General features: G+C 38.2%; 24 protein-coding genes across 31 annotated transcripts in view; 16 read left to right on the forward strand and 8 right to left on the reverse strand.

Annotated features, from left to right (window-relative positions):
* The first annotated feature begins 2,677 nt into the window (after positions 1–2,677).
* Positions 2,678–4,713, forward strand: LOC124638414. Its single transcript, XM_047175370.1, has 4 exons — positions 2,678–3,433; positions 3,665–3,802; positions 3,994–4,086; positions 4,495–4,713. The coding sequence occupies exons 1-4, from the start codon at positions 2,678–2,680 to the stop codon at positions 4,681–4,683; spliced, it is 1,176 nt and encodes a 391-aa protein (XP_047031326.1). The 3' UTR covers positions 4,684–4,713.
* Positions 4,714–12,226: 7,513 nt separating this feature from the next.
* Positions 12,227–15,113, forward strand: LOC124638416. Its single transcript, XM_047175373.1, has 3 exons — positions 12,227–13,008; positions 13,466–13,696; positions 14,208–15,113. Exons 1-3 carry the CDS (start codon positions 12,253–12,255, stop codon positions 14,394–14,396), a joined length of 1,176 nt encoding a protein of 391 aa, XP_047031329.1. The 5' UTR covers positions 12,227–12,252; the 3' UTR covers positions 14,397–15,113.
* A 3,662-nt stretch (positions 15,114–18,775) lies between these two features.
* On the forward strand, positions 18,776–22,616 carry LOC124638415. Its single transcript, XM_047175371.1, has 3 exons — positions 18,776–19,652; positions 21,336–21,566; positions 22,060–22,616. Exons 1-3 carry the CDS (start codon positions 18,897–18,899, stop codon positions 22,246–22,248), a joined length of 1,176 nt encoding a protein of 391 aa, XP_047031327.1. The 5' UTR covers positions 18,776–18,896; the 3' UTR covers positions 22,249–22,616.
* A 2,717-nt stretch (positions 22,617–25,333) lies between these two features.
* LOC124638143 lies at positions 25,334–27,819 on the reverse strand. Its single transcript, XM_047175023.1, has 3 exons — positions 26,992–27,819; positions 26,089–26,319; positions 25,334–25,539 (listed from the first exon to the last, which is right to left on the reverse strand). The coding sequence occupies exons 1-3, from the start codon at positions 27,745–27,747 to the stop codon at positions 25,351–25,353; spliced, it is 1,176 nt and encodes a 391-aa protein (XP_047030979.1). The 5' UTR covers positions 27,748–27,819; the 3' UTR covers positions 25,334–25,350.
* A 3,810-nt stretch (positions 27,820–31,629) lies between these two features.
* Positions 31,630–36,738, forward strand: LOC124638145. The gene is made up of 3 exons (XM_047175025.1): positions 31,630–32,769; positions 33,305–33,535; positions 36,468–36,738. The coding sequence occupies exons 1-3, from the start codon at positions 32,017–32,019 to the stop codon at positions 36,657–36,659; spliced, it is 1,176 nt and encodes a 391-aa protein (XP_047030981.1). The 5' UTR covers positions 31,630–32,016; the 3' UTR covers positions 36,660–36,738.
* A 2,158-nt stretch (positions 36,739–38,896) lies between these two features.
* On the forward strand, positions 38,897–50,437 carry LOC124638298. The gene is made up of 3 exons (XM_047175233.1): positions 38,897–39,744; positions 48,466–48,696; positions 49,191–50,437. Exons 1-3 carry the CDS (start codon positions 38,932–38,934, stop codon positions 49,371–49,373), a joined length of 1,227 nt encoding a protein of 408 aa, XP_047031189.1. The 5' UTR covers positions 38,897–38,931; the 3' UTR covers positions 49,374–50,437.
* Positions 50,438–56,698: 6,261 nt separating this feature from the next.
* Positions 56,699–59,726, forward strand: LOC124638299 (pyroglutamyl-peptidase 1-like). Its single transcript, XM_047175234.1, has 3 exons — positions 56,699–57,916; positions 58,149–58,384; positions 59,026–59,726. Exons 1-3 carry the CDS (start codon positions 57,677–57,679, stop codon positions 59,165–59,167), a joined length of 618 nt encoding a protein of 205 aa, XP_047031190.1. The 5' UTR covers positions 56,699–57,676; the 3' UTR covers positions 59,168–59,726.
* Positions 59,727–60,881: 1,155 nt separating this feature from the next.
* On the forward strand, positions 60,882–82,884 carry LOC124638449 (nose resistant to fluoxetine protein 6-like). The gene is made up of 12 exons (XM_047175419.1): positions 60,882–61,337; positions 64,697–64,836; positions 72,464–72,797; positions 72,868–72,982; positions 73,411–73,498; positions 77,439–77,605; positions 77,992–78,177; positions 78,788–78,961; positions 79,651–79,801; positions 80,444–80,630; positions 81,644–81,786; positions 82,703–82,884. The coding sequence occupies exons 1-12, from the start codon at positions 61,268–61,270 to the stop codon at positions 82,850–82,852; spliced, it is 1,905 nt and encodes a 634-aa protein (XP_047031375.1). The 5' UTR covers positions 60,882–61,267; the 3' UTR covers positions 82,853–82,884.
* A 1,134-nt stretch (positions 82,885–84,018) lies between these two features.
* LOC124638052 (nose resistant to fluoxetine protein 6-like) lies at positions 84,019–99,328 on the forward strand. Its single transcript, XM_047174850.1, has 13 exons — positions 84,019–84,176; positions 88,857–88,996; positions 89,730–90,054; positions 90,338–90,452; positions 90,528–90,612; positions 91,004–91,170; positions 91,392–91,470; positions 91,544–91,647; positions 91,782–91,955; positions 92,174–92,324; positions 92,774–92,960; positions 93,248–93,390; positions 99,051–99,328. Exons 1-13 carry the CDS (start codon positions 84,107–84,109, stop codon positions 99,306–99,308), a joined length of 1,998 nt encoding a protein of 665 aa, XP_047030806.1. The 5' UTR covers positions 84,019–84,106; the 3' UTR covers positions 99,309–99,328.
* Positions 99,329–99,613: 285 nt separating this feature from the next.
* Positions 99,614–116,167, reverse strand: LOC124638053 (nose resistant to fluoxetine protein 6-like). The gene is made up of 13 exons (XM_047174851.1): positions 116,063–116,167; positions 114,201–114,337; positions 109,267–109,419; positions 106,812–106,971; positions 106,179–106,296; positions 105,925–106,012; positions 105,443–105,609; positions 104,824–105,009; positions 103,120–103,299; positions 102,217–102,370; positions 101,421–101,604; positions 100,893–101,035; positions 99,614–100,418 (listed from the first exon to the last, which is right to left on the reverse strand). Exons 1-13 carry the CDS (start codon positions 116,124–116,126, stop codon positions 100,230–100,232), a joined length of 1,923 nt encoding a protein of 640 aa, XP_047030807.1. The 5' UTR covers positions 116,127–116,167; the 3' UTR covers positions 99,614–100,229.
* A 6,041-nt stretch (positions 116,168–122,208) lies between these two features.
* On the reverse strand, positions 122,209–157,479 carry LOC124638590 (E3 ubiquitin-protein ligase Nedd-4). Of its 4 annotated transcripts, none has more exons than XM_047175616.1 (20): positions 157,090–157,479; positions 152,854–152,933; positions 143,783–143,864; positions 143,601–143,639; positions 143,152–143,315; positions 141,434–141,575; positions 140,075–140,190; positions 137,499–137,625; positions 134,451–135,134; positions 132,123–132,204; positions 131,656–131,754; positions 131,210–131,338; positions 128,961–129,085; positions 127,805–127,946; positions 127,227–127,436; positions 126,745–126,851; positions 126,192–126,325; positions 125,466–125,694; positions 123,900–124,069; positions 122,209–123,417 (listed from the first exon to the last, which is right to left on the reverse strand). In XM_047175616.1, exons 1-20 carry the CDS (start codon positions 157,255–157,257, stop codon positions 123,315–123,317), a joined length of 3,132 nt encoding a protein of 1,043 aa, XP_047031572.1. In that variant the 5' UTR covers positions 157,258–157,479; the 3' UTR covers positions 122,209–123,314. The 4 variants fall into 4 exon arrangements, with proteins under 4 accessions (XP_047031572.1, XP_047031571.1, XP_047031574.1 ...); XM_047175615.1 differs by having other exon boundaries at positions 143,146–143,315; positions 157,090–157,477; XM_047175618.1 differs by lacking the exon at positions 157,090–157,479 and adding an exon at positions 156,222–157,049 and having other exon boundaries at positions 143,146–143,315.
* Positions 157,480–165,128: 7,649 nt separating this feature from the next.
* LOC124637955 (CCR4-NOT transcription complex subunit 11) lies at positions 165,129–178,056 on the forward strand. Its single transcript, XM_047174706.1, has 11 exons — positions 165,129–165,301; positions 165,385–165,476; positions 165,693–165,916; positions 166,365–166,525; positions 172,689–172,836; positions 172,964–173,101; positions 173,485–173,679; positions 174,597–174,736; positions 175,134–175,299; positions 175,683–175,928; positions 176,895–178,056. Exons 1-10 carry the CDS (start codon positions 165,258–165,260, stop codon positions 175,812–175,814), a joined length of 1,440 nt encoding a protein of 479 aa, XP_047030662.1. The 5' UTR covers positions 165,129–165,257; the 3' UTR covers positions 175,815–175,928; positions 176,895–178,056.
* Positions 178,052–178,920, reverse strand: LOC124637958 (acyl-CoA-binding domain-containing protein 6). Its single transcript, XM_047174708.1, has one exon. It carries the CDS (start codon positions 178,918–178,920, stop codon positions 178,153–178,155), a length of 768 nt encoding a protein of 255 aa, XP_047030664.1. The 3' UTR covers positions 178,052–178,152.
* On the reverse strand, positions 178,052–179,910 carry LOC124638465 (probable methyltransferase-like protein 23). Its single transcript, XM_047175435.1, has one exon. The coding sequence runs from the start codon at positions 179,908–179,910 to the stop codon at positions 179,215–179,217; it is 696 nt and encodes a 231-aa protein (XP_047031391.1). The 3' UTR covers positions 178,052–179,214.
* Positions 179,911–180,259: 349 nt separating this feature from the next.
* Positions 180,260–186,082, forward strand: LOC124637957 (3-ketoacyl-CoA thiolase, mitochondrial). Its single transcript, XM_047174707.1, has 8 exons — positions 180,260–180,418; positions 182,633–182,799; positions 183,045–183,176; positions 183,899–184,163; positions 184,417–184,592; positions 184,882–185,076; positions 185,169–185,323; positions 185,739–186,082. Exons 1-8 carry the CDS (start codon positions 180,400–180,402, stop codon positions 185,818–185,820), a joined length of 1,191 nt encoding a protein of 396 aa, XP_047030663.1. The 5' UTR covers positions 180,260–180,399; the 3' UTR covers positions 185,821–186,082.
* Positions 186,083–187,135: 1,053 nt separating this feature from the next.
* LOC124638466 lies at positions 187,136–201,175 on the forward strand. Its single transcript, XM_047175436.1, has 14 exons — positions 187,136–187,467; positions 192,335–192,492; positions 192,570–192,704; positions 195,090–195,354; positions 195,475–195,647; positions 195,961–196,385; positions 196,503–196,555; positions 197,351–197,538; positions 197,689–197,823; positions 197,940–198,204; positions 198,381–198,556; positions 198,738–198,938; positions 200,495–200,707; positions 200,995–201,175. Exons 1-14 carry the CDS (start codon positions 187,446–187,448, stop codon positions 201,100–201,102), a joined length of 2,517 nt encoding a protein of 838 aa, XP_047031392.1. The 5' UTR covers positions 187,136–187,445; the 3' UTR covers positions 201,103–201,175.
* Positions 201,176–201,419: 244 nt separating this feature from the next.
* Positions 201,420–204,194, forward strand: LOC124638209 (3-ketoacyl-CoA thiolase, mitochondrial-like). Its single transcript, XM_047175107.1, has 8 exons — positions 201,420–201,604; positions 202,207–202,373; positions 202,525–202,659; positions 202,761–203,025; positions 203,151–203,326; positions 203,459–203,659; positions 203,773–203,927; positions 204,011–204,194. Exons 1-8 carry the CDS (start codon positions 201,583–201,585, stop codon positions 204,090–204,092), a joined length of 1,203 nt encoding a protein of 400 aa, XP_047031063.1. The 5' UTR covers positions 201,420–201,582; the 3' UTR covers positions 204,093–204,194.
* Positions 204,195–204,545: 351 nt separating this feature from the next.
* LOC124638371 (3-ketoacyl-CoA thiolase, mitochondrial-like) lies at positions 204,546–207,320 on the forward strand. The gene is made up of 8 exons (XM_047175319.1): positions 204,546–204,679; positions 205,079–205,245; positions 205,362–205,493; positions 205,605–205,869; positions 206,004–206,176; positions 206,280–206,480; positions 206,710–206,864; positions 207,131–207,320. Exons 1-8 carry the CDS (start codon positions 204,661–204,663, stop codon positions 207,210–207,212), a joined length of 1,194 nt encoding a protein of 397 aa, XP_047031275.1. The 5' UTR covers positions 204,546–204,660; the 3' UTR covers positions 207,213–207,320.
* Positions 207,321–207,612: 292 nt separating this feature from the next.
* On the reverse strand, positions 207,613–209,676 carry LOC124638372 (probable protein BRICK1-B). The gene is made up of 3 exons (XM_047175320.1): positions 209,384–209,676; positions 208,706–208,788; positions 207,613–207,999 (listed from the first exon to the last, which is right to left on the reverse strand). Exons 1-3 carry the CDS (start codon positions 209,502–209,504, stop codon positions 207,973–207,975), a joined length of 231 nt encoding a protein of 76 aa, XP_047031276.1. The 5' UTR covers positions 209,505–209,676; the 3' UTR covers positions 207,613–207,972.
* Positions 209,677–210,028: 352 nt separating this feature from the next.
* LOC124638283 (focadhesin) lies at positions 210,029–226,799 on the forward strand. Its single transcript, XM_047175215.1, has 19 exons — positions 210,029–210,409; positions 211,265–211,468; positions 212,368–212,527; positions 213,177–213,319; positions 213,660–213,811; positions 214,030–214,595; positions 214,712–214,816; positions 215,177–215,298; positions 215,832–216,035; positions 220,055–220,247; positions 220,690–220,783; positions 221,685–221,887; positions 222,195–222,437; positions 222,800–223,081; positions 223,585–223,790; positions 224,397–224,516; positions 225,206–225,395; positions 225,839–225,966; positions 226,567–226,799. Exons 1-19 carry the CDS (start codon positions 210,129–210,131, stop codon positions 226,604–226,606), a joined length of 3,636 nt encoding a protein of 1,211 aa, XP_047031171.1. The 5' UTR covers positions 210,029–210,128; the 3' UTR covers positions 226,607–226,799.
* Positions 226,492–233,400, reverse strand: LOC124638284 (protein C1orf43 homolog). The gene is made up of 5 exons (XM_047175216.1): positions 233,125–233,400; positions 232,184–232,337; positions 229,732–229,951; positions 229,153–229,312; positions 226,492–228,564 (listed from the first exon to the last, which is right to left on the reverse strand). Exons 1-5 carry the CDS (start codon positions 233,278–233,280, stop codon positions 228,460–228,462), a joined length of 795 nt encoding a protein of 264 aa, XP_047031172.1. The 5' UTR covers positions 233,281–233,400; the 3' UTR covers positions 226,492–228,459.
* Positions 233,401–241,978: 8,578 nt separating this feature from the next.
* On the forward strand, positions 241,979–277,971 carry LOC124637937 (glutamic acid-rich protein). Of its 5 annotated transcripts, none has more exons than XM_047174676.1 (12): positions 241,979–242,262; positions 243,648–243,959; positions 251,805–251,983; positions 265,318–265,455; positions 265,765–265,873; positions 267,083–267,174; positions 271,648–272,319; positions 273,148–273,309; positions 274,769–274,891; positions 275,260–275,332; positions 275,470–275,522; positions 275,789–277,971. In XM_047174676.1, exons 1-12 carry the CDS (start codon positions 242,106–242,108, stop codon positions 275,930–275,932), a joined length of 2,214 nt encoding a protein of 737 aa, XP_047030632.1. In that variant the 5' UTR covers positions 241,979–242,105; the 3' UTR covers positions 275,933–277,971. The 5 variants fall into 5 exon arrangements, with proteins under 5 accessions (XP_047030632.1, XP_047030634.1, XP_047030633.1 ...); XM_047174678.1 differs by having other exon boundaries at positions 251,805–251,938; XM_047174677.1 differs by lacking the exon at positions 267,083–267,174 and adding an exon at positions 268,599–268,678 and having other exon boundaries at positions 241,981–242,262.
* Positions 277,972–278,872: 901 nt separating this feature from the next.
* On the reverse strand, positions 278,873–280,489 carry LOC124638529 (NADH dehydrogenase [ubiquinone] 1 alpha subcomplex subunit 11). Its single transcript, XM_047175502.1, has 3 exons — positions 280,412–280,489; positions 279,180–279,734; positions 278,873–278,988 (listed from the first exon to the last, which is right to left on the reverse strand). Exons 2-3 carry the CDS (start codon positions 279,679–279,681, stop codon positions 278,978–278,980), a joined length of 513 nt encoding a protein of 170 aa, XP_047031458.1. The 5' UTR covers positions 279,682–279,734; positions 280,412–280,489; the 3' UTR covers positions 278,873–278,977.
* A 5,976-nt stretch (positions 280,490–286,465) lies between these two features.
* LOC124638279 (F-actin-capping protein subunit alpha) overlaps positions 286,466–288,358 on the forward strand; it is a 1,966-nt gene continuing 73 nt past the window's right edge. The window contains exon 1 of the mRNA XM_047175211.1: positions 286,466–288,358. This exon is cut by the window's right edge and continues 73 nt beyond it. Within this exon, the coding sequence (XP_047031167.1) occupies positions 286,501–287,367 (867 nt within the window). The 5' untranslated portion in view covers positions 286,466–286,500 and the 3' untranslated portion in view covers positions 287,368–288,358.

Consider the following 288,358-nt stretch of genomic DNA (forward strand, 5'->3'; position numbering starts at 1 on the left):
AATAAATAAATAAATAAACTATTGGCTGACTAAAAGTTTGCAGTGTATGGGTACTCTAAGTCTGACGGACACTTATTTTAGTTTAATTTCAGTTTTTTTAGGATTATATTTCATAGATCAATTTTTAAATGATCTTTTAAAAATATGAATGTTGTTGTAAAAGTTTATAGGAATTGTATCAAAATAATTGTAATCGTGAAGAAGATACGAAATAAATGGGAAATTATAAGTCTAGCCACGAAATTATTTATTGGACACATGATTAAACTTCTAATTTTATAACTAAGCAATGGGGAAATGACAAGCTTCAAGTAAAGATCAATATTTATTGTGACTTGTCCTTCTTATTTATATGTACATTGTCATCTAATTTACTAACTCAGCCTCGTTTTTCTTGATCTCATTTTTCTTGGCTCGTTTTTTTTTATGGTAGAATTTAATTTGGATTCAAAACATTGAAAAAACATTGTATTAAAAATTTAAGTTAGTGACGAAAAAGAATCGCTGCAAATCCTACCCCAAGAGTGCAATTCAAAACCGCGTAGACGCGGAGGGGCGAGGCGGCGAGGCGGCGACGCTCACCACCGCAGCTTCGGCTTGCTGGCCGGCAACCTGGGCTGGGGACCGCCGGAGCCCCGCAGCACCGGAGCCGTGACAGAAGCCATGCTTGGGTCAATTAACGTACTGAGTTAAAAAATTAGAAGCTAAATAATATATCTTATGATGTCATAGTATTTTAGAAGTTTACTTTAGTTTAGTTAGAATGCATGCTACAAATTTAGATGCTAAAAAATATTCATCACGCTGAGTTGTATTTAGAGTGGCTTACTTAGAAGATAACTATTGGCTAAGATAGTATTATTCAGATGCTCGTTAATTGTGGCTGACTTTAGTAATTTAGAAGGCAACATACATTTTTGGGGGCGAATAATGATATTAAAAAGAAGTCTGTTTAATTAGCACCCGAAATAAATGAATATTTATTTATGATTGGAAACCCTTGTTTAATTAAAAAATATAAAAAAAATAGAATATGAAGCTTTTAAACTTGCGGATTGACATCCAATCAATGTGATGCCATTAGAAAAGTCAATGCCTGTTTTATAAATATCTACCAGTTCTGTGGGGATATATGTGTGGGACCTAGTACTAAGAAATAAAAATTTGTTCTTAAACTAAATACTTATTTCATTTTTACGTCTCCACTCCAGCATTTTTCGACCCTATCCGCCATCTGATCTGCGAGCAATATGGCCTGCCCTTTGCCACTTCAACTTGCTAATCCGGTGGGATATATCGGTGACTTTGGTTCGTCTACGAGCATAGCCCTCTCCACAGCTCGTTGAGCGACTTTTACCTTTGAGATGAGGCCGATAGTAAGATACCACGTTTCGGTGCCGTAAGTCATCACTGGTAACACACATTGGTTGAACACTTTCGTCTTGAGGCACTGAGCTATGTCGTGCGAAAAGACATTGCGTAGTTTCCCGAACGCTGCCCAGCCGAGTTGCATTCGACTGTTGACCTCTTTTTCGAAGTTGGGCCTGCCTAATTAGACTACTCATCCTGTATTACTTACTGATTGTACTACTTACTAAAATATATTCTTATTATAACTACATAACTACTAATAAATAAAAATAATGGAATCTCAGTTTTAATAAAACTCCCCTAAGTCAGCTCTCATCAATATCCGAAAAAAAACGGCGTTGGATTAAGTTGACTTTGCTAAAAGTCCGAATCAAAAGGATCCATGTTAATTACATCCGTGAAATAAAAATAATAAGATAGTTATTTCTCCAATTATCGACAAATTAGTGACAATCTTTTTTGCAAGCTCATTGGGGTTTATGGAAACTCTTTGTTAACATTACTGTTCTCACTATGACTGGCAATTCATCAATGCGACAAGATCGATTATGTATTACTTGATATAGATAGATACTACCTATTAAGATAAACATTTTTCCTCTATTTTCACCGAATGCAAGGCATAAACAGTAAGCCTGCGTGCACACTGTAGACTATTTAGTCAGCCCTTTGTAGGAAATAAATGACGGTAATGAAAATTGGGACGGTATAGACGGAAACCTGTCATAGATAGAATAAGTGACCCTGGGATGCCCCTAAAAATTCATTAATCATAATGGTGGGAAAGTATTGTCACCCAGCGGAGACCCTAACCTAACATGGTCATTGCAGATGAGGCAGGCCCCGAAAGAGATGGTTTGACGACCTGGATGCTTACAACCGTGATGGTATAAATACTGAAGGGATCGTGAGTCGAGACGAAAAGAGGGGGCCCTTTGTCCAGCAGTTGACCAGACTAGAAAAGAAATGTAGAATAGTTTCCTACTTCATTACAGGTTAACGAATTAAAAACTATACATATAATAAAATCTAGCAAGAAACACAATAGTTTGATTAAAAGCAATAACGGTGTCATAACTGTGAGTTACAAATCGATATGGTATTATAAACTTATTTAATGAACTAATTACTAATGCATTTTTTGAACAATAATGCATACCTACCTTTATAATATAGATAAGATGACAAGAAGTCACCGTCCACTATTTCGTTGGTATATATAGCGCCCCCACAGCAGGCCTGAAATAATCATACTGAATTGAAAGATAAAGTCATTGTCAATCTAGTTCGCATCGACAGCCCAACCATGGCGCACTCAGAGGAACCGCTTCGGAATTTAATGAATAAAATTGCTAAAGAACATAATTACGAGAAGCCTGAAATAATTATAAATAGTATATCGAGTGGTGGAGTGAACAACTCTTCTACACTGTATACAGCGATCATTAAAGCGAAGAATAAAGAGGATCTTAATTTATTCGGCAAAGTTGCAGCGGTCGGCGAAAAGTTTCGAAACTCAACGACAATAGACATTTTTGACACTGAACAATTTGCTTACACGACATTGTTTAAAATCTACGAAGCTTTAGAAGAGGAGCATGGAGTGCCCGAGGAGCACAGATTGCCGTTCGTCAAGTTCTACGGATTTGATACTTCCGCGCAGTACCTGGAGACCATGGTGCTGGAGAACCTAATAACGCAGGGCTACGAAGCTTTCGACAGGTTTAAGTCATATGACTGGGAGTACGCTTCTGCCGCAATCACGGAATTGGCCAAGTTCCATGCGCTTTCCTATGCATTTCAAAAAAAAGATCCGGAAGAATATAAAAAGACTTTAGATCGTCCAAAGATAGATTGGGCAGCTATTGGTATAGAAGGAACGATGAAAAGATCTACCGCAACAGCATTACGAGCCCTTAGACCGGAACACAAAAGATCTTTGGAGAAGTTTATGAGTCGAAACATAAACGAATTGTTTATAGATTACTACAAACCCTCTCGCACTACAGTGATCACACACGGAGACTTCAGGGGCAACAACTTGGTACACAGAGTGCGGAAGGTGAGTCTATTTTATGATTTACTGTCGCTTATATAATCCTCTTCTTGCATTTTTTTGTAGCTGGATTTCCTGATCTAGCATCTAAATAAGATAGATGAGATACAGATTAATTGATGAGAGATTCAATGTCGATTTTTTTTGGCGTCTTCATGTAGTCATAGTTTTCAGTTTTTCCATAAGGGAAATGAAAAAAAATAATAGTTAAGTTCGAGCACGTTATTTCTGTCTCAGGACGGTAAGGTGGACATCAAGATACTGGACCTGCAGACCCTGCAGGCCGGCAGTCCGGTGATGGACCTGCTGTACTTCATCTTCACGGGGTCCGACGAGCAGTTCCGCGCGAAGTACTTCGACCGGCTCGTGGAGCACTATAGTTGAACTGACGACGTAACTACATTCATTGATTATTGATATAATAATGTTGTTTTAATGCTCCTCAATTGTTAAAACGGTAAACAACCAGCAAAAATATTTTTATCGTAACTGCAACGCCATTGCAAAGTTACGTCGTCAGTTCAATCGCGACGTGTCAGGAACGCATTCTCTGAATGGCCGAACTATACTACTCGCAGCTCAGCGCCTCCATGAGGAGGCTGCACCTCAACCCTCACGAGATCTTCTCTAAGGAGGATTTTTACGCGGAACTTAAAGAGGTAAAGTTCAGAAATATCATTAATACACTCCTTGTCCCCACTTCTTAAGCCCAGCAGTGCTGCTTATAGCGTCATAGTCCAACATCAGCTTGCTAGCGACCAGTCAACGTTCAAGTCAGTAACTTGATAGGACTTTATGACTCTGGCAGTTTCCCAAGAATGTGATGGCGTAGTTTAACAGTGACGATATGACGGCCGTTTACCATCCTGATCTCCAGAGGTTACGAGCTATAAGCTCGTATCTTTGCTGAGTTAATGTCATGTTTCAAGATTAAGTTGAAGAAGGGCCAATACGCTCCAAATTAGGGTCAATATACTATAAGAAAATTTGCTCCAACCGTGGTCTGCTTGCTTAAAATTATCTGACACCACTTACGAACTAACTTACCATATGCATAATTATTTCAGAAAATGCCGTACGCGTTGACCTTGTCAGTTTTCATCTTGCCGATGATGACGATTAACCCTGAGGACGCTCCCAAAGTAGACGAAGATCTCACATTTGCAGACTTTGGCGTCGAGAAGACCAGCGACTTATACATTAAGAGAATCAATGGAGCCGTCGATGATTTCGTCAGGTGGGGAGTGTTGAAGTAAAGACGCAATACAATATACTTTATTTGTAAATGATTATTATTATTAATTCTAAACACTTTATACACTATAAAATAAAGCTATAAACTAAGTAAATAATATACTACTACTATCTTACATGGACTCCTTCCTCTCTGTTAATTACTTTGCAGTAGTTCAAAATTGTGACATTGTGTGAATGTACATTATGGAATGCAATAAACGATGTGATATGATACAAGGAATTATGCATTTTGTTATAAAATAATAATTAAGGATGTTCAAAGTAAGAGAACAAGGATACTGCAGACTAAACAGACGGCCGACAAGTGACCCGATGGCATAGATTATAGGTATTGGCTACTTCGCTGATGGTTGCCCTTTTTCCTAAAGGAAAGCTTGATTCTATTCAAAGTTTTCAGTCGGTCTGATGCGGATTAAATATCTGATCGTTGTTATGTGCGTTTTGCCATTCATCTCCATACTGATTTAAGTGTCTCAACAAACTATTGGCTGACTAAAAGTTTGCAGTGTACGGGTACTCTAAGTCTGACGGACACTTTTTTTAGTTTAATTTCAGTTTTGTTTCATATATCTTTAATTAATGATCTTTTAGGAATATGAATGTGGTTGTAAAAGTTTATAGAAATTGTATTACAACTAGTAGGTCGTTGGGTGTAAACAATTACATACAATTTCTAATATGCGACAGTCGTGAAGAAGATAAGAAATAAATGAATATTGGTCATTGACAAACCCTCGTTTTATTAAAAAAAATTGAATAGAGCTTTTAAGCTTGCGGATTGACTGATCCAATCAATGTGATTCCATTAGAAAAGTCAAAGCCTGTTTTATAAGTCATATCCTACCTATCTACCAGGTTAGTTGGTCGTCTAAGGGGCGTATCGATATGTTTGGGACCTAGTTCCTCGTGGTACTAGGTCGAATAAAAATTTGATCTTAAACTAAATACTAAATTCATTTTTACTGTGAAACCGTAAAAAAATCGCGTGGGCTTTCGTAATTATGTTGCAACATATGTACTTATCTAAGTTGGAAATAACAATATTATCAGAAACGATTTATCGAAAACGTGTACCTACTTAGTACCATAGGCTATGTATTACCTATTTATTTATATTTCTAGCTTGGGAAGTAGTTCCCTTGGGAAGCGGGTACCTACTGTAGTAAGAAGTTAATATATGTTCCTAGATTAGATTCGCTTTACGTGCCAGATTACTGTTGTTAATATCTATTATTTTTTGTGTAAATAAAAATTAAATTGTGTAACGGTGTATTTCCAGCCACTTCCGTCATTGAGAAGCCATTTCTTAGAGGTGCCTTTTCATAATTCCTTTTCATCGTAGTATTGAAGACAGGAATATACTTAATTATCATTGGGATATTATAAATTGCATATCAAATAAATAATCGCCTATCAATTAATACTCATCATTTATATTCTTTTTTACATCAAATAACTTAGTTCACTACAAATAAACTAAATGTTTAACAACACTCAAACTGCAGATAATTCGAAATTATACATCAATATGACATTGCTTTTTTTATTATAATGCAATACACTTAAATTTATTCTTGTACAAAAATACTACATACATAGCATTAATACTGACTGCACAGCAAATTTTCCATATTTCATAGCAAAATAACTATCCCAGTCGCATATTAACCAGTAAGTACAACAAAACCTGTTCATCATATTTGTCTTAATTTTCAAGAAGCCATGCTCGACAAATTAAATGATTATTATAACAAAAAAATCCTGTCACATTGCATTATTTCTAAAAACAGAACAAATTAACTGAAAAAGGTTCGCGGCTTCGCGCGCTTTTTCGTCACTGGAGTGCAGAGTGGCGCGAGTGAGTAAGATAGAGTTCAATTAAAAAATATTGTATTAAAAATTGAAGCTAGTAACGAAAACAAATCGCTGCAAAACCGACTCCACGTAGTCTTGTCTGCCCTACCCCTAGAGTGCAATTCAAAACCGCGTAGGCGCGGAGGGGCGAGGCGGCCTGCGAGCTGAGGAGCAGGTAATTTTAACGCTCGCCAACGCGGTTGAAGCTGGCCGGCTCGGCCGGCCAGTAAGCCGAAGCTGCGGTGGTGAGCGTGAAAATCATCTGCGACGATAAGCTCGCATTTGACCGCCGGAGCCACGAAGCGCCGGAGCCGTGACAGAAGTGATGCTTGCTGCATGTTGCATGCTTACTTCCATGTTGCATGCCTGGTTACATGCTGCATGCCTGCTTTCATGCTTCAGGCTTGTTTGCATGCTTCTTACAGGAAAATAAAAATTCCAAAACTATGCCAAAAGATGATTCTGACTATAAACATTCTGAAATATGATATTATAGTAGTAGCCTTTTAATGACTACTTATATGAAATGTATGCCAAAAGGAAATACTGACAATGACTGACAATGCACCAGCCCTATTTTTTTAAAGAACTATAGTATGTATATGCAAGCATATCATCGGACTTGCGATCCGACTCAAGTACGTGGCGCCAGCTGCAGAAGCTAAAAATGTTGCCTATTATTATTAGGGCAAAAAAGGAAACGTGTACGCCCCGCGAAAGCAAGACGCGCTTTAATAATTCAATAAATTACAATTTTGTATTTAATTTTATATTTTTTTGCTGGTCTCATTATGCCGTAATTAATAAATAATAAGATGACTGAGACAAATAAAATGCTGTTTCATTCTGAAAAACTGCTGTAAATAATATAAAAATAGAAGCTATATTTAAAAGAAAAAGAGTTAACATGTATAATGTGCATTAAGATTATTAGCTGTGCATTGATGAAAAAGCTTTTGCTTTAGGAAAAATCGCTGTACGCTGCGAAAATAAATTGTAGTGTGTTTAGTGATATTTTGAGTTGAATATTTTGCTGTGCAATCAGTAATTTTGATGGGAATTCGGAATCTTATTGCATAGAAAAAGGATATTTTTTGATTTGCGTTTAAATACTACCCATTATCATTTTTATTTTACACTAGCTTCTGCCCGCGACTTCGTACGCGGATCCTGTCCCTTATGCCAGCGACTATGGGGTCAGCAAAATCAAAGATCTGAATAGTCGCAATAGACGTGACCATAGGGATAAAAGTAGTGATTCTAATTAGACCGCATTTAAGTTGTGTGTGGCAAAAATATTACACGTAGGTATTATTTCGTAAAAAAACATTAAATAGATGACAAAGTCGTGGTGACTTAGTGGAATTCGTGGTGGTTTAGTGGGTAGAGAACCAATCTCTCAAGTATGAGCGTGCGTCTTTGATTCCAGGTCTGGCAAGTGCCTGCCAATGCAACTTTTCTAAGTTCGTATGTACTTTCTACGTATATTTTGGATACCAATGACCGTTATTTGGAGGGGATGTTAAACTGTAGGTTCCGACTGTCATTGAACATTCTTGGCAGTCGTTATGGGTAGTCAGAAGCCAGTAAGTCTTACCAAGGGGTAACCGGGTTGTGGAGGTCAGATAGGCAGTCGCTCCTTGTAAAACACTGGTACTCAGTTGCATCGTGACTGGAAGTCGACCCTAACATAATTGGGACAAAGGCTCTTGAGATAATAACGACAATAATAATGAGATATAGGCACCGCAAGACATCTGAGGCTGATGACGGGGAGTAGCGACCCCGCGGGGCTATATATACTGAGTTCTCCAGGGAGAGTATACTGTCCCCCATCTCCGGCCGGTCGGAGTGAACCATGACGGGGGTAGGTCTCACGCCTCTGGCTTGGCTTGGCCGTCCAGAGTGGAGTCGCTAGAGCAGGATTAGTGGCCCTGCTCGGAGGGTAGGTGCCTCATGGTAAGCACAGGGAGCGCGTAATCCGCGTTTAAAGTCCGCCGAGGTATCCTCACCCTTCAGCCGCTCATGTCCCTATTGCCCTCTTGTTGCTATTCAGTGACTGGTTACAGTAAGTGAGGTGGCGAGTCTCCACCTGCCGTTTTTACATGTACCTAATACATTGTCATCCACTAACATCCCATCAAAATAGCCCAAGTAGTTTTCCTCCATAGTTAGCAATAGTTTAGCACAGAACCGGGGATTGTCTTTTTTTTAACGACGTCCACCGGGGATTGTCCTTGGGTTCATTTCTATAGTGTATAAAGGGATAATCGTCGGTTTTGTGTCACCATTTCATTAAAGTTGTCTCAAAAGGGCTTCAGCGTGTTGGCTTCGACCCCACGTTTGCCTCCCAAAAATTTGGAACTCTGTAGTCCCGAGGTCTGGAAGAGATATACAAAATAATAATGAAGATAAAACGCAACAAAGTTAGAGAGTGGAGGCTCGTGACGCCACGTCTAGGTATGTAAAATTTGTACTAAGCAGTGACTTAACACGAAATTCAAGCGTTGTTGTATCTTCGTTATTATTTGTTTGTGAGAGAGAGAAAAGAAAAATGCGTGTCCATTATTTTAGGGTTATCTAAAAGACGGACTAATTACTTATTTTGATTCACTATACCTATTTCATAACATTCATTTCTATACATTTCAAGTGTAGTATTGCTCTTGAAGTTCCACATCAGGTGTTCCAGATCTTCGATGTTTACACGTCAATAGAGAGTGCTTATCAGATTGAACCACTTTTGCTAAAACGTCATATCTTTATAAGCTATAGTCTAGCTGGGCTCCTGGGTTTCCACATTAGGTGTTTTACATCTTCAATTTTTATAAGTCAACAGAGAGTGCTTATCAGATTGAACAACTTTTGCTAAAACGTCATACCTCTATATGCTATAGTCTAGCTGGGCCCCTGGAGTTCCACATCAGGTGTTTTAGATCTTCAATTTGTATAAGTCAATAGAAAGTGCTTATCAAATTGAACAACTTTTGCTAAAACGGCATACCTGTATATGGTACAGAGAAGCTGGGCTCTTGGGGTTCCACATCAGGTGTTCCAGATCTTAAAATTTATAATCTCAGCTGAAAATGCTCATCAAATGAAACAATTTTTGCCACGGCACCATATTTGTATCTCTTATAGTTTTATTGGTCTGTTGGAGTTCTGCATCAGGTCTTCAAGTTTCGAAGATAAATTATAGCCTATATGTTGATCAGGCCTAATACTGATACAACAAAGAAAAAATCATTGAAATCCGTTCAGTAGTTCGGAAGATTAGCGTGTACAAACAAACAGACATACAGACATACAGACATACAGACATACAGACAAACAGACAGAATTTTTTTTTTGGATTTGTGCTCCATTACTGTTTCTAAACCCCACCCAATTATTATTTTTTTAATATATTCAATGTACAGACACAGTTTTTTTACAGATTTATTATATGTAATAGATAACTACAAACAAATAAAACTAACGGAACTTCGTTTTTAATAAAACTCCCCTGAGTTGGCTCTTATCAAGATCTGAAAAAAACAGGGGTTGGATTAAGTTGAATTTACTAGAAGTCGTAAACTGATCCAAAAGGATCCATTCGCTTCGCATATCCGTGAAATAACAATAATAAGATACTTATTTCTACAATTATCGACAAATTAGTGACAATTCTTTTTTTTTAGGGTTCCGTACTTAAACGAATGAACCGTGGTACTTAGAGAGTTGAAATTTTCACAGATAATGTATTTTTGTTGCCGCTATAACAACAAATACTGAAAACTAGTATACAATAAATATTTTGGGGGGCTCCTATACACCAAACATGATTTTTTTGCTTACTTTTGCTCGATATCGATTACAACAACAGGTAGATGCAGTTTTATAAAAATGTTACGGAACCCTTCGTGCGCGAGTCCGACTCGCACTTGGCCGGTTTTTTAACATTATTGTTCTCACTATGACTGGCAATTAATGAATGCGACAAGATCGATTATGTATTATTTGATATAGATAGATACTACCTATTGAGATATAATTTTTCCTCTATTTACACCGAATATAGACAGTAAGCCTGCGTGCACACTGCAGACTGTTTAATCGGCCCTTGGTAGGATTTTTTTTTGGATTTTTATCTTGAATTCAAACTTTTTTAGTCCTTCTGATACCGAACAAATACCTAATTGGTGAAACGTGTGTACTTTCTTTATCGCCATACTGATTTATGAGCAAAAATAAACTATTGGCCGACTCAACTACTTTATAGAATGCACGCGCTCTAATGAGTGGGAACATGTTATAACAGATTTTGAACAAACGTAAATTAAAAGAAGTGGCTGGGGTGACTGGGTACTGAAGTCATAGCATAGCAGTCATAGTAATGAGCAAGCTAAAGACAAATAAATCATAAAAACGTAAGTACGGAAACCCTTACTTGAAAACGGTGAAAAAGATATTGAATAGCCAGAAAACATGTTTCAAGATATCATGTATAAGTATAAGAAGTATTGTATAAGTGTGTGAGACCGATGATACTGAAAGGACAATTACAAAGACATCGTGAAAAGGCTTGCCGACGCTTCGCGTGACCAGAGGACTGGCTTATTCTTTGGACAAAGAATTAGCATTGACATTCAACGTGGCAATGCAGCCAGTCCTCTGAGCACGTTTCCGGAGGACAGTGATGCGGAGGAATACTTCGACGCCTGATCGATGTTCTTTTATATATGTTTTACTGAAAGGATAGGTGATGATTTTTGGGATGGTACAGACATAAAACTGTCATAGATAGAATTAATGACCCTCGGCTGCCCCTCAAAATTCAATAATCATTGTGGTACACCCGACTACATTCAAGACGTGGGCCAATGTCACCCAGCGGAGACCCTAGCGACCCTAGAGATGGCGGGGACTGGAGGGATCGTGAGATCATCATCCTCCGAGTATTTTTCCCAACTATGTTGGGGTCGGCTTGCAGTCTAACCGGATCTATCTCCGGCTGAGTACCAGTGCTTTACAAGAAGCGACTACCCTGCCTGACCTCCTTAACCCAGTTACCCGGGCAACCCGATACCCCTTGGATAGACTGATGTCAGACTTACTGGCTTCTGACTACCCGTAACAACTGCCATGGATGTTTAATGACAGCCGGGACCTACAGTTTAACGTGCCATCCGAAACACAGTCATTGGTGTCTAAGATATACTTAGAAAGTACATACAAACTAAGAAAAGTCGCATTGGTACTTGCCTGACCTGGAATCGAACCCGCGCCCTCATACTTAAGAGGTTGGTTCTTTCTTTGCCCACTAGGCCACCACGACTAATGAATGGAGGGATCGTGAGATGTCGAGACGAAAAGAGGAGGCTTTTGTCCCGCAGTTGACCAGTCTAGAAAAGAAATGTAGTACAGGATCTAACTTCATTAAAGGTTATAGAATTAAAAATGATATAATAAAATCCAGCAAGTAATTAACACAATAGTTTGATTAAAAATTGATATGATATAATTAAATTATTTAATGGCGTAATTACTGATTATATTACTAATCAGTTTTTAGAACAATAATGCATACCTGCCTTTATAATATAGATAAAATGACAGGAAGTCGACTTTTCGTTGGTATATATAGCGGTTAGTATATATAGCAGGCCTGAAATAATCATACTTAATAGAAAGATAAAGTCATTGTCAATCCAGTACGCATCGACAGCCCAACCATGGCGCACTCAGAGGAACCGCTCCGGAATATGTTGAAGAAAATCGCTCAAGAACACAATTACGAGAACCCTGAAATAATCATAAATAGTATATCAAGTGGTGGCGCGAACTACACATCTGCTCTGTATACAGCGATCATTAAAGCGAAGAATAAAGAAGATCTTAATTTATTCGGCAAAGTTGCAGCGGTCGGTGAAAAGTTTCGAAACCACGCATCAATAGACTTTTATGACACTGAAAAATTTGCTTACACGACATTGTTTAAAATCTACGAAGCTTTAGAAGAGGAGCATGGAGTGCCTGAGGAGCACAGATTTCCGTTCGTCAAGTTCTACGGATTTGATGCTTCCGCGCAGTTCCTGGAGACCATGGTGCTGGAGAACCTAATAACGCAGGGCTACGAAGCTTTCGACAGGTTTAAGTCATATGACTGGGAGTACGCTTCTGCCGTAATCACGGAATTAGCCAAGTTCCATGCGCTTTCCTACGCATTTCAAAAAAAAGATCCGGAAGAATTTCAAAAGACTTTGGATCGTCCAAAGATAGATTGGGCAGCTATTGGTATGGAAGGAACGTTGAAAAGATCTACTGCAACAGCATTACGAGCCCTTAGACCAGAACACAAAAGATCTTTGGAGAAGTTTATGAGTCGAAACATAAATGAAGTGTTTATAGATTACTACAAACCCTCTCGCACTACAGTGATCACACACGGAGACTTCAGGGGCAGCAACTTGGTACACAGAGTGCGGAAGGTTAGTCTGTTTTATAAACTGTTCTTTTCCTTTTTAACTGCTTGGATGTCACTATTATAAAACAACAGAAAATCACTTGTGTCTCGCGTATAACGGGCTAATCGTCTTCCTTGCATTTTTTTGCTTTCTCTGTTGAGCTGAATTTCCTGATCTGACCCAGATGGTAATGTTATGATTTGACATAATTCAGCTGTTAGAAATGAAGAGATTAGATTGGTGCTTATCATAGTATCGGTGTTTTTCTCTTAGATTTATGAGAGGTTTTCCAGAAAGGAAACGCAAAAAGAGCTGTCGTTTTAATTTATTGCCATAGGTTAAATTAATAATGGGTGTGTAAAAAAGCAGGTAGCTAGTAGGTAGTACGTTTCGCATAAAAACAAAACCAATTGACCAAGTGTGAGACGTGTTAGTTCAAAATATTAATTGCTAAGTTCAAGCACGTTATTTCTGTCTTCAGGACGGCAAAGTGGATATCAAAATACTGGACCTGCAAACCCTGCAGGAAGGAAGTCCGGTGATCGACCTGGTCAACTTCATCTTCACGGGGTCCGACGAGCAGTTCCGCGCGAAGTACTTCGACCGGCTCGTGGAGCACTACTACTCACAGCTCAGCGCCTCCATGAGGAGGCTGCACCTCAACCCTCAAGAGATCTTCCCTAAGGAGGACTTTGATGCGGAACTTAAGGAGGTAAGGTTCATCCATATCTTAAATACATTCTCTCTGCAGTGCTGCTAAAGCGTCATAGTTCAACATCAGTTTGCTAGCTGTTGACTTGAACTTTGGTATGAATTGTAAGCGAGGCAACGCGAGTGACTATGTTCCCATATATGAAGATAACATAGGATGAAAGTTTCATTAAAAGAATACAGAACGCGGGAAACCGCAGAGCGCAGATGATATGACGACCTAACTTAGGCGTAAAGGATAAAGTTGTCGTTTATCTGGATTAAACCTTTTTCCTTCCTATAAACTCGTATCTTATCTAAGTAAATGTCACGTATGTATATACTATTTATCCAGATTAAGTTCAAGAAAGCTCAATACACTCTTAATTAGGATCAATACATGTTTACAAAAATTAGCTTCATCTTTTGGCTTGAATGGGTTTTTGCAAAAGTTACCACGTCCCAATCTTTTCGCCAACACTTTGAAAAAATATGTTGACGTCAGTTACTTACCACATGCAAACTTATTTCAGAAATTGCCGTTTGGGTTGAGCGTAGCAGTGTTCAGCTTACCGGTGGTGACGATTAACCCGGAGGATGCTCCTAAAGTAGATGAAAGTCTCTCATTCGATGACTTTAGCGTCGAGAACACCAACGACTTATACACCGAGAGAATCAATGGAGTCGTCGATGATTTCGTCAGGTGGGGCGTGTTGAAGTAAATGTTCATTATTATGCATTATTCAAGATACGCTTTTCATATAAACATGAGTGTGGATAGATTTTTGTAGGTTGTTTAAAAAATTAAAGCAAGTCTGATGGACTCTTAGTGGTTAAAATACTTTCTGGGTTATGTTTAGTCATGTAAGGATTATGTTGTATAGTTAGCGCCATTGTATAAATTACCACATTAAAGGTCTTTTAAATGACCTTTTAGGAATCCGATTGTCATTATAGAATATGATAGAAATTGTATCAAAATAAGTAGTGCGACAGTTTAGAAGAAGATGAAATGGTGACCTAATGGGTAAAGAACCAACTTCTCAAGTACGAATGTGTGTTCGATTCCAGGTCAGGCAAGTACCAAAGCAATATTTCCAATATACAAAAATATGTACTTTCTTAGTATATCTTGAACAGCAATGACAGTGTTTTGAAGGGCACGTTAAACTGTAGGTCAGGGCTATCATTGAACACCCTTGGCAGTCGTTACGGGTAGTCAGAAGTCAGTACATCTGACACAGACTGATCTGATCTGACATGACTGATCAGTACATTTTCCCGGGTAACTGGGTTGATTAGGTCAAATAGGTAGATACGCATTGTAATATTTTTGTACTTAGCTGTAATCGGTGAAACTCGAAGCTGACCTAAACATAGTTGGGAAAAAGGCTCGGGAGGTGAATAAAATTGTGAAGAAGAAATAAATTAATATTAGTCAAACCCTAGTTTTTTTGAAATGTCAATTTTTTTTGCAGAAAATTAAGCTTACCTACTTATTGGAGTCCAATCAATGTGATTCTATTTTAATAGACAAAGCCCTATATTATAAGCAGTTACTATGAAACGCACGCAGGCATTGATGACGTGCCTGAATTCGTGGCGAAGGACTTGCATAAGCTGCCTCCCGTCACGTTTGATCACGTCGACGTCACCAGGCTGTTGAAAGACATAACGTGTCTTAAGGCAAACCTGGAAGACATGAAGTCCAAGATGGAAGCGTCACAGGTAACCATCAGTGACCTGCGTGGTGAAGTGGCGTTGTTGCGCAACGCTGTTTCTTTAAGTGGGTCATTAGATATATTGAATGTGAACACTCGTCGCGGGGCGCAAAATGCGTCCGTCATCAGTTTCGAGTCGGCGAATTCGAGTGCGACACCGGTCGCCGATGTCGCTGACGACGCACCCCGCCCCGCCGCCGCCGCCGCTGCTGTGTTAACACCTGCGGCCGAACCTTGCGTAGGAACATCGACCCCCAAACGCGCTTACGCAGCAGTAGCAGCCACCAACAAGCCCGCTGTGACGCAATCAAAGCGGACCAAAGCAAAAGGGGGTAAACAAACCCGTGGCACATCACAGCCACAGACTGGTCCTAAGAAGGACACGTGCGACAAGGATGGCTTCATTAAGGTAGAAAGGAGAAAAAAGAGGCCACCTTGTAGGAATCAGTGCGGTACCGCACAAACTGGACCCAACATCCTGCTGCGTCCTGCAGTACCAACGACGCAGCTGTACGTGACCCGTCTACATCACACCACGACTGTGGAGCAGATCGTGGAGTATGTTCGATCCAAGACCAACTGGACCTTGAGGGTGGCGAAGTTGGAGTCACGCCACAATACGAACTTCAATTCGTTCATGGTGCGAGTTCCAACTCATCACATCGACACATTCCTTAAGGAAGAGTTTTGGCCGAACGGTGTCGTCTATCGGAGGTTCCGAGGATGGCTACGCGACACCTCGCAGCGTAACACGACGCCGACACTTCGTGTGCATTAGTTTTTAAGTTGTTTATATAAAATATGTATTAGTATATTATTTTTAATGTTATAATATTTATGTATAGTGTTTGCTATGGGCCTTGATGCCTGATTTAAATAAATAAATAAAAAAAATAAATAAAAAAAATTACACAAATATATTTGACTTATACTTTGACTTATACATATTATTCAGTAATATTCAACAGATGCAATAGTGGGCCTCGGAGGTCTTGGATATGATATGTGGGACGTAGTACCAAGTAGGTAATGCCTATATGTCCTTAAATGTAATACCTCATTCATTTTTACTGTGACAACGTAAAAAAATTAGCCGAGTTTGGCATTCATAATTATGGCGCAACATATCACATTATCTAAGTTGGAAATGACATTATTATCAAAAACGTGCAGTATCATAGGCTATATTGATGATGTGATCCTAGCCGATTATCGGCTACGGCGGCTGTTCTCTTGTAAGGAGATTAGCCAACTGCGTAGGACAAAATAACAGTGCATTTGTGCAGACACAGGTGTACTCCCTATTCCTTCACTCTCAAAGCCCGATGGGACGGCAATCCGACACGACCGGAGAGTGATCAGGCGCAGGACCGACATTTACGTGCTCAATAATAGGTTATGTTTTATGTATATTTCTAGTTCGGGAAGTAGTTCCCTTGGAAGCGGGTATTGTGAAACAGTTGTATATGTAGATAAGATTCGCTTTAGGTGCCAGATTAAACCGTTATTATTATGATATCTATCGACGCATTTGTTTTTAAGTTTATTTTTATTTCTAATTTATGATTAATTTTTATTCATTTCATTTCTTTGTTCTGATAAATAAATTGATTAATGGACCTAATAATTAATTAGGTAATTCTATAAGAATATTTTGATCAATTAAAAGGTTCAAAAAGCAACGATCATTTTTAAAAAGGATTTGAAATATTAATAGTTGTTACAGCCGCCATTGTTTATCGTTGGTTTTTGAATATCCGTTTTGTTATTACTGTGTTTTAAAATTTGTTAGTTATTTAAAATTACTTTATGAATTATGAAAGATCAATTTGGATTATTAGAATTAAAAGTAAACACGTGTTATTGTAAATTCCGGAAACGTGACGTTCTGCCGCCATGTTGATTTCTTGCATCATTCACTAGGACACTTTGCTCGTGGCGCTTGGACCGAACGGTGTTTGATACTTATAATTGTTATTGCTGTTGATAATTATTATTGTTTATTGATTAATGAGTGTATGAGTGTATTTACTTAAGGCTATAGGTATACCGAAACTGTAGTGATAAAAATGTTATAAAAATCTATTATCTTTGATGTAAATCAAAATTAAATTGTGTATAGGTCTATTTCCAGCCACTTCCGTCATTGCGAAGCCATTTCTTAAAGGTTTCTTTTCACAATACCTTTTAATTGTAGTATTGAAGACAAAAATTTACTTCTAAGTCCATTCAAGCTGGATCCATTTGCTTCGCACATCCGCGAAATAAAAATAGTAAAATATATATTTTTAGGAATCAGAAGCTCGGATATTAAAAAAAAAAACAACACAACACACGACTCAAATCATTCAAATCTTAATTTTTTAATTAAGGAACAAAATAACAATCATCACACATTAAATTAACACACAAATAATCAAAAGAATATGAGGAAGTACAAAAGTTAGAAAAATAATGTCTCACGTCCCTTGAGCGATGTAACCGCCACGACGACACTCGACCAAAAAAGAGCTGTCTATTTTTTTTTTTTTTTTTTTTTTGGTATGGCATCTCGCAGTTCAGCCTAGGAGGCCGTGTACTGCTTAACCGGACTTTTCCCTGTGGATGCCTAGATTTTAAGGCCTCCAGCCAGGGGCAAGAGCTGTCTACGGTGTGACGTGGCTTATATAGGTTCGTGAGTGTTGCTATATCTTGGCTCCGAACAATATTATATTTCTACAAATTAGTGACAATGCTTTTTTGCAAGAACATTGTAAATTGGGGTTTATGGAAATACTTTATTAACATGATTGTTCTCATTCTCACTATGACTGGCAATTAGTTAACACGACAAGATAGATAATATATAGATATAAAATATTCCTCTATTTACACCGAATACATGGCATAAACATTAAAGAGAAGGAACAGTCTTAAGACAGATTTTAGACAACAAATTAAAAGAGGTGGCTAGGATGGTGAGGTAAAAGTTAATTTAATGTAAGACATGAGCAAGCTAATGACAAATCCATCATAGAAATATAACGTGACTTGAAAACGGTGAAAAAGATATTGAATAACCAGAAAACATGATTCAAGACAGTTGTGTGTGTGAACGGCAACAGTTGACCAGCGTAATACCACCACGAACCAGCAGTTGACCAGCCTAAAAAAATATATTACAGGATTTTACTTCATTGAAGGTTAAAGTAAAATTGGAAACGATATAATAAAATCAAGTAAGTAACACAATAGTTTGATTAAAAACAGTAACGGTGTCACAGCCGTAAGTTACAAATTGATATTGATATTATTAACTAATTGAATGAAGTAATTACTGATTATATCACTAATCCATTTTTAAAACAATAACGCATACATACCTTAACAATATAGATAAAATGACAACAAGTCACTGTCCACTATTTCGTATATATAGCGCCTCTACAGCAGGCCTAAAATAATCATACTTAATAGAAAGATAAAGTCATTGTCAATCCAGTACGCATCGACAGCCCAACCATGGCGCACTCAGAGGAACCGCTTCGGAATATGTTGAAAAAAATCGCTGAAGATCATAATTACGAGAACCCTGAAATAATCATAAATAGTATATCAAGTGGTGGCGCGAACTACACATCTACACTGTATACAGCGATCATTAAAGCGAAGAATAAAGAAGATCTTAATTTATTCGGCAAAGTTGCAGCAGTCAGCGAAAATTTTCGAAACCACGCATCAATAGACTTTTATGACACTGAAAAATTTGCTTACACGACATTATTTAAAATCTACGAAGCTTTAGAAGAGGAGCACGGAGTGCCTGAGGAGCACAGATTGCCGTTCGTCAAGTTCTACGGATTTGATACTTCCGCGCAGTACCTGGAGACCATGGTGCTGGAGAACCTAATAACGCAGGGCTACGAAGCTTTCGACAGGTTCAAGTCATATGACTGGGAGTACGCTTCTGCCGCAATCACGGAATTAGCCAAGTTCCATGCGCTCTCCTACGCATTTCAAAAAAAAGATCCGGAAGAATTTCAAAAGACTTTAGATCGTCCAAAGCTAGATTGGGCAGCTATTGGTATGGAAGGAACGTTGAAAAGATCTACTGCAACAGCATTACGAGCCCTTAGACCAGAACACAAAAGATCTTTGGAGAAGTTTATGAGTCGAAACATAAATGAAGTGTTTATAGATTACTACAAACCCTCTCGTACAACAGTGATCACACACGGAGACTTCAGGGGCAGCAACTTGGTACACAGAGTGCGGAAGGTGAGTCTGTTTTATAAACTGTTCTTTTCCTTTTTAACTGCTTGGATGTCACTATTATAAAACAATAGAAAATTAATTGTGTCTCGCGTATAACGGGCTAATCGTCTTCCGTGCATTTTTTTGCTTTCTGAATTTCCTGATCTGACCCAGATGGTAATGTTATGATTTGACATAATTCAGCTGTTAGAAATGTAGAGATTAGATTGGTGCTTATCATAGTTTCGGTGTTTTTCTTTTTACCCACGACGGAACGGAGCAGGTATATGCGTTTAGGGTGAGAGATGTGCGTTTGTGTGTTTGTGTGTGCGTTTGTGCAAAGTATTGTTCCCTCCTATCTTCTAAACTAATGATCTGATATTTGGTTTGTGTTTGATGAGTTCATGTTCTTAGATAGGTGTCATGGCTGTAACTCACTAGGGGGCGCAATAATATTAGGGCAAAACAGTAAAAGTAATGTTCCCACCTACCTTCTAAACGAATGATCTGATTTGAGATAGTTTTCAATAACGGATTTGTGTTCGATGAGTTCATGTTCTTAGATAGGTGTCATGGCTGTAACTCACTAGGGGGCGCCATAATATTAGGGCAAAACAGCAAAAGTAATGTTCCCACCTACCTTCTAAACTAATGATCCGATTTTGATTCGGTTTTCAATAACAGTTTTGTGTTCGATGAGTTCATGTTCTAAGATAGGTGTCATGGCTATAACCCACTAGGGGGCGCCACAATATTAGTGCCAAACAATGTTGCAATATAATCAAAACTTACAATTCTGTTTTCATCAGCAATGTGTACGTGCTTAATGCATGTTCCCAAATAATAAAAATTACGCCTGTAACTCACTAGAGGGCGCTACAATATCAGTGCAAAATAATAATGCAATAACATATTATACACACTATAATTCGTATATGCTCTCTAAAAAGTCTGAATTAAAATTAAGCAAAATTTAAAATTTTGAAAAAACCCCCGACGGTAAAAATCTTATTGAAAAATAATAAAATAACCGAAAACCCCCGACTTAACCCAATTATATAGGACTAACCGTCGGGGTCTGCCTTTTCTATATGAAATTTCAATTGTTGAGAGAAATAAAAGGCTCAACTTAATACTGTAACAATATAACGTATATTAATAAATATGGCACTGAGTGTGTCGAGCGTTAACACGCATGCCGCTGCGCTGTCTATGGCCGGATGTTCTCGGCGCCGCCGTCCGTCGCTCGCACTGGCCGCCGTGGTCCCCCCGCGCCCCGCCGGATGCGTTCCGTCGCAGAGCGTTTGGGCGCGTTCATCAATAATTAATTGAGTGTATTTTATGTCATCGCTAAACATCTACAATTCTTCAATAATTGTATTCACGACACTACAAATCCTTCTGCTGGTTTTATGGCAGCCCCCGACGGATATTTCTATATAATTGGGTTAAGTCGGAGGTTTTCAGTTATTTTATTATTTTTCAATAAGATTTTTTAGATTTATGAGAGGTTTTCCAGAAAGGAAACGCAAAAAGAGCTGTCGTTTTAATTTATTGCCATAGGTTAAATTAATAATGGGTGTGTAAAAAAGCAGGTAGGTAGTAGGTGGTACGTTTCGCATAAAAACAAAACCAATTGACCAACTGTGAGACGTGTTAGTTCAAAATATTAATTGCTAAGTTCAAGCACGTTATTTCTGTCCTCAGGACGGCAAGTTGGATATCAAGATACTGGACCTGCAAACCCTGCAGGAAGGAAGTCCGGTGATCGACCTGGTCTACTTCATCTTCACGGGCTCCGACGAGCAGTTCCGCGCGAAGTACTTCGACCGGCTCGTGGAGCACTACTACTCGCAGCTCAGCGCCTCCATGAGGAGGCTGCACCTCAACCCTCACGAGGTCTTCTCTAAGGAGGACTTTGATGCGGAACTTAAGGAGGTAACGTTCACTAATATCTTTAATACATTCCATGTCCTGTTTTTCAAACCCAGCAGTGCTGCCTACAGCGTCATAGTTCATCATCAGTTTGCTAGCTGCTGACTTGAATGTTGGTATGGATTTTAAGCGAGGCAACGCGAGTGACTACGCTCCCATTTACGAAGATTACATAGGATGAAAGTTTCATTAAAAAATATAGAACGCGGGAAACCGCAGAGCGCAGATGATATGACATTAACTTAGGCGTAAAGGATAAAGTTGTCGTTTATCTGGTTTTTTGTTATCTAAGTAAATGTCACGTATGTATATACTATTTATCAAGATTAAGTTCAAGAAAGCTCAATACACTCTTAATTAGGTTCAATACATGTTTACAAAAATTAGCTTCATCTTTTGGCTTGAATGGGTTTTTGCAAAAGTTACCACGTCCCAATCTTTTCGCCAACACTTTGAAAAAATATGTTGACGTCAGTTACTTGTAAACTTGTTACAGAAATTGCCGTTTGGGTTGAGCGTAGCAGTGTTCAGCTTACCGGTGGTGACGATTAACCCGGAGGATGCTCCTAAAGTAGATGAAAGTCTCTCATTCGATGACTTTAGCGTCGAGAACACCAACGACTTATACACCGAGAGAATCAATGGAGTCGTCGATGATTTCGTCAGGTGGGGCGTGTTGAAGTAAATGTGCATTATTATGCATTATACAAGATACGCTTTTTATATAAACATGAGTGTGGATAGATTTTTGTAGGTTGTTCAAAAAATTAAAGCAAGTCTGATGGACTCTTAGTGGTTAAAATACTGTCTGGGTTATGTTTAGTTATGTAAGGATTATGTTGTATAGTTAGCGCCATTGTATAAATTACCTCATTAAAGGTCTTTTAAATGACCTTTTAGGAATCCGATTGTTATTGTGGAATATGATAGAAATTGTATCAAAATAAGTAGGTTGTTGGTTGTATATAATAATAGTTTTTAATATGTGCGACAGTTTAGAAGAAGATGAAATGGTGACCTAATGGGTAAAGAACCAACTTCTCAAGTACGAATGTGTGTCAGGCAAGTACCAAAGCAACATTTCTAAGTTTGTACATGTACTTTCTTAGTATATCTTGAACAGCAATGACAGTGTTTTGAAGGGCACATTAAACTGTAGGTCAGGGCTATCATTGAACACCCTTGGCAGTCGTTACGGGTAGTCAGAAGTCAGTACATCTGACACCGGTCTCGCCAAGGGGTATTGTTTTTCCCGGGTAACTGGGTTGATTAGGTCAAATAGGTAGATACGCATTGTAATATTCTTGTACTTAGCTGTTATCGGTGAAACTCGAAGCTGACCTAAACATAGTTGGGAAAAAGGTTCGGGAGGTGAATAAAATTGTGAAGAAGAAATAAATGAATATTAGTCAAACCCTAGTTTTTTTGAAATGTCAAATTTTTTTGCAGAAAGTTAAGCTTACCTACTTATTGGAGTCCAATCAATGTGATTCTATTTTAATAGACAAAGCCCTATATTATAAGCAGTTACTATGAAGCGCACGCAGGCATTACACAAATATATTATCAGTAATATTCAACAAATGCAATAGTGGGACTCGGAGGTCTTGGATATGATATGTGGGACCTAGTACCAAGTAGGTAATACCTATATGACCTTTTTAAAACCTAATTCATTTTTACTGTGAAAGCGTACCCGAGTTGGGCAATCATAATTATGGCGCAACATATCACATTATCTAAGTTGGAAATGACAATATTATCAAAAACAATTTATCAAAAACGTGTGCTTAGTATCATAGGCTATATTGATGATGTGATCCTAGCCGATTATCGGATACGGCGGCTGTTCTCTTGTAAGGAGATTAGCTAACTGCGTAGGACAAAAAACAGTGCATTTGTGCAGACACAGGTGTACTCCCTATTCCTTCACTCTCAAAGCCCGATGGGACGGCAATCCGACACGACCGGAGAGTGATCAGGCGCAGGACCGACATTTTCGTGCTCAATAATAGGTTACGTTTTATCATATTTGGCAAAAGTATTCCGTGGACTGGATTTGAAAAACGGGACATATTCAGTGGACTGAATAGGACTATTCTGGCAAATATGATAATATATGGTGACTGTACCGTTGGTCTAGAGGTCGCAAGCGCGACTGCTATAACTGAGTCTCGGGTTTGATTCCCGGGTCGGGCCGAAATCGACTGGAAGTTGGTCGTCGGCATTGTCGGTTCGGCAGTAGGTATATGTCAAACAAAAAAGCCAACCCGAAGCAATGACTACACTGATCTCTAACTAGACCTACCTTGACCTACCTACTACTAGAACTTTTTTTGTTTTGTTGTCGCTGGGCTAAAAATGCTATTACGCATCCCCTTCCCGTCGGGGGACGGGAGAGGGGTATGTGGGACTCCCCGGTAAAATCGTTTCCGGTATACCCAACCTACTAGAACTACCTTGATATCTAAAATCTAAACGACATGCGTCGACTCTTGCGGTTCTTGAGATTCGGCAGCCGACCGCATAGTAATTCCTGAGCATTCATCTTCATATATTGTTTCGCCCAGATGTGCCCAGATGTGCAGAATAATGCCGGCCGGATCTCTCTCCGGTGGTATCGGATTATCGTCCCATCGGCTATCGAAAGTGAAGGAATAGTGAGTGCACCTGTGTCTGACCAATTGCTTGTGGACTGTAAATATGTCCTGCGCAGCTGGCTGATCTCCTTACATGAGAACAGCCGCCGTGGCCGAAATCGGCCTTGGACTTATTATTATCTTCACTACACCAAAGATTTACCTAACGTTTGGTGATAAATTACAATTTAGGGAAGTAGGTATGTCGTAGCTTATAAATCTTATAATTAACCCTTTTGTCTAATCCACGAAATTGAAATTCACGTTGTTGTCTAATCTGCTTCACTTTTCTGGAGTCTAAAAACTGAGACTCCAAACAAAGTTGTGGGACATTATCATCGGACATTCTCTGATCTGATTTTTTTTTTTTAACAATTCTATTATATGCTACAAGGTCCTGCATCGCTTGTCATTAAGACCTTCCAGGGTCTGATCTGATGACTAGTATTGAAGACCTGTTCATTTCCGCCGTTGCGTTGCCTGCATGCGCTTGCTTCATAGCGCTGGCTTCTTATAACACAGGCTTTGACTTTGCCAATGGAATCACAATGATTGGATGGCAATCCTTAAGCGTAATTAAGCTTTTCTATTCAGTTTTTTATCATCTATACTAATATTATAAAGCTGAAGAGTTTGTTTGTTTGTTTGTTTGAACGCGCTAATCTCAGGAACTACTAGTCCGATTTGAAAATGTTTCTTTCAGTGTTGGATAGCCCATTTATCGAGGAAGGCTATAGGCTACTTTTTATCGCGGTACGGGAAGTAGTTCCCACGGGATGCGGGTGAAACCGCTGGCAGAAGCTAGTTTTTTTAATAAAACGAGGGTTTAACACTGACTAATATTCATTTATTTCTATCATCTTCTTCATAACTGTCGCACATATTAAACACTATAATTATCAACAACCGACATCCACTTACGCCACCGAATGCATCTACACATTTTTATTATTTCTGTAAATTTTTCGACCAACAATAGTATTTCTAAAAACCATTTAAAAGACATTCAATTAATGAGAACAATAATACAAACATAACCCAGATAGTATTTTAACAAGAGTCCATTAGATTTACTTAGTATTTTATTATAACCAGCATAATTCTATGTACACCTTATACAAAAACGTATCTTGTATTGTATTGCATCTTTATTTCAACACGCCCCATCTGACGAAGTCATCGACAGCTCCATTGATTCTCTCAATGTATAAGTCGTTGGTCTTCTCGACGCCGAAGTCTTCGAATGAGAGAGTTTCGTCCACTTTGGGAGCATCCTCAGGGTTAATCGTCATCACTGGCAAGCTGAACACTGACACGCTCAGCCCAAACGGCAATTTCTGAAATAAGTTAACATGTGGTAAGTTACTGATGTCAGAGCGCTTTTTAACTGTTAGAATGGGCGAAAAGATTGGGACGTAGTAACTTTTGCAAAAACGCATTCGAGCCAACAGATGAAGCTAATTTCTTTATACATATATTGAACCTAATTGAGTGTATTGACCCATCTTGAACTTGATCTTCTTGATAATGGTACACAATATACAAACGTGACATTTACTTAGATAAGATACGAGCATACAGGAAGGAGAATGGCGTAATCCAGATAAATTATTTCAACCTTTATGCTTAAGGCTTTAAGTTACGTTGTCATGTCATATCATGTCATGTCATGTTGTTTCATGTCATGACTTGAAATCTTCGTAGATTGAAGCTAAGGCAGTCCTATTGCCTCGCTTACAATCCATACCAACGTTCAAACTAGACTGTTGCGACTGGCAACAGCCCAGTCAGTAGCTGGCAAAGTAATGTTGGACAGACGGGCTATAATCAGCACTTTGTTTGAAAAACGGGACAAGGAATGTATTGAAGATATTGCTGAACTTTACCTCTTTGAGTTCCGCGTCGAAGTCCTCCTTAGAGAAGATATCGTGAGGGTTGAGGTGCAGCCTCCTCATGGAGGCGCTGAGCTGCGAGTAGTAGTGCTCCACGAGCCGGTCGAAGTACTTAGCGCGGAACGGCTCGTCGGACCCCGTGAAGATGAAGTAGACCAGGTCGGTGACTGGGCTGCCGGCCTGCAAGGTCTGTAGGTCCAGTACCTTGATGTCTACCTTGCCGTCCTGAGGACAGAAAAAACGTGCTCAAAGTTAACTTTAAATGTTGACTTTCATCCTACCATCTCGGAAAGGATATTGTTACTCTTCGATCATTTCCTCGCTGGGAACTTACGGGTTCACTCGAGGGCAAAGAATTTTCACCTTGTGCTCTTTTGATTTCCTCGCACTCCTTGCGCTCGTATTTCAATTTTAGAATCCCTTGCTCGGCCATCGAAATTGAGCTCGCGGTTAAAAACCAACTTTGCACTCTTACTTAACAAATAAAACTATTGGGTCGTGGAACCAGAATGTCTCACGATCGGCCAATTATATTGTTTTTACACACCCATTATTAATTGAAACTTTGACCATAAAATGCCTTTTTTTGCGGAAAAAAATCACACAAATCTAATAAAAATACTTCCACACCGAAACTATGATAAGCACCAATCTAATCTCTACAATTCTAACAGCTGCATTATGTTATAATGGTAGTTGAACATAACATTACTCTATCTGCATGCCAGTTCAACAGAGATAGCAAAAAAAATGCAAAGAACACGATTAAACCTGTCGTATCATATCGTCGCGTCGCCGGGGCGCAGATGTACGCGAGATATGATTTGCTATTGTTTTACCTCAATAAGTGAATTACAAGCAGTTAAAAATGAAGGACAACTTATAAAACAGACTCACCTTCCGCACTCTGTGTACCAAGTTGCTACCCCTGTAGTCTCCGTGGATGATGACTGTTGTGCGAGAGGGTTTGAAGAAATCTATAAACACTTCATTTATATTTCGACTCAAAAACTTCTCCAAAGATCTTTTATGTTCTGGTCTAATAGCTCCTAATGCTAATGCACCAGATTTTTTTAACATTCCTTCTACACCAACAGCTAACCAATCTAGCTTTGCACGATCCAAAGTCTTTTGAAATTCTTCCGGGTCTTTTTTTTGAAATGCGTAGGAAAGCGCATGGAACTTGGCTAATTCCGTGACTGCGGCAGAAGCGTACTCCCAGTCATATGACTTAAACCTGTCGAAAGCTTCGTAACCCTGCGTTATTAGGTTCTCCAGCACCATGGTCTCCAGGTACTGCGCGGAAGTATCAAATCCGTAGAACTTGACGAACGGCAATCTGTGCTCCTCAGGCACTCCATGCTCCTCTTCTAAAGCTTTGTAGATTTTAAACAATGTTGTGTAAGCAAATTTTTCAGTGTCATAAAAGTCTATTGACGTCTCGTTTCGAAACTTTTCACCGACTGCTGCAACTTTGCCGAATAAATTAAGATCTTCTTTATTCTTCCCTTTAATGATCGCTGTATACAGTGCAGATGTGTAGTTCGCGCCACCACTTGATATACTATTTATAATTATTTCAGGATTGTCGTAATTATGATCTTTGGCGATTTTATTCAACATATTCCGAAGCGGTTCCTCTGAGTGCGCCATGGTTGGGCTGTCGATGCGAACTGGATTGACAATGACTTTATCTTTCTATTAAGTATGATTATTTCAGGCCTGCTGTAGGGGCACTATATATACGAAATGGTGGACAGTGACTTGTTGTCATCTTATCTATATTGTTAAGGTATGTATGCGTTATTGTATTAAAAAATGGATTAGTGATATAATCAGTAATTACTTCATTCAATTAGTTAATAATATCATATCAATTTGTAACTTACGGCTGTGACACCGTTACTGTTTTTAATCAAACTATTGTGTTACTTACTTGATTTTATTATATCGTTTCCAATTTTACTTTAACCCTCAATGAAGTAAAATCCTGTAATATCATTTTTTAGGCTGGTCAACTGCTGGTTCGTGGTGGTTTTAGGCTGGTCAACTGTTGCCGTTCATACACACAACTGTCTTGAAACATGTGTTCTGGCTATTCAATATCTTTTTCATCGTTTTCAAGTCACGTTACGTTTCTATGATGGATTTGTCATTAGCTTGCTGATGTCTAACACCGAGTTCTACCTCGCCACCCTAGCTACCTCTTTTAATTTGTTGTCCAAAATCTGTCTTCCTCTCAAATGTACCTTCTCTTTACTGTTTATGCCATGTATTCGGTGTAAATAGAGGAATATTTTATATCTAAATAGGTAGTATCTGCCTATATCAACCTACCTATATCAATATTATATATTTTGTCGTGTTAACTAATTGCCAGTCACAGTGAGAATGAGAACAATAATGTTACCTATTAAAGTATTTCCATAAACCCCAATTTATAATGTTCTTGCAAAAAAATTATTGTCTCTAATTTGTCGATAATTGTAAAAATATATATTGTACTATTTTTATTTCTCGGATGTGCGAAGCAAATGGATCCTTTTGATACATTTAAGGACTTAGCTATTAAATTATAATCCAACGCCGTTTTTTTTCGGATCTTGCTGATAGCCGACTTAGGGGAGTTTTACACAAAGTGAGGTTACATTATTTATATTTGTTAGTAGTTATGTAAAATAAAAAATATTATAAAGTATATTTTTGATTTCAAAATTACTTGAAAAGGTATTGTGAAAAGAAACCTTTAAGAAGTGGCTTCTCAATGACGGAAGTGGCTGGAAATACACCGTTACACAATTTAATTTTGATTTATATCAAATAAATCATAATAATAACGGTCTAATCTGGCACCTAAACCTAATCTTATCTACATATTTATTTAACAACTGTTTCACACTACCCGCTTCCAAGGGAACTACTTCCCGAACTAGAAATATACATAATATATGGTGACTGCCCCGTTGGTCTAGTGGTCATATTCAGCTGAAATATTCACACCCATCGTAACCAAATAACCTATTTCATGTTAAATCATGTTTAAACGTGAAAGCGTAAATACATCCTGATCTGGGGATTCGTAATTGTGGCGCAACATTTAACATTATCTTAGTTGGTATTGACTGTAAATTATGCGCCAAATAAAAATAATGTTTATATTAATCGTTAATCACTTACAATCCTAGATACCTATCCTAAATTTTACAAGTTTGTGCATGTTCATGCTAAATTGTATTTTTCAAGGAAATCTATAAATGGTTTACGATTATAGGTGAGTTATCAACGAGACACCATGTAGATAAGCAAATCAGTGAAACGATAAAACAAATACCTAATTCTCACCAAATAAAATAAACCCAATACCTACTGAAATACAAGAAGGCGCAGTATAAACAGCTACTAGCCACAAGCTATTCAACATTAGGACATTCATCTGTAGGACTCGTAAAAATGGATGTCTGAGCTTGAATATTGCCTATATTCAAGCTCAGTGATGGTTTTTATCTATATTTGTCTGCGTATGTAATTGTATGTATGGTAGCAAGAGTTCTCCATGTCAGAGTTCATCAGATTGTGTAGATGAGAGTGGGATAAAAAATGTTCAAAGCTCAGGTTACTGCGGTACGCTTGTCACTTGTTTGTGGTGATGAGTGGCAGCTACTTGTGGGTGTGTTCCCAGCCTAAGAAAGAGCGAAGGGTGCAAAGAGCGGTCTAAAACAATGCATAGATGATAACGATAGCACGCAAACAGTTATGTAAGTTTTAGGCACATAAGATAAAGCAACACGAGACACAAGGTGGATACAATTTAAAATTCCTATGAAGAATCATTATTAAGACAGTGCTGGTATTATATCCCAGTATGGGGAGCAGTTTCATTTGGGAAAACCCTAAGAAATCCATAAAAAAAATTTAAATCCATTCCTTCGTATTAAAAATATTTAACGCAAGCGGATATGTCGATTAGCCATATTGCTAACTTGATTAAATGCGTATTATATGTATAACATATACGTCATATTGTCAAAAATAACTGATTATATCCAACTAACCTTGGATAATAAAAATGGATTTTATTTAGGTATGAAAAGGAAATATTACAAAATAAATAAGACGGAATATGTAGTTGACGAAATACTACAGTAGGAAGAGGAATACCTAAGAAAAGATGGATGGATTGAATGAAAGATGACATGAATAGGAAAGGAGTGAGTGTCAGTATGACGAGTGACAGGGGAAAATGGGAGAGGATGACATATTGCGCCGACCCCAAGTAAAATTGGGAACAGGGCAGGAGGAAGAGGTGTAGTTGACTGCGCTGCTGTAGTTTTCAAGAAGGATGAATCTTCTGTTAATAATAGCTTTTGTACCCATGAATCACTTGAATTAAAGATCCTGTTGATCAGAAGCACTGCAGGAGATGGATTCTACTGAAATGGTCCAAAAATGCAAAACGATCAAAAATAAACCAAACCCTGTTTTAGCAGCTTAACTATTGCTTAATTTTTACTAATGTTGCAAAATTAATTAGTCTCACGCAATAATTGCTGATTACATTATCCGTTATTACAATAAAAATGCATGCTCATACACAAATTGATGAAATCACATGAAATCGTCCCTTGACAGTTTTACAGCAAGGTCAATGACCATAATAAAATTATCATGTTCTTTAGATAAATAAATTCATAGTCATTTGTTGTGAGAACCCAAATTTGTTGCATACAGAGGAAGCCCGTCTTAATATTTAGTAAACTAAAGCTGAAGAACAAATTATGAATATCCAAAAATAACAATGATATAGGTATCAAATGATGGCTCAAACTACGCATCATCACTATTCAAAGTAAAGTAAATAAGGAAGACCTTAAGTTGTTCACTATAAAGTCGCTGCTGAAATATTTACCATGCAAGAAATTGAAAAAGATTTAAATACATAGCTTTTAGAAAGGAAAAATGGAATGCCTGAGGAACTTATAACAAAAACTATAATTCATTGTTTCGTGTAAATATTAAAATTAGAAGTATATTTATCTCTAATTGGAGTAGGTAATGGTTCACCAATTTTGTATGTAATGATGACGAGTCACCAATTATAAGTCTTGTACATCTGGGATCGAAAACTGATAACGTAAGGTCTAGATATTAAAACATTATCATGTGACAAGTTAGGCTGTAAAAATTGTCATTAATTTCATCATTCATTCACAGGAACTCACAGAGGAAGGTTTGATTACCCTGTAGTCAAACGAAGTCCCTGTCACTAATACCGTTCTGGTCAAATTAGTATTTACCTACCTATTTAAAGGTTTTTGCCCAGCTTCAACTGGGTTTCCACTTTTCCGTACGTTCTTTATACTTATATTGTCCTAAAGATGCGCATACACTAGTAAAGAATTAGCTAAATTGGTGCAGTCATCAACACATCGTCGTGCACACATCAACTGAATTTGATTTAGGTGGACAAGTAGGATAGATTATAGTATAATCTATACTCTCAATTTAGCTATTACGATCTCCACTTGCGGCAATTGTCGCGAGACTGCGTAACCCCACTTTACTATACCTAAGCGGTTTGTTGTTCGCGGTCCATCCTGCTCAAATGTTTATCTAGGATCATGGTCACATCGCCTGTAGCGTGTTTACTGTCTTGTGGTGTGTTAACTATATGTTTTGAAATCATTAACAATTTTTTTTCGCTCATTGGCTTGATAAAAACGAGTCAAACGTAAATAGATACGTAAATATAGTCGGATACGTTCATACTTAATGAAGGTTATTATTTGTTGTCGCGGCTAAGGCACGCTCAGTTCGCTATCTGACATCAAATAGAGATCACGCGCATTGTCACGCCGCTAATATACGCAGTGCTCCGTCGTTCCGTGTTTCAATTATAACGCTCTTCTCGTTACAACACTCAAGATGGAAGATATTCCAGAGCATTTGAAGGATCTGCTCCACAAGATAGCTAAGGAACAAAACTTTGTTGATTATGAGTTGAACATAAAGCCGATTTCAAGCGGTGGCGCCAACTACACGTCGTGGCTGTACACGGCCAGCATCACGGAGGGCGCGCGCACGCTGCGCCTCTTCGCGAAGGTGGCGGCCATCGGGGAGAAGATGCGCGCACAGGCACCGAAGATGTATGACACGGAGCGCTACTGCTACACACAGCTCGTGCACATCTACGAGCGCCTGCAGGAAGAACATCGCGTGCCGCCCGAGCACCGGCTGGCCTTCAGCCCGTTCTACGGCTGCAACCCCGAGCGCTTCCAGGAGACCATCGTGCTGGCCGACCTGGTGGCGGACGGCTACGAGCCCTACGACCGCTTCCGCACCATCGACTTGCCTTACGCGGAAACTGCAATTACGGAATTAGCCAAAATGCACGCCGCGTCCATGCCGTATGCAAAATATCATCCAGAAGACTTTGTCGAAATATTGGAAAAAGTGAGGTTTGAATGGGCGATGGACGATCCAGGTATGAAGGCGTATATGGAAAACCTCATCAGTACAGCAACTAGCAACGTGAACGAAGAGAACAAGGCTAAGTTTGCGAAGTACTTCGCTGAGCTAGACATGGATGCATTCATGGCTCTGTTCAAGAGCAGTCGGAGTGAGGTGTTGGGTCATGGTGACTACAGGCCCAGCAACCTCATGCATAAGATACTTGACGTGAGTACATAGCTGCGGATTATAACTATTGACAATTGTTCATTGATTGTTAGTATCAAAGCCAGTGTAAACAGCAGACCTCCGAATGGTTTCATCCAAATATTATGATGTTATAAATACGTAGTTACACGTACATTTCAGAAGCTATATTTCCTCAATGGAAATACCAAAACAAGGAAAAGATAACTTTATTACGTGACCAGACTTTATCTGAATCAAATATGAAATAATCGGTTGATAATTTTATCTCCGATTCTGAATAATTGTGCCCAATATAGATATTGTAGTCGGGCAAGTTGTATGCTTGCAAGATAATAATAATTGCGATTATACAACACTTAGTACTTATCAACGGTTAGGTATATTTACAACAATCATATTATTATGCTGTACAGAATGTATCCGGTTTTGCATATACGTAGTTACATACAAACAACAGAGCCATAAAAGTTGATTTAATAATGTTTACTAAACTAAGTTTTATGATCAGTTCACTTTTAGATCGACATCTAAAGCATGAGTTTCTGTCCCACAGGACGGCAAAGTGGACATTAAGATAGTGGACCTGCAGACCCTGCAGGGTGGTAGCCCCATCATCGACCTGCTGTACTTCATCTTCACGGGGTCCGACGAGCAGTTCCGCGCTAAGTACTTCGACCGGCTCGTGGAGCACTACTACTCGCAGCTCAGCGCCGCCATGAAGAGGTTTAACCTCAACCCTCAAGAAATCTTCTCTAAGGAAGATTTTGAACAAGAACTTAAAGAGGTAAGCAACGTTGTTGTAATTCTTTTCAGCCCTCTCTCTGTGTCCAGCCATAAAGAAATACAGACCTATTTCGAGGGAGGACAACATAATCAACCCTACCTATCCACCGTGTGAGTGGATCGAAAGCGAATACTGGCTACTTCCCAACCTTCACCCATGCATGTTCTAGAGACCTTTGCATTCCAGGGCTGTGGTTACTGTTTTGAAAAAACCGCCGGAGCAGTAATTGGCCTAATAGGCCAACATGACAGGCTTTGGTCAAGAGGTTATAATCATATCGTAGAATCCCTTGCTCGAAGAACATCCCGTGGTAGCTGGGAATATATTATACTTACAGGAAATTACATGTCTAAAATTATTCTTGTTTCGGTCTAATGATAAAAATAAACAGTAAAAATAAAAACACCGATAAAAGTTGTTTACAATATTAATGATAGATAAAGGACATTGTTCAATTTTGGCCTAAGAACCGATGTGAATATAAATTATACTATAATTTTTATTTATTTTTATATTGTTTGAAACATATTTTAGTATTCCACGGACACTTCAAATAAAAAAATTCCAAATAAAAAGTAGGGTCACAATTATTGATGCCTTATAAAATGTTTCCGTCGGCCAGTGCTGCCAGTTTCGGAAGTTTTCGGGATTTCGGTAAATACGGATCGAATTGAGAACCTCCTTTCCGAAGTCGGTTATTAAAATTAGTTGCTAACACTTTATTCATTTAAATACCTAAACTGACTAGCTAGAAAAAAACTAGTATTTGTATAATGTTTTAAGATGGTTTTGAGCGAAATCGCGAATTTCTAGCTTGGCACTCGAGTAGGATTATAGTTTTCGTAATTGGCAACACTGGTGTACTTCAGTCAGTTTGCTAGAAGTCAGTTTGATAGCTTTGCGACTATCGTTTCTTTTGTGATTTTCTATGCGTTTCATTGTTTTATTCTAACAACTTTGGCTTGATTACGGACTCCGATTAGATTGCGTACTTGGTAGACTCGGCTTTGTGTGAAGAACTGGATTTTACTAGCATTTTCGGATATTGCTCTGTCTGTGATCGAATTTAGTTATATTATAATTACAACAATGGATGCAGAATATAGTATATTGTATAAATTGTGGATCTGCTGGAGGTTCTTTGGTATTAGAAAACGAAGATATACTTCGTTGCATACAACAATGGACCGTTCCCCGTATGGTAAGTGGTCTACGAAAGTGTTTTTCTAATTTTGATAAGAATGTTACTACCTACTTATGTTTTCATAAGCACACAATTTCTCGGTTTTCAAATCAATTGCCACAATTGCAAGTTACTTGATATTTACTAATGTTTTTTGTATTTATTATTACAGGTTGAAGCTCATGACCTTATATGTACGACGTGTTGGTCTCAAGCAGTCGAGCATAATAAGATGCAATGCACTGTTGGACGCAATTGTGTACTTTGTAAGAAGCTCCTACCATCAGGCATACTGTTGCAATTGTATCTTTGGGCGTAGAACAGTGGGCTGTTGTGCCCACATAATGACTATTATCTGGTATTTAAGCTGGGCGAGATACCAAAACTCAATTGAACCCCCTGCTCAGTTCTTAGATAATATACTATTGAGAAATATTGATGATTAAAAACCTTTAATTGAATATAAATATTGTTTTTATTGCACATCCTCGAAAACCTCTTTCATTGTTATTGGTAAACCTTACTTTAACTGTTAAATTATTTTGTGTGGTAATGACATTTTTAGTATGGTCTGTACCTTCTTGGTAATAGACCGCGGGTTCGATTCCCGCCTTATGGCATGTAGATAGCTAGGTAACTGTCTAATATAAAAGTAGTATCAATCATTTAAATAAATAATTCTCTATCGTAATAATATCGATATTTTATGAATTGTGGTGAATGGAACTCTTCCATTTTGGATACGTTTTATCACAAATCCAAAGTGGATTCACTATATAGGTTCACGTTTAGGTAGTTGTTTTTCATAAAAATTCTAAGCATTTATGAAAACTAGTCACACGCCCCGTCTTCGCACGGTGGCAATATAAAACCTTGGTGTTAACCTTCCTCTTGACCTACTCTATCTATTAAAAAAAAATCGCACCCAAATCCATCGCGTAGTTTTAAAGATCTAAAGCATTCATAGGGACAGACAGAAAATGCAACTTTATAAAATGATCATTGTCAAAGAATTATCTTAAACTTGACTATTTACTATCTCTTTTCCTAGTATCTAGTAGAGTAGTCTTTTCCTAGATCTAGAAGAGAACATATAGAGCTGTACATAGTATTGTTGATATTTTGTATAGTGTAGTTTGATAACACTACTCTGATATTTCACGCAAGCTTGGTTATTTTTTATTTATAACCTCAAAATATTAACTTTTTTCGTAATTATTTTAGTTTCCTGAAGTGTCCGTTCGTGAAAACTTATTTCATAGGATTCCATATAATTTTAAGAGTTTATAGAAGTCACTTTCCATTCAAACGGTTCTTAGGCAGAACATGTATGGAGCCGGAACAATGTCCTATGATAAATATTTTGACACATTGTTAATGAAACAATAAGAGATAAGCTTTCATTAACACACAATTTTTGTTTCCTTGACTGTAATTCATAAAAACGAATTGCGATTCATTCAAATGGGCAAGCAATTATTAGGTTAACATAGACTAAACTTTTTGTGATTGGTTTAAAATAATAGATAACTTAATAAAACAGCTGCCGTAGACAGTATAACGATATGTGAACCTAGAAAAAGGGTTTTATTTACAACTTTTTTAAATTAGAGAAATCAAATAAATGATAAGCAAGCCAAATTAAGACTTCCCGTCCGTCCGTCAAATGCAAAAATCAAAATTTCTTGTCCATCTCCCCTATCGCGGAAAATCGGACTGATGATTAATTTAGCGCATTTTATGTTACAGAAACTGCCGTTCGGGCTGACCCTAGCCACATTTATCTTGCCACTGGTGACTGTGGAGACAGAACACGCTCCGAAGGTAGATGAGAATATGGACTTCCAAGATTTCAACATTCAGAACACCAATGACCTGTATAAGCAGAGATTGAATGGAGTGGTCAACGATTATGTCAAGTGGGGTATTCTGAAGGAGTGAGTTTGATCTAATCGGATAGTATAATCATCGGCACGAATCTTGAGCGCTGACCTTCACCTGCGCAGAAGTGATTTATTGGGTCCCTTTTGTGGTATGAAGTGAGGCGCGGGGGCGTTGTAAAGCGGTGATTGGCCCGCAGCGCATCGCGTCATAGCCGTCACTCGGGATTGATTCTTTGCTAATAAATCACTTCTGCGCAGGTGAAGGTCAGAGCTCTAGATTCGTGGCGATGATTATATGTTGGTGATATAAACTATGATTAAATTCGTGTCATTCATGATTCAAACTAAACTAAATAATCCTGTAGATATTGTTTTATAGCTTATTTTAATTAATATTACTTAGGCACATTGTTTATTATCAAATCAGTTTTAAACTCTGGTGTTGGTGTAAATAAACTTGACCAAATATGATAAGTATTAAGTTTTGTGTTATCGTAGTTTTAGTGGTTATGGTTGAAGAGTTAGTTAATTTTAACTATATATCGGGTGTGTCGTTCATAATCACATCAAATGAAATGCGTTAATATACTGGTTAATATATGTCCATTAACACAAAGAAAAAGAAAAATAACCGTCTGTCAACTGATCAAAACATTCGATACTTCTAACTTTATCTCTGTTTTACACATGATGTTGTAAATTATAAAAACGAAAAATGACTCCTCGGGTTAAACCACTGAATGGATTAGGTTATTTTTTTTACAATTCGCCATAGAATATCATAAAGTATATATGCGATAGAATTTAATGTGATTGTGAACGACACACCCGATATATAACTATGTATATTTACATTTCTGATATAGGCCCTGAGATTGTTAATGTTTGTTAGACATAGTTTTTAGGTTGTTTTTCTAGACCAGACTAACTTAAAGTAAAACTTTTTGAAAACCCTGTAAAACTTCCTAATTAATTCTTACAACAAGATTTCATTATTAAAGTATAGAAAACTTGTATTATATAATGAAGATAAAACTGTAACTGATAAAACACTTAGTAAAGTAATGATGAATAACATGAGCTTTAATTAATGAAGTAATTTGTGATAAGAGTACAATAAGCATTGTAAATGAAGATGGATAAGTAATACAAAGAGATTTAGCTGTTCACGGCCTTTCTCAGGCTAATTAATGTATTAGGTAAGCAAATTAACAGATACCTTGATAAAATATTGGGAACTGCCATGATTAATGTCTTGAAGTAATATAAAGAAAGCTGTATGCAGTTGAGATTCAAATGTTAAAAGACATGAGTGATGTAACGCCAGCAATGGGAGAAATAAGAAATGCTTATAAAAGAGAAAGTTTGAAAGTGGTACCGGTAACCGAAAAGCTATTACGGGAATCGGCTGTCAAGGTATGAATCAGCTGAGTTGTGATGCAGAGGAATGATGTAAATATGTATTGTGATAAAGGTTTTGACCAGAGTCATGAATGGATAAGAAAACGCAGAAATATGATATGAGTAGAATGACGTGATAGAGAGAATTTACTGACCCAAAACAACCAACAAATTGGCAACATAAAAACAATGACAGCGTAACTTTTAATGTCAATAATGAACCGATTAGATAATATAGGTAACGATTGTATATTGTTTTTGAATAAATGTTATTATTTAACACGGTGGATTTATTGTACCCAAACACATATCATAAAAAAATATATAAAAAAGGCTGTAAGAACACAAATCTGGTTCTATATTTGTGATCATAAATAATACGACGGTGAGCAAAAGTCACAAAAATAAGTGATAATTGATACTAAATGAATTATTTCATGTGAAGAATTGGTGACATAGAAACCTGAAGCTATAGTTATTAGAATAGGCGCACATGAGTTTACATTTAACTCTCAATGTCAAAGAACAGAGGTTCTAATTAATAGGATAGTTTTAGCATTTTAAACTTTTTGTTTCCATCGAGGTAAATAATCCATGTTAAATGCTATAAGAAAGATTTTCAATGTTTACTAATGTACCATGGAAGCATAAATATAATACTAGTTGATGTAAACAAATTAATCTAAACTAATAAAAAATAAGCGACACGAATGCACGACCTTCTAGGCTTCACCAATAAAGGAGGATTAGTATTCATATGAACGCTTCCATCATTCATTAAGTAGTCTAATAAACATAGCTTATCCGCAAGTAAACACTACATCACATGTGCGAGTATGTTCTATAGATAGCACACTTTATCCAAACACAATTAAGTTAAAATCGTCAACAATAGACGAGTTGGTTTGTTGTCAACCGCGAATTCACAGATGTCTGCCGAACTCGACCCAGTCGTGCATCACTCGCCAGCCATGTCGGTCGCGGAGACTGTGTTACGTAAAGTTCTCGACAAAATCATCGAAGATCTCAAATATAAACATGCGGACTTATCGCTGAATCGGTTAAATAGTGGGGGTGCAAACTACACATCGGCCTTATTCGCAGCCACCGTCACAGCACCACAACATGACACCTTAAAACTTTTCGCCAAAGTAGCAGATGTTAGTGGTATCCTTAGAGAGAAAATGCATATTGACATCATGTTCAAAACTGAGCACTTCGTGTACTCAGATCTGGTGAAAGTGTATGAGAGGATCGAAGGCAGTCACAACATCAGTCCGGAGCATCGGTTCATATTCCCGAAGTTCTTCGGCAGCCACAACGTTGAGGGTGAAGAAACGATCGTGATGGAGGACCTGACGGCAGAAGGGTACGGCACTTACAGCAGGTTTAAGTGCATAGACTGGGAGCACGCAGCGTCTGCAGTGGAGTACCTGGCGAGGTTCCACGCGTTATCCTTTGCTTATCGGAAGGATGACCCTGAGAACTTCGCCAAAGACGTTGAATCGTTGAAGCCTAATCAGGCTGATCAAAATGAAGCAAATGAAGGGATGAAGGATACTTGGAAGAAGATGGTGTCAGCTGGTATTCAAGTGACGAAGGAGGAACATAGAGATAAATTACTAAAAATACTAGAAGCGACTAATGGTCGCGAAGTGTTTTTAAAGTTCAGGGCTTCGCTGAGCACTCCAGTGCTTTGTCATGGTGACTACAGAGTTAGCAACTTATTATTCCGACGACAGGTATGTAATTTTTTATTTCTCATCTTCATCTTTGTACCTACTTATTGTAGATGACAGTTATAATCATAAAATACGTATAAATGACTTTGGTTTTCACGTGATATCATTTAGGATTCACAGTTAGCATTTACTTAAAGTTACAATGTTTTGTTTATAATTTATTAAAATCTATAAATTATTATGTTATTGAGCGTGTGATTGAGTAGGCATACTTATTGTACTCAAAATATGATAGTGCAGTCATTGAAGCGAAAAATACGGTCTAACCTCCGAATTTTTTTACTGTGAACCGATTTGCATGAAATTTTGGAATTAGGTTCATCCTACCCTTAACTTCAAAAGTGAATATGATTTGAACTCCGCCACCCCCCCTGGGGGTGGTTGCCACCCCTTCTTTGGGGTGAATATTTTTTTTTGCAAAATAACCTCGGATATCGATAGAAGACCTAATTTTAAGCATAAGTTGTCTTTAAAGTTTAAAAAAAAATCCAATACTTTCCAAGTTATTGGCAATTGAAAATTCGCAATTTTTTCACGTTTTTCATCGGTTTTTTTGCAAATATCTCCAAAAATATACGTTTTATCGAAAATGTATAAAGAACAAAATTGTAGCAGGTAAAACAACGAACAATTTGTTTTTTTTATAAACTGTTCTAAGTGCAATATTAAGCTAGATATTAAAGATCAAAGCCGTTTTTTATTTTGTCTGAAATTTAATCGACGTAGTTTATGCCATCTATTATTTTAGTAAGTTGATCAATTTACGAGTTTTATTATTTTCCGGTTACATATAAACACATTACAATAGTTGTGACTCTTTATTATACTGCCTACTTTCACATTGCTCCAAATATTGATACTCCGAAGTTTTCAGTTACTAAGTAGAAAAAAATATGACAAGTTTTTGGACCGTAACTCCTTCAATTTTCATGCTATCACAATTTATAAAAAACCACTGTAAAAGTAATTAAGAGAGCTACAACATCCATCATTGCAATATATAGTAAAGAACTTTTTTCTAAAACGGTGAAGGGTTAAAGGGCTTAAGAGAGGCTGTGATTGCGCTGCCACGCGCTCTTTAAACAATCATATCTCCGTCAATTTTTGTTCGACAGAAAAAACAAACAAACCTAATTGTTTGTCAGAAAAATACCTAATTTTTTTATCAGTACACTTTTATACGTATCTGTCGTAATTTTTGAGATATTATGAAAAACAAGTGGGTTTTTCTTTAATTAGAAATTTTGTTATTTTCCTTAATCGCGACTTTTTTGAAAAATATCTGTCCTAAAGCAGCCAAACTGATACTATCTATCAAACTCTTCATAATAAAGTTAATCCTAGGCGGAATACGATTAATTTTAATTTTGGTGGAAATGGCACTTATGAAACCCATTGATTTAAAAGAAAAAATATAAGATGCTCCCCTTATTTGCAATACAGCTCACTTATTTTACGTGCAAAAGACTTTTAATAGTGCTCATCTTAAAGCTTATTTCAAGCACTACAAAACCCATTTTTATTAGAATTTATAAAATGCATCTACTCGCCGCTACATGGCATTGACCACAACGATTAAATTTCAGACAAAATAAAAAACGGCTTTGATCTTTAATATCTAGCTTAATATTGCACTTAGGACATTTTATAAAAAAACTAATTGTTCGTTGTTTTACCTGCTACAATTTTGTTCTTTATACATTTTCGATAAAACGTATATTTTTGGAGATATTTGCAAAAAACCGATGAAAAACGTGAAAAAATTGCGAATTTTCAATTGCCAATAACTTGAAAAGTATTGGATTTTTTTAAAACTTTAAAGACAACTTTTGCTTAAAATTAGGTCTTCTATCGATATCCGAGGTTATTTTGCAAAAAAAATATTCACCCCAAAGAAGGGGTGGCAACCACCCCCAGGGGGGGTGGCGGAGTTCAAATCATATTCACTTTTAAGGTTAAGGGTAAGATGAACCTAATTCCAAAATTTCATGCAAATCGGTTCACAGTAAAAAAAATCGTAGCAATAATGCTTCAATGACTGCACTATGAGTGTCTTGTTTGTTATTTATCTGAAATCACGAACTTAACGTAGTAACTTGTTGTAACTGTAGGCACTCAAAAAACTTGTTTAGTGGTCACATGATTTAAGCATAATTCTTATTATTCTATGACTAGATTTATTTTTAGATCTTAATAGTCACCTAATTTAGTCAAGGTAACACGTTTGATGTGCATTTATTATAATTATCCTTGACTTTTGACCGTTTAGTGAGATAATAATTATCTGGTCTTTGCGATCTAATTTTGGTCCTGACGGTCAAAAGTCGTAACTTTTTGGTGCTTTTGATACAACTATTATGGCATCATGTATTGGTAGGCTACTAATATTAAAATATATATATATATATATCTTAGCCTATAAGTTATATATATCTATGGGCCAAAGTAGTCTGAAAATTGAGGTATTTGTATTGAAATAAGTTTTGTATCAGTTACATGAACGATAAACCAGTGTTCAGAAGTTAAGTCTATTACTGATAATGGAAATTACTATGTACTAATACTTATAACGTGCATAGACGTAAGTAAAGCGAACATTAAATTGTTATCACAAGCCACATAAGTACGCATGAACTGTCAGACAATATTCATGGCAATCATGTTTTTATTACCTAACAGAGGGGCCCCTAATGTCTGATTTAGCTATTAATAACTTGAAGCTAAAAAAAACATCCCTTTCTAAACTTGTTTTGAACATAATGTTATTTATATTTTTGTATCTAGGTACAAAATTTCAAATTGGTATGTTAGACTGGAAACCGACCCCAACATAGTTCTGGGAACAAGGCTCAGAGGATGATGATGATAATGAAGATCTAGGTACAAAATGCAGTAATATAGGTACAAAGGCTATGATTAAATTAGAGGTTGTTTTGTGCATCTACTTCCTGCTTTGTAGTTGTGACTGTCATAATGGTGCTGGATAAAAATAGTAGGAAATTTCCCACATACGGAGAAAAAGCTTAAATTCTTATTCAGAATCAAAGCAAAATCAAAATGTTTTTATTTCAAATAGGCCTTTGCAGGCGCCTATGAAATGTCACACTATTTGCACGGTACACTACTATTAGTGTACCAAACATAAATCGGTTCAGTAGAAACTACTGGCATACAAACGCGACTGACGCGAGTAGACAGAGTTCGTATTTACAGCACTAGTAAGGATTTGTTAAATCGTATAAGGATGCGTTGTAGTTAAATATTCGTTGTACTGATAATGAGGCGCCTGTCAATCAGATATCTCATATCGATTCTAATTTGCAAAGTTTTATAAACAAATGATGATATAATACAAGCGTGTTTTACATGATAAGTAGGTATGACTATAAAAAACATGATGAGAATATTTTGTATCAAATATTTTTCAAGGATAACTAGTAGGTAAGGAAGATCATACAAAATTATATAGGTATCTAAAGATCTGAAATCTTATATTAAGTACATAGATACAATGTTCTAAGTACCTATAGGGTAATATTACATGACAAAGCAAGTTTGCTCTTTGAACTCTGTTATTAAGGCACACTAGTTTCCTTCAGCGCGAGCGGTTTCACCCGCTTCTTGAAAAAACGTACCCCTCAAGGATATGTTCTTCTGGAGAATAAGCTATATGTATTTCTCCCAAGTTTTATCACAAACACCCATACAAGTAAACTAAAGTTTATGTAAAGGATGAGAACTATAGGTACCAGTTATCTACAGAAGTTTATTAAGATAAATATATCTTCTTCGTGTGGGTACATAGTCTTAGCTGTAAGGTACAATGGATTTGTGTCAATATTGGCTAGATACAGTTAATTGCTCGCGCCTAGATAATCAAGATTAATTATTTATTTATCTGAAGATTTTCCTCTTAGAGTAGATATTTCTTGTATTGCGTACAATTTATTTATTTATGTTATGTTTGTGATGAATTTGTATTTTTATTATCTGTCTCTTATGACATTTTAAGGTTAACTATATCCTTGCTAATATTATTATTTTATCATGCGAAAGTAACTCTGTCTGCCACGAATCCTTTCAATATTTCGTTTTTTTTCCTGTAGTTTAAATTGGTGAACTTACATAATCAAGAATATACCTTGCAGAAAGCACTACCTACGTTGTTTACCTAAACATGGTAATCCTGTAGGTAGCTATTGTATAGTTTTTCAATTCAAAGACAATATTTCCTTATTAAGTCACGACTAATGTAAGAAGGTACCTAACCTACGGCTATGGTATTATAACTGTTATCAAAGTCATTGACCTAAGTTAATGAGGTCACCGTCATAAACCAAATGGCTTTATGTACCGACAAATATTTGGTTGTAACGCTACTATCTGACACATTAACTAATATCGTAACTTTAGGTACCTACTGTTCTTGCCAGGTCCTGATACCTACATACACATAATCATTTTTTGTACCTACATATATTAATCAGAATGTCCTACACTACTAGGTGCATAAGATTCCTACATAATTGGAAAGAAAGTCGTGTTGGAACCACTTGGGACTCAAGACAAAATTAGAGAGGATGTAGATTAGGTCCAGGAAAAGGACATGGGATAGTTTTTGTCACCCTCCGGCTACGGGAAGCAGTTATCTCGGACGCGGTTGAAACTGCAGGCAAACTACGGTTTGTTCGCGATAAACCTAAAAATCTGAACGAATTTGTCATGTAATTTGAAGAAAGTTTGGACATTGGTTACACGTGTCGGTTGAGGTTAGAGAAATATAAATATAGAATCATCTCTACAGACCTTTGAACTCCATACCAAATGCCATCTTATTCGGGTCAAGCGTTTCATACAAACCAATCAACGAAAAAGAACTCTCACAATTGCGTCTCTTTCTAGCGCTGTATGTAAGAGAGGGATATGGTATTCCGGTCATTATGTTGGTACCTATTTAGTAGATACAATCAGTTCGTAATAGCTAGGTATTTTATTTCAATTTATTTTTGTTTGTTGCTAGGCTGATTAGTTTAAAAGTGCACTGCAAACTTTTAGGAGCAGGTACTTAGCCGGTATCAGACCAACTGAAATTTTCTATTGGATTGGAATCAAGATTCAACTGTTTTCCGACAGTTCTTTAACCTGCAGTGCGCCCTTAAAGTAAAATTTTAGTACTTTGTTCAGGCCTCATCATCTTCTGAGCCATTTCCCAACTATGTTGGGGTCGGCTTCCAGTCTAACCAGATGCAGCTGAGTACAAGTGTTTTACAAGGAGCGATTGCCTATCTGACCCCCTCAAGCCTCAACCCAGTTACCCGGGCAACTCAATACCCCTTGGTAAGACTGTCAGTCTTACTGGTTTCCGACTACCCACCCGTAACGACTGTAAAGGATGTTCAATAACTTTATGCAGGCCCGTTTTAGAAAATGTTAAGTGTCAGTCAATCAAATTACTGCTAAATCCCAATGTAAATGAGTAATTTAGGTACCTAGGTAATAAACGTGTGGTTTAATTTAAATTATCCTTATGGAAACAATGTTCAGGTTAGTAACAATTAGGTTTAAGTTATACATACACGAGTATGAATGAACTAAGTACGTAATAATTACGTTTAACATTAATTAATTAATTTTGTCTACATTACCGTAAATGGTTAGCCTATATACCTATATCCAGGAAAAATATAATAATTTTCTCGCTGGTAGTTCCCCGGGGCTTCACCCATGTCCCGGGAGAACTATTTTTCACGACTGGGTAAAAGTAGTCTACTTATGTCCTGTCTCAGATCCTAGACTAGACGAAGTATCTGTGCATTACTGTACTGTTACAGCCTTTTATCGTGCAATCTGTGCATTAAAATTATTTTTAATCGGTGCAGTAAGTAGTTTAGGCGTGAAATCCCCACAAACAGGGTTTCTTTCGCAATTATAACTTTAACTAAGGATTTAAAATCTTATTGTAATCGAAATAGAATCAAAACTGCCGAATTAAGTGTCACCAAGACCCCAGCAACGCCCTGATGGCCATGACAGCAAATTGCCGTGGTCTATAAACATTAGCCTCCGAGGCCATCGCCATTGAGTTTCTATCCGCTATCACAATGGCAACTGGGACATAATCAACGGAAAATGCTTTGACTGACATTTTTTGTCACCGTTTTTAGTTAAGTATTTTCAAATTCTTGTTGTAAGTTTACGTAAGTAATTGTTGTTTACGTTACGCACTGTTTCTCTGACGTAGAAACTGCAAGTAGGTTTTTATGGGGTGACTTGGCTAACTGATTAGGTGTAATGACATTTTCTCTTTTTATTTGCGTTTGAGGAGGAAGAAACAATTGACACCAGCCGGTACGAAATGACGTTAGAACCTGCGCGATGTCGTCTCTCGGGAAATTCGAATTGAATAACCACCAGCGTGAAAAGGCTATATTATAAAGCTGGGTATTCATGACTGGAAAGCGGATGAAGGCCCGATTAATTTCAAACTCACCAATAAAATCGTCAGGTTTGCAAAAACTGTGCAGACGATTTTCACTGGTTTTTCGCTTAACATCTGCGTAGGTCATTTTCCGCGACGAACATTACATTTTAAAAAATTAGAAAACAGTTGCTACAATAGCTAAGGTACCTACGTCTTTTGAAAAGACGCCTTTGACCTAGAATAGCAAGGAACAATGAACAAACATTGTTGTAAAATTCTATTGACTATTTCTAAATTGACAAAGATTCAAGATATCAGATTCATGCGATAACCACCTTATTTCCATTGATTCCGTTTGCAAAAACATTTAATTTTATCAATTGTCACGCTGCACGTAAAAATTAACCTTGCAGATAGGTTTTCATGTAAAAGTACCTATAATATGCATTCATATCACTTGAAGTAGGTACATAATCACCTAATTATGTTCGGATACGAAATCGGTAATAGGCTCGTTGTGTATAAATAATGTGTATCATGAAGATCTTTTCCAAGAATATGACCAGGATTGTTTAGTAAAGTTTAAATTGAGCAAGGGTATAGTTATTACTGGCAATCTAAAAACTTTATAACCAACAAAGTAGAATACAATAAATAAAGTAATGATGAAGGTCAAGTCTAACAAAAACAAGCTTTGACCAAAGAAGACGCAAAAACATAGCAACAGATAAAGACAATACAACAGAAGAAAAAAAAACAAAAACGCATCTAGCACACATCGTGGGTTAAGAACTAGAGTAGCGTAAGGCCAAAATGGCAACTTCTCAGGAGAGACCGAAAACAACTCAAATGTACCTACTGTTATCTTATAGCCCTTTTTGTGGCAAAATCTATAGTAGTTAGATATCTGATTTTTACTAATAATAAAACTTTATTTATCGACTACAGAATAATGTAACTTTTTGGTCAATTAAAATACGGTTTCATTTTAATAAAATGTATTTTTCAAAAACTGGTTGACATACGTCATTTTGGCTGTTACATAAATTAGTGCCATAGTAGCGTATCCCACCCTTACGTTTTTTTGGCAGGAAGAAAAATTACGGAAGCTTACGAAACAGGGACAGTAGCGGTACTTTACGTTTATTTGGCACGAAACAAACTAAGCCTACATAATCAAACTTTCTTCGTTAATAACGTATGGCAAGATACGTTATTTAAGCGATTACATTGATGGCATATTTTGGTGTGTATTCGCTCTGTAAATCGAGTTACGATCGTTGTGCCCGTAATTTTTTTGAGAAAATAATGTCAAGATTATTGTAAGTAGAAACATTTCATTTTGGCAATAAACAAAATATCTTTTTTTTATATACGTTATTTTTGTACTAAGCAATCAACACACTACATCGTTCCAGTTTTTTGGCACATAAAAATATGGGGATTAAATAAAGGAATGGTGAAAAAATTTTTTTTTTGTAATTTTGCCCTTACGCTACTCTAGTTCTTAACCCACGACATAGCGTACCGTTTTGCACTAAACTACTTATCCATCATTTTTCCCCGTGTTTGATACCGTTCCATGTCAAACTAAAACACGGGTTACATCGATGTTAATAATGACGAGCAAGATACCAACAAAACTACCAATGCTCAAACTACGTATTATCAGTCCCAGTCAATTGCGCTTGTTTGAGCAACCATTAGACAAACAAATAGTTAATCTGATAATGATTGAGATAGGTATGATGTAACACTGAACATTAATGATGTGTTCTTTCATGATATGGTAGCACGTGGTTGTTCTGGAGTGTTTCGCCGAAATCAGATGTTTTATCGGACACAATTTGTCACCTGAATTGGACATGATATGAGGAAAAGAGTATGCAAAAAGTATTAATATATCATTATCATTTGCTTGCGAAAATTGAAAAAGGCTTGATAGAATGCAATGACTTGATAGAGTATTTGGAATCGTGTTGCTAAACTAGCTTGATGTTTTAAAAAGACCTTTTATAGGTCTACTTGAAATATTGCTGTCCATTATATATTACATATGTTATTATTATATGTTAAATAATGTGTTTGAGTAATGACAGTAGGACGCACTGAAAAATAAATCGATGGCCATAGGCGACCTCAGAAAGTTCAACGACCGAACAAAAGAATGGGTCATTTAAAATTTTTTACTGCTGATAAAGGTGTTAAACCATCCATTTCAATATAGGCACCAATGTCCTGACCCACATAAGCGGTACAACCCATCACCAAATCTAACACAGTTACCCAACTTTTTCCAGAATGGCCGCTTACAATCGATCGTGGTGGACTACCAGACAGTCCACTCCGGCTCACCAGCCGCAGACCTGCTGTACTTGGAGTTCATGGGCACAGACCAGCAGTTCCGCAAGGAGTACCATGGGAAACTCCTGGACCACTACTATAAGGAACTGACAGCAGCGCTGGATAGGTTTGGCATCGATGTCAATGAGGTGTACCCCAGGGAAACGCTTGATAAGGAGCTCAAACAGGTTGGTGCTGTCATGTTTTATGAGGGGTTATTACTTTATGAGAAGGTGGTTATACGACGAGTAAGGATGTGAAACACACTATTTTATCTATATAATGTTCGATGTCAACCTTTTGTCTGTGAAAATTGGCATCAAAATTTGCCTTGTTGGCAGGGACCTCTTGAAGTCCTATGCAATGAATTATTGGCCTTTATTGGCGTGTTTAATGATAGTAAACTTTACGAGAAGGTGGAGCTATATGACAAGTCAGGTGGAGCGTTGTGAGACCATGGAAACAATTAAAATGTTCAATATGAATCTATTTGATTACCTATCTATGAAGTTGGCAGACTGGCTGATGTCACTTCAAGTATGCAATGCCCATGGCTATAAAAAAGTGTTTGTTTAGTTCAGGACAACTGCTAATTTGTTGAGTGGTTCGATAACATAATGTGCTCATGTCAAAATAGCCTTCCAAATGTCACGTTACTAATCCTCCACGCATCTGTTTCCAGTTGGTGCCATCAGCGCTGGTGATCGCGATGGTGGTGCTGCCTCTGGTCCTGGTGGAAGCCGAGCATGCTCCCCACATGGGCGGCATCAAGGAGATGTCGGACTTCGCCATCTCGCCAGGAGAACTCTTTGCTGCGAGGTATAGCGGCCTCGTCAGCGATTGTGTGGCGTGGGGATTTATTTAGAACGATCTCGATTGGTGCTAAAGTTTGCAAGTGTTAGGTTATGAATTTATTGTAGCTTAAGAACGTGTAAAATAATTGACGATCTGACCTGGATCCGCATGCATGTGAATTTTGTTTTGCAGAAATACTTACTTGTAGAGCATTCTGTTGTTAAAGAATAGTTTTTGAAAGCTAGATTTTTTATGTGAAAGGTTTATGTTATGTATAACATTTAGGTATACTTTAATTATTACTGATAGGCTTTATTGCACACACAAATGTTATGTTATGTACGGACAAAGAAGAGCTTTGAGTTTACCATTTACAACAAGCTATTATAGCCATAGGTTACTTTATCTAGTGATTCTCAGTGTGTGGCAGGCGCAGACTCCATCAAGCAGGAGGTAGCGAAGAAGTATTATTGTTATTACGAAATTCTGTTGATTGCTCTTCACGTTGGTGGATTCTGAGCGTAATGGTTGGAGTGAAAGAATCTAAGGTTTAGATCATGAAAATCGAATAAACTTTTTCCGTAAATGGTAGACAAGTAATCAGATAGATTTTTTATCAGAATTTATATAGTTGAATGAATATTTATAGATACCTATCAAGAATTTTATCAATTGAGTATTTTCAATTTTATTCTTATAAAGAAAACTATAGCTAGTTAGAGCTGCAAGAAAAAACCGTAATATTTTGAGCAGCTAATTGTAGATGCGAAAGATTTTTTAGTTAGAACTTTCACAATACTTTTATTTTGTGTTATTAAGGGTAGGTTGTCTTTTATACTTGTCAGAAAATAAATACAAGTATATTTATACCTATATTTTAATAAACATAATCACACATAACTGTACGTATACAGAAAAACCTATAGTTTTTAGGTTCAAGATTAAATAACTTTCGTAAAGAAGACATTATTTACATTGTAGGTACCTACCCGTACGTATAGTTAAATGTGTTTGTAGTAATGTAAAGGAATTATCTTAGTTAATTATTCGTACTGTTGTATAATTTTGAAATGCAATTAAAATAGAAGTATTTACAAATGTTTTGTTATAATAAAAATAATTGTACGATATAAAGGACAATGGGCACAAATATATGGGACCTGGTATACCCCACCAATAGGAATGTCATATATACCATTGGATAGGTCTTTTTATGTAGAACAATATTTACTATGACAGCTTTGTTGAAATGTTTGTCCGTTCTGAGATATAGATCAAAAACTGTGCAAAAGTTAGAACTAAATAATCTATTGATAACTCAAGTTTTTAAAGGAAAATCTAAGTACTACCAAGTGTAAGTCTTGTAAGTGCTACCTGCTGTGCCCGTTAGGGTCCATAATTGTTACTATTAGGTATGTAGCATTTCAACCTTTTATAACGGACAAACAATAGAACAAAGCTGTCATTGTAAATATTGTTCCAATTAAAAAGACCTATCCAACGATATATATGACTTTGCTATTGGTGCGGTTTCTCATTACGCCCAAAATCCAGTTGATACAATAAAAGGTTGAAATGCTACATAATAGTAACAATTATGGACCCTAACGGGCACAGCAGGTAGCACTTACAAGACTTACACTTGGTAGTACTTAGATTTTCCTTTAAAAACTTGAGTTATCAATAGATTACTTAGTTCTAACTTTTGCACAGTTTTTGATCTATATCTCAGAACGGACAAACATTTCAGCAAAGCTGTCATAGTAAATGTTGTTCTACATAAAAAGGCCTATCCAATGATATATATGACATTGCTATTGGTGGGGTATACCAATCTGCCCATTGTCCTTTGCTTTTTACTTTGAGAACCAATTACAGAATGTGTTTACTTTTCATTTATGTACATCTATCTCAGATCAGGATGCGAAGGAGGTAAACATTTGGTTTGAAATAAGCCTAGAACTAATGAATTATGACATAAATACTTTATTAAACATATTTAATTAAAAGCTTATAGTAATAAAACTTATGTCAGTATAGCCACCTTCACACTTGTAGGCTTCTTACGCAAGTTCCTTCCGTAAGTTCTAAGAACTTACAATAGTTAGTCTTTAGTTTAAGAGGTTTTAAGGTAAAACCCATCGTGCATGTACATTTGTTAATTTAACGTAACTTAAATACGTGAACAAAATGTACAACTGTGAAACCGGCCTAAAACTTCTTCGTAATTTGCTTGTAGTATTCCTTAGAACTTCGCACATCTTACGGAAGTTCTTTACGTTATTTTACGGGAGCAACTTAGAAATGAAAAGTCGGGTTATGAGATATTGTAAATTCTTATACTAACGTTTAGCTTTATAAGTAAAAAAAGAATTAATGAAAAGTATCTGATTTTCTCATTAGACCATTATTTCGTCGGAAAACTGGTTTATAAGACATAATTGTAAGATACGTTGCAATCCCAGAGCTACTTCATCTGCCGTATACTTGTGTTGTGGAATGTGAACGAATAGAGCCGGGCCTCGACACAGCGATGTATAGTAGATGTACTCACAGAGATACCTGCAATAAATACATTATATGAATATCACCAATAGCAATATTCCACAAGTTTAATCACTTAACAAGGCTCAGTTTCAGAGTTTTCTCAAAACGCCGCGTGGAATTGTAACAACGACTGCTACAAAGATTGAGGGGGCTCGTGACGTCACGTCTATGTAATACTTAAAATGACGTAACACAAAATTCAAGTGTTGTCTCTTCGTTGTCATTTGTTTGTGAGAGGACGGACTAATGACTTCTTTTCATTCGCCACGCCTATTATGAAATGATTTAGAAGTGAACCCAGGGCCCCGATTCTCCTAAGTTAATAATGTCAAAATCGAATAGAAATCGAATCGCAATATGATCGTAATAGCAGTTTTAACCATATCGGGCATTCTGCTACTAATAAAAGACCAATCGTATTCGATTGACATTTGATTGGTGTGCGATTGGTCTGCTATTTTGATGATTTTGGTCTATACGGTAGTTTGCTGTACAAACATTTTGCAATCGTAAATCATTTGCAGACAAAATGATTCATTATTGAATGACAGAAAAGGATAAAAAGGCTTATTTCAAAGAAAAAATAGCGGAATGCCACATACGCTTCAATCGTAATCGAGTCGGGATTGGATCTCAGTCGAATCGAGTCGAACGTCAATCGAAGGTCGCTTAAGTAAAATTAGGAGAATCGGGCCCCAGGAAGGATAGGTAACAAGAAAATAAATTGAGCTTCAAATTGAGCTCGAAGATCAACGGGGCTGTTTCTATCGGTTGTGAGGAACTGGCATTGCGCAATGACGATACAATGATGATTTACATAATTACTTATTTTTCGTAACGTATATTAACGTTACGCTTGCCAGACCCACAAATTTTCTTTCAGATAAGAGAATGTGGGTTATTACAGTAGTGTAGTAATAATAAAGAATACGTACTGTCCAGCGTCGTTTGAAACTTTGGCCTTCAGTTTTGGTGCGGGTGGATATTTATTAAATAACTCGCAGATTGTCTTCACATTAAATGAGGTTGTTATCTGTGGACTGTCTCCAGACTTGGCCTCATTGGTACGTGGTGTTCGCAACTTAATGTCTGGGTTAAAGTATCCACTCTTACGTGCATTTGTTTCTAAAAGAAAAGTTGTAGCTGTGGGGTGTACGCCAACGTGAATCGCCAACTGTGATAAAGTAAAAATAATATATATCAGTACTAATTTTATTTATTATGTAGTAAGTACTGCTATTTATAGTAATATATTAATTTTAAGTACTTTCTAAAAGTTTTAAAGACATGAAGGACTAGGTAGGTACCTACCAGGTGTCCGAGAGTGATGTCACATATAGAGAAGTGAAGAATAAAAATTAGGAAAGCTGACCCCACCAACACTGGATGGGTGAAAGTGTGCAAAATAGTTCCTTGTATGTACTCACTTCAGGCTGGAAGCGGCGCCACAGCTTGGGGATTTTACAATCAACTTCACGATATCGTACTCCTATTTTTTTCCTCAATATTATTATATTATTTTCCACCTCAAATTTTCTGTCGTCCATACTCGCCACTCCACCCCAACTCAGATTGTATGGAACGCCTTTGAAAGGTCCGAATCCGGTTATCAAAACTTTTTTTGGTTCACAATCATGCTCCTTTTTCAATACACCAAAATGGAGTAGTTCCATCATTTTGTTTGTTCAACTAACGGATTAACGGAAGAATGTTCGACTCTGACACTACTTACTACAACACAGAATGATTGATAACCCTAAAACCCCATGCTTATATATGTACTAAAATTTAGATTAATTACGTCAAACATAGGTACTTTTAATTAAGCTTTCCTCAATATGTAACAAATTAGTAGGAAATTAATGAAACATTGAAAATTAAACATAATCGGAAAATCAGTGTTAGTGATAAATGTAAATCATTACATCAACGAATACGTCAGAACATATTTGGATGAGTTACTAGGATCCCAAAAGTGAGTAACGAATGAGGGATAGGCACCGATTTCATCATCAGCCTATAGCAGTCCACTGCTGGACATAGGCCTCTCCAAGTGCACGCCACTGAGATCGATTTTCGGCTGCTCGCATCCAGCTCCTGCCAGCCAGGCACCGATTTAAGCAATGATTATTATCACACTTATTCAAATTAAAAAAAAAAAAAAACAAAATTTATTTATTTATTTATGTTTTGTACACAATATCTTAAGTAAGTCTTACATTTTAATTATTCTAGATAAATAACATTTCGGTGCCTGTATAAAAATTAATCTGTACCACAGGCGTCACGGTCACTGTCAGTTACTTTATGCTATGATTCTACCTTAACAATATTTATTTTATATACTTCTGTATATCTAACACACAATTTATACATAATCATACGTTTTATTTAAAGAAAAGTTGTACTTATAATGGTAAAGTGCGTCTGTAAAGCTTTCATAATCTGTGAAATCTTTCTAGTTTTCTCGGAAATAAGTGACATGGAGCAATCAATATCCCTGTATTTCGATATCGATCATGTCATACATAAATATCAATAATATCCTGGACTTTTCCCACTGAATCACTTTGACATAATTACGATAATTGCTGTTAATTCATCGTAATGTTAGGATTTTTATGGCTATTAGATTATCCCTAAAATGCTAATTTACACGTCATGCCTACCATTTACGTACAAATCACTCCTTCCTGAATCATTAATCCTTACGACCTAAAATAAATTATGGAATAGGGCGTTACTTTGCGGAAATCCAGGGGCCCGATTCTCCTAATTTTACTTAAGCAACATACGATTCACGTTCGACTCGATTCGACTGCGATCCAATCCCGACTCGATTACGATTGAAAGGTATGTGGCATTCCGCAATTTTTTCTTTGAAATAAACGTTTTTATCCTTTTCTGTCATTCAATAATGAATCATTTTGTCTACAAATGATTTACGATTGCAAAATGATTGTACAGCAAACTACCGTATTGACCAAAATCACCAAAACAGCAGACCAATCGCACACCAATCAAATGTCAATCGAATACGATTGGTCTTTTATTAGTAGCAGAATGCCTGATATGGTTAAAACTGCTATTGCGATCATATTGCGATTCGATTTCTATTCGATTTTGACATTATTAACTTAGGAGAATCGGGCCCCAGGACATAAATTATTCGATGAAGACCAGCGACGATTGGTCGACGAGTCAACGTCATGAAACACGTGTCGAGTATAGGTTCGGTTGCTAGGCAACTGCCTCTTTTATGAATATGCATGAGGGCGGGAGGGTAGTGCATGCACCCTTGCTGCATGTGCATATACATGAAAGTAGTACGACATAATGCATCCGAGCCTTTATCGTCTCGCGGAATTAACGCTACATATTTCTCCTAATTGTTTTTTCCTTACTTCCTCACTATTGCTAGATACGTACGTAGCTATTAGAACATGCATAAAGTACTGAAGTGGTAAAGCGACTGAATCAATTGAGATGGAATTTGTCAACAACATTGTGCACTTGTGACGGATACCGGATGTAGTTCCCTCCTGAAGCCTTTTTTCAGGCTCTGGACAATATGCGTTACATATTCATTTTTTATTCAGTAGTTCTGGCATGAAAAACCAGACAGACAGAGTTACATACAGAGTCTATACAATTTATGATATCAGTGATTGTTTGAATGGATCACCTGACAATATTATAATACCACTTGGTGGTTCAACCAAGTAATCGTTGCGACGGTACTAATTTCATTCGGTTAGTTATAGAAATGTGTAGAATTTACAGAAATATACTTAGGCAAGTTATTTCGCGTGGTTTACCTGCTTTTGGAAGTGAATACGTAGAAAGACCAGCGTAATACCTTACCCGTGTCCTACTTTTCTTCTAAAACCTACTAAAAATGACAGTAATTTCACCGTAAAACACGTCATTTTCGCATTATCAAAATAAATAAATCTAAATCAAAAATCATTTATTCAAACTCGGCTGCATGACAGCACTTTTTGAACGTCAGGAATTTACAATAGACAGCCCCCAAAACGACCACCCTTCACCACTTGCTATGCGTTTTTGCGGGGAGGCGCAACAAACTCCCCAGCAACACATGTCTGTTTGTAGGTTTAGAAGAACCTAAACATTGTTCAATATATAAATTTGTATACAATGTAATTTGTATATCACAGTATCAAACAAGCAATTCCCTGGGCCTACCTGGATCTAAATTGACCTACTTCTCGCACCCGGATAAAAGACAGTCTCTCAGACGTCTAGTCTATTTGTGTACCAACATTCAAATTGATTCAGTATTTTCGGCGTGACAAGGATGACAGTTTATCAATACAGTTTGATTCCAAACGAAGTCTTGTACTTCTCTTTCGAGTTCTCTTCACAGGTATAGGGAACGAAGATCTTAGTATGTAGAATGCCGTATTATAGTCTATATATCGTGTTTCTGATAGAAAGTATATCTAAAAATTATAGGTAGGAAAGTGTTACCTATGTTTTATAAGAAGTAAAAAATAATATAATGTGCCAGCTAGTGTGACTGTTGAAGCCTCTTTAAAATAATATAATGTGCCAGCTAGTGTGACTGTTGAAGCCTCTTAAAAATAATATAATGTGCCAGCTAGTGTGACTGTTGAAGCCTCTTTAAAATAATATAATGTGCCAGCTAGTGTGACTGTTGAAGCCTCTTTAAAATAATATAATGTGCCAGCTAGTGTGACTGTTGAAGCCTCTTTAAAATAATATGTGCCAGCTAGTGTGACTGTAGAAGCCTCTTTAAAATAATATAATGTGCCAGCTAGTGTGACTGTTGAAGCCTCTTTAAGATGAATGCTTCGATTTATAATAGATTCAGGGAAATTGAAGCAAGATTTTTTTATGTTTTGCCTAGGTTAACATTTAGGAGCTTACATTATCAATACATGATGAATGGATTACGTGATCACAGATCACACTACAATAGATAATTTTGATAAACTTTTTGTCCTGCTATGTCGATACTCACCTGACTGGAAAAAAAAAGTTTTTCGCGCGTATATTTTAGGTACTTGTGTACATATATGTTTTATTATTATTGACTGGCGTCACACCTGCGTAGCTTAGTTACCCGTTGCATCAGCTCACACGGGATTTAGTCATTAATTACATCATTAATATTACCTACCAACTACATTTTCTTTCTCCCAAACTGCTTTATCGACAGATTTATAAATATGATATCCCACTAATAACATAAATGTAAAAGATGAGAGCCAACACATGTGCACCGTGCACTCACTATTTCTTCACTCTCGCAGCCCGATGGGACGACAATCCGACACGACCGGAGAGAGATGAGGCGCAGGCCCGACAACTACGTGCTCTCCAACTTCCAGACTCTGCTGTGAAAGTTTATTTCACTCAGAAAGCGATTTCGGGATTCGAACCTAAGATATCGTGCTATGTATGTAGATAGCACTAGACCAACGAGACATAATAGGACTGGAATACACTGACGGGTTTCTGTGGCACTTCTTACCTCACAATGAATTATCATCCACAGTAATAATTAACAAAAGCTTTGGACATTTCAAGGAAACATACATACGCTGGGATTTTGCGAACTATGTAATAGTATTACGGATACTTATACATTTTCCCTTTGATTAAATTAATTATTGAGGAAACATTAATTCATTCATTCACTACATTAAAAAGGGACACTTGATGACGTAAGGAATCACATAATTTATAAGCATGGGGTTTTTAGGCGCCAATCATTCGGTGTTGAAGTTTCAGGGACAGTAGACGCTTCTGCTGAGGGCCTTATTCTAACCGTACAAGATGTGTTTTTATCCTATATTATTTGGAAGGAAGTTTCGTGAACCTAAAAGAGTATTAATTACTGGTTTCGGGCCTTACCAACATGTTCCACATAATCGTAGTTGGGAAGGCGTGTCGTCCATGGACAAGAACTACATTGAGACAAAGAATCAAATAATACTGTTGAAGGAGGAAATAGCAGTACGGTATCTTGATGTGGATTTGGTAGTCCCGGCGCTGTGGCGAGCCTTCCTACCCGATGTAAGTATAAGAATAATTCTTACATTGTTTTACATATTTTTTTACATAATTCAAAAGTATTTCAAAGATGCCATTTGCGATATAACACACTGCTGTTAACAATGAACACGAAAAACTGAGATCCTTATTAGAAGGTCTGTGGGTTGTCAAAAAAGTGGCAATGAATGGACATATTCGCCTGTATTTCACCATTCGCAGTACCTACCTTTCAATAAAATTTTATTTTTTTCAGTTGACGATCCACGTTGGCGTGGCTAACACTAAAACCTTTCGTTTAGAAACAAACGCTCGCAACACTGGTTACGAGATAGCAGATACTGAACAGAAAATGCCCCGATCCAAGGAGATCGTGCCCGGAGGCCGTGCGAAGATAACCACATCTCTTGACGTGGAGTTAATCTGCGAGGAATTTAATAAGAAACCACCTGCACCAGGACTGAAGGCATCTGTTTCCCATGATGCTGAATCGTATGTGTTGTTTATGTTTAATTTTATTAATAATGCCTTAACATCCCTTGTCATCATCACCGTTTCACATGCAAAGTTACTGCAGTAAGAAAAGTGACTCAAGAAGCTGTTCCTACCATAACTATTAGGATACAATCAGGCTCACCTTGCCCAAAAAGACGAAGGGACAACGCTGCGAAGCGCCAATCTCTTGGCTCAGAGTTGCTTTGTGATATTTTTAAACGACCTGCCAAATGTGAGCCATACTGATACCATTTATCTTTATAACACCCAAAAAATCTAGTTTTTTGGAAATGTACGGGTAAGGTACATTTAGAAATGATAAACTGATAGAAATGATAAAGTCTTATATTGTCTGTACACTTACACTCAATTACACAATTAATAATGATAAAAATGATCGACCCGCGGCGAAAAGGGCCGGAAAAAATGCCCAATAGAACCAACGAAATGCAACTACTGCTCGATTACTGTATTACACGTTTTTATGTATTTCACTGCGCGTCGATGTCAGCATAAAACTAATACTACTATAATGTACGGCTTTGCTCGTACAGTACGTTTATTCGATTCTAGTTTTAATACTTAACAATTCACTTGTTTAGAACTACTTAGATATTCATATAATGTATTTATTGCAGGTATCTCTGTGAGTACATCTACTACACATCGCTGTGTCGGGGCCCGGCTCTATTCGTTCACGTTCCACCAGAAATGTACTCGCGAGATGAAGTAGCTCAAGGCATTCAACGTATCTTAGAATTGTGTCTTAAACATATATAAGTAAAGAATAACTGAAAAAGAGCCCTGTGAAATATGAAAACTCAGTCACAGCTTAATTGTCTAGTCAGAACCGCCAAAAAACATGGATTCATAAGAATTTGCGATATTATCTTCTTCGTCTTGCTACGTGTAGATATTTATAGCACCTACTATGAAGCAACAATATCTGTTTGTATATTCGTCACGAGCGAATTGAAATGTTATACTCACTGTACTGTTTTCAAAAATTCTGACCATAAGAATGCTACTTTATCCCTTTATTTTATCCGATTACGGGAAGAAGTATTATTGGGAAGCGTGAAACCGCGAGTTTGTTCATCATATTTTTGCTTTATTAATTTTCCATTCACATGTTTATTGTATTGTAATTTGTATAGTTTGTAGAAGCTTTTACCTAAGATTTATATTGAATAGTTTGCCAAATATTTAAATTCTTATAACTTATTTAGGTACCTAAGTATAAGAAGGATCTAGGATCCTTATATTATTGCTCAATTTAGTCATAACACATAAGTTTTATAACGAATAACAAGAGTATGTTTTGTTATCAATAAATAATTTATTCCATTCAATACCTACATGTATAATTTTTTCATAAATCCTGTCTTAAACCCACCTTTGTTCCTCCAGAGCTTCTTTGTAACAAACCCGCAACCGGGTCAGGTTATAAATGGCTTGATTCAGGCCCAAGCAACACCGACAACACAAATGTCCGTTTTTCTTAAAACTTTTCACAGTTGTCTTAACTCATCATCATCCTCCGAGCCTTTTTCCCAAACTATGTTGGGGTCGGCTTCCAGTCTAACCGGATTCAGCTGAGTACCGGTGCTTTACAAGAAGCGACTGCCTATCTGACCCCCTCAACCCAGTTACCCGGGCAACCCGATACCCCTTGGTTAGACTGGTGTCAAACTTACTGGCTTCTGACTACCCGTAACGACTGCCAAGGATGTTCAATGACAGCCGGGACCTACAGTTTAACGTGCCATCCGAAACACAGTCATTGGTGTCTAAGATATACTGAGAAAGTACATACAAACTTAGAAAAGTTGCATTGGTACTTGCCTGACCTGGAATCGAACTCGCGCCCTCATACTCGAGAGGTTGGTTCTTTGCCCACTAGGCCACCACGACTTTTTTCACAGTTGTCTTAACTAAACTTTTTTAACTTTTTAAAACAAGGAAGCATTCATCAGTATTGTATCTTCCTACTGTGACATACAACTTTAAGACAAATGGACCATAACCAAGAAAAACTGGTACCATAAACAAAGGCAGGCGTCAAACGACATTTTTTTCTTATTTCCTCGAGTACCCGTGATCTGCATCCATTAATATAATAAGTATGTAAGTGGTTTGTAGAAGTATACTAGTGTTGCAACATGGATGCGCGTGGAAATTAAAAAGAAAACTAGACTTAATTAAAAAATACAAGTTAAACCTACTGACTGTCTTGTGGATCTGTTTTATATCGGCTTTATTTTAAATCTAATTCTAAATGAAAGGACTTAAAAATTTTACTTTTGGAAAATGTGAAAATACACGAGATAAGTTATATTATATAGCCACTTATTTTTGTAAAGGTACTTTCTTATATCTATTTATTCAACAACAAACTTTTATATGTCGAAACAAACCAACAATACGACATTTACAGGCGACGTCAGAGCGGCTAGGTCGGATACCTATGCAGATCAAACAAGGATATCATGCGTCTCAAATGACCACACTATTGTATACACACACTCGCAGTAGTGACACGTTAACCGCACTTATATTACATTTAACTTCTTATCTTAAAGCCTGCGTAAAAAAATAGTGCTCGTGCAAAACCACTAAAAAGTTTGCACTACAAAAAATAAATTTTGCAACTGGCTGTATAATTTATACCTTTAGCACGTTTGAAATTCAGAATTCAAATTCGTTTGACGTTTTGGTAAAAGTAATTTTGGCGGGATGTGGCTGTAATTGATTTCGTTACGTTTAAAAGTGAATTACTAGATTGTATTTAATACATTGTCTTCAGTATTAAGTACAAATAATTAAGTCATATTTAGATAGGTAATTTTCTTTTGGAGTAAAGAAAAGTCTGTTGAGAAAATGTTTCAAATACTTTTGTTGTTGTTTGTGTTCGTCGGGAGATCTGCAGCAGTCATCTATAAATTAAATGGTGAGTTAACTTCATATACATTCTTTCTTTAAGTATTAAGTAAACTGTATTTTTACAGCCTTTTATTTTTGAAATATAGAAATGTAAGTAGGCAACTGATTCCAAAGAAAAAAAACTCAAGTAGGTACTTACTCATTCAAGTTTTTTTTAGGTACTTAATCCAATTTCTAAGTTACCTAATGACGGAATTATCATTATGATAACGAATACCTAGTTGAAAAATCTAATGAATAATGATTAGTTATTTGGAATATACAACAACTTATACCTGATTATTATTTTGGCCAAAGTTAAGTAAACGTGCACACATTACTTATATTTGGTTAATTAGTTCTTTTACTTTGAAAAATCTTTGGCAGTCCTTTCTCAAAATCATCTAGACGTCAAAATCAATTATATTAATACTGGCTTCAACTGTAATCATATTCTTAGCAGTATGATAGTAATTAATATGCAAATAACTTAATGGTTAATGGTCATGACAATCAAATTGAATTGAATAGTAATAAAACATTATTTTATGTATCGAGGGACTGCCTAGTGACTGAGCAGTCATCCAAGCTATTCGAAGTGTAAAAATTAACCAGCAAATATTAAGCAAAAGCTTGTGGGATTAGTATATTAGTCTATGGTTTAGCTAACGGGATTTACAAAGTAATTCAGAACAAAAATTCATATAAGTAATCGCTAAAAAAATCTCATGGAAAAGCTACGGGCGCCGGTAAAACCGCTGGTGGCAGCTTGTTATAGAAAATTTTCAATGAGAAGAAAATAAAAAAAATGCCAAAGAAAAGACATTCGAATTTCTATTTTATAATTATTTTGGCATACGTTACCATTTAACTTAACAATATTTTCTAACCTTCCACCAAATAAACAAAGTAGGCCAACCAATAAGTAGTGCTTCTGCATTCCGTCTCAGTACTTTATAATCCATCGCGGACTTTCTGCTCACCGTACCTTGAAACCAGCCATTTTGTATTCAACCCAAGTACCATAGACCATCCTAAAAAGGTTCTAAACCAAGAAATAACAAAACCAGTAAAGAGCTCAGGAAGTTTTCGCAAAGACTAAGAAAATGATACAGAACTCATATTGCCATTGAACTGTAGTTCAAGTTCAAAATAATGGAGTGGACAGGAAAACTGAGTTTAATGTCGAGTCATTATGTGACAATGATGACCTGCATGACGTTGAGAATGGGTGTTCAGGGTTATGACTTAGATTCCGAACCTTGTATGTCTTGAGAACCGGTCACAAATCTTTACATTGCTGTTATGCACATACATGTGGCTCTTAAGTACCTAAATCTATTGATTAGGTTTGGCTAGAGTTTTCTCCTGCGTTTCGAGGGAACTGCTTCGCGCTCCCCTAAAAAAAATCTACAAGTAGCCTTTTTCAGTTTATGGGCTATCTAATACTGAAAGAATTTTCCAGAAGTTATCTTAGCGAGGTCAAGCGAACAAAATCTTCAGCTTGATAATATAAGTCCCTATAGACAACATAAGTAGATGAGGAATGTTTTACTTTCAAACGTGCAATTTCAGAAAATTTTATCAGCATTTAAAATCGGCGATGTGCAAAAACTAGTAGTTCAAATTATACTGCTGAGCGTAAAAGTCACTAAACTGATATGCAGATTATATGGCTACAACATTTTGAAGCAAGCAGTAAGATTTACCTGTAGCTTCAAAAAAAATACGTATATAACGCATATGAGGTCGCATATCCCTCTAGGATACTTTAAAAAATATGAATCAGACTAAAGATCACAATAGCGTCACAGTTTCAACGCATCTGTCTTTTCGTACGTGCTTTGTATACTAAGTTATTTATAGTTTTTTAGGGTTCCAAATCTATGGTGCTACTAAGACTTTACTGTCTGTCTGTTACCAGGCTGTACCCCGTGAATTGCGATAGTTACTTAGACAGTTTAAATCTTCAACGATACAGATACAGTCACACAGTTTGTTTATATTTTTTTAGATAGGTACATTACATGATTTTTGTGCTCGTTTTGATAACGGTACGGAACCCTTCGTGCACGAATAAGACTCGCACTTGGCCGGTTTTTTTCAAAGACATCATGACAACCTAATCTAAGTTAATCTCAGAAACCGCAGATTTAGTTAAAAGTCCCCATATTTTAGCTAACTACGTGTATTTTTGCGTTTATGTCTTTCTAATGAAACGACGAGTCACATTTTCGTTATTTTCAGCTTATTTATAAACTAATATTACTTATATACGCGAAAGTTTGTATGGATGGATCAGAATAACATACAGGCTACTTTTTATCCCCTTGCGCGAAGCTGTCTCGAGAAGTGGCTGAAACCGCTGGCGGAAACTAGTGTTGTAAAAATGATACTTTTTGACCATTAAATGTATACGTAAGTAAACACAGTGTCCATGAAAGTTATACATGCTCATTTGTTAAACCTTGTCCGTTTTATATTATTTTCATTGAATTATTGCGCATGCTGGCCTACCATTACACCATTTATTTAAATACAAATGACCAGATAAATTGCTTGTCCGAACAAATATTATATTTAAAAAAAGACGGAAAATATATAAGGTCTGCCTATACTGCCGAAGCCTTTTTAGGCACTTAGCTAAAAATAGTTTTTTATGTATACTCTCACTAATCTTTGGATGTACTTAACTTAATTCAAAACGATTTGCAAATACATATACAAAGACTAATAAGAATATAAAGTATCATTTGAGACCTAGATTAACGGCTAATAACGTGAATCAATAAAATATTATATTATGTCATCGTAAAATATTGTTTGTCAGTGCACAGTCCACACTACATAACTTACCGCAATGCAAATTCAATCAATTATAAGATTAATACTCTTCTATCTACTTATTAATAACGTCGCATGAAATTATAGCCTCGTGTCTAAGTATAGTAAAAAAGATGTTATTATGAAAATATTTTTTTAAAGTTTTTATAAGTAGATAACTGCTTAAATCACTTTAATCCTCAACGATCTCTGTCCCGCGGTTACATTCATGGCCCAGGGAAACTTTTTCCCGTAACCGGACAAATGTTTGTAGCCGATATTACTTGGGGATAGTCTAGCTTCCCAACGGTGAAATATTTTTTCAATGAAATTAGTTCAGAATTTTCAGAATAAAACAAACAAATATTTCCTGTTTATATAAGTAAATATATTAGATATAGATTTTGTAAAAATAGCTGTGAAAATCTGTAATTAGCATTAATGGCATGTTTAGATTTCTTCTGACTCGATTATTGTTTAAACATAAAATTATCGACATTTATTATTATTTAATTATTGCACAAGTTAGTATACCGTAATTTACATTCGTGTAATTTGTTACAGTGAGCGAATACAACAAAATGCCGGCACTATACGACATGGATGACTATGAGGCATGCATGGCGGAGGCGGGAGGCATGTATTGTGTTGTAGATGTCAACCTACAAGAGGGAACCAATCCTGAACTCATGGATATGATACAGGTAACTGATTTCATTTACATTAGAGTCAAAGGGTTTTATATACCCTTATGAAAACTCGAAAGATGGGACCATGGTTCCACACATTAAGTTTCGTGGCACTTACAAAACCTTCCGGACTAGAGATACCTATATAGTTACAACAGAAGCAGACTTTAGGTGCTTTTCGAAGCATGTAGTAATTCATTGTCGTAGCATATTAATTAATGAAGTAGTTGTAACAGATACATAGATTAAGATACTATTAAAACATTAACACCATATCATTTGCAAAGTTTTTACTTGTCATTAACATTTCTAGAGCTGTCATAAAACAAAGAGAATAATAATTAGCGTTGTTATAATCGCTCTTGTGTTTGTATGATACCAGTTATCTCATTAAGGCAGTTATTTCTAATCAGATGCCAAGATTGCATCTTGTATGGAAAAGAGCCGTTTACGGAGTCTGTTAAGTGTATCCTCTATATAACTTGAACTGATCTTATTAGGAACCAAGAAGTAGATAATGTAAAAAAATAAAATTGCCCTTTATTTTTACTAGGTACTTAACATTTATCAAACTTAACAAAGTTGTACCTTTTCTATAAAAATATCGGTAGTAAAATAATTCTGGTAAAGACTATAAATAAAAATATCGGAAACACTAACTCGTTTGTCTGGTCAGATTTTCTTGAATAGAAGTGCACTTGTATCTGCGCAAATGCTTTTGCATACGATATGTGTCCTGCGCAGCTGACTGATCTCCTTAGAGAAAGGGCTTTTAATTCTTCCGAGTGCCGCAATATGCAGGTACAAAAGTTGCCCAACATAAAGCCACAAATAAATTAAAATATTTGAAAACATTACATTACATTAAGTATATGTTTATTGTGAACAAGGCAAAATGTTTTTTTGCGACATTATTATGGAAATATCAGAAAACGCAAGACGTTATGTATAGCGGTCAGTGTTTATAATCGTTTCTGGTAAACAATTATATGTACGTGTACAACTTATTAATTACGTTGAATGCATTTCCGTTCAGCATCATTGGGAAAACCTTTACCTACGCGTGCCTTTCTGCATAACTTACTAATATTGCGATTGATGCAGACTGTAGCATATTTATCTTAAGAAGTTCATACTTTTAAACCAACATATTTCTTAATATTTATTCTTTCACTGAGCATTAAGACTAGCCATATACCAGCTACCATAGTTCATGACTAATCATTTACTTTTTACCCTGGCAGCAATGAAATAAGCAGATATTAAAAAATTAAAACAAAAAGTTAAATAAGGTAGGTATTATGGTGAGGAAATTCAACAGAACGTTATAGGTAATGTCATTAACCAACTGGGTCTTGAAGGCCGAAGAAGTCATTGTACCTTTATCTCGAAAAGGAAAATGTATGACGAATTGAACCCAGTATATGTATATTTATTTTATTTTAGCTTGGGGATCCGCCTAGCCACTTGCTAATCCTTTGGGGTCGTCTTTCAGTATCTATTGGGCTTTTCCGCCCTACAGCAACACACAGCCCAGCTCATAGAACTGTTAAATAGGAATGTGTTTAAATTGAATTGATTTTGATTTTCATTAAAGTAAGAGCACTTGTTGTCCACTGCTGGACAAAAGCCTCCCCTAAGATGGAGAAGACTACTGCTTGCCAAGTAAAGAAACTTCACACACTGCTTAAAGTTCTAAGAATCTAAGGCATAAGTATGAAGATTTAAACGGAAGCATGTTTAAAAATAAAACAAAAATGATTTTATCTGATCCAAAGCATTTAAAATAGTTTACTTAATCTTTAAATTATGCTACACGCAGAAGGAAAATGACAACTACAACATTATATACATAATTATATGCTTGCTCGCTCGGTTATAAACTCTCTGCTTAGTTCATAAATAAATATCTTTATATGCGTTTTACCGTCTGTTTCTTGTTCTGAAAAGAACCATTACTGTATACCTCCCATTCTAATCTGCTTGTATTTACTTTGGTAGTTATAGCTCTCGATAGTGAAAATATATATAAAGTTGATGAACTTTTTATTGCCTGCACATATAATTTAGCATACTGTATTTCCTTACTTACTTCCTACAGTCGAAAATTACCATTATAGGCTCCCAGGAATTAAGGAAAGAATCTTTTATGCCCACAAAAATGACTCGGGACACACGCGAAACCGCACGGAAAATCAAGCTAAGAATATGATAATTGAATTAGAAAATATATGTACCTACTTCTATATTCAATTCTCGTAAGTGGGTATTGATACTTTTAATAGCAAGTTTGCTACAATACTTAATTACATTTTACAACCGCACATAAATTGCGTTTATACAAATGATGTGCGAGTAAATAAATACCTTGATAGTATCAGTTGTCAACAAAGACTATGAATTTATGTCTGCTCATATTGGTCACAAATCCTCGACTTCTCTAAAGAAGAATAAAGTAGGAAGCCAATTTTTTTCAGTCATTAAGAAATTGGGCACGTACTTAAAATGGCTTGATTTTTATTTAAATAAATTAAATGACAAGCGTAACGTGCAAATTGTCCCAGTACTTGTAAAATGAATGACGGTTTTCCGCAGTTGCTTATTAAAATTACTATACTTAGCAGGATAATTATTTTTTAGTCGTAAATGATTTTTCGAGGTTTAATTAATTAGTACTGTGTAGTTATTACGTACAAATATGACGTGACGTCTACATAAATAACCCACTTCTGTTCGTCACAACCATTTTGTTGTTAGGTTCAATGTATAAACAATTAACTGTATTGTTATTGTCGCGTAAATGACGTGTGAAATTAAGAAGCCATGTGCACCACGGCTTCTTAATTTCACACATGGATCTTCAATAAGTGAAGAATAATAATGTGTAGATTCCAATCCAACCACCTAACTTCGCGAAACCTCACTTAGATTCTGAAAATTTTATTTTAGACGCCCAAAGAACAAATATATTGATAGTAGTAGGGGAGGCAAGGGTGCTAAACCGGGAGTGACTCGAGCGTCAATGAGACCTATTAGATTGCGAAGCTTAGATGATAAGAAGAAAAAAATGTCCTGACATACACACACTTTCATCGGTGGGTGGAGCGGCTATAAACTTTCAAAAATGTAAAAAAAAACAGTTGCATGGACATACTCGAGCGCGTCAGATATTAATAGCATGCACGTCGTACGTCATTTTGAAAACATACGTATATTAATCTGACTGTTTCCATGGTGGGGGTGGTCGTAGGTAAGGGTTAAAAATGGGAAAAAAAATAATTTTATCGAGCGCGACAGATTTTCAAAAAGGGTGTTAAGTGAACCAAAACGAAGTCTCTTATGCAATAATCTGACGATTTAGACGTGACCTAAACTCGTGGCCATTATTTGAAATTGCAAAAAAAAATCGCCATTTTGAAATACTCGAGCGCGTCAGATTAAGATATATATGGTTCATTTATGTACCCTTAACGTAATCATCTTATAATCTGACGATTATCTGGAGAGACTCGCTTAATCTGACAATGGAAAGTTTTTAAAACTAATAATAATCAATACTGTAACCTAATTTTCTTTGAAAAATTAACACCAATGTCGTTGTTTTTTAATTTTGTTATTATCATTATCTAAGTCGTGGTGGCCTAGTGGGTAAAGAACCAACCTCTCAAGTATGTGGATTCGATTCCAGGTCAGGCAAGTACCAATGCAACTTTTCTAAGTTTGTATTTACTGTCTAAGTTTATCTTGGACACCAATGTCTGCACAGCAAGTACTTAGTACTTACAAGACATACACGTTGTAGCACTTTGGTATTCCTTTAAAACTTGAGATATCAATAGATTATTTAGTTTTAACTTTTACACACTTTTTGATCTATATCCCAGAACGGACAAACATTTCAACAAAGCTGTCATAATAAAGGTTGTTCTAGATAAAAAGGCCTATCCAATGATATGTATGAAATTGCTATTGGCGGAGTGTACCAATCGTGTGCGTTCGCGCAGCGGAATGTTGTTGAATTTAAAGATTTTAATTATGCAGATAATTAGTGTAAGACGTCCTATAATTGTGTATGGTAAATAAAAATTTGTGTATGCAGCCATTGTGGAGAAATTCACCAAAAACAGATTCCGCTGGGCGAACGTTGGCGAACGTTGTCCTGGCGGAACTGTTTTTAATCCATAGACTTTAGAAGAAAAGAGATGTGTCCGAAAATTAGTGTGTATTTGTGTATAATTGATTATGTATGAATGAAATCAGTACATGCATAAACTTCGGAGAAATTCAAGTTTCCGCTACGCGAACGTTTGGCCATTAGCTAGTTTTCATATAAAGCGCTTACATAGAGAGCTGTAGATTTTTACATACGTTGTTTTGAATTTGTTTATATTTGTTTAAAAAACAGATTTAGAAAAAGTCGTAGGGTTTAAAAGATAAAAACATAAACTTAAAATACACTTATTAGGTCTTAGTTCTTAAAGTATGCAGTTTGGGGTCTAGATTTTCACGTTTACACAAACCTTGTAAGTGTCTCCAACATGTTGCCAAGTATCAATGATGTTCCGTTAGTAATTAAAAAGTTATAGGATATTTTACCATGAATAGATCACTGTTTACAAAGCAATCGAATATCACGACGTTCTAAAGGAATTGCATGGTAAAATGTATGCCAATAATTAGTTTAATCATTCAACTATTCACTTGCAAAATTTCATGTCATTAAATTCAGTAATTAAAGAAAGACAATTATAATACTGACGGAGCATCGAAAACCTACATAATCCGACCAAGTTCGGATAGCTACAAAAAAGCGGCCGTGCCATATGTCTAAGAAACGTTCTTAACTTGGAAGGTTAGTATATTTATTAATATGGTACAGTTGCGTACACAAGCGTTAGGAAAAAATAAAACAATTGCATTTCTTGAATGAAAAATATTTTTTTAATAATAACTCCACTATCTACGACATTTTAGTTAAAATACGTAACGTTTATTAACGTTATTTTAAATCACGTAGTTAAGTAATTTATGTAAGTAATAATAATAAAAATATTTTTGTACACGGATATTTAAATAGAGAAGTACTTGTTAATTGAAGATTTATTTTTATCGTAGATAGTGGCATTATTATTAAAAAAATATTTTTCAATCAAGAAATACAATTGTTTTATTTTTTCCTAACGCTTGTGTACGCAACTGTACCATATTAATAAATACTAACCTACCAAGTTAAGAACGTTGCTTAGACATATGGCACGGCCGCTTTTTTGTAGCTATCCGAACTTGGTCGGATTATGTAGGGTTTCGATGCTCCGTCAGTATTATAATTGTCTTTCTTTAATTACTGAATTTAATGACATGAAATTTTGCAAGTGAATAGTTGAATGATTAAACTAATTATTGGCATACATTTTACCATGCAATTCCTTTAGAACGTCGTGATATTCGACTGCTTTGTAAACAGTGATCTATTCATGGTAAAATATCCTATAACTTTTTAATTACTAACGGAACATCATTGATACTTGGCTTCATGTTGGAGACACTTACAAGGTTTGTGTAAACGTGAAAATCTAGACCCCAAACTGCATACTTTAAGAACTAAGACCTAATAAGTGTATTTTACGTTTATATTTTTATCTTTTAAACCCTACGATTTTTTCTAAATCTGTTTTTTAAACAAATATAAACAAATTCAAAACAACGTATGTAAAAATCTACAGCTCTCTATGTAAGCGCTTTATATGAAAACTAGCTAATGGCCATACGTTCGCGTAGCGGAAACTTGAATTTCTCCGAAGTTTATGCATGTACTGATTTCATTCATACATAATCAATTATACACAAATACACACTAATTTTCGGACACATCTCTTTTCTTCTAAAGTCTATGGATTAAAAAAAGTTCCGCCAGGACAACGTTCGCCAACGTTCGCCCAGCGGAATCTGTTTTTGGTGAATTTCTCCACAATGGCTGCATACACAAATTTTTATTTACTATACACAATTATAGGACGTCTTACACTAATTATCTGCATAATTAAAATCTTTAAATTCAACAACATTCCGCTGCGCGAACGCACACGTACCAATCTGCTCATACATTACATACATTTCTATAATTACATTGAATTATAATGACATTGATAAATATACATGTGACATAAACAATACAATTGAATCTATAATAACATGGCTTGACGGAAATAATCTACGCGTAAATCTTACAAAAACTAATTTTATTCAATTTAATACATATAGATAAAAAAATAAGGCTCATCATCATCTGCCTAGCCTTTTTCCCAACTATGTTGGGGTCGGCTTCCAGTCTAACCGGATGACTAGGCCACCACGACTGTATAAAAAGAAGACTATAAAGAGTAATTATAGAGGACATAAATTACAAGAAGTATACGAAATGGCATTTCTCGGTATCACGATAGACAAACAATGCAACTGGAAGGCACCCGTATTTAACGAAAGTATCCAATAAAATGAATCGTCTTCGTTGAAAACAGTATATCTGCATACTATGTATGACTTCTTAAGATTAGCGAGTTCAAACAAAAAAACTCTTCAGCTTTATAATATTAGTGTAGATTATTTAAGACCCAAAATGTACCAACACTTATTGCAAATGAATTGAATTGAAAAAAGAGAGAGAGGAATAGAAACCTGGGAGGAGAATACCGGCATGACGTAGCTGCACGCTTTAAACTTTATCGATTAATTTTCCTTACTTCGGCTTACGGGAATCGTCAGATTATATATTTTTCGTGAACGTTGAATTATTCCCTTCAAAATAAAAAAAAATTAGCCGCGCTCGAGAAAGTCAAGATGACGTTTTTTTTTTACAAGTTTGTAACCTTCCTACTTCTTATCGTCAATCGCAAATTGTCAGATTAGTGGAATATGCACTTTTTAGCATATAACTAACTTACTCTATCTTAATCTGACGCGCTGGAGAATGTCAGATGATATATTTTTTTTTACTAATCTGATCCTTTATTCTAGACACGCGGCTACATATACAGGGCTTATACTTGGTGGAGGTGTTAAATGGGGTAATAGGTACCTCCCTATATACTAATCTGCCGCGCTTGAGTAAATCCCAAAATTCCTTCTAGGCCTCCCCTACTATAGGAAATGTCTCGATAAATCCGAGGATTGTGATAAGGAATAAAAAAATTACTAGTTTACATCTGTAGATAAGCCCATAATAATGATGCTATTTGTAATTAATTTAAACAACTTAATTACGATGTTGATAGTTATAGGTGCTAATGATTATAAGCTCACAGCCTGTGAGGCAGAGGTCCGGTGACCCCTCACACAATAGAGCGTAATTGTCGACCAATGTCTACTCTTAATTATATAGTTTTTCATAAATAAAGCAATTTTAACTAGTGTTTACAGTCATTATGATTGTCATGCACTTATCTATTATTACGTAAAGTTAATATTTAATTATTGTTTATTAACGGTACTATGATATCCTAGAACAGTCTAATAGGCTGCATATAAAGTCACCTGCTAATTTAAATATTTTATCATCATGATTATATATGAGTTCTGATCTATTACCCAAAATAGAATGAGCAAGCCTGAAGCGAAGATGTAATATCCATTCTTTTTCTTTCAGGGTTATTCAGAGCACAAAATGAAACACTTCAACCACACACAAATTCATCGAGCAGTATGTGTAACAAAAACATGCAAAGATTTCTTAAGATCTCCCGATACAAATTCAACGTGGGACCTAAGACAGACCCTTGAGGAATGCCTCAATAATTCATTATATTCTCAATACAGACTTGAAGGGAAACTTGATAGTATACAGTATTGTAAAAGAGAAGGAGAAAGAGAGAATATAGATTATAGTGATGTAATCATGGCTGTGGTTTATATAGTTTTAATTATGCTTAACGTTGTCGGAAGCCTGTACGATGTCTTATTGTGCAAGGAGGAGAAAACAGGTTCGTTATACTTTCGAAAGTAATACTTAAGGTTAGTTGGGCCGTAATTTACTCTGATTATCTTTTTCAGGGAATCCATATTTACTAGCATTTTCACTGCGAAGAAATTGGAGTAGACTAATAGCGCCAAATAACAGTGGGCAGGAGCCACGCTTGGAAAGACTGAAACAATTCCATGGGTTAAGGTAAATTTTTTCTAAAGTACTTACTAGAAATCCCTGTGGGTAGTAAGCACGTCATACTCATTATCGAAACGCCTGTTGTCATATGGCAGTTACTGACACAGTTTAGTTTTTTTCCTGCATTCTGTTAAATTGTCACGAAGGTACCTACACACAGAATTAGCACTTTTTAAGCTAAAGTTCTTTCTTAAAGATCTGAAGTTGCCTTCTAGTCAAATGGTATGATAACTATCTCAATTTCTTATACGCAAGGCATCAAATGATTGACTCCGATCAGCAAAGTTAACTGACGAGAACTGTGTTATTTAAATTCAGTAATAGTCTACCTAACTTCAACTCGCCAAAAATATTAAATATCTAAATAAAGAAACTTGTATTCAGGTTATGAATTAACCCAGTGATATATTTAAATTCCGTTTGTTTCATTTCAGGACAATGACGATGTTTTGTGTGTTCTTTTCACACACAACGCTTATCATGTCATTCTCCTACGTGGATAATCCGCTGTACATCGAAACGGTAAGATATTTTCTTAAATTATAAAATATACTTATAGCCATTGCCAGCTTAATTCAAAATATTTCGGAATTTGTCTGCCACTTTCCATCAAAACCCACATTCTGAAGAAAAAGCTTCTGACAACTGGATAGAAAAACAAATTCTGACTCCATACCAAACCTCAACGCAATTAGATAAGCGGTTTGAAAAGAAGGAAAATAAATTATTAACTTAGCACAAGACTTTAATAGAATAGGGTGATAATTTTAACTATTTTCGTGTTTAAAACTATGGCGTTTACCTTTAATGGCTATCTTTCATGGAATTGACGCATTTTGAGGTCAATTTAGTCATATTTTGAAAGAACATACGAGCTACTATTTTGAATAAAATACTTGTATCTAATGAGGAAAATATAATTATTTCTGCTTGAACCTAAGTAATTGATTCATGAATCAATTTAAATGAAACCGCAAGCTAACCGCAAACTTTTGAGTTGAGGTCGAATTTTGTGGGATGTTCTTCAGGAAAAATGATATAATATACTTACACGTGGAAACTATCAATAATACACCAAAATGTTGTAAGTACTTGAAATACTTCAGAAACGTCACGCCAATACAAAATCATATTATCAAACGCTTTTGCCGGAATGGAGTCCTCGCTGCGAATTCTCTGTTCCGTCTTCTGCGAAACAATAATCCCACCCAAAACAAAAATGTGAAAGGCTGCCGAGTTCGATAATATGGGAATGCTTCGCCTATAAAAGAAGTGAGATCTGAATAAGTACCAAGTTCCATACACATACCTCAGTTGAAAATAGTTACTTTTTAATGATGTTACTTGGCAGATTTCAGATTTTTCCCTTTACCTTGACATAAAGACCTACCTCCATGCCAAATTTCAAGTCAATACGACCATTGGAAGTGGTCTAGCTTTTTGATGAGTGAGTCAGTCAGTCAGTGAGTGTATAATAAAAATAGCGATTTTCTGACGTCAATATCTCAAGACCTACAATAGGTATATTAATGAAAGGACAATGCCAGGGTCTGGGCTCATAGTTTGCCCAGCAGTGGGAGTAGTTCCAGAGGGTTCCTTAGTGCACTCTGAACACGTAATGCAAATATTTTTGAAATCGCTCCCTGGGGTCCCGAGGAAAACCAGTTCAAATATTCTCCATGAAGAGTCACTTGACAAGGCCTGAGCCATTTGCCCAGTAGTAGGAGTGTTTGGAATTGGTTCTTTACTTCACTCTTAACACGAAATTAAAATATTTTTGAAATCGGTCCCAGGGGTCCCGAGAAAAACCGGTTCAAATGTTCTCCTTAAATATTCACTTAACAAAGTCCTTGGCATTTGCCCAGTAGTGGGAGTGGTCAAAATAGGTTCTTTACTACACTCTTAACATGAAATCCAAATATTTTTGAAATCGGTCCCTGGGGTCCGGAGAAAAACCGGTTCTAATATTCCACATGAACTGTCGCTTTACAACGCCTATGTCATTTGCCCAGTAGTGGGAGTGATTGAAATAGGTTCCTTACTTCACTCTTAACATGAAATTAAAATATTTTTAAAATCGGTCCCAGGGGTCCTGAGAAAAACCGGTTCAAATGTTCTCCTTAGATAGTCACTTAACAAAGTCTTTGGCATTTGCCCAGTAGTGGGAGTGATTGAAATAGGTTCCTTACTTCACTCTTAACATGAAATTAAAATATTTTTATAATCGGTCCCAGGGGTCCCGAGAAAAACCGGTTCAAATGTTCTCCTTAGATAGTCACTTAACAAAGTCTTTGGCATTTGCCCAGTAGTGGGAGTGATTGAAATAGGTTCCTTACTTCACTCTTAACATGAAATTAAAATATTTTTATAATCGGTCCCAGGGGTCCCGAGAAAAACCTTTTCAAATGTTCTCCTTAGATAGTCACTTAACAAAGTCTTTGGCATTTGCCCAGTAGTGGGAGTGGTTAAAGTAAATTCTTTACTTCACTTTTAACATGAAATTAAAATATTTTTGAAATCGGTCCCTGGGGTCCGGGTGAAAAACCGGTTCTTATATTCCACATGAACAATCGCTTCACAAAGCCTGTGCCATTTGCCCAGTAGTGGGAGTGATTGAAATAGATTCTTTACTTCACTCTAAACATGAAATCAAAATATTTTTGAAATCGGTCCCAGGGGTCCCGAGAGATTAATCTGATAAGACTTTTCTGCCAAATAAGTCTTAGGATCTCGCTGTCAGGATCCAGTGCTGGAAAATGTTGGAATGGGTTTTTTTTACTGTGATTTTCAAATAAATTCTAAAAGCGTTGGATTCTAATAAGAACTGACAATGATTTTCTGAAAAAAAAGGCAATTACCGCAATATTTTTGAATTTACGGTTTAAATCTACAAGGTGCCTGCGCAATAAGCTATCTTCTAGAAAAATCTTATCAAGAGGAATAAAATAAGCTCGAACATGAGGTAGTTAGTAGATACCGTTGAGGAGTTCCCTCGTCTCTCTGTCGTCTCCATTGTCAGGTCAGATCTTAACCTTTACAGTTTTGTGGTGTCTGACACATATACCCGAATGACAAGGTTTTACTCGATATGTGTCTACAATTTTTCGAGAGTCGCTCCCGATTTTTTTAGAGGTTCCATCACCAGACCCTGGGCCGGATGACAAATGAACCATTGAGGAAGTAAGCCCTTACAAACAATAAAATAATTGTTGAAATCGATTGGTAAACGACGGAGTTATGCACGTACAAACGTAAAAAGAATACAAATGAATTAAGAACCTCCTCCATTTTTGGAAGTCGGTTAACAAAAAGTAGTCGTGTACAATACCTCGTATTTGTCAATGAATATAATTCATTTCAATTAAGGTAATAAAAGTGGAATAGTTAAGAATTCGTAAGCTTATTTTTATGTAATATTGAATAAGAGTCAAACCAGTTTTTCTCAGGACTCCCGGGATAGATTTCGAAATGCTTTGGTCTGGGACCTAATATAAGCCTATGGAACATAATACACTATGCAGTTACTGTGGGCAACACTTGAGCCCAACTTCCATACAAAGATTAGCATTGTCCTTTGTATTTTAGATAAGTGAGGGGGTCTCAACAGATACTAGAAATTTGATATGCGTAAATAAAATAGATTTTGAGTTATAGGGGGGTCGAATTTGGCCCGAAATGGTTCGTGTAATATAACCCACGGCCGGTGTGTCGCTTTTTTTTGCTCGAACTTGGCGGACACACTGCCGTGTGTCTAGATTTTAGGATGTTTTAGGTAAATGTCTTTATCTAATGAATGGACTTTGATAAATGAATCTAAATATTCGTTCAAATTATACCGCACCAAATTATAAGAAAAGGTTATCCCTAGCATAATCAATACTGGCCGATTCCGCATAGTAACAAACCTTTGCACGGACGCCCTTTGTATCATTCTTTTTAGTTTATATTTCCAGCAACATTATTATGATAATACGCGGTTGTAAACTATTAATTAAGGAAATAGATCATTTTCTGTTATTAGCCTGGTCAACTGATGGTTAACTTTAACTGTGTATCTTTTATGTGTTTGTGCGTATTTTAATTCTTATTGCTGTTCAAGTTTATACATAGTCATAATATGTACAAAGCTCACTAAACGTTGCTCCGGATGATAACTTCATATTATTTATATATATTTTACCATTATGTTAATAGCAGGCTCGCATTTATTGTATATCTCCTACTATGTTTTCGTTTCTGCTATCGCCTATAAGATATGTATGAGCATTACACAGTTAATCGCGTTTGCGCTTGGTAAATTAGCGATTGTATTATTTGCTTTTTTATTCGGCCTTTAAAGTTTTAAAATGTTTAATCTCTAACTTTTCGCCATTTCTACCGCCGAAGCAGTCGATATACTCATCTGTTTCTCAAACACACGATGCTTAGGCTACGCTAATCCTCTTGTTCTGGAACATTCCAGTCGTACGAGGATCCTCTGAAGCAGATCCTGTTCAACGGCAGCCTGGTGACGCACACGTTCTTCGTCATGTCCAGCTTCCTCCTCGCCTACAACTTTCAACTGTACGCGGAGAAGCATCCTGTTAGCTGGTGGCAGTTCCCTAAGGGCATACTGCTGAGATGGCTCAGGTATGTATAATCTCAAAGGCGTGTGAATCTGGAAACCAGGTGTAGCTGAACATTAGTGTGTCATATGATATGACTGCCTATCTTACCTAGGTTTGGACGAATATCAAAATTATTTCTTAAACGGTTTCTATTGAATTATGTTGACTGAGGTCGTAATATTTTCAAAAGAATAAAGAGCAAGTATTGATAACCGGTAACGATTTTCAGCATGACTTGAAATAGCAGCTGCTTGTTCTTTTCCTTTTTTTCTCAATCCATCCAAACTAATCCAAAGGTTGTACAAGAAATCGCCCATTGTGTCACCCATTGACTTTTCAAAAAAGAGGAGGGTTTCGATTCGGCTGTTTGTTTTTTTTTTATTAATTACTCCATTTATTACCTTTCAGACTAACCCCAACCTACGCGTTAGTAATGTTCTCGATAGCGACATGGATGCGGCACGGGTACCAGGGCCCGCTGTGGCAGCTGGTGGTGACGAGCGAGGCCAACGCCTGTCGTCAGTACTGGTGGGCGCAGCTGCTATATGTCAACAACTACGTGTATGACGACGCCTTCTGCATGCCGCAGACCTGGTGAGTATCTGCCTAGCCGCTTCCTTAGCTGTGTACTCGGGTCCGCTGTGGCAGCTGGTGGTGACGAGCGAGGCCAACGCGTGTCGCCAGTACTTGTGGGCGCAGCTGCTCTACGTGTATGATGACGCTTTTTGCATGCCGCAGACTTGGTGAGATTATATTAATTTAATTTGTACACCAACGGCATTGCACTATCTAAGATTCCAGACATCTTGAATGTTGGGTTTTCTCAAAACTTGGCTCCAGCCAAGCTCCTACCTTAGTGAGTCTTATTCTAGTCCAGACTTAACCACAATTTTCTTTTTTTGATACAATATCTAAAAAAGTAATTAGATAGCATTTGACATGATATCCCTAAGTCGGTCCATTTCTTAGAATTTGTTGCGGTGTTGATATCTAAAGAATAATGGCAAACTCCCTAAGAAAAAAATCACCCATTTCCTGATTGATCTTTATGACTTCCACTAAACATAAATTTTATTTTTAAGGTCAATCTTCATAGGCCTATTTATTATACCCTTAACAGGTACAGCAAAACGTTACTTAACTATAGTACCATTAAAATTACTTATCCAAAACAAATCTTACTACAAATCCCCTCACCTTCCAGGTACCTAGCAGCAGACACACAACTCTTCATCATGGGTCTACTAGTATGTGTGGTGGCTCGTACATGTAAGACTCGAGCTATCCTGCTGACGTCACTGTTCGTGTTAGCACTGGCGCTGGTGGCAGGACATACTTACTTCCAGGACCTGGAGGCTGTGGTTATACAGTCGCCTGAGTAAGTTTAATATTAAAGCTAATTTTAGGAGATGAGACTATGGTCTTCTTACTGGTGCTTGGTAGAGATCTACTCGTGTGTGTGGTAGCTCGAACATGTAAGACTCGTGCCATACTGCTGACGTCACTGTTCGTGTTAGCACTGGCGCTGGTCGTAGGACATACATACTTCCAGGACTTGGACGCTGTGGTTATACAGTCGCCTGAGTAAGTTCAATATTAAAACTAATTTTAAAGGTTTAGTGGCGGGTTCTCTTACTAGTGTTTGGTAGAGATCTGCTAGTGCGTGTGGTAGCTTGTACATGTAAGACTCGTGCCATACTGCTGAAGTCACCTGAGTAAGAATAATGTTATAAGGGAAAAATGTTCATGGTGTTGTTAACGGTAAAATTTCGCCATTTACTATTGTATCAATCTAAGTATAGTTGTATAGTGAGCTTTTAACCATCGTGATATTTAACAAAGGCCATATCTAGATCTGTTATGACACTCAGATTCCAGGTGTATTTAGAAAAACCCAAAAACATATTCTTCGAACCAAAAATCAGATTCATCTCAGTAGTCTATCGATTAGGCTGTCAACGTTTTCAATTTCAATAAGCAGTAGAATTTTTTGAAAGTGACCAGACTCCTTGGCCTGACCTTATTTCCATGGGTCCTCTTTCTCTTATTTTCTTCTTAATGTTCCAGATCGTACCGCAACCTGTACGCATCAGACTTAACGTTCCGGCTGCTGTACATCCGCGGCCACACCAACATGTCCACCTACCTGCTGGGGCTGGCGGGGGGCTTCCTCGCATACCACTGTCAGACCAACAACATTGATATGGACAAATATAAGGTATAGTGGGAAGCCAAACCGGGATAATGACGACGTATGAGAAGATCACTTTGCGTATCAAAAGCATAGTGAAGATGAGGAAATACATAAGTCATTAATTTAAGTAGTTATGAAGCGTTATATTTATGTAACTAGACCAGAGATGAAATTAAGACACCAAACTTAAAAATACGCCGACGGCATGCTCATTACGCGGCAACTCCGAGGCGGCAGTGAAGCAATCAATGTTCAATCATAACTGTATTAAAACAATATTGAGTTAGCGGTGACAGCAAGCTTACACCTGGCGGCGGCGAGCCTGCTCCGTGCGGACAGCGCGTCCGAGCCGTAGTCACGCCGTGCTGCAGCCGTGCTGTTGCGGTGCCGGTGTAATGTGCCATGACCCTAATTCAGCAAGAACGTTACTGTCTCGTTTTAGTCTTTACAACTAAGAAATATGATAAATCGAATAACTTTTTAGAACTTCTGTCGACATAATACAACGTTAAACCACAGATTACTATAATATGGTTAAACATAGATTTCATAGACTGTTGAACGATAAGTATCTTTTGTATACATCAGCGCAAGGATCAATATCAACATTTTCCTCTGCAAGAACTCTTTTTACCATCCATCTTCATCCTATCTTTCTCCTTCCAGAAGTACCGTTGGGCCATGTGGCTGGTCTTCCCTCTCGGCGTCGCGGTCATACTCTCAGGCGGGCTGTTCTACTTGGACAGCGGCCGCGCTGCCGCGCTGTACCGCGTCATGTACGCCACCGCGTATAAACCTGTGTTCCAGCTGCTGGTTGTGAGTCTTATATTGGGCTGCATCTTCAAGTTTGAGTGTAAGTTCATTTTGTAAGCTAATGGTTTTGCAAGTATTCTGGAGTCTTTACTTAAATGAGGAAGGGTTAATAATGAAAATGAAACTGTGATGACAGAGACGTGGTCCTTATCTATGGGCCTCATAATTTGATGTATTAGTTTATTAGTGTATTATTTAGTTTTATGCATGATATATGTGTATTTGTATTTTCAATGGAAGGGCCCATTGTTGCATGAAATCAAGAAACTATTTGTTTCTTGATTTCATGCAAGATAAGTAAACTAAAGGCCCTCAGAGAGCAATAGAGAGCGTCGGCAGAGACCCCAACGGATGATCTGGTCCGAGGTCACCCACATCCACTATGGATGTGGGTTGGGCGAGGCCTTTGTCCAGCAGTGGCCGTCTTTCCTCTAGTAACACGGCGACGATGAAATAGATTCCACTAAATGTCAGGGTTGTAAGAACAAGTTTCCTAGTTCAAGATTCAAAATATTTATTGACAAAAACTTGTCAAAAACTTGGTGTCCTTGCCTTAATAAAACCAGTACTTTTATCAGTTGCTTATTTCTTATTTAGCTTTCTTATTATTTCTTATTTAACTGCCTCGTTGGTCTAGTGGTCGCAAACGCGGCTGCTGTGCTCGAGGTCTCGGGTTCGATTCCCGGGTCGGGCCGAAATCGCTTTGTGGGTTTTCTTAAACTTTCACAAAGCAGCCCGTAGTCTGGAAGTTGGTGATTGATTCACCCGTGCATCGGAGAGCACGTAAATGTCGGAACTGCGCCTGATCTCTCTCCGGTCGTGTCGGATTGCCGTCCCATCGGGCTATGAGAGTGAAGGAATAGTGAGTGCACCTGTGTCTGCGCAAATGCTCGTGCACTATAAGTAATATGTCCTGCGCAACTGGCTGATTTCCTTACATAATAACAGCCGCCGTGGCCGAAATCGGCCGTGGACGCCATTATTATTTCTTATTTTGGGAGACGATTAGAAGCGTCCTGAATTTTCTGGTGATCAAAGATTTTTTCTTAACAGCTGTGTACCGAGGTATTATAGAGTGGCGAGGCTGGACATGGACTGGTCGTGTATCGTACAGTGCCTTCCTACTGCACACGGTGTTCCAGCGCGGCCTGGTCGGTGCCCAGGCGCAGCCCATACACATGTCCGACTACTGCGTGGTATGTCTTACAATATACATAATATTCATTTGCCAAGCCTTTTCCCAAATAAGTTGTTTTCAGCTCTCAGTCTCATAAGAAGCAGCTGAATCCCAGTGTTTTACAAAGAGCGACTGCTTGTCTGACCTCCTAAGCCCAGTTACCCGGGCACCACTTGGTAACTGGCTGTCAAGCTTTCTGGCGTCTGACTACGTAACGTCTGCCAAAGATTTTCACACGACGATAGTCGGCAGTGTTTAGGGGTATCGAATCTTTTCTGCAGTACATAGCTGACAATTGTCAAGGGCAAATAGCATTTTTTATACTGGCTGACAGAATTGTCAACTACACCACAAAACGGACAGACTATAAATCCTTTGAAAATGTCAAAACGACAATTATTTCCCCCTTTTTAAAGTGCATTCATTAGTTATAATGCAACCTTTGAACCAATGTCATTATTATGCAAATATCACGACAACAAACTTCATTAACACGGCAACAAATAATATTTTAGCTATGGATTTTATTTTCTTAAAACTATGTTTCCATTTATAATCGGAAAACAAACAACGACTAAAGACTTGCAATCTCGTTAAATATTATTATTTACCTGTAGAACATAATTTTTAACTACTGTATGTTGTAATTTATATTTGACTAACAGTTCCCCGCGGTTTCATCCGCATTCCGAGTTTTTTTTTACTAACTAAAAAGTTTCCATGTTCATTTTTGTACTACCAAGAATATGTGTACAAAGTTTCATGTTGATCGGTTACGTAGTTTTTGCGTGAAAGCTTGCTACGTTTTGTTCGCATTTATAATACCTAGGTAGGAAGTAGGATAGTAGAATGTGCAGAGTATTATTAATGAACGTTTTATTTCTGATAAAGGCACCCTAGCTAATAAATAATCTTTGCCATAATGTCCTGTTTAGATGACAGTGCTGGCGGGCACGATCTTCCTGACGTACCTGTGCGCGTGCGCGCTGTGGCTCGGCGCGGAGGCGCCCGCCGCCGCGCTCGCGCGGACCCTACTCTCTGCTCCCAAGAAGGAGAAGGAAGCACAGGATGTTACTAAAGTCTAAATAATATGTCGATAAATAAAGTGTTTGAAATCGCTGTGTATTTTTTTTTAATCTGTCATTTTTGGACGGACGCAAATCGTCAAGTAAATGACCTTTCTTACTAAAATTGTGGGGGAAGTTAGTGTCAGACATGTACTGACTAAAACCCACCTCTGATCCTTCTGAAGCCCATTATGTACCAGCTGCAGTAACTCATTCGTACAACACCCCAGAAGAACTAACATAACCACGCTAAAAGTAGCTACCTATTCTTCGAGTCCTTCAATATCATTTAACAATTTATAAAATAACGCAGACTATGACGCTATTAAGATACTTTTATTTAAGCTTGAATATCAATAAATAATTTAAAACTTTTCCATCAAAACTATAAATAAAATTGACATTATTTTAAAATACTTAACCGAATGAACCAGAAAGGATTCTATTTTTGACTTAGTCCACTTAATTACTTATTATAGGATTATTTATTTAAAGTTCCTTCCATCTATAAAAAATATGACTGGTTACACTAGTACGGAGTTCAAGTATGGTTGTTTACTTACTTCCTTTTTAATTTATTCAAGGCTGAGAGCACAAAAAAAGTTTTTAAAATAAATTATTTTTTTTATTTACAAGTAGCTCTTACCGTGGTTTTACTCTCGTTCTCGATTGTTCTTGAAGAATCCGGAAAAGTTATGTTAGAAAATCGGATGTACCGCGAAAGGTGGACACCGGTACCCGTCGCGAGGTACCCTATGTAAATCGTCTCTCGTGTCATGAAATGTAATGGGGAGTTACATTCGGTCCCATCTTGGTTTTGTTAAGTTTCTTTCTAGATAATAATCTACGAAATAATCCTGAGTTAATAAAGTTTATTCAGCTGTTACAGTGAGTATATATAACACCAGGATATATACCAACCAGGAATCCATGTTTAACAATAACAATAAGACGAAACACCAACTTGTTCACATATAAAATATAGTTCAGCACTTATGACGCATGTAGGTTGTACTAACTGGGCTACATGACACTTTTTTTCTCCATTTATATTAATTAAACTCGCATTCATTTTGAACTTTAGTGTGCGATAAAACTACAGCTCTTTTTCCAACTACAAACTTAATATACTGGTTTGGTATTTTGTACCGGCTACATGGAAGTTCATTAAGTAGTTTGTTTATGATTAAATTTCCTTCAATAGTTTATCGCGAGCGTCTATAAGCTCATGTCGTGTTTTAGGCAGTTAGTGTGATAACGATTTAATTCAAAATGTTCACGAAATATATAGTTTTAGTTGTTTTGCTTCATACTACCGCAGCTGTTATATACGAGCTAAATGGTAGGTGTATTTTAATTCCAGCGTTTTTAATGTCTCCCAAAATTCTTTTTTTTTGTCATAATTTGGACAGTTTTAATTTGTAAATTTTGCCAGTGGGAATTTTTTTACAGATTGATATAGATTTTTGATGATCAATTATTTATTAATTTAAGAATGTAATTAATAGTCAATAACCTAAGTTAAAAGCTTATTTCTGAAGCCTGCATTTCTTTGTGATCCTTACTTACGTTTTTTTTTACCAAACATACTAGGTACCAGATTTCACCAGAAAATTTACCTACTTAAAGCTTCTACATCAAATAATTTGATTTCGCGCTCATTCTTAGGACTCTTGTAAAAAGATTTTTATATCTGGAAACAATACCGCAACTTCTTTTAATTCAGCAAGCAAGCCGAATACTAATGCAACTATTCGCGCGCTTTCAGCATCGCGAGTCTTAGTTTTCAGATTACCCAAAAGATAGTCTCCAAACTTCTTTGCTTCTTTGATTGAGATATTTTATTTCAAGTAGTATGCTAGCACTTATCCAATTATATGGTATCGTTAACAAAATCTATACTTATAATAAATCTGTAGAGAGGTCAATTCTGTACATTGAATATATTTCCAAAATAACTATTAGGGGGTGATTAGTGATCAATACTGATGCCAAAAATGCAATCAGTAAAATTTTTGTCTGTCTGTCTGTCTGTCTGTATGTTCGTTATGGAAACAAAAACTACTGGACGGATTTTAATTAAACTTGGCACAAATATTCTTCATACTCCTGGGCAGGTTATAGGATACTTTCCATTACGCTACAATCAATAGGAGCAGAGCAGTGAAGGTAAATGTTGGGAAAACGGGAGAAGTTACTCCATTTTTTAAGCTTCCGTCGCGTGTGCAGCCTTAGTGGTTACAGCTACACAGAGACCATGTAGGACGGAAATATTCTTCATAAAATTATGTAAAAAATATCCCATGGCAGCATATGTCTACCTTTTATGGTTGACTCACAATGACACGTAAAACTCTCGGTAGATTAGCAGTTCGGAGCTTTCTGATTATATTTGTCTACTATTTCGTTTATAACACTCTCACTCACACTAATTAAACATAGTTAACAGTATTATCTATTAATTTAAAAAAAGAATGATTTAAATCGGTAAAGAAACACCAAAGTTATACATGAAAAACGGTAATAAGCCACCGCGCGTGAATACTGAATCACGCACGCTATAAGGATCATTTTTGTGCAACGGTCGCCGCGCTCGACGCGACTCGCGGCGCGGTGGCTGCGCGAGCTTCAGGCGTCCGTCCTAATTGGCAGCGATCGCGCGATGGCGCGATGCGTTTTTCATCGCACGATCAAAGTGATCGCACGATGACCTAACAGGTGTCCTAATAGATCGCGCGATGTCTATCGTGCGATGCCGTCGCTCCGTCGCGCTTACGCCACTTTCACGATGGCTCTTTATGCACAGTTTTTGCTGTCGGGCAATATTGCTTTAAAATTTACGTTCCTCGCAATTATATCCCATGCTCTTTCACTTTTCAACCTGTTTTTATAGTCCTCACTCTGTTTATTCCAAACAATAGGATGTAAACGTACCTACTTGGTTAATTAAATCTTCTTCGAATGTCATCTTGTGTGTAACAGAATAGCCAAACGCTTTACACGAAGAATGAAAACACAAAAAATGGCGTCCGGCCGCGAGCGAGCCGAGTACCTACTGTGTGTCACTGGTGTTGGCCCTTGCCCCTTTCGTCCCGCGCCTCTCGCGCGTCGACGCATCGCGTACGTATGTAACCAATTAGGACACTCAAAAGAGATCTGTTGCTTTGATTACATGGTCGCACGATTACTTGCGAGGTTCAAATAGGACACTCTGATGAAATCTGTATGTTTGAACTCATCGCACGACGAGAACGCATCGCGCCATCGCGCGATCGCTGCCAATTAGGACGACGCCTCATACAATATTTGGCTGTTGGTGCGATTGATGCGAATAGACGTTCAGAGCGTTCAACCTTATTGCGCGACTTTTAGTTTAAATATTCGTTAAAATTACAAATTATTAATAGTTTACATTTTATTACTTAAAGAAGCAGTAAGTACGCATAGATTTAGATAATTGGAGGGGCTGGTGTTTATTATTTCTTCCTCTCTTTGCACAAAGTCCGACTCTAACGCGGACGAAGTCGCTGGCAGAAGCTAGTATAGACTAAATTTAAAACAAAAACCTGAGTTCAAATAATAGAACTGGCATGCGTGTGTAATATTATCTACATGAACCATTAGGAGCCACTTTTGTCCCCCTCATAACTTTAAAAAGTCGTTCACTGGGACTTTTACTGGCTAAAACCCATAATATTCCTTCTTGAGCCCTTTGTGCACCAGGGCCGCGGTAACTCTTTCGAACAATCCCGCAGCCTCGGCAGGCTTTGGCCCTAATGGGTACCACTGGAGTTTGCGGACTTTCTTTGAGGATCTCTTACCTTATCTTTAGTTAAATGACAACTCAAACACCTAAAAGTACATATGAACTAGTTATTTTGGAAAGCAGATAACCATAATTCCCAGTTAGAACAATGGTTCTACAGTGTTATATCTATTGTCCATCGTTTGCAGATAAGATATTACCTACTGTCTGTCTAGCATTTATTGACTACGTAAGGCTGCCTTTTAAGTTCTGTCGTTTGCTAACTTCGCGCGATTATTAAAAAAAAATATATATGCCACTTTTATCTTCCTGAATTTAGAATTTTAAAACAAAAGAATGTTTTTAAATTGGTCGAATAGTTTTATTGTATCGTCCATTCAAACGTGGCAGGTCGGTTGTAAAAATGGAAATGTCTAAGGAAAATTTGCGTGCGATAATTTTCTAGAATTTTAAAAAGGGGTTGTCGCGACTTTAGTGCTTTGAAGAGATTAGTTCTGTATTTAATAATGTAGCACCATGCCTTAGGACCGTAGAAAGCAAATATTTAGGATTTCAATGTGGCCACTCTAGCCTCAGTGACAAGCCACGTGAAGGTCGCCCAAAAAACGCCATGACAGAAGATAATATCGACGTCGTGCGGCAGCTAATTCTCGCAGACCAATATGTAACATACTGTGAAATAGAGGCATCCATGGGCATTTCAAGGACCACTATCCAAAAAATTCTGCACGAAGAACTTGGCGTAAAAAAGTTGATCTCTCGTTGAATACCCCATTTGCTTAGCGACGACCAACAAACAGCCCGAGTAAGTTGGTGTCGCAAAACTCCGCAGCGATTTAACGGAGGAGAGTCAAAGCATGTCTATGATATAGTCAGGGGTGACGAGTCTTGGATATATGCTTGCGATCCATATTCCAAGCAGCAGTCAACTGTCTGGGTCTTCCAAGACGAGCCAAAACCGACCGGAGTCATTCCTTCAAGAATCACTTTAAAAAAAAATGGTTGCCTCGTTTGTGGCAAAGGGTGGCCACCTCGCCACTATTGTACTAGAATATTGCAAAACGGTTACCGCTGACTAGTATACCACTATTTGTTGGCCACAAGTCATCACCGAATTTAGAAAAAAAAAATCAAGACGTCGAATGATCCTGCACCATGACAGTGTAAGTTCGCACACCGCCCGCCAAACAAATACGTTTTCGAATTCCAAAAATGTTGAAATTTTGGATTATCCACTTGACAGGCCTTACTTAAGCACTAACTATTTTATTACATTCCCCAAAATTAAGCAAATTCTTCGTGGTCTACCTTTCAGCACACCTGAAGAAGCTGTTGACGCTTGCAAATAGGCCGTTTTGACTACCCCTACTTTGGAATGGAATAAATATTTCAAAAACTTGTTTGAACGTATGCAAAAGTACATGAAATATCCCTAAGTATTCTTAAAAAAACAATAAACAGTAATAAACTATTGGATTGTCTATACTTATTTCAAACGACACAACTTAAAAGGCAGCCCTCGTATACTGATTAATTACATTATCAAAGCTTAGTAATACGTACAAATGGTACAAAAAACTCATAGGCCTATACTTACGCACAAAAAAATAAATTGTACAAGTCCATAGACGTGATAAAAAAAATTGTAACTAGTTACTTAATTATCAAACGCCTTGAGGTAGCCCGTAGGTCAGTGAACAGAGTCGAATATTATCATCATAATATACCTATTTATTTGCGTAATATATTCCAAAACGCTAAAGCACGTTAGATCAAAAAACTCAATTTACATATTAACTAGCCAAAGATTGTGATTATGGATACAAATTAATATTTATGAAACATTTCGTACTTGAGGAGTAAAAAGGTTTACTTCCGTACACAATTTTTGTGATCATAAAAAAATAGATGAATTTATGAACCGAAGCTTAATCTATAGCTACTAATATTATAAAGCTGGAATTTAAAGCTACCTACCTAAAAATGTCAGGAACTCCTGATCCGATATTATAGCCCATTTATCGAGGAAGACTATAGGCTACTTTTTATCCGGGTTCGTGGAGAGGTTTCCACCGAAACCGCTGGCCTTATTTAAAAACATCAATTTTTTTTAAATTAAGTTTGTTGTCAGATTTTTATAGTAAGGTAAACTACCGAAATATTTCTATCTTTTTATGGAGATCAGAGCTTTTAGAAGATGTCGTTCGCCTTGTCTGAAGTCTGATCACAAATGGTATAAATGTTAATATTTCCTAGAATCGGACTTGGCCCGCATGCCTCCCCTGTTTCATCTGGACAACTATGAAGAGTGTCTCCAAGACCCTGAGGGCCTGTACTGCATGACAGAAACACTATTAGTCTCCGATGAACCAAGCCCGCTCTTGACTATGATACAAGTAAGTTTATCTTCGGAAAATTTCAAAAAGTTAAAATATTCCACTAGATACGGGTTCTACCAGACTACCTCGTTAGCATATACCTAGTGCGTCAAATAAATAAATAAATAATAAATAATTCCATGAAGCAAGCTTTTTGTATATATCGTGGAAGCGTGTTCAGCCAAAGTACAAAGGAAAAAAATCTGGCGACGCAATAACAACATCAACATATTACACGAACAATGTGGTGCTACTTTTGACCCCATTATATCTCAAAAACTATTTACCTACCTTAATTACATATGAGGCTGCAAAATTAAACTTGGGTTATCAAAGTCATTAATGAAAATTGACATAAATACAGGTCAAAAGTTACTTACATTTACGTATTTACATTTAAACCCTAAAATTAACTTGAATCTAAAAAATGAAAAAAGACTTACCCAGCTTGCAGATAGCCTTGACACTTTGACAATTTGCAAGATCAAGATCATTGGCGTAGGTACCTATAATTGCTTTCAATATAAAGTATGCATGAAATAAATATAGCAATTTTATAGTGTAAACGTTTTACTCCACAAAATGATTGTTTGTTTATTGCTCTTATTTTACCTACAAATAAAAATGCAGGTTAACTTGTTGCAATAAGTAGGTAAATATAACATTGTAAATATTTATTTACTTATACAAATAAAAAAATTTCGTTAACCTCGAAATAATTTATCCTTAAATAATCCATCTTTTTTTCTAGGAATACGCAGCACATAGGCCTACACATTACAACCGAACACTTCTACGTCACGGCATTTGTGTCACAAGGACATGTAAAAAGTTTTACGAAAATTCTAAAGAGGACCTGAGATCGGCCCTTGAGGCATGCGCCAACGAATCCCTTTACAATAACTATAAGTTACGAGGAAGAGTGTTGGAAGGCTTCGATTGTTCCAAACCCGAGAAAAGCAAGCCCTTAGACAATCTAGAAATAACTGTCGCAGGGATCTGCGCAGCAATATTGCTTGTTAACATCATCGCAAGCTTTTGCGATTACTATTTTGAGAAGAAAACAGCTAATGGTGGTAGGTATATTATAATTATTTGAAATGTCTGTATTACTTATGCAAACGAAACTGGTTAATTCACGAGGTTTCTTCTAATATATTCAGTATGTACTAAACCTGATAAACTGAGAAAAAAAATCGACTGTGATTTATTATAAGGTACATGTTTTTTCTTGCCTAAATCCATGTTATAGAATGAAGAATAGGCATCTTCGATCCAAGTTGCTACATTATATAAGTTTTTAATGAATTTCTTAGTAACAACTTTTCTTCGAATACAATTCTTCAACGTTCTTTTCAGCTCTGAGATATCTCTATTGCTTTTCAATATATCGGAATTGGGAGAAACTGGTAGCACCAGCAACTGAAAGGAAAGAACCTCGTCCATTAGGACTGAAAGGACTTCACGGTATCAGGTAAGATAATGATAATTTCATAGTTGTAGAATATAAACAAGTAAAAACACTGAGTAATAAAAACAAATGTTACAGGGTTATAAATGTGCTCCTCACAATTGGAGGACACGCTCTCATACTGGATCTGCGATTTGTAGAAAATCCTGAATATATTGAAAACGTAAGTACTTTCACACAAGACTGTAGTTTGTTAATATGTTTGCTTGAAATCTCGGGACATAATGGACCGGTTTAATCAATTATTTAAATACTAGCTTCTGCCAGTGGTTTCACCCGCATCCGTGGGAACCTCTGCACGAACCCGATAAAAAATTGGACCAGTAGTTCCTGAGATTAGCGCGTTCAAACAAACAAACAAACAAACTCTTCAGCTTTATAATATTAGTATAGATTAGCCGAAGAAAGCTACAAGCTACTTTTTACGAGGGTGTGTGGAGTAGTTCCCACAAGCTTTGAACAAAGTCGTCGATGAAAGCTAGAGCAATTATTAATAAGTGTTTTAAAGTCGATGAAAGACAAACCTATGACTGAATTTCAACCATTTTTTACAGTTGTTCATGTATAAAGTTCTTCACATACTATTGAACGGGACAGTAATAATGCAGACGTTTCTGATGATCTCATCGTTTCTACTAGTGTACCATTTGATGCTTGCTTCAGAGAAGCATACATTGTCGTGGAAAATGTTACCGCAACAGATTTTAATTAGATGGTTAAGGTATGTTTTAGAAAAGATGAAATTCATTATATTTTTAAACTACACCTGTGTTTTGAAGTAAACATGTAAACCTATTGTTAATTGAATACCAAAACAACTTTGTAGCTTATTTATTCGTGCTAGTAAAGTATATCCTACTTATTTATTTGTGATAAAATAATACAGGTCGGTGGCCTTGAAGCAAATCTTTCATAGATTTTATCTTACATCTTTGATTGCAGGTTGACTCTATCGTATGCTCTAGCTTTAGGATTAACAGTAACTTGGTTTGGAAGATTGGCATCAGGACCAAATTGGCAGGCAAGTATCAAGCAACTAAGTTCTTCTTTTCTACTTTTACTTCTAGTTTTAATAAACTTCATTTAACTTTTAGAAAATGGTCGGCAACGAGATTACCGATTGTCGTCGCAACTGGTGGAGGCATATCTTGTACATCAATAACTACTATACAGATTCCGAATGTATGGTTCATGCGTGGTAAGTGGTTTTCTCCAAAATACAAAGGGTGATTCTGTTATTTGACAACCATTTTTAACTCCTTATTCAGACGGCCAGTTTATTGCAGACATTGAATTAATGTTTCATCATCTATCTTCTCTGGAATTCACCAGGTATTTAGCAGCAGACCTGCAGCTATACTGCACTGCTCTGGTCGTATTCCTGGCGTGTCGCACTCCTCGAGCCAGGAAGGTGACCCTGAGCCTGCTGTTTGTAGCAGGGGCAGTCATACCAGCCTACCATACTTACCGCCAAAAGCTGGATGGTGTGCTGGTCGTTTATCCAGAGTAAGTTTTATGGAATCTCTGTTATATTATGGATTGAGTACCTACTACACTTTTTTATTGCTTGATTATTTAACCCAAACAAACGGAGACCTTTGAAAGGAATCAGCGACACGTACTTGTCAATACGCTCTGATAACTAATGACACACAATCTATGTACATAAATAAAATTTCCGGACTAAGTTCTTGTATAAAATGTTATATTATCTTTGCTTTCAGGTTTTTAGTAAAAATCTTCATGGAAAATCCTGTGTTCGACTATATCTACAAGAGAGGACACACCAACCTCATCGGTTACGTCGTCGGAATGTCTATGGGTTACATGGTCTATGCTTGGCAGAAGGCTGGAGGCGATCCTACGAGTTTCAGGGTAAAAAGATTTAATGTTATAAGTCCAACACGTTTTAAACCAAATTACGGATAAAAAATAAGGATGTACTGCAAACATCAAGAACTATAATTGTAACTTCGTATTCTGACCTTGGTTAGGTAATTAATAAAAAATAAAAAAACTTAATGTCTATTAATTAAATTTAATTCGTTCAAAAATATGTATGAAGCAGTATATAGGGTAATATAAGTACCTTCCCGTGTTGTATTTATAAATCTTTTTTTTTTACGATGGCAAAAACCATCAAATGACCCCTTCCGCTGTGGGTTAGCAGCGGTGAGGAAGTGTCAGATTTTTACTGATTAAAAATCCATCATGTTCCGTCGTAGGCCTTTTATGTACCAGGGCCGCGCTAACTCTTTAAAACAATCACCGACAGAGTCTGATAAATCTGACTCTGACTTACTAATTTTATTCTCTTCTTTTAGAAATACCGGTACTTCTACTGGACTCTATTCCCGATGGGTTGTCTTTGCTGCTTGACGGGTAGTCTATACTACACTCACTCGCCACCTCCGACGCTGTTCATCGACGTTATGTTCGCTGCCTTCATGAAGCCTGTCTTCAGCATCATCATCGGGACTATTCTTGTTGGAGTTGTTATTCAATTTGAAGGTATATTTTATATAGTCATAGTGTACACTTTAAAATAGATAAGATGAGGTGTGCGTTATATTTTATATCTTGTGGTACATAAGTCCTAATGCTTAATCCCCATTTTTTTATTACACAGCAAGAGATCCAAATGAGCTAATGCCAATTAGTTAGCACCCAAAGCTTTGTCGTGTAATTACCGACCTAACCAGAAACTAAAAATTTTGGAACTTTCATAGATCAACATTCTTTGTTTTCCCTCTCTCTTACCCCATTTGACTTGCGAATATTGTATAAATTTCTTCCAGATCTGTACCGGCCAATAGTGTCTTGGCGTGGCTGGACGATCCCAAGCCGGTTGTCATTCAGCGCGTACCTCCTACACATCGGCTTCGCGAGGAACAACGTGGCAGCTGTCACCTCCGTCTACAGAACCTCTTTGTGGATAATGGTTAGTATATCTCCTTATAGTTACTTAAGTTTGGGACTTTAACTTTCTCTTTCTTTCCTGCTATGTATCCCACATGGTGAGGTCAGCTTTCCTATTTTTTCTTATCCACTTCGCTCTGTGGCGGTCCAGAACGCTCGGACCCCACCTCAAAACACGAGCGGAATCGCTCCGCTTGATGACAGTGTGACCGCACCTCAAAGTCACGCCACCTCAGGAGAACCTTTGTTCGGAGCGAGGTCGACGGCCGCTAGCTTACACGTGCCGCGCGCACGCAGCGAGCGCGTGACATTTGTATGGAGGCAGCCGAGAATGGCCTTGGGAGACCGGCGCGAGCAACGACGACGGAGCGACCACCGGGCAGTCCGCATCGAGCTAGCTTACGCGCTGTACCTCTCGCAATCGCTTTTGTTGTGCTTAATCAATGTTATATTTAATACTTAGTGCTTATGTATAATTCCATTAAATCATTAGTTTGTTCTGTTAATAATATTATTCATTTCGCCTTCATCGATTTCATTTCTTGCTGCCGCTTCGCTGCTAGATCGCATAGCTTGTAGCTTCACCGTACGCTAGGCGCGGGTTCGATTCCCGTAAAAATTAGGGATAAGCACGTCTCGCTTATTCCTACATTGGTGACCCCGACGTGATCGTCACCCGCGTCGCGACGTCGTGTTACGGAAGACTCCCGGAAGATCCAGGATATCCAGAGGTGCATCCAGGTTCCCGAACATCGGAACATCCCGGTTCCAGAACGTCGGTGCATCCAGAGCGGCGGAGTATCCTGAGGACAACGAGCGGACCTAACGCTAACCTAGTAAACAATCAAGCGGATAATATAGGGGTGTGGTCCCACAACTCATAAGCGGTGAGCGATTTAATTTTTTTTAACATGGCAGAGTCAGACGGTTTTGCCGATAGTAAGGACGATCCCGTTATCTCTGGAGAGGTAGCGAAGGTTGGAATGCCATTGCGCTGTCCGGCATTTACTCCGGAGGAACCAGCATTATGGTTCGCGCAGCTTGAAGGCCAATTTATTCTGTCTAGAATAACTAGCGACTCGACCAAATTTTATTATGTGGCCACTCAGCTTGAGACTCAATACGCCAAGCAAGTTAAAGATATAATCACCAACCCTCCGGAGACGAATAAATTTGAGAAGCTTAAATCCGCACTTATCAGTAGGCTGTCTGCGTCTCAGGAAAAGCGGATCCAGCAACTCCTACTTCACGAGGAGTTAGGTGATCGCAGACCTTCTCAGTTCTTGCGACACCTGCAGGGTCTCGCAGGCCCTTCAGGTGGCTCCGATTTTGTGAAAAGTGTCTGGACTAGTCGGTTACCCCAGAATATTCAGACTGTCATCGCGTCGCAAATTTCTGAATTACAGGTGGAGAAGTTAGCGGAAATCGCAGACCGTGTGCACGAGATAGCACCGATGACACCGCAAGTCGCGAGCACCTCCTCTTCCGCAAGTGCTGCTTCTACGGACCTGGCGGCTCAAGTAAGCGAGCTGACAAGGCAGGTTGCCGCGCTCAAGTCGCAACTGAGCAGCAGAGGGAGGCATCGCTCGCGCTCACGATCCGGCGGGAGCCGTCGAAGGTATGACCGATCTAGCTCTAGACTGAAGCAGCCACCCGATAATCATCCGCACTGCTTCTACCATTTTAATTACGGAGTGAAGGCTCGGAAATGCAGGAACCCTTGTGACTTTTCGGCGGGAAACTGCAAGGGCAGTCGCAAGTAGCGGCCAACGACTGTCCCATCTCTTCAGGCCGTCTGTTCGTCACCGACCGGATATCGAAAACGCAGTTCCTCGTAGACACTGGGTCAGACTTATGCGTTTTCCCCCGGTCTGCTGTGAAGACGCCCTGCATTCGATCGAGGTATGATCTGGTAGCTGCCAATAACACCGTGATCCACACGTACGGTGCCTTACACCTCACGCTGAATCTAGGCCTCAGAAGGAGCTACCGCTGGACCTTCACCATCGCAGATGTATCGAGAGCCATTATCGGTGTGGACTTCCTCAACTTCTATGACCTGCTGGTGGATTGTAGGAACCAACGTCTGATTGACAATACCACGACTTTATCTGTTCCTGCTACGAATGGCAACTCCGGGGACATCGCGTCTGTGAAGGCTGTGGTTGGTGACAGCGAGTATCACCAAATTTTACGTGAGTACCCAGAGATTACCCGCCCACCAGGCAGACAGCTACCCGGCAAGCACAACACGGTGCACTACATCAGGACGACGCCAGGACCCCCGGTAGCATGCAAGCCTCGACGTCTAGACCCTGCTCGGCTGCAGGCAGCGAAGAAGGAATTCGAGGAAATGCTCGCCAGTGGTGTAGCACGACCTTCGGAGAGTGCGTGGTCCGCACCGCTGCACTTGGTGAAGAAGAAAGACGACGGTTGGAGACCATGTGGCGACTACAGGGCACTGAACGCGCGAACAATACCTGACAGGTACCCCGTCCGCCACATTCACGACTTCTCTCACCAGCTCGCAGGCTGTACCGTATTCTCTACGATAGACCTCGTAAAGGCCTATAACCAGCTGGCGATAAACCCGGACGACATACCGAAGACCGCCATCACGACACCCTTTGGTTTGTTTGAGTTCCCCTTCATGACCTTTGGTTTGAGGAATGCGGCTCAGACTTTCCAAAGGTTCATAGACGAGGTGTTACTTGGCTTGGACTTCTGCTATGGCTACATCGACGACATTGTAGTATTTTCCGCGTCTCCTGAAGAGCACAAGACGCACTTACGCCTAGTATTTGACCGGTTAAGACAGTACGGCATAGTAATTAACACAGCTAAGTGCAATGTCGGTCAAACAGAGATTGCATTTTTAGGATACCGAGTGTCAGCCGAAGGGACTAGGCCCCTGGAGACAAAGGTGCAGGCAATCCAGGAATTCCCAATACCCAAGACGGTTAAGGAGCTGCGCAGATTCTTGGGTATGATAAACTTTTATCGCCGATTCGTCCCAAACGCAGCTAAGCTTCAAGCACCTTTGAACGCTGTCCTTGCTGGCCCCAAGGTAAAAGGGTCACATCCGGTAGATATGACTCCGGAACTGCTGAGGGCCGTTGACGACTGCAAGTCTTCGCTATCCCAAGCGACTCTCCTGGCTCATCCTGACGCTACAGCAGAACTAGCCATCGTGACCGACGCATCCGACACTGCCATAGGAGCTGTTCTTCAACAACGCAAAGGTGAGAACTGGGAACCTCTAGCCTTCTACTCTCACAAGCTCAGCAGTGCTCAGAGGAAGTACAGCCCGTATGACCGAGAGCTGCTAGCAGTATACGAGGCCATCAAATACTTCCGGCACATGGTGGAGGCTAGAGCGTTCGCTGTCTTCACGGATCACAAGCCCCTCACCTTTGCCTTCAAGTCAAATAAGGAGAGCTGCTCACCGAGACAGTTCCGGTACCTTGACTTCATCGGACAGTTCACGACGGACATAAGGTACTTACCCGGGCCAGAGAACGTTGTTGCAGACGCGCTGTCGCGTGTGGAAGGGATATCTGCAGCTGGCATTAATTTCGAGGATCTTGCAAAACTTCAGGACGAGGATCCAGAACTGCAAAATCTACTACGTCACGGCTCGTCACTGAGGCTAGAGAAGTTAGCCACTACCTGCAGCAACTACTTGCCAGTGTATTGCGACGTGTCGATGCAGATCCCTCGCCCGTATGTTACTCCGACTCTACGTAAACAGGCTTTCACATCACTGCACAACCTTCATCACCCGGGAAAAGCAGCTACAGTGCGACTGGTCACGCAACACTTTGTGTGGCCAGGGATTCGTAGAGATTGTAGAGAATGGGCAAGGCAATGCGTAAAATGCCAGGCGTGCAAAGTGGCACGCCACACCAAATCCCCACCTACATCCTTCCTTACCCCCTCCTCTCGTTTTTCCCACGTCCATATCGATATCGTCGGCCCCCTAAAATCTTCTAATGATTACAGGTACTGCCTTACCGTCATCGACAGGTTCACCCGATGGCCTGAGGCGTACCCGCTTAAGGACATCACGGCGGAGAGCTGCGCCGCCGCGCTGGTGTCTGGCTGGATAGCCAGGTTCGGTTGTCCTGCACGGGTGACCACTGACCGTGGTCGCCAGTTCGAGAGCCACCTCTTCAAGGCGCTCACAGTCTTGGTTGGCGCGCACCATCTTCGCACCACTGCCTATCATCCAGCGGCGAACGGCATCGTGGAGCGACTTCATCGGCAGCTGAAGGCTGCTATCATGTGCCACGATACTTCCCAGTGGACCGAGGCCCTGCCACTGGTACTGCTCGGAATGCGTAGCGCTTGGAAAGACGACATCCAAGCTACGCCGGCCGAGCTCGTCTACGGGGAGACACTCCATCTTCCTGGCCAGTTCCTGTCACCGAGAGAGGACTACGCTGCCGCTGACGTCACCGAGTTTGCCAACCGGCTGCGCCAGCATATGGTCAAACTCGCTCCCCGACCAACTGCGTGGCATACGACGGCTACGCCATTCTATGTGCCCCGAGACCTGCACAGCTCTTCTCATGTGTTCCTGCGACGAGACCACGTCAGGAGTTCGCTGGAACCACCCTACGCTGGACCCTACAGGGTGATACAAAGACACCCAAAGTACTTCACCATTGATGTACAAGGTAGACCAAACAACGTCTCCATTGATCGTCTCAAACCGGCCTACGTGATGCATGAAGACACTAGGGACGTTGGGCCAGCGACCACTACCACTACTACCAACTCGAACACTCCGGCTGCTGGCGACGCGGAGAAGACGACAAGAAGTGGACGTCGAGTGAAATTCCCTGACTTCTATCGACCGTAGTCACGGTCTGGCCGGGGGGAATATGTGGCGGTCCAGAACGCTCGGACCCCACCTCAAAACACGAGCGGAATCGCTCCGCTTGATGACAGTGTGACCGCACCTCAAAGTCACGCCACCTCAGGAGAACCTTTGTTCGGAGCGAGGTCGACGGCCGCTAGCTTACACGTGCCGCGCGCACGCAGCGAGCGCGTGACATTTGTATGGAGGCAGCCGAGAATGGCCTTGGGAGACCGGCGCGAGCAACGACGACGGAGCGACCACCGGGCAGTCCGCATCGAGCTAGCTTACGCGCTGTACCTCTCGCAATCGCTTTTGTTGTGCTTAATCAATGTTATATTTAATACTTAGTGCTTATGTATAATTCCATTAAATCATTAGTTTGTTCTGTTAATAATATTATTCATTTCGCCTTCATCGATTTCATTTCTTGCTGCCGCTTCGCTGCTAGATCGCATAGCTTGTAGCTTCACCGTACGCTAGGCGCGGGTTCGATTCCCGTAAAAATTAGGGATAAGCACGTCTCGCTTATTCCTACAGCTCTATCTAAGACATCGCTCTCGGAACCTGACCTGCTTTCACTGTGTTTTAAGTTTCAATTTTTCACCTATGTGAACTGTCTCAGTCATTGTTGGTATACTCCATCTTTTGTGGACATTATAAATGTAAACTTGTATGTGGAACATCGGCCTATTACTCAAACGTTATTTGTATCGCTTACGTAATCAAACATCAATATCAAAAATTTGACCTCTGACCTTAAGTGGTATCACATATTATGTACGATAATATTTACAAATATGTTTTTATTTGTATTCCAGGCCCTGTGCATTGTAAAAGTAATAATCGTGTCAATGATAGCAGCAGTCATCTTCTGCATATTAGTAGAAACTCCTTTCAATAACGTGGTTAAGGAATTGATCTACGGACAAAAAACTGATAAAAAGGATAAGAAAGAAACTTTGGTGGACAAAGATGAACATATAGTAGAAAAGTCTGATAAGCTAACTTCTAAAATACTTGATGAAGTTGCGAATGATAATGGTTTTATAAGAAAAAGGCTCGTGCGATCCAGTTAGCGAAACCAAGTGAAAGAATACTTTCAACCAGGTACAGAAGAAAACATAATTGTTGTTATTGGAAAAGCAAGCTACAAAGGTTGGCACGATAGGCGATGTGTCGCTAAAAGTGATGATTCCAGACAACCTTAGGATGGATTTACGGGTAATGTGTTAAGGTTACTTTGTATATATGGTATTAGTGATTAGCAAATGGGTAGTTTACTGAATATAATCTTAAGGGTTTAGATTCTAATCTATATCGATAAAACTCCTAAAGGAGATTTTTCTTGTACATAGTTAAGTATCAAAATAAAACCATACAATAAAAAAATATAGTTTCTTTATTGAGTTCCTTATACAAAATAAACATTTTTAATATAAAAACATTTAAGATCTAACGATTCCTTTACATCCGTTCTATTCTAAGTATTTGAATCTTATTTTTGATTATCTAGCAAAGCTTCTTGTCCCGGACCTCACATCACAGTTTATTTGTGTCTGTGCATTTATCCATATTCTTATCAGTTCATGTTCATTTATTCTTATCAGTATCATTACTGTTGTTTGTTTATTTAACAATATACATAGGAGTACATATTGAGTAACCCACGAATTAGAATATTGAGTAACACATGATTAGAACGTAACAACTTAATCTCATTTGCATTATTATTCTGTGTCAATCTTTACAAAAACTTTATCATTCTTAACAATAATATTTACAATGGTACAAAGTACAAAACTAGCTACTATTTTATCTACAGTAATATCTATAAGTAAAAAACTTTTTTACACTAATATATACAAAAGACTTTAGTTTCTATAAGTATACTAAGCACTTCAGGTACTCGATCAACTTTAGCTGTCATCACCATACACACCTTAGTTACATCATCAGCCACCTTTTCTTCTTCACTCTCATCATTTTCTTCATCATCATCAAGCCTCATTCCTGGTGTTACTGCCAATTTCCACTCGTTTGTCAGTGGGGTCTATGGAGGGTCTTCGCTCAGGTCCGTCGGGGTCCGTGGCTGCCTTCCATAGTTGTATGAGAGGTAGCTCCACCAGTAGGCACAGCGGTACTGATACTACGTAGCTGAGTACTGATGATGTTATTAGGAGGGATATCTGGAAGGAAATATGTGGCTTTAGAATTAAATATAACAAAATCTTTAACGTACATAACTTTTTGTAAGGTCAAATGGTAAGTAAATACTCTAATTTGAAGAATTCATGATGAATTATTATAAGCTTTGGTAGATTGACAAAGAGTAAAGAAGCTTACAGTTGTTACAGTCTTTACGACAACATATTTATTATACAAACTAGTCGGTTGAGCACTGATCAACTGACCAGTCGGTCTGGGTTTAAGATAAGTTCTTTTGTATGTTTTTTTGTCTTTACACGTATTCATAATTTGAATAGCTTTAAACTTAGTCTTGCTCAGTGATATCGTGGTACAGAGGACTGTTGTATGTGCCAGTCAGAGACGCTTTTGCTCAGCAGTAAGAAAAAAGAAAAATTTGGTTAAACTAAAAGTCAACCTCGACAATATCAGTATTGTGAGGCTAGGCAGATGATGATGTAACAGCTAAACAATACCATATTAAGAGGCGTGGCATGTCCGAGCTGTGTGTTAGCTGCAAGCGTGAGGCGCAGCACGATGAAGTGCACCAGGAACACGCAGTATGATAACCGGCCCAGGATGTGGAACCCGCGCCATTCTAGTGCGTCGCGGAGTAGAGCTGCGGGAAGATTTTGAAAAAATAAGTATTTATCAACTTGATGTGTCTTATAACAAAAATCATTGGCACAGTACAAAAATAAAGTAAAACAAGAAAAGACCCAAAAAATAAAATAGCAGCTACTTAGCGAAGGTATAAAATCGCCCAAGAAAGTAGACCAAAATACAGGTGTGCGGAGGACGAGGACCGTTACTGCTTTCGCCCTTATTTAATTTTTTTGTGCTTCACAAATGTCTCAAAAAACCCTATAGCCTCATTAGTTCACTCATAACTTCACTTCGGTCTTGCCCACCATACGAATATGACGTAGAAGAAAGCGCCTGACCTATGTACATTATGGTATCTCCGTTCGTCATTTTGTTCTCCATGAGCTCCCAATACTCACAATGACACCTAGAGAAGCAGCCGAGCATGAAGACAGAGAAGAACACCGCCACCAGCGGCCTGTCCAGCGCCGCGTACACCGCGCTGGCCCACGCGGACGGGGAGCTGTCCGACAGGAACACCGTGCCACAGAGGAGAACGCAGCTGCCCAGGAGGAGGGACGAGTGGAACAAGATGTTAAACCACTGGAATACATAAAAAAAAGTAGACATGTCCAAAATGTTAAGTAGAAGATGTACTAGACTAGTAGATTTAATGTATTGTCGTCAATTTGAAATTCATCTATACTAATATTATAAAGCTGAAGAGTTTGTTTGTTTGTTAGTTTGTTTGTTTGCTTGAACGCGCTAATCTCAGGAATTACTGGTCCGATTTGAAAAATTCTTTCAGTGTTAGATAGCCCATTTATCGAGGAAGGCTATAGGCTACTTTTTATCCGGGTTCGTGCAGAGGTTTCCACGGGATGCGGATGAAACCGCTGGCAGAAGCTAGTAAAAAATAAACTTTTTCTAAACCAGTTTTGTCTGAACTTGATTGTGTGAACGCTTAGGAACTGGGTACCTACTCCACGCAACCGAATCCTCATAGATACATACAGCGCCCCATTATATGTATACATTATATACAGTGGTTATATGTATACGGATATGTACAGTATTACATATCCTTCTTATCTTCTTATCCTTCCACGATAAATTAACTCTCTCACAAAGAAGAACTTTTCAAATCGACACAGTAGGTCCTGAAATTGACGATTTGATTAATACGAAATAAAATCTTCTACTGACTGTACTCACCTTGCTATCCTTAAGCTTGATATCCCCCTTGACATTGTTGTGGTAGAGTATGAAGGCGGTGGCGATGCCGCCCACGTAGCCCGGCAGGTTCATCCAGCACGGCAGGTACAGGAGCGTCAGGATTTTGGAGCCAGCGAACATGGTGCGCAGGACTCTGAGGAAGTAGGCATTGAAGATTATATGTCACCCAACACACAGTTGGGATAAGTCTAAAAACAAACTATAGATAACAGTATCAAAATAATGATTAAAAACCATAATCTATTTCTCATCCTTAAAATTCTATAAATTCAAAGGTCGATTAATCAAAACCGCCCATAGATGAAGTGGGTTAAATATAATGTCAAAACATGGTCTCATTCTACTCCAAAAGCAGACTTAGTTCGTGGTCCTGTTTATCTGTATACTAGCTTCTGCCAGCGGTTTCACCCGCATCCCGTGGGAACTACTTCCCGTACCGGGATAAAAAGTAGCCTATAGCCTTCCTCGATAAATGGGCTATCTAACACTGAAAGAAATTTTCAAATCGGACCAGTAGTTCCTGAGATTAGCGCGTTCAAACAAACAAACAAACAAACTCTTCAGCTTTATAATCCTACTTATTCCTACTTATATTATAAATGTGAAATTTTGTGAGAATGTATGGATGTATGTTTGTTATTCAATCATGCAAAAACGGCTGGACCATTTGATTGAAATTTGGTGTGTAGATAGGTGATACCCTGGATTAACACATAGGCTACTTTTTATCAACACATCACGTGGGCGAAGCCGCTGGCGGAAGCTAGTATTAGTATATATAGATGTAAAAAGTCGAGTGCCATTTGACCAGAGTTCACGAAAAAAAATTTTTCATATAAAATCGACGACAATAACAATACAATTTTAAAAACAGCTTCTTACTCAGGCGTCTGTGCAGTGACGATAGGCGTCAAGTCGTTAAAGTAGACCACCAGTCCGGCTGTCACTGAGGAGCCGACCACCAGCAGCAGCAGCACCGGCACTGTGGCGCGGCGGTACCGCATCAGGACCAGCAGGAGGAAGATGCCGATGATGTGGAGCTGCATGTCTGCTGCTAAGTACCTGTGGTGTAATGCGAAAATATGGATGATATATTTTCAGGGAATTATTAGTCATTTAATTAGGATAAAACAGTATTTCCAAGAGGTGTTGAGTTCTTTTTGACTATAATACTGGTTTCTACATGATTTAATCGTTATCTTTATTAGCGGAAACCACAAAAGGGGGTAAGAAGAGCCGATCGAAACCAAACCAGGTTTTGAGAAGGCAGGGTCCCAAGGTCGACACGTGCGACAAGGATGGTTTCGTCAAGGTCGAGAAGAGGAAGAAAAAGAAACCTCCTTGTCGGAACCAGTGCGGTACTGCGCTAGGGCGGGGCCCAATATGCTGCTGCGTCCAGCTATTCCGACGACGCAGCTGTACGTGTCCAGGCTGCACCATTCCACGAAGGTTGAGGAGGTCGTGGAATATCTGCGCGTGAAGACCAGCTGGACCTTGAGGGTCGTGAGGTTGGAACCGCGTCACAACACAAATTTTAAGTCGTTCGTGGTGCGTGTTCCGACACAAGGTCTCGAGAAGGTCCTCAAGGAAGATTTTTGGCCGAAGGGTGTTCTGTACCGCCGGTTTCGTGGCCGGCTACGTGACACCAGTCAGCGTAACACGACGCCGACACATCGTGTGCATTAGTTTTAAGAATATTTGTTATGTATTTATAGTATGTTTAAGTTTTTATAGATATAGTATTGTATATATATATTGATATGATGAATTTTTATGTATTAGTTTATAAGTATTGTAATGTACGATATATGTGTATTTGTATTTTTATGGGCCCTAGTTGCCTGAAATAAAGGAATAAATAAAAAATAAATAAAAAAAATAAATTACAAGGAATGATCAGGGAGATCCATTGTTGTAATAATGGCAATCTCTATGTAAAATCATTGTGTCGAGGACTTCGAGGACGTCCATCCTCTACAAGTCATATTTTAAATGTGGCTCATGTTTTTTTTAATTATATCATATGTTTTGGACCAGAATCAGAAGAGATGAATGTTACACCCCACAATGTCGGTCTTTTTTTTGTATCAACCGGGAGGGTATACCGGGTGTGTCGTTTATAATCACATTAAATGAAATGCGTTAATATACTGGTTAATATATGTCCATTAACACAAAGAAAAAAGAAAAATACGTAAAAATAAAAAAATGAATTTTTCAAACAAAGTAAATAGAATAAAAATGTGCGAAAATTAGAACACCATATAAAAGTCAGTCATTACAAACAACTGTAATTCTCTCTTGAAAACTGACAGCTGTCAACTGATCCAAACATTCGATACTCCTAACTTTATCTCTGCTTTACACATGATGTTGTAAATTATAAAAACGAAAAATGACTCCTGTGGCTAAACCACTGAATGGATTAGGTTATTTTTTTTACAATTCGCCATAGAATATCATAAAGTATATGCGATAGAATTTAATGTGATTGTGAACGACACACCCGATATACACTTACATGACGTGGTCTATTTCGATTTTCACCTCAAAGACCTCGTAAACCGTAAAGTAACGAGAACTCACCAAGTATGTCCCATACAGAACTTGCCAGTAGGCAGGTGGTTGTGCACGTAGAGCGCGTGGTACCACCAGCGCTCCGAGCAGTCCTGCGCCTCGCGCGTCACCAGCCAGCCCCACTGCGGACCTGCCCCGAGCAGGGGGAACCAGGCCACTGTAAACCAGAGCGCGAACACTGCCAGCGGGGTCAGTCTGGAAGAAAGGATTTTTGGTGTTATTGCAAAAAAGTTTGCAAAAGACTTCTAAAATTTGTCAAAACCAATTCTGAACAAGGAATTGGTTCTGAAGTTGGATTTACTAGAGTTTTGTAGAATCCTATACCGAGTTATGTATACCTTATAAGATTATTCCTCTAAAATGCTTTTGAATTACCAGAGTCTACCTGCTATTGCCAATTGTCGTACTAGTAGTTGAGTTGTGCCAGTTCTCCAATATTAACACCCATGTTAAGAGTTAATCCCACAAACAAAAAAAAAACACCGATTTTCGCCAAACATCAAACCCCATCCCCCTAATTAAAAAAAAACATGAATTAAAATTAATAAAGGACAAACCGGTGAAAATACCCGTTTATTAATAAGAGGGCATGGGATCAAACCCCCGAGTTGGACACTCGCGTACTAACCTGATCCACCGATTAAGAATAGACATCAAGCACTTGTAGAAGGTGATGGGCTTGGTGGGCGAGGAGATGAGCGTGGCGTAGGCGGTGAGGAAGCCCGACATCGCGAAGAACGCCTGCAGCCACAGCGGCGAGTTCAGCACTGTCTGCCATGTGAAGTTGTCATACATCTGGAATTATAAAGGGTTTAGCAGTAAATAAAGCTTCAATGCTAAAAGAGTTGGGCGGGATTCCACTGATGCTAGCATTGGATTCGGGCCAGCACATGGCCAGCACGAACTTAATTTGTTAAGAGTTTCAGATAAATCAATATGACAAGTCGAATTGGTAGTTAATATGTGTACAGAAAATGGGAAAAATCATGGGAAAGATGACCGAGTAGAAAACTATAGAAACATTAATTATACAAAGCTTGCTACTCGCCTGATAAGCTTAGAGAAAAATAACTATAGAAAATGAGATAGTTTTATGCGCAAAGTAATTACCCTTTCAACGAATTGCGGGTTGTCAATGTATGAGTAGATATACATCAGCATCACGTGAGAGAATATCACGCACTGCATTCCTAGGAACCTGGAAACAAAAATACAACCATAGGTACCTACTCATGATTCTTTCGTTGTTGTAGCTACAAGAAGTCTCATTAGAGGCTAATATTTATAAATACATGATATTTCATTATTAATTTTTTTCATTAACATGTATGGATTGATGAACTAGGTATTACTAATGGTGTTACCTGATGCCTTCGATGCATGCGACGTCTTTCATGCGGTCGTCCGTGCGGGGCTTGCTGCGGTCGTACGTGAGGATATCAAAGTTACGCTTCAGGGAGAACGCCAGCAAATACCTGTTGCCTATGTACAGTAAAGACATTAAATTATTTAATACAAAACAATTTAATGTGCCTTTTATTGTTGCCATTTTTTAATCAATCTCGCTGTAAGAGAGTGTGAGAATCTCACTGATGAAAAACCACATGTTTCTTTTGGATCCCTTCATGTTCCAGGGCTGCCGTAACTCTTTTAAACAATCCCGCAACCCATTTGGAGTCCACCTTGACTTAAGTTTCTAGCTGTTTGTTTAGAATGTATTTAACAAACGTACGATTTTGCACTTCGCATCATGGTCAGTTTGATATCCTTACTGATATCAACGCATCCGAACTCCTTTAATGGTCGTCTGCCTTCCAAACTCAAGGTTACTTTAGCATAACCTTTGTAACACTAACTCTAATTAGCACTAGCACTATCATCTCTAACGAGCATTAGTAGTATCTGCACCAATTAATCAAATCATTTCTAAAACACCAGAGAGCCTTCAAAAACAAGTTTAAAAGAGGTCAAATAATATAAAATGAGTGAATATTTACAGTGAGCCTTAGCGCAGCGGTCGCCGAGCACGTGCACGGCGGTGGCCAGACACGCCAGCGCCGCCAGGATCGTGGCCAGCACGCCCAGCGACCGCGCCGGGCCCAGCCCGCCTGCGCCGGCGCCGGCGACGCTGCAGTATCCTACTGATTCCACTATAGCCTGCGAAAAAAAACATTATATCACTGTATTATTTTATCCATCCATATATTAGTCAGTAGCCAAATATTATGTCTATGGTACCCTAACAGTCTGACAATCTGTTTTACCAATATCGGAATTCGGATAATGCATCTCTGGGTCGAGAAAATCAGATAGGCAGTTGCTCCATGTAAAAAACTGGTTCTCAGCTGCATCCAGTGTGACTACCCAACATATTTGGGAAAAGGGTAAGCAGATGATGTATGGGCACTGCTTAGGTTATCTTAATACAAATTAATTAATAATACTTAATTATTTCCGAAATAATAATTTATAACAAAAAACATAATTAATTCAACAATTTTGAAAGCAGTTTAGCTTCTTTATCATTTCACTCTCTCAAGTCCTTTCACTTTTGAGTTATGTCTAAGATCTAGACTTAATTTAAGGTATCCTATATAGTTAACATAATTATGTGTGAACCTCACCGTTTGTTATGCAGCTTTCTGATATATAAATCTGTTACCAAATCGAATATAATTAATTATACAATCTTGATTTATGAGTATTTTAGCATGTTGATATTTGTAGGAAGGTTTTGTACAGTTCAACATGAAAGTCAGGAAGCAATAATTCGGAATGAAAAGCCTTGATCCTTATTATTTCCAAAATTTTGCAAAACTTCCTTTACCGTAATCCGGTTCCAACGACATAGACAAAAAATATACGGTTTCTATAGGTACAGTTCCTAAAATGGGCTCCTATAATTTAGTTACAAAAAGTAAGCCATGAAATCCGTAGGCGTAGCTTTTTAAATAAGCCGATATCTAGTTGTACCCATTCATGATTCATATTTACCAAAGCCCTTGCATAGCCTAGGATAAACCTTCTAAAATCATCGTGTATACTGTCCGTCAGTCATATCTCCAGTCCATACTGCTGGACGCTGCTGTTGACACAGGCTTGCGCCGCGTCCTGCCACCCGGACGTCTGGTTCTGCTGTCCACAGCGAGAGACGCACACTCCTCGGTGGAACATCGTGTATACTGTCCGTCAGTCATACCTCCAGTCCATACTGCTGGACGCTGCTATTGACACAGGCTTGCGCCGCGTCCTGCCACCCGGACGTCTGGTTCTGCTGTCCACAGCGAGAGACGCACACTCCTCGGTGGAACATCGTGTTTACTGTCCGTCAGTCATACCTCCAGTCCATACTGCTGGACGCTGCTGTTGACACAGGCTTGCGCCGCGTCCTGCCACCCGGACGTCTGGTTCTGTTGTCCACAGCGAGAGACGTACACTCCTCGGTGGAACATCGTGTATACTGTCCGTCAGTCATACCTGCAGTCCATACTGCTGGACGCTGTTGTTGACATAGGCTTACGCCGCGTCCTGCCACCCGGACGTCTGGTTCAGCTGTCCACAGCGAGAGACGCACACTCCTCGGTGGAACATCGTGTATACTGTCCGTCAGTCATACCTCCAGTCCATACTGGTGGACGCTGCTGTTGGCACAGGCTTGCGCCGCGTCCTGCCACCGGGACGTCTGGTTCTGCTGTCCACAGCGAGAGACGCACACTCCTCGGTGGAACATCGTGTATACTGTCCGTCAGTCATACCTCCAGTCCATACTGCTGGATGCTGCTGTTGACACAGGCTTGCGCCGCGTCCTGCCACCCGGACGTCTGGTTCTGCTGTCCACAGCGAGAGACGCACACTCCTCGGTGGAACATCGTGTATACTGTCCGTCAGTCATACCTCCAGTCCATACTGCTGGACGCTGCTGTTGGCACAGGCTTGCGCCGCGTCCTGCCACCGGGACGTCTGGTTCTGCTGTCCACAGCGAGAGACGCACACTCCTCGGTGGAACATCGTGTATACTGTCCGTCAGTCATAGGTACCTCCAGTCCATACTGCTGGACGCTGCTGTTGACAGGCTTGCGCCGCGTCCTGCCACCGGGACGTCTGGTTCTGCTGTCCACAGCGAGAGACGCACACTCCTCGGTGGAACATCGTGTATACTGTCCGTCAGTCATACCTCCAGTCCATACTGCTGGATGCTGCTGTTGACACAGGCTTGCGCCGCGTCCTGCCACCCGGACGTCTGGTTCTGCTGTCCACAGCGAGAGACGCACACTCCTCGGTGGAACATCGTGTATACTGTCCGTCAGTCATACCTCCAGTCCATACTGCTGGACGCTGCTGTTGGCACAGGCTTGCGCCGCGTCCTGCCACCGGGACGTCTGGTTCTGCTGTCCACAGCGAGAGACGCACACTCCTCGGTGGAACATCGTGTTTACTGTCCGTCAGTCATACCTCCAGTCCATACTGCTGGACGCTGCTGTTGACACAGGCTTGCGCCGCGTCCTGCCACCCGGACGTCTGGTTCTGCTGTCCACAGCGAGAGACGCACACTCCTCGGTGGATGAGTGTCCTGTTGTAGTGCTTCAGTTTCTGCGCTGAGTAGTCCTGGAAGGGAAAGAGAAAAGGTTATATAGGTATACAAAGAACTTCAGTCAAGGGTCAATCAAAAGATAATGCTGGAAGTAAAGCTACGTAAATATGTGGTTAGTCAAAAAAATGTTCCTTTTCTAAAGTTTTTATCAGGAGAGACAAAGTCATGTGCCTAGGGCACTTTAGATTAGACGTAGATAAACCGAACTAACTGAGTAAGTTCATTGAATGGATTCAAGTAAATAAGTACAGTCACTAAAGTTCCAGGCCGCCACTAAAGAATTCTGTAGTCTGTACTAAAAATGCAAGATCATAAAGTCTTGTAATGTAAATTGATTCAGATTTGAGCACCCTGCTGTCAGACTGGCTCCAGGTATTATTTATAATATTTCTGTTACAGCCTTTTTATCGTCCCACTGCTGGGCACAGGCCTCCTCTCACACGGAGAAGGATTGAGCATTAATCACCACGCTTGCTCAATGCGGGTTGGTGATTTCAGACTATATAGTCCAGGTTTCCTCAAGATGTTTTCCTTCACCTTTTTTATCAGCCATTGGTGTCTAAGATATACTTAGAAAGTACATACAAACTTAGAAAAGTTGCATTGGTACTTGCCTGAACTGGAATCGAACCCACACCCTCATACTCGAGAGGCTGGTTCTTTACCCACTAGGCCACCACGACTTAATAATTAATTAATAATATTACGACAATACATTATAATTATTTTCCTCTTACGTTACAAGCCCATCATCAATACATTACTTCACTGACCCACAGTTCAAAGTAACAAACCTAACAGAATTATTCACGGCTCAACCACATGTTAACAAACGCATCAACGCAGCATCGGACCCGCGACCTTGAGTGTCGACACTACACTGGTGAACCCAAACAAGCTTATACTTTCTCATTAGCGAAGAAGGACATGCTTGCGAAAAGTCGTTATTTTGTTATAATCCCTGCATTCTTTTTTTTGTTTTACTTAAAGTAAAAAGCTATAAAATTATATGCTTCGTCGGGTTAATACTCGTAATCAAAACCACTGCGTGAAAATCTTTATTAACAACTATGTATTTGATGTTTGAAGATGATTTTTTATAATTTTTATTTATACAGAGAAGTAAACAATAGCACCAACTTCATGCTAGTTTAAGCATGCTGTATTCACAAGCTTAAAGTTGTTTCTATGAATGCATTTAAAGGTGGTTGACCTCACAATTAGAAGATGCACAGTTCGATACAACTTTATTTTGTGCTTCTAATTTCCCTTTCAAACTTAAGACTTGCCTGTCATGTGATCATTTATTCTGATGCACTTCAATTTGATTTGTTAAGAACCTCCTCCTCCTCCTCCTTTTGGGAAGTTGGTTAAAAACCTCGCAAAATCAACATCATCTCAAAAATTCAACGACTAAATAGGTTTATCACTTTTGTTTTGTTAATGGATCGTTGCTTACGGGAACCACACTATAATGTTGGTTCCCACCTAACAGAGCGGTGAGAACTGATCTAAATGGCAAATATCTTGTGATAGAACTGGTTTAGTTGCCAAACTGGTGAATGAAATAGTAAACCCGCTGTGTACACAATCACGACCTTTGCAACGCATTTACATTTGTCGAAACAAACACAAACTGCGAAATGTGTTTCGTCAATTAAAATTCCACCATAATATTTTGATATCTTATTGCTTGCGAGTTTATCGTAAGCATGATTTAAATAGTAGACAATCTATAAAATTAATTCAGGCAAGCTCTGTCTTGAGTTTGTGTGTTTATTGACACTCAAATCTTTGTCTATATAAAAAAAAAGATTTTTTTATAACACAATAGCATTTACATAGGATTAAATGCCTATCTAGTGAAAAATAAAAAAGAAACTAGCAAAAAGTGACAAAAGAGAAAACTGTGAACATTTTGGCGGGTTCGGTGGCCGATGTCTACTTAAAGTAGGTAACCCCAGGAGTGCTGTCACCCATACTAACGAAGCACTACTTACACAGCCAAGAACCACAATAGGTTATATCACTTTATACATACTTTATACGTGATTGAAAGTCGTGGTGGCCTAGTGGGTAAAAGACCAACCTCTCAAGTATGAGGGCGCGGGTTCGATCCCAGGTCAGGCAAGTACCAATGCAACTTTTCTAAGTTTGTATGTACTTTCTAAGTATATCTTAGACACCATTGACTGTGTTTCGGATGGCACGTTAAACTGTAGGTCCCGGCTGTCATTAAACATCCTTGGCAGTCGTTACGGGTAGTCAGAAGCCAGTAAGTCTGACACCAGTCTAACCAAGGGGTATCGGGTTGCCCAGGTAACTGGGTTGAGGAGGTCAGATAGGCAGTCGCTTCTTGTAAAGCACTGGTACTCAGCTGAATCCGGTTAGACTGGAAGCCGACCCCAACATGATTGGGAAAAAGGCTCGGAGGATGATGATGACATACTTACCTATATTGTTACATCCTAGAGAGTTGAAACAATTGAAGAAGACTTTGCCTTGCCTTCAAATCTGGCTAAGGAACGAAAACGCTTTGTACACGTATGCATCAAGTTTGCTCGTGTTTGAGAAATTTTGTCTAGTGCGCGCTCAACGAAATGATGGGAAATGTATAATTAAGTCAGCTATCACTAGGTATTTGCCTCGTTTTTCCCATGTGAGTGACGGCATATGCCATATGCCTACCTGACCTCGTCAACCCAGTTACCCCTGGGTGTTACTGGTTGTCAGACCTTCTGGCTTCTGTTCAAATGATAGATGGGACTTACAGTTTAACATGCTTTCCGAAACACGGAAGAAGAGACCGTTATGAGAAGATCCATAACTTTTTGATCGATCCAGGCGGCTCTGTCTTAAGCACGGCTCTTTATGTGAAGGCATGTCCTGTTGGTTACACGCTATAAGTGTTACATCAATTGTATAATTCTTGCGAGCCTCGCATACTGCCGTGCAGGGAATACATCATTAGATAAGTTTGTCGCAATCTGAGGAAACTCCACTGACATGCATTTCTGCAGTCGATACATGATACATATTGTATTGTAGGCCTGTATTAGACTTGTTAAGAGGCAAGAGATGGGATGCAGTATGGAATAATTCATTTTTCGTTCTATTTATGTGTTATGTTTTGTTTCCGTAAACAATTATCCGTGTCTTCGTATTTACTAGGCTAGAATTCTTCGAGTTATTTTATTTAGTTTTAACAAGTTCACGAAATTCTTAAAGGGCTTATTACATTTGACTAAATTCAGTCGTCTAAATAGGTTTGTCTAATTAGGTTTCTAAATGATTTAATGAAAACTACCTTCCTAAATGCGATTACATTTGACTGAATTTAGTGACTGAATCATTTAGACGACTGAATTTAGCCAAGTGTAATAAGCCCTTTACATGATACACCTTTTTCGTTCTTTTAAAAGCCTGAAATTATTCCTGCTTACACCGTTTCAAGTAGTTTCTAAAACGCGTAACATTTTCAAAGTTAAAGTTAAGTTCCAATGTTTTTAAAATATACTGGATTTCTAATGGAAATATAATAAGTAAATGTAACCCTCAAACAAGCCTTCAATTATATTAACTACTTCTTAAATATTTACTGAACAATGATACAACTTATAAACTTAATGATATACCTAATAGAACAGTAAACAGTCTAGCTAGGCCAAGGTGTTCAATCATAACTAAAGTTATGAAATAAAATAATCAAATTATTAAGAACTAAAGTTTTGACCTTAGATATAGTCTAAAAATTATGATGAATTGAACATTCTACTTTGAATTGTGGGTTTACATAGTTTTCTTATATTTAAACAAGCCGGATGGTGACAAAAAGTATCCTACGTCCTTCTCCCGGGTCTGTGCTACCTCCCCTATAATTTACAGTTTAATTGGTCTACCTGATTAAGCGTGATGGCGTGACCAAGGAATATAGGATTTCAGATTCATTTACATATAAATAGATTTTCACGTCATTTTCATCATCATCATCCTCCGAGCCTTTTCCCAACTAAGTATGTTGAGGTCGGCTTCCAGAATCCAGTCTAACGAGTGCTTTGCAAGGACATTTTCAGAAAATACAAGATTGTAATTAATTTCAAAGCTATATGCATGTAGGCAATGATTATCTAATGTAATATGCTGAGTGTTAACTATTAATGACGCATTTCATTTAATATTTATTGTTTACAATAGTAAGCATTTGTAAGCAAACTTTACGAATGGATTCCTAAAGTGGTTTGCCTTGAGGTATTGTTTACAAAACACACGCATTCTAGTTGTAGGCTCCGATTTAGGTTAACGAGCTTATTCATTCAACATTTATTATAATTTACTTTATTTACTTACATATGTAGTTATTTTTTATTATGTTTTGTGAAATTACAATAGCAAAACGGCTCATTTCTTTAAGTTTAAAATTTTAACGATTTTTGTTCTTCATGAAAATCAGGACAGATAAAAGCGCGTAAGGATATATTTTACATAAAAATGTATGTATATATATTTTGTGGTAGGTATGCGTTTAACGACTAGACCAATACCACTTTACTAAACCAATACTGTTGTAGGCAATTCTATGGTTCCTAGAACGGTCCATGCTGTGAAAGAAGTCCGATAGATGCGGCCTTAGTAATCTAGAAGCCATTTCACAATTCCGTACCGGAGTCGTGGTAAGCTCTCTTGTAGTAGATGCCCACTCCCGGAAGCCAGAACTATCTATTAGTAAACACATATTGACAGGAACATCCACTTACTGTTTAGTTCTCTTTCCCCTTCAAGGGTCGTTGGTACATACCTGCAGCAGCATCATGGCAGGCGAGGGTCGTGGGGAGTAGAGCGCGGCGTCCACGATGCAGTACACGTCACCATCACGCTGGCACTGCGACCACTCGTCCAGCCCGTACAGGGGTGGCAGCGTCGCGAACACCGTGTCTGGAACCAGATAAGTAGATTTACATAATGAGGTTTTGAAAGGATCTCAATAGGTTTCTCTTGAGTACAGTCATCACGGTTTCGAACTTCGAGACGTAAGTAAGTATTGACGGGTATAATGATGATATCCTCCTAACCGATTCCCGGCACGACGGATGTTTTCATATAATATAAGGAGATCAGCCAGCTGCGCAGGAGATATTATAGTGCACAAGCATTTGCGCAGACACAGGTGAAACACATAGGTATCCTTCACTCTTAAAGGCCGATGGTACTGCCAGATGCGCAGTGATATTGAAAAGTATTGACTAATCTAATTACATAAATATCGATGATGAAGTCTGCTTCTTCACAATGTCACAAGCTAAATTTGTCCTCTGATGAATTTACGAGTATACTAGGTAATTAATAGATAAGACAGCGGGAAACAGCTGGTTATTGTAAATCGATGGGAGACCATAATATCAACGACATCCAAAAGGCATTCACAAAATCAATAGATATTAATAATCATCAATCTATCAATTGGGCAACATTAATATGCAAGTCACTGGCGGTAATCCTAAGCTGGAACAATACTTGTAGACCGATAGTTATGATTGTTGCGACCACCTTGACCGCTAAAGCACACAATTTGATGGTCACTTTTGGTTGATACTTATTTACCTGTGATTTGAAGGGGCTTGAGAAGACAGGTATCTTAGTTAGTCTCGTCACAAATTACTAAATACTGACTTGTTATTAAGAAACATGTAAATCATTTCGTAAGTTCGAGTTAACTTAAAAAAAATTTGGGATAAATAAAATAAGCGACCAATGCTTTTCGCGCGTGTATCTCTGAAATAATGGAATGTTTCGTTTTTGGAGACAGTAATGAATAAATTCTTTTATTTGTCCTTTGGGCAGGCTAGTCTTTCGACCATACCGCCTTTCGTCGTAGGGTTTTTTTCAGTTTTGTCATAGGCACGTTCTTCAATAAATTCATTAACAAAATGATAAACAATATGGCATAAATGATCAATATTTTTTTAATAAATATTAAGAGTGTTTGGTAGATTTTAAGAAAATTATTAATAAAGGGTAGGGCTGCCATCCGTCCGAGTTTCCCCGGATATGTCCTAGTTTGGAGATCTCCGGGGGGCGTTCGGGCGGGTTTTAAAACCCGGACACAATGCAATTAGTTAAAAACCTTATAAAAAATACAAAACGCAGTTTAATTAAAAAAAAAAAATATTTTTGGACCCGTCCGGGAAAAAAATGCGATTTCCGCTAAATGTTCGGGTTGATGAAATGGTTACTCAACAACTGATGCTATCTTTTTACTATTTCAGGGATAGTTTCAGGCCTAATGTCCAAACTATGTACCTATATCATGTGCACATCCAAAGTTTTTCTAAGAATTATTATTCTTTATTGCACACATAAATACATTTGACACACTGAAAACGGAGACATTATGTACAACGGCGAGCTTAACCCAGTGTTGGGTTCTCTTACAGCCAACCTTAGAGTGAAAGAGTGATTTGATGGGAAGAATCTTAATTTATGCATGCTATTTCTATTTACCAGTGATCTCTTCATTTCTTTTACTGTCCATCCGTGCGGTTTTCCGCAAAAAAAATACTTAGGAAGGTACTTATTAAAAATCGTTACACCTCCAATTAATTTTCGCCAAAAATACTTACAGAACTACTCAAACTTATTTTTAAGCAGTAACAAACTCACCATTGATATCAACGACGCTGGCGAGCGCCGAGCTCACGCAAGCTAGGAACCACACACACCACATGCTGCACTTCGCTAAGACACGAGCGTCGCGTGCGCAGCCTCCGCACGACTCACGCCAGCGCGCGCGCCGCCCTTCCACGCGTTACGACAGATCATCTCGGTTACAATGTGTTAGTAGAAAGGTACGTGCAGAAAGACAATTAGTTTGTTGTTTGGAAAATCGGCTACCGGCTACTTTTTTAATATAAACTCTGATTAAAATGCTAAGACCCGCCGAAATACAAAAAAAAATGTGGCCTATTTTTAGTCAATTAGTTTAAAGGCCTAGTCACGTATGAAATAAGCTCAAAATGTTGATGGCGGTGGGTAAACGCAGAATCCTTTAAGCTTTCAGGCAAGCATTGCACCCTCATTAAGTCAATCTAGCGACGCTAGGCCCGTGTCAGTGGCGTGTGTTGTTCCACACGTTCCTCAAGGAGCTGTCAGTCAGCGGGGGTCGAAACCTGCAATGGCTGCGGGATAGTTCGAAAGAGTTACCGCCCTGGTACAAAGGGCTCCTAAGGTATTTTTTGCCAGTACAAGTCAGGAGTGTAACAATGAAAAGGTATACATACATACTTATCAAAACAAGCATGCCTCAAAGTCTGAATTGTTTGATGTACGAAGCTGACCTACTGTGCGAATCTGTCATGTGACCATACGGAGGATTTTCAAACTTAACTGGTCAAGAGTGAGTTGCTAAACAGATGTCTTAACGTTACTGGTTATAGAATGTGCAATAACATGTCATTGATTTTGGAATATTTTGGGATATTGCATCTGTGTTTGATCATTTTGCCACCTAGATGAAGAAATGCAGGATTAAGGCTAGTCTGCATATCACGACCGTACTTTACTAAAGGTAGGTAAAAGTGCGTTCAGCTCGGTTCTTACTTAAAAACATAATACAAATAATACATATACAAAATACGTCCCAAAAAGCGTAATCTTCCAAAATATTATTAATTGGTAATTGGTGTGTTAAGACGAAATCCCCTTCCTCCTCCTCCGAGCCTTTTCCCAGTCATGTTGGGGAATGTTAAGACGAAATGTAGCTCTTAAAAAGTTCTTTGAATTGATATGAATCATAAAACAGAAGTGTAGGGTGGGTACCTAAATCAACTTTAAAACCTGACTCGATAGTAGGTAACTTTTAGTAAATAAAAATATTTTTTTTATTTTGTTAAAATAATATAAAGAAATCTTTTACATTATATTTTATTTTTATTGTACGAACACCACAATCTCAGCTAATAGTTTTTATTGAAAATTTTATCCAAAATCATTATCCTTTTAGAAATCATTTTTAGTAAAATTTAGTTCCTCATTTCTAACTAGATGGCGTTGGGATCGATTTGAATCACACTATGGTTACGTTCACAACAGTAACGTTAAACCCGGAGCTCGGTAGTAGAAGGTACCCTGTTACCGATTTAATACAGATTCACGCCTTTAATTTTTATAAAAGGCTTCGCTCATAGTTATTACATGAGTGAGTGCCTTTGACATTCAGAAATGGAGATTGTTCGCTGAGAAGGATGTAATTGTTTGCTTGACATTTATAAAATAAAAATACTGAAGTAAATCTAGAAATCTTTTACATTAGATAGGTATATTTTATTTTAATTAATTGAACAATGACTACAATCTCAGCTAATATTTTCTACCTCTTAGCACATTTTTTTACTGATTTACATTTTAGCCAAAATCTAAAGCCTTCTAGAAATCATTTTGATCATTCACTATACTTTTCAAGAAAGTAATTTTTAGTTAAATTTAGTTCGTCATTCGTAACTAGATGGCGTTGGGGTCGAGTTAAATCGCGCTATGGTTACGTTCACAAGCGTTCCATGTAACTCGAAGCTAAGTATCAAGAATTAATCGTCATGACATAGATTGGTTTTCCCAATTAAAAAAAGTATTTTTGTGTGGGCGCCTCTTACTCATTTAAGAGTGCTCGTGTTTGTAAATTAACTCTGAGAATTTACTCCGAAATAATAATAATTAACAAGTCTCATTTAACCAAGGTCGAAAAGTCCCGTATAATGTGGTTTTCATGAGTAGATAAAGTTTTCTCAGTCATCCAAGTCTCACTATATTTTACTTCGTAAGATCTATAATAAAAAATGGTGTAAAAAACGGCTCTTTTGATGTAGGGATGTAAGCAAATACTTTTTTATAAGAAACAATTTTTATTCAATTTAAATTGAACTTGACCTCATTACATCTCACCTTCCATCTTCGAATTCCCGGGCACCTGTAAACAAGCGGCAGTGTTGCCACACATGCGAGGTGAATGTCCACTTCCTCGGGTCAAGGTCTGTGCGCTTGCAACACTCACTAATCTGTGCAACATACCGGCTGGTTTTTGTAATCAATACTATTACGGCAGATTTACGAAGATCTTTTTTACCATGCGTTTTAAATATATGTGGGCAATTTAAGAATTAAGTATGTTAGAATATAGGCTAAGTGGTAAAGATCATTCTTTTTTTGTACCGCATAAAGTTTTTCATAACAAGCCGTTTGTCAAAGGTAAAAAAGAAAGGCAATCATCAAAATAATGACTTTTTAATGATTTTTTTTTTCAAATTTCAAATATAGTATTATATTTACATGAATAATCTTACCGTAAACATAAAATAAAAAATATCGTTGATTACGTTAGACAACACCGCGTATTGTTCATTGTTTGACAACCCTATTTATTTATTAACGACATATGAAAACTGGAAACATCGTCTCTATAGAAAATAGTGGAAATAGCCAGTGTTGCATGTTCACTATTATTTATAAATGTTTAAGCTATCTAAGTTTATTTTTATTGATTAACTATCTACTTAAGTTAGTTTGCAATTTCATAAAGGGCAAATACTGTATGTCCTTCAGTCCCTCACAATTAAAAAGCAAGAAATCGTTTATTAGTTTTCGTATGGTAGTTAGGTCAAAAATCTACCGTCTGTAAGCAATATATGGAGGCTGGATTATGACGGTAGTTCGTTCGCCATGTCTACGCTTATATTTTCTATGGAAGCTGTTCAAACAACGCATTTGAGTGTCTTTGTGATTATTTCCCAGTTTTCATATGTCAGTAACTTCACACGCGCTCATATAGCGCCACAGTATAGATCTTGGTTATTTAAGAGATAGCAATAATTCCTCGCGTCATCTTCAAACGTAGTTTAGGAGCTAAGTTAGTAAAACAAGTTATTTATCCACCTTAGTACTTTTTGATAACCATAATCTTAATTTCTATTTAAATGCTAGATATTTTTTACATACTTATTTAATGTTAGCAAAAGTTACGAGGCCGACCATATGAGCCAGTTCTTCCCGATAGGTTGACGCAAATATTTTAATTTAAAGATGACGAACGGTAAAACTATGCTATCTCTCAAACTATAATAAAATATCACGATGTTTCGTCAACATTTTACAATGAAAAACGTTAATAATATGGAATTATACAATTTTATTTTCGATAAGAATCTTTATAACTTTAGGCAAATTATAATAACGAAATGAGCGTTATATGTACTTGTGTTTAATTTTATTATATTTATTGTATGTAATACTTTACAAATAAACTTTATACGAACAAAATAGTTGTACAGAATATTACAATCAATTATACGCAACGAGACTACTGACGGTGCGAGGAATTGATTTTAATATAGTTCAAGTCAGGAAAGAGCATTTCATTATGTCACCTAAAATTACAAAGACATACAAATAATATATTGATAAAACTATCTAAATTAAGTAAACGATCATAGACGAAAACGCAACTTGTCTAAAACTAAATAAATACAGGGTGTAAACAATTGCTTTATCAATAAATATTATATTATTTTTATTATTCAAATAATAAATTTCAACTTCATGTCCATTTCATGGATACCATTCAGTAATCTAATTATTTTTACATATTTCAATCATAGCAATTTTTTACACCTTATACTAAAATTATGTACAAGTGTGCTATATATGAAAATATCTTTTTATATATCCAAGCGAAAAGCAATTTATCTAACATAGTATAGGACGCAAAATGAATTAATTGCTAACGAAGTGCGGACAAGGCGCCTACGTCACACACTAATAATTGATACTTCTCGTAAAACTTTACATTGCCATCACCTTGTCCGACTATATCACGTTATTTAGAATTTATAATCGTAAATAATGCGTGGAATAAATTATCAACAATACATAGGCATTGTCACTCACTCATCAAAGGCTACCGCGATTGGTCGTGAGACGTTGACAGCTGTCAAACGTGACAGGCAGAAAACGAAACACCATGTACATCACAATTTTTAGTATACATTTTTACCTTTATTTAATAATAAATTTCCACATAAATTAGTATGGTATTATCTTATACACACAAGTATAACTGAATCTCAGAATAATTATTGCATTATAATTAAAAAAAGTCGTATCATTTCTGTTTTAATTAGCCCGTGGTTCTACAGTCCTCTTAAAAATGGCGGTGAAGGGGTATTGGGTTGCCCGAGTAACTGGGTTGAGGAAGTCAGATAGGCAGTCGCTCCTTGTAAAGCGCTGGTGCTCAGCTACACCCGGTTAGACTGGAAGCCGACCCCAACATAGATGGAAAAAGGCTCGGGAGATGATGATAGTATTTTAACTGTAGAAGCTTTGTTTCAACATTACAATATTATGGCTTTGTCGTAAAGCTAGTTACGTCAAGTGTGGATTAGACTTAACCTTGCGACTCGGTTAAGTCCTTGCTATTTTAAAGCCGATGTATTTTGACATTTTTGTGAAACATATATGTCAAAATGACATCTCTTATCTCTTCCATTTTACATTGCAGGAGTATATCATTTATATGTTCATTGGAAGTGTTAATAAACCTTGAATTGATTGTTAAAATGATTATTTGCTTACATGTTTTATTGTTGAATTTTGTCACGATTGTCGATTAATAATAACAAAAATGAAGAAAGCTGTTTATACACCAATTAAATATAGATAGGCACTCGTTTAGAATACTAATCGTACGTACGTAATGATAATAATCATTCATTATTCATAATTTTTACTCACTGATGTATCAGATCACTTCATTGAATAAAGACGTATTTTTAACCGACTTCCCAAAAAGGAGGAGGTTATCAATTCGGCCGGTATGTTTTTTTTTTTTTTTTTTTTTTCTTTGTATGTACATCGATTACTCCGAGGTTTATGGACCGATTTACGTGATTCTTTTTTTGTTCGACTCGGAATAGCTGCCAGTTGGTCCCATAGTCATCAGGTCAGGATCTGATGATGGAAACCCTGAGAAATCGAGGGCAACCTTCGAAAGTTGTAGGCATACATAGGGTAAAAACTTGATACTCAGGTGTACGCCTAAAAGCACTATTCAACAGTGAAGATTTGGAGCTGATCTGATGATGGAAACCAGAGAGGGTCGAGGGAACTCGACAACTGAATATGTAAACTACCTCGTGTTTGGGCTTAAATTATTTGTATGGACAAGACCTTTGCAACAGTGAAGGTTTGAAGCTGACCTGATGATGGAGACCAACTGAATATGTAAAATACCTCGTATTTGGACTTATATTCTTTGTATTGATGAGAACTTCCCACTTGTATGGATAGTGACAACTATACGTATCACTGAAAAGCTTTAAATAAAAAACTTTTTTACAAAAAAATTAAACCGACTTCCCAAAACACTAAAAAGCAAAAAAAAACTATTTTTAGGTGCATCGGCCTAGAAGTCGGTGGCAAAATTAACTTAGTAACATCCATTAGACACCGAATTCTAGGCCGATGCACCTAAAAATAGTTTTTTTTTGCTTTTTAGTGTTTTGGGAAGTCGGTTTAATTTTTTTGTAAAAAAGTTTTTTTGAAAGGGACAAATGTACCTTCTCTTTCACATTTAACAGGTTTTTATGGAAAATAATTTCAAATGGTACTTAAAATAGCAAATATCAATAATATAACACAGACTTTTCTGCTGATAACAAACTTCAATGAAAGATTAAAATTCTTTTTAATCTCAACGTAGATATACTTATGTATCAAAAGTTATTTGAAAAAAAAAACTGTTAATAGCTAAATTAAATTTCTTGTAATTGAAAAATACGTCTTTAGTCAACGAATACAGGTCTGTATTACATCATATCCGCAGTAGGTAAAGTTATCGTATACCTTACATTTTTCCAACAAAATTAGTTTTTACGGAATTTTCAGACTTCCAATTTATTTACATTTACTTTGACGTTAAGTTATTAATTTACACATTAAACATGGAAGATTTATCATTTATTAAATTTACATTTTCAATTTCATTTTAGATCCGTAAAAACTCGTAAGTATGTATTTACATGGTTAATTGAAGTAAATCCCATCGTTTTATGTTAAGCTATATTTTATACAGATTAAAACGTAAATTAGTATATTGACACGATTAATGTATGTATGGCACGCTTGCAGGCGTATTTTTAGTTATTTTAATATAATCTGTATAAAATACAGCTTAGCATAAACAAGTATTTTTATCACCATTGAAATATACAGAATATTATAAGAATTAATTCCATATTTCATACCATCCACCACATTTAATACGTACTATTATAAAACTTCGATATTGAGCAGAAGTTATGTGGCGTTAGTGGTACATTGAAAAACAAAATTTTAATGAGCATTAAAAAAAACATTGCAACATGTTAATGCCAGTGATTGACGTCTATTTTTATAAATAAGGATTTATTCTAACATCTGTTATTGAACCTCATTTTTGGAAATGTCAAATGACAAGTCAATGACAGTTATCAGGACAGTACCTTATATGTTCTGAGTGCTGATTCCGAGTTTTGTAATTTAACGCTCTCGATATGTAATTATAGGTCGGCTGAAATACATACAGTGATTAAGTTGTACGATAATAGAGCCTGCGGCTAAGTCAAAGCCGAGCGTATCGACCGATTAGAAAGTTAAGCAACGCTTGGCGCGGTCACTCCATAGATGGGTGACCATCTTGTCATAACGAGTTCGTCAGTATTTCGGAAAGCGATAAACTGTAGGTCTTCGTAGTTGGGAAAAAGCTAGGCAGATGATGATCATTAACGCATCGAGAAAGTTAACTTGCATAACTCACAGTAGGCACTCTGTAGTAGTTATCTAGAATTTTCCATAATTTTAGGGTGTATATAGGTTGTGAATGGCGGAGTCTTCAGTCGACGCCGGCGAAGCCTTGGGACCCTTCGATGGCTTTGATCAGCTTCTCTCGAAGTTGCTGGTAACTTTCATATGGAGGTAGGTCTATGCGGTTGAAACTGGAATGGAAGGTATTTTTTTAGAAATACATAATCATATCGAATGCACAGAAATAGTTCCTATAAATATACACTTTTCCATGTACTAGACAGGTCTAAAAAACAAGTAAATTGCTTTTTTTGAGTAAAAGTTGATACCTGACCTTTTATATACCTGAAACTAGTTTGGTTCACTCTAGAACTAAATAGCGTGTTAAGAAACTTATACAAAGGTACTTACTGATACTACATTAAATACAAATAAATATTTATTTTATTCTACTATAACTTATGTAGATTTCAAATAATATTGAGTAGGTATCATTCGTCATGAATAGGCAAACATCTGTCACTCTCGCATTTACACTTAGATTTTAACACACATTTACAACTTTCACCAGATAATTTTGCTGTTCTGTAGTTGGGTACTAAGGTAATGTCTTGCGAGCTGTCATCCACAAATACAGCTGTAACCTTTACAAAGTTGTTAATAATTTACTCACCAAGTATGTGCCCTAGGATAATTATCAGGCGATCCCCACTTCTCTATAGTGAATAGTTGCGGTCCGTTGCTGCCGTACAGCTCCTTGAAGCCGTTCATGGGCACGCGGGATGTGCCCGTCACGAACTGTAGCAGACGTGAACGCATCTCGTTCGAGAATGATAGCACCACCTAAAGGGAGAAAATGTTATATATTAAAATATCAATAAACTAAAGAATTAAATTAATAAAATATCTATTCCTGTGAATTCAAAATAGAAACTCTTTCGTTTTTAAAATGTGTATAAGTAATGTAGTTTATACACAGTAAGACGCCAAATATATGGAATGTTGCATTGTATTATTCGCTTTAAGTTTTTATAACAATTTTGGCTTCCAGCTTAATAGAAAGAGCAACTGTCTATCTGAACTCTTCAACCCACTTACTCGGGCAACCTGATATCCCTTTGTAAGACTGCCGAAGATATTAAAATGACGGCAAGGAATAATTTAACGTGCCTTTTGAAACGTGGAACATTACAACATTTTTATTTATCTACAAATCTACATACATTTACTATTACAACATAAGACCGTAACACCTTCGCTTATAATATTTAACCGTTTGTAACGTTGTACTTTCCTAGCTCTAAGAATTGGTTAGAAATTAAAAAAAATACAAATAATTACAATAGATTTATTCTAAAATTAATAAAACACCTAAAGTAAACTAAAATAAATAAAATAAAAATTATAATATATTAAAATTAACATAATTCATATACGGAACCCAATATTAATTATTTACACAAAGGTCCTCATAACTATTGCGCCTACGCATCTCTAAACGGGTGAACTGGTTTCGCCGCGCGCGACGGTGGTGCCTCGAGTGCATTCGGGGCCGAGACGCAGGCAGACGAACAAATTGCATCAGACGTGACGGCTGTGTCACACGTTTTTTTGAGTTGACCTTCAGTATTGCGTACCTGCCTAATTTCTACTTATTTGTGCTAGACAAATTATAATCGGAAATCCCGCTGGGGTAAGTTTCCATGCATTGCTTAAATACTATTGTAAGGTGTTCTTCTTGCTAAATTTCTATCTAAAGCAGCTGTTCTTTGTTCACTTTGTTTGCTGGGACACTGTGACCTTTGGACCCGGCAACGTGGCCCAAGCTCTGCTAATGCTAGCCTTGTCTCTGCGCTTCCAGGATTTCTACGTTCCTCTTTAAACCCTCGCTACGCAACGTTCTACCTGGCGGCGAGTGAAAGACCAGACCTGATCCTGTCTGGAACTACCTGGGTCCTGCTGGAGACCTGGAAGTGCAACCTGGGAAGGAGCTGGGCCGTCGTCGGAGCTACACCACGGTTCAGGCCAGTGTTCCCAGTGTACCTTCTACCTCAAGATCTATTCGTGATTAGGGCAACAGGAGTTGGCTTAAATAAAGTCTCAATTTCTACCAAATTGTGTACTTTATTTGGACCCCCTACCTACCTACCTGTCGGCCAGCCTGACTACCAAGTTTACCACGGCCGCACGTTAACAAATAAAATTGAATTGATTTGAGTATACACAAAAAAGTACATACCCTCCAAAACCACTGCACCACCAAATGATTGGCATGATAGTCCCCCTTGTACAGCGTGTTATTCCTCCAGTCGCGCACGTCGATGTGCTGTATGCCGCACAGCAGCAGCTCCAGCTCGTGCTCGTCGAAGATCTTCAGCAGCGCCAGCGGCACCAGCGCGCCCAGCCCCTCCAGGAACGCGAACATCTGCTCCGCCACGCGGGACACGAAGCGCCACTCGATCACTAGTCTGGGAGTATACCAACATGGTTTTTATTTACTGTATAGATGTTTTATTTCATAGGCTGATGAGCTATACTTGTGTATTAAAATGTACATGCACATTGTATGACTCGGATACTCAAAAACTACTGAGCATTCCCGTACATTGTAACTCGTTACACGACATGTTCAGAAAACTCTGTCCAACCGGAGAAGTTATTGTTAGGTATCAATGTCTAATTTTAATAATGGTATTTTTGTAATAATTAGGAATACAAAAATATGCCTTAAAAATCACAAAAAAAAATTGAAACGAATTGAACAATTGCAATTGGGAGTTTATAAAAATCTTGCCACAATAATTTTAGTTTAATACATAAATATACTGCGTAAAAAGTTCCTACAAAGAATTTCACCGATGATGATCGCCATTTCAATACAAACCTTTTCCAAAAAATTATACCCTGCCTAATCCGCCACAACAACACCTAAAAACCTTTAAATACGTCATAAAGCATGACTTACTTGATATACTCGTCCTTGTTATCATTGTCGACGGAGATGTTGGCGCCGCCCGGCTTCAGTTCCCGCTGTATGGTCTTGCCGAATTGCTCCTCGTCCACCGAAAACGTTAGATACAGCTCTGAAGGGTCGTTTTCCTGCAATAACATGCATAATATTTAATTATCTTCTTTGCTAAACCTTAGTGCCCTTAGCTTTGCCGACAAATATTTTACTTCGCCGCACAGTACACTTTCCTCAGCGGCACAATAGAATTGTTAATATATTTTTTTGACAAGCATGAAGTGATTAATTTACTGTTTTGATGGCAAAAGTCTTCGACGAAAACTACATGACCATTTTCTATCATCATCGAGACACACAATTCATTAAATAGCGGCAAAGTCAACCAAGTTCTAAGAACGTACCCATTAGTAAGATCCTCAAGATTTTATAGCTACATGTAGTGCACAATAACGACTATAATAAAGATTTTAAATTTGAATTAATCGCTAGAAAGTGCCATTTTGTAAATAAAACATAAATAGGTGACTGAAAACATAAATAGAAAACTGACCTTGATCCACATAAGTGAGTTGTAATATTCTAAATCTACGGATTCCATGTCGAGCAGCTCTATCTGCTTGCCCAGCATCATCTTGTAAAATGGACGGATGAAAAATGCTGAAAAATACAAGAAAAAACTGTTTTAAATCAACATTGGTATAAAAGAAACCTGGTAAGATGATTTTGATAAAGCATTCGATACTGTGAAGCAAATATTTTCATTCAAAATATTTTTAGGTTATGAGGTATATGGTTTAAAAAGTTATTGAATACCATATTAATATATACGACTAAAATACCACAAAATAACCAATCAAAATATCAGTGTATCTTTTTTTCACTTTCCAGACTTCATACAAGACTTTTGTATGGTGTGCCACAGGGTACAATACTAGGTCCATTATAATTTTCAAAATTTGCCAACATTGAGTAATTTTCTCTTATTTCTCCAAACAATAAAAAATTGTTTAAACTAGTAGTTACTATACTCACCATCTAACAGTTTCCCATGATACACGGCCATACCGGCGACCCTGCCAATAAACTTGAAGTAGCTGAGATGTTCCTCATTACAAACACCGCTGTTAGGGTTAATCTGCAGGGTATAGTTGTCCATGGCCGAGTATTCGAACAAACCGTAGTAAGGGTTGAACATCTCTTTTGATAATAGGAAGAACCATTCACGGGCTAGGCCACCGTAATCTGGAAGAAATAATAAGTTATTAAAGTTTTTTATACAATAAACGTTGTCATCATCATCATCATCGTTATCATGGTCATCATCGTCATAGTCATCATCATCATCCTCGTCATTATTATCGTCATCATTATCATCATGGTCATCATCATCGTCGTCGTCGTCATCATCATCATGGTCATCATCATCGTCGTCGTCGTCATCATCATCATGGTCATCATCATCGTCGTCGCCATCATCATCATTATTATCATCTTCATCATCATCGTCATCGTCACCATCGTCATCATCATGGTCATCATCGTCATCGTCATCATCGTAGCCGTCATCATTATCGTCACCGTAATCAGTAGTAATAATGAGAATGACTCACCGAGGCCGACTTCTGACTCGAACTCGACCCACAGCTTGGTCTTGAGCAAGTCGAGCCGACTGACAGAGCTGATGATGCGGTACGAGTCCTCGAGGATCGAGTTCCGCCGCACTTTGATCTCGAACTTGTTTGGCACGTTACTCTGGAACACACAAGTAAAATATTCATTACAGCAAAGTCAAAAATAGTTATTTGTTATACAAGAGTGCAAAGTTGCTTTTTAACCGCGGGCTCAATTTTGATGACCGAGCAAGCGAAAGATTCTAAAATTGAAACACGAGCGTAGCGAGTGTTTCAATAATTGAAATCCTGAGCGATAGCGAGGGAATCAAAAGAGCACAAGGTGAAAAATCTTTGCACTCAAGTGCAACACGTAACTTTTCATCACACCTCATCGAGGAAATTACTAAATGCAAAAAACAAAATGGCGCGCACATATGAGTATCAAATTAAAAAGAAGTACCTAGTAAAGTTCATTTATTGGAAAACTCAGTTTAAAAATCAAACGAGGTTAAATATCTATGTAAAAACAATAATAAAAATTACTTAATTAATCGAATAATTAATTTAAGCAGTATTTTATTTCTTTAATATGTATTTGTTTGAAAAGTCTTATCAAGATTGTCACAAATGGATTATTGCACACGATGTTCTAAATTCAAATCACTTTGCCGCTCTAGAGGATAAAAACGGCTTTTGCGCTCAGATATCAAAGGGTAAAACTATTCTTTCCAAGATGGTGGGATGAAAAAATAATTACTCGTAGGTATATTGACAGAAAATATTTTCCTCCGATATAGATTTTTCCTTTTGCTATTAGTTAAGGATTCATATTGCGTCGACATTCGATAACATTCGATATGAGGCGTACCCGTACCGACCGCGGCAAATCTCAAAGTAATTTTTGTTTTACTGTGAAAGATCATACAGATGAAAGTGAAAAAAACGTCATTTATTGTATTTCCATACATATTGACTTTTTCGTTCACATCTAACCGACGATACGTTACTACGCTATACATAGACGCTGACATTGAGTGAGTCAGCCTGCTCACATTCGGCGGCTGACAGTCAGTTTGATTTAAACACAACTTTGGACATAACAAAGAATAATGATGATGATTGTTCAGAACCAATATTATAAAACCCAACATACCGGCTTGCGTAGCTGACTCTTGAGGTACTCGTACTTGCGCTTGTAGTCGCGCGAGTAGGGCACGGCCGGCCCCGCGATCTGCGGGTTCGAAAGCCGCGGGTCCTCCCACTGCGTCGTGCGGGTGTCTGCAATACGGGTTATATTGTAACCTACTGTGTAATATACTGTGGATATTTATTTAATAATTTGTAGGCTGATTCATGGGGTACTGGTTACATTTCTGACAAAGAAAGTCGTATTGTGTTGTCATACTAACAGCCAGTTTCTTCGAACTCGACCGTTACTTTTACTTTATGACATTACTTTGGCTTTTACTTTTGATGAAGAAACTGGCTGTTAATCAACAAAAGGTTGAATTTGAATATCGATCCCATGTTCGACCACTGTAATGGTGTAGGGATCAGCTAAAGTAATATTGTTTTTGTGATGTCAGCATTGCCATAATTTTGAAAAGAAAATTGACTGATAATGAACTATTTTTAAATATGTAATCTCAAATTCAATCGTTTATTCGATTGAAATAGATTGCTTTTTACAATGATCTAAAATGCTGACGATTTGGGCCTTTTCGACGAGAACGACTAGCCTGAGTCTTCCACCGATTGATTGAAAAGGTTCCTGGTCCAGCTCGTCCGCTTGCTGCCACGCTAGGTGTGGATGGGTGTGCAGTACATACTGTGGTCGATGAAGAAGATCCTGCCGTCGGTGTGCACGCGCTCCTCCCAGCCCTCGGGCAGCTGCCACGCTGGGGGTGGGTAGCTGTGCAGTACATACTGTGCTAGCTGTGCAGTACATACTGTGGTCGATGAAGAAGATCCTGCCGTCGGTGTGCACGCGCTCCTCCCAGCCCTCGGGCAGCTGCCACGCTGGGGGTGGGTAGCTGTGCAGTACATACTGTGCTAGCTGTGCAGTACATACTGTGGTCGATGAAGAAGATCCTGCCGTCGGTGTGCACGCGCTCCTCCCAGCCCTCGGGCAGCTGCCACGCTGGGGGTGGGTAGCTGTGCAGTACATACTGTGCTAGCTGTGCAGTACATACTGTGGTCGATGAAGAAGATCCTGCCGTCGGTGTGCACGCGCTCCTCCCAGCCCTCGGGCAGCTGCCACGCTGGGGGTGGGTAGCTGTGCAGTACATACTGTGCTAGCTGTGCAGTACATACTGTGGTCGATGAAGAAGATCCTGCCGTCGGTGTGCACGCGCTCCTCCCAGCCCTCGGGCAGCTGCCACGCTGGGGGTGGGTAGCTGTGCAGTACATACTGTGCTAGCTGTGCAGTACATACTGTGGTCGATGAAGAAGATCCTGCCGTCGGTGTGCACGCGCTCCTCCCAGCCCTCGGGCAGCTGCCACGCTGGGGGTGGGTAGCTGTGCAGTACATACTGTGCTAGCTGTGCAGTACATACTGTGGTCGATGAAGAAGATCCTGCCGTCGGTGTGCACGCGCTCCTCCCAGCCCTCGGGCAGCTGCCACGCTGGGGGTGGGTAGCTGTGCAGTACATACTGTGCTAGCTGTGCAGTACATACTGTGGTCGATGAAGAAGATCCTGCCGTCGGTGTGCACGCGCTCCTCCCAGCCCTCGGGCAGCTGCCACGCTGGGGGTGGGTAGCTGTGCAGTACATACTGTGCTAGCTGTGCAGTACATACTGTGGTCGATGAAGAAGATCCTGCCGTCGGTGTGCACGCGCTCCTCCCAGCCCTCGGGCAGCTGCCACGCTGGGGGTGGGTAGCTGTGCAGTACATACTGTGCTAGCTGTGCAGTACATACTGTGGTCGATGAAGAAGATCCTGCCGTCGGTGTGCACGCGCTCCTCCCAGCCCTCGGGCAGCTGCCACGCTGGGGGTGGGTAGCTGTGCAGTACATACTGTGCTAGCTGTGCAGTACATACTGTGGTCGATGAAGAAGATCCTGCCGTCGGTGTGCACGCGCTCCTCCCAGCCCTCGGGCAGCTGCCACGCTGGGGGTGGGTAGCTGTGCAGTACATACTGTGCTAGCTGTGCAGTACATACTGTGGTCGATGAAGAAGATCCTGCCGTCGGTGTGCACGCGCTCCTCCCAGCCCTCGGGCAGCTGCCACGCTGGGGGTGGGTAGCTGTGCAGTACATACTGTGCTAGCTGTGCAGTACATACTGTGGTCGATGAAGAAGATCCTGCCGTCGGTGTGCACGCGCTCCTCCCAGCCCTCGGGCAGCTGCCACGCTGGGGGTGGGTAGCTGTGCAGTACATACTGTGCTAGCTGTGCAGTACATACTGTGGTCGATGAAGAAGATCCTGCCGTCGGTGTGCACGCGCTCCTCCCAGCCCTCGGGCAGCGCGCCCAGCTCGTCCGCGTCCGCTGCGCTTGCTGCCACGCTGGGAGTGGGTAAGCTTGATGCACAGCCTGGAGAAAAAAAAACAAGTTCTTTAGGGTATCAAAGTTTACCAATCAACAAATGCATTGGTATTTTTAGGCATTTGCGCAAAACCAGCCTAAAATAAGCATCAGATTGCAGTGGAAAGATGGACTGCACCGTTAGTCGTAACCAGCCTCCTGGATTGACAACTATTCACCCAACTCGTCCATAGTCCGGACGAGACGGTCAAGCCCGGACCTTAATCACACCGTCAAGTACATTTGGAAATTCTCTAACACTTCAAAATTTTTAGAATAGTAAATACCATACATAATGAAGATAGTGGAAGACTGATGAAACATACCAGTTCTGGGGTCTATCCACGTGGTGGTCTTCTGATTGTGGTCGATGAAGAATATCCTGCCGTTTGGCGCTCTCTGCATACTCCAGCCCGGCGGAAGTCCTAGAGTACACCAGAGCTTCATAAATATGTATGGGCAACAAAACGCCATTAAAAAAAACGAATATTTATTTATTTATTTCGTCGTGCTAGTGCTGAAAATATGGATATCATAGTCCACCCGAAAATATTCTCTGGACTACATTATCGTATTTTTACGAGTAATTTACTTGCTAGTTGTCTTCTTACAAGAAATGGGAATTATTTTGGCATATATACATTTGTTTCGCTTATTTTGTTGATCTAACATGCTATACGAGCTTTACTCATGATACCTATTATGAGGTTTTTGGGATAAAAAAGTAACGGTGTCGATAGAAGCACATAAGGGAACAAATATTATTATTATATCTTTGTCTTTGTATATTCACCATCACTGTTAGGCAGATTCTGACTCTGTGTGCTGCTGGCACTGCTACTCCGCGTGCTCTCAGTAGAACCATCCGTCTCGTCCTGTGAACACACACCCTTGTACCCACTGCACTGGACAATACACCTTATGTGTAGGACATAGAGTCGTGTTTACTTTGAGCGCCGTGAACGTGGGCTGGCAAACGTTTAGAAGGTTCGAGAAGTAGGTATGGAAGTGCGCGAGCAAATTTTGAATTACGAAAAGAAGCATTCTTTGTTTGAAAACGATTAATTAAACGTTCTTATTTTAAAGAAAATGACGTCGACTGTCAACTGTTTTTTTAAGTCTTCATTTAAAAGTTTGCCAATACCTACCACTTATTTACAAACACATGTGTGCAAAGTATATGTGTATTTACATAGGTATATCTTAGCTCCCTAGCTTGATATTTTACGCTCTGCAAAACCAACTCATGTACACAAATACACCACTATTTTTTAATTAGTGCAAATACTTAAAGGGCTAATTTAAAAAGTTCTTAGTATTATCTATGCAAAGTTTCAAAAACTAATATTCATAATCAGCAAAGTTATTAGCGATAAGTTATATCCAAAAATGTCACTCAATTCATGGAAACATTGTACAGGTAATTCCAAATCATTCATAGTAGTATTCATTAATCATATTCTGTCGCTCTCGCATTCGCGTGCTCTCGCTCGAACTTGCCCCCTTGATTCAATTATGAATTTACCAAATAAGACAAAGTTTCCTGGACAATTTTGGGATTTCGTTTTTTTTAGTTTTGATTACACAAATATGATCAGTAACGGGTACAGAAAGAGCCCCATTTTTTGTGTACTAATTAAAAAATAGTGGTGTATAGCATTTGGACAATACCACTTTGCAAGAAATAGTACGCTGAAGGTCATGGAAAATAGACAGGGTTTGCAGGCAATTTGAATATACCTACACCTGCGTTCCTAGCAAATCAGAGTTGTTAATTGCTTTCATTTGCAAATACATATGTTGCAAAGGTTCATCTGATAGTCACTAAACCTATTTAAACATAAAATAAATTAACTGTATTGAAGTAAAATGAAAGCAATTATAATAATGCTAGTGTATTTAGCAGTATTTTTGATTATATCAAACTCATCGGCTGTCATCTTATCTAATCTTTACTTCGAAGAAGAAACATACCTAAGAGCAATTGAAGACCGGTTTACTGATAGAGAAAACAGTAAGTTGATCTAATAATTTAATATTTTTTATAGAATAAAAAAATTAACATTTAATAAACATACCAAGCCTTAAACACCACTACATATAAAAAAAACCGCCAAACATCTACATAGAAGCAGAAACACACTCTCAAACTACAAATAAATACTATTTAATTTAAATACTACGATTAATAAAGCGGAACAGCACAAGCAAACATGTCGATATCGATGTCGAGTCATAGAGATGTCAAGCGTTGTCGATATTAGCTTAGGTTGTTAAACTGTGTTAATATATGATTCGCTGTATCTTTTTATAGCCTGAACTGACATCTATGACACATTAATTTTTTTATGTAATCATAGATAAAAGTTCAAAGCAGTTTGTAGCACAAGATTGAGATTGCAGATTGCAATAAATCTAAAAATTAGGGTATAAGCACTTCAAAAAGTAATTTTTAAAGCCTTTAAAAGCTTGGAAAATCTACAAATTACGCATGGAAATATGTAACATCATTTGGTAGAAGCATCTAAAAGTCACATTTTATTTGGAAGCACGGCAGTGTGAAGCCAAGTCCGCTTGTGCTACAAACAGTGTAAGGTACCGTCGTCGAAGGCGCGTCGCGTGGCCTCAGGTGTTAGTGACGTAAGCGACATCACAGTAGCATGTTGTGCCTCACACTTACTCATAGACAATTTCCCAAAGCACTCCGCCGAGGCCAAGTGCGGGTTGCGACGCTAGTTTATACTCTATTACCATGTAATAAGGTCGATATTTAAATGCAAAAAGTGACATAACTTCATATATTTTTTTTTTAGAAAGACTCCTAACGAATATTTTTACGGGCCTTACAACAAGCTAGAAACATTTTTTGTTTATAAAAAATCATGAAAAGTACAGCACGGCCGAAGCAATAGATACTTCGCCCGTGCTGTACTTTTGTAACCTTGAACTTAGCCGATTAACCCGTAATTTTATAATGCTCTATTACGCAGCCAAACGGCTAACTTTAAGACCAGCAATACTACAACCGTAAAGTTCAATTTCCTACATAAACGCGTCCCAAATAAGCCGTGACGTTCCGTTCTACGCGTCGCGTCCCGCACGTGGTCCTCAGATGTCTTACCTCGGAATCATCGATCGAGCTGGCAGTGGTCCTGCGGCGGCGGGCGGCCGGTGACGTCACGGGCGACACGCCCCCCGTCGGCGTACTGAAGTGATTCTCATCAAACGTCAACGCATCTTCTACCACGACCTCTGTCTGAGGTAGTGCTACCTCTTCAGTAACTTCAGTTTCAGGTTCAGTCTCATTTTCTATGACTTCTGTTGTTCTCTCTGTGTCATTCGCCTCTGCCTCATTTTGCGTCTCACTTTCATTTTGTGGTGGTGTTTCTGTCTCATTTGGTACTTCTGTTTCGGTCTGTTCTGTAGTATTCTCTGTGTCTACTCGACTGTCGACTTGTTCCTCAGTAGCCGCTTCCCCGTCTACTTCGTCAGTGTGTTCAGTAACTTGAACAGTGTTAGTTTCAGTTTGTTCTTGGTCATTAGGCTCACTAGCTGTGTCGTGACTAGTACTGGCTTCAGTTTGAGCATCGCCAACTTGTTCGTTGGCGCATACAACATCGTCCTCCTCCGGTATAGTTTTGTTTCTTAAATTATTATCACAGTCGGTTTCATCACTTATACTATTAGTTGGTGCGTTCGTCACCGCGGTGTCCGGATCGTGCACGGGTTCCGGCGATCGGATCGGTGTGGAAAACGGCGTGGGGTCCGTTGAGTTAGTCTCCCCACTTCTATTGCTTATATCCTCCTGTTAGACATTTACATTTGATAATACTTGACGCATAAACTTATTCGTGCAGTCTGAGTGTGACATACATTCTCTCCCAATAAAAACTGTAATATATGTACATTTTTCAACTGCACGTTTAAGTTTGTGGCCCATATGGAATTGATCCCGTAAAATCGGGCTTTGTAAGCGTGAAGCATCAATGTGCTGTAGAATTGTCTATGAAAGTGAGGACAACACAGTGGATGTCTATGGAACACCCGAACCGATGAGCACAGACTATAATAATTAGTGTTTGTATGTATGAATGGCTGTCTGAAATTTCCTGAAAGATCTTACATAAATAACACAGTGATTTTTATATAATTTAGTTGTACAGTACACAATTATTTTAATGGCCGAATGAATTAACAAGTGGAATAACAAAAACCTTTCAGAAAAACATATCTAAATTAACGCCATGTACTCATTTCAAAACATAATTTTAAAATACAATATTTATATACTTAAACATAAATATTATACAGAATTTACATAAAATATGACAACAAAATTCGGTCGGTGTAAGACAACAGTCTAAAAAATGCGCAAACTGCGCAACCGTTTGCGCAAAAAATGACACCAGATTTCGCGACACATAATGAGCTGCGAGGTCTTAACTCGCTTTAATTATTGCAGCAAGCTTTCATGCTATGATATTAGAACAACGAGAATTCTAAAGCGAAATGTAAATGTATGATGTTATGTTATATGTAAAAATATAAATCATGCTCTATTAAACTCAGAATAGAGTCAATTTTAAATGTTTAACTAGTAGGTGCACATAAAAATTAATTTAAAAATGAGTACACAGCTATAACAACTAAAAGTCTGAATTGTAGTGACAGATAAAAAAAATATGAACATTTAAGTCAACATTTCGTAAATTCAAGTATATTTTTCTATAAAATTCAGACTCCTAGATACAGAAATAGTAATAGTATATGGTATTGATGTATTGTTAGTACATAACGTCTATCGCTGAAGCCCATGCTGCGAAACAAATAATATTCACTAAGAGAATCAGTAACTAATATAATATAATATCTTCGAAATTAAATAATAAAGAATTCAATAAGTACAATAATCTATAGGTACGCATGCATCAATCCATAGTACTGTAAGTGAAAAAGGGCGTAAGTGACATTACTGTTCATGTTACTTACAACCTTTGTCGCGAAAAATATTTTTGTATAAAATATTTAAAAGCAATTTCTAGTCCTTGAGAAGGACTAAATAAACCCGAGTTTTATGTTGAACACTGTTTCCGTATATTGCCGCAATGGACCGAATGGCTAACGAAATGAATAGAAGCATCAATATGTATTATATGTTATAAATTAAATAAAAAAAAATATATGAAATATTGGCATTCATGCATATTGTTAGCACCTCTTTCGTGTGCACCTATTTCATATTTTCGCATGTTTTTTTAAATAACCGTGAGTGCAGCAATGAAGCAGCGCAATCCGGCAACTACAGTTCAAAAAATTATATGTACCTATTTATATTATATGTTTTATGATAACATCCTCCAAGCCCTTTTCCCAACCATGTTGGGGTCGGCTCCCACCCCTATGCTATGTATTTATGATAACGGTTTTCGTATAATCATTTTTAAATTACCTCATCAGATAATACTATAACTAAAATCACTGACGTTCTTTCAATAAATCAAGAGGTCAAAGTGATAATGAAATGTAAATTAAGGTCTAACGCCTACTAAAACGCGAAGTTCATAGACCTTTTAACCACTCCAACATACATGTGATAATTATAAGTGCTAAAATGTGCCCAAACCAAAAAATAATTCATAAAAGTACTTGTTTGGCATGCAGTGAAAAACTCTCTTACTCTTAATCCACCACAGTTAAAAATCAGACCATTTCGGCAATATAACGAAAAATTTATAAAACTTCACTTGACACATTTGAAAAACTAAACCCTATTTCTAAACCAACAGAACATACTTTACGTTACAAAATACGTCAAGTGTAGTATAGAATCACTTCAAAAGGCTCGCCTTTTATTACTACTTTCCTCATCAAACTCCCCTTGGAACCGCATGAAATAGGCACATTCCTGATTAATTCATACCACAGGGATGTTTACTGTGTTGTATCTTCGTTCTAAGTTAATATCAAAAATATTAATCTAAAATAAGCACCCCTTCGTCATTAATTTTAAACACACTACCACCCCCCCTAAAAAGTCCTAAACAATATTCATCAGTTGTAATTTCCCACTTTACAACATGCTATATCCCTTATACAGGGCTCAAGTAGTGGGTAGTGCGGTTATGCTGTACCCCTCGTACAGGGCTCAAGTAGTGGATAGAACAGTTACCTGATGGTTGTGTGAGGCGGCGGGGCTGGCGGGCTGGTCGTGGTCGGCGGAGATGTGGAAGCGACGCTGGAACTCTGTGGCGGCTGTCTCCATGCGCTCGGCTTGTGATTCCGTGCTCATGTTGCGCCTATACCGTATAAATGAAATAAATGTTAACTCATATTTGGAAGACAAGCGCATCGAATTGTAGTGCAGGTTTGTTACGTGTAAATTGATTTAGAGTTATAAACAAATGAACGATTTTACAAATAGCCCGGTCAAAATAGACATAAAAGTAGTGGTCAAATAACAAAAATTCCCACAGAGCTGATTTTTGGTGGATAGCTAGATTTGATCATTATAAATAAAATACTAAAAGTCCCCATCGATCCCATGTGTGCATCAAAAGTTATTCGAGGTCAAATGTCAAAATTTTTGTTTTTTTGTGTTTTTTTCGAAAACGGTAAGTTTTATCAAAAAAATACATCTGACCAAAATTGTAGATTATAAAATTTTCTACAAAAACGGCATTAACAGTTTTCTCCTAAATGTTACCATTCCTGAGATATCGCGCTTCAAAGAGTCACACTACACATGATATGCACATATGAGCCACGTATATGCGAGGGCTGCCTTTTAAGTTGTGTCGTTTGAAATAAGTGTAGACAATCTAATAGGTTAATAACATTTATTGTTTATCAAAGAATTCTCCGCGATATTTAATGCACTTTTGCATGCATTTAAACCAGTTCTTGAAACATTTATTCCATTCTGAAGTGGGGGTAGTCAAAATGGCCGATTTGTGTGAGTCAACAGCTTTTTCAGGTGTGCTGAAACGTTAACCACGAAGACTTTGCTTAATTTTGGGGAATGTAAAATAATCGGCCACGGGTCTATGTCACGGTATGTTACATGTTGGTCTGCGAGAATTAACTGCCGCTTAGCCTCGATATTATCTTGGATCATGGCGGGTTATGAACTACCTTCACGTGGCTTGTCACTGAAGCTAGAGTGCCCCCGTTGAAATTCTAAATTAAAATCAAAATCCTTTTATTTCAAAAAGGCCTTTGCAGGCTCCTATGAAACAAAAAGTTGGTCTCATGGAGAAGAGCCGGCTAGAAACTCCATAGACACTCTTTTAAAAAGTAATATTTTTACAAACAGTCTATTACTTAACAATAGTAAGCTGACAAAATTATACAATGCAACTGAAAGTTAAACTGTAAACTCCTAACTCCTAACTTTATCTCTGTTTTACACATGATGTTGTAAATTAGGGCACGCCACCATAGTGGCCGTAAGTCCCCCCTTTGAGGAGTGGCTCAGAAGGAGTCATGGCGGCTCACCGGATACATTTGTTTCGGAAGGTATCTGTATCGAATCGGTCGTGAGGAGGCGCCCGGGTGTCACCACTGTGCGGACAGCCCCAAGGGCACGATGGACCACACAGTCCAGGTGTGCCCTGTGTGGGAAGAGCACCTTCGGGTCCTCGCCGTGGCTTTAGGCGGCGGCGACCTCTCGCGTCCGAGAAGGAGGAGGCGGAACGACAAAGAGTTCGCACCTCTCATCCCGGCCGCCGCGCTGGACCTGGCAGACACCAAGGGCTCCGGGCGTCGCAAGACGACTCCCGGCCACCGTAGGCGTGGGTCTCTGTGCGGTGAGTTCGGGTGGCTCATCGCTCATGTCTAGTTAATAGACAAAAAACCCCTGTCGGCGGCGCGTTGTTCCACGCGCTCCTCAAAGACATGTCAGCAGCCCCAGCGGGGCCCAGCAGGGCCAAGGCCTGTCGGGGCTGCGGGATTGTTCGAAAGAGTTACCGCGGCCCTGGTACATAAAAGGCTTACGACGGAACACGACGGTTTTTAGTCATTAAGAGTCTGACACTCAAAGTCCTCGTATATACATTGCTTATATATGTGCATAGCATGTGTAGTGTGACTCTTTGAATCGCGATATCTCAGGAACGGTAACATTTAGGAGAAAACTGTTGATGCTATTTTTGTAGAAAATTTTAAGATCTACAACTTTGGTCTGATGTTCTTTTTTGATAAAACTTACCGTTTTCGAAAAAAAGTCAAAAAACCTAAAATTTTGACCTCGAATAACTTTTGACGCACACATGGGATTGATGGGGACTTTTAGTATTTTATTTATAATGAACAAATCTAGCTCTCCACCAAAAATCAGCTTTGTGGGAATTTTTGTTATTTCAAATGTCTATTTTGACCGGGCTAAAAGTGGAATACGTAACATTTTAAAGTAACCATTTGTTATCCCACAGATGGTCAAAGTAAGTCAATCCATTACACGTCAAATTATATTGATTGGCAGATTTTGAAGTTCTTTATCGTAACTTATAAGCAAGAACGACGATTTTAATTTAAGGGAAACTGAATAATGTTAGCAAACTTTTGGAACGTGGAAGTCACTGCAAAGGACGTAAGGGGATCTCTGAATCTACTGAACAGATTTTAAAATTCTTATTCTAAAAGCCACGCTTTTTGCCACTGTCACAGGCTATATTTATCCTAGTGAGAAAAAAAACACAAAACAGCTGTTAAGACTAAAGTCGTAATGAAAATACATAAGCTACTAACATGAAGGTAGGCCTCTCCCATTGCGTGGAGCGTTCAATATGGTTGACGTAGTACGTGCGCCCGTTCGCGTCCTGCCGCTCCTCCCAGCCCGGGGGCAGAGCCTCGCCACCGATCGCCTGTAACAAACAAACATGCTTTCTTTGATATGAGAACACTAAAGAATTTGGCAAACTTAATGACCGCTTGTAACATCGTCAACATAAAAGACACTCTGCAGAAACCTTTTTGAAGTATCAGCGGTGGTGGCTACATGCTCGGAAAATGGTTACAAGCCGCCATTAAATTTGGCATTTAGACATGCATGCTTATATGCTGTAAAGGCAATCATATAGACGAGTTTTTCGTGATGACGAGTTTGTCCAAATAGCAAAAGGTTTGTAAAGCATACAACGTGTCCGCGAAATTTCGGCACCGTAATTTATACATCACTAAATTCGGTGTAGCTTAAACTCCGCGACGTAAATTACGCATGTCCGCGGCTATTCTCACCGTAGTTTACACTGCGTAAAATCCGGCTTGACTAATCCGCGACGAACTTTGAGCGACGTAAAGTAAGGCTTAGAAAAGCTTGTAAAAAATAAAAAAGACACGTACAATAGGTATTGGGGCCGTGTCCACCAGCTGCCAGTCTCCGCCGGTGAAGGACGGGACCGAGCTCGACACGACCTACCATACAACTCAGCTGATCACTACACATAAGCATTACTGGGCTAACTACTACTACGAGGATTCAAATTTAATCAAAAATCGAATGGAATTTAATCGATTCTATAGTTTAATAGTTAAGAGGTTTAATTTCAAGCTTTTAAAAAAATAGGAATGTGGCCGAATCGTAACAGAAAAGAAAGTACATGCAATTGAACGAAATGCTTTTCAATACCGACAAAGGTTTTAAAAGCGCAAAACAATAATCTATGAGCATTTAAAATCTAAAGCGAATTAAATAATACCGTGCAACAGGCTTCGATACTTACCTCACCAAATATCAACCTTCACCCCTTTTCATATACCCAGACAAAAGCAAGATATAAATGTCATATAACCCTTTGTATTGATTGGAAATCATCAAGTAACCCCGCTGTTGGTGCAGCGTAAAGGAGTGTGAGATCCGACCAAAACCATGTTCCTTTTGAGCCCTTTGTGTATATACCAGGGCCGCCATAACTCGCGAACAATCCCATAGCCCTTATAATAATCCCCCTTTCGCCACCTCCCACTAAGTATAAAACTCACCATGTTCCTTCTTGAACCCTTTGTATACCAGGGCCGCGGTGACTCACGCGAACAATCCCATAGCCCTTACAGCCCCTTCGATACCAATCTTCCCTTCACCCACAAGTAATACAAGAGTATGCTCACCGGCTGCACGACGCCCTGCTGCGGCGAGGGTTCGACCAGCTCCCAGTCGTCAGCAGGCTCCCCCCCCTCGGTGCCGGGCTCCCCCACTCGCCCCACCAGCGCGTGGTACACCTCGATGTAGCCGCGGACCCGCGACCGCGCACTGTCATGTACATGGTACAATTGTAAGTTAAGGTTGGGGTATGTTGATGCTTAGAATAGTAGGGAAATTGTGATATACGAGAATTTGATGGGGAAAAAAAGTAAAGAGATATCTGTCTCGAGGTATAAAGTCACAGAACATTGTGTGTCGCGTCGCATACCTCGTAGTGCATAGTAGTCTAAAATAAACTCGAAAAAATCAACTTGTTGTTTTTTTTAAACACACTCTTTGTCATTACTTACGGAAAAATTCTTTAGGGCCTGACCTTTATAAAGCACATAAAATGTTTTTGCTCTAGCTAAGACAGCAGAACATCAAACTCACATCTACCTTCACATGCAAAAAGGGCGTAACTGTCTGAAGATCACTTACGTCCTTTTTACATGTGGTGACAAAATTATGTGTATGTCAAAGTAGTCAAATAACAAAAAACTTCAAGCACACAGTTCTAGCAGGAGAGGTAGTCACAAGCTCTAATACATTTAAGGGGATTACTTAAACAACATTTATACTGTGGTTTGCCTGTTCAAAAGCATATTTACTCGCGTAGCTGGTTAAAACGGAATTCACAAATTTAATATCTCTTAATAAATTATTAAAATCTGCTAGTTGACCTTTGACATGAGAGTTAAAAAACAGGGCATGAAAAATTCAAAAATTATACCCCGTTAAGGGAATCGAACCCACAAGTATGCTCAACGCAATGTCGCATCTGTCCATTGGACTTACTTAGACAGTCAAATACCACTCATAGCCGATGGACTTGCCTGTATCTGCCTTTCTGCACTCTAAAAAAACTGCATTACTGAACAACAAAACCAATTGCGCAAATATTAAGACTCAAAATCGCACTCAAAAAAAGTTAGGCACCAACACACTCAAACACACGCATAAAACCTGTTGTTAAACACGGCACACACACAAACAAATAATTATAAAGAAGAAAATACCTGGACAGTTAGATCGGGGAGCTAAAATTAATTAGGATGATTCATACTGCTTCGAGGAACTAGTTCTATCTTATCAAGTGTACCTAAATACTTCGAATTGCAATGTTTTATGTAACTGGATATTAATATCCGGTATGAGTTTTAAACTAATCGTGTTTTTTTATCATACCGCTCCTGTAAGTTGTTCAAAAATGTGAATGAGAGATAATACAATGTTTGTTTGCTAAGCCATTTCAATCTCATTTAAAAATTAAGCTTCTAACTAAATCTACAGATTATACATATTATATTTGCCTAACAATATGTTGCAATATGAGTTTATCTTTGCATAATATAGATAAAATATACAACTTTGTTGAATACAGTTACAATCATTTACAAAATTATATTATCAGTATGAACTTTATAAATTGAAAATTATATCAACTCAAGGATCTGAAGCCTGTGTCACTAAAACAATACTCAAGAACAAACATTTTATTTCCTTCAAACTTATATATTTACTTCTTACCACAGGCCTTAAACCCGCAGCACAAATCATCCTACAGCTAAAAAAGGACGGAAAAAAAAAAAAAAAAAAAAAAAAACGAAGCCCACGGCATGCTTAGAGTATTACTTACACAGACCTGCGTGGACGCAAGGGGTACTTAACGACGTTGGGTCGGGCCGCCGCTGCTGTCTCCGTGGGCACGGTGGAGAGAGGTACCTCCACCATGCCGAGGAAGTCATCGCGAGTCAGTCGGTTCTCGTCGAAGACTTGGATGAGCAGCTTGTGCTCTTGGGGTTTTACCTGTAAACGGTTTTTTTTTTTCTTTATTTAATCCATACTCAGAAATTGAGGAGAGGAGAGGACGTCAGATGGCAGTCGCTCCTTGTAAAACACTGGTTATTGGCTGTATCCCTTGAGATTGGAAGCCGACTCAGAAATCCCTGAAAACGTGAAGTTAAGCTTTGAAAATTGTCTTTTGCATCTTTAGTTCTGGACTAATTCTAAAAATATTCAGCGGCAGGCTGAGTCAATTAACGGCATCTCAAATAGGTTGGATAGGTATTTACATAATAAAAGTTTACTTACCCGAAATACAAACTCCTGATTCCATGTGGGGTTTAATGTCTGAAATAATTCAAAACCAGCCATGAGACAACTTATTCTTTAAACATTATGTACACTACACCTCAAACACGTTAGTTCGTCTGTCAGGGTGCACCATATTTGGTCGACAACAGTCTAACGAAGTTCATGTTAGGACAACATACCTTTTTCTTGGTTTTGGTGAGAAACGTCTCAATGGTGACGTCCCCATCGACCTTTTGTAGCTCCACCCGCACATAAGGATCGCTGGAATATACAAAATATATCCATTACTATTTCTAGGCACCCTTTTATTTTAAAAGCTCGAAAAATCCATAGCTTCAGATGTTTGACAGTTCATTTGCTTAGGAATATTCAAATAATGCAATACATATGTTGATTTTGAATGCAAGCTAATACGTTGACTTTATTCATGACACGATTTGCATTTAGTATCAAAGACAAATAAAGACAAATTCGAATGGATCGTGACTTTAATACCACTATGGTCAACTACAAGTTTACTAGAATTACTGCAATAAAACAAAATGTCCAAAACGCAATATCAATGGTGCAGGATATTTTTAAGAACCAGTAAACATTGTTCTTTTTCATTCTAGCGTAACGTATAGTCAGCGGTTCACTTAGAAAAGTCGCTCGTGCGTAATTATTATCACGATTGCAGACCATGGTGAGGTGAAGCTGGTTAATTTCCCGTACAATATATTCCGTAGTAAAGTTGGAAGAATTTTATTGTATGGAAAACCCCCATAAGGTACTTTGAACAGTTGTTCACACGTACGACCTCTACGCTAAAGTCAGTCATCAAATATCTGAGAATAATTTATACTGGAAAAGTTTGCGTTTGTTGTAACTCTAAATTCAATAAGATTGTTGACTTGACCTAGCGTTTGTGATGTTTTAATAGGAATACAATTGACACGAGATAAACCCCCAAGGAATCCTACCTAAGATAATAAAAGACAGTGAGACGAAATGGTTTAGGATAAAAATTTGCTACCACCTCATGACATAGATATCTAAGTTACACAACAGCTTTTTCTAATGACTCTGGTTGTCATACTAGTTTTACAAATGTGATGTTATGAGTCAATCCAATGATTAACATCTTTGCATAAACCCTTAAAATTGTAAGTACAGTTGAGATAAACTGATAAAGGTACGTAGAGTTGCAGACTACTTGAAGAGGGAAAATTAATGAAAAATCCCCCTCGTATCAGGCACAATCTAGTCTACAATGAGTGTCCTTATCGGAAACACATGTATGCGTAGTAAGTTGGTCTTACGTGTATTAGAGAAATCTATCAACTAGTGGGTAAGCATGCCATCCGAATAATATTAGGTATATGGATTCCAAATCATGATAAACTGTAGGTCCACCACGGCTAAGCTCGGGGTAAGTATATAATGTTTCTCTTTCTTGTTAGGAAGCTTTCTCAGGAATCAAACCATGAATTGGTAAAATACACATGAAGTTTTTCAGTCGTTTTTGAGTTTAACGAGAACCGATGAACAGACGGTAAGGAAGACTTATTTTTGTAATACTTAGTTTAAAAATATTAAGAAAATATGAAACATAGAATAAGATATCAGAGCAGGCATTATATACATGAATCAATGAATAACCAATGAAGCACGAACCTACTTTCCTAGAAAACTTTTTATCTCTATTAAGAACGATAGGTGAGTGCGGTATGTTGAGGTTTAGTACAATCAAGATTATTAAGCTATTGTTTATAGACTGATATAAATCAACAAGCTGTAATGAATGAGCATTTTGAGTTTTGACTAATACATTAAATATTTTGACGACATCAAGTATTCTGTTTCGCGTGCAGATTTCGTGTGCAGAAATTATGAACTAATGCCTGAAGAATTGGTCCTTATTGGAGATCAAAGGACCAAAAATTTGGTGAAATAGACATTACGTAAATTGGCATTCAATATTCGAATTTTAAACTAATATGTCTGAATCCCATTGCGGGGATAGGTAGTTGGTTACATTCAGCAGTGGGCGGCAATTGGCTGATAAGTATATAAACTTTTTTTCTTCCTTTTACATGTCTCTAAAATTATCTAGGCTTTATAAAACCCTATTTGTCAAAACTTACTCAAAAACGGTCTACGAAGCATAAAAGAGGTAATAACGAGGCTTACACCCACACGTAAGCGTGACGTCACTAATTCCGAGGATTTGACCGTCTCACGTGAAAGCACCAGCTCGTTATATGACCGCCATTAGCAATATGATTCTAGGAGGCTAATGATAGGCGATATGTGAACATTTGTACTGGTTGGATGTAATTAGGCTAATTTCATTGTTAAAGGATAATGAGCATTAGAAATAGGCAGTTGCATTGTACTATTTTAGGTTGTTACTTATACTGGCATGTGTTTACTGTGTATTTAAATGGTTAAATAAATATTTTGTGGTGAGTTGTATAAAACGTTAAATACGATATAATAGGCCTATAAAAGCTGATGTTGAATTCTGCTACAGTCGACTCTTGTTAATTCAAACCTGCGATATTTCGAACCTCTCGTTAATTCAAAGTTATCACGAGTTCCCTACAAAATCTCTTTATATTTCGAACTAAATCAATACATTTTTATGCACTTGATAATTCGAACGAAAAACGAAGCATTGCTTTATAACAAAACGACGCGTTAATTCGAATTCTCAGTCGTCCAACACTCGAGAATTCAAAGTTACAGAGAGAAAGAGGCGGAAAGATTGTAAGTCAGAATCAGAGAGCAGTCTGAGTAGCAGCAATCTGTTTTGAAGCAGTATGACGGAGTTGTTTCGAAAGATTCATTAATTCACATTATGAGTACATATATGCACACAAATGTGTCTTTAAACTTTTGATATTGTTATAAAATAGCAGTTAACAAATAATAATTGATCAACACTTAATAATTCGAAATTTTATTTATTTTCTCTCACAAAGGAGTTGTCCGCTTTTTGTATGGACGTTGGTTTTTTATTCCGAGAAAAATCCAACCAGCATCAAACTCTGCTCAAGTAAATATGACAAAAATACGGAACTTGGAACTACTGAAATAATATTTTTAAAACCCCCCATTTAAGAGAAAAACGATAAAATAATAATTGATGTTATTACTATTTTATTTGTTGTTGGCAGCCCTTAAAAAAAGCTCCGCCACTCAGTGTCAATGTCTTAATGTATTTGACATTCATCCGTCACTGGCGTTAGAGATGTGCTAACTTAGGACAAGCTTCAAAGTTATCTCGGATTGAAATTCTTGTGATGCGAGAGTTCGATAATAACAATTATTTTATTGCCACTGACAAGAAGACATTTATTTTCCAAATGTATTTTTAATTAGAAATACATAATACAACATAAAGAATGTCCTAGACAATCAACATTTGATTTTGTATAATAAATCGATAGATAAATCGATTTTTCTGCCTAGAAAAATCGATTCTTCAATTAATTGATTTCAGATAACACCCCTATTGACTTGGAATGTCACAGTATCGTTCGATCGCGCCATTGGTTCGCTCGTACTTTATTGTTATTATTGTGCTTTGCTGATTTTTCTGATTTTACGGATTCTTCTACTTGCACATGATTATTTATGAACTTATAACTCTGACGACTTTGCTTTTTCGTACCGGTTATTTGATATTGCACGTGATTAAGACTTCGGCTTTCGGATTACCCCGAATGTAAGTACTGTTCTTTATTCAATAAGGGATTTATTTCCACTTTTTCTTTTAATAAGTGCCTTATAGTTTTCAATCATTAACTTTATGTTCTGCTTTTATTTATTGTTACAGTATAATGGCTCTCTGCGTGAATTGTAACATAGGTATACATGCTAATCAGCAGTATGACTATGATGCTTTAAGCATGAGTCCTGAAATAGTCTCAATACTTGAAGAATGGATTACTCGGCAGGTAATGTATTTTTAACTTACCTACTTTATTAGGGATTTATGTTGAAAAAGATTAAAAAGCATTTGTTTGCTCAAAGAACATGCATAAGAATGATAGTGTGTATGTCTAACCTAACATATTGGTTTGTTCATAGGTAACTGATGGAGATCGCATTTGCCAAGAATGCATGAACCTTATACTCACGGAACTGAACAACAGAAATGAGAATAATATTGGTGGTCGACAGCTAGGTCATCAATCAGTTTGTGTTTGGTGTGGTATATCCATTTCAAGAAGAACGGGCAGACGTTCTCGTCCCTTAACGGATGATCATCCTGAGCGGGCTTATGTAGCTGGCATCATCAGCCCCCGACAGGTAAAATATATTAAATACTAGCTGACCCAACAAACTTCGAATCATTTAAACCTTCCCTGGACCTCTACGAACATTTTAAAACCAAAATAAGCCAAATTGGTCCAGCCATTCTCGAGTTTTAGTGAGACTAACGAACAGCAATCCATTTTTATATATAAGAAGAAGATTTACACTTTATTTGTACTGCTGTTTACCAGAACACACATTTATTGAAAGCTTTATTTCAGATTCCACCAAATGGTCGAGCATGTAATGCCTGTTGGCAAAGGGCCCACAGCAATATTCTACAAGTCATTGAACCACCAAGAGAGTCCCAAGAAACTAGTGACAATGCAGAAAGTAGGTCCAGCTCTGTAGCTGAACCTGTAAGTACATTCAGTTCGGAAATTGATATGGACATAGTTCAAAATGACAATGTACTTGTTGAACTAGAAGGTTACAGTCGAACTCCAAATTCATCTAACCATTGTTTTGTTCCCGATTGTACAAACTCGGAACGTCTAAGAGTTCCTATTTACATTAAGAAACAAATATTAATTGACTACAAATTGTATGTCTCACCTAATGCCCGAGTATGTGAAGAACATGCAAGTGTATATAATTGGGAACTGTTGACTGAATATCAGTTTACAACGCAGTTTACTCAAAGTCATATAGTAGAAATGCTAGATTTATTAAGAAAAAAAACAGTAAACATTATTGATTTTGAAAATGTTGAAAATATGAACAACCATATTTGTCGTTATTGGACAGGCTTAACTGTATTGAACTTTTTAGCACTACTGAGCTGTATTACAAGTGAATTGTCAAATATATGTAAAAAACCTAAAACAGCTTTAGGATTGTACCTCATGAAAATAAGAACTGGGGAGCCAATTAGACGAATTGCATCATTAATGAGCATGAATAAATCGGTGGCATGCAGTTATATGAAAAAGGCACGTCACTGCTTGAACGAATTTTATGTACCTAGACATTTAGGTGTAAATCATATTCCTCGAACAAGCCTGTCCAGTAGAAACCTTTTAATCCCACAGGGTCTTTTTGGAACAGCAGAAAATAACCCCATAATTATTTGCGATGGGACATACATATATTTACAGAAATCATCTAACTATCTGTTCCAAAAAAAAATATATAGCTTACACAAGTTTGCAAATCTTGTAAAACCCTTTTTACTGGTGGCCACTGATGGCCACATTATAGACATATTTGGCCCATACGCAGCCACAACATCAGACGCTACAATTATGCGACTGCTGTTCGAAAATGAAAATTCGGAGTTAAGGCAATATTTTAGACAGAATGATGTTTTTATTCTCGACCGTGGTTTTAGAGACTCTATCCCATTATTGACATCTTTGGGATATACTGTTTGTAAACCTGAGACCCTAAGCGAAGGGGAAACTCAATTATCGACTGAAAAAGCCAACAAATCACGGCTAGTGACACTGTGCAGGTGGGTTGTAGAAGTTGTAAATGGTCGGTTTAAACGGGATTTCAAAATATTTCGAAATAAATATTTTAATATAGGGTCTCAAAACCTAATGAATGACTTCAAAATTGCAGGAGCTATTTTAAACCATTTTCATCCTGTTTTGACTGACCATCCTGATGCTCAAAATATACTGGAAAGAGCTAATCAGAGAATGAACATGGAAAACTATTTAGCTAACCATGTGATTAGGCATCAGCTTAATAGACGCCGAGCCAGTTTCGTCCATATAAATGCTCAAATGCCACAGCTGAATGTGTTCCCCATCATGGAGATGTCAGATTTAGTTTTATTTAGTTTGGGTATTTATCAAATTAAACAGGCACACTCTTATTATGGGGAACATATTCGGCCAAATGGTACTTTTACTGTAGAAGTAAGTGAAGATGTACAATTGATAAATATTTCAGGCATTTCGTCATCACATGAGACAGTATTAATCAGAGGACGAATAAAGTCACGCCACATTAGTAGTCGAGTGTATTACACATATATTTTATTGAAAGTGGCAGAGACTAATTGGCAAAACTGCATTTCTGATTATTATTGTAGTTGCATAATTGGAAAAAGAACTGTTGGAAGCTGTGCTCATGTGATGACAATAGTCTGGTATCTTGGATGGGCTCGGCATCAAAATAATATATCTCCACCTGCGCAGTTTCTCAACAGTATTTTAATAAGAGAAGACGTTGAAAATGAAGAAAATCAATAAATAAATACTATTTAAAAACCTAAGTTTTATTCATTACAAAACCTGTACATTAGCGTCTAATTATAGCTTGATATTCTGATATTAATCCGTTTTTAAATAGCATAATGTTGAAAGACTTTTCATCGGCTTCTGATCTCGATTCCCCGTCAATAAAAGAAATAGGATAATTTCTTATCCTATGTATTTGAACAATGGGTTCGATCCCAGGTCAGGCAAGTACCAATGCAACTTTTCTAATTTTTTATGTACTTTCTAAGTATATCTTGGACACCATTGGCCGTGTTTCGGATGGCACGTTAAACTGTAGGTCCCGGCTGTCATTGAACATCCTTGGCAGTCGTTACGGGTAGTCAGAAGCCAGTAAGTCTGACACCAGTCTAACCAAGGGGTATCGGGTTGCCCGGGTAACTGGGTTGTGGAGGTCAGATAGACAGTCGCTTCTTGTAAAGCACTGGTACTCAGCTGAATCCGGTTAGACTGGAAGCCGACCCCAACACGATTGGGAAAAGGCTTGGAGGATGATGATTTGAACAATGGGTCGGTGGGTCGTCTTATAAGTATAGTAATAAGTTATAGTATTACTCATTATCTCCGGCTGATTATAAGCTCTTGTGTAATATGCTGAAACATGCACATTTTGTTGGTCGAGGTCTTAGTAAAATATTGTAATTTGCTCGTGAACATTCAGTCAAGTCGAAAAATAATGCAACCAGCAATAGCAAGCGTATTATTGTTTTTGTTTACATTGATTAAATCAAATATTGATTGACACTGACAGTAATGACACTTTTCATGTGCCAATTTTGACAAGAGAACTTTTTTTTGGGTGTGTTCACTTTATTAACTTGATGATTAGAAAAAGGTTTGTTCGTTTTAGAAGTAAATTCTCACTAAAATAAAAATACGATTTTTCTCAAAAGTGGAGGTGTTTAAAAATGTATGATAGATGCAGAAGCACTGGGTTTTGAGATGTCTATCCAAATATATTTAACTTACTCTGGTTGGAATTTTTAAATAATAAAAAACCATTTTCGGACAAGTCCTTTCGAACCATTTAATATTTCAAAAACTCGATAATTCGTAATATTTTAAGAGTCCCTCGAGTTTCGAATTAACGAGAGTCGACTGTATATCAATTTTTCATGCTGTGTTTCCAAGTTATTTGGTGGGTCTATAAAAGGTGCATAATTTGGCAATATTAATTTCGGCTGGTACAATATTTTTCCTCCAGAATCGATTCGAGGAAATAATAATTTGAGACTTAATTGAATATTTTTTTGATTCATTCACTCTGAATAAAATTATGTTATAGTTGAATTAATATTTATACAGTTTCTTAAATAGTTATTTTAGAATTTTCTTCATCTTCAAATTCAAGAATTTTACTTAATTATGACGTAATAATATAAAAAGACATTTGCATTAGGAATTTTCCGTGTTACAAATCAAAGAACCACAAGTAGACTAACTTTGTGGTCAAGTACCCAAACTTTTCCATACTTTTCCTGTATTAAAATCCTCCCGACTAATAACCCGTAGGTACGAGTAATATGGAGTATATTAATAAATGTGTGAGTCAGTCTGAACTCGGCGCCCATCAATTTGGTGACAATTGACTATCAAGGAGACGCGCGTGTGCAGAACTAAATCTCAGAGGTTGGAATTACATTGATTTGTGTTTGACTTGGAAGATTTATATCTCAACAAAGTACATAAAAGTTACCATTGATATATCTCACCTCGAGCCATCAAATCTATTGTTGCTTTTTGTAGCATATGAAAAAGAATACAAACATCCGAATTGAGAACCTCTTCCTTTTCGGGAAGTCGTTTAATGAACCGTAGCGCTATGGAACCCTGACAGAATTCTATCAATGTAATGCATAAGATTGCAGGTTTTTGCATATGCGATGTCAATATCGGTACGGAACTCTTGGTGCAGTAATCCGACATGCACTTGGACTGATTTATTGGAATTCTGCTATATAAACTATACGAGCAGTAACAAGTAATCGACCGTGCAAGAATTATGAGCAATAATAATATATGGGCGTATATTAGGGATGGGGACTTCCCCGCCAACAATACCTTTTTTGTGGGAAATCACCAAATAGCCCGCCGTCCACAGCGGGACGGGTTCAGCTGTCAGACTTTCAAGAAACTGCCCTTTATGTACCAGGGCCCCTGTAACTCATTCGAACGAACCCTAAGCCCTAGCGCCGATATATCCTGCCGATGGCTTTGAAAAGGTACCAAGTACAACTAACGGTAAACAGCTGTTTTACAGTTGATCAGCCTGTTATCGACAAACAGGCCGAAAAGGATTTTCCGCTATAGGAAAAATGATTCATGATTCCGTTGCATTCTTTTGCCTGTGCCCAATAAAACTGAAGATCCGCTTCCGTTTGAAATGCGGAACGGATTATTTATTTATCTTATCATTTGTTTATTGCATTTATTTCGATATTCAGATAATTATTACCCTCAAACCTCTTCCATTTTATTTACACTTTTACCCCCAAATGTTGAGGAACTTCAGATTACACTAGAGCATTTTTTTTTTTCGCCATTTCGTGAATAAGTTATCGATCATATCGATCTCCACTACCTTGTATGTACAAATACATATATTAGATTGTTCATTTGCCTTTGATGTCTTACATCTAATAATAAATGATCTGATATTTATTTGTGTTGGGTGTGCATGTGTGTGTGTGTGAGTGAGTGGGTATATAAAAACTCACCTAGCACCAAATATATCCTTTTTAGCCAATGAGTAAGCCCCTACAATCCTCAGCCGAAGTAGGAAGCTATTCTCATCAGTCTGAAAACAAACAATTAACATATTTTAATAAATTACTATCTTAAAGTCAATAAACATTGTCTTTAGTATGACTAACAACATAAATAATCAATAATTGTCTGATAAAAAAATATAAATATATAAAGTTAAATGTCATGTTGATTAAAATGGCTGGTTGTAACATATTGCTAGAAACTTATCATAATAGTATTCATTAGACAACGCCCATTGTATCAATGACAATTTTCTAATTACGACATATTTTCGTCATCTGCATCATCAATATTGGAAAATCCTATGTATGATAATTAAAATGTAAAATATCTTTGGCTATTTCCAAATCAAATCCAGAGAGTATAGCAACCAGTCATACAAAGGTGATTTGAGTTGTCTGGGTAAGTAGGTTGAAGAGGTCAGTTGAGCCATTCAACCGTTTCCTTGTGAAGACACAGCCATAAAAACGCTTTATAATTCATCATACTCCAAGCCTTTTTCCCAACTATGTTGGGGTTGGCTTCCAGTCTAACCGGATGTAGCCGAGTACCAGTGTTTTACAACGAGTGACTGCCCTATCTGACCTCCTCAACCCAGTTACCCGGGCAACCCAATACCCCTTGGTTAGACTGGTGTCAGACTTACTGGCTTTGAAAAGCGCTTTATAATTCTTATAAAAAAATAACCACATCAGCACTAAACACACTATATTTATAAGGGTGCGTCCACATCTGGCGAATGCGCCGCGAATGCGCAGCACGCGAGCCGATCGCGAGCTGTCCGCGAGCTGCGCGCGTGCAGTCACTGCAATAGTTCGGTGCGCCTCTTTAGCGCAACTCACGCAAGGCTCGTATAGAGCGCGCGAGCGGCGCGCGATCTGCGCGCAATCAGTTCTCGCCCTTACAGTTCCGTATATTGGCTCAGTACTATCGAAGATGGCAGACGTCGCGCGCCGCCTGCGCGCCGCTCGCGTGCGGCGCTTAGGTCGCGCGCGAGCTGCGCGCGGGCGGCGCAGAAGCGGCGCACGAACAAAAATGCACGCGCGCAGCTCGCGGACAGCTCGCGATCGGCTCGCGTGCTGCGCATTCGCGGCGCATTCGCCAGATGTGGACGCACCCTAACATACATAAACTCCCATGGGGGTTAGGCAGCCTAACAAAGGGTGTAGGACATATTTATTGTTATTATTGTAGTATCCAACACATGGTTCCTAGGCTAATTAAATTAGCAGCTTGCTTTTCCCTTAAGTAACACCAACACAATATAATGAGTGCCCTTGGGGAATTCTATTAAATATTAATAGACTAGTAGTATGTCTAGAAAAATAGGTCAGGTCAGTGTTTTTATTCCCAGTATGTAGTATGTCCTTAAGTACTAATTAGTGTTATTGTGAAAGTATCCTTCACTGTAGGTACACATGTGACACTTTCACAGCTGTATTTTTTTAAATATAAAATCCACATTCACTATATACATGTGACATTTTCACAGCTGTTTCTTTTTTTTATAAAATTCACAATGACATTGGATGAAGATGTTTTTTACAAGGTTTTATTTACTGCTCAACTCTCAAGCATTTTCTCAACTATGGTGGGGGTTACGTTGGGGTTCCAGTCTAACCAGATGCAGCTGAGCATCTACTTCCTACTTGCCGTTCAACATTGGTATTAGTTGCCAAAAGACTAGGTGAGGGTAATGATAGAGCACTAGAATTTATGTTGCAATTTAGAAAAAGTCTGCCTGGCAGTAAACCCTAATTAAATACTTGGAAGATTAAGTTCTAAACATGTATACCTAGAAACAAAAAAAACAAATGCTTTAATTAGCTATGGAAACTAGTTATCTACATTTCATCAAGTACTCAATTTATCTCCATTATTGAATAATTAAATGATATTTTACATTCGTTTTTATGCAATAATGAGTGCTACAGTTTGCCAGTGTTTCAGAATTGGCACTTAACAGTGACCTGACCTTGAACCTCACCTTTCAATAAGCTCATAAGTACATACGCACTAAGAATTATTAAATACATTTTGTAAAAAACTACCAGTAAAGGAATTATTGTATTACTAATCATTCATTATTCAGCGTTTACAAGGAAAATGTACTAATTTAATTAATTACTTTAATGAAGTTATTTGTAAGCAATTTATGGAGGTATTATGATAGGTTTTCTTAGAAGTAATTGTAGAAGGGGCTAATCCTGTGTAAAATCAATTTTAGCTTTGTTGTTATTTAAATTCAAAAGTAATTTATTCAAAGTAGGCTGTATTTATACAAAAGACAGCCCCTAAAAATACCCTTCCCACTTCTTGTGTTTTTGCTGTGAAGAAGAAACTGTGAAACAAACCCGCCTGCAATACAATTCTGTCAGTACGGTTTCTTCTGCAAATTATAGTAATGAACACTAAAGAGTGATACCCTGATTAGATTGTCAATTAACAAGAAGATATAGTTCTAAAGGTTTAGAACAATGTCCAGTGGTACAGAACATGTTTGAAGTACTACCGTCTTACCACAAAAACTTTTTAACGTCAGTTTAAGACTTGTCTAAAAAAATGTCAAATTATGACGTTGACATACGGTTCATTTAGGAGACACATTTTTTTTAGACAAGTGTAAAACAGTGGTTAAAGTTTTTGTAGTAAGGCCATTAATCTCTAATCAGTTTCCAACTAGAATCCTATAAGAACATCATAACAGATTGTAAAGCAGATAATACTGAATACTAAGAGGGCATTGACCTGTCTTTATTGTATCAATTATCTTCAAAAACATCTTTCCACATTCATTAAAACCTGGGACACAATAGTAAAAAGTATTCATGTTTGTCATAAGATAAGACAATAAGTTATGGGATATTTTCTTCTACAGGAGACTTACACATGTATTATATACATTTACGTTATTAGAAAGGCTTTGTTCTCATATATTGTAAAGTATCATGACTAATTCACTAACTAGTTACACAACACTAAAACCCTCAAAAACACTGGCTGACAAGAAACATATAGCTAGTATCAATATCACATTATTAGCTGCGGTAAGCACGTAACGCCAAGTTGAAGGGCAAACCTCGCTGCCACCAGCCAGCTACCACCAACACGAACTGAACATTACACTACACTATCACCAAACTTTACAACAATATTGTCATGCAAAAACGCTAATGAATACATTAAACCACCTCGTTCCGCAAAATAAAACGCATTAAAATGTTAATCGTGCACAAGGACATGTATGTATTATCGATAAATAATAAGACTCACGAGAAATGTTACAACCATAGAAATAACAGTTTATGCAACTTACACGAGTGTCCGACTGCCAAGCCATCACCCATGTGAAAATATACTAATAATTAAGTAAAATTAGACACGATTCACATTCCTATAGCGACGTATCGGTTGAAAACAACTCTTTGCAAAATAATAGTGACACGTTCCTCTAATTGTTGTTCGCCACTATATTACAAAGTTTTCTACAGTTTATCAACATTAGTAACACTTGTTATGGCGACAATATAAAAATCTAAACACCAAAACTGCAACAATTATCTAGAAATACGTGATACACAAATAAAAAAACTAAAATATCACGGGGGATAATAATTATTTTCTGTGACAGGCTGTGCATGACAGTTAGTCTTGCATTCCAGTTCACTATGTATTTTGACGCATTGATCATGTCTCGGCTTTGTTACGCACACTAACTTATCGATGTAGTGCTGATTATTAATGCTTAAAAATGCAAATCGTTTGAAACGGACCGCGCCCCTATTTTCAAGTGATTCATTTGCGCATTACGCTTCTTGTTACGCAGCAAAATAAAATTTGTGACGTTTTTTTTATTTCCCTCTTCTCATTGTAATTTCTGACCCATTTAATCAATTTTACATTCAACTCGTAAAGGTATTTATAGCTATAAGCCAGTGCCAGCAGTTTAAAACTCTATTGATAAACAAAGCATCAGTCCAAATGTGACCAGCGGTCTGTAGTTGCCGGCTGGTTAGCAACCAACGAAGGAACGAGAGGGCAGTAAGATAAATACCTATAGCACATCTTACTTTACGCAGCCTGCTTCTTCTTAAAATTTTCCTTGTCGCAAAATTTAATGGTGTCATTTAAGTTGATCCTTTCCAATTCACCAACAATATAAATGATTATGATTGGGCTTATACCTGATACTGTAATGAATATCTTGGCTCAAATCTTGATAAGTTGTTTTGCATGCGCCGCAGTGACCAAGACGAAGATCTGCTCCTTTGACGAGATTCTCCCCCACCGGGATAATCGAATGGCCTTACGTTTTGCATCGACATTGCGGCAACGGAAGGGGGATGTATCATTTCTCACAAACAACAACAATACACTGCACCATCACTCATTAACGTTTATTTTTTTACATTATCACAATAAAACGTTTAATATTTACAAGGCGCGCTCACGGAAAGCAGTAAAGGTGGCGCTGTTGTGAGCCATATGACACTGTAATCTTATCAGGACAAGAAACTGGTATGATAAAAAGTGTGCGCTTACAATTAGCGTCTCGATGATAACTATATTCGGTCAAGTCATGTGAAACATACAGATTAATAGAGGTTTTTTTAATTTATTTGTTTGATAACGGTATCGGCCGCTTATTCTAATTGAATGGTTTTGTTCACAGCTGGTGTCGGAGCTATTGTTATAAAGATGACGCCGTGCTTGCGACATGTGTTTATTTCTTGTTTACTTTGAAAATGTGTGTTACCTCTACGTGCTAAATAGCCGAGAGTAGGTCAAAAGAGACATGCTTCGCTTGTTCCGACATATTGTAGCTGATAGTCATGTTCTTGTATTGTACAATGAACTAGTTATGCGGGATTCACTTTAGGTATTTAGGTGCTATTTGCACTGGGCTTATCGTTACTGCATATGTAGTGGTAGGTTTAATATGATTAGTGTAATATTAATCTTTCTATAGGTAATTAGAGTGCAAGCCTCGATGGTGCATGACTATTTATTATCGGCCTATCGGTAACTTTACAGCAGTTGCACCAATGACTACCCACTTATAGGCTTAAGCCCCTAAGCAATGTTCAAACTGAAACACCACTGTAAATCAGTTAACAGTGAGAACATTGAACTGAATAGATAAGTAGTCTAAAAAATTATGGATTATGATTGAATTGAAAAATTATGGATGAATTAACTGTTCGTTACTCGAAGGCATCATAACACCTCCCCCAGTAACGTAGAAACCTCCCCGTGAGAACGTAGACCTACCCCAGTGAGCGCCAACGATCCCAGTCTTTCTTGGGCAGACCGCATTCATCCACTGCCCGCCGCTCGCCGCTCGATAGCTCCGATCAAAAGTAATCCATATTGAATAACGAGGAGAGAAGACATAAATCAGATAAAAAAGGCTACACCTGCTCTTACAGTGCAATACAAAGTTATCTAATTTCAGAGATATCAAATATTTTGTGGCACGATACGATATGAAATCATATTCATGTGTGACCTATATGAGATATAGCAGACTTAAATTCTACTGATGTAAGTGCATAAAAGTGCGTCTTCATCAGACTGAGTTTGACGTCCTCATGTCCAGACAGGAAGATATGCTAAAGTCATCGTTAAATATTTACGATATCATTATCCGTAGACAAATTATTCTTTGTTTAGGAATATTTATTGCTTCAAAGATTAGATAACGATCAAAACAAACCTAAAGTGCACCCTTTGATAAGAACGAGCTAATATTATTGTGCATTTTATTTATTTATGATGATGATGATGTCCTCCTAGCCGATTATCGGCTACGGCGGCTGTTCTCATGTAAGGAGATTAGCCAACTACGCAGGACATATTATAGTGCACGAGCATTTGCGCAGACACAGGTGCACTCACTATTCCTTAACTCTCATAGGCCGATAGGACGGCAATCCGACACGACCGAAGACCGAGAGATCAGGCGCAGGACCGACATTTATGTGCTCTCCGATGCACGGGTGTATCAATCACCAGCTTCCAGGCTCCGGGCTGCTTTGTGAAAGTCTTCTAAAACCCACAAAGCGATTTCGGCCCGACTCGGGAAGCGAACCCGAGACCTCGTGCTCAGCAGCCACACTTGCGACAGCTAGACCAACGAGGCAGTCGGCATTTATTTATAGGTACTTATTGAAATAACGACAAGATATTGCCTGTAGGTGCCTAATATACGTGTTATTTATTTGAATGCACTAGATGGCTAGACTGAATCATTGCAAAATGCAGATATAGTATAATTAATTAAAGACGAACAACTTTATTGAATCTGCAGTAATTATTAGGCATCGATATACGTGTTATTAGGTACCTATGATCGGACTCATAGCAAAGAGCTCGGAATGGAGGTCAAGTGTTAAGTCTCCATTGCAGACCGTTGCTGAATATATCTCAAGCATGTACCTACCTATTCGTTTTAGCTTGTGGATGCTTGTAGTGCGTCATGGTCCACTAACATAAATTTTTCAAACGCGATGTTCTACTAAAGGTGGAAGGCTTTATATGTAAAGGATGAAAACAATGTTCTAAAGAGCGCCAATTTAATTCAACTGAGCAATGTGCAAACTTGCGAGCTATCATATTCACACGCGTGGACCCTAAGGGTCAATCCCCACTGAAAGAGCAGCGGCCGGCAGTGGCCGTAAATGCAATCCCCTTCGCCCAGAACCGTGCTTGAGAGCGGACGTGTGTCAATATTAACCTAAAATTATTTTTTAAGTAGCTATCTCCGTGCAAAGTAATATCGCACTTAGGCTATTGATGAAAGTGTTGAACATCGTAACTACGAAACGACGCTAATTGATCGTGCAGTGTGAGCATCCCGCGCTCCCCCCGTACCGCCTTCGCCCCCGCGAGAACAGTACGTACTTCATAATTGCCATCTCGCTTACTCGTGGAGTGTGCGTCTTTGTGCTGTTCATTCAATACTACATCGACATTTGTTACCTGCGCGTGCGGCGACCGCTTATTGGAATCAGCTGTTTACTACATTACGGGCAATACATCACACAAACCTTGCCATGTCTCTACAGCATACACCTCCCAACACGACTTCTAAGAAAGAAACTGTCGTAAGAAACGTCCTTTCTTCGGCGATAATCCAATCAGGGTCAACGCCAAACCTTAGTGCAATTGAGCATGAGAACGTTACCACTAGGTTCAAACGCAAATGGGAAGATGAGCCTACCTGTATGGAGGAGATCCGTCAATTGATTGCTAAGGCTACTGCACAGTCTGAGTCGAAGTATGCGGTGTTGCAGGCATCGTTATCCGCAATTAGTACCCAAAATGACGACATAAAAACCAGCATTGCCTTTATATCTAAGCAGTACGATGATTTGATCTTAAAAATAGGTCAATTAGAATCGGAACGTCGGTCTGACCGTTGCCTTATTCAACGTCTGGAAGAATCTGTAGAAAATCTAGAAAGACAGCTACACTCCACCAGAATTGAAATAAAAAATGTGCCCAAAAGATCTGGCGAAAGCAAAACCGATCTCTGTGAGCTTGTGAAGTCAACAGCTACTGCCATTGACACGCCGATCCAAACCCATGATATTAAAGATGTGTTCCGCATCTACAAAAAAGATGACCCGTCATCGTCACAAATAATCGTGGAGTTCTCAAGCGCTGTCACCAAGGAAACTATAATAAAAGGAGCACGGCAATTCAATAGCAGAAATAAAACGTGTAAACTGAACACAACTCATCTAAAGCTTGAAGGCCCTGTAAAACCTATCTATGTCTCTGAAAAGTTAACCCCAAAGGCTCAACGTTTATTTTATCTCGCACGTACATTTGCCAAAGACAATGCCTATAAGTACTGCTGGACGTCATACGGAAGGATTTTTCTCCGACAAGATGAGGGTAAGAAGCAAATTCTAATACGAAAAGATGAGGACATAGACATTCTCCGGCCAAATAAGTGACTAGGAATCAGTTATTGTACTTCTTTTGTTATTATTACTTTGTCATATAATTATTGTAATTTGTTGCTACCCCATGTTATACTTTTACACTATACACTAAATCTCAAACACTTCAATTACTCTCACACCCACAACAAACACAAAACTAATATGTTACATCTATATTCACATCGTAATGCACAGGGATGCTTGTTGTTATATACTGTTTATATAACTAGAAATATAACTATTTCACTATGTATTCACTCCATATTATTAACCTTTTACACAAATCACTATAACTCAGTTATTCATATCACTCGTGTAGTCACAACAAATACAAAGTTGATATTTTTACATCTATACAGCGTATATACAATGTTAAATAAAAGGGAGTTTAATATTCGTGGTTATCGCATAGCAGGTACCAACATATGGTTAGTTCACAATTTGATATTTAGAACTACGTTTTATTTCTTTCTACAATGACTCATTCGATCATAAACACGTCTACAGAAGTGGACAAAATAACTATTGCTTCGGCTTATAATTGCGATACTTTGACGTGTAATACTCTCATTGGTAATAACAACAAGTCATTAAATATTTTTTCCCTTAACATTCGTAGTATATACAAAAACTTAGACAATCTATTAGTTTTATTACACAGTCTAGCATTTGAAAATGACGTCATTATTTTAACGGAGTGTTGGCTTCACGCTAATAAAAATGTCCCATCTATTGATAACTATAACACATATATTTCTAAAAAATATTTGAATAAAAGCGATGGTATCGTTATATACGTTAGGAAATCGATTAAGTGTTCTGTGGTGGAGCCGGATTACTCTGGAGCCAATTTTTTATTGTTGCACATTGAACCCGATATACTTATATTGGCTGTATACAGGTCGCCGTCCATACAATGCCTGGATAGTTTTCTTGACTCGCTGGATAATATTCTACGCCCAATGAATTCTAATAAAAACGTATTTCTAATCGGAGATATTAATATTGATATTAAAATTAATAACACAGACAGATGCAGCTCGTCGTATTTGAACCTATTGGCAGAATTTGGGATATTACCTGCTCATACTTATCCCACCAGAATGCTTAACTGCCTCGACCACTGCATGATGAAAACTATGTATCCTGCAACTGTATGTGTTATTGACTCCTGCATAACAGACCATTTACCTGTTATTATCTCATTGGGCATGTCCCAGCGTAGAATTGTAAACAAGAACTGTAGTGTAATTAAATTAGACATAAAAGCGTGCGTTAGTCAAATAGAAGCACTTGATTTCTCCTTCATTAACACTATTTCTGATGCAAACAATGCCGCTACTGTTTTTGTTGATAAACTCTCTAACATTGTGAATATGAATACTAAAGTCTATCGAACAACTTGCAAAAAAAGAATCCTTAAACCATGGATTACTGGTGGCCTTCTGCGCTGTATTAGGCATAGGGACCGACTGCATAAACGACATAAGACGTGCCCTTCTAACCACATCTTAGAAATAACGTTTAAACGTTACCGGAATTATTGCAATTCTCTGTTGAGGAAATTAAAATCTAACTACGAAAAGTCTTTACTACAAAACGCCAAAACTCCTAAAGATTCGTGGAAAGCAATAAAGGCTATAATTAACTACACTGGTGATAAATCGACCTCGGATGGCTTATTAAATTCTAATTTAAACAATATTGACACCATTAATAAATATTTTTCGCAAATTGGCAAGCAACTTGCCGATGCCATTACTGTTACGCGTAAACCTAATTACAATTTTAAAGTCCCTCGCAACCATAATTCTATAGTTCTTTTACCGCCGGATGAATCTGAAATTGAAGCTTTAATATCAAACCTTAAAAACAATTGTGCTACTGGCTGGGACTCTATTCCAGTTCAGTTACTCAAACTGTGCAAAAATACTATAGTCCCTCCTCTGACTTGTCTGTTTGAACTGTGTTATGCTCAAGGTATCTTTCCAGATGTGTTTAAGAGGGCACTCATTACTCCTGTGCACAAGGGCGGGAATCGAGACGATGTGTCGAATTATAGGCCTATCTCTGTATTGTCCTCACTCTCAAAACTATTAGAAAAAACTCTTAACAGCAGACTCATTAATTTTCTTGAAAGTAAAAGTATTTTGGCAAACAATCAATTTGGTTTTAGGACATCAAAAAGCACCGATGATGCAGTTAGTCTACTTACCGATTTCGTAACTACTAAAGTTGACGAAAATCAAAAGTGTATAGGTATTTTCCTGGATTTAGCCAAAGCTTTCGACACTGTCTCGATTCCAGCACTTGTGAACAAGCTGGATGTCATTGGCGTGAGGGGAACGGCCCTAAAAATTTTTGGAGACTTTTTATATAACCGTAGACAACAGGTAAAGATTGGAAGTTATGTTAGCTCTGAAGAAAATGTTGTTTTTGGCGTTCCTCAGGGCAGTATTCTAGGACCGAGTCTCTTCCTGGTGTACATCAATGACTTATGTCTCCAACCACTCTGTAACGGGAAAATATTTACGTATGCTGATGATACTGCCATAGTATTCCATGGTGGGACTTGGGAAGAGGTAACTCGTATTGCCGAGAATGGCCTCCATCGTCTTGGCCAGTGGCTGGAAACCAATCTCCTTACCCTCAATGTATCTAAAACCTCATTCATTCAATTTTCATTTTCCAAAAACAACCTTAATAACATTACTATCAGAGCTCATTCCTGCAATTATCCTAATGGCACAGGCTGTTCTTGTCTTTCTATTAATAAAGTTACACATGTCAAATATTTAGGTGTTATATTAGATGAGAGGCTAAGTTGGGAACCTCATATAAATGTTGTGACGTGTCGTACTAGGAAGTTAATTTGGGTTTTCAAAAAACTCAGACACGCCGCGGACTTCTCGCTTCTCCGTAATATATATTATGCCTTAGCTCAATCCATTCTTGGATACTGCATAGGAGTTTGGGGTGGTGCCTGCAAAACCCGCATGATGCAATTAGAGAGGGCTCAAAGGTCATTACTAAAAGTGATGACCTTTAAGCCCTTCAGATATCCGTCTAAACAGTTGTACGAAAATTGCGAGCTGCTTACAATTAGACAATTATACATTTTCCAAATTATAACTAAAAAACACAAGCAAACTCCCTGTCCTGTAAATGAGTATAAGAGGAAACGAGTTATTAAAAACGTTTGCTTACCGGACAGATGTCGGACGGCTACGGCTAGACGACAACAATCTTATAGGTCATCCTACTTATACAATAAAATAAATAAATTAATAAACATTCATCCACTTACCGTTCGAGAAACAAAAATCAAAGTTAAAAACTGGCTACTTCAATTGAACTACGACCAAACTGAAAGGCTATTGCTCGCAAATTAACATTCCCTATTATCATATTCAGACATAACACACGCACTTACACACACACACACACACACGCACACACACACACACACACACACTCACTCACTCACTCACAAAGACTTCTATAAACACTCATAAGTAACCTTCCATTATTAGATTTATGTTAAGCTACTTTAATTTTCTAATTTCCTTTTTTATTCACAATTTGTATAACAGAAACTGGAAGAGGGCACTGACTTCTGTAACACAAGTTTTTACTTAGCTCAGAAGTCAGGGTTTTCAATAGGATTTTTGTAAAAAGTTTGTGTGAATAAATTATTTATTTATTTATTTATTTATTTATTTATTTAAGTGATTGAGCGCGAGCGCGGCGGGCCGCGCGGCGCCGCGCTGGGCCGCGCCGCGCTCTTACATTGTCCGTGCTCTTACGGCCGCTGCCGGCCGCTGCTCTTTCAGTAGGAATTGACCCTTATTTTACGTTGTTTTTTTTTAACGCCGTCAAAAATCATCAAAGGACCCCTCCCGCTGTGGGTTAGCAGCGGTGAGTGTCAGACTCTTACTGACTAAAATCCGTATGTATGTCGTAGGCCTTTTATGTTCCAGGGCCGCGGTAACTCTTCCAAAGAATCCCGCAGAACCGGCAGGCCTTGGCCCTGCTGGGCCCAGCTGGGGTTGCAGATATCTCTTTGAGGAGCGCGTGGAACAACGCGCGCCGCCGACGCGGGTCCGTTGTCTATATTAAACGACCTCTGCCGCTGAGGGTGCATACAGTCACTGTATTTGTATGCATTGTCCGATGTCAGTAAATGCGTAGCTGTGCGCAGAAAGGAGTTAAGAAGGATTTTGATACCATTTTACGTATTTATTTATTTAATCTGTATTTTCTGACAGACTTCAAAAGAATTGTGTCATCAGTGTCAAAGTTTGACGGATGGGATGGTTGACGTTTTAATGTTTTGAAAATAAATAGTTTTTCAGATAAATATCAGTAAATAACTGCTTTTCACTTAATATTTAGCCAATATGTCGCAGCATTTGGTTAATGAAAATAGTAAATACATATTAGAGTAAGTTAAAAGTCATGTCATAATCTAACCTATTTATTTGAATTACAATCGGGCTGATTTAAATTGTTTATTATTCTTTTCAGCCTATTTTCAGAGCAGACTGTAGATCAACAAACACTAGATTCAATATGTACACAAGTGCAGAAGAAGTTTCCTAAATCAGACCACTTTAACTGTAAGTTTCTTTAAAAATCTTAAATACACAACCTTTTTCAAAGTTACATATCCATGTTGGCAATGGTAAAACTACTTATTCATCTTATAAGAATCTTACATTCTTATAGTAAATTATTTTATGTGATTTTTTTTATTACAGTAGCTACAATAACTTAACAGTAAAACATGAATATTAAAAAAAAATGCTATGTTAATATAATATTTCACATTCCAGTATGTCTACTACTATCTTCACTCATCACCGGTGGGGACTTGTCCCTGCCTGGTCAGCGCGTTGTGGCCATAGCCATCCTGTTTGACGTGTACAAGCTAGACAATCCCTTTGCTTCTCTGTTCCTGCACCTGCTGGAAGGGAAAGCTGGCCTGACGCCTCTGCTGCCGCAAGAGAGGCTACTGATAGGCCAGCTGCATGGCTTCCTGCCTGTTAATATTAAAGATGTATGTAATATCTAGTGTGTTAAGAATATTTTGACAGGCTGACAAAGACTGGACTTGGAATTACAAAATTATGTATGAAAAGTAATGAAGAATCTGTTGTGTGATGCATTTATATACAAGTTACTTTATAAACTTTGTTAAAAAAAGAGCTACATGCTGTGTGAGGCACCTTTGGACCTTTGAAGGTTTACTTTAAATGTTTCATAGCAACCTGTCATAGATAGGTTTATCATGTTAATATTAATGAGGGGAAGTGGGTGTATGTTTTTATTTTCTTCACAAACCATATCATCTGTTAAAAAACATATTGTAAAAAGTCCAAGTTCACTAACAATATGAATATCACTTTTCTTAAAGCAACTGTTTACATTGTGAACTGTTTAAGTAAATAGTTGTTTTACAAAAAAGAGATATCTGGGTTTAACAATTCCCCTTTCCGACCTTCCAGGTAATGAAGAAGTCAGCTAAACAGGTGATGCTAACTGAAGTGTCTCCCAAAGACTTGGAGTTTGACTACTCCTCACTCTCGACGATAGTATCAGAGAGAGTAGCAGACATGAGTTCCATGGCGCGAGCTGCTGCGCCTGCACTCATACCTCTCAGTGATGGGTAAGATTATTCATTATTTAGTTATTTCTTTAGTCATCAATCAGCCGAGAGAACTACCTGCTGTATAAAAAAGTAGCCTGTACCCTTTCCATGGGCGTAGCCAGCTTTGGGCTCAGGGTGGGGCAGCAGTCAACCTATCCCCCGGGGGAGGGCGGGGGCCCTCCGATTTTTTGTATCTTGTCAAACTTGTTAATCTCTTAATTTGAGAGGTTTATATTTTCAGGTACAGATAATAAACATTCACACACAGGACAAAAGCCAAAAGCAAGGGCAGTAGCGGCTTTAGGGTAGGGCGCGGTTGGGCGACGGCCCAGGGCGCCGGATATAAGGGGCGCCGCAGGCGCCCCTAACCAATCCTTGATCAGAATGTTACTCCTATTTTGTTTTAAATTTCATCAAAGATCGCAACTGTATCCAACAAGAACTGTATCCAAATGTATGGATAGCATCAGGGCCGTCTTAACCTATGGTGCAGGGTGTGCAAATAACCCGGGCGCCGTGGACTCAGGGGCGCAACGGTACGCTCCTGGACCAAATATATTGTCGTATAATGCCGGGCGCGTTAGATTTACATTAGATTCCAGAAGACGATCACTCGATTTGAGAGGATTAGAAGTCAAATAGGTTTTTCAATAACAATCTTTAAAACCACCAACCAAGTCAATTCCTAGCCAGTGAAAATAATAAACATGGGATTGCTTGCGTTATGTGGAAGTTTAACCTTGTAAAATGTCAAATAGACAAGCAAAGGAGATTGGGCAAGAATGTATGAAGTTTGGTCCAAATGTCCACCACGAACTAGACCTATATAATTAAATAGTCCACTTAATTTAGAGTAACTTTTACTAAGAAAGTAAAAAAAAAAACAATGCCAAAAAAAAGTTATAGCCAAAAATGTATTCTTCATTTTCGGTAGTTTTTTATGTTATCATTATTATTTTTTATTTTATTCCACTTCCATTTCCGCATTTTATCTAAAACTAAGATGAGTAAGACACATTTACATATAAACAGCCCATATTTTTTTGCCCGATGGATGTACGAATCACTAACCAATAGAGGCGCCAGAAGTGCTTGAATATACTCAGCGGTTCCTGGATCTAAGAAAGTTCGATGTAACTGGTAGTGTCTTCTCTCTAATAATGAACAATTCTATTTGTCAGAAGTTACAGAAGTATGAAAATCAAACATCACGAAAAGTAATTGAAAAAATGAAATTGAAAAAATCTATAAAATGTTTTATTTGATTTTGCTATAACTTTTTTCTGGCATTATATTTTTTTTACTTTCATAACAAAAAATGTTCTATATTTAATGGGCTATCTAGCCATATACGTCTCGTTCGTGGTGGACATTTGGACCGGAATTGCCCATTGTCCTTTGCTGCAGACGTCGAAGAAAAAAAAGCGCTCGCTTCGCTCGCGATTTCTTCTTTATTTCTAATTTATTCTGCGTTTACTTTTAGAGTTCTCAATTGAACAAAAAGTTGGAGCATCGAAAAAAGAAACACATACAGCTGACTGTCTATCCAGTCACGGTTTCTTTTAATTTGTGTTTAATTCCGCGTTAAATTTGACAAATTCTCGAACAAACACTACTTTTATGTCCCAAAACTCTAAAATTTTCGCGCTCGCTTCGCTCGCGGATTCTTTACTTCACACTTACATGTTTTATCTCATATAGCTACTTTTAATTTCCCAATACTCGGATAAAATTCGCGCTCCCTTCGCTCGTGGTTTCTTCACTTCACAATTGCCTTTTATTATATATGTTTATGACTTTTAGTGATCCAAAACTCAAACATTTTCGGGCTTGCTTCACTTTACAGTTGTTTTTATTTTTCAACATTTTTTAGTCTACCCTAGCAAATAGGTAGCGTCGTTTTTAAATCCTTTTATTAATAAGAAAGTAACTTCTAGTTTCCATATGAACTTTCTTATTTACGGTACTACTTTAAGTCTCAAATTTTAATACATAGGCGTCAACACTAACAAAGAGTTATGTAAGTTTGGGCTACATTTTAAGTAATTTTTGTTTCGAGTTCTAAAGTATAACACAAAATTTCGGGCTCGCTTCGCTCGCGCAATCAGAAGCTACGTTCCCGTATTTTTGCATTCACCAACCAACCAGCAATAATTATGCCCGATTGAGCTACATTTTACGTAATTTTTGCTTTGACTTGTTAAATATAAAAAAAAACGCGCTCGCTTCGCTCGCGCAACCGGTATGTCTCTGTTTTTTCTACGGGTTTGAATTGCAGTTGGAGGGCGCCGTAGAAATCTCGCCCAGGGCCCTGGTAGAGTTAAAGCCGGCACTGAGCAAGGGCATATAGTTTCTGAATACGCGAGCCAAGCGAGCGCGAAATTTTTATCAGACTTAAACCAAATATTACGTAAAAGGATGATGGGTAAAATTGGCCGGTATATCCAATAAAAACCATTCGCATATCAAATAATAGCTTATACCGTAAGCTTCATTTTTTGTTATGGGCAAAACCTTGTAAACCACCGGAGAACGAAGATATAACACCTGATAGCATAGGGCAGCCCATGGACTTGAACCACTTCATTGCGTATGGGAGGGATGTTTAAGTGCATTATTATTGTCAATAACTGTCAGAACGGGTCACAGAAGGTGTCTGTGCCCATATTTTCCAAGAATATTGAAAAAAAAAAAAGATTATTAGAAGGTAGTATTTACAACGTATGGTGTACGTATTCCGCCGTTCTGGTGAGTCTAACCGACATAACCAATGAAAACCATTTGCATATCAAATGATAGCTTATACCTTAAGCTTTATTTTTTGTTATGGGCAAAACCTTGTAAACCACCGGAGAACGAAGATATGACACTTGATAGCATAGGACAGCCTATGGACTTGAACCACTTCATTTTGTATGGGAGCGATGTTTAAGTGCATTATATTACTGTACATATTAGTCAGGACATATCACACAAGGTGTCTGTGCCCATATTTTCCAAGTTTATTGAAAAAAAAGATTATTTAGCAGGTAGTATTTACAACGTATGGTGTACGTATTCCGCCATTCCGGTGAGTCTAACCGTTATATCCAATAAAAACCATTTGCACATCAAATGATAGCTTATGTCATAAGCTTCATTTTTTATTATGGGCAAAATATTGTAAGCCACCGAAGAACGAAGATATGACATTTGATAGCATAGGACAGCCCATGGACTTGAACCACTTCATTTTGTATGGGAGGGCTGTTAAGTGCATTATATTATTGTCAATATCAGTCAGGACGTGTCACAGAAGGTGCATGTGTCCATATAAAAAAAATAATAATAACAGTTAGTATTCACAACGTAAGGTGAAACTATTCCGCTGTTCCAGTGACTTTAACCGGCATAGCCAATAATATTCATTTGCACATCAAATGATAGCTTATACCTTAAACTTCAATTTTTGTTATGGGTGGAACATTGTTAACCACTGGGGAAAAGAGATATCAGTCCTGTAAGCCTACGACTGCCTAGTGAATTAAACTACTTTGGCACGTATGGTATAAAAGGAAAACCTATCTTCTTGAATAGAATAATATATTAAAAAACTGCATCAAAATCCGTTGCGTAGTTTGGAAGAGTTAAGCTTTCATAGGGACATAGGGATATAAGGACTGAAAAAGCGACTTTGTCTTATACTAAATAGTGATGCACAAATAGTAACCAAACGGGTGGTCAAGTCCGGTTTAATCAGTAGAATAAAATTATTTAAGTTGTTTGTCAGATTTCACAGAGTTCTCATCATATGGCACATCAGGCTTGTTAGCCAGGACAGTCGACAGTCATTGGTCATGATAGATTGATGCCAGCACACCTCTAACTCCACAGGATTATATTTCAAAGCAAGATGTTTTATCCTGGCCATTAGATGATGCCTGTGCAAGTACTCACGACAAGTATTTGCATTAAATGGGCTACGAACTTGACTGAACTGATTTGAAAAATCTTTCAGTGGTGGAATAGCTACGTAAAGATAGAGTGATTGAAGAGGAAGGTTTGTATGTGTAATAACATCCGTTAAAAACATTACCCTCCTTCTTTGGCAGTCGGGTAAATAGTGAGTAAATACTGCTTTCTCGTGCGAAGTGGGTGGGTCGCTACTTTTCTAATAATTCGACAACCCAGGGCCGACTATCCTGGTGCCGCAGAACGAGAAAATGCTATCTCCAATAATGGAAATAATATACGGTGGTGTAAGTAAAAGTTTTTATGTTTTGTTTTGATATTAAAACAATTATGCCTAGTTAAGACCGATTTTAATCGATAGTCTACCCTAGGCTTATTTAAATAAGTGATAAGTTGACGAAAATATATCATACAATGAATTTTTCTACTATGGATTTTATTTTTACAAAAAAAATGGTGCAAAAAGTATAAATTAAATCTTTTGTGCCCGACTGTACTGTCGATTCTTGACCTGAACTGTTTTATTTCAGTACCTGTTTGGTATAAGCAATAATCTAATATACATTAGAACTTTATTGGTTATCAGGCCAGGGTTCATACAAAATTGCCCATCATCCTTTAGCCCAAACGTACTTAACTTTTTGTTTGTTGACAAATACAAAAATAACATATGTAGTTTCTGAATACGCGAGCGAAGCGACCGCGAAATTTTAATTATTTTTTAAGACACAAAACCAAAAACTGCGTAAAATGTCGCCCAAATATACATTTTCATGAATGGGGGGACTAGGTACGACGACACACCCGATTTAATAATAATACTAACAACCTTCAAAAAACAATCACAGAAAAAATTAGGCAATATACAGAATTGCAAGAAGAAATAACTAGAGTTTGGAAAATGAATAGAGTAACAATCGTCCCGATAATAATATCTACCACAGGTTTAGTCCCTAAACAAATTTTTAATAGTTTTGCCGCACTTAATCTTTCCAAATATACTTACTCACTCTACAGAAAGCAGCTATCCTCAACACATGCCGTATAGTTAGAAAATTTTTGCAAGATGATTTAGATAATAATTATAATGCAATACAGAACAACCAGCAAACTTCCCAAACCCAATAGTATTAGTATTAGGATCTCACTTTGGTTATAAGCCTCGTAAGATCCTAAAAATACCAGGTTTAAATTAAAACCTGAGAAAACGAACGTTTAAAACCAAAATAATATAATGGCGTCCACGACCGATTTCGGCCACGGCGGCTATCCTCATTTTAAGGAGATCAGCCAGCTGCGCAGGACATATATTATAGTGCACTCCCTATTCCTTCACTGTCATAACCCGATGGGACGACAATCCGACACGACCGGAAAGAGATCAGGCGCAGGACCGACTTTACATTACACCCGATTTACGTCCATACGAAAACCCCCTAGCTCGCATAGATAAGTCGATAAAAATAAAGTTAGATAACGTATAGCAACGTCGCGCAGCTAAGCTTCGCGGACCACTTGGAATGCCTCCAGGGACCACCAGTGGTCCGCGGACCACCGGTTAAGAACCACTGTGCTAAACGATTGTTCTATTGTACAGGTCGTACATGGCTTGGCAAGCAAAATAGCGAGCGCGGTTTTTACACTAGGATAAAATTGCATTTCCGAAATTTTGATCACATCTACCAGTTCCATCTCCTTCAATGCATTATTTTTTGGATTAGATGGACGACTCGGCTCGCTACGCCACGTAGCACCCATTCTTTTAGGGAATACGGCTCGCTTTCAAATGACGCGCGCACCGCGCACGTTCGGGAGCTCGAGCGTGCATTTTGTTTTGATCGCGCTCTTTTCAAAGTCGACAATTTTTTTTGTGCAATAACTTACGGATAGTACATATGATTGTTGATGTTGTTAGTTAGAGTTAGTAAAAAAATATTGTTTAATCAGACACCTTATAGGTCAGAGCCAGGGCCCAGGGTGGGGCAAGTGCCCCAGCTTGCCCCAGTGTGGCTACGCCTATGACCCTTTCTCAGGTTCTAGACTGCCTGTGTACAAAATTAATTTAAATCTGTTCAGTAGTTTTGGCGTAAGAGCCAGACTGATGGAGTTACTTTTGCAAACATACTCGTGAAATAGGCTTTTTATCCTGATGGGGGAAGAATATCCGTAGTGATGCAGGTGGAATCGCGGGCGAGAGCATGAGTATTCATTCTGTACTTTTGTTTTTCAGGAGCCCTCCAAACCGCATGGCAATGAAGGAGCTGTTAGAATCTCTTATATCAAATGACTACATGCCTTTGCACAGGACACTAAAAGCTTCAGGACCAATTCCACTGCCCACCTTCCTCATGGACACCACAGAAATTACTGCTGATAAGGTAAGCCATAATCTTCTTATTTTGAACTCAAGAACGGCTAAACCAATCAATAGCTTAGTACCAGAACATGGACGTAGGATAATTATCACACCACCAAAATTTTACATGACTAGTTTATTATTTCCAGGCAGTATGGAAATGTCTAGTAAACCGAGGCGCATACAACCCGCTGTACGACACAGACTACGAGGGGCTCATAGGCCTGCGCCCCGAGAAGCTCGACAAGCGACAGCACAACACACAGCAGCCGCCACACAAACCTAAGGTAATTAGCAAATCATTTATCTTAATGCCCAGAATAAACCAGGGTTGGAGAATATATCCATCCAATATATATGAAGCTGGGTCTGAGTTTATTTATCAATATTATGTTTTTTTAGTAACATTTGCCTTATCAACGAGATGAACGAGAAGATTTCAAGTTATGTTGGGACTTGGTTTGGTCTGTTTTCATATTCCCCTTTTCACTGAGGTTCATCAACCTGTCGATCTCAAATTGAATATGAAACAAGTGTGGAACTTTTTATCTTTTATATTGTGAGTCATAAGTAAATGAGGGTAGTGGTCGGCACCACGTCTTGTCTGCTGCCCTGCCGTTGTGACTGAAATTGGAGAACGTATGATATAATATTCGCCGTTTACTAACAGCCAGAAGAAAAAAAGGAGAAATCAGAAGAGAAGAAGGTAGAAGAGAAGGAGAGCGGTAACGCGGTGGGCGAGGCTGCTTCCCTGACGGCGCTGGCGCTGAAGGGAGCCCTCAGCGTGCAGCACCAGCAGCGTCTGCTCGCGCTGCTCGACGCCGACCCGCTCAGGGTCTACGAGATCGGCGTCACGCCAACACAGGTGCCCAAGTCCCTACAGACCTAGGTTACAAGATAATCATCATCATCTCAGCCATAGGACGTCCTCTGCTGAACATAGGCCTCCCCCTTAGATCTCCACAGATACCTGTTGGAGGCAAGATAATACACACGTTTAATGAAACTTCAAACTTCTTCAATATCAAAAAAGCGTTAATTAAAAGTAGGCTGAAAATCAGAACTTTTTGAAGGTTAAACTTATAAAAGACAACCCCAAAACGCTCGCCCTTCACCACTTTCTATGTGTTTTTGCTGGGAGGAAAAAGTGGTGGAACAAACTTCCCAGCAATACGCTATAAAATGTAACAAATACAGGTCTCGTCATACACACGTTTAATGAAACTTCAAAGTTGTTCAGAATCAAAAAAGGCTTTTATCCAAGTAAGTAAGGCTTAAAAAGGCTTAAGGCTTAAGGCTTAAAAAAACATTTTTTGAAGGTCAAATTTACACAAGACAGCCCTCAAAACGCCCGCCTTTCACCACATGCTATGTGATTTTGCTGGAAAGATAGTCAAAGTTGTCTACTTCTTCTTCCTGTCCTGTTCCCAATTATTGTTGGGGTTGGCGCAATTATATCTTCCGCTTCCATTCTTCCCTGTCACTCGTCATACTGACACTCACTCCCAAAGTTGTACTAGTAAACATGACATACAGGAATGAATTTTATCCAAAATAAGTATTATAGATATTACCTACCTACGTATATTTTCATTTTGTCGTGTTTTAGTAGAAAAAAGAAAAGTTATTGATATCAAAAGATGATTATTTTGTAACCGATTGTACGGTCACAGTCGTTTTTTTTTACTGATAATGCAGATATGTTCTGTTAATGATTCTGGACCACCAGGTTTTTTTGTGCACTGCTTAAAATTAATTCCTGTATATTCTTCTGGCGTACAGTTACCGGAGCTGGTAGAGAACAACCCGATGGTAGCGATATCGGTGCTGCTGAAGCTGATCCACTCGCAGCACATCACGGAGTACTTCAGTGTGCTCGTCAACATGGAGATGTCGCTGCACTCCATGGAGGTCGTCAACAGGTCAGTGATACACTCATTCGATAAAGGTCCTTTCTATATCATTAATTGATTCTACTCGCGGCTAATTTATACGACGGTTGATTATGTAATAGGGCCATTTAACTACGAAGCGGGTTTTTTGTGAACCTGGTTCTTCTGGTAATCATTCGTTTTAGGAAACGCCCAAAACTAGTTTACCGGTTTCGGTTTTGAAAGATTAAGAAAAATAACCTTAGAATACTTAACACGTCTGTGTATGTTTCCCAGACCTCTGAATCTGAAGGCATCTGAATGGATGTTAAATTCAAATAAAATACCGGATAATCTCTTCTAATCTTGTCGCGATACTTTGTCTAAATTATCTAATTAATGCTACTATAAAATCTAAGTTAATATCTCATGTTATAAACTCCCCCAGACTAACAACATCAGTAGACTTACCAGTGGAGTTCGTGCACCTATACATCAGCAACTGCATCTCGACGTGCGAGACCATCCGCGACCGCTACATGCAGAACCGCCTCGTGCGGCTCGTCTGCGTCTTCCTGCAGTCGCTCATTAGGAACAAGATTATTAATGTTAAGGTAACGAAACATACATTAACCTGAAGGGAACTTTAGGGTAATACAGGTTAATAGGGGTTTTAGGTAATTTTAGGATAATGTAACGTAGAACATACATTGTAAAATTGGGGTACTGTAAAATACAAAATACATTAGTTTCAAGGTAACATTAGGTTAATATTATATAGAACATACATTAGCATTAAGGTTATATTCGGGTAATGTTACATACAGCATAAATAAGCTTTAAGGTAAGTAAAATTAGGGTAAGGTAACATAAAACATACATTACTATAGATAATGTGACAAACATTAACGTTAAGGTAAATTAATATACAACATCATTAACTTTAGGGTAATGTACAAGTTGGGCCAGAACTATACCCAATACTATGCAATTTCAGGAACTATTCATCGAAGTGGAAGCATTCTGCGTAGAATTCTCCCGCATCAGGGAAGCTGCAGCCCTGTTCAGATTGCTCAAACAACTGGACTCGGGCGACGGACTGGCGCACAAAGACACCAAGGACAACTAGCATAGGGTTCGTACAAAGAAGCGATATATTAGAAATGTTTCATGATAGTAGTCACTGACTGTAGTCGACTTGATGGCAAGTTAATAAGTGAGTGTAAACGGGGCATAGTTAGTTATACTTCGGCCGTTCAGAGAATGCGTTCCTGACACCTATCAGTTAGTCACGACTAGTGATGGGCACAACATAACACTGAGTTCGTTACCGTTCCTTCAAAATGAACCGCCGCATTATTTTAAGATTATTTTCGTTTTAAATTGGCGGAATCATTTGTTTTATATTTTAGTTATTTAAGTGGAAACCAAAAAAAGGTAATATTCATATAATAAAATTGTTTTATTTATTCTTTGTTACAAGTACATTGAATTGAATGTGCGAACAGAATATTAATCAGACTCCGATTTGCTTGAGGAGGTGGTGTCTTCATCATCATCTTCGCCTACATGTATAATTATATTATTATCAATAACAGAATCAATCCTGATATCTCGGTCTAACAAAAGCCGGGTAATCAAATAAAAACAGATCGAAAACACTTGAAAAACGTGGTCTATGCGCACGAAACGACAACGGACGACTGTTTTAGCGTCACAAAATGGCGGCCCATAACGCCATTTGGGGTTACCATTTTTAATCTAAGTATAAAAATGCGGTTTGGTCATAGTTTTATTTTTATATTTCATAAACGTTATAATTAAGTCTTATAGTCCATTATTTTCCAATTCTTAAAAAGAAAATCAAAACGTATTATTTTATATTATAACTGTATAAGAACAGATTACGATATTTGCCTGTTATTTTTAGCACAGCACTACAAAATATAAACCGCTGACATAACCTTGTAATAGCGCAGTATAGATTTAGAAAAATATTGTTTACCAAGTTATTTGACACTCAGTTTGGCACAAAATTATAACATTCATTGATTATTGATATAATAATGTTGTTTTAATGCTCCTCAATTGTTAAAACGGTAAACAACCAGCAAAAATATTTTTATCGTAACTGCAACGCCATTGCAAAGTTACGTCGTCAGTTCAATCGCGACGTGTCAGGAACGCATTCTCTGAATGGCCGAACTATAGTTTGGTAAGACTTGAACAACTAGAGGCCTATACTCGTATTGGACTGCTACTTTTTCACATTAAATATTAATAATTTATTCTAAATAAAAATGTTGAGGGATTTGACTTTTTTAAATCCTATGGAAATAACCTATTTACATAATTCACTGAAACAATGTCATAACTGTATTGGCGCGGGCGCACATACACGTCTTGTCGTTATAGTGTTCCGTAAAAAGGCCAGGATATTTATACGAGGTTTTGAGCAAACGAAATTGCACAACACTGATAATTTTTTTTTTCTACATAAATAAAAATAATGGTTTCTTGCCAAATATTATTCTTCTTAAAAGTTGTATGTAATTTCTGTAATTTTACTAGGTACATAAAATAATAATATAGTACATATATTTTTCCAATATAAACCTAGATCTTTTTATACCTTTGTAATAATCAAGTAGTGCACAAAATGATAAACTCATCCAGTAAAATATCAATAGTTACTAAGTAGTATGTGATACTGATATACATAAATGTGATGTACATAATATTAAACAGACAGAAGCAACAAATATGGAAAACTAGGTATCTAGTACTTAAATATTATATGTAGAATTAGACTTTCAACCATATTCTTTGAAAGAAAGGGCACCAATTTGGTTGATCAGCTTGATAAGTACCTTTCGTTTATCAACCATATTTGCCTGTGAAATCTTATTCGTTACTACAAAAGACCCTGGAATAAAATGTGAATGTCCTGTTATCCTATTTAAAATAATGACTGATTAACTTAGTAAAAACAATAAGACGCATGGAAATTGAAATTACTTACCTAATATTGTACTGATAGTATTTTTTCTGTAAATGTAAGAACGCTAATTAAAAAGTTATTGATGCGTGCAGGAAATATAATGAGTTTCCATTGCTATGTAAATATTATACTTGTGTGTTTTGAATCCACATTGATTTAGGTATATGGAAGTAAAAGGATTTATTTGTTATATTTTCTACTAAGAATGTATGAGTATGACCATCTGACAGGTAATAAGGTCATAAAGCCGTAATATATAAAAATACTTATGTAAATTGCATAAATGCAGATGTCAAGTACCTATAACTATTTCTCCTATTTATCTGTTAAAGTGTGTTGTGTAAGTTGGCAATAAAACATACAAAAAATATTCAAAGTTTATTATTATGAATAACTACAATAACCCAATATTAATTCTAACTAAAACTGGTATGGGCATACCAATGGATGACAGACATTACTTAATCTATGTAGCACCTTCCAGAATTTTCCTTATCTCATCATCAGCAGCCAAGTCCAATGGAGTACAGTCGTCTTCATCTTTTAGCAGTGAAGCACCAGCTTTGAGTAATATCCTGGTGGACTCCACATGGCCACAGGAAGCAGCATAATGTAAGGCAGTCTGACCACACTCATCTGCTGCATCTACTGGGCATCCTCCATCTAAAGCTGCTTGTAAAGCCTTTGTAGCATTGCGGTCAGTGGCCCAGTGCAGTGCAGTCAGACCATCGTCATCCTTCTCATGCCGCAGCTCAGGATGCTCAGCAAGGAGTTGCGTGACGCGCTCGGCACAGTTCTCTCGCGCCGCATCCAATATAGACAGTTCATTATGTATTAGTTCAGGCTCTGGGGATTTGCGCATGGAAGACACTGCTATCCAGGTTTCCTTCACACCTAATTCTTTTTCAGTAGAAAGATCTGTCAGTTCTGGTGCATACTTTTGCACTAAAGCTATATACTTTTGTTTAGCCTCATCGCTGGGTAAGTCACCAAGAGATCTCCAGGCCTCCCACTTCCTGCGGCCTCTGCCGTCCAGCCAGCCAGGCTTTGGAACATTACATTTGCCTTCAGTTCCTTGTTTGTACAGACCATAAAGTTCTAACAGTTGATTGTTATCTAATGAGCCTGTTAACTTCCTAACATGGTCTGCTGCTTTATTAAAAGATATCTCTAAAGGAGACAACTCTTCATCAGAAAAGTCAGAGTCAGGGAAATCTGGAAGTGCTTCAGCCATTGTAAATGCTAACTAAATATGGCAGTTTGTATCTAATTATTTTGGACTTGAACAGTCAAGTTCAATCCTTCTAAAGTGTGTACTTGCTTGTTGGTGGCATCAGCAGCAGCAGAGGGACTCACAAACTCAATGAACCCGTAGCCCTTGCTGAGACCTGTTGAGCGGTCAAACACTACTCTAGCACTCTGTATTGGTCCAAACTGTGCAAAGTACTCTTTGAGCTGTCGATGACCTACAGTCCAGGGCAGATTGCCTACGTACAGGCGAGCTGCTCTTGCTGTGCTGGCCATAACCTTAAACTGCAACTATTTCAAGTAAATGCAAAGATCGGTCGCCAACTAGTGACCTGTAGTCCACACCTGAGCTCTCACTCAGAGAATCCAAGTCCAGCAGAGCTCCCTTCAGTCCCCACTTCTTCAGCAGAGCCTCAATGGACCAGTCCGCGCTGCGTTCCTGGTAAGAACATAAAAAGCGGGCGTCAGTGCCGTCTAGCAGGTAAGCGACTGTCGATAACACCTCCTCAAACTGAGAGGGCTCGTAAAAACAGTCTGAAGCTAATAACAGATCTACTGGTCGCAGTGAATGAACCTCAGATAAGAATAGTCCCCAGGCTAGTCCTAGGATCGTTACGTCGCGATTGGGAACTAGACCATTCGCCTCACAACACGCAGACAGGTGCCTCAGGGACCTGGGCAAGGCAACGCTGTCGGTGAGCGTAACACGGGCGCCGCACTTGGCGGCTAGGATTCCTGGCAAGCCGGTCCCGCAGCCCAGCTCGAGTACGCGGAGTCCGCGTAAATGGCGCCTTTGTGTCCACAAATACCAGGCTAATAAGGGTGCCGACGGCCACGTGTAGAACGAATAGCCAGCCGTGAGAAGCTCCGGTATAACTATCTCCAAATATTCACCTCGAGAGTCGCCTTTGCTTGATGACTTGCCACGAAACACAAACTTCTTCAGCTGACCACTTACAGTCCTACCATCGCTCATTGCATAAGCATTCCTTGTGATAAATAAGGAAATTTTATTTTTCGATGCCGAATACTATGTCGTCGTAAAGTCAGCCGTCAAATTTATGTTGTCAGTTAAAAAACTACGGTCAACAAGTTACAAAATGTATTTTGTTTTCCGTACCTACGTATTATAACGCAGAAATCGACTTTGTACCTGATTAAAATCGTGACAGGTTTTAATTTATATTTATAGTATTTATACATATTGTAAAAATCATGTAATAAATAAAATAGAAAATTGTTTCACGTTGATGGAATTTACTGATCTCGTAACACTGGTATCACTCGTTCATTCAATTATCACCAAATCATTCAATTTTCCGAGTCTTATCAGCCCATTCAATCGGTCAGAGCGCGAGCGCCACTAGCAAACAATTTGTTCATTCATTAGTGGTGAAGTGTGTGGTGACGTGCGTGTTACGGAGAATTAATTAATTTTTATAATAAAAATCACCACAAAACAAAAATGTCCGTAGCAGCTAAAGGTATAATCTTTCAGTATAATAATACAACCGCTTATGCTATTTTATTTATGTTTATCATGATAATAGTACGTTAATCACAATGTTATTACCGCGGGGTCAAACTCCAAAGTTTTCACAAACAACTTTGTTTCAATCTGTTTTATTTACCTAATTATTTTAATTATGGAATTCTGTGCACATATAACTTTTAAACGATTGCTTTATATTTAACAATCACTGCTTCTGTTATCAATAAATATTTTTTATAGTAACTTCTGTTGCTATAAAAAGTATTTATTGAGGTGACTGACCTGCTCATAAGCCTTGAAGTAAGTTACAACTTTTTTAAAACGGTAGATTAATCTATTCTTTACCACCAAGGATTGATAAAATAAAATAGTTTTTACTGGTACTTCGTGAAGGTTGTTTATTTTTGCCGGGCAGACTAACCTAGACCGGATATCCGGTTTGGTTGGCGTGTAAATGTAGAGATAGAGAATGACTTTATGTACTTTCCTATTATCCAATCTACGTAACAAATAGAAACTTGTAAGAAAAAATCTCATTAAATTCCCTATGTTTTTACCCGGCGAGGGCAGAGGAATGCTTTTCTTCCTTTCCGATCGAAAAATAAACAATAAAGAGGAAGAAAAGTAAACAATACACATTGTTAAAGTTAGTGTAAAAGTTAGTCGGAAATACACATTGTAAAAGTTAGTGTCACAGGACATTGATTAAAATCAAAAGGGAATGACAAAAACTGCGTCGGTAAAATTCCAGACATATTTCTTCATTATTAGTGCTCGCGAAATATTGAAATTACCTACGCTTCCTAATTTTATTTTACAAAATATGGAAGCTTATTGATAAATGCCACCAGTCAGTTTTGTTATAAAAACACAGGTTTAAACCTTTTTAAAACCAGAGCTTTCCCAAAGACCCATGTTAGTTCTTCATTGACTTCATTCGATGAAGTTTTAGTTCATTATCATTTATTGCCCTCTGATCGGCCTTGAATTACATTATGGAATACATAAATAAACAAATATGTACACAGACGACAGCATATCAACCTACCTCAACCTGTCCAATTTCTTCAATAGATTTTCAACCTTATCACCTATAGTGAAGGTGCAACTTCCATTGGTAGCCAGATTCGGGTAGATTGACCTGTGGACGTTGGTATTACCTACCCTTTTTTACCTCGATAAACCTTTGACCATTCTACTCATTCGTAGAGATTAGGTTCGGCGATAGCGAATATTCAAGTCTTATCATTAGAGTTAAGCTTTTGTTTTTCTAAACTCATCGGACGATACTAAAAGTTGATTATAGCAACTGTTGTTAGGTAAAATTACCATAACAGCCATATACTTAATATGCTAAAAGAAAGACTTTATTTCTTAATGAGAATGAAACTACGTTGATTCATCCATCTGTATCGATTTAGATGTAATACTGACGTGGGAATGCTCGCTGAATACATTACCTATTTTACTTTTGTGAATTTTTGCACGATGCGTTGCATGTTGCGATAGGTGTGTGTAAAGTCCAGATTTCTTGTTTTTTGTATTTGTTTAACAATATCAGTCACAAGACAGTACAAAGTTAAGATGATAAATTCGTAAGTCACGTATTCAACAATAACTCTAGTTGTTATGTGTATGTTATATCATAAAGGGTCAAAGTCCATTAAACATTTCTATGCCAAGTTTAAATCAGTTTACATTTGAGGTCAAAGTCGCTGTATTTTTAGATAAGACAGATCTAATTCATTGACCGAGATGCAAGAGTTGCTATAGCACCTAACTAAACTATACGTACCTAGAGAAAGCGCTTTATTATTATCGTCTGTCGCCTGATCTCTATGTATTTGGATTATGCCGATATCTGAACCAATATCAGCGATTTATGTTGATATCGTAATCACTTGTCGAATATTGCCCCCTTGTAATATTCTATATCATCTGGGTCTAATATTCTATACTATCTGCAATCATGTAGCGACTGCGTTTTAACCTCCCCATCCCAGTTACCTAGGCAACCATATATACCTTGCTAACAGTCACATGCTATCAGTCCATGTGACTTTTGACTACTCGACTGCCAAAGACGTCCAAATGGCACCAGGGACCAACTAATATGTGCCTTCCGAAGTACGGAGCAGCTCTAGCTATAGCCTTACTTCCGATACGACCTTCAACACAAATAATTTTTCAAAATCCATTTCATCAGGTATTTTCATCGTGGGTGCCAAGCGCACAGCGTTCGGTACATTCGGGGGCGTGTTCCGTAACACTTCAGCTACAGAACTGCAGACTATTGCTGCTACGGCTGCCATCAAGGAGGCGGGAATCGCCCCTGAGAAGGTCGACACCGTCGTCGTAGGACAGGTCATGACGGTGAGTTGTACTAATTCCATAGTACTTGTGACTCTTGCGTTTGGAATGGGGTCAGATGAATTGTCCGTTCGCGACCGAACATGAATAATTACGAATAATAAGAGCATTGCATCGATATTGCCAATTCATTCAGTTACTGCGATATGCTTGTTAAATTCCTAACAAGAAGCTTATTAATAACAATATCTATGTGTATTAAATGAAGTACATCCATCCTTAATTTGTCCCTTTTTTCGCTTGAACAGGCATCTCAAACAGATGGTATCTTCATTCCCCGCCACGTGGCTCTCAAATCAGGCATTCCACAAGACAGACCAGCCCTTGGAGTCAACAGGCTCTGCGGGTCTGGCTTCCAGTCTGTCGTCAACAGCGCACAGGTAAGCTAATGTGCACCTTTTAAATATATCATAACGTCTAGAATGCTATGTAAAACACATTATCATTTAAGTCTTCATTTTCCACTTCTGGCTGGAATTTATCAAAGTTAATGAATAAAATGCAACTACATTTGTATATCGCAGACAAGTTATACCAGTAATCTTGCCAAGGTTGTAAAGCTATCCAATCCGATAGTTGTCCTGTAAAGAGCCTTGCTGTAGGTTAGTAAAGTTATCAAAAACAGTGTTGGTTTTAGCCATTTCCCTTTGAGAAGATAACACCCTTTCAGCAATCTTTAATGTCATAACTTTGTATTTGGGTGCTTGCCAATTCGTTACATAATAAATATCGTATGAGAGCAGTACAGATTCAATCGCCTATGCCAACAATGAAGTTTTCGCATTCGATTCACTGACCTACCTTCAACTAGTTTAACAGGTCATCTTATAGAGGACTAGCTGAAAACATGCTTTGGATGTATACATTCTTGATATAGACAGTCTCTAAGAAGAGTCTCCTTGAACTTTGTAAATACGCTAATTTTAATGCTCCTATTTCGTGGTTTTCTTTCTATCTGAAACCTGCAAAAGGTGTTAGTTTTGCAATCTCTCTGGAACAAAGAACAATAAGCTATAATAATTATAAACCATGGAAGCCTCCAATGTGAGAGTGCTTATCAAAATAATAATAAACAGTAAATAAGTTTACCATTTTATCCTAGGACATCCTCACCGGCGCTGCTAAAATTTCCTTAGCTGGAGGTGTAGAAAACATGTCCCAAGCTCCCTTCGCAGTCAGGAATGTTAGATTCGGCACTGCTCTTGGTTCCACTTATGCCTTCGAGGACACCCTCTGGGCTGGTCTGACTGACTCTTACTGCGGTCTGCCCATGGGTATGACTGCTGAGAAGCTGGGAGCACAGTTCAAGATCACCAGGGATGAGGCTGATAATTTCGCTTTGAGGTCGCAACAGAGGTGGAAGGCTGGTAAGGGCTTTTCGATGTTTCTATAAATAATTCTCAGAAAACTGAATCAGTATCTTCCATCTTTTGCGCTTGTTGTAGGATATTTATGAATCTTAATATCAGTGGCTTATATCGATATACTACTCATCTATGTATGTAATACTCGACAATTTATCAAATTGGAATGTCGAAATAATCTTTTGAAGATCTCAAATCAAAATTTATTTGAAGAATAACCCCCAGAAAACTAAACCGTCTCCTTATACCCGATCAGCACAAGACGCCGGTGTTTTCAAGAACGAGATCACGCCAGTGACGCTGACGGTGAAGAGGAAGGAAGTCAAGGTGGAGGTTGACGAGCACCCTCGCCCTCAGACCACCATCGAAGGTCTGAAGAAACTCCCCCCTGTATTCAAGAAGGAGGGTCTTGTTACTGCTGGTACTGCTTCTGTAAGTGGAATGGATTACAGTAATTTCCTTAAACAAGAAAATATTCGTTAAGCTTCTAGAAGCCACTATCAGCTAATACAAACTCGTAAAAAGTAGAAGTGCTAGATTCACTTGCAATAGCATCGCTTTGAAAGTCGGTGTTCAAGTGGAGTTCACTCAACAAAACCTATAGCACCGACTTCAAGAACAATGAATTTACCTACATACAGAAGTGAATCCAATATTTTTTTTAGTTTTCGTAAGGTAGGGTAATTCTTATAAAAATGCATGAACCAACTACCTTCTTTAGGGTATCAGCGACGGCGCTGGCGCCATTGTCCTGGCCAGCGAAGAAGCAGCCAAAGGTCTGAAGCCCCTCGCGCGGCTGGTGGGATGGTCCTACGTCGGAGTAGACCCCAGCATCATGGGCGTCGGTCCTGTACCCGCCATCGAGAACCTCCTCAAGGTCACCAAGATGACCTTGAACGATATCGACCTGATTGAGGTATGAGGCAATTTTTATAGAACCAAAATAAACTTATCTTCATATACTTACTATTTAAGGTACTTCAGAACTAAATAAACTATGATCTCTAGATCAACGAGGCGTTCTGCGCACAAACCCTGTCCTGCGCCAAGGCCTTGAAGCTGGACATGGAGAAACTGAATGTGAACGGCGGCGCCACCGCGTTGGGACACCCTCTCGGCGCATCCGGCTCACGCATCACCGCACACTTGGTGCACGAACTCAAGTAAGTTCAAAAAGATGGGTAAAAAATGCCTTACGCCGCATCAGAACCACAGGCTTCTCTCGTAGAAGAGCTTTTTTTTTTTTAACGACGTCAAAAATCATCAAATGACCCCTCCCGCTGTGGGTTAGCAGCGGTGAGGGAGTGTCAGACTCTTACTGACTAAAAACCGTCGTGTTCCGTCGTAGGCCTTTCATGTACCAGGGCCGCGGTATCTCTTTCGAACAACCCTCATTCTATACTTCCCTCATTTTCTGATGTCCTTTCAGACCCCAGATTTCCTTAGGACGTTTTTCTTCACAATTATGCATTATTAACTTTGAAAACTTGGTTCTTGGCCGGATTTGAATCAAACTCGTACTTGTGAGGCTAATATTAATAAATGTGCTTGTCTATTAATTACTGTTTTCTCCCCCAGACGCCGTGGCCTGAAGCGCGGTATCGGTTCCGCTTGCATCGGAGGTGGCCAAGGCATCGCACTGATGGTTGAAGCCGTCTAAACTAAACCCTACTTAAGTGAACGACTGAATGATTGAGTGAACGAACGATTTCCAGTGTCAAATAACCAAATTGCCAAAAGAGTGATATAAAGAAATTACTATTTCGATATTTTGTACATAAATATGTTAAATACACTCTCCGTGCTTAACTTTTTTAATCGTATTTTATCAACAAAATGTATTACATGAATTCTTATACTGTAAATAAATACAATTATCATGTTTATAAGAGGCAACTATGCTAAGTCAACAATATTTTGATAGCGTTTATTTTAAGAAGTATTAACTTTTGGAGGTTATTTAATTATATGTTATAAAAAAAAATTGCTTTGTTTACTTTGTCGTACCTAGTTATCATTCCTTTATACCCGACCTTTACATAAGTGACCGCTGAATGTTAGACCCGCTAAGGATAATAATATTAGGTACCTACCTAAGTACCTACTTATACATAATAGTTTACTGTTCCTTTTCTAAAACCTGAATACCTACTCGTTCAGCGAATAATTCTATTATCTCGCAATACCTTAGTAAAGGTAAGTACTTACATAATCTTAGGCATACTGATTATCTTGATCGATATTATTTATTTATTTATTTATCTACCAATGTTAATTTTATGAGTTTATGACATGACAACAAATAGAACCGACTATAGTATCAGGTACTTAGAATGAGGCCCAAGTTCACCGATAACAATAAACGTCAATTTTCTTATAACATACACATCTGTTTACTTGATCTTCCTTAAAAAAAACGGTGAACTTGGGCTAAGTACAGTTTAAGCAAGTTAATGACAGTCCGCGACTAAATTCTGAGATTAAGACCCTACTCAATACTAGCAATGTCCAGTATGTCCCCCTTATCTTCAGAAGCTACCCTACTGCCTGTAAATATTTCGGAGAACCTATTGGATGTGGTGGTCCGACATGCCAGGGATTCTGCTCGAGGAATGAACGATATAATTTTTTTGTCCATTCTGGTGCAACGGCCAAAGAGTACGTTCTGGATATTTAAGTTTTTCGTTTTAATTCCTGAGCAATGAAAACAGCAAATTATCATCCCCCTTTTGCGGCGGAGCCGAATGGTCTAAGACCTATCTCTAGACCTATCGTTAGACCTAGCTCTATCGCAAGTCTCTTGATTATTTAATTAGAATTAAATAGGCTCGAGCTATGTGTATATCACAGTACATATACACATGTATGTCCACGTGGATGTGTTATATACCTAAATAACTCGGTTTGTTATCTCACATCTGACGTTTGCACTCAACTAGAAATAGAATAGAATAGAGTACCTACTGCACTAAAGTCGTCGTTTGACATTTTATTAGTTAAATACATACAATGGACCTTTAGAGACCATCCTTAAAATACTAGGTATTGTGCAACAATTTAATCAAGCAGTAGTAGATGTACCTCGTCTCTGCAACTGGGTATTCCCTACTATGAAGATGCAATAATTAAGAAACAATGCCGTAATATATTAAAAGTGACAACTCCATTGGTTCAATGGCGCTTACGTCATTATATTGACAAGTTGGCTTAGCTTCATTACGAGTGCATCTTTATATTGCGACATAATGTACTCGTGCATAAGGACATTACTAGTTGCACGCAGTTATGGCAGTAGCTGTGAAAAAAGGTAAGTTAAGACTGTTTTAAGGTATTGCTCAATGAATTGGTGGTTTGACCTTTATGCTAGTTTTTGAATAAGTGGCGCCTCTATCGGCCAAACGCTGCACGCTACAAACAAATGATCTGAAGACAAAAGAAAAGCGCAGATGGGTCGCAGTGTTGACATCGTTTTTCCATTCTTTCTCTCTGAGAGACCTAATTACATTTTGTTTCTGTTATTAGATGATTAAGATGGGATCTTACAAAGACGATTTTATTAATCAGCCTATATACATCTGGTGGTAGTTCACCGTCTGTTGCCATCTCCTCAATTCTAGGGGTGTACATAGAGGCTGGTAAGCGAACTGATTTCGGCAAAGGTGGGCTACTACAAGATGTCCTGGCAAAGGACCCGTTCGCCACAGCAGCAACCGCTGCTTTACGAGCCAGTAATGTGGCCGTAGTGATAGATAGATATGATAAACCTTAAGAATAATGTATCATACTGCATTGCATTTGGTTCAGTCAGTTACAAAGGAGCCGACATTAACAACCACAACAAACCTAAGTATATTTTATCGCCAATTCTTGAAAGTCGATACTAATAATACAATTAAGTAAAATTATTGGTTCCATTAGGAAACATGGTTACTAACAATAAGATATTATCGAAGGAAGATAAAAAAGTGCACATTTGCATCAGGATATCATTCATTGAACGCAGTCATGGCTGTGGTTGCGAAAAAAGGTAAGTGCTATTAGTTGAATTGACGAGTTCTGATGGTTCTATACCCAACTAACAATTTAACGTCGTTTAAAAGTTTAATAAACGTTATCTTAATTCCATCGATCGTAATACCTAAGTCGCACTTACGTTATAATAACGTTTACTAAACGCGAAAATGGCCCCAGTTATATGACCAACATTGTCGTATAACGGACATACAAAAGTCACAAGCTGACTTCGTTAAGTCATTCAAAAGTCGTATGAACGTTATGGAATTACCACTTTCGTTGCGCAGAAGTCACATCATAACTTTACAACGGCTAGTTTGTTGTATGGTCGTCATAAGGGCGTTTTTGAATGATTAAAACGTTTTATTTGAGTCAAGGAACAACACCTGTAAGACTTATTCATTTTTCTTGATAGTGACGCGGTGTTTGTGGTTTTGTAATAAAAAATTACAAGGAAATAAAAGGTGATAAGTGTTATTTAACTTATATTTATATATCTCGCTAACAAATGTATCTGTCTCTCATGCCGTTTAGTTCGACTTGATATTAAAGTTTTATGATACTATACCTATATGTATTTATTTCAGATTTTCATGCCCCCTCGCAATTTTGTGTTTTAATGATTATATTTTTATTAATAAAAATATTTTTATTTCTAAAAATGTAGGACATTGTTGCTTTTGTCACACAACTATCTCTTTACGACGTTTTAAAGACATAAAGTCGTATTAAGGTTATTTCAAGACCATGCAATACGCCATGACAGCTAGCTATCCAAGGATCCATTAAGGAAATCTCGATTTACTTTTCTTTTGAAAATTCCACTACGTTTAAGTCTACTCCACATTTTTTTGCTTCCATTTTTCGTAGTAAACTTAACCAAATATTCCGAAAATAGAGCGGCCTAGCCGTTTTAAAGTCAAAAACTGACTTAAATGCGACTACAAGTTTGATTAAACTCAGGGCATGACATTAAACGGACATCATGTAATATACAGGGTGTTTGGCGCATGGACCGACACAATTTTTTGGGGGATTCGTGAGGCCATGTACTAGTTTTCACTCATAGACCCAATGTCCTATATGTCACTGTATTCGAGATACGATTTTTTTTGTTTGTTTTTAAAAATTACCGGAACTATCACCTTTAAAACGCTATAACTTTTCAGTCTGTTGTCGAATTTACACCAAATCACTTTCATTGCGTTCTCTGATGTATTATTATTCCAAATAAAACATAAATTCATAGCACTAGATGGAAAAAAAATACTTGTTGAGCTTCCAAAGTCTTAAAAATGAAAAAACGTATGAAAAATGTCAAATTCAAAATTAATTATAAAAAAAAGTAAAAGCTTTTATGAACTTCATTTAATAAAAAAAAAATGCCTACTTAATACCCTTTCCAACGATATGCCACATGGGTGTGAAATCATTAATAATGTCGTCACAAACCTAAAGGTACACATTAACCAGTGCCAGGGTAATGAAAACACAAAAATGTTTTAAAATGTTTTAATTAAATTTAAGTTATAAATTATGTTCAAAATGACTGCCTCTGTTGCGAATGCATGCACGGCATCTTTTTCTAATTTCTACAGTCGTCGTCCTCAGTCGCATTTCTGCTTTCATAATTTCAAAGGCGCAATTTATTCTTTCGATTAAAATTTCTCTTGTGGGTACTTCAGTCGCATACACAATTTCTTTTGCACGGCCCCAGACATAAAAATCCAAGGGCGTCAGGTCTGGTGAACGTGCAGGCCAAGGAATTGGGCCGCCTCTTCCGATCCATGAATTTGGAAAACAGTTGTCCAAATGTTCTCGCACGTCTCGCTGGTAATGTGCTGGACAGCCATCATTTTGGAAAATAATTGGTTCTCCATCTAATACTGGTAATACCAATTCAGGTAAATCTTCGAGTAAAAAATTCAAATAATTTTCTCCGGTCAGGCGCTCTGGTAAGAAATGTGGACCGATCAGGTGTCTTCCAATAACCCCCGCCCAAACGTTTACACTAAACTTAGTTTGAAAGGAACTTTGTCTTTTCTTGCGGGGATTTTGTCTTTTTTGCGCCCAATGGTGAAGGTTGTGGAGATTCACAATTCCCTCGTGATTAAAATTGGATTCATCAGTCCACAAAATTCTTTTTAAAAAATTTGTATCATCTACGTCCGTATGCATCATAAATCGGCAAAAATCGAGCCGTCTCCTGTGATCATCATCTATGAGACCTAGAACAATCCATTAAAGACTGGTAAAAATTCACTTTTTGAATGGCAAAAACTAACATAAATTTAAAAGATAAAATTAGAAAAAATAAAAGTTACTAGGTATTTATTTGAAAAACGAACCAGTAAAGCTACAAGGATATTTGTAAACGTTTAAAATAAGTGTATGGTTAAAACCATTTTAAAATACAAGTTTTTTGGGTGCAAAATTTCAGCACAATAAGGTCGAAGATAACTGGTTCAAAATTTAGTTTTACGATTTCGCCTGATAAAATAAATAAAGTACTTAACGTACCTTGAACAGAAGTGTAGTGATACGCATGCTTTCCATTTTCCCGAAGAACTGACCAAACTTTCCAAACCGACAAGTGAAGTCTTTCAGCTACAACTCGAATACTTGTCGTTGGATCCTCATCAAAAGCTTGCAAAATGCTTTCATCAATTACAACATTATGTTGCCTCACATTAACGCGAGGCTCTTGGAAATTTATGTTTCCAGTCTCCCTCAGACGTCGATAGGTTGTAGCAAACGTCTCGTGGTGTGGTATACGCCGGTTAGGATAACGCTGCTGGTAAATTCTACGCGCTTCACGAGCGTTACAATTAGCGCTGCCATATGCCAACAACATGTCAGCATACTCTTCGTTGCTGAAGTTAGGCATTGTAACAAGCACGGTGAATACACCAACAGTTTAACAGAAAAGTTCAACAAACAAAACTTAACAAAAACAAACTTTAACAAAAAACAACGAAATAGGAAAACGTGAAATACACGGACACTTCCGATAGCAGAGATAGTCAAATCTCGACTAAACAAGGATCACATAACAAACTCCAACCCAATGATAGACAAAGACAAGAGATATTTTTCATGCGTAAGAAAGAGACAGGCAGTTTACCTGCCAATTACCTGCTTACCATTGTTCTATCAAACGGGTTCGTTGTTAGAGACGTTAGAGTGCGTGTTCGTTCCTGCTCTGATTTTGACGACATTATTAATGATTTCACACCCATGTGGCATATCGTTGGAAAGGGTATTAAGTAGGCAATTTTTTTTTATTAAACGAAGTTCATAAAAGCTTTTACTTTTTTTTATAATTAATTTTGAATTTGACATTTTTCATACGTTTTTTCATTTTTAAGAGTTTGGAAGCTCAACAAGTATTTTTTTTCCATCTAGTGCTATGAATTTATGTTTTATTTGGAATAATAATACATCAGAGAACGCAATGAAAGTGATTTGGTGTAAATTCGACAACAGACTGAAAAGTTATAGCGTTTTAAAGGTGATAGTTCCGGTAATTTTTAAAAACAAACAAAAAAAATCGTATCTCGAATACAGTGACATATAGGACATTGGGTCTATGAGTGAAAACTAGTACATGGCCTCACGAATCCCCCAAAAATTTTTGTCGGTCCATGCGCCAAACACCCTGTATATGTTATATTTGAGTATTAAATAAACAACCAAGTCATTCAAGAGTCTCCAATTGACCGCTGTAAAACAGGATCGTGATCGTTATATAAACGTCACTGTGAAAACGTTTATACAACTGCTACATTACAAAGATGTCATATAAAGGTTTTCAAAGACCTAATTTGGTCAGTTCAAAACGTTTAATAGACTATAACGTTAGTATGACTATTGCGTTGTCGTAAAAACGTTTTAGCTAAGACTGTAATATAACGTCGTTTAGTTTAGTCTTATCAACGTTGCTAAGACCCAGCTTATTATGACATATTCGTCGCACTACTAATAAGTTAAATTAAAGACGTCTACAGGACCTAGTAGTCATCTCACTATCATTATGACTGCTATCCAACTTTATGTCGTATAAGTTAAGACTTATATGACGTTTTTGTTTGTTGGGTAACCTCCCCAAAACCATGTATCTGTTAGTTGTTCACCATCCTTTGTGATCTCCTTATCTCCAGGGGTGTACATAGTGGCTGGTAAGCGGACTCCTTTCGGCAAATTTGGTGGGCTACTGCAAGATGTCCTGGCTGAGGACCTGTTTGCCATAGCAGCAACCGCTGCTTTACAAGCCGGTAATGTGGCTGCTGAACTTGTGGACACCGTCAATATTGGACAGGTACATTTATTCATAAAATTATCCATTTATATCACATGAATATCACATAATCAATATCTCTCGTATTTATTCCAAAGGTTAGCCCAGTATCGCAAAATGGATTGGCCCCTCGGCACGCGGCGTTAAAGGCTGGTATCCCTTCTGATCGACCTGTACTCGGGGTGAACAAGCTATCTGGATCAGGGTTCAACGCTATCATTTGCGGAGCACAGGTTTGTTCTGATATTAGTCGTCATCGCTTCTGTGATAGATGCAGATTCGACAGGGCCGTCTTTAAACTATTTGAGGCCCTGGGCACATTAGGATCATGGGGCCCCTATGACCTTGAGAAAACACTATTTAGTGATAATATATAAAGAAAATAGACAAACAAGGTTCTAAATTTATTTCTATTCAGTTACTAACTTTAAAAAAATAGGATATATAAAAAATAATCTACAAAAGTAACTCGCTTAGCATAAAATCCTTAGATTAACTCTATGTTGATTGCAAAGGTACCACCCTTCTAGATTTAAGACGAGCAAAATTGTTAATCACTTCTTCAAAATCTATGGTAGGTATTGAGAATATCACATTCTATGGGCATCAACGACAAACTAGTTAATCTCTCTTGAAGCATTGTACTTCTTAATTCATTTTTTATTCGTTTCAATTTGGAGAAGGAGCGTTCTCCGCCAGTGGCGGCGTAGCATCGGGTAGCACCCGAGGCGGGCTACTTATTGAGCAACCCCCTTCCAAAAAAAAAACGACAAAATATAATCACGTAGTAGTAAAATCATACAGAATTAACACAAAAGTACCCAAACAAGTTTGAAAAAGCGCTGTAAAGCGAAGATAATTTTTTAAAAATTTTGATTTTTTGGACGCAATAGAGATGTAAAGAATTCAAAGAAAACCACTGCTAAAGTGTAAAGCGCGAGCGCAGCGAGCGCGAAATTTTTGACATTTTTAACACAAAAGTAGGTACCCAAACAAAGAAGACGGATCACAATCCATACAAAATTGCCCCACGTCCTATAACAATGTGACATATCTCAAAAAATAGATAAAAATGTTAAAAAAAATATGGCATACTCTCTAATTTATTTTTTTTACACCTTCATACGAAAAAAATGCTTTAAAAATTGTTCAGGCGCTGTTATGAAAACATCGTTCATAGGACTATTTATGGACTATTTTATTAAATTATTTTTTTGTTTGATAGGGTATACCTCACAGGTCGTCCCATAATCATCAGGTCAGGATCTGATGATGGAAACCCTGAGAAATTCAGGGCAACTATTGAAAGTTGTAGGCATGCGCAGGATAAAAACTTGACTATAAGGTGTGTCTTATAACACTATGCAACAGTAAAGATTTGGAGCTGACCTGATGATGGAGATGAAAGAAGGTCGAGGGAACTCGACAACTGAATATGTAAACTACCTCGTGTTTGGGCTCATATTACTTGCATTGAATAGACCTTTGCAACAGTGAAGGTTTGGAGCTGACCCGACGATGGAGATCCGAGAAGGTCGAGGGAACTCGACACCAAAATATGTACACTACCTCAGAAGTCGGTGTCTAATGGATGTACCTAAGTTTATTTCCCCACCGACTTCTAGGCCGATGCTCCTAAGAATAGTTTGTTTTGCTTTTCAGTGTTTTTGGGAGTTTTTTTTATTGTAAAAAGTTTTTGTTTTTATTTTTGGCTTTTCAGTGACAAGCACAGTTGTCACTATCCGCATGGGTGGGAAGTTCTTATCAATACGAATAATATGAGCCCCAACACGAGTTAGTTTACATATTCGGTTGTCGAGTTCCCTCGGCCTTCTTTCGTCTCCATCATCAGGTCAGCTCCAAATCTTTACTGTTGCATAGTGTTATAAGACACACCTTATAGTCAAGTTTTTATCCTGCGCATGCCTACAACTTTCAATAGTTGCCCTGAATTTCTCAGGGTTTCCATCATCAGATCCTGACCTGATGATTATGGAACGACCTGTGAGGTATACCCTATCAAACAAAAAAATAATTTAATAAAATAGTCCATAAATAGTCCTATGAACGATGTTTTCATAACAGCGCCTGAACAATTTTTAAAGCATTTTTTTCGTATGAAAGTGTAAAAAAAATAAATTAGAGAGTATGCCATATTTTTTTAAACATTTTTATCTTTTTTTTGAGATACGTCACATTGTTATAGGACGTGGGGCAATTTTGATCCATCTTCTTTGAGAAAAGCACTGTAAAGTGAAGAAGGCGCGAGCGCAGCGAGCGCGAAATTTTTGAGTTTTGGAACACAAAAGTACTCAAACAAGTTTAAAAAAGCGACCAGAAAGTGAAGCAGCTGCGAGCTCAACATTTTTTGACATTTGGGACGCAAAAGTACTCCACCTCCGCTTACAAATAGCGCCTAAATAGCTTAGAAACATTCACTGTAAAGTGATTTTTTATTGATATTTTAAGGACTCTCTATCTAATCTGGCAGGAACTAGGGGCCCCATTCGATCGCGGGGCCCTGGGCACTTGCCCATAGTGCCCAGTGGAGAAGAGGGGCCTGAGATTCGATATGTCTATCTGAAACGATGAAAAGTTTAGAATTTTAATTTTTACAGGAAATCCTAACAGGATCAGCTCAGATCACTTTAGCTGGTGGCATGGAGAACTTATCTTCCCTTCCTCTGCTCGTCCGGGATATGCGCTTTGGCAATCCACTGGGGAAGTACTTCAAAGTCGACGATCTTCTACACTCGGGCTTTTTCGATTCGTACTGCAATCTGTTTTTGGTACAAACTGCTGACATTGTTGCGGCCAAGTTTGGAGTGACGAGGGAAGAGGCCGACGAGTTCGCTCTGAGATCGCAGCGGAGGTGGAAAACTGGTGAGATAAGACAAAATCTTCAAAAGTCTCTTAGAGAGTTAAAGAACATCAGAATTATTAGCTATTTCTAAGACAGTAAACGTTTAATCGACCTGAATTTTATAACTTCTATGTATGTAGCTGACGCAGCAGGCCTTTTCGATGAGGAACTGGTGCCAGTGCCGGTTAAGCTGAATAACCGTGATATTCTGATCGCGAGAGACGAGTATCCTCAACCAGACACGACGTTAGAAAAGCTCAGCAAATTGCAACCTATGTTTGAAGGCGGAATCGCGACACCAGGGAATTCTAGCGTAAGTATTAGTTTCATCGAAATCTCTTCAGTAGCGCGCCAATATGCGGGTGTTAGGGGGACGAAGAACATTACTGGTCTCCTCATCATACGCCTTCTTTGGAACACGCCCATTATTTTTTAAATTAGATCAAGAATACACAAAATATCCCAAACAACCCAAAAGACAAGATACTACAACCAAATACCTCACGTCTACCGTAGTTTACCTTGACCTACAACAAGTCGCCTGACTTTCTTGCCTTATGGAATCTCCGCTCATCCTTCCTGCGCGGCTTACACAAATTAGAAAAAATCGCAATCTCTGTTTCCAGGGTATCAACGATGGTGCTGGGGCAGTCATCTTAGCTAACGATGAAGCTTTGAAGACTCATAATTTGAAACCTCTAGCTCGGCTGGTGGGCTGGTCATGTTCAGGAGTGGATCCGAGTATGTTGGGGATTGCTGCCGCACCAGCGGCGCAAAACCTTCTAAACTGCACTGGACTGACCATTGATGATGTGGATTTAGTAGAGGTAGATAAGTTGCATATAAAAGTTTCAGACCGGACTTGGCTTAAAGAATACCTACATGCTGACTTACAGATTCACGAAACATATGCAGCCACAGCACTCTTCTGTGCAAGGCAACTGGGGGTAGATGACAATAGACTAAACGTTAAAGGAGGAGCCATTTCTATTGGACACGCATTCGGAGCTTCTGGAGTTAGGATAATTTCACATCTCACGCATGAACTAAGGTAAGATATTTATGTCTAGGGATCCATCGTTCAATCTCAGAGTATGAGAATTATTTCCATGGTATGAAAGTATGATTGCCATGAGTAACATGCTACAACTGTACTTTCATGTTATAGGCGAAGAAGATTGAAGAGAGCCTTAGCAACTACTGCCGTAGCCGGTGGTCAAGGCGTGGCTGTGATGATCGAAACTGTTTAACGGCTCAATCTGATAGATTATGAAGAAATCTGTGATTGACTCGGAGATTGGTTTATTTTATATGTTGATATTTTTACATGTAAATATACGAGAACTGAGAATTTAATAATAAGTTGTCAAATTAAAATCTTTTGCCAGTCTTTCAGCCAAAGTATTTTCTTTACTTCCTTTCCCGTCATTTCTATTGCATTTAATTTTAAAATCGCATATGAATATAATATCACTATCTCACCAAAAGGCAAAAGGTGATGATGTAGCATTTACTCGTTTATGTGGCAAGCAAGAGTTAGTTTCGCTGGACTAACAATAAGGGGTTATCCACACATCTTTAATCGTTCTCTGGAATTTGAAAATAATATTTACCTGCGCACCTACGTTTATCCTTTCAGCAGATCATGTATAAATACTTAAAAGCCCGAGCATATTTACTTAGATTTTAAACAACCTACACTCGACCGACCTGACCGTTTTTGTACGATAAGATAGTATTAACGGTCAAATAAAACTGTCCCTACAGTCAGATTAGGTTACTCTAGATGCAATTGTTCGAAAATCTTTGGAAATGGCTGTAGTGTTGAAAACAGGTGAGTTAAAGAAACTTTTTCACAAAGTTTGAAGCGATCGATCAATTTTCGTCTCCAAACTGAGCTTCAAACGAAAATTGATAATGAAGACATCTACATCAGAAATGATAAAAGTCTATAGGTTGAATGTTCAAAAGCTGACGAACTAGAGCAGTGATTTGCGACGCGAATGTAGAATTGAGGCGCAATTTTTTTTTCTTCAGGAGTATATGTTGTAGCAGCAAAACGCACGCCTTTCATCAAAATGGGCAGGATGTTGAAAGACTTGCACCCATCAGAACTGCTAGCTGTAGCGGCGAGGGAAGCCATCAGAAGTTGTCAACTGGCCCCAGATCTTGTCGATACTGTCCATGTTGGACAAGTATATACGGTACAGTAACTTAACCAATACAAAACTGGAGTAACTATACATATATGAATTACATATTTAAAATTATCGTTTTTATAAATTTTAGTATCGTTACGCGGCCTGTAACATCCAGATCGGCATGATTCTGAAAGGGTTCATGTAAAATTACAGAATAGCGGAACATCGGATGGTTTCCTAACTCCCAGGCACTCCGCTCTGAAAGCGGGAATTCCTCATGACAAACCTGCTCTTGGTGTCAACAGACTATGCGGCTCCGGTTTTGAAGCAATCGTTAACAGTGCACAAGTAAGTTGATGAGTAGTCATACTTTATCAAATAGTGTTTGCTACTTCAAAAAGAGTTTGGTTGACAAGAGTCAGTAGGAAGACCTACATACAATTATTTTGTTTCCATCTGCACAGGACATAATGCTCGGGTCAGCTCAAATCTCTCTAGCAGGTGGGACAGAGAATATGTCAGCGATTCCATTCTTGGTGAGAAACATCCGATTCGGATCTCCGCTAGGCCAAGCCTTGACTTTTGAGGACTACCTAAGGCACGGCTCCGTGGATTCCTTTTGTAACTTTACTATGGCTCAGACTGCAGAAAATCTGGCTGAGATGTATAATCTGACAAGGGAACAAGTTGATGTGTTTGCGTTGAAGTCCCAGATGAAATGGAAAGCTGGTAAGTATTTCACGCAACATAGCCATTTTTCGCAATTGCTTTAACCAAATCAGAATAGTGCGGAAGTAGTTCCCACAGGACACTGAAACTGTTGGTGAAAACGAATTCACTGATATGAATGACTCAGTGATCCACAACCCATAAGATAATAACAATAAAAAAATATGTGTTTTTAGGTTTTGATAAGGGTGCTTTTAAAGCAGAGATGGTACCAGTGACCGTGTCACTGGATGGGAAGCAGGTGGTGGTAGACAAAGACGACCATCCAAGAGTTAACACTACGATGGAATCGCTCAGCAAACTGCCAGTACTGTTCAGAAAAGGTGGGGTCGGGACTGTTGGAAATTCTACTGTAAGTTGATTTCTAAATATTTATCACAGATTGCGATATGTACAAGTAGTGTCAGACTAAATAAATATTCAGTTGATTTTTAACCTTATCTCACTGATGGAAGGTTAATGTTCAATTGGCAAATACTATAGATAGGTGACATGAAGCAGGTTTAAAAACTTTGGTTATTCTTCCTTACAAGGGTGTAAACGACGGCGCAGGAGCACTGATATTAGCAAGTGAGGAGGCAGTCGTACAACATAATCTGAAGCCGCTGGTCCGCCTGGCTGGTTGGTCTCATGCGGGAGTGGAGCCCAGGATCATGGGTTTGGGACCCGTGCCCGCTGTACGGAAGCTGCTGGACGCTACTGGGTTAACGCTTCATGATATAGATATGATTGAGGTGGGTGTTATGGCATAAGAGAGCAAAGTTATGCATAGCAGCGTGGCTAAGTCACAGGATGTGTATAACTTTTAGATAGACTCCAAAATAATTTAAACCATGTTTCTAAGAACAGATGAAGTTCGGCAGTTCATCTGAATATTAGGATTTTTCCGACTGTTTTATGAAATATTAAACACCCAGTGAAGTACCTGATAAGATACCGTCAGATAAAGAGGATATTTTGGTAAACATGGATTAAATGAAACATTGGTAATGAAACCAAAGGTTAATAATTTAGCCTAGTCATCGATAAGCAGCAGCGTTGTCAAGTAGATTGGCGATACATCCAAGTGATGAGATGTCTCTACGAAGCCGCTACAATGTCGGTCCAAGTACAGAATCAGCAAACAAGGCCCATACCGTTGCATCGAGGAGTGAGACAAGGGGATGTTATTTCCCCGAAACTGTTCACTAATGCAATGGAGGATATGTTCAAGACGCTGAACTGGAAAGGATGCGGCATCAACATCAATGGCGAACACATCTCTCACTTGCGATTTGCTGACGATATCGTCATCATGGCGGAAACGCTGCAGGACCTACAACAAATGCTGAACGACCTGGCTGAATCTTCTCTACGCATCGGCCTACGGATGAACTTGGACAAAACCAAGGTCATGTTCAATGAACATGTTCTACCGGAACCGATTGCGATACACGGCGCCGTTCTCGAAGTTGTTCGGAAATATATATGTATACCTCGGGCAGACATTGCAGTTAGGTAGAAACAACTTTGAGGACGAGGTGAATAGGAGAATTCAGTTGGGTTGGGCTGCATTTGGGAAGCTACGTCGAGTCCTAACATCGTCGATCCCACAGTGCCTAAAGACAAAAGTCTTCAATCAGTGCGTCCTACCTGTCATGACTTACGGAGCCGAAACGTGGACACTGTCGGTACGGCTGGTCCACAAGTTTAAAGTCGCTCAGCGGGCTATGGAAAGAGCTATGCTTGGCATTTCTCTGAGGGATCGCATCAGAAATGAGGTAATCCGTCAGAGAACCAAAGTCATCGACATAGCCCACCGAATCAGCAAGCTGAAGTGGCAGTGGGCTGGCCATATTAGCCGAAGAACCGATAACCGTTGGGGTAAACGAGTTCTAGAGTGGAGACCACGCCTCGGCAAACGTAGTGTAGGACGTCCTCAGGCACGGTGGAGTGATGACTTGCGCAAGACGGCTGGCAGGAGCTGGATGCGAGCAGCCGAAAATCGATCTCAGTGGCGTGCACTTGGAGAGGCCTATGTCCAGCAGTGGACTGCTATAGGCTGATGATGAGTTATCGATAAATCAGATAGGTACCATCTTTTATCATATTTTTCAATATTATGTTTGGAGCTGACGGATATTATGTATGAAATTGGATGATAATGATGATGTATGGAACTTTCTTTGCTGTAAGTAACATCCTTGTTAGGTAGGTACTACCCATCATGTTTCAAAGTTCAAAAGCCTTAGAATCTAACAGAAACAACAGTTCAGAAACCTCCAGCTACTATACCCCATTTTTCCACCAGATCAACGAGCAGTTCGCGGCTCAAGCCCTAGCCACCGTGATAGAGCTGGACATAGATGAGGAAAAATTAAACGTGAACGGAGGTGCAATCGCTATGGGGCACCCCGCTGCCGCCTCCGGGGCCAGGATAGCGGCCCATTTAACTCATGAACTCAGGTCTTCAGCTCTTGTAGTTAATGTAACTTTAATAGACGAGGACAGTCTTTTCAGACAGGTCAGACCTTTAAATGTCAATAGATTTCCTTTTCTTCTGAAAAGTATCTAAGGTTATTTCGTACATGGTGGTAATCTGGTGAACAGTTATTTGAAATAACTAGCAAGAAAGCTTGTCTCCGGACCTGTACTTGCACCGTGTCTGTTTATTTAAAATCAAGCTGGCAGAAGCCTGCATACTGAATAGGTGTTCTTTTTAAGGCAAAGAACACTAGCTGCTTGTCTTAACACGATAAAAGACATAAGCATACAGAAGTGTTAAAACTTCTTGTAATTCTTCTCTTTCAGACATCGAGGACTAAAACGGGGTCTTGGGACAACGTGCATTGGAGGTGGTCAGGGCATCGCAGTATTATTGGAAACTGTTTAAACGCTTTGTTTATCTTTTCTTCCTAACTAAATCAGTATTACCTAAAGACTATTCCACTGTTTATTTAATAAAGTAGAAACATTATGTTCTTTGTACCTACGTATGTGTTTTTTCCTATCCCCCAATTTGTATACACAACACGGGGCTGAAATCAAGGAGTAATCATCGTCATTACCAACTGCCTCAGTCTGCCATTGAATTAGTGTACATGTCCAGCAATATCCGATCATCAAATGTACTTATATAATAACAAGTTACCTAAACATTATTTACCTAATTCACTTTCGCGTACAACATACCAACAAGTTTACGGCCCGGACTTTAGACTTCAACATTAGTCCGTTATCAACGTTTACAGCGAGCGGACGATTTGCGTAAACACTTAAAAATAAGATAAATATAATCCCGCAATATTAACAGTAGATAGGTTTGGGTGCGTTCATGATAATCACAAATCCATAACCGGTGAAGTTTGGTAGTGTGTTGACGTGTGTGCTAAAAGAAAGATGGCCGTCGTTATCAATAAAGGTTGGTTTATTAATGTTTTATGTAATGACAAGCTGAGTATGTTTATGTGGGGCGCGGGGATATGAAGGTTCATTGAACTATTGACAAGATTTCTCTGGTCTTGTATATACTTTTATATGGTCACTAAGGGAGAAATTATGATGGTATTAGAGTTAAACCGGTAACTTGCACTCAAGCGCAGAATTTAATATAACATCTACATAACTTTACCTACTCTAATAACATCCTTATGGTAAAAATACTTGTTGCTCCGTGTGAATTTACCGCTTGTTTGTATTCAGTTAAATCATGATTATTAAATAACATAATAAAACTAAAAAACTTACGCCATTGTTTACAAATTAGACAGGCATGTCTTCGAATTAAGCTGTTATCAACCTTATCTTTAATACCACAAGGTTTAAATAGCAACAAGCGGACTTTCACACAGGGTTCAATGTCCACATAAACAAAAATGAAGATCAAGGTTATTTATTCAAACAAGCCCCAAGTATGTTGTTTGAAATATCACGCTTTTGATTTCATAGAATTAGGATTTCATATTTTTTTAAAGTTTCCATAAACTTATGACATCAAGTTTATGCGGTCTACTCTTTCTTCAGGTATTTTCATAGTAGCGGCTAAGCGCACACCATTCGGCAGATTTGGAGGTGCCTTCAAGGAGGTATACCCATCAGACCTGCTGGCTGCAGCGGCTAAGGATGCTCTTAAATCCGGCAGCGTGGCCCCGGAGATCATCGACACTGTCAATATCGGACAGGTCTATGGGGTAAGTACTTAAAATGTGATTACTAAAACGTCTTAGAGTGTCCGGGTTCTTAAAACTCCCTTCAGTAGTTATGGTCTTAGCACAGACCCTTTCCTCTGGTCACGAGAGTGCCAAGTGCCACGCCTACTAAATAGGTTTCGTTCTTTCGCAGATCAGTGGCTCATCCGATGGCGGACTATCTCCCCGTCACGCAGCGCTCAAATCAGGCATTCCCCAAGAAAAGCCAGCTCTTGGAATAAGCCGCCTCTGTGGGTCTGGCTTCCAAGCTGTCGTGAACAGTGCACAGGTAAGATCTACCATTAACCCACATTCTACAGTTATACATATATGTCTTGAATTGCCTTGCCTCCAAAAATAAAAGTAATCAATGTATTCTCAATTTCACAGGACATAATTACTGGAGCTGCCAATATCTCGTTAGCTGGAGGCACAGAAAACATGTCAACAGTACCCTTCGTGGTCAGGAACACTCGGTTCGGAGTTGGTTTAGGAGCGAAGATGCCCTTCGAAGATGTACTAACATCTTCCTCTTTGGACACATCGTGTAATTTCACCATGCCTGAAACTGCTGAGAATTTGGCTGAGAAGTACGGTTTGCAGAGGATGGAGGTCGATCAGTTTGCCCTACAGTCACAGCAGAGGTGGAAAGCAGGTAAATACCCAATTAATTGGAGAAGGTTTTCAAGATTCAAGGTAACACCTTGGAAAAAACTCGTGTTAAAATAAGTGAAGTCGTTGTTTGAATCCCACTTTTAACCGCTTGTCATTTCTGTACAGCGCATGATCAAGGAGTGTTCAAAGCTGAGATGACCCCCGTGACGGTGAAGGTCAAGCGACAGGAGAAAGTAGTGGAAGTAGACGAACACCCGCGTCCTGACACCACCACTGAAATGTTGAGCAGACTGCCCGTGCTGTTCAGGAAGGGAGGTGTCGTTACTGCTGGTAACTCTTCGGTGAGTTTCATTCGCAGTGAAACATTGGACAGTCTGTAGTTTTTTATAATGTCTTCAATACTTCTAACATTATTTACCATCATTTTAATTTTAAATCGTAACATGTTAACCGAACAATAATGTTGTCCAAAGGGTGTCAACGATGGTGCCGGAGCCCTGATCCTGGCAACCGAGGAATCAGTAAAGCAGCATGGCCTGAAGCCCCTTGTGAGACTGCTGGCGTGGTCTGTGGTAGGAGTGGACCCCTCTGTTATGGGTATTGGACCCGTGCCCGCTATTCAGCACCTGCTTAGTGCTACCGGACTGAAACTTGATGACATTGATCTGGTTGAGGTAAGTTAAAAGATATCAGAGGTTAATGAAAACTCTGTTACTCATTATATCATCATCTATATTATGTCTTGAACACAAACTGTTGTTCACGGATGGCCTAACTTATTTCACAGATCAACGAAGCCTTCGCAGCTCAGACTTTAGCGTGCGCTAAAGAGCTGGGTCTTGACCAGAGCAAATTGAACGTCAACGGCGGAGCCATCGCTATGGGACACCCTGTTGGAGCTTCAGGAGCTAGGATCACAGCTCATCTTGCTCATGAGCTCAGGTAACATAATATTAACTTTGACTTACAAGTGAAGATGTGTAACAAAGAACATATTTTTAACATTAGAATTTTTTATTTCACAGACGCCGTGGTCTCAAGAGAGGAATTGGTTCAGCATGCATTGGAGGAGGACAAGGAATCGCCCTGCTTCTTGAAACTGTTTAATTGTATTAAAGTCCTTTCTACGTCAAATTGAGTCATTTGAAACGATCTCCGAGCAAAATTGTAAATACGTAATGAAATAAATGAACTGAACTATTTTTGTTATTTGCGCGTTTCTTTTTCATTGTTCCTTGGGTTTTATGTTCCCAAATATGAATGTGGATGAATAAGGGACAGAAAGATTGCCTGAAAGAAGTCAAAAAGAAGACCTTGACTAAGAAGGGAGTGAAGTACGAGGCTGGTAGAAAGTAGGCTACTAATGGAGTCAGAAAATATATTGCGCTATCCCAAACAAATTGAGTACATGACAATAAAATCTATGCAACATTTTATTTGAAGCAGAGAACTTTGTGCTGTTGAAAATAAAAACAAATAGTATCTTAAACATTACTATCTTGGCAGTTTAAAATGAATGTTGATCCTCACAATACGTAATATCTTCATATCAACACAATTTACTTTGTATTCGCGTTGATAACACACCTATCAACGTTTTAGTGTAGAAACGCAAGTTTTGTTCCAAACACGTTCCATACCAATCGTGTTTGTTTTGTTTTTTGCAAATTCCAAGATGGCGTCTACTACCAAAGGTTAGTTTTGAATGTTATAGATTTTTTGTCAATATTTATCATATATTTTAGTGACGAGATGATAATAGTAGTATATTCATTGTTTGTATAAGGATTTTGAACTTTAGTCCGTAGCTGTAGAGTTGATTTCAGTTTGATAACTTTATCAGATACCTATTTGGTTAGTTTGGTAATAAGAAGCGGTGTTTATTAAATTGCTATTTCATATTATGTACTTAAGTCGGTAAGTATTGTTTCGTTGGGGTTTATATATGTAGTAAAGATAACTAAGCCCCGTTGTTAGGTATTGTGGATTATTTCAAGCGTTGAATATCAATATCCATTTAAAGATAGTAAATAGCATGATAACTTTTAACTGTAAGAACTGAGTACAATAATATGTTGAATGTATTTTTTCAGCCATTTTCATAATTGGCGCGAAAAGAACGCCATTTTGCCGTTATGGCGGACCTCTACGGGAGTTGCCAGCATATCAAGTATTTGCAACCGCGGCCAAGGAAGCTATACGTTCAGCCAATTTAGAACCTTCTCTTATTGACAATACAGTTGTTGGAAACGTTAATTTTGTAAGATAATTCTTAGTACTAATCCATTCAAGTGAATTTTACTCAAATCTTGATTAGTTTCAAAAACGAATAAGCCAAAAGAATAACTTGCTAAAACAATAATGTTCTACTTTCAGTTAAGCCAATGCGATGGAGGTAAAACGCCGCGTTACTGTGGCATATACTCGGGAGTTCCCATCAGCAGCCCAGCGCTGGGCGTCAGCAAGGCTTGTGGGACTGGTCTGCAAGCCATCATCAACAGTGCTGTGGTAAGTAACGAAAATCATTTTAGAAGAATGGGACAAGAAGGCCAATTCAAATGGAAGTTTTAGAACACGACAAAGTAGGTTGTAATGTGTATCCTACCTTACGTATTCCAGGACATCATAACGGGCAATTCAAAGGTCACTCTAGCAGGAGGAACTGACTTAATGTCCTCAATGCCAATGCTGGTGAGAAATGTCCGATTTGGAACAGCTTTGGGAACATCATATAGGTTTGATGACCACATACAGAGGCAGATTCCTGACGGGTATACTGGACTGACGATGCAGAAAATGGTGGAAAACTTGGCGAATAAATATGGAGTGACCAGAGAAGATGTTGATAAGTTCGCTTTGCAGAGCCATTTGAAGTGGAAAGCAGGTATCTTTGATAATTTTTTCGGTAGATGTTTTCCTACATAATAATGATGTTGTAAGTAATATGTTTATTGTGGATAAACCATAGAAATATAGCAATTGATGGATGATCCTGAACCTCTAATACTATTTTTGCAGCTGAGGAATCAAAGGCATTTGAACAAGAGTTAGTTAGCCTGGAAGTTACTCTCAAAAAGAAGCAAATACTGGTTGACAAAGATCAAACACCACAGTCGTTAAAAAGTGAAGATTTAAGTACATTGCCAGTGCTTATCGAAAATGGAAACATTTTGACGTGTGGAAACACTTCTGTAAGTGCTTTTTGGACAACAGTTTACAGAAGAAGATGCCTCAATGCAAATCGTTTTTATGTCCTGCTCCAAGCTCCAATAATGTTAAGCTTCTTTATGACAGGCCCCGGCAGATGGAGCAGCAGCTCTGCTCCTAGGTCATGAGGAAGCAGTGAAAGGGTACAGTCTTCAGCCACTAGCCAGGGTTGTAGGATGGACGTGTGTGGGAGTGAACCCAGAAGACGCGGGGTTTGGTGGAGTCCTAGCTATTAAGAAGCTTCTAGAAAGTCAGAAGCTGACTGTGGGAGATGTAGACCTTTTCGAGGTAGGTCATCATGGAGTTTTGTAAGAAAATCAACTTCTTAATGGTAATGTGAATCTCTGCGCTCAAAAATGTTTCTACTATTGCCCGAAAAAATAAGAACCTTCTAAAAAAAAGTCACAAAATTACATTTTGGGTGAGAATCCTTTGCTTAGTGGTTTAGTTCTCAACTGAAAATCCTTATCAATTGCAAAGTCCTGTCCTCCTAAAAATGTAACTTCCAATATTACAGATAAACGAGAACTTCGCGTCACAAGCTATCATTGCCACCCGGGAGCTGAAGATAGACCAGAGTAAGGTGAACGTGAGCGGCGGTGCGCTGGCGTTGGGAGACCCGATGTCGGCCACCGGCGCGAGGATGGCTACACATCTTGTTCATGAACTTAGGTATGATGGTTACACCTTACAAACCCATTTATTATATTATGTAGTAACGAAACATTTTTTTTTATATGTAATGTTGTCTATACTCTGCAAAACAATGTTAGAATTGTCCAGCCAGTGCCATAATATCGAAAAAAAAAATGTGTAAGGTTCTGTCAGGATTTTTGTGAGGATGACGGCAATCAGTCCACATTCATGGACTAGCCATTGAGCTACTTTTAAAATCTAAATGTTTTGAATGTGTAACCAGGTTTTTGTATGTTTTTCAGGCGTCGTAATTTAAAAAGAGGTATTGCTGCGTCGAGCTGTGGCGGAGGACAAGGCGTCGCTATATTATTGGAGAAAATATAGTATGAATTGAAATAACAGTGTAAATACCTACGAAATAATATAATTGTAATAATTTATGAAATACTAGCTTCCGCCAGCGGCTTCGCCCGCGTGGTATGTTGATAAAAAGTAGATGTGTTAATTCAGAGTATCACCTATGTACATACCAAATTTCAACCAAATCTGTCCAACCGTTTTTGCGTGATTGAATAACAAACATACATCCATACATTCTCACAAACTTTCACATTTATAATATAAGTAGGATTTAATGCCTTTTTATTGTTTAAAGAAGTTGCCGTGTTATGTTTTATAACCATTTCTTGGAATTTGATCATTTTATGTTCAGTTTACTGTAAATGCTTAATGCTTTTCTTTATTATTGTGCTATGTTATGTAGGTATTAAGTATTTAAAAACAGTTTAGATTTTTCTACAGTATATATTTTCAGATAGATATAATATTACAAGCAGTCACATAATACTATAAAATAATGTATTGACTGAACTGCTAAGTGGGGCAGTGCCGTTTTGCGCTCAATTACATTGTAATAATTAGAAATACACAATAATTACAATAAATAAGCAACTTCAAGATCTTCTACTAACATCAATATGATATAATAATTTTGTATACTTAAATGTTACATTATCAACTATAAATTATTCTAATCTACAATATGAAACAAGCATAGAGTAATTATAAAAATGGAAACCATACAAATCTCATGGAATTTTAACTTAAAAATAAATCTAAATATTGTTTACTTATGGAATTCAGACTATGTCAGGGTTTCACCTTTAGTTACCTGAAAACAAATGAAAAAGGTAAAAATAAAAAGTTTTTATTTGATTTTATGAAACAAGCCATTGGTGAAGTTGCCCAAGGGAAAAAAATTGGTCCTCATGAGTTTAGAAATTGAAAAATTGAAAAAAATATTTCTTTAAAAAAGATAATATGTACTCATGACTAGTTATAGTTTGAGAGATATATTGGCAAAAGTTATGCCATTGCAGTCTTTATTATAAGAGATTCAACTTTTCTGTATTTTTCTTAATAAATTCAATTCCAGAGAAATAGGGATATTTCTCTTTCCGTCTGGGTATAAATAAATATAAATAATTTGAATAAATAATTGCCTTATTCACACACACAATAAAAAAATATTTTTACTACAAAATTAATGTACAATTTGACTATCATATTAATATGGCTTATAATTTAAATAATTCTATATTTCTACAGGTTTTGATCCATCCACTAGTTTCATCTCCTGGTTTTGTATTCCAGGTTGGCATTTCTGTTAAAAATTTTGTTCCGTTCAATTTAAATGTACTGTTAAATTCTTATTAAGATGTGTGTTCATATTATTGGGAGGTGCTGCATAGACAATATTTACAACAGAAACAGTTCTGTGCCCTAATCTTTAGGTTTAATTTCGATTGCTTTTATTCAGAATTCTTAGAGCTTAAGAAGTGTCGGAAGGAGGAAGGTAGAATAAAGGTTTTACTTACACAAGCCTCCAAATAATCAATCTTCCTTTCCAAAGAGGTTAGCTTCTCATTCAGGGTAGCAAGACGTGAGCGGCAGGACATATCTGAAAATGAAACATACATATTGTTGTTCTGTTTTGTTACAATCAGTGCTCAAGTTCGAAAAGAGGGGAAAAATCTTTTGCAAGTCCTCTGTGCCTTGTAAGGGATAACATAATGTTGCAATCATAGAATTTCATTTATTAGCATAAAATGTTGTACAACAGTTGGTACAAATTTAGATATAGTGCAGGACACATTCCTCAGATATAAAATAGCATGTAAATATTTCAAGAGTTGAGAGACAATTGTATTAAAAATCACAATAGGAAATAAAGAATGAAACATAACAATCATAATAGAATGACATCATTTTTTAAAGCTACAGATACTAGTGGTGAATTCAATTGGTCCTCCCATAATAGTAGTTATTTTTAGACAACTGGTTATCTATTATGTCCTTCAGATGATTGCAGGAAGAGAAAACTTTGGAAGTACTGTTATTCATAAAGTTGCAAACTGTAACTTATTCTCTATGAATCACCAGTTCATACAGTCGTATTTTTTATTTTCTAGCCTTTGTAATTGTGAAATGATTGACCAAATTCTATTCGGATTAGGTGTTCTACATTTTTAAATATGTTTTCTTCTTGTACATACCGAATGAGTTCAGGAAATCTGTGATTTTCTTAATACTGCCTGTAATCACTTCTATGTACTCCCTGTTCGCCCAGTCCTGTTGGATTTGTTTCTGAATGGTCTCTCTTGGAGGCGTCGACATTTTTACAAGGGGTTTAGTGTATTTTCAGTAATGTTTTTGTTATTTTCTATATCTCAATTCCAACTCGCCAAGCCCCAAATGCTTTCTTTCTGTATTTTTTCATTTTAGAAACAGAAACCAAACCAGTACATAGATTGTAAGCATTTATGGCATGAACTCCTTCAAATTTATATGGTAAACTCTTGACAATATGATAAAAATGTAACAATTCTCCATTCCGAGTCCTGGACTGCAATTTATGTCACAGTGACAGCTAGAAAGCGGAATTGCCAAAACTGTACATGGTTTAATTTAAAAAACCTACAGATTTCCAAGTTAAACAAAAGTCGTAAATAGGCTCTTTCTCCGTCTACGCTCTGAACCCTCCCATCAATATTTTTAAGTTTAAGATACTTAAAATCTCTGTATGTCTGCTTTCAATGGGTAATGAATGCTCAAGAAAAGGTTTTGTTATTCATTGCTAGAATAAAAAAATAATATCCATTACAAAAGCCATGTCAACTCTTGTCATGTCACTGTCAGTGTGTAAAGTGTGTGTGTCTGTGTTATGCCAGCTGCAGCTGCTCACCAGCTGGCCGGGCGATTTTCGTATTTAACTTAAATAATAACAAAAATATCCATAAAATGGATGAGATTGAATACAAACTGAACACTAAAAACAGTGTTCTTATAGTTAACGCGATCGACAAGCTTCTAGCTACGATCAAATCGAAGTACAAGCCTATTGAACGTCAAAGGTTTGTGAATGAAAATGAGGAGCTGAAGTTTCTTAGAGAGAAGTGTTCCTCAACGGATGCCACGGTCAGCATGACTGCGTGCCAGGGTCTGCTGGCGCTGGTGGAGCTAGGAGTCCTGGAGATAGCTCATACCATGTCTACTGTGGTCACCTTATTGCCTAGCACACAGTAAGTACCCAGATCTCTCATATACGGTTTAAGATATTTATTTCCAAAAAATAAATTAATTCACTTAATATGAGAAATACAAGTTAATCTTAAAACTGAATACATGTACGAATTACTTGTAAATAAAATAAACACACCAGTAAGAACAATATTAGTTTTGTGGTTATAAGGATAACAGAGGTACTGTTACGAATCCTACTTGATCCTTCCAAAAATTGAGATCTAAAATATTATAAGGAAAACACTAAAAGGGATCCTTTAGTACACAATTGAGTTTTTTGACGTGATAACGTCTTTAAAATCGTTTTAGTTGGATGACATGTTCAGAAACTTGTGTCACACCAAAACCTCACGAGCGCGATCACAGGTATAACGAGAGAGAGACGGGCCGATCTCCCGTCTCATCTCTAGCGCTGCCAGTCATTCCGTGAAACTTGTCATGCGGAATCCTCACGAGCGGAGGCTGGCATAGCGTTCGAGTGAGTGTACCGATCTTCCGTCTCTCTCACTCTAGCGGCATACAAACGAATGGAGATTTTCTCGTGCGGATACATGTATAAAAGTATGTTTGTATGATTGTATGTATGAAGAAAAATGTATATCATAGTCGAATAAGTAAACTTGTCATTTTACACCCAAAATTTATCATCAAAAGTGTGAATAAAACGATACATGTAATTTAAAATTTGAAAAAATTGTTATCTTCATTAATTCCTTACTTCCCAAAAACTAATATCACCAATAAGACGTTATCACGTAAACATCTCGACCGTAAACCTACTTTACAAACAACCAATTTTTTTTCTATCCACTTAATTTATGGTCTTCAAGTATAAGGTTCAATATTTATTTCAGTAACTACTCAGCAATAATATCTACAATGTCTGGTCTCCTCATCCTGGACCTGAAGGCGCGCCTGGTGCCAGGCCAGCAGTACAAGTGCCAGTTCAGCCTCAAGTCTCCGCAGCACCCGTTCATCACGGTACTCGAGAAGAACAAAGCAGCTGAGGATGTTATCCTCGCTCAAATGCATTCTTTGTGCACACATCCTGATTATATGTGAGAAGTTTGGAACTTTTCTTGCTTAAATCCATCTTTTTGACTGTCAATGCCTACTGGCAATGTGTGTGAAGAAGCTTTCAAAAGTAATGTCCAAAATGGGAAAATAATATTTATTTAAAAAACACCTTAAATTGTCTATTTAAAAACAACATTATTTACAATCATTGTATTACGTCAAGTATTTAAATAAAGTAAAAATTTATTTATTTATTTATTTATTTATTATACTTTTTGCACACATTTTACAAAAAAAACAATGTACAAAGGCGGACTTAACGCCTTAGGCGTTCTCTACCAGTCAACCTTTAGGTGGAGGAGAAATTTCATGGCAGGTGCACTAAATATGTATATAAGACAAATCGAAAATATATAAACGTACATAGACTTATTATACTTACACATATATATATATATATATACATAATATTAAATAAACTTTAATACATATATAAATAACACAAAATCAAATGCATAGTTGTGTCAATTCTGCAAACTCTGGTGAAGATACTCACGAAGCTTCAATTTGAAAGTCAATCGGCTATCTACCATCCTAATTTCCGAGGGCAACTTGTTCCATAAAAGAATAGATTGGACAAAAAAGGAGGAATGAAGGAAATCTGTGCAATGTGAGGGACATTGGAGTAGACGGTTGTTGGAGGAACGCAAATTTCTGTCATGTTGAGAACACAAAAACTGGAAGTGGCATGATAAATATGGAGGTGAACAAGGAGTATGAAGAATGGAAAATAGAGTAGTTAATGCTCTCATCTCACGTCTTTGCCTAATTGGCAGCCATCTAAGCTGTTCTCGATAAGCAGACACATGAAAATTCTATATTATTCTGCTTATAACATAAAATAAATAGTAATTCCTTAATATGATTGTTTGGATTCCAGTGTATCATCAAACAGCCTTGAACTCCTGAGGCCAGTGTTCCTCTGGCTCACTTGCCACCCTAAGCGGGAGAGCAGCATCAAACCCTGGCAGCTGCTGCTTGGTCTACCACAGAGCACCGCCCAGTCTTCACTGATATTTGCCTGTCTTAGTTGTCAACAGGTATAGATACTTTTTCAACATGCTTATATTAGCTTCACTTATAACAGTGTATGTAAGAAAATCTTCTAATCTTAATTAGACACACTTCCCGGTCTACAATTAAGATGAAATTTAAGATGAAAATGCTTGGAAAATGTTAATATATCATGGTTTTGAGTTTTGTTATCTGAAAAGAATATAATTTTATAATTTTTAACTAGCTTTTGCCCGCGACTTCGTTCGCGTGGAATAGTGACTTCCGGCAGATTTTTGGTTTTACCCACATAGTTCCCGATCTCGCGGGATTTTTGAGAAGTTCCCGCTCCCGCAGGATTTTTGGGATAAAAACTATCCTATGTCCTTTCTCGAGTTCCAAACTATGTCTGTACCAAATTTCATCCAAATCGGTTCAGTAGTTTAGGCGTGAAGAAAAGACAGACAGACAGACAGACAGACAGACAGTTACTTTCGCATTTATAATATTAGTTTGGATTGTAGTGTGTATGTCCTGTAAAGTGTTGTTGCTGGCACTCTCCAAATTTAACTAGTTTGGACATAGGCTGTAGGAAGCCAAAACTACATTACTTGTTTGTAATGTGTGAGTTTCTTTCCTAATATTATAATTCCTTTTATTTATGTGAAAAAATTAAACAATTTAATATTTTTTCAGATTAGCAATGAAGCGCTAATAGATCGCTCGTTCGCCGCATACACCGCTGTGACGGAGGCGGCGTTGTACCGACAGAACCGCGACCACGTGGTGGCACTGCTGCCCATGCTCGCCAGGGTATCCAACCAGCTCATGAAGCTCTGGTTAGTATGGCAACACTGACATTGTGTGACGGATGTGCAGGCTGTGCAGCGCTAATAGATGGCTCGTTCGCCGCTTAGATACTCATTATGTGCTTCCTCTGTGTACTCTACCCTTATGTTCTCCTCCTAAGGGGATTCTCGTCCTGTACTTCCCCTGTCCTGTCTTTTGTGTACTACCCCTAGGAACTCGATTTAAACTACCACTGATATGTGAGTACCTCTATGTATTTCCCCACCACTATGTGCCCGCGATCTTTTTTATGTGCTGGATCTGCCCCTGATAAATATTATTTCTATATATTATTATATCAGTATCGATGTAGAAGTGGTAACATTCCAGTCGCGACCCGCGTCCGTGCTACGTGCTGATAGAGCGCTGCTTCGCGCTCGACGCGCCCGAGCTGCGGTCCGTGGCAGGCATCACGCTCATGTTGTTAGCTGAGAATCTCTCCGAAACCTCGGCCTTGTATCTACTTGACCTGTTGAATTTGGGTGAGTATTTTTAAAGTTAAAGGTTTTTTTTAACTTATTGTTTGTACCCTAAATGTTCCGAAACTACTGGACCAGTTAGAAATAGACCCCGTTCCAAGAAATATGAACAGAAAAGTGAATGAACAACTCTTCCCTTTTCTTCGCTTGTTATTGATTTGAATCAACTGTACAGTAGTCAAATAAATAACGAATTAACTTATGTCCATTTCAATCGACAGCTCTCAACATAATCAGCAAGTACGAATACTCGGCAATATCACTGAACGTGTTCGTAGCGCAAGCTCTCCAGTGGCTGAACCTCCCGTCTTACCTCACCGCAGCCGCCCTCAAAGTCGGCTCCAAAATACTCACAACATACAAGCACCACTATAAAGACGACCGAAGACTTTACACGCCTAATTTAAAAGCAAATAAAACCTTCCAAGCATTACTTTACTCAGACAGCCGTCTATCAATCGTTTTTAAGGCCAACCAAAATTGGGAGCGTATAAGAGATGACCCGGACAAATTGAAAAGTTGGCTCGAATCTTTATCTTCGATAAACGATGATGTCAAATTGCAATTGTTACCATTTTTTATGGGTATGATTATGGAGAAACGTAAAGAAGAGTGGTATGAGGAAATAATATTAATAGTGTTGAGGATACTTGTGGATTTGGTGCAAAATAACAAGGATTTTACAGTACAGATGTTGCCACTGTTGGTGTATTTGATAGCTAATGAAAGGAATCCTGCTGTGAAACTGCAGTGTTTCAAAGCGTTGCCTTTAATGGCGAAAAGTAAAGTGAGTTTTGAAAATTAACGCTTTATTAACTTGTTAACAATAATTTTAGAACACCAAAGAAATTGGCCCTGGAAAAAATGTTCTTTAATAAAGCCTCAACCTATTGTCATTTTCAGGAGAATGTGCCAGATATAGTAAAAGTGCTGCAGAAGATAAAGTCCAACAAGGGAGCGCCTACTTCCCTCCTCATCTTGATATACACCAGTTTAGCAGAAACACAGGTACCTAATATATTGCCTACTGATTTTAATAGTTTCGTTAATTGTTGTAAAAACATCACATTAATTAGATGGTTGGGCCTAGTGTCTCCAATCTTGCTATTAATCAGTTTCAGGGTATAGTAATCCAAACTCGTAGGTATCTTAAAATCTATATTTAAAACTACCACAGAGACGATGTCTGAGTGACAGAAGAAAAGACCAATGATGCCAAGACCCAATAGCCATTTCATTCTTTTGTCTTCATTCTTAAAATTACTGGTTTTGATCTCTTCTGTCAATGATTTACCTCTCTGTTTGAAAAAATAGCAAAATTATAGAGGTTCCAAAATTCATAGTTGTAATAATTTCTTCTGTGTCCAGGTGCGATGTTTCCCGTACTTACAAGAGATGTTGGTGGACCAGAATATCGGGAGGCCAGACGACCTGAAATGGGAGCTCGACATCGCTAAGGCTTTGTCAGTACAACGCATCTGTGAAATACGGTATGTTTGTAGCTATGTAGACTTTTAGAACGTATTTTAAGAACTAACTTAAAATACGTTGAGTGGGATATAATATGAAGAATATTTAAAAAAGTTTTTATTTAATTAGCTTTAAAAAAAACAACGCGGTAGCATTTATTTATATGACACCCGCTTATTAAAGGTCTCTGCACACAGCGGACGCGGCGCGGCGGGACGGGACGGCGACGCGACACTGAGCAGTCGTAATGTACTAGATATTACATTACAACTGGCTACATTACATTACAACGGGACGGCTCTGTGTGACGTCGTCCGTAATAACGGACTACGTCACACTGAGCCGTTCCGCTCAACGCGACGCGACGCGACGATCTAGTACATTGTGTCACGTCGCCGTCCCGTCCCGCCGCGCCGCGCCCGCTGTGTGCAGAGACCTTTAAGGCTACCTAACTGCGACCGTTTAATTTGTTTCAGCCTTTTCAGTTTCTTTGTTGACTTTTCCAATCCAATCGTATTCGTTGTTTTTTTGTAACCCGTTAAATTGTCACCAGCCCTTCGAGTCACGGGCTGGAGTTGGTGTCGGTGATCGCGTCACTCCTCAACCGCTGTACGGACCGGTCCGGGGCCGCGGTGACAGTCGCGTGCGTGGAGTCGCTGGCGCGGCTGTGGCGCTGCGCCGCGCTGGCGCCGCACTCCACGTGGGCGGCGCTGCAGCCCAAGCTGGCCAGGGACCATAGGCCTACCGTGCAGATCAGGTTGGTTCATCTTAAATATTTATTATGTTGTGTGTCAAATTGAATAGGTACTTTTTCTTGGGATTTAATTTTGAAAGGGTATAATTTAGGCAGTCATCAAAAATATTTTTAAGACTTTAAGCTGAGGCACCAAATAAAATAAACAACTCCAAAAAAAATAAATTGACTTTATTAAAAGGGCACTAAACTATATAATATTATGATCCAAAAAAAAAAAATAACATCAGAAAAATCGCAAATCTCGCACAAATATTTTATTTTTGGTTCCCAAAATGGATTAATGGTCACCAAATTCTATCCAACTCAAAGATTAATATTAATACCAAAAATCAAAGTTAGTGACGAAAACGAATCGCTGCAAAACCAACTCCACGTAATCTTGTCTGCCCTACCCCTAGAGTGCAATTCAAAACCGCGTAGGTGCGGAGGGGCGAGGCGGCCTGCGACCTGAGGCGCAGGTAGTTATAACGCTCGCCGACGAGGCTGAGGCTGGCCGGCTGAGCCGGCCAGCAAGCCGAAGCTGCGGTGGTGAGCGTGAAAACCATCTGCGACGATAAGCTCGCATGGGACCGCCGGAGCCCCGCAGCGCCGGAGCCGTGACAGAAGCCATGCTTGCTGCATGTTTCGTGCTTACATTTTACTACTGAGTTACACACAAATTCATATAACAATAAATAAGCGACGTACGTTTGGGAACCCCAGTATATTAATTGGTATTTGGGAAATATTCTAGCGATCGTTAGCTTTTTTAGTCTAACAAAAATGACCAAATTATATAGGAGTCATGGTATTACATAATTGGTAACATCTAAGTAGTGACAATCTATACATATAATAAATCTGTAAAAAAACTGTGTCTGTACATTGAGTATATTAAAAAAATAATAATTGGGTGGGGTTTAGAAACAGTAGTGGAGCACAAATCCAAAAAAAAAAATTCTGTCTGTTTGTCTGTATGTCTGTATGTCTGTTTGTTTGTACACGCTAATCTTCCGAACTACTGAACGGATTTCAATAATTTTTTCTTTGTTGTATCAGTATTAAGCCTGGTCAACATATAGGCTATAATTTATCTTCGAAACTTGAAGACCTGATGCAAAACTCCAACAGACCAACAAAACTATAAGAGATACAAAAATGGTGCCATGGCAAAAATTGTTTCTTGTGCTGAGCATTTTCTGCTGAAATAATAAATTTGAAGATCTGGAGCACCTGATGTGAAACCCCAAGAGCCCAGCTTCTCTGTACCATATACAGGTATGACGTTTTAGCAAAAGTTATTCAATTTCATAAGCACTTTCTATTGACTTATACAAATTGAAGATCTAAAACACCTGATGTGGAACTCCAGGGGCCCAGCTAGACTATAGCATATAGAGGTATGACTTTTTAGCAAAAGTTGATCAATCTGATAAGCACTCTCTGTTGACGTATAAAAATCGAAGATCTGGAACACCTGATGTGGAACTTCAAGAGCAATACTACACTTGAAATGTATAGAAATGAATGTTATGAAATAAGTATGGTGAATCAAAAAAAGTAATTGGTTCCTCTTTTAGATAACCCTAAAATAATGGACACGTATTTTTTCTTTTCTCCTTCTCACAAACAAATAATAACGAAGATATAACACGCTTGAATTTTGTGTTAAATCACTGCTTAGTACAAATTTTACATACCTAGATGTGGCGTCACGAGCCCCCACTCTCCGAATTTGTTGTGTTTTATCTCATTATTATTTTTTACTTATGTCTCTTCCGGACCTCGGGACTACAGAGTTCCGAATTTTTGGGAGGCAAACGTAGGGCCGAAGCCAAAACGCTGAAGCCCTTTTGAGACAACTTTAATGAAATGGTGACACAAAACCGACGATAGATCCCTTTATACAATATAGAAATGAACCCAAGGACAATCCCCGGTGAACGTCATTAAAAAAAAGACAATCCCCGGTTCTGTGCTATACTATTGCTAACTGTGGATGAAAACTACTTGGGCTATTGTGATGGGATGCTAATGGACTAGGAATGGGGAAACTACGGGAACTATGGCACCTGCCGATGACAATGTATTAGATACATGTAAAAATGGCAGGTGGAAACTCGCCAGCTCACTTACCGGGCCCCCGGGAATCAGTCACTGAATAGCAACATGGGGGACAGTATACTCTCCCTGGAGAACTCAGTATATACAGCCCCGCGGGGTCGCTACTTCCCGTCATCAGCCTCAGATGTCCTGCGGTGCTTATATTTCATTTTATTATTGTCGTTATTATCTCAAGAGCCTTTGTGACAATTATGTTAGGGTCGACTTCCAGTCACGATGCAAATGAGTACCAGTGTTTGACAAGGAGCGACTGCCTATCTGACCTCCACAACCCGGTTACCCGCTCAACCCAACACTCCTTGGTAAGACTTACTGGCTTCTGACTACCCATAACGACTGCCAAGAATGTTCAATAACAGCCGGAACCTACAGTTTAACATCCCCTCCAAATAACGGTCATTGGTATCCAAAATATACGTAGAAAGTAGGTGCATACGAACTTAGAAAAGTTGCATTGACAGGTAATTGCCAGACCTGGAATCAAAGACGCACGCTCATACTTGAGAGATTGGTTCTCTACCCACTAAACCACCACGACTTCCACTAAGTCACCACGACTTTGTCATCTCAGTAATATTTAATGTTTTTTTTACGTAATAATACGTGTAATATTTTTGCCACACACAACTTAGGTAAATACGGACTAATTAGAATCACTACTTTTGTCCCTATGGTCACGTCTATTGCGGTTCAGTTCTCAGCGTTTTATTTAGTCTGCTGTGCTTTTGCCGTTGAAGTAAGTACAAAAATTAAATATATGGAACGTTTCTAATGATTATGCGTATTCCGTTGTTTTCAAGTCAACGGGCCCTTAAAATTCAATATCAGACGATTCAGATCTTTGATTTTGCTGATCCCGTAGTCGCTGGCATAAGGGACAGGATGCGCGTACGAAGTCGCGGGCAGAAGCTAGTATATAATATTTGGTCTAAAGTGTATTTTAAAGGCGTCCATATATTTTTTTAGTAGTCAATAATACGAAAAAATGGTTTTACCTAATAATATTTTTGGAAACGTTATTTGGTGACCATTTATCCCTTTTGGTAACCGTTTAGAATTTTTTTGGTAGTAAACTAGGTACTTTTTTGGGTGGTGTTTAAACACAAGCCTTTGGGAAATATTTTAGCTATCGTTAGCATTTTTAGTCTAACAAAAATGACCAAATTAGAAGTCATGGTATTACATAATCGGTAACATCTAAGTAGTGACAATATATAATATTTGGTCTAAAGTGTATTTTAAAGGCGTCCATATATTTTTTTAGTAGTCAATAATACGAAAAAATGGTTTTATTTAATAATATTTTAGGAAACGTTATTTGGTGACCATTTATCCATTTTGGTAACCGTTTAGAATTTTTTTGGTAGTAAAATAGGTACTTTTTTGGGTGGTGTTTAAACACAAGCCATTTTGAAAAGATTTTTACCTCTTATGTGCTCTCTTATGTACTCCATTTATGTACTCCCTTTATGTACTCTCTTATATACTCTCTTATGTACTCCCTTATGTACTCTCTTATGTACTCCTCTTATGTACTCTCTTATGTACTCCCTTTATGTACTTTCTTATGTACTCCCTTATGTACTCCCGTTATGTACTCTCTTAAGAACTCTCTTATGTACTCTCTTATTTACTCCCTTATGTACTCTCTTATGTATTATCTTATGAACTCTCTTATGTACTCCCTTATGTACTCTCTTATGTACCCTCGTATGTGCTCTCTAGTGTACTCCTCTTATTCTTATGAACTCTCTTATGTATTCCTCTTATATACTCCTCACCTCATATATTTTATCACCATATTTCTCATAGAGGCAGGCACATATTTTGTTTTTCGCGCCTACTCTTTCCCACTGTCATTTCACACACATCTTCATCATCTGAACTACTGATCACAAATACCCTTTCCACCCCAGCATCTGCCAGCTCCTAAGCGAAGTACCCTCGCTCCGGGTGGCCACTCCTGAGTTCGACAACCTGATCTCCGAGGCAGTGCGCAAGCTATGGAGCGTGGTGGCCGAGGGTAGTCTGCCCGAAGTGGTGGAGGCTGGCTGCGATGCACTCGCTACTTACAAGATCGACGATTATAAACTTGCTGATGTACCTGAGGTTAGTCGACTAATAGTTATGTCAGGATCTCTCTCCAGTCGTGTCGGATTGCCGTCCCATCGGGTCATGAGAGTAAAGGAATAGTGAGTGCACCTATGTCCAAGCAAATGCTTGTGCACTATAATATGTCCTGCGCTGTTGACTGATCTCCTTATATGAGAACAGCCGCCGTAGCCGATAATTGGCTAGGAGGACATCATCATCATCACCTTATCACTACTATTACACAGATAAAGACGCTTAACTTGATGAACAGATATAATTGAAATTAAACAGGAAACCGTGATGCGGGTGAAGTTTCACACTTTTATCTGCTTAATATTCTCCCAACAATGTTTTAAAATTGTGTTGGGTTCGGATTTCTAGTCTAACTGAATGCATCTTCGTACCAATGTGCTACAAGGAGGTGGAGTATGGATGTAAAAGTAATATTTTCTTTCAGATATACAGGAGGACGGTCAAACTACCAGCATCATATTGCAAGACTCCCGCAGACGCAGCCAGGAGACCAGAAGAAGTATTGGACTATGTGCCATGTGAGTCACTTTTTGTTATAATTGAAATGATTGAAGCAGTTTTATCCATTTATTCATGAAGTATTGTACGAAGACGATAGAGATACAGCAATATACAATGGTAGTGCTTTCTGGAAAAGATTTAATTTACGTTTAAATCAAGCATAACTTACTATGTATCTTCCTGTATTTTTGTGAGAACTTTTATGCATACAGGGAACATAAGGGAGAATAAGGGGATTACATAAGAGAATATAAGAGGAGTTTATATGGGGAGTATATAATGAAGTGCATAAGAGGGTGCATAAAGGAGCACATAAGAGAGCATGCAAGGGAAATATATAAGGCAGTACATAATTAGAGTTCATATGGGGAGAACATAACGTAACAGTAAAAATGGACCTAAGAGTTTCTACTTCACGGTACGGTTTTTATGTAGAGGTACCTATATTCGGTAGTTTCACTTTCCCTTTTCCATTTGGTCATATTAAACTAATAGGCTGATCTATTCTTCGCTTATCTGTCGTATTCAAATTCTCAATAGACCGAGAAATAATTGTGACGTCATAAGTAAATTAGGGTTGTGGGCATGCCCACAGTCACTGTAAACCTTCTGAGACATTGTCCCGACAGAAACCACATTTTTGAATTTCTATCTTGAAGCAATGAGAATGCCAAAAAATTGAACAGAACTTTGAGAATCACTGTTTATTAGGTTCGACAAAACGATGTACGCACTCGAACAGGACTACGACACGACTGTGTTATTCAAACAACTTATCTCCCATTCAATAGTATCCCTGAGCGAAGCAATCCTTTTCGTTGTTTAAAAACCCCGCTTTGTTTTGGTAAAGTCCAGGCTTGAGTCTTGTGACAAAAGGGGGTTTTCTCTCCAAATATTTAGAAACAATAACCTTTTCAGGTGAGATCTGGCCAGAAGTGTTTAAGTACACGAACCAGAGTGCGTTAGGAGGGGTATCTAGACTAGCGGCTCGGCTCATCGAGCGCGAGGTACGCGGGTACCGCTCCGGACAGTACGCGCTGGAGCGCCACGAGCCGGCCTCGCTGCAGCACCTGCACCCCACCAGCGTGGCCAGGGGACTGGTGGACTGCTTCAGGAGACAGGTAACTGTACACTATGAATCACGAACGTGCCTTCCGAAATACGAGGACTTTATGACATACATAGATCCAGAGACCAACCGCGCAAAACGTTGCCTTCCCTCATTATTTATTTATTTATAGATGAACCCATGCTGCTGTTACTGAACCCCTAGCTCCTCTTTATAATAAATATATTTTCGTAATAATAAATAAGAGATTTAGATAAAGAAGATTAAACTCGCCGTTGTACATCATTTCTCTGTTCAGTGTGTCAAAATTCAAAATATATTTATGTGTGCAATACAGAATAATTGAATTCTCTTTTCAGGCCACATCACCCTCCTACGATTTCCCCGACACGGTCCTCCTCGCCATACTCCAGGCTCTCACCTCAGAGTTCCCCAAACCTCTTCCTCCGTTCGACCTGTGCTTCTTGCCCGAGGTGTTCCACCGAGGATTGGAGTGGAGACGCGGGTGTGTCACCCTGGCGGCGAGGCAGGCTCAGGTGTCTCCGTCGGGGAGGAGGATCTTGGAGACTTACCTGCAGGGAGTCAGCTCTGGGAGTGCTGAGGTGAGGAGTTGATTATTGGATATTTAAGTGTTTAAATAAAATTTGTAATAATGGAAGTTGTTTTGCAATATGGAAATAAAACAGTTATGTGTTTGGAGACCATATCGAATTCGAAATTTTGTCCATTTGAGAGTGATCCGTACTTATTGAAAACGTTGTTAGGAGAAACAATACTATTTTTCATTTTATTTTCTGGCAATTTTTATTTATTTCTTTCTAATCGATTGTATTTGGTTGTGAAGATATTTTTTGTAAGAAAAAATAATTTGTCAGAACAGAAAAATAAAATTCTTCAGTCGTAAGGACCTCACACGAGATATTTTCACAAAACTATCTCATTAACTAATGACCCTTTCTTCCAGGAATCAGACACCGTCTTAGTGTTCGACATCCTCCCGATCCTCTGCCGAAGCATGCCACCAAACTCCCTCCGCCCACCCATAGAGAAGTGTCTAGCCGATTCCTTTGCTGCCGTCTCCAACTTCAAGCTCAAGGGTCGAGGAGATGAGAAGGAGCACCTGTTCATCCAGCAGATAGAGAAGATCAGACAATGTCTGGAGTGTGATAAGATACATGATGCCAATAGGACCTTGTTGTCGCAGATTGTTGAGCAGTATTTCTCTATGATTAGTGATGATAATGTGGTGAGTAAATATCCTATTATATCAATCGCTTACAAAGATCGTAATTTTGTCTGTGACATTTTCAGAATCTAGGTTTCATAGCACAATTTTATTACCAATATATAAGAAAATAACAACTTTTAATTTATTATATTAAAAAAAAAGAATATGGGTAAACATACTATTAACACCTTAGTTCACTTACCCCTTCAATTGTGTTCAGACATATGGTCGTTTTTGTTTTGACATTTTCGTCAAACCTTTTCTTCAGTAATAATTGTGTGCAAGTTTTTGCACCCCTTTAACAATTTTTGGATTCTATTATTTCAATATGCTTAAACAAATAAATATCGTCGAAACTTACAGTTAGCTATATCTACTTTTGAAGGGCGGGTGTTTTGGGGGCTGTCTTTTGTAAATTTGACCTTCAACAAGTTCTGATTATCAGCCTACTTTGAATAAATGACTTTTATTCTTATCTTCATCTTTCAATAAATTTCAAAAATTCCTGTATTTCCTACCAGGCATGGCCATCATTCGTGCTCTGCTGCCGCAGCCTGTCCAGCAAGTACTTGGAGCGCATGACGTCACCGTCAGGCTGGTGGTCGGTGTCGGCGCCGCTGCTGCGCAAGGCCAGCGCAGTGCGCTGCGCGGTGGCTGCGCTACCCGACACGAGCAACGCGCTCAACTGGCTCAATGAGATCATTGATGCCCAGGCGAGCCAGATCACGTGAGTATTACTTATTTAGACGTTATAGTTACGCCTATGGCCAGCGCCCTTCTTTATATGTATAGTACACCCCTGTACTGTGCCTATGTTCACCCTTACATGCTCCATTCAAAGTCACTGTCGTTGCCTGATACTCATAATGCGCTCAACTGGCTCAATGAGGTCATTGACGCCCAAGTTACACAGATCACGTTAGTATGTCTTATCATAATCTACCGAGCCCCCCCAACTATGTTGGGGTCGGTTTCCAGTCTAACCGGATGCAGCTGAGAACCAATGCTTTACAAGGAGCGAATGCCCTATCTGAGCTCCTCAACCCAGTTACCCAGGCAACCTAATACCCCTTGGTAAGACTGATGTCAAATTTACTGGTTTCTTTCTGACTACCCGTAACATCTACCAAAGATGTTCAATGTCAGCCGACGCCAGTATTACTTAGATATACATATACTCCCTTATGTACTCTCCCTTATATTCTTATGTCCTTATGTAATGTACGTGAATTACCAGTTGAGTATATCAGATGAATATGTACAACCTTATTTAAGAGTTCACCTGCCCCCTTTCTATCACTTACCTCACCTAACAATAACTGTAATTCCATAGCGAGCAAGAGTACTCTCTGCGCTGCATGGTGCCGGCGCTGAAGGCAGTTGAGCCAGACGCCGAGGCTACCAGGGAGTGGTTCCTGCAGCTCATGGGGAGAACACAAGTCGCTTTCAATGAGTAAGATACGTTCTACTTATATACTTAAATAAACTAAGGAAAATAAAAGTGGTAAATAATATAATCAATATACTTTGAACGGAAAAAGTCGTGGTGGCCTAGTGGGTAAAGGACCAACCTCTCAAGTATGAGGGCGCGGGTTCGATCCCAGGTCAGGCAAGTACCAATGCAACTTTTCTAAGTTTGTATGTACTTTCTAAGTATATCTTAGACACCACTGACTGTGTTTCGGATGGCACGTTAAACTGTAGGTCCCGGCTGTCATTGAACAACCTTGGCAGTCGTTACGGGTAGTCAGAAGCCAGTAAGTCTGACACCAGTCTAACCAAGGGGTATCGGGTTGCCCGGGTAACTGGGTTGAGGAGGTCAGATAGGCAGTCGCTTCTTGTAAAGCACTGGTACTCAGCTGAATCCGGTTAGACTGGAAGCCGACCCCAACATGATTGGGAAAAAGGCTCGGAGGAAAAAAAATACTTTGAACGGCTAGCTTCTGACTTTCCGTAACAATTGCTAAGAATATTCACATGATGGTCACCCATCCGAGGACCGATCGCAGGAGGCGTTAACCTTATGATTGATCTGTTTGCGAGGCTTTCACTTAGCCACGGCTTTCTCCTATACCATTATTCCCATACTGTTATGTATTTAATTTTACTAATATATCCTTATATCCCCACTTAATGTTGCAGAACTGAAGACAAATCGGCGAAGTTGTATCTATGCGACGTGTTCATGTTATGCGTGGTGGTGTTCAGCGGGCTGTGGGCGATGGAGTCTGAGGAGCAGCTGTGTGGCAGCCGCAGCGCCAGGCAAGCCCTGCTGCCGCCTGCTGCTGCCGAACTGCTCACCAGGAGGACTTGGGCTAACTGCACTCTGCAGGTAAAGGGTCCTATCCTCAAGTTTTTGACGTGATGTTCTCTTAGTTAGCCTGTTATCTGCCATGGTGGCAGTTCTCATGTAAGGAGAATTAGCCAGCTCCGCAGGACATATTAAAGTGCACAAGCATTTGCGCAGACATACAGTTTTATTTTTATTTTACTATTCCTCCACTCTTATCGTCTGATGAGACGGTAATAGGACACGACGACACGATCCGAGAGATCACAAGCAGGATCGACACTAACGTGTTCTCTGATGCGTGGGGTTTTGATGTAGATGTAGTTGGTTAGCGCTGCTGGATCGTTCAAGTTATCGGACTAATAGGAACGTGTTATACTTCGTCTTGTTACCCTATTTTTTGGGGCCGCCGATATATGTGTTGCCATCGAGCCATGGTGGCTGCCATGCCCGCTGAGCACTTAGCAAATATCTTTGTACATCAGATGCTGGAGTGGCTGTGCCACACGCGCTCGGCAGCAGGCGACGGCAGCGCGGCGCTGGCGTGCCGCCGCGCGCTGCTGGCGGCCCGCCACGCCGCGCCATTCGCCACGCACAACATATGGATGAGGCTGTGACTATTATTATTATTTAATTACCGTCCAACTAGTGTCCAAGGCAAAGTCAAATCATTTATTTCATTGAGGGCTGATTTTTCAATCACCAGATAACTTTTAACTGAAGAATATGTTTGACGTTCTGACAGCATTTTGTATAGAAAATATGTCAAACCACCATATTTATTCCTCAGTCAGTTAACTGATGATTTAAAAATCGGCCCTTAGGCCTTTACATAACACTTATAAACGTCAAAAATATAAATAAGTTTGTTTCTAGTTGCCCCAAATTCCAAATTTTGGAGGCATTTTTTAGTATGGAGGCTGTCAGTAAAGTAAACAAAATAAACAATAGAAAGTTTACTGTTACGCGAATAATTAGAGTGAGGAATGAGTAAAGGTGTAAGAGGAAGTTTGAAAGCAGCACCAGTAACCAAAAAGCTATGTGAAAAACGACTATCATGGTATGATCATGTTGTGAGAAAATTAATAAGTATGAATGGAGATGGATATAATGGAAGGGGCGACCAAAGAAATGATAATTAACTTGATTGGATTTATTGTTGATTCTATAAGTAGCAGTTTCATTATTAATGTTTTTTATTATTTTCCTACAGGGAGAGCCACTTCGGTCGAGACATCATTATTGATGAATAAATATTTAAGTTATATACTAAGCATGACTTGTATTATCTGACTTATATTAATGTATATCATCGACTGAATATTTGTATTGACGACATATAATATAATTATTATCTAGTCAAATTCGAATAGGTTTAGATAGCGCACACTGGTTACTTTAAACACCGTGACTGTTTTGACCAAATAAAAATGCTATAAGCTAGTACACATATTATGTTTTATATTGGATATCCTATATCACTTATTATAATTTAATTAGGAATGAGTTTAAATACATTTAGATAATAATAGATTACCATTCTTTGGAAGATAATCTGATATGTTAAAGAAATAGATTTACTCGGGAACACACGGGAACTACTTCCTACAGCTGATTAAAATGATATAATTATACTTTTTGCAGGTAAAATTTTCAAAATCGGTTCAATATTTACCTTCATGATGCAGTTCTATGGCAAATAGAATAGAATAGAATCTATACATTCACAAAGTATTGTATTAACGACAACATCAAAGTATTTGAAATACAGACACAGTTGAAGATTCTTTTTTAAAGTGCTGTACAATCCATAGATTGCAAGCAATAAATAATTGATACACATTTCTAAACACCATACATTGATGACATGTTTGTACATAGGTATAAAATTATTATATTACATTCATACATTAATAAATACATTAAAACTCTTCACCGACAATGCAATTCTCACTATAACTGTTTATTGTAAAGTGTCATTATCACTCACCACACTTATTATCAAGTGTCATCATCGCCATCAACAAAATGTGGTTTGTTCATCTTTCACTATTATCACCATCTCGCCTAATACTTATAATTAACTATAGTTCCCTCACTTCAACTTATAATGTCTGATAGTTCTTTACATGAAAGTCACATACCATATTTATTTATTTTATTCTTCGCACATGTTATAAATAATTCTTAGTTAACGATATTCTCACCACTCATAAATGCACAATATTGCACCAAATGTCCTGATAAGACGGAAAAAGTTCTTTGGAACATTAATCACTCGTATTTTAATATGTTCAATCACTATGTCTCATGTACAGAAATGTCATTTATCACCCATGAATTGTCCATTTTTTATCACACTTTAAAAAACAGTCAATTTCATTTCATCAAGTCATTGACATCATGAAAATTACAGTAATTGCTAAATGTCTATATGGAATGTCACTGATTACCACTGCTTATAGAGTTTTTATTCAGTTTTAATTATATCGCATATTTTTCACCACTCTTAGCATCACCAGACACTATTTTGGTGCACAATTAGAAAGTTCAATCACATGAGTCTTATGTACATAATTGGTATTTATCATTCTTGAATTGTCAATTTTTCTGTAATTTTTTTTCTTACTACACTGATAAGTACAACAGACTATATTTATTTCACCAATCAACTATCATTCATTACCATCACCAGTCACTATTGTGGTGTATAACTAATAGTAATGTTCTTTTACTGTTTTGAATAAATATTAAGTGTTCCATTTCACTTAAAAACATATTAATTTATTGTTTTTTCACCATATACAACTATCACTTCCTGCAAATACATAATGTCATCACCATTAACTACCAAAATTGATTGATTGGTAGGCCTGTTTATTCACCATTGTCTATCATCATCATTTACTATTTACCTACAAATATCGTAAATGCTTTAAAATAATACACTTGAGTAACATAACTATTCATATTGCACCTAGACCTATCACCACTACATCACCCTACTCTCATCACCACTCACTAAACAGTTCACCGTTCACTAATCACCGATGACGTAGCAACGTTCATCTCACAGCGTCTGCGCGGGGTGGCGCTGCAGCCGCGCTCAGACGGCCGTCTCGTCTGCCGGCGCCTTCACCAGCGGCTCGGTAGGACTCTTTACTGGGATCCTGATGATTTCGTCCTCCAGTTTTGAGTCTATTGGCATGTTCTGAAATAAATAAAAAGATGGTAATTTTTTAAATGACTTGGTCAGCTTCTTCGTGGACTGTAAACGAACAATTGACAACAAAAAACAACTTATTTAATTGTTCGTCATTGTTATTGTTATGTTAATGAATTGGTGTAAACAATTGTTGGCTAACCTCAATAAATAAATAAATAAAATAAAAACAACTATCGATAGGGAAAGATGCAAAGCTATGTGGGAGGCTCTTTGCCCAGTAGTGGAATTTTTTTTTTGGTAAAACATCGAATTTTGTGAAGGTTTATTTGCAGGTAAGAAAACAAATTGTGCTAAATGTGTCATTTATTTTTTTTGAATAAAATACAGTGCCAGAGTTGTTGAATAAACTCATCTAAAAAATGGTAATACATATTTATATTTTTTTATTTAATAAATACAAAATAAATAAATAAAATACTAATAATACATAATCGAAAAATACATACAATAGGTACAAATATCGATACATAATTATAAAATAAAATACTAAATTAAACAATAAAAGATGCTACAAGTGCTAAAAAGTGCTCCCAAATTGCTAATCTGGCTACCACCATCTAAACAGACACAAACCTCTAAGGCAGTATAATGCTTATGCAGCGCAGCAGGCAGGTTGTTGTGCCGCGGCAGCGCGGGGCGCAGGCGCGCGGCGTCCAGCAGCCGCCCGCGCCGCACCGGCGACGCCCGCCCCCCGCCGCCCACGCACCCGCCCACGCGGCCCAGCAGCCGCGCTCTGCACAGACAACACACTCACTGACACACTCACTGGGGAACCGTGATGCTGCATTCGTTCAACTGCGGCGCTTGCCCGTATCTGCAGCTGAAATTGTAGAGAAAAGTATAATTGGATGGCTTGTTACAAACCCGTTACTAATGATGTATGCACACCATTTTTGTTCCCTGCCCAGCCCACAATACTAACATAATATATGTTTCCATTCCAAGGAAAGGCAAAAAAAGAAATACTAATTGCTCCAGTTTAACGATTCAGTTGTTTCTGATAACTGAGTTGAGGACTTCTAGCAGTCACTCTATAAAAACACTAATACTCAGCTGCGTCTAAAACTGAAAACTGACATAAAAGCAGTCGAAAATGGCTTGCCATATAATACGACGACGAAGAATTCAAGAATATAATTGAAAATCACTCACGCATCTAACAATTTCAACAGCAGCCTGCTGTAAGCCGTGTATTCATCTTCCCCGAACTCTCCAGGGTGGTGCCTGGCGAACTCATAGGTGTCACAGAACTGATGCACTAGCTTCTGACCGCGCCCGTCGAGGGGGGCGGCGAGAGATGACAGGAGGAAGGCTCGGAGGGACTCTCGAGGATGTCTGCGTAGACCAGGATCTTGGCGAGCTATTTCCTCTTCTGTAAAATTAATTATCAATCTATTTATTAACTGACTTCCCAATAAGGTCCTCAGTTCATCAGAATCTTTTATTTTCTCCTGAGCTGATTTATATGCCTGGGATAGCATAAAAGTGCAATAAGTTAACATTGTTACTTGTCTTTATCCACCAGAAAAAATTACCACCTTTTGCATCATAAACCAAAAGTGCTTAGTGGCCCACTTTAATAAAATTATAAATTAAAAAAAAACCCCGACCCAAAAAAAGCACGCAATTATTATGACAAAAGGTTAAAAACGCTAGACCCTATAAAAAGCAAAAAATAACTTTTAACACTACGTAAGTACCAACTAAAGCATGTCAGACTAAACTAAATTTTGTCGTGTCAGGCAGTGGCGGATTAACCCTATAAGCACAACAAGCACGTGCTTGGGGCCCCTGTTCTCCAGGGGCCTCCATCCTCTGCTGGCGTTTCATTTTATACCTACATTTTATCGAGATTCATCCACAATATATCCGAAATCACAAGGCGCGAGCAGTTCGGGAGTGACCCTTCATACACCCCCGCCTCTAAACTTGATTGGTCGCAGTGCTGTAGATTGTTGTACGATCGCAGTGATTTTTTTTTTCAATTGTGCAGTTGTTATACAATTTTTTTTCGGCTTCTACTCATCGTTGGGCAAAGAATTAATAGGCAACGATAGCGTTCCGAAGTCGCTATCGTACAGTCGTTGGGAAGCTCACGCTGTAACTACGAGTGCAATATAACAAACATATCCGAAAATTTTGGATGCTTTAGATCAGTGGTCCTGGTGGTGGTGGGCTGGTGGTGCCTGGAGGCATTCCAAGTGGTCCGCGGACCACCGGTTAAGTCCGCGGACGTTGTTATCGATCTTACGTTATCCATCTTACTTGTCCAACAGAAAGAAATGAAGGTTTGAAATGTAGCCCTTTTACGAAATTTTAGTTCTGAGTCTTAAAACATAATCAAGATTTCTCGCTCGCTTCGCTCGCGTTTTCAAAAACTATATGTCCTCGTTTTTACATTTGTCAACAAATTAAAAGTTAAGTACGTTTGGGCTACATTGTACGTAATTTTGGTTCTGAGTTTATAATAAAAATAATTAAAATTTCGCGCTCGCTTCGCTCGCGTATTCAGAAACTATGTGCCTTCGTTTTTGCATTTGTCAACAAACAAAAAATTAAGTACGTTTGGGATAAATTTTACCTCCGTACGAGTCCGAAAAAAATTTCGCGCTCGCTTCGCTCGCGCATTTGAAACTACATGTGCATCACTCTCGCTTTGCTCGGTCAATTTCTTCAACCTTCTATTTCCATTTAAGTAATAGGGGGTCTACACAGGCTCTGTGCTTAGGGCCTCGGATACTCTTAATCCGCCACTGGTGTCAGGGGACCGCTCTAATTTATTAGCCTAACGTTAGAAGTAATCATATACTACTACATTACATATACTTCTTATAACTTTTTATATAATTTTGTTTAGATACGTGTTTTTTTTTTATACGAATGTTGTAATTAGGTAGGTATCATTTGATTTATGTAAGTATTTTTAAAGGTAAAAAGAGGTCCCCCGACACGTCAAAATTTAGTTTGTTTTTGCGTCGGGGGTTAAAAATTAAGCCAGTCCTAAGACTTAACACTGAGTATTCCTTCAAATTTCATTGAGCACTTGACTTTTCATTGGAAAGCTTATGGATGCTAGTGGCAAGCACTATATGGAGCTTACATTAAAAACGATAGACAATATCTTTTAAATATTATGTGTCATCATCGCAAAAAGATCCATGCCTTTGAAATGTGGACCGCAAAAAGATCCATGCCTTTGAAATGTGGTGCTGGAGAAAGCTGCTACGCATTCCTTCGACAGCTATGAGGGCCAATGTCTCCATCCTCGAAGAGCTGAAGGTTGCCAAGCGTCTGCTGACTACGTGCCAGGAAAAGATCCGGAGTTTCTTTGGGCACATAATGCGATCTCCATTGCATAGCCTGGAGAGACTCATCATTCTCGGACAAATGGAGGGGAAGCGTGCTAGAGGAAGAGCACCAGCTAGATGGGTGGACCACCTCAAAGAGGTGACTGGAGGCCAGATACAGGGAGCGGTACATATGGTGCTGAACCGGACCGAGTGGAGAAGATTGACATACAGTCACAATCCTCAGCATTGAGGGAACAACCAGAAAGAGTGTCATCATCAACATCATTTAATGGTACAATGAAGAGGATCCTTACCAAGAGTCTTGACATCATCCACAGCTCTGAACCTGTAGTGGTATGGCTGTTGTGGCTCCAGGATGTAGTGCGAGGGCTCCGTGCTCAGCAGCCGCGGCTCGTGCATTATGCGAGGTACCGCTTCTATGCGACGCTCTAGCTCTTTCTTCAGGCACTAGAATTTGACATAATTTATCTCTGCTTTGTATCGTCAAACATTAACATACCAGTATTTTTGTTTGCTTGTATCACTAATAATCTGAAACTATAGAACTGATTTGGAAAAAAATATCACTTTTGGAAAGCTGGACTATCCCTGAGTCTACCTTTTGTCGGTGTACAGTAAGTCAGGAATGTGGGTGAAACCATGGAGAAGCTGGTTATTAATATTGAACCTAAAACTACCATTGCTATAGTTATCAGCACGGATATTGAGCCCTGACCTTCACCTGCGCGTGAAGCGATTTATTGGTTTATTGCCTTATGTGTACAGTGCGCAAAGCGATCCCCACTCTTCCGCCAAGAGCTCAACATCCATGCCGATAACTATACAATACATTATTTTCATCACCACTCACTACAACATATGTTACATTTGATATTTGATCTATGATATGTATTGGAACCCCTAAGACGACCCACTGACCGAAACTATTCAGCTTCTTTTCAATGAATATAATAAATAAGATGTTTTTCAGCTGTTAATCTCATATGAAATTTGATAATGTGTGTGAGGTAGTATTTCATATGCTTCTTTGGTCAGAATGTAACTAAAGATGTGCAAAGAACTTAGGACTGAATGATCTATTTTCACAAAGACCAGTTAACCAAATAGAAACCAAAATCTACCACGATTTGACATGTTTATAATCTCCGCCCTCTAATTACAGGCCTCCGATCCTAAAGAGTAATATCATTCTGAATAATGCTGTCCCATGGGTAATTAGACTGCAAAGACTTACTTTTTTGGCATCAGTTCCGATAGGGATGTGAGGGCCTCGCCTAGACCGAAGGGCGAACCTTGTTATCTGCCTCTTGGCAAAGATGAACAGGATCACGAAAGTCAACACTCCACCACTTATTATAAATATTATGTTCAAACTCGTGAAGTCCTGCATTTTGGATATTAAATCATTGAGCGAGCAAATTAAAAAATGTCTAAACAATCACAATCGGAAGAATAAATTGAGAGTTAAAAAAAAATCTTTGTTTTTTATTTTTCTGTTACGATTCGCATTTTTATCGTATCTTGAGCATTAAGTTGAAATAGCAAACTTGATTACTTGCCTGATAGAAAGAGAAAAGCAATCCGCTGGTTTATGAATGAATAATTTAATTCTACTGTCATTTTGACAGTAACGACATAGATGACATTATCAACTTCGTTCAATAATAAACAGAATAATTTTGGTCAACAGAAAAAATCGTTTCTGAACGAAATTTACATCATACGCCATAAGGCTATAAGGGCTTCGGCAGACTGATAGCAGGGTCCCGTAAAACTGTACCGGTTGGGTAATCGTGAGAAATGCGACGTTCGATGTTTATTTTATTGGCTGTGTTACACAGTCACAAGTACTCTCAAGTAACGATCACAGCTGATTGAAATACAAATTACTTTTTTACGTAAATCTAGTTGTTAAGTAGTAAAAGTTCCTGATTAGAAGGTTGTAAATGACTTGAAAAAGAGAACAATGTCGTGCACATAACATAAACCTCACAGGTACTTGCTTTAAACCCGATCAGGTATTTGCCGTCATACCTAGAAACGCTTATTATTTATTCATCGTTTATCATACGCTGTCGCGTACACAAAATGAACATAAATTCCTTCATCATGATTCTTTCTATTGAGGAGTTGGGCGCGGCACGAATGTCTTTGGCGGGAAACGCGGCTCGCATACTAATATGAAAATGGCGGCGACGTGCGATGACCAATAGACGTTGTTCAATTATGGAAAACGAATGTCAATTGTCAATCGACTGCCCACTGTGGCTACAATGGGTTTCTTTACAAATTTGGTGTCGTTATATTCCTTGCGATGCAATTTCGATTCAACACACATGGTTGCATTACTTAAATAGGAGCGCTCATAGAAATATTGTCTTCCTTCCATCGTTAATGCGTAATGGAAATATCGTGATTGTCTGCTTGATAGCTAAAAGAATTGTGAATATGGCCGGGCCCTTCGTTAATAGTATTCTGAATGTGTGTTGTAGCTGTTAGAAGCAATAAATCTAGCAATAAACACATACTCGGAAACAGATAGGCACTAACTCCTTGGAATGTTCTGGGGCCGATTCTCCTAAGTTAATAATATCAAAATCTAAAAGAAATCGAATCGCAATAGCAGTTTTAACCATATCGGGCATTCTGCTACTAATATAAGATAAGACCAATTGTATTCCAACGACATTCGATTGGTCTGCGATTGGTCTGCTATTTTGGTGATTTTGGTATAGGTACGGTAGTTTGCTCTACAATCATATTGCAATAGTTAATCATTTGCAGACAAAATGATTCAATAATGAATGACAGAAAAGGATAAAAACATTTATTTCCAAGAAAAAATACCGGAATGCCATATACGTTTCAATCGTAATCGAGTCGGGATTGGATCGCAGTCGAACGTGAATCGTATGTTGCTTAAGTAAAATTAGGAGAATCGGGCCCCTCTTATGTAACTCGAGAATTAACCAGTGTTTGATCTACACCTGGTTACCTACCCACTTTTTACTACGATGGCATTCTGAAATTAAGAATGTAGGCTCCACGTTACCTACTGTAATTCAGCTGACTGCAATACAACCCTCGACATACCTCGTTGGGAAAAGGCTAGGCAGTTTACATCTACCAAGATACAATACCAAAAACTGCTGGCCAGTGGCAGTTTACGGCATTAAATAAAACAGGGGCCCGATTCTCCTAATTTTACTTAAGCGTCATACGATTCACGTTCGACTCGATTCGACTGATATCCAATCCCAACTCGATTACGATTGAAGCGTATGTGGCATTCCGCTATTTTTTCTTTGAAATAAACGTTTTTATCCTTTTCTGTCATTCAAAATTAATCATTTTGTCTGCAAATGATTTACGATTGCAAAATGATTGTACAGCAAACTACCGTATAGACCAAAATCACCAAAATAGCAGACCAATCGCACACCAATCAAATGTCAATCGAATACGATTGGTCTTTTATTAGTAGCAGAATGCCCGATATGGTTAAAACTGCTATTACGATCATATTGCGATTCGATTTCTATTCGATTTTGACATTATTAAATTAGGAGAATCGGGCCCCAGATTTCAAAGCTGGAATTTCTTTAATGGACCCATCTTCGGTCGTGACGTTTCATTTAGCAGTCCGTCCCATTGACGACTCGTTGCTAAAATGTGTGGCCTTGAATATGAGGTTTTCGTTATGAAATACCTAGTGATACAGTTGTCTGAATTACTGTTTAAAATCACGTGTTGGTTATTGCATTCATTTAAGTTCTTTTGAATCGGGGAAAAAATCTGTATCCATGGTCAGCTTGGGTACAGACTTAAAACCGGAGAGAGTGAAGTTGTCTTATAATTTATGTAAAATGCACTTTTTTCTAACGGCATCAGTGCATAGCTGTCTGTATTGCGTAAGTTTATAGTGCGATAGAAAAAAATATTGGATAATTATGTCAGATCATTTTCTTCTTAAGAAAAAACCATAGGCAAATGTTTTTAAGGCAAGCATCAGAGTCACTAAGTCTGGGTCCCAGATTTTCATAAAGCATCAATATTTAATATAAGTAGTAGGTACATTCCCAATAATTTGAATAACACTTTCTTAATTTCGCGAGCGAGAGTGCCCTGAATGAAAATTCTTCGGGTGTATTTTCGCAACGTTAACCAACGGTAGCATGTTGTATGCGAGCGCGTTCACGTGGGGTGAGTTTGTTGAAAACATACGGTCCAATAATTGTAATGGAATCCCAGAACATTAGTTTGGATGATGTCATCACCTTACATTACCACCAATCTTGAGATTGGGGCTGTTTTTCCCGGATTTAGTATTATCACCTAGTAATAGTTAAGTATGTACCGCTACCATCTAGGAATACGTGAAGCAATAGGTTTTTTGGTTGATTATCTAAAGGTTTTTCATTATTGTAAACTTTTAATGCAACAATCGAAACTCAGTCAAGTCTTTAAGTGCGAGAAAGTAGGTATATCCCTCTTATTCATTAAAGTACGTAAATCTTAGTTAAAACACACATAACATAACGGGCTTGCTGGAAGAAGCTTCTTTTCTGTATTCTGTGTTTGTATCTGTGTACCCCTCCTCTCCGCGCATATTGCCTAAAACAAATATAAGATTTCGTTCAAAACAATCGCCCGTATATCCACAATCAACACCAATGCGCATGAGCATTCACGTCGCGTCGTTCAGCCACCACAATGGCGGCGGCACGCGAAAATATGCGCACGCGACGAACTTAGGGCATGATAATTTAACAGTGGCGAAATATTGTTTCGTAAAAAGCTTCCAGAGTTATGTAGATCTTTGCTAGAGATATACCTATTTATTATTAGGCATGGTTGAATATGTCTTAAGTACTTCGTAAGTTTTAAGAACGATTTTTACAAACTTATATCACAAGGGATGGGTAACGAAGTGTTCCAGTCATCAGCTACCTTAATGTTATAAAGGGCAATATACACACACAAGTTTTTTTAGTATTAGCCTAGAAAAGGTTCTATTACTTACCTAATCAAAATCAAAAAAGAAATTGGTAGATTGTAATATACACCTACTTATCATGTAAGTACCTATTTACAGCAAATTAATAAGCTTTCGATACTTGAAGAATAAATAATCTATTTTTCCTGTTGAGATACTGGGAAGCGATTCTGATTTTTGAATTTATTTGTTCTCGGTAAAGCGCGTCTGTAAATGACTTGCTTCGGTAATGGATGGTTAAGACGCTTGCTACACCTCTACATCTGCGGTGTTCATAACAGCGTACAGGATTTTGAACAGCGGCGTCTTGAAGCCCTATACGCCAAACGCGAGCTCCAAAAATCCCGCCCTAAGCCCTCCTATAACTACACTTACAATGCGCAAGGGCAACTCTACTGCGCTATTTGTGACCGCGTGTTCAAGGCAAAGTTTGGTTTCGCGAGTCATGTACGAGCCCATGAACGAAACCAAATTGCTGACATACCAGGGTGTCACCGTCGACGGAAACGTCTAGCTAGGAGGACATCATCATCATCACCATCTGCGGTTAAATCGGTAATCGGTACCGAGACGCAAGAGCAATATTTTCATTTCATTTCAGTAAGGAGCTTAGGCCCTTACCCCTACTACACATTACTACTACAATACTAACAATACTACTACGCTACTACATAGACGTTTGGTGTAGTTTTCACACTTCAGCACTGAGTTAACTATTCATAAAACAAGCCATGGACTATTTCACAAACAATCTTCTGTATTTCTGAATTTTCGTAACCTTTACAGTGCCAGCTAGCAAACTGGCATAACATAAACATGGAAATGATCCCCGAGATGTAAATGGGTTGCAAATACTACTGAAGTGTAATAATTATAGTGAGTACGGTCCTTTATACTTATAGTATTAAGTGTGTTAACTCTCTTATGTAGTGCTGAGTTGCATCATACCGTGTATCTTATAGTAATATGTCTTTTAGTCATTAAATAGTTATCAAGTAATGTGGTTGTCTCCTTTAAGCGACCCCTTAGGAACCCCAACATTTCATGGCGACCCTGCCAGGATAAACAAACATAAACAGGACTTCCTAGATAGGTACTTGGTTCCTATAAGAGAGTGGTCAACAGATAATGTTTGTGGTAATTAGACTGAAGGAACCATGACCCATAATTATAGACCGTACTGTAGGTAACTATTTACCGACCTACCTATAGATGAAAGTAGCCACGCAGGACGTAGGCGGATGATGAATGAGCCAATGATGTAACAAAATCATGACTCACTAATCGTATAATTAGGCCCTCTAAACGATTCTAATGAGTATGAGTGGAGTCCATTCATGCGAGGCACCATTCAAATTAAGCGTTAGAACTTAGAGGCGTGCTGTTTGGTTTTAAAAAGAGGCGGTATAGCTATTGAATTATTTCGGTTTGTTTATGAGAAGCCCAAGTCCCAACAATAATGGACAAAAATTGGCTTAAGCTCTTTCAATCTATAAAATATATCCACATGGAAGGACCACTAAAGTTACAGGGAGTTTTTCGGAAAATTACTCGGATAGTTTAAAAATAAATTATTAAATCATTATTCAACACCAGTGTTCCAGTGTCCCTTAGCAAATTAATTGCCCAAAACAAAGTTCCTACTCGTTGAAAAGCACTCAATAAATCTTGCACGTCAGTATCTGTGTTTAGTTTACCAAAGGATCTATGAAAAAAACTTCCAACCTTCCAACTGCTGTAGGGCCTACATATTTTTTAATTCGACAGTTAAACCATTATTTCAATATGTATTCATGTCACATGCATCCCCTCCCATATAACAATGGGTAGGTAGCGTACCATTTCGTCGCAGGAAACGACGTACGCGCAAGTTTTTCAAAATGGCCGCCGGTACCCGCTGAACTCTGCCAGGTAAGGCGTTATAAGTGCGTCTGGATGCTAAGGAGACAGCATACCATATATAAAAAGGATATCCTGGCTGGTTTCCGTTTGATAGTTTATATTTCTTAACGCGTATCCTGCGCGTGATTCACATTTAAGTTTTGTTGTTCTTCCTTCCGTGTGAAAGGTGACGAAACGATGTCGCTTGATAGCTGTTTTTGTTGAGTTTTTTTTTCAGTTTACTAAGAATTGACTTGCCTGTATACAACTAGCATTTAGATTAACCAATACAGGAGACCTCTTCAGCTTTGAAGTCCGCATAGTAGATTACGTGCTGACTATTGACAGAATGACAGACACGTAACTGTTGAACACTGTTTTCATTCCAAGCCTAGGATTCCTAGAATGCTCTTATCAACGAAATTAAAATAATCCTAAAAGTTTATTCTAACTTAAGTTTATAGTATGAGCTAATGAGCCAATGTTGAAATCATACCCCCTACTAGGTATGCGGCATTGTCAGATCTACAGGGTTCCTGAAATCAAACTATAGTTGAATCTTTTCCACTTTATTTAGTAGCTGCTGGACAAACGGCTGGCTGGGAAAATATACTGAAAATGAACTTGAATTTTCTAAAGATTTCACATTTTAATCGTTGTACGGCTAGCAACATCTTAATCATTAGGTACGAGATGTCGGTGGGTACCATAGATATAATATTACTAAACAAGATTGCGCACGCTCAAAATATATATTTACGAAAATGAACTCTATTCTAACGCAATAAGGTACTAAATTGGTTGCATAATACACAGAGGCAAATCCGAGCCGAGAAGGATAGTTCGAACGGAGGCTGTTTGTCTCTTTCTAACACCTTGCCAGCATAAAAAAATGTTGTGATCAAAAGTTTTGTCTTCCCAAAAACAATTGAATCACTTATATTTTTATCTTATTTTAACAATTGTAAGTCAACAAATTAATAACAATCGCATTAATTTATTCGTATTTATTATTAAAACATAAACAACATAAATTTTTATTTTGCTTTTTTTTATTTTCTAGCGGTAACCCTGAACATTCTTGGCGCGTAATCAGCATTTAAAATTTTGTTTATTTTTTTTTGTATTAAATCAATTTAAACTATTAAAATGGTGAAAAAGTGTTGCGTTTCTACTTGCAAAAGTGAATCCTATGGTGGTTGCAATATATCGTTCCACAGGTTAGCTAATAATAACATTTTCGTAAACCAAACAACTAGGGTGCCCATGAATTCTTGTAACGAGTCAAAATATGGGTGATGGATTTTAAAACTGTTGTACTATTGTTATAGCTTCCCAAAAAATGAAGAAAGGCGACATAAATGGCTCAGCAGTCTATATATGAAGTAGAAATACAAAAAAAACAGTCTTCACTTCGAATCTTCCTGCTTTTATACTGCTAATTTCCGCTAATTATTAAAAGCCTTTATTAGTATCTTAAGGTCACAAACTGCGTAAGTTAAAACTTCAATACTAATCTGTGTTTAATAATCTTAGCAAATTCGGATTTGTCTCATATAGCTTAATCTCATAGTCACCCTATTAGAAAGGGACAGACAGCCTCCGTACTAACTGTTTCACTCGGCTCGTTTTTTGGGTTTATATGCGCAGTCCTGTTTACAAATATTATGTCTATGGTGGGTACCTACATACGAGAGAAACGCCTATTCAAATGAATAGTAATGAAACTTTTTCGGACGTTTAAACTAAAGGAGGTTTTGACATTTATTATCACATAATTCTAATCAGCCGAATCAGCCAGACTACTTAAAGTGATTTAGATCGTGTTGTGTTTAGAATAATTACTTATTTCTTCTTCACTCAGTTAATTTTTGCTGGTTTTTAAGAAATAGCTGTGAGGTGGGGATTTCCGCGTTTGTAACTACGTATGCCAACATAGAAATGTTTAAGCCCTTTTCAAGTATGCTTGGGGGTATTTTTAGATTTCATCAGTCTATGAATTGGCTTACTCAATTTTATTAATTTAAATACACTCCTTACTAATTCCAAGCTTGTAGTGACGATAAAACGCCCCCAAAGCTATCGGCAAAATAACAGAAAAAGTCATGTTTGCTGACCGTATCTGTGTAGCATGCAGGTATACACAATTATGTTTGCATTGAGCCGAGATTTTCTAAGCTTATCTTAAACGGGTGTGACTCATAACAGTGTCATTGTAAAGGTTAATATTTTGGGCCAAAACTTGTCAACCCGTTTTCTAACGAGATACTTTTATTATTTATAGAAATTCTTAACGTGTTTGCCTTTGGTTTATCAGTAGGATTATCTGTAGGATTTAAGAATCTTGTGAATCAAGTCCATCCAAAACCCCTTTCAAAGTTTTGTCTGAAAACTGAAATATAATTCGGTTTAATACATTCTAAAAGATGTAGGCACCTTTATTATAATTTTGTAGAGATAGGAAGAGTTCATGTAAAATTAGCGTGAACATAAGCATTATCTAGAAATCCATTCATTCATAAAACCTATGATTTGTGAATGTAAACTACACAGCTAGTGTACGTAAATTAGTAATTCATGTTTTCCGCAATACAGTAAGTTTTATATTAGCTACCTAACAACAAATGACTAGTATGTCATACTGTGACCCGATTTCATATCGGTTGTTGCGTGTGTAGGCGCAACGCTCACAAAAATACTTACTTAAAATCAGGCTCACATGTGGCGAACATCAGGAAAGATACAGCCCTTTGGGCACACAAACTTTTTCCTCAGGCATGGTCGTGGTAGTCTAACGACGAGTACCTACACAAAGTGTCTAATTAGTATTCATCTGGGCGCGTGTAGTCCTCATCGCGGTGGGGACGGGTTATTAGCCGGCGCCGCCTCCGCGCCCAGGCATATTGTTCGGAGTTCTGCCCACCGAGCGCCACGCTCGCCTGGCAAACGTTAATTCACTCTGTCAATATTTGAACTGCAATGCCGTACACTTGGACTTGGACGCCAGAACAAGCCGAGCCGGTGGCTGGGAAGGCAAGAAGTCGGCATAGCTGTTTGATGTTGGTATACGGCTGTGTCACTTCGAGCCAGCTCAATCCACCGGCTTTCTGCGAATGAAGATTGAAGAATTGCGGACGCTCCCGTAACGAAGAAAATTCGGATCGCTCCCGTAACGTTTCGCCGGGAGAGGGCGCGCCTGACAGCTGTCATTGCGCGCTTTCTTTACGGGCGGGACGTGGGACGAAAATCTTTATTTATATCACACACGACGATGTTCCCGTAGAGTGCGACCGGCTGTGAACGTGCGTGACGAAACGATACGAAAACACGACGACAGAATGGCGAACGAGGAGGTGTTGGGTCCGCGGAAGACGATGTTCGTACTTGTGATTGTTGTTGGGTGTTTCGCTGTGTTGTGGCCTAGGATCCTGTCGCCGCTGGTCCTGGGCCCCAGTCGGGAGCAGCTCAAGCCGAACAAGTTCGACCGGGAGGCAGGTAATGTCGGTATTTTTAACACAAGCTCAATGTCAATATCGCTGGATGCTGTGACGAAAGCGAGCGCTTTAGCGCACTATACGATGATTATAATCTAATTATACGCCGGTTACGGCTGTGGAATTATCACTGTAACACGTTTGGTTACAGCTGATGTCATATTTCGGGTTATATAAAATGTTTATAAGAGTTTTTGGCGGGTGAAATCGCACGATAAAGTTATATTTGCAGTTCACAAGACGAGGCACTGGTGTGCAAATACGTCGCGGTCCAGCTGTTGACTCTGCGCATTTAATATTTACGAAAGATCTGATTGGAATGTGGTACTGGCATGGACACAAGAATAATTACCATCATAAAAGATTGCATATTCAATTATTTAGTCGTAATTTTGCAGTCGTAATTATTACACAATAGATTATATCTACTCCTACTGATCTGTGATCATTATCTCATTGAAAGCTATGATAAGATTATATTCCTACAATATTACAGGGGGTCCACATTATCATAAGCAATACTATCTAAATATTTATTTTAAAGATAAAAACTTCAACCTAAACAAATAATATTTTCAGTAAAAATGTAATACACAAGCAAATAAAACACTACCTAAAAGAACTGGGCCCCTAAAAGAAATATTTTGTTACCTACAGGGTTTAAGTTAAATGCATAATAATCATAAGCCCTTTAGGTAGCTCTGCATATCATCCCACTGTTCCAGGAATTGTTCACAATACAATAAAAAACATTTGTTGGAACTTTTAAACAATACGACAGGAAAACCATGCAATAAATAGTATAGTTATTTGATAAAAAACACAAGTTTGATAACAATATTATTTGCTCATAATATTTTGCAATTTAAATTGAAAAATATCAGTATTTATTTACGGTAATGATGAATTTGCTTCTTGTAATTAAAAATAATTAAAGAAAAAACTAGAGAACATATTTATTAAAATAAAAATAGGTACCTAAGACATGGTTAAATTGAGATTAATCACATAAAACTTACAATAAATTATGAATCAAATATTTATATCTCTATCAGTATTCAAATGATTTATTTATTCCGTTACATGTAGTGTGCACTTTGTGCAATATTATATTGATTGATTCATATTCCCTTTAATTATTGAACTTTATTACTTCTATGAAATCCTTTATTACCTACTAATTTCATATAATGTTATTTATCCTTCCATCATATAATCATTTGAATTATAAAATGAAGTACTACAGTTTTCAACAACTGGATACCAGATTTAGCAATGTTGGTCAAGAACTTAAATATTTTTATGAATGTATTTAGAACTATGAAAATCAGCTTTAATCAATAGGTATGTCTACCATGAATATGTTCCCACTAATACACTCAACAGGATGCTGCGAGGTTCTATTTGATACGGACATGGCTGTCCTGGAGCTGATCAACGAAGTCTGCAGTGCAGCCGTCCAAAGCGATGGCAAACTCAACCCTTATGCAGCTGCTGAATGTCGAAAAGCAGTCAATGAGACTTGCGGACTGGACATAGCAGCGTTCCTCAAACGTAATGAGAATGTTGGAAAGACTTCCAAAATGTTAGTGGAGACGATGAAGAACAGCAACAGCTCCTGTCTGAAGGAGCACTTTGGTGTGCCTGTTTGGAATCTCGGAGTACACATATCACAGAATTCTTGGACACTGCAAGACAGTTAGTGAAATATTCTAGATCATTCCAGATTGTTCTATATTTGCTTGGCCCTTAGTCCAGAGTAGATTGGTTCCAAGATTTTAGATTTATACGGTCCTGCAAGCCAAAGCAAATTATATTTTATTTAAATCTATTGAATCATATTTTTTTGATGACTAAGATGCAATGTAATCGTTGTCATAAGAAAATTGAATATCTTAGCCAAATATTGCTGCATTAATTTTATGATGAATCTATCAAAGGATAGTTCTTATGGTATTCCATGCATTCTGAACTAGTGCCAAGCAAATTGTGTTCGAATAGTGTTTATAACAGATACTAACACGCATGGTGTATTGCGTTTGTGAATGTATACTAATAATTTCACGTGAATATGGTTACGTATATAAACAAGAACATTGAAGTTTATATTGTCTGTCTGTCTAGTCATAATTTCATGATGTGTTTCTAGATACACTCGAATTTCGTGTGCAAATGTCGTAAGCTGTGCTATTGGATGTAAGAAAGTTTATATGTCAGAAACTATAAAACTAGGTATTGTTATTACTAGGTATTAAATCTTTTTCTGTAGATTCCTGTAACCTAATGATTAAGTGTAACGAAACACACTCAAAGGTGCAACTGAATGTCTGTGAACTTTCCCAAATTTGGTATTTGGTCCTTTTATTCGGATTGCGTAGGCCCAAGCGCATCCGTAATTTCGAGTTCTGATCGTTTCTGGCACACATATCTTGTATATACCTACATATTTTTTATTGTTTTAAAGGTAATTCAACTCCGTGTATATGTATTTAATCGTGCGTGTACAAATGAGCCGCCTAAAATCGAGTTTCTCTAACCTTAACCTGGACTACGTTCAGCGTAGGTAGGGAGCTCGTGTTGGCAGAAATGTAAGGAGTACACACTGATAAATTGATACTCCTACGCTAGTACTTCTTACCGTGAAGATTTAAGCTTGTGTGTATATGGTGTACGTCACTATAGGATGGTCGTAAGCCTTGTGTTATCGGCTAGAACAAATAGCAACCGGTCCTTATGTACGCTCTCTTGCCCATCCGCACGTACAAGAGAGGTAGGACCAAACTTGCTTTACAAGGTTCCAAACTCTTTGGAGATATAAAATAGGTTTAAATGCGTTAGACAAATCTTTAACTGCAATAGTCTATCTATTGCATCTTTGGTAAGCTAAATTAAGGTTTTTTCGATATTTGACAAAATCCAAAAGTTTTCACGATCAGTAATAATTTTTCTATTATTTTATTCAGTTTTAGCAGACAGTGACGAAAATACAAACAAATACAACTCAAAATATGAGTATCCGTCGGGGCTACAATTCACATACATTTCTCTGAAGCGGTTTATGTAGCAGAAGTATATTTAGCAACTGTTGATATCAGACCGGTGTTTTGCATCTTCATACACTGGGTTATGCAATCCTAGTGTAAACATACCCGATACGTCACTGCTTTCATGGTCATAAGTTAGGAGGTGAACTACCGGACTTGTATGTATCAGTAAAGAACACCTAACAATTTGTTAACCGGCTTTACTCACTACAATTAGTACCTAAGTATTGGAAAATATTCTTAATGCAATTCAGGCGAAATTGATAACCACACATCTATCTTGCATGTTCCATAAGTAGATACAGCTCTCAGTCTTCTTCTTCATTTATTAAAACAAGACGTCTAATTCTTTTGTATTATTTCATCAATAACATCGGAAAGATCAGTATTAGCTTCACTGACCGATTTTTAAATTCCACTCTTATGCTGGTTCAATCTAGGCCCGTTAAGATGATTTCAAAACGTACCTTTTACTGTAAATTTGAAATACCATTCTTCAATGATGATAATTTGCCAACATTGCTCAAGTTTTACGACCCTACGTGGAACTCGGAAACACATGTTCAGTTACTAGTTAAAAGTTTGTAACCGACGGATCTGCCTTCTATTGTTCTGAGTAATCACAACTGGGATTTGTAACTAGAATAACCATTGAAGGTTCTTGCTTTTAGATTTAACGTCATTTTGTTCTCTCTCCGGTCGTATCGGATTGCCGTCCCGTCGGGCTATGAGAGAGAAGAAATAGAGAGTGCACCTGTGTCTGCGGAAATGCTTGTGCACTATATGCCTTGCTCAGGTGGCTGATCTCCCTAGACAGAATAGCCGATGGGCCTAATCAGTCTGGACCCCATTATTTATTAATTCTGCTTCATATACATTTTCCTGCTACAAAATACGTTATGTTTGAATGGCAGGAAACTTGATTACATTAAGGTTATCAGGATAAGGTCGAGTGTCAAGGTCGCTTTGATAGTTTTGCACATTGTTACATATATTTGGTCCTGTACTTCGTGCATATTCATGTGCTTGTATTGAAGGACTATCAATTCACTGTTATTTTTGTATGCTTATCGTTTTTTTCAGCTATCTCACTATCTATTTAAGCCTGAAAGCAGAGAAAAAATTTGAAGCTAATTTTAAACTTCTAACATATCCCTTCTCAACCATTCATGCTTGCCTAAGCAGAATCAAGTTATTAAGTTTTGGGCACCGATCCAATACCATGCTCAGCTTGAAGTGCTTAGTAAGTTCAATCATTTCAATCTAGCAGTTTCGTGTAAAGGTCGCATACCCCAAAACGTTCGTTTCCCTGTTCACCTAAATTTCTGTCAAAATTAAGTCTTACTTCAATTTTTCATACTTATTGCTTACTAGTATCAATCTTCGTTTTCTAGACGGTAAATGGGACATCAACACCTAGATTTCAACAATCATTTCGCTTGCAAATGTAAATACAAGACGTTAGCTTTCACAATGTGGTATGGAGCGGCATTTCAAGTAATACTCGTTTAGTGGCCTCTGGTACAAGAACAAAAGTATTAACGTCACATTGTCACATTAGTAAGGTCACATGAGTAACGGTGAGCGAAGGGGTTTTGTTAGAATAGAAAATTAGAACCATTTTGATTTGACGCCTCGTATGTCGGTGTTTGGAGATGCGCGTAGCTGACCTCGAATTTGGTCTTTCTGCTTGGGACTGTTGGTCCTTTGATCTGAAGTTTTGATTGCAAAGGTAATATACGTGTATACAGCGATATTTCTTTTTGCATTAAGTAATATAATATTGTAAATAATGAAAGAAATACTTTCAGCAGCTAAATTGTGCTCAATCCATAACGCCCCGTTCAGACTATTCTACACAAGAGAACGTTAGAGTCGGTGCATTGCTCCCAATACGGCCATTTTTGGACAGAGCCAAAAATTATGTTGCCGTCGTAGTTAACAATGGAACTACCGGAAATAACATATTAGGAAGAGTTGAAAGCATTTTCGTGTGCTCCATTTTATTTTAACGAGATCAATGCATACTTTGTGATAAGCGATGTAGAAATAATTTTATGACAAGAGATTGTACTTAACAAAGGTAATATTTAGATTTTCAAATGTGTACTGGATGATGAAATGCAGATTGAAGTTTGAACTCCATGGCGCAAGATTTTTGTAAAACCTATATAATAAAAATATATTATTTTTGAGTTAAAATATGATCTTGTTAACATTTTTAAGTAAATGCCTAACCTCATTATAATTAATTTGAAAGGTTTCATCCGGTTACTATGAACGAGGATCTTAACTGAAGGTTCGATCTATTTTGGGATATTCAATGTTAGAAACAATTTAGTTTGCAGATGGGATGTGAAATTGTACGTCTACACACTTTGACACGTGTTTGGACGCCTGAAATGTGTCACTGTTCACTCATAAATGTACTTTCGATAGAAAATCCTCAAGAAGCCTACGTTTTTTTCAGATCGGTCGATAAAACTGAGTTTTCCAGTAGCTCCTGAAAAGAGCGCGTTCAAAACAAGCTCATCATCTTTATAATATTACTACAGCTTTGTACAGTAGCCTTGTCTTCCCTTGTCCTTCATCAATCACACAGCTTGTAGGAAATTAAAATGTCATAACCGAGATGATATTCCTTACAATGGACCATATGCCTACAACATGTGCACGTTGTTTGTACAAGTTACATTAAATGGCGCTAACATGACGATCTGGTTAGCGCCTCGAAGGACCTTGGCGTCCCATATGCATTTTTTTAAACAAATTAGGTAACATCAATTGACAATCCGGGTCAAATTTTAAGCCTTCATGTGTGTAGGTTAACATGTGTTAGTTTTGTTAGATGGATGTCCATTTAAGTATAATTAATAATTTTCATCTTATAATAATTTACTCTCAGCACTTAATTTATTAATAAAGCATCTTCAGGTTTTCCTCCACTACCATTTCCTTTAAGAGACAACAGACTACGAGAATAAAAGGCAAAAATAGTGTTTGCCTTAATATAACTAAACGAAATTCTTTTAATAATTTCAAAACAAAAATCTCCTTTGGAATTCGTTGTTTTAGATTTAATCATTGTTTCCGGGTATAATATTAAAGGACCATTTTTGAGCAGATAGCGTTAGAATTCCTCACAATAAGTTGCTTAAATTTCAGAGATATAATACCTACTTCAATTTCAACCTTATAAATTGACAAAACATGAAATTCCAACTTAGTTATAATTGTAGGGACCATGACAAAGGACCAAATGTACCATCTGACCTAATGCTGTCAATCACGCGTCACAGTGACTCACGCGCACCCTAGTGATGAATTAGGAAGTCGCTGGTTACTACAAATGGGTTATAATTGTTAACCTTGCGGTTGTGTGTACGTGGACGACATGTTTTGTGTTGTTTAAACAGATTATAAGTAAATAGATCTACTTATTTATTAAGTGTACCTATCTTCTCAACTAGCAAGAGCGTAGTCGCACAGTTTAGGAAACACTTTTCATATAGGTGCAAAGTCTCGGCCAGAGTTTTTATTTCGTACACATGAGGCATCTTTTCATCTTCAATAACACTCATATATTTAAATAAAACTACTTTTACAGATTTTATCGCGGTTATATTAATATTATTTAATCCCGACGTCAGCACACATGACAACGACAGCATCCATGGAAAGGATCCGAAACGTCGGGATTAAATAATCCCACCCAAAACAAAAATGTGAAAGGCTGCCAAGTTCGATAATATGGGAATGCTTCGCCTATAAAAGAAGTGAGATCTGAATAAGTACCAAGTTCCATACACATACCTCAGTTAAAAATAGTTACTTTTTAATGATGTTACTTGGCAAGTTTTCACACACCTTGTTATAAACCTACTAAACGCAATGAATCAAGTACATAATTTTCTATTAAAACGTGCCAAGTAACATTATTAAAAGTAACTATTTTTAACTGAGGTATGTGTATGGAACTTGGTACTTATTCAGATCTCACTTCTTTTATAGGCGAAGCATTCCCATATTATCGAACTTGGCAGCCTTTCACATTTTTGTTTTGGGTGGGATTTCATTTATTTTTGTAAGGTTGTTTATTATATTTTTTTCGTATGATTAAGTTAGCTAAGAAAATGTCTCATTTATACTATCTTTCAGATTTTTGAATATGCACTATGCTTCTTACAAAGAAATGAACTAGATTAACTAAACCACTAGATTTACCAACTGACTGACATGACATGTTATCATATAATATGTTCGTGGATCAAAGTTACACATTCGTTATTTTCGAAAGTGACTCACACTTGGCCGTTTTCAGATTTTTACTTTACTTTGACTAAATACAAACCTTTGTAACGAATTTCAGATCGGTACGACCATTCGAAGATATGTTAGTTTAGTTCCTTAGGGGTATAAATTTACACCGGGTATAAAACACCTTCATTATTTTGAAACCGACTCACACTTGGCCATTTTCAGATTTTTCCCTTTACCTTGATATAAAGACCTACCTCCATGCCAAATTTCAAGTCAATACGACCATTGGAAGTGGTCTAGGTTTTTGATGAGTGAGTCAGTCAGTCAGTGAGTGTATAGTAAAAATAGCGATTTTCTGACGTCAATATCTCAAGACCTACAATAGGTATATTAATGAAATTTTGTATTTTAGATAAGTGAGGGGGTCTCAATAGATACTAGAAATTTGATATGCGTAAATAAAATAGATTTTGAGCTATAGGGGGTCGAATTTGGCCCGAAATGGTTCGTGTAATATAACCCACGGCCGGTGTCGCTTTTTTTTTGTTCGAACTTGGCGGACACACTGCCGTGTGTCTAGATATTAATATAACCGCGATAAAATCCGTAAAAGTAGTTTTATTAAAATGTCTAATATTCGCGTAAGTGTCAGACATCAACACTCATATAATAGTAATTTTATGGAAGTCCGACTATCGTTTGAACATAATTTTCAACAATAATTTTTTTTAATTGTATTTTACCAAGGGACGCCTAGATAGGATAACTGGGTTGACGATGTCAAAGTGTCATTCAGTTGCAGCTCCGAATCTTCGTTTTTATTAACGGGAAAAGGCTAGGCAGACAGCTCTCTTTAAACAGGCTTTGTCAACCATTATTTGAATTAACTATAAGTTCTTAGCTGTGTTAATAGAGTTAAGTTATGGGAGTCATCCATCATTATCTGTCGACCGGTTAACTGTGATTCACAGTTTGTGGTTTATGTTAATGGCGTTATAATTTATTGATGTTTGTATAACAGTTTTAATTGAGCTCCTGTATTAACTTGTTACTAAGATTTTAATGTAATCTAGATTCTCTACTGCTGCTGTCATAAAATGATTGTTTGATTTTTTGTGTTTTCTGTGTGGAATGGAGTGATGTTTGTTTTATTAAACTAATTCATTACTAAATTAATAATAAATATTTTTTACATTTAATGCTTACATTTATTTTACCCTGCCATACCACCAAAAGAGTCCTTATTCTCATCAAATAACTTTGCCTAACTTTATACTACCAAATTCTATAGGATTCAAGTGTTTTTCCGATTAAAATCTTTCAACAAAACCAATTCATTAAGCAAAGTATGACAATGAGCTCTTTCTTGTAAAAGTAGAGAAATTTGAATCGAGTGTTACCGTCGCGTCGGCTCTTTAGCACTCAAAATATCCATCAAGCGACAAGTATTAAGTGCTTACATTCAAAGTGAAGGTGAAGAAGCCACATTTCTAAATTCAGTTATTTTTACAAACACACTACAGAACCTGTTGTGAAAAGTTAAATTGACATAAATAACGATACATGCTGATATTTAGAACCAATTGGAGAACATAACACATGATAGAATAAGCTTACCTAACCAACCGTAAGTAGTAAGCAAAAAAAATAAGGGACAGAAGGTAAATTTTCATTTTCCTGACCCAAACCAATGCATGAATCTTAAAGTAGATGGCGTACTGAGAACCTAAATTACGTAACATCTTGTGAGCCAATCCGATGGCCATTGCGGGCCTGTATTAGCCAATGAAACGTGACTACGGCCCATTGCTGTTGCTGCAACTTATCTGGCCAGTGTGCCATCTAAGTAACCTCTTCTGTAATCTATCTAACTGATAGATAAAGAGAATCTGTGTGAATGAAAATGAATAAGAAATATCATTACTGAAATGAAAGCTACTAACGGGACTGCTAGCAGTAATAACTCTATCACATTTGTGTGAAATTAATTTGCATGAACTGAAAACTAAAGAATTTGCATTTACATGTATAAGATTCAAATTACTAATGGCTCCCATATATACATGATTTGCTAGAATAAAGTCCTGAAAGGCTGCCTGGCCATAAAGCAACGGGGGATTGTAAACCAATAAACTGCATTGCACAATACCTTAATGCAAAAAATCGCTTCTGCTTATGCTGATAGGTAGCCTAATTCAGACCTAAAGGGCACAATACTAACGTGGTCCTTTTTCCCCAGCCATCAAGCAAGAGCGTCCCATGATCCGCGGCTCTGGACCTCACCCAGCTCTCCGCGAGAGGGGACGGGCGATACCTCCGGGTGTTCCTCCATCCCCCACCAAGAACACCGTGGCAATGCCTCCTCACGTCAGGGTACGATCCTCACCGCTATCCGTATACTTTGATCTGGATATCAAGGTCAGTTCAAAAGGGAGTACACTTGAGAGGCTTTGCAACTACCAAGGTAGGTTGGGAGTTCCTGGTGGTTTGGTGCTGGACCAAAGATATTAGAATATTTGCTTTTTTCAATTCAAGACTTTCTTATATAAGAAGAATGTCCTGAAGAAAATGTGACTTACTTCGCTAAATAATAAGCTGCTTCCAATTCAGGCGACACAAAAGAAAGAGATGGTGAAATTTGGGAAGGCACCATGTATCAAACCATTGGGAACTCATTACTACTACTAATACTTTAGAGCAGCTTCGCCTGTGGTCGGTACTTCTAATATAGGTAAGTATGTGTAAATTAGCGCTATAACAACGTGTAAGCTTAAATAAGCTTTAAAGCAAGAACAATTATTTTAAGGTGTGCGCCTTCTTATAAAAGATTTTTAATTTGCAAAAAGAGTTTGATCAATTTTGCACAAAAAAGTATAGCAGAAGACTTTAGACATAGTTGATTTCTGGTAGATACTGTCTAACATGCTTTTGAAGTAAATCACCAATGAGTCTTACTAGGTTTACGACCAAATCTAAAATGAAGTACTTTATGACACCAAGGTCTCCTTGAACTAGATAAAGTACCAGAACTAGTTACCAATGCAAGCTCTGCCTCAATATTTCATAACGAAGATTCAACAAACGTTAACAAACGAAATATAAGTAAACAAGATTATACGTTTATTGTTCTAGTTAAGCCGCGAGTTTGTGTTCACTCTTGTCTTTTGATGTTTGGTACAAGTTCTGAGACGCTACACATTGCTATAGATTTGCCTATAAATGCAATACACGGGTGCACTGGTGAAATTACCTCAACTCTCAGACTAATCCTTAGGTTCAGATCAGAGACCACATAATGGGAACGGGCCTGATTAAATAGTCTTAATCAGGCTCACCTCAAACGTAAACAAATAAATTAGAGACGACGAGAAGATATCATTTTTAGGAGAAAATACATAAATAAGATTTCTAACTAACTTTCCGCCCATCATCATCTTCCGAGTCTTTTCCCAAACTATGTTGGGGTCGGCTTCCAGTCTAACCGGATTCAGCTGAGTACCAGTGCTTTACAAAAGCGACTGCCTATCTATGCTAACTAACTTTCCGCCCATCGTTTATTAATTAAAAACCGATTGCGGATAGAAAGACCGTGGATAAACTTACAAGTATGATGTCATCGTCATTATTTTTGGTGCCTTGGCTTCTGGCGGCACACATGTTGGTAGCACCATCATCCATCGAATATTTAATATTATTAGTCTAATTAAAATGATGGACCTATTGCTTCAGCCAGGCCCAAAATAGCAGCACCGTGTGAAAATTGTTGGAGCTATTGAAGGCTATAAGATATTCGAAGATTGATGACAAGCGAATCAAATCCGCATACCTTTGTGATCATTTCATCCGAAGTTGATTGAATAAGACATGAAAAATGATGAAATGCGGTACACAAATCACACCTCGGCCAATTTGAGTGCCAAATATGGTGCAATTTATAATACGATTGAGGTTTAGCGCCTTCGGAAATACATACTTCAGCAAGACTTATCGCCTTGTGTCAAGTCCTAAAGGATTAAATTACAATTAATATTAACTGACTTTGAAATATCGATCTTTGTCTCTCGAAGAGGAAACAATGGCCGATCAAGACAACTGTTTGGCAAACTGACAAACGGAGTTTAAACGTACGAGTTAACATTAAGCCTATTAATAATTATTATAATCAGTACACGAATTAAATTATTGATCTGGATTATGCTTTTGGCACGAGTGATCTGGTCCTTTTGTAATCGAAGTTGAGCGAAAAGACCGAGTTATTTTTGAGGTCCTGCAAAAATAGTGGCCAAACTACTATTCTAATGATATAGAAGATAATCCAATTAGTTAAAAGCAAACGGAAGAGAAAGAAAAGATAACTGAAAGCTGCGACCACTGCCAAGTATCAATGTTATGTGTCCCGGAATGTCAATGCGAGTCAGTCAAGGCTGGTTGCGTCAATGACCGTCGGCTCTTCAAGATGTCATCTACCATCTACGTTACGGACTAAAGCTTAAAAATTATGTAAAAAGGAATCAGCTATTCTGGACTCTGGACATTATTTTGAAGTAGAGTACCTACTCGTAAATGAGAAGGAATTTGTGACTTTTGCAAAATAAGGTCTGGTTGATATCAAAAATAGTTTCTAAACTTGGGTTGGTTACCCATGAGTTTGCTATTCAATAATCTTAACATACAACGTTAACTGGCATCTGATTATGACGCAATACCGAGATGATGTTTATCTTGCAAATATTTGCTATTAAATTATGAAAGACGATGCCGCCGGGAATTAAAGTAATTGAATTTGGATTGGATTGAAGTTTCCAATATCCATGCAATAATTATAATGGATGAGTTGCATATGGCAGGGGAACGGTGTGGCAATTTTGGAGAAGCTAGCCATGAGACGCTCCATATTTCAAATGACTGGCTTTTTGAAACATTTGAAAAATTGATGAATGAAGTCATCAACATGCGTTCAGTTTTTTTAGCGAGCAAGTCGTGTAGTCTTCGATAGAATTTGGAGCGAGACAGTAAAACAATTATCACTGTACCGCCAAGAAATACTATTCCCCTTGAAACTAGGCTTGTTTATTTAGCAGTTAGAAACAACGTTGTCAAAGAGGCCAACAGTTACAGTTACAAAGAGAATCTCTGAACAAAATGTTTTTGAAACCCAACATTTGCATGATAGAGAGACGAAAATTTAACTTTATTGTCTTGTTTTAAAAATACGAGGCTTTGAGTGTGATGGGTAGACGCTTGTTGATGAGTTCATTATGATAAACTATTTGCGTCAATGGCTTGTGTGGTACAAAATGTGGGTTGTGTGGGTTAGTTCAGATACTGCGTGTAATTTACGTTAACGTTATGTTGTGCGTTGTATAAAGGAATATGTAGATCGAAATACATCTATTTTCCACTCGAAAGTAACGAAAACTCGGTCAGAGTATCATGATGGTAACAAAAACTGAGCCAATATTTTTGATCATTCGTATCATAGGACCAACTTCTAGTTCGATCATTAGGCCATATTTATAAACCGTAAGTGCCTTTGGCAGTCAACATGGCAATGTACCAAGTACCAACAACATTTTCATCATACTTGAATTAATTGAAGAGCCTCTTAATCTACTTAAGCCAGAGGTTGTACACTCGCGGCTTGTTCTAAGAACTAGGTAGATAAACAAATGTGCGGCTGGCATTGGTTGGGGCGACCCACTTGCGCGGCCTAGACACACAGCGCAGAAATAGCCCGAAGTGACACTCCTGCGCATAGCGCGCATCCAACGGCGTCGCTGCGGTCATTCTGTGATTTATGGACTTTCTTTTTAGCTACTGTTTTACCTATGTTTAATATTTTCAGTTTTATTAGTATCGTAACTGATATAATGGACTAGTATTATAGTTACATTACTTTGTACCTACATAACCGATAGTTTTGATATTTTTTAGGCTCGTTCTTTTGTCATTTTACTAAAGTATATTTTTAGATGCCACAACAAAAGATTAAGAAACAACAAGAATTATAAATAGACACCATGATACAACGGGGGGACATCAAACAATTTGTCAATATTAGGCTCGGCTCGTAAGACAATAATCTCGTTTAGAGGTCGCCTACACAAGCGTGTACCAACAATAGCCAAAGAATAATGTCCAGATGAGTCAAACTACAAAATCTTCAAAACCAGAATTTTACCTATTAGGAAACTCTTCGGGAATATAAACAAATAGCTCGTTTCCAAGTAGAAATTCTTCGCACGTTATCACTGATACGAAGACGTATAATGGCGTTAATATAGCCCGGACGTATATGAATGCAATTTATAGCGACTTTCAAACAATAAAGGTTCGTGCTGAAGCATATAAATGAAAAGTTCTAAACGCACTTTATTACGTAGCAGACTTCCTAGCCGGCGCCATACTCAATTACGATAGCTTTCACTCAGAACATTGTAATACTTACGAATTAGACATTCCTTCAGGGAGTGGTAGAATCCCCTCTTGTTTAGGTGTGTTCTAAACTTGGTAGTTCAAAGGTGAACTTTATTCGAGTCTTTCTTAGAAGCACTAGAGGAATTAGCACATACTCACTCAGTCTAAGAGACAAACTGTGTTTTGTTTTTGTCTAGAGTTCAGTCTTCTTTCGACTAGCTCTTAATTTGACTTGCAGCGAACATGGTATTGAACAGCATTCTAGATGAGAGTGATGAAGAAAATTTGGGGCTTAAGGTAAACGTACCAATACTCGTCGGATTTCGGAAATCACCGACTTTGAAGCGCTACTGTGTGTAAAATATTCAATATAAAATGAAAATTTTTGCATGACGTGATAGAGTATTTATTCGTTATTCTAAGTAATTAATGTTTTTTTAATCATTTTCATGGGTTTATGTACTTATTAAGGCAAAAGTAAAAAAAGGGCGATTTGTACCAATAGTCGTCTGATTTGTACGGATACTCGTCAAATATTCCCAGTACTCGTCAACTTTTAATGCTAATGTGAACTCTCTGCTCTTGAACATAAAGTTCAAGTTATGTACATTTTTTTTGTGCTTGACTTTGTTAAGCATACTTGTGCCTTTGAAACATTAGGTAGATAGATAGAAAACCAAATCCCTATTTAGAATAGCAGGTCATAATCTGTTAGAAGAGCAGGTATTCAATAAAACAGATACATATTTACATTTTAATTTATATTCCTATCTATCAAACGCTTGGAATCACAAAATCAGTCTATAAAATATATGTTATATTTCGTAATCAATCATATAACCATGCAGTCATGTGCATAGGTAGCACGAGTAAAATTATTACTATTAAAATATTTAAATTGTAAAACCAATATTGTGTTTTCCCAAAATTTATATACAACCTTCGCTCCTCTCCCTTATGGAAGCAGCCACATCTTTTAGACAGAATTGACCAAATTATCCGTACTATCCTTCATCTCTTTTTAATTTGGCCTTGGACGACCGAGCGTGGCTTCAAGGCACCCTTTTTTTTTAACGACGTCAAAAATCATCAAATGACTCCTCCCGCTGTGGGTTAGCAGCGGTGAGGGAGTGTCAGACACTTACTGACTAAAAACCGTCGTGTTCCGTCATAGGCATTTTATGTACCAGGGCCGCGGTATCTCTTTCGAACAACCCGCAGCCCCGGCAGGCCTTGGCCCTGCTGGGCCCCGCTGGGGTTGCTGACATCTCTTTGAGGAGCGCGTGGAACAACGCGCGCCGTCGACACGGGCGCGAAGCCACCCTTCCGATCAGATTCGGTGGCCTCGGCGTCCGCAAAATTTCCAGTTTAAGTCTACCGGCGTTCCTATCCTCGGTCTGCGGCACTAAGGAGTTGACCAGCAAAATTTTAGCCCCTTCACTGGTCGATTCTGGTGCATGGTATGAACGCCTGGAAAGTGGCTTACCCAAATACAGCCTTCCCTGACAACTCGGCTTCCCAGAGACAGTGGGACGAGCCGCTCTGCAGATTGACGAGACTAATTGAAACATCTGTCAATACTGCTGAGCTTGCCCGCCTACTGGCTGTGGGAGAGTGGGAGTCAGGCTATGGCTTCACGCACTGCCGTCACCCAGCGTTGGGACCATGCTGGGTGACACAAAATTCCGGCTCGCTACATGCCTACGCCTCGGCGCTCCCACTGGGGCTCCGCATCGCTGTCAGTGCGGCGAATCTGTGGACTGCCTTGGGCACCATGGTCTTTCCTGTGGCAAAAGTGCTGGTCGCATGGCACGACACGCCAGCATAAATGACATGAAAATGTGGAGTCCACTCGTGACCAAAAGGCAGGCCTATACTTCGGCCAAAGGATATGCATTGCCATCCAGCGTGGCAATGCAGCCAGCCTTTTGGGCACGATCCCCGCTGACAGCGATGCGGATGAATTTTTTGATACTTAGTTTTAATATTTCCCCCTTTATTATTTTTGTAAATATGAAAGTCTGTGAGACCACCACACTGGTCAATTTTGAGGTGCCATGTCTGACCGAGGCTTTAAATGCTTGGAAAGTCGTGCAGCCGCAGTGCCGGCCGCATACCACGACATGCTAACATCAACGACGTGATCCGTCGCGCTCTTGTTGCCGTCGGCGTACCAGCCGTACTCGAACCAAATGGCTTGGTACGCGACAATGGCAAGAGACCAGACGGCATTACGCTATTTCCGTGGAAGTTGGGTAGGACTTTAGTGTGGGACGCGACATGCATCGACACTCTTGCGCCATCTCCCGGAACTCTCCCATCCCGGAACTGCATGTTGTGCTGGCTCCGCCGCTGCACAAGCAGAGAACCTCAAGCGGCGCAAATATAGTAACCTTATATTCAAGTACATGTTTAAGCCGTTTGGGGTTGAAACTCTTGGGCCGTGGGGTCCGAGAGCCCGCATTCTTGCCAAGGATATTTCCCAGCGCCTGGTTGACACTTCACGGGACCCAAAGGCTGGCTTTTATTTCGCACAGAGGTTGAGCATTGCCATCCAACATGGCAATTCTGCCAGCCTTTTGGGTACATTACCCAGTGACAGCGATGAGGAACAATTTTTTGATGCACTGTATTAGTTTTCAGACAGACAGAGCTCAAGATTCGTGCCGATAACTATAAGATTACTCTTTACCCATCAATATCGAATACGACAAGCAAAACAGTGACAGCGATGGAAGCTACGTCATCTTAGTTTTAAAACTGATTTTAATATTTTTTGCGTCAAAACTAGTTGAATGACATAATTTTTATACAGGCGCTATTAAAGCAAGTTAGGGAGACGCGGTACAATACGCGTGACGACATGCAGTTATTTCAAACAAAAAGCATAGTGTAAGAACAGTCAATTTTTGCTTGCCACAAATTGTAATCCAAGCGTAGTAGAAACAAAGGCTAGTGGTAGTTGTACCCAAAGCGGTAGATATGTATCGTGTGTCTTTAATCGAATGGCGGAGGCCTACAGCGGCCAATATATACCTAAAAAAAACACTCGTAGAAAATGCATACTTATAGGAAACAGGGGATTTAACCATTAATTTAACATATTAATTGAATCGAATAACATGACTGTGTACGTGCATCTAGAACCAGGAGAGTAAAATGTACCCCTAAGAAAAAGCTTTAAAGAAACGCAGTTTTATCAACAAATGTAGTCTAAACCTTAAATATGTTTGTTCTAGAGAGATAACAATTTTGTAAAAGTCCCGATATTAGCTATTTATTCGCATTTTGTACTGTAAAACACAAAATATCCTCATTATGACGAGTTTAGGTGCAACTTTTGAGCACGTCCCAGTAGTCGTCATAATAATTCTAAAATTGACGGGTTTTTGGTCAAATAGGAGTTTTAAAGTACCAATAGATGTCACATTAAAAAAATATATCTTCTATGTTAAAAGTATTACAAATTGCATATTACATCGTTAGCAAATAAACTTAACTATCTAATTAAACAAAGAAACATACCACAGACCCCACTGGAGTTATGTAAATCAAAGCACAAAACCACGTGCTGAGTTTTACTTTTGACAGCTGAACTTCACGAAAAAACTATTTTGTTAGGGCACACACTTTTCGAATAACATATCTCAGACGCCATGAATGTTAAAACCCCGTATTGTAATTTCAATTGTGCAATATATTATCAACAATATGTTGACATATAAACCGGGCCATTTTAAGTTCAATAGAAATAATAAATAAAAGTTTTTAGATTAATTGACGACTATTGGGGCATGACGACTTCACCCGCGTTTACCTTATGTAAAAAACAAATTAAAAATGTCCCTTGTCCGTTTTTGGTCCTTCGAAAAGACCGAACGTTTTAATTCATCTTTAACAGTGCATCTGTATAATTTTACGTATTTTAGACAAGAATAGTGAACAGCTGACGATATAGGCGTTAGACGATCTCGCGTACCTCGAGGTCGCCTACATGCGTCCCAAACATTTCATCGTAAAGCAAGTCGTTTTGCAGAGGAGTCGCAACAGAAATAATTTGGGCTAGAATATTTTAAGAAAGTAAAAAATTTTATTGCAAAAAAAAAACTAAGATTAAGGTGACAAAAATAATGTTTTGTTTTCCGGTCCTGACATGAACTATAGTTTTTGCGATTAACAAGTGTAGAAAAGTGGTTTCATTAACTTTTTCGCCCAATTAGGTATAAATAGTATACTAGTAAATAGTATGGCAGAATAAAGTATGCTGTGCCGACTCCAAATGGCAGAATGACAGGCGGATAATGATGGAGCTTCAAGTAAAGATGCAGTTGAAGTTCACAATTTTTTATTTGGGTTTAAAACATGGGCGGAAAAAAGGCAAATTCTGGTTTGAAAAGCTGATCTATGTACTGAGATGTTCTAGAAGAGGTTGCATGTAGGAAGTTTCTCTATCTAAGTGCATCTATGTAATATCGTAATGAGCGTTTTAAATCAAGTTTATCATTAAACAGAGAGTGGGAACAGCATTGAACCCACGTCACATTAAAATATTGCTTAATTCAACACGTTCGATTTTGTGGGAATGCGTATTAAATATCAATTGGCACAAACATTAACCACCTACTTTGTGCTAATCAATCGAATATCAATGTAATGTAGCTTTAAGTAGTTACTCGAAAGGCATTATTGCAGTATTACTAAAGACAATAATCTGGGAGAAGGTGAAAATGGTAATTTATTACTAATTTTATTTGTCTCTTCTACAGCTCTGCAGCAATAAATGAACATACTTGTAGATCTTACAAACAAATAATTTTTATCTCATAGCACATAATTTGGTAACGCAGACGAAAACATATGTAATTGCAATTGTCTAATGTCAAGTTTACGTTAAACTAAAACCCAATTTATTATCGACACCAGTTATTTTTTAATCGTTAACCACCACGCGACATGGACCCATAAAATTATAAACATAATTTTACCACCGGAATGTAATCGTAAAACCTATTTTCATAATGTAATGAAAATATTCTCCAAAACTGCGTAACTAATTCTAGCTAAGACGGGATATTTTGAAGACAGTAAAGAGCTTAGGGCGTGCGCACAGCTGCGGCAAAACAATCGTAGGTGCTACCAAATCAGATGTCGACGATTAGTCATACGACATGACTCAAACGAGGCGTTCATACATTTAAAGAATTTTATGCAAATCGTTATCGTATGCGCCTAACAATGGTAGAGAACTTAAGACGCTTCTGTACATACCAACTAAATTAATTATTGTTTTATTAAGAAGCCAGAATTTCTGAACACCAGCTTTACTAAGGGGTTGCCTGGGTAACTTGGTTGTAGGTCAGATAAACAGTCGGTACGGCACACTGGTTCCAACGGCGGATCCAGGGGGTAGGTCACAAGGTCATGACCTCCCCCTGGGCCAGTTTCAGGACCTAAGAGGACCAATAATTGAAATGGTTAAACACGATGTTTTATGTTTTTGTTATAAGATAATTTTTATTCCGAGTGAATAGGTATAGATACCTACATAGTTACAGGTAGAGTAGTTTTGCTGAAGAATTCGTGCTCGCAACGCTCGCTCTCTATTCTTTATTTACTCTTTATCCGTACCCAAAAGGAGGAAACGGGACCGTGTTACTAAGAATCCGCTGTCCGGGTTGCCGTCTTAACCTATGGTGCAGGGTGTGTGAATAACCCGGGCGCCTCGATATCAGGGGCCGCGGGACGCCCCACCACCAGGAAATTTCGATGAAATTACACCAGTTCCACACTGTATCATGATACTGACAAAAAAGTCGCCTTCGCTTTGTTGGATTGATCATTTTGATTATTTTTAACTTTTAACATCCTCCAACTAAGTGAAAAAATTCTAGCTCGCTACGCTCGCGAGTAAATGAATATGTCTGTACTGTATATCTGATTGTTTATTATTTTTATTGACGCACCGAATCAACGAACACAAATGGCGCTCGCTCTAATCACGGTTCCTTTTTATTTGTACGTAATTCCCAGTCTGATTTGTGAGTCTTCAAACAAATAATTTAAAAAAGTTCGCGCTCGCTGCGCTCGCGGCTACTTGTTGCTTTACAGTTTACTTAATCAGGTGCTTTTGTGTCATAGGCTCAAAAAACTTCGCGCTCGCTTCGCTCGCGCAATATAATATATACCTTACCTCGACAACTTCGTAAGTCAAATATAGCAAAAAATAAAATATTAATGGAGTCCTCAAAAACAAAACAGTTTGCGCTTCCTCGCTGCTTGTTACTTTACAGCACTTTTTAAAACTTATGAACTTTTTGTGTCCCAAAATTAAAAAATTTGCGCGCTCGCTTCGCTCGCGCTAATTTTTAAAATCACGTTGTCCTGTCCCGACTTTCATAACTTAAATCTGGCCAACAAAGTCCTTTACCTACCAAAAAAGTGACTCGTTCGAACGTTCTTATTTATATTCCTTGTAAAGTAGTCGATCAATTTGTACTACTCAAAATCTTTCAATAGATACATAGGTGGCGTTTGGGTGATGATTGCACCCAGGCGCTACATGAGCGAGAGACAGCCCTGATCTCATGAACCCTTACCAATAGTAAGACAATTGAAGTTTTCACAGAAAATGTTTTACTGTTGTACACAATACTTTTCAAACGTTTAGTCTTCAACCTGAAAAAATTCTCGCGCTTGCTATGATCGCACTTTCTTGTATTTGTGCTGTATATTTGTTATACAGCAAGAAAGCGTTTTCATCTACTTTTAGTTCTCGAACTGAAAAAAAATTTTCGCGCTCGCTTTGCTCGCGCTTTTTTCAATTTCGCGTCTCTGTTTATGTCAAAGAAATCGCGTTCGCTCAGCTCGGACCATTTTCTACATAAAAACACTTTGTTAACCTTAGTCCTCGACCTGAACAAAAATTTTCGCGCTCGCTTCGCTCGCGCTTTTTTGTTTGACACGTGTATGTAGTATATATACGAGAAATTGCTCGGGCATTAACTCTGCTCGGGCCATTTTCTACATGAAAACACTTTTCTTAACATTCGTAAAAATTTCGAGCTCGCTACGATCGCGCTTATTGTATTTATACTACTACTTTTAATATTAAAAGAAGTATACGCTACAATATAATATTTTTTGTGACTTGACCACAACTGTGTGACCCCCCCTGGCACCGAAGCTGGATCCGCCCTTGACTGGTTCTGCATTTGGTTAGACTGGAAACCGACCCCCAAAGTAGTTGGGAAAGGCTACTTAGATGACGACTTAGTTTGGCCAAATATTTTGGTCCTTCTGGTCTATCGCTCCGCACAAACAAATATTGTAAGGGCTGGGTTTTAGCAAACAACCGATCCGGATTTCCAAGCCACAACACATTAGCCACTACGTCCGTCATGGAAAAATCGCAAACACAGATTGTCTAAAAGCCAGTAAATACAGGAAACCATTACGTTTCGTCGTAAACGAGAACGGACAGTACATTCGACTCGATCCACAGTTCGTCAGTATCTCCAGGCGTTTCATACGATAATCGTGTCATTATTCGATTATATCGAGACTTTCTTTAATCGATATTTTTCTCGATTACAACTTCGTTTGAAATTGGTAGTGAAGTGATTGTGGGTACTGAGAAAATGCAGGATTTGCGTCACAAGCAGGTATTTGTTTTTGGCTGAAATAATTATTATCAGAATCTGAATTTTATTAATATCAGAATTATTCAGGTTCCTAGAATTAATTTGGGGTAATTTAAAAGTATGTTATTGATAAACAGGATGATCAAATTCACTGAAATGTCAATATGGATTTGGGTCAGCTCAGTTCATCTCTGTTGTCACGCTCCAAAACGTTTCTAGGAATAACATTAATTTTGATGATCGGCAATGAAAGAGTAGTTATTAAAATATATTTCAAAGAGATATAATAAACGTTACGGGTAGTCAGAAGCCAGTAAGTCTGACACCAGTCTAACCAAGGGGTATTGGGTTGCCCGGGTAACTGGGTTGAGGAGGTCAGATAGGCAGTCGCTTCTTGTAAAAGCACTGGTACTCAGCTGAATCCGGTTAGACTGGAAGCCGACCCCAACATGATTGGGAAAAAGGCTCGGAGGATGATAATAAAAACAACACTTGATCATTTAGCGTACAAAACTATTTTTTTTTTTGTTGTAAATCGGTCTCAGAGGAGTATGATATCAAAACAAAGGATAACATTTTGATAAATACTCAATCCTTCTCCGTGTGAGGGAGGCCTGTGCCCAGCATTGGGACGGTAAAAAGACTGTAACAGTAATATTTTCAGTTTTCGAATTATATTTATAACGACGCCTTAGAGTGAAAACCTCGTAAGTGCAAGAGATAACTTTTCAGGATAAGGATTGGTATTCGATATTTTTTACGATAAACTTCCAAGAAATGCAATAAAAAAATATTGAGAAAAAATGCATTTTTCAGGATAAGGATTAGTATTCCATTTTTTTTACGATTATCTACCAAGAAATGCAATAAAAAAATATTGAGAAAAAATGCATTTCCGAGGTTTTCATTCTAAGACGACGATAATATTTTTGGACATCTATTTCTGTGATTAGGCATCGTATTTTACAATCAGCCCAAAGAATTGACGTGCCCTCTTTGAAAGTGAAGATTACCGGTTAAAACTAAATTATTGACCTGATATTTATGGTAATATTGGCCTTCAATTTAATTGTGTGTATACGCTTTAATAATCCTACTAACTTTATTTATCTATGTACTAATCATACCTATAATTTATTTATTATTTAGAGTTCAATAATTTATTTTGTTGATGTCCTTACGCTCCAAACCTTTCAAATTGATCTTCTCCTCTAAATCATAGAATAGAAAAATGTGTAAAACTATTTATCACACTGTTACAAAATTGGTGTGATTATCTATGCATGAAAAATACGGTTTTATAAGGATAGTAAAAAACTATACCCACACTATTGCATTGCCCATGAATCCCTTAATAGTCCAACTGACTAAATAATTACAATGAGGTTCTAGTTTGTCAGATTTCTCCTCGAAATATATGTATTTAGTGTCAAAAGCCGATACCGAGTTGACACAGCATGAATGGATGGCAATCCTCCTCAAAAATAACTTACCAGATTTATATTTCCAAAATCACGTAATAACTATCAGCCAAAATAAAGAAACAAACAGTACGTACACGGACTTGCAGAAATAGAGCAAAAACTCGGTGGTTTAAGGCAAGCGTTTAAAAACTGAACATCTTGTAAACACAACGTGTAGGTAATCTACAGAACATTGTTCCAAAAATAAAATTATTTTCCTTTCTCATTCTAGCCCCCACCAATCCCGGGTATGCGTCCTCCACTCGGCTCCCCCGGGGGTCCGGTGCCGGCCCCCAAGTCGTCTATGGGCTTCGTGATGCCGATATACACTATCTGCATCATCGTTTTCTTCGTCTACACTCTTAGCAAGGTATGTAACTGTTTTTGTAATATGGCATCCAGTTCTAAAGAGATCAGCCAGTTGCGCAAGATATATTGTAGTGAACAGGCATTTGCGCCGATGGAACTCCCTATTCCTTTACTCTTATTGCCCGATAGGACGGCAATCGGAGGGAGCTTACGCGCCAGTGTATCATATCAATCACCTACTATCAGATTTCGGATTGAAAGTTTGAAGGTACAAAGCGATTTCGGCCTTACTTGAGACAGCCGAACCCGAGGAAGCGTACACAGCTTTTTTCACTGATCTATGTTGAAACATATATGGCATACTCTTCAGATTCTGTTCAAACGTGGAGGCTCATCGCCTTACGAGCCCATCACGCCGGACCCTCAGTTCAGAAGACGCGTGTTCAGGGACGACTCCAGGACAACACCTGATAAACTAGGTAAGATCTACGTTTATTTTGATTCTGATTCTGATTCTAAGATCTAAGTTTATTTTAAGCATATATGGATGACATTATGAAGAGTTGATAAAAGAGAAAAGAGCTGTCTGAAAGTCTGAAATTCCATGAAAACAACAAGCTAAATGACATAATAACGACAAAATATGATCGTTTCTTTTTATATAGGAACATTTTTGAGGAAAAGGGAACTTATGAAACATGCGAATTAACTTAAACCCTTTTACGGGAACAAAATTATATAGTACAATAATGGTTCAATAAGATATCTGCGTTTCTTAGCTATTAATGTAGTTAGTTTTCCTATATATTTGTAAAACATTTTTAACCAAGATCTCTTACGCATGCAGGACCTAAAGAGCGGGACACAAGTAAGTAATATGTTGTCATACATTTCTGTGTAAACAGGAAAATAGCTACAATGGTGGCAGTTAATTAGTAAACCAGTAATAATATTTACAACAGTTTTGATAAAAATAGGCCTCGGTTTGATAACCGAATTCATACTTTTCGCAAATGCATTAAATCACACAAAAAAATTATAGTCAGTTTATCCGTCACTGTATAGTTTGCGTATTAAAAAACACGAAATTACACTTAGTTGCAAAAAAAATTGGCACAGAGCACTTTACACTGTCTCAAAAATTTTCTCCATCAAATAAAAAGATCTTCGTGTTCAATAAAAGAAATCACTTACGATAGTCGTTATGTAGTTTATGTTACAGACATGCTAATGGATTGGCATAACGAGTGGTTACGTAGCACACAGTAACTATGTATAAATGATGTGCGTATGTACTTACTTCTATTTGAAATGATCATCGATTAGGGCGTGTTAACACCTAGTGTAGATTGTGGACGTCACGTATTGTTAACCATGCTGTGTTGTAGAATTTATTTTTATTGTTATACTTTACTATGTTTTATTCAAAAAAGACTAGTATGAAAATGTCCCGAAGTCTTTATTTCATAATTTTTATAATTTGGTCCTAAAGTTGAGTCGAAGGACCAAAACTTTATAAGCACCAAGTTCCTAAACGACTTATAAAAGGACCAATAACTTACGACCATTATTTTCATAATCATAATTTGATTCTAAAGTTGAGTCGAAGGACCAAAACTCCATAAGGACCAAGTTCCTAACTGTCGTATGCAAGGACCAATGATTGACAAAGTTGGCTCGGTACTCAGGGGACGTGGAGTTGGAAGCGCTGAGGGCTCGGCTGGCGGAGACTGAGCGCGCGATGCAAAGGATCGTCAGCCAGTTGGCGCAGCGCGACGCGGTATACTTGGGCTACTGGTGGACTGGCCTTGGACGAGGGAGAGGCTGGGTTTCATTGCGGTTTCATTTGCTTGATGATATTGTTATATGATTTTGTGCACTGAAATTGGCAACTAAGATTGAAAAAGACAGCATTTATTGCTGGTACCAAATTTATTTACTATTCATATTTAAGTCAAAGATAAACTTGCAGCTAGCGAAAATTCAAACGCAGTATGTTGACAGCAAACGTACGAGTTGTCGTAAAATCATACCCACGTGTCCAAATATAACAATGTCATCTATATACGTGCGCAAATGAACTGAAACAGCGAAACCCCGTCGGCCAGTTGACCATTCCAGCCAAATATCTTCGTTATAAACCGTATTATTTAGATGTGTACCTAGCAGCTTGCGGCATGGTGACGGTTGAGCCCTTTTCTAGTTGTTCGGGTTGTTAATATAACTTGCCAATACGAGTGCGATGCATCTACGATTGTGGAATCTAATGTCTTAGTCATAGAGTTGAGATTTCTATATTCTAGTTTATAGAGTGGATTTTTGGAGGTAGATTAACGGTTTCCAGTTTGTTTTCCTAATAACATATGTTTATAAGGATCCCCCATAACATAGAATTGTGTGAGGTATTGTCAATTGTTTTGTTATTTTAGAATTAAATGGTCCCATGTGTAATGTGTCTCGTTAACTTGTGTTTATTGTGAAAGATGATTGTTAAAAGTTGCATAACATACAAATGTTATTGTAAACAAATGGCTGTCTTAAAATGCTTTTAACTTACAAGAGAAGACAAAAATATTCCTGGCACTACGACAAATATAATTTTTACTGCCAAGATTAACATCAAGTTAATATCTTCGACAATCTGAGTTAACTGTCTCAGTTTAAGGTTATTTTCTGACCCAGAATTCACTTTATAAATCCATGCAGCCAAGTTTGTTTCCCGAGATAGTGATAAGTATTACTTGGCCCACTTCCAGCGGTGGGGAGCATGCCCAATCGTCTGATGCATCCCGTTTATTTTCGTCAACGTCCTTCGTTGTTTGTTTTTATATGTCTATTTTTAATGTATTTTTGCGTTTTTAATTTGGTTTTCCTGCTAAAATTATTTGGGATTCATTCATGAGTTATCGAAGCGATAGTCTTGTTTTCAATGAAGATGTTTCTGTTTTTAATTCGAAGTATTTATTACGCAGTCGCTTACGGTATTTAAGAAGTAATGTCAACGATATTATTCACGATTTTCTATTAAATATTTGAGGAGCAATTCGTTTTTTTTTGTACTACTGCTAAAGGCCGCAAAAGAATACGTAATGGCCCTGAACCTACCAGCAGAAGAAAATCTACCAAATAATACCTTGGTGATGGTCATGTCACCAACTTTTTTATCCAATATTAGAAACTAATATACAATATTATCGGGCACAGTTGTTACCGCCATATCAGGGCTGGTAGCCGAGGTGCAGCAGCAGATGGAAGCGAGCTACGCGCAGAATCAGCAACGACAGGTCAATGCATGCCGCTCCTACCCGATATGGTCACTTACTACAATACCCATATGGTTTATGGGTTGCAACTACTTATCTGTCCGTTGTTTGCGATTGGAGATTGAATTTTGATGGTAGCTTTTGAATTGTGACTCCAATCTTTAATCGTAAAATTATGGGTAGATAAGTTATTGAAATCTGAAGGTAGAGTTTGAAATGTATAGACTTGACAAGTTTTGAACGTCCTGTATTGCACCATTTTTGCTCACGCAATTTAATAAATTGATAGCTTATGTCGACCCTGAGGTTGTTAGATAAACAAGAGGGTTTAATTTGGGTGAATAATAGTTTTCATTTACAAAAAAAAACGCGTCTAAATTGGGATCTATCGTGCCACAGACTTAAATACCGGTCTAACTTGTAACACCACCCTTTAAAAATATGTTTTTCATTACTCAACATTTTATTGGCCAGTTAAGTACTTACAGTACAAATCGCAAAGGTGTTTAGTACCAATGTGCTTCGCCATTTAATAATGCTATGAATACATTTGCCTGTATTAACAATAAGATGTGCCAATTTTGGCGCACATTACACATTGCTGGCGTCAATGTAGACAGTGCGTATCCATTTGTTAAATGTCTTTGACGCCTAAATTTTTGATGCATATCATTTCTCATACTTGTCGAGTGCTCAGATTTCAATCCGTTAGTTCGTTTGAATCGAAGATGGTATCAATTTAAGAATATAATATTTCTCATATATGCCATCTAGTCCTGAGCAGAGTTTGTGCTATGGATACTTTTTGTACCTGCATACATAGGAACACCCAGGCTAAACAAACACAAAAAGTTTGACTTATGCTGGAATCGAACCTGAGGCAGGCAGGTTCACCAAGACCCATTTTCACCAACAACTTGGAAAATTGAAGTGAAAATTCATAGTAAACAGTTGTTTTAAGAAAACTGACGTTTATGTTGTCGATAATCTTGGGCCTAACTACTACGCCATCTGGTCCTAATATTGTCTATAATTCTATACATTTCAATGTCTGTATTCGTGTGTTATTGTAGTAAGTGATAGTCTTTGCTCTCTGGTCCTAGTTTCCGCGTAGAATAGACAATCATGTAATTGTCTGGTCCTACTATTTTTTAATTATTATTATTTCTAACCGCTACCTTATCCAGAATCCTGTCTTGCTGTAATTTTGTGTATATGTTGTTTTGTTTTTTTTTTTTGTATTTTTTTCTTTTATCAACGCATTTCAAATAAAAAGGTTATCATCAATGAATTCGATCATTATATTTTCTATGGAATCATAACGATAACGAAATATTTTAAACATAAATATTTAAAGGGAGACGTTATTTTTTAAACTGATTCAACTGTAGTGGAGTCCAAAACTATGGAACTATATACTTTAGGTACCTACAAAACTGGGAATTGAAAATGAACAAATATGTACTTTTATTTGACGTATTTCATTGTTTCTCATTTAAATACAATTTCTTAAACAATGGAACGTAACACACGTTTAAATCTACACCGTCTCTACACTAATTTAATTCATAGCTTCTTAGGCCGAGACTCCACAAAAGCGGAGTAGAGCAGAAGTTTTTAAGCAAGCAATAGAATTTCGTTATTGAAACATTACGTATCCACCCACTCAACGATATCCACTAAGTGGTGAAGTTCTATTGGTTGTTTAAATATTGTTAGCTCTGCTCCGGCTTAGTGGAATCCAGCCTTAAGCCTCAAGAAGCAAATCATAATTCATACCATACATTTTTCATAAACTTTGGTTGCATTCTCACAATCAACATTAGCATGTAATTTTATCATCCGTGTTTAGTTTATATTGCCTTCTGTCTGCCTGCACCTGTGAGCTCCGCCCTTGACTAACAAAATAATAATAATAAATCATTCATTATTTGAACCATCATCCTCCGAGCCTTTTCCCAATCATGTTGGGGTCGGCTTCCAGTCTAACCGGATTCAGCTGAATACCAGTGCTTTACAAGAAGCGACTGCCTGTCTGACCTCCTCAACCCAGTTACCCGGGCAACCCGATACCCCTTGGTTAGACTGGTGTCAGACTTACTGGCTTCTGACTACCCGTAACGACTGCCAAGGATGTTTAATGACAGCCGGGACCTACAGTTTAACGTGCCATCCGAAACACAGTCAATGGTGTCTAAGATATACTTAGAAAGTACATACAAACTTAGAAAAGTTGCGTTGGTACTTGCCTGACCTGGGATTGAACCCGCGCCCTCATACTTGAGAGGTTGGTCTTTTATCCACTAGGCCACCACGACCGATCATTATTTGAACCATTTAATAATAAAACGTCTTTATTGTAGGGTATGTATAAATAAATATTGCACATAATAGGGGATCCTTTTTTGTTTCAGCTTTTTAGTTCGTTATATCGCTGAAATTTTTATAATTGGTGATATTTTTTTCAAGTCATGAATTCCATGGTTATCGATTTGCCTATATTGCTTAGGTTCATAGGTATAAGTTATTCATGTCAAAAATGATGAGGTAAAAATAATTAAGTGGACTGTCTAAACCGTCTAGCAATTAAAATTTCAGCGTCATAACTATATTTAGATGCGATTTTTGATTGGCTGTGTAGGTGTAAGTATAGATAAAATGCTCTGTATTAAATACTTTTTATACTTATATAATGGATATTCTTTTGATTCTTTTTTGTTTGGGTTTTTCCAGTATTTCATTCAGTAGTTCAATTGTTTTTTTTTTTGTAAAATGAGCAATTTTTTCTGTTTGAGTGTGTTGTAGTTTTGTTTCCTTGTTAGATGTGAAGCGTAATTTTGTTTCAGCTTTTATAATAGGCAGCTACTTACATGCCTGCAAATCGAGGCTTGCTAGATAAAGCATGAACTTCCCTGTAGACTACAAAGACCAGTCTTTGTCTCCAAGCGTAAAAGGACCAAAAAATATTGATTATATTTCTCACATTACAGGATGTGCAGGATAATAACGCTCGCCCATACACGAATGGTACAATCATACACAACAGTGGCCCGGTGCATATAGTCGCTAGTGAGTATCGCGAGCCATCCAAAGAGAGATTGGAAACTCGGGAGACGAAGGAAGAAAGTCCAGCTCCCGAAGAACCAGTTAAATCGACCCTAGAAGAAAAAGAACCCATAGAATCAGAGTTAGAAAAGAAAGAATCTACACCAGAAGAGAAGCCTGAGGAACCTCAAAAGTCTGATATTGAAGAAACTCCTATCGCAGAACCAATTAAAGAAGAAAAAGCTATTGAACAAAAAGAACCCACTCCTGAACTGAAAGAACCCACACCTGAACCGAAAGAACTTACACCAGAGAAAGATGACGCTAAAACAGTTGACAATCAAGAAGCAGAAGAAGAAGAATATGAGGAAGAAGAGGTAGAGATAGAAGTTGAAGAAGAAAGTCCAGAAAGGGAAGTGGAGAATGACACAGATAAGTTGATTAAGCTAGCTGATAACGTGAAAGCGGAGAAGAATGGTGATGTGAGACATACAGAGGAGTTTTTGAATGAGGAAACGAAAGCTTTGGCGGAAGAGAAAGAGAAGCAGTCGACACCTGAACTTCTAGAAGAGGCTATTAAAGATGATGATGATGATAAGGAAAATGCCAGTGTTAAAGTGAGTATCAATAGTTATTTTTTATTTTTAGAGTTACAGTATACTAAGATCATTGTTATGGTGGTTCATGGAGGCCTATGAACAGTTGTGGATGTTTTCCCATAAAAGTGTCTGATTGAATAAGTCATTTATTTATTTATTGCAGTCTTCGTTCTTCTAGTTCTAAAATTCTATGATAGCATACTTATGAAGAAGGGAATAAATAGTCTAGAAATTGACTTAAAGACAGGCAATAAAGAAAATATGATATTCGATCATGAAGTAATTATAGTAAGAAGATTCGTAGGTTTTTGTTCCCCAGCTTCCCCAGGTTTCATTATTGAAGCTTTTGACTAACCATTTATGTTCATTTGTGATGTGGTGTATGTCCAGTTTGGGATTTTCAGTTGCACCTTCACATGTTGCATTAAATGCACTTTTTGCTGCAATAAAACATTTTAGTTTACATTTGAAAACTTGTGTTAATACTTTAATCACTTTGAGATACGTAGAAAAATTATTCGTCGTTTTCAAAATTTATTTCAACACCAAATAAGATTTTCTGGTCCAAAAGTTTTAACTAGCGCCTTTAGTGTCAAAAGTAAGACGTTATGTAGGGACGGTACTTGCAGCGTTTTCAGTTTTTACATCATAACATTTTATTATTAATTTTGTTTTGTTTTGGTCTTTGTTGAAACCTTAGCTTTTATCCGAAACTATCCAAATGACGTTCTTACACAAGTTCTAACTTTAACCACTAGAGGGGTGCAATTTTGGCTCTCAAGACCCTTTAAACTTTTCTTAATTTTTCTGCGTATCTCGTAACGTAACCAAGCACACATGACATAGGTAGTAGGCATGGAGGTGCGAGCCCACGCGGCGGACGGCGGCGCCGCGCACTCGCACGCGTCACTCCCGCACTCGCACTCGCACGTGTCGCACTCGCACGTGCCACACTCGCACGCGCCGCACTCGCACGCGGCGGCCGGCTCGCACGAGCCGCACCGAGCGGTGAGGCCGCATGTCACCGTGCATATTGTGCAGACTGTTTATGAGTAGATGTGGAACCTCTTTTGGTTAAAAAAACTAAACAACAAAAATCATTTATTCAAACTGAGCTGCAAAACTGCACTTTTTGGATGTCAAGAGAAATATTCCTGATTATGAAGTAGCTTTTCGATGTGTTATATACGTAGCTATTGAAATCCTAAAGTATAAATTATTATGGAGAGTACCAAACTTATTTTTTTTAATAGTCAAAAGAAACTCCACATCTGCACAATTATTTTTAGTAGAATAATATTAATTGTTACTATCCACTTCTCCTTCGTTATTTACCTATTTATTTTTGTTATTTATAACTATTAATTAATTATATACTTACGTATTTATAACTTTCAGTAGTTAGAGTATGGTAGTTAGTTTTGTTGCTTCACATTCCAAAGCTTAGTATTTATTATTTAGATCGACTGTTTGCTCAATAATATTGTTATGATAATAACAGTAATAAAATTTATCGTTGTGTGTACATTGTCTTAAATTAATAATGTCTATCTTGCGAGGTAAGGAATTTACTTTTGTAGTAAATTTTATAATGATGTAAACACAATGGTAATACAGTAATTGCAAGATATAGCATAGAATAAAACTGCTTGCATTTCTTTTATTTAATATTTTGTTATTTTTATACTCAAAATAAATATTTTGATTTTTAAATAAGCAGTTTTATTTTAACTTCTCTTATAACTAAAACCGTACACATTTGTTATTAATATGAACATCATACATAACACACACTCGACAAAACCAGTAGACAAAAGTCAACACAAGACAAGTCTATTAGAGATGGCTATATGACCTACAAAGAAAAATTTTAGATCCAAGTTCTTTGTTGTCTGCATAAGGTCGTGTAAGAACGGCAATTTTCTTTTTGTGGGGCCAAAGGTTAGATCCAGGAGTCTAGACTACATAATTATCTCTATCCGGGTACGGAAAGAACAAGTGCCCTCAGGACGCAGGTGAAAATATGAGCGAAAGCTTGTTAATTTACAATGGAGGGATTGCCCATATGACCACTGTAACTCAGTAACTGGTCTGCAGTAGCCTTTTTGTAGAACATTAGTAACTAAGTCTCAGTATATCATAGTTGAGACTAAGGAGGAAGGAAAGAGATCCATTGGTGAGACATAAATGATTATTCAGCTACAGCAATAGTGCGTCAAGCTCGAGACCAAGTTCGTGCACACAACGACAAACACACACACGTGCACACAAGTATCTACAATCATCCAATGGCATGTATGACCCAAATTAAGAAAACGTTGGTAGATACAATCGAATACAAAAAGATCGAAATCTAGCACGCTCTGTAAAGGGCGAAACAGTTCCTGAAGATGTTCTAACAAAGTCGGGTCACACATGTCATTGTTCTATAGTACCTACACCAGTTGAAACTAGTTGTCACCCACAGCACGAGGCGGAGCAGGTGCAGGCGATCTACCTGGACACGGAGATCCCGCAGCAGTCGCGCGTGCTCGTCGCAGACTTCGCTGAGAACACCGCCGCCAGGCCCAAGCCCACCAAGCACTCGCCGGTAACTCAATGTTGATAATAGACAATTTGAAGTTTTTACTAAACTTATTGGGAATTAAGGAATAAATTTCTAGCTCAGCCATATTTGCCCACTTCCGCCATACAAAATTTGTCAAGGCCAGTCTGATGCATAAAACTGGCTCCGAATATTTGTTTTGGGTGGGAAATCATTATCTGACCCCTCCATATCAATGAGCAGGTGGGAGTGTCCGACTCTTACTGACTAAAACGTACCATGTTCCTTCTGGAGCCTTTTGTGTATCAGATCCACGGTAACTCTTTCGAAGAATCCCAATTAGAAAAGAAACCCAATTTTAGCATCAAAGTAATACAAAGAATGACTACAGTCTACATGTTAATTCCCCACAGATGGTGGTTAGCGGCAAGATGACGCTATCGCTGATACAAGACGCGCCCCGCGACACGCCTGAGAGAGACCTAGGTCTGTTCTATATTTATAACTTAGTCCACACTGAAGTGTTGTGTTACCAGTTACAAAATCAATACAGTCTTTCCCAGTAAATAAAGCCCTATTTACTGAGATGAGATGATTTTCACTTATCTATTATGTGATTTCAGAATCGACAGTGGACGACTTCACCACGGCTAGCGCTCTCACACAAAATGCTGAGGTAAGACATTCCTACCGGGTGCATACCACACAATCTACAGTTCTCGCTAAATTCAATGGCGGTTTAGGCTCAGCTCATGTAACTTAACAACAAAATTATTGACGAAAACTATACTTACTATATTTCAGTTCTGTCCATTTGGTTCTATCATTCCTTCCATTAAATGAGCTAATACGTATTTTTACCTCATCCATGCCATTGACATAAAAAATGTGTGTCGTGATAAACAGTAGCCTTGATTAGCCTGTTTACTTCATATATTACAGAAAGAAGACGAATCAGAAGAGGAAATCGAAGAAGAGATAGAGGTTGAAGAGATTGAAGAAGAAGTTGAAGAAATTGAGGAGGAGGAAGAAGAAGAAGTACCCGACCAGAAGGAACAGAAGGAGAAGGGAAACAAGACAGAGTGAAGTACTGATAGATTTATATACTCCTTGAATAGTAAGCCAAATAATTTTACAATTGTAAAGTTAGCTATTTGACTCCATTCGCAGTAGTATGAAGATAATCATATATTTTTGACTGTCGTGAATTTAGGCAGCCAACTTTAGATAAGCTTAGCTTGTATGAAAAACATGCGTAAGGAGTCGAATGGTTAACTTCAGAGTAGCAAATTTATTTGGCGCGAACTGTAACTATAGTTATGTTTTGTGACTATGTGTTCCGGTTTTGGATGGCAAAGCAATTTGTACTTAATGATAGTGAGTTAAAGTCTATTATAGCCGTTAGGAGATGACAGAGTTTCAACTTTTTTTTGTGAAATTATTCAAGTACAGGTCAACCTCTTTAGTATTTTTGGTTATATAAGAAATGTCAAATCATTGGCAACACTGTTCCTTGTCCAAAAAGGTCTTGCCATAAAAATATATATACTCTGCATTATAAATCATGTCCATAATTAAAGTATGTAAATGTCTTTTCTCGAATATTCTGTCCAGATCATACCAGGGTAAAGTTTGTTACAACACAAAAACACAAAACATAACATTAAAAATAACTGCTTTGTTTGTGGTCAGTGACTATTTGTGTATTTATTTTGTCTATGCTTCTCTTCCTAGTCTATGTTGTTGAAGGTGTATATTTCATTCTATTTGTCGTTGAGTTTTGCTTTCGACGGTTTTTTTTTATTATTGTTATATTAAAGTTGGATAATGTTTAAAGAGTGTTTAGATGTTTCTGGGCGACTTTTTGTCTGACCTTAATTATATTCTACAATAATTAATATTTCTCTTCACAATTATGATATGATATACAATTCATAAACATAAACTTGGCAGCCCCTTATAAAGATTGTCATTGCATTCTAGAGTTGCCAACATACCAGTCCAGTCTTCCTTGAAAATAATACTATTCCCATGTCCCAGTCATGTAACCGAAGTCAAGAGTCCTCAGAAACATTTAAACACATTTACAATATTAAATAATCTGTTACATATTAATATACGAATTTATTATATGAAGTGTTCGATAATTTGTGCCAAACATTACTTCAGGCTTCAGGCTTCTTAGCGTATTCAGCCGTTTATTGGGCGATTTTATACGATACTTTAATTACTTACCAGTCTGAATTAGCCAAATTTTATTATTAATACCTATAGGTAATCGATTATCTTATGTATTAAATGTCTATGTTTTAAAGTTAGCAGATAACACTGCAGTGCAAAAAAACTGCACTAGAAAAAAATGGGACATGAAGAATATCTTACTTAATTAAATGTAGCATAATCATGACACTATTGGTAACTTAATTTGGATAGTTCTAGTTTTTGATTGAAACCATATTCTAGGTCTATGGATTAGTTAGTATGAAGAAATTTTAAATTGAAGCTCAATATACTGTGCAGTTTTTTTGCCAGTAAGTATACTAATAGGGATGCCCCAAATTATCTTGTCTCCTACGAATTGGGTGTTTAGTGTAATAGAATAAATATATATTAATAATAATGAAATTTTTGCACCTGTGTGAACCTATATTGATAGTTATAATTATGCATTTAAGGGATATTGTGACAGTTTCCTTTTATTTTTCTATCAAATTTTATTTTTGTTATATATGGAAACAAGGGGAAATAATGTTATTTGCTTATTTTGTAGTGTGTTATTTTTTACAGGAATAATGAATACGCAAAATGATTAATTGGTTTAATTGCACTTAAGTGTACAAACATGATTAACCAATACTATTGATGAAAATTATAAAACTACTAATTTCAGTATTAAATAATGAGGAATACGTAATTTTACATTCACTGTAGCATTTTTGTTATGTTATGCTTAAACCTGTTTTTTAGTTGTAAGCAAGGATGTGACTAAAGGAGAAAGAAGGTTTGTTATATAAAAAAAAACAATCTGTTGGAACTTCTATGAGTTGAAAAAAAAAAATAGGATTGATTTGTCACTCCTTTTGGTTACAGTCTTGATTGTAAGGAAATAAAAATGACTCAATTAATTTGTGTTTTATTTGTTTAGTAGCTACCAATGATGTACTCTACAACACGACTAAAAGAATGGGTTCCAAGTTGGAATTCCTGAACCATTGGCGGCCAGTCATGAAAGTGGTATCAAATGGTAGCTCTACTAATAAAGAATAACTTTTACTATCTGTGTCATTCTGTGGATATTTGGGATAAAATATATTACTACAACAGAATTGTAAGAGCTTATCACTCAATTATTAGCAGTCTTTGATATTTACTTTGAGCTTTTAAAAGCCTTTAAACTTTTGTTAAGAGAATGGTCTGTTATTTTGTTTGGGAAAGCTTTTGGATTCTCTACCTTTTTGATTCATATAGGAAAAGGAGCACCTTAAGCTGCGCTTATAATAGTCCCGGCTGTCATTTGAACATCTTTGACAGTTATTATAAGTACAATAGTAAGAAGCTAAGAAGTCATGACTGGTATCTTCGGGTTGTAAGCCAGAAAAGTTCAGAAGCAAAAAGAGCACTTTTAGTTTTGAAGGTTTTCACTGCAGGGAAAGAACTTCAGAAAAGTTATTATAAGACCATATTATATCCATAAAAACCAACATACCTACTGCTGATGGCCAAGGGTCCATAGAATTTGCCATCTGTCCTTTTAACACGTTCGCGGACACTACAACTTTAAATTGTGTACCAAAATGACACAGTAAATGTCCATACAAATTATACGACGTGTATGTACGTAGCGTCCCATCGTAGCGTATCGTCCCAAGACATCATGACACAACCGAGCGCGATATGCACGCGGGACGTGTATACACGTTGCGCGTTAATTTCGAACGATGACGTTTAATCTCATTCTGTCCACGAACGTGTTAATATTGTTACTGTCTTGGAATTATTACAGAGGAGAGCAATAAAACCAACAAGTAAAAGACTTGATTTATTGTTATACTTAAACAATTAAATAACATAATGGTTGATCTTATTTACATTCTACTAAATCCTGTTGTGGACCTATCTGTTGATGTTCATTTACTTAGAACCTGCAACAAGAGATGATAGTAATTATTAGGGGAGGAAAAAACAGGAGACTACTGCTGATACCAATTTTTTTTTCAATGAACAGCTTACATAGAAAAATAAAGTCAATTTAATAATTTGTTTACACAAGATGCTAATCTGCATTCCAAATAATGAGCTAACATAAACTATGTACTACAGTGTCAGTAATTACCTGAAGTCCAGTTCTTCAACTCATCAACATCTTTAACCATAGTGAAGTCACGTTTCCCTGATATAATGGACTTGGGTGCCTGGATGATGTCTGGGAAGAATATCCAGCCTTCCTCAACAGAGGTCTTCTTGACGATGCCGGCGACACCCAGGATAACTGCAGCAGGGACAGCAAGGATGGGGGCTTTCTGCCAAGCGGAGAAAATACTACCAGCAACGGCACCACCAATGAAATAGTTCAACTTATCGTTCTTTCCTCGAATGTTCTGCACAGCGTTAGTGGTCACTGTGAATCCCGCAGCCATGCCCACCAGGGGGCCCACAAACCATGCCATCCTTCCTACTGTGCTTGCAAAACCTTTGGGATGAGAATACATTAGGATATCCAGCGTACCGAGGGTCACACCAGAGAGCGCAGCATATTTGGAAGCCGCGAAAGTCTTCATAAAGATGTCCTGACCCTCGGGGGTGTCATAGTATTTATACTTTAATAGCTGGCTCATTGTGGTACTTAATATATTTTTTGCAAAATAGTTACACAACACAGTGCGTGAACCAGGGGGAGGACACTCCGTACATTTTGACAGCTAAGTAAACGAAGAGTCGCCACCTTTTATTTGGCCCGGAAACTATTTACTATCTAAAAGATACCTTAAATTACCAACAGATGGCACTACACTATAATCGATTTTGTTTGTTAATATAAAATTATTTAAGCAATATTAATTAGAGAAAAGTATGAGGAAAATATTAGACACTTTAAAAAAAGATATAATAGGCGAATAAATTAAAAACGGTTTAAAAAAGCACAAATATCAAATTTCATCTAAAAAGACCTGGTGTCAGTATTCCAAGTAACTTAACAAAACCGATCATAATAATATCAATATGGCGGTTTTTTGCATTCCGCATACACGCGTAAATAAAAAGTAATATATAATAATTATTTGTTTTCCTTCGACCTTTTACTATATTAACGATGACATTTTCTATTAGGGTAAGTAGCACCATGTAACTATAACGATAACCAATGTTATAGTTATATGGTGCTACTTACCCTAATAGAAAATGTTATGAATATGATGCATAATTATAATATTTTTATAGCTATAGCTATGTAGGTAGTTCGGGGCCAATTTAGAGAAAGATGGCGCATTGTCAAATTGGGTTGCAAGAATAACACGTGAGTGGGCTCTCTTTTCCCTATATATTACTTTACTCTTTGGCGTGAACTCCATGAACTGTCAAAATTACAATGTCAATTTTCAGTCAAAATGTCAAAATTGACAAATAATAGAAGACTGTTTACGAATAATCCTTCGACATCATTCGACTAAAGAAATACTGTTTATTATTTTTAAAAGTTTTGTCCAAGAAGACGATGAAAAGAATGTTTGTATATTCAAGTTAAGGAAGTAAGCAAAAGCAAAATATGATTTTAACTTTGATGCGTTACGAATAGATACATATTTGATATTTTCAATAGTAAACAATATATAGTAAACTAAAGTACGTAAACAACTAAGTAAACAGTGTTTCTGTTTCTGAATCTGCCACTGACCCGCCCACTGATCTTAACGACATTTTGCAACATTTTTTTCAATCCACGTTTTATTCTTTCTTATTTACACTACAAAGCATATATTTTACAAATTGTACTTTGCTTTTCAAATGAAATGACAAGGATCACAATAAAAAATAACTGATAAATATTACGAACGGAATTCTCGCCACAGAGTGTCTTTGGTTAGCACGTGTGCCTAGAATTTTCAGCCGTATTAAGTGTTTTGGTGAACTTTTGTGACTTAGTTTTGTGTTTGTGTGTTGTCCTTGTGTTTGTCTCCAGTGGTGTACTGTTATTTCGGTAACTTACTAGTTGTTTATAAGCATAATGGATCAAAATAAACCTCCCGATCCCGATCCTCCCGACATCTCTGCATATGCTCCTCTTTCCCCCAACTATCCGCTATCCCAACTCGCTGATGTTGCTTGCAGCATCGCGGACTCCCAGACCCCATCAACCTCGTATACCAGGAAACGCTCCGGAGATGATGCTAACATTAGCGTGTCAACCCCGCCATCCAAACAACAAAGGAACCTAGTTGGCCGCAGCAGGTACTCAGCTACTGATAAGGCACCTTTTATCGTTCATGTCTCTCGATTGGAGCCCCAGCCTAACGCCGGTACCTCTCTACACCCTGTTACTTTCGGAATATTCCTACAAAAACATAATATTACTAACGTTGTCCGTGATGGTGTTAAAAAAGTTGGTAGGAACCGTGTGTCTGTAGAGTTTAAATCCCCTCAGGATGCAAACTCATTTATTATCAACAGCATTTTACATAAGAACTGCTATGTTGCCTCAATCCCCACTTTTAATATAACTAGGATGGGAGTTGTGACTGGTGTTCCCACAGATTTAAATGAAGAGGAAGCCCAAAAATACTTACAGGTCCCTTCAGGTTGTGGTGAAATCCTGAAAGTTCGTCGCATAAGCAGGAAAGTAGTTATAGATGGAGTAACTGAATTCAAGGCAACAGAGACATGTGTACTTACCTTTGATGGCCAAGTATTGCCTCAAAGAGTTTTTTGCTGTTACACTTCCCTTCCAGTTCAGCAATATGTTTATCCCACCATCCAGTGCCGTAAGTGCTGCAGGTTTGGTCATGTGGAACTAGTGTGTCGGTCCAAGCCTCGCTGCAGTAAGTGCGGCCATGATCACCCTGGTGATGGTTGCAGCACTTCTGAGGCGGAGGCATTCTGTGTGCTCTGCTCAGGGAATCATTTTGCAAATAGCAAGTCATGCCCGGAGTTGGGTAGACAGAAGGCCATTAAGACGGTTATGGCTGAGAAGTCCCTTTCATATGCTGAAGCTAGCAAATCTGTCCCACTTGCTTCTCGCAATTATGCGAATGCTGCAAAAGCAGTTCCCGCCCCCACTCAGTCATACCGCAAAACTGTTTTCCTTAAGCCAAGGACCCATGCCCCTCTATCTCCCTCTTATGATAAAGCTGCCCATCAGCAGATTATTAACTCCCCTGCACCTTCACAGCCTGATGGCTGCGCTCTGAATAACCCATTCATTGATAGTAATGTTTCCTCAATAATAGATATACTTATTAAACTTCTATCTACAATCCTATCCACCAATAATACCCAATTACCGTCCAACGTTGCCTACCAATTAACTAACCTTTTATCAAATATTAGAAATGGCGCCTCGCCAAGTATTCCTTCAATGGAATGTGAGGAGCGTGTGGCATAAAAAGCACGACCTCATATTCCTCCTCAACAAATTCAAGCCTCTGGCTTGCTCTGTAGCTGAGACTTGGCTCACCCCGAGTCTCAGTTTTAATATACCACTATTTAATATTCTCAGATGTGACAGATCTGATGGCTATGGAGGGTCGGCTCTCCTTGTTAATAATCGTGTCCCCCTCTCCACCTTGTCCCTTCCGGTTCTGGATGGTGATATGAATATAGTTGCGTGTAGAATTGAGGGTATCACTGTTTTATCGGTGTATATTTCCCATCCTCAGCGTAGGTTTTTAACCACCATTAGGGACATTTTGAATAGCATAGTAGGACCTGTGCTCGTCATGGGTGACTTCAACTGTCACCACTTTAGATGGGGCTCCAATCGTTGTGATTCGTTTGGGGAAGGTTTAGTAGAAATCTTGGATGATTTAGACCTTTGCATCTTAAATCATGGTAGCCCTACTCGTAGATCCCTTCCAGGACAGCAAAAGAGTTGTGTAGACCTCACATTCTGTTCAGTTGAGTTGGCGGCATCAATTCATTGGGAATGTACTACTCTGACGCATGGTAGCGACCATTTCCCCATTGTTGTAACTTTAATTAATAAAACTTATTTAGAGAAAACTTCTCCTCCACTATTGAAGTACAACTTGTCCAAACCTGATTGGTCGAAGTTTGCATCTTTACTGGAGGGGAAAATTAGTACGCTTCCAAATTTAAATTCAAGTTTCCAAGATTCTTCTGGTCACTGCCATGCTAAGAGCTGCTACGATGGCTTTATCTCGGCCATTACCTCAAGCGCAGACTCTACCTTTCCGTTGCGCAACTGTGCCAGAAATAAAATCCCGTCACCCCCGTGGTGGGATCAAGAATGCACATCGGTTATTAAAGAAAGAAAAGAGGCCGAAAAACAGTACAATGATGCGATGAATAGCGTCAATCTTATACGGTACAGACGAGTGTTAGCTCAATCTCGACGGCTTCTTCGCAAGAAGAAACGTCGCGGTTGGGTTAAGTTTTGCACTTCTCTATCCCCTTCCACTCCTATTTCAGCAGTTTGGAAGAGCATTAATCGTTTCAGGCGAGGCTGCTCCCCATCTATCTCTTCCCCTATCTCGAGACAAACTGCTGAATCCTTTTTCGACAAAATTGCTCCAGCCTATGTTCCTTCTTCCTCAGAACTTCTGCTCCCGTCTGTAAATATTTTGGACGATCCTATGAATGAACCATTTTCGTTGGAGGAACTTGATGCGGTGTTACGTCATGTTAGGGATTCCGCCCCAGGCATAGACGGCATACCGTACTCATTTGCAGTTCATTTTGGTTTTGAAGCAAAAAAGTATTTTTTAGGAATATTAAATTATTGTTATCAATTTGGTTGGGTTCCCGAACAGTGGAAAGCTCAGATAGTAATTCCCCTTTTGAAGCCCGGCAAGACTGCTGATGATCCGAATGGCCTTAGACCAATTGCTTTGTCCTCAGTGTTGGCCAAGATATTGGAACATTTAATTAAAAATAGACTTGAGTGGTTGGTGGAGTCTAGGGATTTACTGCCGAGCCATCAGTTTGGCTTTAGAAAGGGGTTTAGCACCATGGACAGTGTGGCAATTTTGGTTACTGATATCCGTACAGCCTTTTCCAAAAATGAATCTGCTGTAGCCACTTTCCTTGACATCTCTTCCGCATACGACAGCGTCCTTCTTCCAGTTCTCAGGCAAAAATTGCAACAGCTGAGGATTCCGGGTAAGATGGTACAATGTATATGCGCACTCCTCATGTCTCGCTCTTTGATGCTCAGAGTGCAGGGGGAGGTATTTGAGGTGAGACAGACGTGGAAGGGCCTTCCCCAAGGCTCAGTTCTGAGCCCACTACTATACAACCTGTATACAGCAGACATTGGCTCCTGCCTTAATTGTGACTGCCACCTTCTACAATACGCGGACGACCTAGTGTTGTATGTAGTAAATTCATCTATTGCGGACGCTGCCTCATCTCTCTGTCTCTCCCTGGACTCTCTGCACACATGGCTTTTGAACCATGGTCTCACGTTATCCGCCCCAAAAAGCTCGGTAGTGATTTTTTCCCGAAAACTACTGATCCCTCAGGTCTCAGTTAACATTCAAGGACAAGATATTCCCATAAATAATAAAACAAAATTTTTAGGCGTTTTCTTAGATTCAAAATTATCCGGGATTCACCACTTTAACTATTTGATCCAAAGATGCGAAAGAGCAATCTCCATCTTAAAAGCTCTCGCTGGTGTCTGGTGGGGGGCCCATCCCTTCACTATGAAACTGGTCTACAATGCCTTAGTCCGCAGTATCCTGGACTATGGGTCACACTTGGTGATTCCAAGCAACAAAGGTGCCTTGGCCGGTTTAGATAGGATTCAATCTCAATGCCTTCGAATCATCTCAGGTTGCATGAAGTCGTCGCCTATTAACGCCTTGCAGGTCGAATGCGCGGAACCTCCTCTAGCCCTGAGACGTCAGTACCTTGCTTCCCGTTTCCTATCCAGGGTTATTCCCAAGTCGTCCCACCCCCTCATCCCAAAACTCAGAGAGCTTGACACTCTTTGTCACAGCTCCAAATATTGGGAACACAAAGAAATCCCCCTATTCCTAAAAGCATACCGGTTTTTTCAAAATTTAGAATCCCCCATTGCTCCATATCCCAGACTTCCTCTATTTAATTACCCCTATGAAGTACTTTGCTTCACCCCTAAAATATTCTATAACATTGGCATATCCAAAAACTCCCCATCGGCAAATTCGGCCTTTAATGCGGTTTTGGGTGAACGATGGATTGGGTTTCAAAAGTTCTTCACGGATGCTTCCAAATCAAATGGTGGCTGTACTGGAGCCGCGGTTTACTATCAGAACTCTAAAATAATTTTGAAATTCAAATGTCCGAAGGAGTCTTCTGTATTTACAGGCGAGTGTGTGGCACTATTGGAAGCTTGTCGTTTTATAGAGTCCCATGAGATTAGCTATGGAGTTATCTTTACTGACTCCCTTAGCTGTCTCCAAGCCCTATCCCAGAATCCCTTTAGAACTAAACTCCATTTTCCTATTGTCCTGGATATTAAAAAGTCCCTTTTCTCCTGCACTAGGCAAGAGAAAGAAGTTCACTTAGTCTGGATTCCTAGCCATTGCGGTATAGCGGGCAATGAATGTGCCGATGCATTGGCCAAAGATGCGTGTTCATCTGAGTCTGCTGACCTTGTACACTTCTCCCTTCAAGGGCATGACCTGCTAAACCTCCCTAAATTGAGTCTTGAGACCTCGTGGCAGGAATGCTGGAACATCTCCAGCAAAAAGAAGGGTAGCTCTTATTTCGCCATTCAACCGGTTGTAAAACCAAAACCGTGGTTTTCAAAATTTAAAAAATACCCTAAAAGGGTAATTTCAGTCCTGTGCAGAATACGGTTAGGTCACTGTTGTACACCGGTCTTTCTGCGCAAAATTCGGGTGCAGGATTCATCCCTCTGCGAGTGTGGACTGGATGAGGGTACCCTGGACCATATATTTTTTGACTGTCCTAACAACTCATCCTTTGATTTATATGGTCGTCTCCAAAAACTTAAAATTCCTCTCCCTACTAATTTCCGTTCCCTCTTATCCCACTCCTGTCCAGAACTGCTCCAGATGCTGTTGATGTTTATACATCAAAACAATATTAAATTATAAACTGTGGCCTATATTTAGGCCTCAGTTTGTATGGTTGTGGTATATGTATGTTATGTGTTACTAACATTTTCTTGTTATTTTTATATATGTAAATGTATTTCTGTTTGTTTCAGTGCCGTCCTACTAACACATTAAGTTACACAAGATCGGCCACAGCTCCGTCTTAAATCAATATATAATTATTATTTTTATTTTTTTTTTCATTAAAAGCACTACTTGCTTGTCATCCCACTTGTCATTGGCAGAATCGTCGAATTGACATCGACACGGATTGCCATATCCAAAAATAGAATAGAATAGAAATATTACGAACGCATCTAATGCGATAATTCTTGCCGTTCCGACATTCCGTCATTAGTGTCAAAAGTATCAAAAATGGCGGCGGACGGTGACGAAGTGATTAGTGATCAAGAAAAAGTTAGAATCGTTTCAGATTTCATATTACATTCGCCTCCTGGAGAATTTAATGAAGTGTTTAACGATGTAAGGGTTCTACTAAATAATGACACCCTTCTAAAAGAAGGCGCGAGCGGAGCGTTCGCGCAATACAATAAGGATCAACTAACGCCCGTGCGCCTCGAAGGCTCGGAACTCCACACGCTCATAACCGACCACAATGAGCTCGGCGGCGGGAGATTCTTCGATCCCCGCTCCAAGCGTTCCTTTAAGTTTGACCACTTGCGTAAAGAAGCGTCAGAGTATGAACCCTACGAGCCTGACCGAATGGCGGAGCCCTGGCGGGCGGCGCTCGACGAGGAGTTGACGGCGTACGTGGCCGCGCACTTCAAGCACGGCGCTAGCTTAGTAGTGGGCCGCACACTGGACACAGGTGCTGTACAACTCGTAGCCTGCATCGAGGACCACCAGTTCCAGCCGAAGAACTACTGGAACGGGCGATGGCGCTCTGTGTGGTCGCTGACGGTGGGCGCGGGCGCGGCCGAGCTGCGCGGCATGCTGCGGGTGCAGGTGCACTACTACGAGGACGGCAACGTGCAACTGGTGAGCTCGAAGGAGGTCCGCGCGCCCGTGACGGCGACGGGGGAGGCGGCCACGGCCAAGGAGTTCGAGCGGCTGGTGCGCGACGCGGAGAACGCGTACCAGACCGCCATCTCCGACAACTACAAGACCATGAGTGATACTACGTTCAAGGCGTTGCGGCGACAGCTGCCGGTGATGCGCACCAAGGTGGACTGGGCGCGGCTCGTCTCTTACACGATCGGTAAGGAGCTCAAGAGCCAATGATGTCCCGCCGCTGCGCTCTGAGCCGCAGCGGCCGCTCCACGCCTGTACATATTCGCGTAAGAGTAAATCTTGTTCAAATGTTTACGGGCGCCGGGGTGTCGTCGCGGCGGGCCCTGGCGCGTATTTATCTATGAATATATAGAGAAATCGCTATCTTAACTGTTAAATTTTATTGCATTTTGTTACACTCAGTATGGAATAATTATTGAATAGCGAAGTGTCTGAATGCGGCTTATTTTTGGACAGTACACTCTCATAAGTCACGGGAGGTTGATCAACGAGTTTGTGTCCATTTTTGTTGCTAGCAAGAGATTATACGGAATAAAGTTGTACTTAGGTGTGGGCAAAGTTTACACCCGACTAGATCTGTAGGACTTGACTGGACGTCACACTTGATCCATTAATTTATTTGCTCTTCGGGGATGATTGGTTGTTGTGTAAGCAATATGATGACTGTTCATTCATTGATTTAGCTTTTTGTGATTATTGAAAAGACGCATGTCAATTACAATAAGATTTAAATATTAAATTACCATAATACCTAGTTATGGATGTTAAAACTTAACTTGTGCATGTATTTAAACATTTAATCCATCCACTTCTCCATGTGTTGTATACTCAGTATTATTTCTGATATTGCTTGCATAACAGAGTATTATATGACAATTGTTCAGGAAAGGTACATAGAAGGTCTCCAATGGTGCATTTAATTGTAGTTTATTTAACAAATTGTCCACGTAGCTTTAAAGCAGCGTCTATGAGTGTAGAGCACAAGATATTCAATATTTTTCAATTTACAATAAATAAAAATTGGAGTGTTGCTCAAACGGTAACTAATGCAGTGAAGAAAATAATAAAATTAGAGAATTATTGTCCATATTATGGCTTTGAGAGTGCGAATGATGCGTAACTTTTTTTTTATATAATGTGTAATAATTGTAACGCCAATAAGGATTATTTTGTAATTATTATAATTATTTTAATAAAGAAC

The sequence above is a fragment of the Helicoverpa zea genome, chromosome 17 (assembly GCF_022581195.2).
Source record: "Helicoverpa zea isolate HzStark_Cry1AcR chromosome 17, ilHelZeax1.1, whole genome shotgun sequence".
Taxonomy (NCBI): Eukaryota; Metazoa; Arthropoda; class Insecta; order Lepidoptera; family Noctuidae; genus Helicoverpa; species Helicoverpa zea.

Excerpts from the sequence above, each read along its gene's own strand:
- LOC124637937 (XM_047174676.1), top strand. The coding sequence starts at position 242,106 with ATGGCGAACGAGGAGGTGTTGGGTCCGCGGAAGACGATGTTCGTACTT. Across the intron at positions 243,960-251,804 it reads TTCTTGGACACTGCAAGACA|CCATCAAGCAAGAGCGTCCC; the intron begins GTTAGTGAAATA and ends CTTTTTCCCCAG. Across the intron at positions 272,320-273,147 it reads AGGAAAATGCCAGTGTTAAA|GTAGTAGGCATGGAGGTGCG; the intron begins GTGAGTATCAAT and ends CACATGACATAG.
- LOC124638372 (XM_047175320.1), bottom strand. The coding sequence starts at position 209,504 with ATGTCGACGCCTCCAAGAGAGACCATTCAGAAACAAATCCAACAGGAC. Across the intron at positions 208,789-209,383 it reads AGATTTCCTGAACTCATTCG|ATATGTCCTGCCGCTCACGT; the intron begins GTATGTACAAGA and ends TTTCATTTTCAG. Across the intron at positions 208,000-208,705 it reads TTGATTATTTGGAGGCTTGT|GTAACTAAAGGTGAAACCCT; the intron begins GTAAGTAAAACC and ends ATTTGTTTTCAG.
- LOC124638298 (XM_047175233.1), top strand. The coding sequence starts at position 38,932 with ATGTCTGCCGAACTCGACCCAGTCGTGCATCACTCGCCAGCCATGTCG. Across the intron at positions 39,745-48,465 it reads ACTTATTATTCCGACGACAG|AATGGCCGCTTACAATCGAT; the intron begins GTATGTAATTTT and ends AACTTTTTCCAG. Across the intron at positions 48,697-49,190 it reads TTGATAAGGAGCTCAAACAG|TTGGTGCCATCAGCGCTGGT; the intron begins GTTGGTGCTGTC and ends ATCTGTTTCCAG.
- LOC124638209 (XM_047175107.1), top strand. The coding sequence starts at position 201,583 with ATGGCCGTCGTTATCAATAAAG. Across the intron at positions 201,605-202,206 it reads GGCCGTCGTTATCAATAAAG|GTATTTTCATAGTAGCGGCT; the intron begins GTTGGTTTATTA and ends CTCTTTCTTCAG. Across the intron at positions 202,660-202,760 it reads CTGTCGTGAACAGTGCACAG|GACATAATTACTGGAGCTGC; the intron begins GTAAGATCTACC and ends TCAATTTCACAG.
- LOC124638053 (XM_047174851.1), bottom strand. The coding sequence starts at position 116,126 with ATGTGGTGTGTGTGGTTCCTAGCTTGCGTGAGCTCGGCGCTCGCCAGC. Across the intron at positions 106,297-106,811 it reads CCGCTGCGCTAAGGCTCACT|GCAACAGGTATTTGCTGGCG; the intron begins GTAAATATTCAC and ends TACTGTACATAG. Across the intron at positions 101,605-102,216 it reads TCAAGCTTAAGGATAGCAAG|TGGTTTAACATCTTGTTCCA; the intron begins GTGAGTACAGTC and ends TATGTATTCCAG.
- LOC124638052 (XM_047174850.1), top strand. The coding sequence starts at position 84,107 with ATGTTCACGAAATATATAGTTTTAGTTGTTTTGCTTCATACTACCGCA. Across the intron at positions 84,177-88,856 it reads TGTTATATACGAGCTAAATG|AATCGGACTTGGCCCGCATG; the intron begins GTAGGTGTATTT and ends AATATTTCCTAG. Across the intron at positions 90,055-90,337 it reads GAAGAAAACAGCTAATGGTG|CTCTGAGATATCTCTATTGC; the intron begins GTAGGTATATTA and ends CGTTCTTTTCAG.
- LOC124638143 (XM_047175023.1), bottom strand. The coding sequence starts at position 27,747 with ATGGCGCACTCAGAGGAACCGCTTCGGAATATGTTGAATAAAATCGCC. Across the intron at positions 26,320-26,991 it reads TGGTACACAGAGTGCGGAAG|GACGGCAAGGTAGACATCAA; the intron begins GTGAGTCTGTTT and ends TTCTGTCCTCAG. Across the intron at positions 25,540-26,088 it reads TCGACGCGGAACTCAAAGAG|AAATTGCCGTTTGGGCTGAG; the intron begins GTAAAGTTCAGC and ends AACTTATTTCAG.
- LOC124638145 (XM_047175025.1), top strand. The coding sequence starts at position 32,017 with ATGGAAGATATTCCAGAGCATTTGAAGGATCTGCTCCACAAGATAGCT. Across the intron at positions 32,770-33,304 it reads TCATGCATAAGATACTTGAC|GACGGCAAAGTGGACATTAA; the intron begins GTGAGTACATAG and ends TCTGTCCCACAG. Across the intron at positions 33,536-36,467 it reads TTGAACAAGAACTTAAAGAG|AAACTGCCGTTCGGGCTGAC; the intron begins GTAAGCAACGTT and ends TTTATGTTACAG.
- LOC124637957 (XM_047174707.1), top strand. Across the intron at positions 184,164-184,416 it reads GCAACAGAGGTGGAAGGCTG|CACAAGACGCCGGTGTTTTC; the intron begins GTAAGGGCTTTT and ends ATACCCGATCAG. Across the intron at positions 185,324-185,738 it reads CACTTGGTGCACGAACTCAA|ACGCCGTGGCCTGAAGCGCG; the intron begins GTAAGTTCAAAA and ends TTTCTCCCCCAG.
- LOC124638590 (XM_047175615.1), bottom strand. The coding sequence starts at position 157,257 with ATGATACATCCCCCTTCCGTTGCCGCAATGTCGATGCAAAACGTAAGG. Across the intron at positions 137,626-140,074 it reads TGGGAGAGGCCTACCTTCAT|GCGCAACATGAGCACGGAAT; the intron begins GTTAGTAGCTTA and ends TATACGGTATAG. Across the intron at positions 131,755-132,122 it reads GAATCTGCCTAACAGTGATG|GACTTCCGCCGGGCTGGAGT; the intron begins GTGAATATACAA and ends GGTGTACTCTAG.
- LOC124638466 (XM_047175436.1), top strand. The coding sequence starts at position 187,446 with ATGGCAGTAGCTGTGAAAAAAG. Across the intron at positions 187,468-192,334 it reads GGCAGTAGCTGTGAAAAAAG|GGGTGTACATAGTGGCTGGT; the intron begins GTAAGTTAAGAC and ends CCTTATCTCCAG. Across the intron at positions 192,705-195,089 it reads CTATCATTTGCGGAGCACAG|GAAATCCTAACAGGATCAGC; the intron begins GTTTGTTCTGAT and ends TAATTTTTACAG.
- LOC124638529 (XM_047175502.1), bottom strand. The coding sequence starts at position 279,681 with ATGAGCCAGCTATTAAAGTATAAATACTATGACACCCCCGAGGGTCAG.
- LOC124638284 (XM_047175216.1), bottom strand. The coding sequence starts at position 233,280 with ATGCAGGACTTCACGAGTTTGAACATAATATTTATAATAAGTGGTGGA. Across the intron at positions 232,338-233,124 it reads TCGGAACTGATGCCAAAAAA|TGCCTGAAGAAAGAGCTAGA; the intron begins GTAAGTCTTTGC and ends GTCAAATTCTAG. Across the intron at positions 229,952-232,183 it reads GGATGATGTCAAGACTCTTG|AAGAGGAAATAGCTCGCCAA; the intron begins GTAAGGATCCTC and ends TTAATTTTACAG.
- LOC124637958 (XM_047174708.1), bottom strand. The coding sequence starts at position 178,920 with ATGGCTGAAGCACTTCCAGATTTCCCTGACTCTGACTTTTCTGATGAA.
- LOC124637955 (XM_047174706.1), top strand. The coding sequence starts at position 165,258 with ATGTCGCAGCATTTGGTTAATGAAAATAGTAAATACATATTAGA. Across the intron at positions 172,837-172,963 it reads CAGAAATTACTGCTGATAAG|GCAGTATGGAAATGTCTAGT; the intron begins GTAAGCCATAAT and ends TATTATTTCCAG. Across the intron at positions 175,300-175,682 it reads ACAAGATTATTAATGTTAAG|GAACTATTCATCGAAGTGGA; the intron begins GTAACGAAACAT and ends ATGCAATTTCAG.
- LOC124638449 (XM_047175419.1), top strand. The coding sequence starts at position 61,268 with ATGTTTCAAATACTTTTGTTGTTGTTTGTGTTCGTCGGGAGATCTGCA. Across the intron at positions 77,606-77,991 it reads ATACTGCTGAGATGGCTCAG|ACTAACCCCAACCTACGCGT; the intron begins GTATGTATAATC and ends ATTACCTTTCAG. Across the intron at positions 79,802-80,443 it reads TTGATATGGACAAATATAAG|AAGTACCGTTGGGCCATGTG; the intron begins GTATAGTGGGAA and ends TTCTCCTTCCAG.
- LOC124638416 (XM_047175373.1), top strand. The coding sequence starts at position 12,253 with ATGGCGCACTCAGAGGAACCGCTCCGGAATATGTTGAAGAAAATCGCT. Across the intron at positions 13,009-13,465 it reads TGGTACACAGAGTGCGGAAG|GACGGCAAAGTGGATATCAA; the intron begins GTTAGTCTGTTT and ends TTCTGTCTTCAG. Across the intron at positions 13,697-14,207 it reads TTGATGCGGAACTTAAGGAG|AAATTGCCGTTTGGGTTGAG; the intron begins GTAAGGTTCATC and ends AACTTATTTCAG.
- LOC124638414 (XM_047175370.1), top strand. The coding sequence starts at position 2,678 with ATGGCGCACTCAGAGGAACCGCTTCGGAATTTAATGAATAAAATTGCT. Across the intron at positions 3,434-3,664 it reads TGGTACACAGAGTGCGGAAG|GACGGTAAGGTGGACATCAA; the intron begins GTGAGTCTATTT and ends TTTCTGTCTCAG. Across the intron at positions 4,087-4,494 it reads TTTACGCGGAACTTAAAGAG|AAAATGCCGTACGCGTTGAC; the intron begins GTAAAGTTCAGA and ends TAATTATTTCAG.
- LOC124638415 (XM_047175371.1), top strand. The coding sequence starts at position 18,897 with ATGGCGCACTCAGAGGAACCGCTTCGGAATATGTTGAAAAAAATCGCT. Across the intron at positions 19,653-21,335 it reads TGGTACACAGAGTGCGGAAG|GACGGCAAGTTGGATATCAA; the intron begins GTGAGTCTGTTT and ends TTCTGTCCTCAG. Across the intron at positions 21,567-22,059 it reads TTGATGCGGAACTTAAGGAG|AAATTGCCGTTTGGGTTGAG; the intron begins GTAACGTTCACT and ends AACTTGTTACAG.
- LOC124638465 (XM_047175435.1), bottom strand. The coding sequence starts at position 179,910 with ATGAGCGATGGTAGGACTGTAAGTGGTCAGCTGAAGAAGTTTGTGTTT.
- LOC124638299 (XM_047175234.1), top strand. The coding sequence starts at position 57,677 with ATGTGTTTTTATCCTATATTATTTGGAAGGAAGTTTCGTGAACCTAAA. Across the intron at positions 57,917-58,148 it reads GGCGAGCCTTCCTACCCGAT|TTGACGATCCACGTTGGCGT; the intron begins GTAAGTATAAGA and ends TATTTTTTTCAG. Across the intron at positions 58,385-59,025 it reads GTTTCCCATGATGCTGAATC|GTATCTCTGTGAGTACATCT; the intron begins GTATGTGTTGTT and ends TATTTATTGCAG.
- LOC124638371 (XM_047175319.1), top strand. Across the intron at positions 206,481-206,709 it reads GAGATGTAGACCTTTTCGAG|ATAAACGAGAACTTCGCGTC; the intron begins GTAGGTCATCAT and ends CCAATATTACAG. Across the intron at positions 206,865-207,130 it reads CATCTTGTTCATGAACTTAG|GCGTCGTAATTTAAAAAGAG; the intron begins GTATGATGGTTA and ends TATGTTTTTCAG.
- LOC124638283 (XM_047175215.1), top strand. The coding sequence starts at position 210,129 with ATGGATGAGATTGAATACAAACTGAACACTAAAAACAGTGTTCTTATA. Across the intron at positions 210,410-211,264 it reads ACCTTATTGCCTAGCACACA|TAACTACTCAGCAATAATAT; the intron begins GTAAGTACCCAG and ends TATTTATTTCAG. Across the intron at positions 221,888-222,194 it reads TGGACTGCTTCAGGAGACAG|GCCACATCACCCTCCTACGA; the intron begins GTAACTGTACAC and ends TTCTCTTTTCAG.